A 278214-nucleotide genomic window follows, 5' to 3' on the forward strand; every position below is an offset into this window, starting at 1 on the left:
CTGGATTACTCTTATAGAACCCCTTCAGTAATTTGAATGTCTCAATCATATCACCAATTTTCCGCCTATCGACCAATTTTTGCAATCCACGAATCTTTAACCTATTCTCATAAGGTTCATTCCACAGACCTGCTATCATCTTGGTCACTCGTTTCTGGATCCTTTCCACTTCCTCCCCATCACGAAGAAACCCTGACGCCCATAACTGGGCACAGTAGTCCAGATGAGGTCTCATCAAGGCTCGATATAGAGGAACAATAACTTGTTTGTCTCTGCATGTTAAAGTATTTTTCAGAAGCCAAGTGATTTGATGAGCTGATTTAGCCACATTTGCAATGTGCCCAATAAACTTCAATTCCCTATCCACCAACACTCCCAAATCCCTGGCCTCATCAACCTCCTGGAGTACGGTTCCACCAATGTTATATACTGCTGCTATTCTTTTCACCCCAAAATGCATAACCTTACACTTTGCCACATTAAATTGACATCCATTTTTCCTAGCCTGGTCCTCCAAACTGTCCAAATCATCCTGTAAAATTTTGACATCCTGTGGTCTCACAATTGCTCTACCCAACTTTGCATCATCAGCAAACAAGTGAACACTTCCTCTCAGATCCTTTCCTATATCATTGATGAACAAATTGAAAAGTAGTGGTCCAAGAACACAGTCCTGCAGCACACCACTAGTCACAAGCCGTCTTTTAGACTCCACTCCTGCATAAACCACTCTCTGGTATCTCTTCTTCAACCACCCTCTTATCCATCTAACCAACCCTATATCTATCCCCATCGGCTCCAGTTTACTGATTAGGGTTCTATGTGGTATCCTGTCAAAGGCATTGGCAAGGTCCAGTAGTATCACTGTAAACCCATTACCCCTATCCAGTTCAGCCGTCACTGTGTAATAAAACGTGAGCAAGTTACTGAAGCATGATCTACCCTTCACGAAATCATGTTGTCCCCCATACAATATCCCATTTTCATCTCTCTAATCCTGTATTCTTTTCTTGACTAATTTCTCTAAGACCTTGACAACGATTCCTGATATGCTAATCGGTCGGTTATTTACAACAGCAGTCTTCGAACCACCTTTATGCAATGGAATTATTTTCCCCTCTTTCCACCACCTCGGGACTAACCCAGACCCGAGACTCAAATTAAACAAAATGGTCAAGGGTACTGACAATTCTTTAGCCGCTTCTCGTACGACATTCAATCCCACAGATGTATTGACATTGAGGTTATGCAATAGACTACTCACCTCACACTTCATTCACCACAATTCCCGTATAATCTACTGGTTCATTCATTTCTGCAATGTAACGACCTGGATGATATATTCTTGCAAAGTGTTCACTCAGTAACTCAACTATATCAACTGATTCAGTTTCCTCTCTACCATCGGCATTCTTTAAAATCATTCTGCCATATACATTTTTCCTTTTATTTGCAACATATCGAAAAAACTGTTTAGGATTCTCTTTAGCCTGAATGGCCAATGTTCTTTCGTAATCCTTTTTTTGATTTTCTTACCACACTCGTTACCCTTCTGGCCTGCGCTTTATACCGTTCATGTGCCTGCCGGTCACTTTTCTCCTTAAATTTCCTCCATAGGTGTTTCTTTTTTTGCAGCTCAAGTTTATGGTGTTATTCATCCATTTAACCCCTACTTGATTTATTATTCGGACTCTAGGTATACAGTCAGCCATTGCTTCATGCAAACACTTCTGAACTGCCTCCCATGCACTATCAACTTCTAGTCCTTGCAGTTGTACATGCCATGGCACTGAACCAATCAAACTCCTAAGCTTGTCATACTTTCCAGCCCGATAATTCCACATGCACCCTATCTTAATTGTAAATTCCACACCTTTAGCCACCTCCCAAGTCAAGACCCTATGATCGCTCTCACCAATAATTGGTGGCAAAGTGGTCATATTTGTTACAGCCAAATCCTCAGATGTAATTACTAGGTCAAGCACTCTGATCCCTAGTATTTTCCATTACATGCTGTCGCAGATAGTTATCCTTTAATAACCGTATAAAATCCAATTCTTTCCTCCCATGTGTCCTCTCCTCCCTCCAATCAATGCTAGCATAGTTGAAATCTCCCATAATAATTATCCTCCTTCCTCTCATTTCTTCTATTTGCTTGTGCATACTGTCTTTACCATCTTTTTCATCACCTCGTCTATAGCAGCACCCAATTGTATATTTTGTTCTGCTTGCCACAATCTCACACCAAATGGCCTCAGATGTGCTCTTTTCTCTATCCTGCAATTCAACTTCTATTCTCCTTGGCTGCAGCTCATCAGCTATCATCAACAATACTCTTTCCCCCATTTTATTCTCCCTATCATTCCTGAACACACTATACCCATCACATTCAATCCCACTAGCTATATCATCTACAGTCAGCCATGATTCACTAATGCCAATAACCTGTAGTCTGGAAGTGCCAACCATGGCCAAAAACTTCCTTCTTGTTCCTAATACTCCTAGCATTAGTGTACATGAATTTAAATCTCCCATTAGCCCCATCCCTACCTTGATGCCTTATATTAACTATCCCATTCTGATTTGTTGTCCTTATTCGCTCGGTCATATTATACTCATTCATACATTCAACTGCCTCCCTAAGGTCTATATATCTTCTCCCCCCTTAATAAATCTAGTTTCCCTGACTATGACTGAGCATCTGCAGTGATCGTCAGTACGGGATACCCGTGATCTTCTTTGACCCGGCGCGGGCAAACGAAGTCGCGCTCAGTTCGTTCGCAAGGCGAAGTTCGTTCGCCTTGCGTTCACAGCGGCTGTGATTCCCGAGAGCTATACTGTATTTCCACCTTATGTGGTCGCTAATTCATAAGTAGTATAGAAATAGAAAACACAATATAAATAATAAAAAAAAAAAGAATTTTAATTAGGAAAAGATTTTTGGAAAATTTTCTAGTGTTTTTTTCTTTTTATTTTTGGGAGACAAGGGCCCATGGCTCCCTCCCTGGGTGCGCCACTGCCTGCTGCATTAATTGCCTAAAATCCCTAATGAGGAAACGCAACCCGTCTCGGACGGACGAGAAATCGGTGGAACGCTGAAAAAGGGAACGTATTAGTAGTTCGTGATGAGAAAGACCATTACCGAAAAGAACATTAATACATTAATGCAGTGACTATTTTACATATCATCCTCTTGCTTTTGATCCTACTACTAGCAAATTAGAGTTCTCTCCTCATCGGATGCCATTAAAAATTCTAATAGTCTTAGCTATCATTCTATAATTGACTAAAGATCGAAAAAGATGTGACAAAACGGATATGCTTACTTCCTTTGGAGAATAAAAAGAATTAGCACATTTATTCGTAAAATAAAATGAATAAATCTTATAGCAAAATAAAATGTTTTAAATAATATTTTTTTGCAATATTAATATTTCTATTGTTTCGGATAATATCAGGATAGCTGGATGAAAAAACCTGTTGACCTGGTGATGGAATATAGCTTCTTGGGCTGGTGGTAGGCTACAGCTACCTTCTCTTCTTGATTGTTTACTATCAAAAAATTGAAACTTTATATTTGTGAAAATGAATGAGTCTTTTGGTTTCGTTGCTGTCGATATGGAATGCTTATGTTGTATTCCATTGTTTCTAAATTCTGACAAATTTCAAAAGCAAAAATAAGAATAATTCTGATTTACATGTAGCGACCGCAGTAATCTGACTTGAAATTTTAAGGGAAAAACATACTAGTAAGTTCTCGGTACAGTAGTTTGTTTTGTTGTACAGCAGAACTCCAACAGATCTGTCAGTACGTAGAGAGATGCCAATTGTTGGTATTCAGGTTGGGCAATGTGGAAATCAACTCGGTTTAGAATTTTATAATAGCATATCAAAAGTAGTTTCTGAGTGTGGAAAAATTAAAAACTGTGACTTGAACTTTATAAGTGAAACCAGTGATAGGTGAATAAAAATTTTGCGATTCTAGTCGCTGTTACCTCATTGCCTGAGGATTTTTTAATACTCGCGATAGTATCTGTGCATAAAAAAAAAAAAATGTATTTACGTGTTATTGTAATAAGAAAAATTTTGATCTGAACTTTTTGTAGATAGTGCATGAAATTTTTTGTGGAACTTTTATTTCAGAATATACTTCCTCATACTTTGACTGGTAAATGAGTGATACAGCAGAAATAATCTGGCCTCATAACCAGAGCTGTTTTGGCTTTAATTCCAAACAACCCAGCCATGTTATCTAGTAGTTTGTTATTAGGTAAACTGGTTTGCTTTTTTTTTTTTTTTTTAATTAACATCTTTCCATCAGAATTCATTATTTCTGGTCATTTGAGTGATATAGATAGTGCAGTGTAGACTTAGCATCCAGTTCTGCTGTGTCATGTGGAGTAGTCTTCAATGATGAATCCTAGAACTTAATAGAGGTGCCATATAATAAAAATGAATGCACTTCCTTTGGAAACTGATTGGTAAAAACTGATGCTAGTGTACTGAAGGCTATGAGTCCATATCCAGCATAATTGTAACTTTTCTTTGGATGATTTTATGTAGTTTCTTGAGCTTTATAAGAGCTTGTGCTTGTGTCTTTGATAGCTCTTGAAAATTGACTGTTAAACAAGCTCAATGCAAAACAAAATGCTCTGGCAGAATCAAGGAGATAAATTTCTCAACAAGGGGAAATAATATAAAAATTACACACATGAATAAGAATCTACAATACAGTAGCTAAAACCTACCTATCTACCTACCATACTTTATGGCAGTAAGATGTTGTGGTTATAGCCTTTAGGCTGTTTAGGGGGCAGCTATATATATATATGTCACCATCTAGGGAAATAACTGAGCAAGGTGGTATCCTGTTGCCTTCCTTGCCATACTATATCCTATGACTGTAGTTTGTGTGTTCACAGGGCCAGTTTCCTGCTTGCAGATGAAAAACCCATCAGATAAACAGGCAGAAAAAACCCTGCTGTCCCCGCCCAAGATTGGCTAACTTGGCTATGGCTGCAGAAGATCCTTAAGCTCCTCACGTTGTTGACAGGAATCGAGGACACTCCTTCCCCAGGCATACGGTTGCGAAGTGCATAGCCACTAGGCTAACCGCATGGATGGCAGTGAGATAAGGACAATAAAAATAAAAGCAGATGAAAGAAGAATTGAATCATCAGCAATGAAATTTCTGCACAGAACTGAAGGAGTCTCAATAATGCACAAAATGAAAATCAGTGAAATCAGAAATAAACTTGAAATTACAAACTCCCTAAATGAAACAGTTGTTTGCTATAGAGAAAAATGGAAAACCTAACCTAACCTAAACAGATTCCAAATTATCACCTAAAAGATACCCACTACAGAGGAAGACCCTTAAAAAGATGGAATTGAGTCTGGAACAGGCCACTTAGTCTATAAGCCTGGAATGGAAGAAGATATCATATTTTATAAAATTATTCATCTGTCAGAATAATTGTACATACTGTACATACTTTTCATGCTATAATAACGCTGCACATGTGTCACTGTTTTCTCACTCTGATAAGATTTGAAATATAGTGTGAACTGCTTTGCTGGGACAGAAAAATTTTTTTCTGTGCTAAATGTGAAGAAATATATGCTGAAGAACAAACCCAGTCATCTTATTAAATATTTATTGTCATTAATATACCAAGATATTAATTTAAAAGTTGTATTTTTTAAATAAATATCTGTTTTAATTTTTATAGAATACTTCACATGAGAATGGATTGAAGGTCTGTGGGCTTGAAAATCTAGTTGATAGACAAAATATTAAGGCCATGATAGAATCAGATAACTTATTAAAGATATTGTATAGACTGGACACTGAAGACTTTTCAGTACATGGCAGAAAGGGTGAGAGCAAGGGATCACTCCTGAAAATTGTATTAGAATGTGCTTAGCAAGGACATGTTAGGACTAGAGTTTTTGCTTGTTGGGTGGTGAGTAGGTTTCCAGAAGTGGTTGTGAAGGCTGTGTCAATGAATGAGGTTAATGAGAGGCATTGTGTGAATAATGTAATAATAATACTTTTAGTTTGGCTTGAAGTATAATTGTGTACTGTGATAAAATGGTAAGAACATCTTAGTTTCACTAAATAAAATATATTGCTAGAAAACTGTTAGATTGATATTATTTTATGAAAAGTGTGGGAGTGCAAGAATTTTTTTTTTTTTTTTTTTTTTTTTACACACACACAAAAAGGGACATCTCAATAAGATTGAAACCATTCTCTTGAATACTGACTATTAAATGGCAAGAAATGAGATTTCATAATTTCCAATAAATTTGCAAGGTTATTCAAATAGTATTGTGAAGCCTTCTTACCTAAACATGAATGAATGAATGACAATTTTTTACATTTGGGATTAGTCAAATGAAAAATAAATAGATAAAAAATATACATAAGCTGGTCTGGTTGGCCACATGGATACTCCTGCTTCACTTTGTTCCTTAATGTTCTCAACAGCCATTGTATGTTCCAGAGATGTTAGTTAAATTAAACTAAAGAAACAGCTTTATTAAACATTTTTACTTTATTGTATTCATGTTTATTACCTGTTAAACATATAATACCATAAAGTTTTTTCTTGGTTTCATCTATTATCCAAGTGTAAGTAAACAAAGGTCGTATGTGAAGTCATTTCACGACTGGGCTACTTGCGTATAGAGGCTAATGACTTCACGTCAATTGCCTTAGTATCCCATCATGCAATGTGCATATCCTTATGGACTGTGTATCCTTATCATATCGAGCCATTAAGATACGTGCGCATCTGTCCATACCCTTATGGCTCCCACTGATGAGACCTTAGTGAAGGTCAAAACTGGTCTGGATAATGGCCTTTCTCATAATGCACTATCTGATCAAAAGTATTTAGACACCTACTTGAAGCTGTAATCAGGCTATTCCTGTGACACACTTTCCAGTAGTGGACATGAATACGGGCCTGGGTCCACCCTTTGCTTCTATGACAGCACTAACTTTGCCAGGGAGACTTTCCACCAGGTATCGGAATGTCTCTGGAGGAATGGCAGCCCATTCTTCCTGAAGAGCTGTAGCCAGAGCAGTTCGTGATGTAGGTCATTGGGGTCTGGAGGGAAGTTAGCGTTCTCATTCATCCCAAAGGTGTTCTATGGGATTCAGGTCAGGGCTCTGGGCCAGCCAGTCCATTTCTGGAATGTTATTGTCCACAAACCATTCCCTCACAGACCTTGCTTTATGACAGGTAGCATTGTCATGCTTATACAGACAATAGTCATCACCAAATTGATCTTCTACCATAGACATCTTGGAACGCAACAGATCAAAATGTTCTTCTGCATTTAGATTTCTGTGTAGATTTATGAGAGGGCCAAGTCCATTCCATGAAATTACCCCCACACTGTAATGCCACCTCCTCCAAATTTCACTGTTGGCACCACACACACTTGCAGGAATCGTTCTCCAGGCATTTGCCACATTCAGATCCTCCCATCAGACTGCCACATGGTAAAGCATGATTCAACACTCCAAATCACATGTTTCCAGTTGTCCAATGTCCAGTGGTGTCGCTCTTTACACCACTGCAGGCGGTGCTTAGTGTTCACAGGAGAAATGTTTGGTTTATAGGCAGCTGCTCGACCATGAAACCCCATTCCTCTTAACTCTCGACGCATAGTCATGGTGCTGGCTAGACAGTTAGTAGCACTGCAGAACTCCTGGGTGATTGTTTCACTCGATGTCTGACGATTTCCAGTGATTTCTTAGTGTTCACAGGAGAAATGTTTGGTTTATGGGCAGCTGCTCGATCATGGAACCCCATTCCTCTTAACTCTCGACGCATAGTCATGGTGCTGGCTAGACAGTTAGTAGCACTGCAGAACTCCTGGGTGATTGTTTCACTCGATGTCTGGCGATTTCCACAAACCACCTTATTCAACACTCGACGGTCTCTGTCTGTCATTAAATGCGGCTTACCCGACCGTGGTTTTGTTGTTGTGCCTTCATGATTCCACTTCACAATCATGTCACCAATTGTTGACTTGGGCAACTTGAGGAGGGTTGAAATGTCTGACAGATTTCTTACTGATGTGGCTACCAATAACTAGTCCACATTTGAAGTTACTGATAATTCTGCTCATACTTCTTATCACTGAACAACACACAGCTCCATGCCTCCTTTTATACTGGTAAGTGAAGTCATAGTGACATCTAGATGTCAGTTTACAAATTACAGAGGGGTTTCCAGATACTTTTGATGAGATAGTGTATATGTCTGTAAGAATACATGTCCCTAATCCTAATGCTATTTACTGAAATATCTAATATGAAATAACTAATGAAAATCCTGTGGAAGCTACGGTCGGTTTTTTTGGTTTACAGGATGAAAAACCTAAGTATCTGGGAGAAACAACCTGCTTGCCCATTCAAGAGATCGACTAACTCGGAAACCAGTCAACAAAGATGCTTAGAGTTCCTCTAGTTGTCAACTAGAATTAAACTTATGATGCCCTTTCTGGGTGTCTGGCTCAGTGGAAGGCACATCCACTGAGCTACACATGCAATATGGGTTCTTGCGTCTCTAGGAGGAAAAGCCTGTTTGCCCATACTAGAGATCAGCTAACTTGGGAACTGGTCAAAAAAGGCTTAGTAAAAGTTTCCCCTAGTCATCAACTAGAATTGAACTTACAATGCCCTTTCTTCAGGCAGATTACACAAATCGTAAATTTTTGATGTACACATTTTTCTACCAATGCTTTCTGTGGGCATTGTTTAATTGAATTGCCATAGGATTAATATATCTATCATTAACAAAGCTGTCAATTAACACATCTTTATTTTTTGGTTGTAAAGTAATTTGATTTTATTCTGTTGACCAACACATCATTCTCGTTAACCATAATAATATATTATTGAAGATGATTTACTGACCAAGTAACGTATTAACTACACTGTTGTTGATGAGAATGTCAACTTTTCTTTCATTTCTAATTTATTAACAAATAAATCTTTATTCATAGCTGATGCTTTTTTATAACAACTTTGAATGTATTTTGAATGGTATCACATTCTTTTATACAAATGCACAAACTTTTAAAAATATTGTGGCTTTCTGAGTCTAGGATGATGATGTTCATGATATCAGAATGCATAGTGGTAATTATGTTGTCAGAAGAGACTGATTAGTTAAAAAAAAAAAAAAAAAAAAAGGAGGGAGCATGCTACCACTTTCAGAGATTTAGACTCAGATCGATGACATACCCAATCCCTATTTGGGATATTAAGACAGTGTGGTGCATGATAATTATGGGGTCTATATAGTGGAGGGCAAGAGTTTTTTTTTTTAATGTATATATATTTATTATTATTATTATTAGATACTTCCAGGGAGTCCAAAAACTCATCGAGGGAGGGCACCTGCTCTACAACTCTGTCTCCACCACTCAATACACCAACTGACCGCAACTACACCAATGCCATCTACCGCCAACCACTGCCACTAGTATTTCCAAAGACAATCACAAACATCTATGCCTGCAGCGGAATTTGAACTTGCAGCCGTTTGGCTGGAGAGCAGATATGCTAACCACTTGGCCAGCCAGCCTGGCATATTAAAAAAAAAATATTATTACTACTCCATGGCTGGAACTGTTGTGGGTGCCATGACTGTGAATGAGTTCACAGTCATGACACCCACAACAGACTCTGGCAACCTATTCCAGTCATTCACTACTCTCCAAGCAAAAAATTTAGTTCTAACATCCTTGCTAACTACACTCTTACTCAGTTTCCATGGATGGCTCTTAGTTCTCCCACCAACACCTGTTCAAAAAAATTTCTCTGAATTAATCTTGTAAGAACCCCCTCAGTAATTTGTTTGTCTCAATCATATCACCCCTTTTCTGGCTATCAACTAGTTTCTGTTACCCACAAATGTTCAATCTGTTTGCTTAAGGTTCATTCCGTAGACCTGCTACCATCTTGGTCATTCATCTCTGAATCCTCTCCACTTCCTCCTCCTCATGAAGAAACCCTGGTGCCTAGATCTGTGCACAGTAGTCAAGATGGGATCTTATTAAGGCTTGATAAAGAAAAAACAATTACCTGCTTGTCTCTGTTTGTCAACGTATTCTTCAATAACCAAGTGATCTAATGAGCTGCTTTAGCCACTTTTGATTATTAAAATTTACTTATAATCATTATCTAATTGGAAATTATTAAATGTGCTTGTATTTTTTGTGTTGTTATAATAATAAAGAAATAAGGTGCGAGGATGAATAAGAATGAGAAGATATGCTGAGTAAATTTGCACAAGCTATCCTAAGTCAGTGGAAATCATAGTATGCATACCAATTTGGCTACCGTGGCAATTAATCAGTATATATGGTTCACCTGCTGTTCATTTCCTCTACCCAATCATTGAATTGGTCTCATACTGTGGCTGTATAGTTTTTTGAATGCTGGATACTCTAATTTTTCTCTTCATATGCATAAAATTGACTTGAAACACATTTTGATTTTAGTTATGTATATATCCTGGTATAAATATAAATTTGGATAGAGTAATCTACCATTTATTTGACCTTCAAAACAACGATCTTTCAATTAACCGACCCTTGTATGTCAACTGACTTCTCTATAGAGCACCATGTAATAGTACTTCAATTATCTTACTCTTCAGTTATCCAAACTCGCTGTTCTGATAATTGAAGAGTCATGCTATTGCCATCCTTGATAATAATGATGTAAAATATCTTATTTTGCTTCTGTATGTTCCATTCAGAAAAGAAAAAATTTTTATTATTACCGTTACATGACACCTCTAAGGAGTCATTGTGTGAAAACGCTACACCACCTGTCTACACTATGTAACCCTCCGCCTACACTATACCATTTTCAACCAACAGGTTGAAAATGGTATAATGTAGACCCTCCCTCTCCATGTCACCCCAATTTTCTAGGAGGGAAAACACCTACCACCTCTGTATGAGATCAAATAGTTTGCCTTCAGTGAAAAAGGGCATATATGCCTTTTTTTTTTCTGAAGACAAACTGGATTCTTCTCATCATTATGACCAGAATCGAAACTCAGATCTTTTCCATTCAAAGGACAGTTTGTTGCGTCATTCTTCTAACTACAGAGGAATTTTACCCTAAACATAGATTAGTACTCAATTATAATGAAATTTCATATAATCAATAAACAGAAAATTAATTGTAAATGAAAATATTATTTTTATTTCCATAGATTTTTTCAGAAAAGTACTAAAGAATTACTTCTTGCAAGAGCGGTTTTAATCGACACAGAACCAAAGGTAAGAGAATTCTTGTAATGCTGAATATCTTTGAATATTAATAAGAATTTAACCCATTGTTAATGCTAGATAACTAAATTAAACCTGATTTAATTGAGTTATTTAGCATTAACAATTAAATTAATCCACTTAAACAATTAAGTACCTTCTGGATTTCTGTTTAGGACACAGATTTAGTTATTACTGACACCATGTTCCAACATAAAAATGGGCACACATTCACTTGGTGAAAATATGCAAGAAATAAGAAAAATCTCATTGACTATGTTATTGTTGAGAGTGACATTTTCCCACTGGTTCAGGACACAAGAGTATGCAGGGGATTTGAAATTGGAAGTGATCACCATTTACAGTGATTAAAGGAATTATCACCAAATCCAAATCAGACTTTGAAAGGGCCAGATGCTGCAAACTCACCTCCTGTCCAAATGGTGGTCTCTCCTTCTGGTCTCTTGCCAAGGCCATTGGGTGCAACTTTTGCCCTCCCAGATTTCCACTACTGTCACATTCAGATGGTACTGTTTTCATCCTCACCTAAAGACAAGACTGATTTACTGGCATCACTCTTCTTTTCCAATTCCTGCATTGATCACCAGGGCAAAGTTCCCACCACTCTATTGAGAACTGCTCTCTCTCTCCCTCCCTCTCCATGTCACTCATAGCATTCCACCTTTAGAAATCCAAAGAATCCTTAATAGCCTGAACTTAAATAGCATCTGGTTCTGATGGTATCCCATCCCTGTTGTGTTAAAAACTTGTGCCCCAGAACTAACACCTATCCCTATTCAACTGGACAGCTATCCTACAACATGGCATCAGGTCCACATCCAGCCCATCCCAAAGAAAGATGATAAAGGTCAACCAACAAACTACCATCCAATTGCTCTCACTTTTGTTCTCTTTAAAATTATCGAGAATTATCTAAAATTATATCAACAAACAACTTTTGAACCACCTAGAGACCTATCAACTGATCAGTGACTACTAGTATAGATTCTGCCCCTCGCGATCTACAGCTGATCCTCTAGCTTTCACCACCCACCTCTGGACTCAAGCCATAGAAAAATTTGTAGAAACTCGTGGTTGTCCTTGACATTTCAAAGGCATTTGATTGAGGTTGTCACTGAGGCCTGCTTAAACTCAACTGGATCGTCAGCTTTCTCACTGGTCGCTCATTACATGTCATTGTAAACGGTTCCTTTCCTCAGATTTCCCCACAAATGCAGGATTATCCCCCTCCCAGGTTCTGTTCTTTCAGCCACTCTCTTCCTCTTTTATATAAATGACCTGCTCTCAGAGACTTCCAATCTTATCACTGTCATTCATCATCAATATGGATCATATTATGAAGGATTGGCACTAAACCTGATATCAAAATTAGTTATTCACATTTGGAATCATTGTACACTGTATGGTCACTTCTGTACCTCAGAGTTTTGGGAGTGAATTTGTTTGCCAGAAGAGGTGGTAGGGTTGCAGATGCCCTTTCCACACAGAGTTGGCAGGACAGTCAAAAACACCTCATCACTGATATATTGCCCACATTGGAATTCAAACCCACATCCTCATGGCTGGAGAGTGGATATGCTAAGCACTCAGCCAACCAGGCCAGCATATCAAAATTAGAGATGCGATGTTATACTTCTAAATGCATCCAGTGCAATTCTGTAGGATTCCCTGATTACGTTGAATGATTGTAATAAATTTGGTATGAAAATTGACAATAAAAAAATGATGAAAATAGGAGGAAGCATTGAAAACAGAAACTGTATCCTGAATAGAAAACCCATGAAACAAGTGAAACATTTCATCTATTTAGTCACAGTTTTTAGTGAAGATTACAAATTATTAAATTTGGAAATAGACAGAAGAATTAGCAAATGCAGGATGGTTGGAAGTCAACTGAATAAATGTATATGAAAATTTGCATTTTCATTTACAAAATTATATGAAATTAGTGAAAGCACTAAATTAGCTTTATACAAGACATTGTTGTGATTTGCCATAAATCTACGCACATCTATGTATACACAAAGATTCGCACCAATATCCAACACAAAAAAATAGGGGTCATCAGTGCCTTCAAAGAAAGAACCCTAATAATTTGCTCTGATTAGCAGTAGCTAAAGAATGAGTATGAAATTATAAAGAATGACTATAACAGAAAAACAGTTCACAAGATCCTAATGCAACTAATGATAAAATAAGATTACAAAACTGCCTTAGCCATACTGTACATTAGGGAAATATCAGAAAAATAGAACACTGTATGAATATAATATTAAGGCAACATTTAAACCTCCCACAAAATTTGAAAACATACTTAGCGCATGTAAAGATCTCCTTCCTTGCCTTGCGTAGTTAGGGGTCTACAGATTCCAATGCACCTGAAACTTACCCTATAGGGCAATATTTCCCAACTTTTTTGGATCAATGCCTCAAAGATTTTGATTCCCCCCCCCCCCCCCCCCCCACGGACACTGGTGAGTGTTTTGAGTATATCAGTGATGAGGTGACGAATGCAACATCATTTTCTAATTGCCCCCCTGTGGGGCATATGCCCCACGTTGAGAAACACTGCTATAGGGAAAACAGTGCACAATTCAAGTAAGAAAATATGAACACAGATGACACATCCAGTTCCTTCATTATTAAAACAGGCCTTTCTGATCATGCATTCCAAACATGTCACAGAATTAATTGGATAGGCACTAAATACCGTATTTGCTGGCGTATAAGATGCACTTTTTTTCTTTGAAAATAGGTCTGAAAAACAGGGTGCGTCTTATACGCCAGTACTCAGGTTTTTATTACTTTCATTTCTGGAAATTTTCTCTGTTCCGAGTTACGTGATTTCTTTCTTTCTTGCTTCCTTGTGGTGTGTGAGATCATTCCAGTCTATCCATAACTGGAATACATTCTAGTATTCTGGTTATGGATAGATAACATTTGGTCTAGTCATTCTTGCGGACTGTTGAAGAAGCCTGCCCTGCTAGTATGGGATCAGTTTCGTTCTCACAGAAGAGAAGATGTTAAAAATAAACTCATGGAATTGAAAACTCAGTTAGCTGTAGTTCCAGGGGGTCTAACTAGTCAGCTTCAACCTTCAGATGTCTGTATTAAGAAACCATTTAAGGGATTTATGAAGAAGTGGAACAGCTGGATGCAGTCTTCAGATTTTAAGATTATACTATCAGGAAGAAGGAAAAGGCCTAGCATTTGAGTGGGTCAAAGCTTGATGAAATGCTGTGAAAACTGTTACAGTGGTTAAATCATTTAAGAAGTGTGGCATTAGTAATGCACTGGGTGGTACAGAGGACAATTTGTTGAATGAGGACTCAGATTAGAAGAGGCTTTAAGTGTCTCTTCATTTAGCTCTGGAGATGAATTTCTGGGTTTTGACAAAGAAGATTAAAAGGTGGGTACTCTTTTTTAGTTAGATTAGGTATTTGTTGAAAGCAGACCTACTTATTACTTTATATTTGAAATACTGTAAATTCATTATAATATTCAGTGATAAAGTTTTTTTCCTAAAAAATGTGTACAAAAAAGGTGGTGCGTCTTATATGCCGTCAAATATGGTAATTACACAGCACTAAAATTCGGTTTGATGAAAATTCAAAGAAGCTTGTGAGATGCTGATTCATCATTCGTGTTGAGACTGGGTCAGTCTCAACATGAATGATGGATTAGCAATTCCAAGAGTTTGGAAGACCCATGTACAACCATATAGCATTCAGATATAGAACATCAGAAAATGAGATTGCAGAACCCAACACAAGAAAACTGGACAGAACCTAAAGATAACAGGACTGTAGAGTAGAAATTGATGTAGTTCAGCTTTCTTTTAATATTTTTTATCATTTTTATTTTATTATACTTTTTTAAAATAATTTTTTGATTTAATTTAATTTTTTTGTAATTTAAAAAAATATTTTTTTTATTTTACATTTTACTCTTCCCATCTTTCAACTCTCACCAGAAGTCAGGCTTGTATAAACAGTTAACAAAGCAGTTGTACTATAGATTACTTATGTGTATTGTGATGTAGTTTGTGTTTTAGTTCATGTATATCCACATGGTTAGCCGAGTGGTTACTCATTCCGCAACCATATGCTTGGGAAAGGAGTGTCATGCATTCGATTCTCGTTGCCAACATGAGGAGCTATGGATCTCTCTCAGACATAGCCAAGTTAGCTGGTCTTGGGCATGGACTGCAGGGTTTTTCTCCCCAGTTTATCTGGGGTTTTTCCTCTCTACAAAGCAGGCAAACCAGTCTTAAGAACACAATGCTCACAGACAATTACACATGGTTGAGCTTGGGGGTAACTACTCCACTTCATAGTGAGTTATGCAAAAATGGGGGTCCAAGGCCCTACATGGGGCTGTAGTTCCGAAGAAGAGGTTCATGTGTGTGTATATATATATATATATATATACTAGGGGGGCTTGGCCCAACGCCTACGGTGCCCAAACCCCCGAGTTCCGGACTGGTAGGCCGGTTCTCCTTGAATTCTGAAGACTCGACACTCAGGATAGCCCCTGAGTTTCAAAACGTTTCAAATAACTTGACAAAAAACGTGACACAAAAAACGTTACAATAAAAGGCTTATCATTTTATATTATAGGGTAGATATATATTCCTGATGGTGACCTTGGTATGGATGTCAAAATGTTGTGCATTATTTTTCTTAGTTGTCAGTGAAGTAATTGCTCTATTGCATGTGTTCTTGTTTCTGTAAATTCTACACAATGAATGCTGACTGCCATGTAACCTTGAGAAAAAGATTTGATCACAGACCGTAGACCACAGATTGATCTACAAGAGTTCTATGAGAGCTCTGAGAAAGACTAGGGGAGTCAACAGATGGCATCAATGGCAGTATTATATTAATAACCAGGATATCCAGAAAGAGTTTGACATTGTTAGCATTCAGGAATGTGTTAGAAGAGTTAATCCCAGGTGGTATGGCTAGTTACAGAATGAGATCAGAAACATTAGTGAAACAAGTGTTCTTTACAAGGATGGCCATAAAAAAAAAACAGAGAAAAACTAAGATCTAGGTGGGTTGATGCAGTAAAACGTGCCTTAGAAGACAGAAGTATAAGATCTGATAATAGTCTTGTCAGATAACAGATTCATTTTGAAGAAAATTGTTAATAGGAAGTTAGTACTAGATGAAAATTTATTATTATTATTATTATTACAATTATTATTACAGGGAGTCCAAAGACTCATCAAGGGAGGGTACCTACTCTACAACTCTCCGTATCCACCAACTGCAACTACCTTCATCTACACCAACACCATCTATCGCCGACTACCACTATTAGTATTTTCACAGACAAACATCCATGCCCACAGTGGGATTCGAACCCACAGCCTTTGGCTGGAGAGCAGATACGCTAACCACTCAGCCAACCAGGCTGGCAGAAGTTATATCATTACTATCATAATATCCTGTGCAACCCTTCCCTCCCAAGGACATATATCAGGAATTTGATGATGAAAACTTAATCCACTTAAAATTTAAACTGAATTGTTAACACTTAAATGCTTATTTATCATTTAACATTTGCCTTACCCTTTTTTAAATTTAATTTATAAAATTAAAAATTTTGATAAACAATTCTATGTGACCACAATATCTAAAAAATGCAAAAATATAACTCTCATTTACAAAATATTTTGAGAACAATATTAATGGTTTATTGGAAAGTTGCTATTCGTAGTCAATCATTGAACAAGATAAAAAAAAGGTTTTGTGTTGTTCCACTAGCAGCATTAAGAGTACTACTGGGGAGTTGGTTGGTTAGAGTATAGCTACTAACATTAGATCTCCATGGACTCAAATCTTTACTTTGGGTGGTCCTCATTGTCACATGCAAAGATCATTACATGTGTTAAATTACTTCACTGTTTCCATACTCACTGCACTTGCAGGAAATGTATACCACCGACGATGGTCTGCTATTTCCAGACCGAAATATTTGGTTAAATAAATATCTTTCTTGTGATTACGTGATTATATCATTCAGTCTTATGTCGCAAGTATCCTTAAAACAACAAATGTATACCACTCGCCATGCAAAAAAAAAAAAAAAAAAAAAACTGCTCCTTACACCTTTTTCACACCCTTTTATATAGCTTCTAGGGATCACCTGTTATTTTGCCCTTGTCTTTCTTCATTCCTTGAAACTCTTTTTCACATTAATCTGTTAACAATTTCCTTACTTACTTAGATTTCAATCAATCCCTTCCTATCTACCAGTTTCTTCAAAACACTCCCTCAATCTTTCTTTATCCAGATAGACCTGATAGCACATCACTATATCCCCTTGAAAACCAGGTGACCAACTCTCATGCAGTAATTCACATACAGCTTGACAGGGCCATATACAGTGTGATCAAGGATTTATACAGTGGAACCATAAGTTGTTTATTCTTTTTGTCAATTGTGATATCCTCACAATTCTAGCAAAGTGGTCCCTTTCCTAGAAATATCCTGTCCTTTCCACCATCATTTCCAGATTCTTTATTTCCTCTTCTCTTTCAAGTTATACTCATCTGATAATATTTTGTTGTTCTTTCATATATCCCTTGCATATTTTGTCCTTATCTTCATTTTATTTACTGATGTATACATTCTCTATATGTCAGTTTATCCTGTCTATTATGAAAGGCATCTCAGTAATTTGTTAAAATGTTGGACAGCAATTGCTCTTGTTTTACCAGGCCTAGCAAATATAGTAATAATGTTTGCCAATTCTGGAGCAGCAACCATGGAAGTACCTGTAGAAGAGTGACAGAGCTGAAACACTGCACTTATGGAATAAGAGGTTGAAGTGAGCCTATGAGGGAAGGATCATCTCTCAGCTGAATTGCTCTCCTCTGGACAGCACCAAGAATTTTTAAGTAGGTTTTAGGTGCACCACCCCAAATGTATGAACTATAATCTAAGGATGGGCAAATTCGGAATTTGATTAGTAGGTGGGTGGGTGTAAAATAGCTTCTTGGGCAGAAAATAATGCCTAGTTTTTTAGAGGCTGAGGAAGCTTGATGTGATATGTTTGTGCCAAGAGAAGTTGGAGGTAAATGTCAGTCAAAGCAGAGGGATAGATCCTGTCTAGTGATGTGTGTATTACTGAGAATGAGGGTAAGTGAGCTGAGATCCCTTTTGCAAGAGAAAAGGCAGGACTGCATTTTGGCAACATTGAAGATCACTAGGTTATCCTTGTTTCACTAAAGGATGGTATGGAGATCTGTGTTTTAAGGCACTGGTTGCAGATGATCTTGATGTAAGGGATGTCTGGGAACTGCATCATGGTTTGTCAAAGGAGCAGGATGAGTGGAGAGTGCTATCATTGGCAAAGCTATGGATAGGATGTGGTAATTGAGAGTAATTATGTACAAGAGAAAGAGTGGTGGGAGAACGGAGCCCTCAGGTACTCCTGTATTGGTGGCAAAGCTTGAAGAGAGGGTGTCTTCCACCATGACAGACAGTGAGCAACCAGAGAGAAAGCTGGCTATCCAGTTACAGAGGGTGGCAGGTAGGCCAAAGGAAGGGAGTTTGCGAAGCTGACCTTGATGCCAAACGCAATCGAAAGCCTTGGAAACATCAAGGGTAATAGCACGTTTCTCTGAACCTTTCCATTGCATGTTTCCAATAGTAAGTGATGTAGGCTAAGATATCAGCCATGGATCTAGATTGGCAGAATCCATATTGGTTGTCGCTGATTTGCTGGTAAGCTTCTAGTTAGTGAAGAAGTTGACCATTTGATAACTTTCTCTATTATTTTGAAGAGGATAAAGGTGATGACAATTGTCAGTAGTTGGATGGTAGACTTTTGTCTCCCTTTTTTGGAATGGGTTGAATATATACATTTCCATGAGATAGAATAGGTTGCAGCTGAGTATAGAAGATTGAAGAGACAATAGGGGACAGGTGTTAGCTCTGGAGCACAATGTTTGAGTACGATAGGAGAGATACTATCAGGACCAGACAACTTTGTAGGGTTCAGGTTGTCTAATATTCTTCTTATGTCTTTCTGCTGAAAGGCCACAGGAGGCATATGGTGCTCAGTTGCTGGTATGGAAGGAGGTGATTTGTGATCATTATCTATGCAGGAGTCACAGAGGAAAAGAGTGATACTAGGAGATCAGCTTTTTCTTTAGGTGCTGTAACAGTCTTTCTGCTGAAAGGCCACAGGATGCATATGATGCTCAGTTGCTGGTGTGGAAGGAGGTGATTTGTGATCATTATCTCCACAGGAATCGCAGAGTAAAAGAGTGATGCTAGGGTCAGCTTTTTCTTTAGGTGTCATCTGGATGGGAAAAAGCAGTGGGAGCACAAGTGAGCAGAAATAGCATCCATTGGCTTTTTTGAGGGATCAGAAGGCACGGCTACCATTTGAACAAGAGAAGAGTTTGCTGTTGGATTTGCTGATAGTTAATTGGCATTTATTGCATGCTTCTGAATAGGCTTAGTATGAAGCTTGGGTTCTTGATGCAAGCCACATGTGGTAAGCTGATTTTTTTTCTTCTACTGCTTTCATACATCATCTGTTGAATCAGGTCTTGTAAGTGGATGAAAATTTTAGATGAAATCATGCCCTTGAGGATGATTTTTGTGACTCATTCAGTGCAGGTGTCTGGGTTAGAAGAACAGAAACAATAGTCATGCAATGGTCTCCAGATGGTTCTAGAGACCATCCCACTTTGTAGTGCCAGAGGGCACAAGGTTGGATGTGGTCAGAGAAAGGGGCCTTCTGTGAGACTGGAAACATGCACTAGATTCTGGTCTGAGTTGCAGAGAGGGGAGAGAGAACTTCTACAGTGTGTCTGGAACTAGTTAATAAAAGATCAAGGGTATTGGGAGAGTGGAGGGGATTATCTGGAATTTGCATATGTAGCTGCACGATTTCCTTCAGATTGTTGCTTATAGCAAAAATTTCTGCATCATGTCTGGCTTAATCTCTGTAGTGTTGGAGAAGGGGAGCTAGGTGGAGTTGTGGAACATTCAGGTCACTGCAGATTATGACTTCATTGTTTGGGCAGCTGGATTGTAGATGATAATTTTGTGGAGAGGATGATGAAAAGTTTTTGTGGTTTTTAGAGATTAGAGACCCGTAAATACAGCAGATGAATATTACTAAGTGGAGCAAGGAAAACTTCAGCCAGAAGAGGTCATGAGCAGGGGATTCGAAATGGGGTATTTTCTGGTAAGTTTCTAGAATCATAATTTGGGCATTGAAGGTGAACTGTGGTTGATGTAGCTATAATTTGTGTTTCTGTTAAGAGTAGGAGGTCTGGTTTGGATGTCTGTAAGTGGTGAAGAATGTTGTTTATGTTGGAATTTATGCTATAGATGTTTATAAAGTGGATATGGAAATGATTTTTTTTTTTTTTTTTTTTTTTTGATAGGAATCCTTGTAAATTTGGAATATTGTGTTTGGTTTGAATTGTTTGGATGAACTGGTTGTTGAGGGGGATTTATTATGTCCTTAGTGTTGTGTCATTGTTTGTCTGTTTCATTTTTGGTTTGTCATTAGATGAAAGGAAAGAGTGGGGATATGCAGTGGTGGGGAGGGAGGGAGATAGACTTGTGAACATGACACCCATACAGACAGTGACCAGTCTCCTTGCCATTCCGTGGCCTTGATGGTGTCTCCCATGTACTACTTTGACTCCCTCACCAGACATGACCTGGCAGAGTTTGTGGCATCAGGATTATGTGCCATTTGACTGGGAATGTATGCTATCTGGCGGTCAGGCATTACCACTGGTTTATCTGCTATATCCTCAAAATGGGGGAGTGCCTGGTCTCTAAGTATGTTAGTCATGTCCTTGAAGGGTATCACTCACACTGCATGGAGAAGGGGGTGGAACCCCCCCCCCTTGCTTTGGAGGTCAAACATAGCATTCACCACTTCTGACCCTCAATAAGCAGGATGGTGGTGTTTCACCAGATGAAGGTCATCTTCCTCCTAGTCTAGTTGGCATTTCCTCTTAACTAGGAAGATATCCTTTTGCACTAGGAAGATATCTGCAATGCTCACTACAAACGCTAGAGCCCCTTTTATGGAAATAGGCTACACCACAGGAAGGCAAGATTGACTCGACAGGGAGAGGCTGTATATAGCACATCCCTAACCGTTAGTGGTCCAAATCATCTTCATGTATTGTTTTTTATCGATCTCTGTCTTCAGGTTTTCTTCCTATCATAATATTTCTCCTGGTCATTTTCTGAAGGCCCCCATGATAGTGCTCATTAGTTGGCAAGGCATACTGGTTTAAATTTAAAGCCTGCTGTAGGCTTGGATGTTTGTGAATGTCTCCCATCTGAAGGCATTTACTAGTGTATTTCATTGCCTAGTGGAGACCACTGCCTTCCTTATTGGAGGCTTGAATGTTCCACATTTGGTTTCTAGAACAGCGTTTCTGGATTATGTTAAAAAAAATATATATATATATACACGACAAAAAAAGTGAAAAAATTACAAAAAAATCTGTTAATCCATCCAGTTTACTAATGTACTGTTGGCGTATATTCTTTTTGTGGGTTGGAGCAACATTAAAAAACAATGCATAATCTCTCCAGAAAGTACATAATACAAATTTTTGTCTATGATATATTTTGTAGATCAGTATTGCAGCAGTAAATTATCAATGATTTATTTTATTTTAATCATTTAGCTCAGTTTTTTGATAATTTAAAACACAACAACCAAATTTTTGTTTATTTTAAAGGTTGTACAAGAAATTAAAGTTGCAGCCAAACAATATGGCACGTGGCAATATCATCCTGATAGATATTATGTTCAACGACAAGGAGCTGCTAATAACTGGGCTTATGGATATTCCAGATATGGTTCTGAGGCACAGGAAGAGGTCTTGGAAATACTTAGGAAAGAAGTGGAATGCTGTGACTGGTTAAGTGGTTTTCTACAGTTAATGTCTGTAGCTGGAGGGACTGGCAGTGGCCTTGGTACATTTTTGACAGAGCAAATAAGAGATGCTTATCCTAAAACTTGCTTATTAAATCAGGTTAGTTTGTGTTGGCTACGGACAGGGCTGTAATTACACTTTACATAAGGCTGGTGGCCTTATGTAAAGTGTAAACCCGAGGCCCTAATTTTTCAGCCCCCCCCCCCAAGCTAGAGCCTTGTGTGCCTGTACATAAGTACGGCCTTATCTACAGGCACATGTACTTTATAACAATATTATTTAATCTTATTTTATTTATTTATTTTACAATCAGCAGTATTTTACAATTGTCACAATTAATTTTACAATTATCTGAGCTAGTAGGAAAATCTAAGGTAACCATTCGCCATGGCAGTCAATGACCAGAGAGGAAACTAGCAATCTGTTTTAAGTCATTAGAAATAAGTGTTTTTAATAAACATGCAACATTACTATTTTTTTTTTTTTATTTATGTAGTTACATGTTTATTTGTTATTTATCTGTTTAATTTTGATTTGCTGTAATGGTGCTCGTGGATGCCTAACTCTTCACCTAAATATCACATGTATCACATCATAAACTTTATTGTAATACATTTAACTTCAAATATTCTATTTAACTTTGTATGTTATTAACATCTTTATACAATAATTATTGGCACTGATAGTAACTGGGTCTTAGCATAAAATTCTGAAAGAAATAAAGTTTTTGTAAGAGATCCTGTAAACATTTTCATCATGTTCTTAACTCTTGTTTCAGGATGTTCTCACAAATAATTTATGGTTCCACAGCACTGGTATGGTTGGCTGAGCAGAGTTGAAGAACAAAAATGCTCTTCAACTGACAGGCTATCTTGCATTTGGAGACCTGAAGTGGCTTATGAAAAAAAAGTTCCATTTCTGGTCTCTGGAGCATTGTTTCTGACTTATCCAACCCTTAGTCCCCACACATACATGGGTTCACATGAAAAAAAAAGTTTTTGGAATGTTTAACATGGACACTAGCCACAGATTAATTCACTGTATGATTCATTCTTGATTTTTTTTTCATATGAATTCTAAAGCAATATTACTTGTTTGTGTTTATTAAAAACATGAATAATGAACACATGAAACAAGGTTTATTGGTTCTTATATTTTGCTTCCTGTTAAAAGGGCATCTATAAAGAGAGAATGCACTAATGGTAAAACAACATTGAAAAGGTGACATACATCAAGTATCATAAGTTTACACCTGATATACTATAAAAATGGAGGAAAACTCACATTGAAACTTATTTATTGTAGAATTTTTGCCTAAGTGTCATAGACATCTTCAGTACAGGATTATAGAACACAATCATACATTAACAGACAATTCTAAAAAGTGCCACCTTAGTAGCTAATGTAAATTTAATTATCTTACATTAGCTAATGAAAAACCAGCTAATCTAAGATGATTAAAATGGTCTGTAAAATAAAGTTTTTTTTTTTTTTTTTTTTAAATCTGCTAATCTTTTTTATCTCCCATAAAGGAGATAGTTTTAGATTGTTGTAACTTAAACAGATCCAATTGTTCTACATCTATCTCCATAAAGGAGGTAGTTTAGATTGTTGTAACTTAAACAGATCCAATTGTCTACATCTATATCTATAAAAGAGGTAGATGTAGACAATTGGATCTGTTTAAGTTATAACATAAGAGTAAAGTTTCACACTTTTCTTTGTAAAGATGTTCTCTGAGGAAACAACTTTTATGAAGGACTCTTGTCTTGTTCCGATGAACGCTATGTTTAGTACAGGTAGCATGCTCAGCAAGTATAGACCAGTGATTCCCAACCTTTTCCACTTGTGTATCCCTTTTAAACCCATTTCTATAAATTGTACCCCTTGTTTTTAAAATAGCTGTTTTTAAATATTGACACTTTTGTTCAGTGCCTATCTTAATGTAATGCACTTACTTATGCTCAGTCAATAACTGAACTAATAATGCATCTAAAGTCAATAATGCATGCTGATGTCATTGGACACCAAATTTAGTGAATTCAAAATATCTGATATTTCTTTGGTGTCTAAAAAATTAGGATTCCTCTTTTGCTCAAGGTTGAACAGTTTTTAACCTTGTTTAGTTAACAAAATCCATCCATCCATTGAGTACTGCTCACACACATTTGGGGCAGTGTTCCAAAAGTTTCCTAAAAATACTTGACACAATACAGAAGAGAGCAATCAGACTCATTAATGCCCCATCTCTGACCGACTCACTCCAACCACTTTTGCATAAGTATTTATTATCTGCTGCATGCATAAATATTTTCATGGCAAATGTTCATTGATAATTTCTGTTCTCTCTCTCTCTCTAACAAATCCATTGAACCACATGCAGCTGCCACCCAACATGTCTTCACAGTTCAACTCCAAACCCACAGAATAAGTTTTTTCCCCTGCTCTTTCATTCCAACTGCTGCTGCGCTCTGTAACAGCCTCTCCTCCTTACTCAAATCTCTTTCCATACATAGCACTAATGTACTGTAGGTTGACCAACCAGCCTCTCGGTATGGATCCAAAATAAAAATAAATGTTAATAAATGCTATTTGTTGTTTGGAGTTATGTTTATTAAAAGAACACATAAGACCACAGTAATAATTTTTTAATTAATAAGGTACAGATATTTCATACTAAAACTAATAGTATATCTTCAGTGTCACATAAACAGTTATAGGAATGGAATACAAGTAACGAACATTCGGTGGATCACCTATTAAAATACAATTGTTGCTGCATACCAGAAGCAATAGAAAATAATAATTAATTAATATTTAAGATAATTGTTTGTTTGTTTTTTTATTGATTACATAAAATAAAAGTCTCCCAGATCTTTGTGAGAGAGAGAGAGAGAGAGAGACGATCATTTCGGTTTAAATTCGGTCGGTGTAAAATAGCTTCACAACTTTCTTTAAAAAGGTGTTCATATTTGAACCTGCATCTACGGAGGAGAATAGTTTTATCCCACTGGATATTATGAGTAGTGTTAATACTGTATTGTGCTAGACCAGACTTCTGAGGTTTGTTGTATTCAATATAATATTGATGTTCTTTAATTTTTTTTTTTTCCACAGAACAGCCAGTTTGTCCAAAATAAGAAACATTGCATTCACATGGTATTTAGTAAACACCAGCCAAAGATAGAGATGACAGTTTATCTTATGTAGAAGGCAGTAAAGAGGAAATTTTGTTGATAGGAACATAAGTGGAAATCAATTGTATTTTCAAAATTATACCTATAGGTTCTGAGATTCCAGGAATGTAAGGGATTGGAACTCTGCAGACTGTTGAAGAAACCTTAGGTATTGGAACATCAAATCCAACAGATAATTGCATCTTATGTTCCAATACTTGAGGTTTCTTCAACAGTCCACAGAGTTCCAATCCCTTACATTCCAGGAATCTCAGCACCTATAGGTAGAATTTTGAAAAAGTACCAATTGATTCCCACTTATGTTCCTATCAACAAAATTTCCTCTTTATTGCCTTCTACAAAAAAATAAAATGTCATCTCTATCTTTGGCTGGCATTTATCAAATACCATGTGAATGCGATGTTTCTTATTTTGGACAAACTGGCCCTTCTGTGGAAAAAAAAAAATTAAAGAACATCAGTATTATATTGAATACAACAAACCTCAGAAGTCTGGTCTAGCACAACACAGTATTAACACTACTCATAATATCCAGTGGGATAAAGCTATTCTCCTCCGTAGATGCAGGTTCAAATATGAACACCTTTTTAAAGAAAGTTGTGAAGCTATTTTACATAGACCGAATTTAAATGGCAATGATTGTCTCTCTCTCTCTCTCTTGAAGATCTGGGAGACTTTTATTTTATGTAATCAATAAAAAAACAAACAATTATCTTAGAAAATAATAATTAATTAATATTTATCGTTTCCTAGCATGCAGCAATAATTGTATTTTAATAGATCCACCAAATGTTCGTTACTTGTATTCCATTCCTATAACTGTTTATGTGACACTGAAGATGTACTATTAGTTTTAGTATGAAATATCTGTACCTTATTAATTAAAAAGTTATTACTCTGATCTTACGTGTTCTTTTAATAATTATGCTATGCCACAGGTGCCTCTGAAAATAAAAATGGAGTTATGTTTGAAACAACTATTATTATTACGGGTATCTCCATAGAGTTAATAGATTCATTGCAGGAAACCCAAACTATGAAAACAGTATCTATCATATCTCTTCTTCAATTTCGTTTACAGACGAAGAACTCACAACTGATTAAGCAATGTATTCCACTCATTCACCAACAATTGTATTTTAATAGATCCAACGAATGTTTGTTACTTGTATTCCATTCCTATAATTGTTTATGACACTGAAGATGTACTATTAGTTTTAGTATAAAATATCTGTACCTTATTAATTAAAAAGTTATTACTGTGGTCTTATGTGTTCTTTTAATAATTATACTATACCATAGGTACCTCTAAAAATAAAAATGGAGTTATGTTTGAAACAACTATTATTATTATTATGGGTATCTCCATAGAGTTAGTAGACTCATCGCAGGAGACCCAAACTATCAAAACAATATCTATCATATCATTTCTTTAATTTCATTTACACACGAAAAACTCACAACTGAGCAATGTATTCCACTCATTCACCACGCTCCAGGCAAAAATCTCGTTCTCAACACTTTTCCTTAATTTTCAGGGATGACCTCTTATTCTTCCATCACTATCACACAGCTGAAATATTTCCCCTGCATCAATCTTATAAAACCTTTTAGTAATTTAAATGTTTCTATCATATCCCCTCTTCTCTGCCTATCAACCAACTTCTTCCTTCCACAAGCTCTCAATCTATCAATGTAGGGAGCATTTTTTACATCACTCACCAACTTAATGAACCCTCTCCACACCCTCCTCATCTCCAAGGTATCCAGGTGACCAGACTTGAGCACAGTAATCCAAATGTGGAAGCATCAATGCCTTATAAAGGGGAATAATAACCTTTTTATCTTTGGATGTTAGTGTGTACTTCAATAACCAAGTAATCCTATGTTCATTCTTGGACACCTTAGTAATGTGTCCTCTGAACTTCATCTCCCTATCCACCAACACCCCAAGTCCCCAGCCTCATCAGTCTCTTGGAGTACCAGTCCATCAATGTAGTACACAGCTGGTAATCCTTAAATCCAAAATGCATAACTTTACACTTTTTCACATTGAACTGATATCCATTACCTTTTGCAAGCTTATTTAAATCATCCTGCAAACTCTCAACATCAGCTTGATTTTTTATTGTGCTGCCCAACTTTTCATCATTAGCAAACAACTGAATATCTTCCTTCAAGCCATTTCCTATATCATTTATGTACAAATTAAACAATAATGGCTCAAGCACAGAGCCCTGAGGTGCACCACTGGTCACCTCACCCTGGGCTCTGTTCCTCCATACACTACTTTCTGGTATCTCTCCATGAACCATTTTCTTATCCGTATCACCAGTTTAGTATCCATCCCTCCATCTGCTCTAATTTGCAGAACAGCATTCCATGGGGTATCCTGTGAAAAGCCTTAGCAAAATCCAGTAGTATCACTGTGTAGCCATTTCCCTTGTCCAACTCAGATATTATTATAAAAAGTTGATAAATTGCTAAGGCAGGATCGACCTTTAACAAAACCATGTTGGCCCCTATAGAGTATCATATTCTGATCCACCCATTCTTGAATTCTGTCCTTAACAAACTTTTCCAATACTTTTACCACCACTCCTGAGATGGTGAATGGTATGTAATTAACTACTGCAGTCTTAGAGCCACCTTTATGCAAAGGAACCACTATGCCTTCCTTCCACTCCCTAGGGAACATACCCGAGTTCAAACTTAAGTTAAATAAGTAAAAGGCGTTGACAATTCCTTTGCACATTCATTCAGTACCCGAGCTGATATTCCATCTAAACCAACAGCAGTGTTTGCATTTAAATTCTGCAATATATTAAATACCTATGATTTCATTACTTCAATTCTCACATTAGTTATTGCTACAGGTACAGAGATATCCTCACTTGGGTGGTAGACTTTTGAAAAGTGATCACTCAGTAACTTGACTATTACATCTGATTTTGTCACCGCAATACCATCAGCACCCACTAAAGTTATCCTTCCGAAGTCATTCTTCCTTTTACTTGCCACATAGCAGAAGAACTCTTTGGGATTACCCTTGATCTCATTGGCTAAGGTCTTCTTATAATCTGATTTAACTTTTCTTACTATGCTGGTAACCTTCCTAGCTTGAGCCTTGTATTGCTCATGGGTGTACTGATCGCCTTTCTCCTTGTAAATTCTCCATAACATTTTTTTTTTTTTTTCAGATCAAGCTTGATACTACTACTACTCAACCATCTAGCACCTACCTTGTTTGTCTTCCTGACCATAAGAATACATTCTGATATTGCCTTCCTCAGATACCTTCCTCAGATATATATCAATACCACATGATCGCTCTCACTAATTGGAGGTAACGAGGACACCTTACTTTTGCATATGTCCTCTGAACCAATGACCAGGTCCAACACTCTCACACCACGAGTCCCTTCAGTTATGTGCTGTTTCAAGTAATTATCTCTTAGAAGGTGTATGAATTCCATTTCCTTTTTGCCTCGTGATATTTCCTCCTTCCAATTGATATCACCATAATTAAAATCCCACACAGTAACACTAACCCTGCACTCATTGCACTAATTTGCTGATGCATGAAATCAATATCACCCACTGGCCTATAGCAGCAACTAGCTGCATATTTGTTGCGTTGGTCACTATTTCACACCAGACCGCCTCAAATGAACTATCATTCACATGTCTGTCCTCTTGATATACTACTTTCTTTGGCTGCAACTCATCGGCTATCATCAACAGTATTCCTCCCCCCCTTTCCATCTTCTCTATCCTCCCTGAAAATACTGTACCCATCACATTCAATTTCAGTAACCACATCTTCTGCTGGCAGCCAAGTTTCACTAATGCCTACAACTTTTGGTGAGATTGCACTGACTAATTCCAAAAATTCTTACCTCTTATTTCGAATGCTTCTTGCATTAGTATACAAAAATTGCAGATTTCCTTTAGTTTTTGTACTAGTTTTAGAACTATACGTGCCACTAATTTTGGTAGTCCCATGCCGATTTTTATCCACTCCATTCTGCTGTAAAATTCGATGTAGCTTGGAAATACCAAAGCGCTTTACATCGATTTTTACAGATGTCAAGTCTCATGAGAATATTACAAAAATAACCTTGTTTGTCTCTATATGTTTTAGGCTAAATATTATTGTAAACAACCCTATGTGAATTGACTTTACTTACTGCTTTAACAGAAATTTCTAGAATGTCAAAAACAAAGGCAATGCTTTGCCACCGGAACTTTGTATAATAGCTCTATGTACGGGCATAAAGTTGTTTACGATTTTAGTGTGTGTATGAGAAAGTTGCTTATGAGCTCTGCACATAAACACCTTCAAAGTTAGTGTCAAAGAGATTGGCAAGTTTCAGACAAGTTCTGCTGCCTGACAAGATAGGATTAAAAGAGTGCATGGAGGAGGAGAAGAAAGAATGGGTCGGCCTTAACCAAAGATCAAGGAGTCATGTCGAACTCTTTGGGGGTTACAACCCTTCATGCAAGATCCTGGAGAGCGGGAAATAAAAAGTGACTGAGCCGAACATCGGGAGTTATCGTCGGCAGTTAGAGGCAGAAGAGTCGGCAGTTAGAACCAGAGAGGTCGACAGTTAGTCATCGGTAGTTAAAGGCAGAAATATCAGCAGTAGGATCCAGAGGATCGGACGTTACGGCGAACCCAAACCAGAGGAGAAGCCAGATGGGAGAAATGGCAGTGTAAATACCCGAGCTAAGTGTCGGTTGGAAGTCCTTTAGCCGCAGGAGATCAGCCGAAACCAATACCACAGATTGCAGTCCAAAGCCCGCGAATTTCCCGACGAGATGTCGCTGAAGCAAAACATTCCAGAAGGAAGCATAAGACCCGAGATGAAAGAAAAGGCATAGGGACTTTAGTGAAAAATTGGATGAGTGTGCAACACAGAGCCTCTGTAAGTCTGGTCCATATTTTGTTGTGCATTCCTTTTGTAATCTAGGAGAAACGTTATAGATGGACTGATAAGAAATAGTAATAAGAAGTGTCTATAAGAGAGTCCTCTGACTTATTATTAATTGGAATATCATTTGTGAGATAACTTGGCATAGCTAGCTAACCTGTTTGTGAGCAAAAATTAAGAGTTTCAATAATTTGATTTAATAAGCAGAGAAGTAATTGAGTAATTATATTGAATAGTTGTTTAGTATTGAAAGGGAAAGTTTGTTTCTTTATGCTAAAAGTCTAATGGATAGGTAGAGAGAGTAACCTCCTTATTGTTTAATTAATGTACTTTGTTATTAATGTAAATAAATGTGTTTTATTTGTATGTCAATAGAGTGCGGTCTGATCTTTTAATTTACAATGCACTGCTCCTAAATAAAATCGAACTTGTGAGCGGGAAATAACTAAGGCATTAAAAGTGTAGTTTAAGTACTTGAGAAACCACGACTGTTTATGTAAACTTTATTGAAGGAATTTATGCTAGTAAGAGAGAGATCTATCGGATGCATTACTGAGTCTTATGCCGATATAGAAATACTGGTGGTGCAGTCTCAACAAATAAATTTTCCAGTGTTCATAAGCATATGACTAGTAAATGCGAAAGGTGGATAAACATAGTACGCAATAGAATAAGTAAGAAAGGTTTACAAAAGCAAAAGCGCACTGGTAATTAGAATAAAGATGTTACAATAGTGCGGTAACCAAGCAGGCTCATAAATAGCAATTAATAGCCACCATTATACTGCTATGAGTTCAAATTGTGTTCTTATGGCTGGTTTGTCTGTTTTGTGGGATGAAAACTTGAGTTTCTGGGAGAAAAACCCTTCTGCCTTCATATGAGGATGACTAACTGGATAAATGCACATACTTTTTTTGCAGTAAGAGTAAATTATTTCCATGTCTAAAATAATTAATATTTGACAAAACTGACAAAATTATGTATTTTCAACAAAAGTTCTGACAATATAGCAACTGTTTCACATTCACTTTATTCAAGAACAGTACCATTGGAAATAGCACTGTTTATGTTCATAGTAGTACTGTCGCTGAATTACTCTAGAGAACCAGCTATGGAACATCATGAACAGGGAACAGAGATCCTTGCTATAACAATGTGAAAATTGAATCCAGTCTTATGTTGTGCAGTTCTGCTTTGTAGAAATTATTACATGACACCTCCAAGAAGTTCAAGTTTTCAACCCACAGGATTTGGATGTTCTACAAAACATCTTTTGGATGTTTTGTAGAACATCCAAAAGCTGTGATGTTCTACAATTTTGAACATCACAGCTTTTGAACATCATAAAGCTGTGATGTTTTGAACATCACAGCTTTATGAAAACATGATATTTCTCATACAAAGTTGAAATCAGTTAATATTTTAAAGTTTGCTTTCTTTTAACTATTTTGGGATTTCATTACTAGGTGTGAATTTTGAAACATTAAAACAATATCAGAATTGCTATATTTATTTAATTTTTTCTCCTTTTGTAGATAGTATGCCCATTTAGAACAGGTGAAGTTACTGTACAAGGGTATAACACGATTCTCAGTCTTGCTCATCTACAAAATGTTGCTGATGTTGTGATTTTGTATGAGAATGATCAACTTCAGAGAGTCTGTACTCAGAGGCTTGGAATCAGGGATGTTTCTCTACAACACCTAAATCATATAATTAGCCAACAGATGGCTTGTTTGTTAATGCCAAGTCAAAATACGTGTGGACTTACATCAGAGCTAGGTATATATATATGTTATATAATTTGCCTTAATAATAATAATAATCTAACATCTTTTATTCCCTTATAGGGAGTAGGCAAAATCTTTTAATCCTATCTGGGTTTAGGAGACTAAGTGAGCAGTTCAATCTCCACCAGTAGCCAATCAGAGATAGCTGGCCCATGACAATCACTAATTGTAGGGGCCACCAATGAAGAGACAGGCAAACAAGTACTGCCATCTCTTGGCACCTAACCTTAACAGGATATGTTACAGTCTGAAATAATATGAGTTCTATGGTCAATTTTCTTGAGTTTCCAGGACGAAAAGTCCGAGTTTGCAGGAAAAAAAACCTGCTTGCCTGTGTCAGAGATCGACTAACTCGGGAACCAGTCAAAGAAAGGCTTAGAAAAAGTTCCTCCAGTTGGTGACTAGACTTGAACTATAAGTCTGTCTTCAGGCAGCTTAGCACAGAGGATGCATGTACCACTTCCACTGAGCTACACAGACCTCTATAATTTGCCTTATAAATTCCATAATCAGATTTCAGTCACGATCATTTAGTTATATAGGACGATATAATTTGAAGACTTCAATTCTGATATAGTATATGTTATTGGTCATTAATAAAAGTCAAAGATACATAAAAAGTGACCTCTGCAGGGCTTATTAGGAATGTACAGGGAGTTCAGCCGAGCCTCTGACCCAAATGCCCAATTCTTATCCTTTCTATAGTTCAGCTCATTATTAGGTGTCCATTACTAAGTGTAGATTTTGAACATGCTTATCAATTTGTTCAAAAATGTTATGAGCTTATAAGCAATCTTAAACATTTAAATCTTGAAGTAATGAAGAGATGCGAATAGAAAATCTGCCTCGATTTGGAAGAGAGACAATCTCTGTCTTATACATTTCTATTTGAACAAGTGGTGTCTTTCACCATTGTTTATAAACTCCTTTATATATATATATATATATATATATATATATATTATTATTAGAATGCTGGTTTAGTCTGTTTGTTGTCATATTTGTTAATTTTTAATGACTAAATGCTGAGGATTTAAAATCAGAACTTTAATAGAACAGGACTAGTTTCATCAGAAAGCCGACTTTGTCAGGGTAACAGCATAAAAATATGTAAAATGGAAAGACCATAAAAGCATTGCATTTCCAGTACAACGTAACATGACATTTAACTATAATTAAAGTTTAACTGGGAAACTGAGTTCTAGTTGAAACGTCACGCACATGCGTGCATGTGAATTTGTGTGCGCGCCAATATTGAATGGCAGAACTATGAGAGTCTGACAAACTGCAACTTAGGCTGCTATTCATGTGGGAGGCATCAAGAACTATTTCTTTAGATTCCAGTATTCGTCTCTCGAGTTTGTCATAACATTTGTGAACATTGGTTGTTAAATTCCAGTCTATTTGATGTTGGAGGCCTTCAACATTGGTGTTTCCAAAAACAATATATGGCTGGACAAGACATTGGCCCAAATTCTGTTGTCAGAAATGTCTATGGTGTCCTTCTAAGTGGAGAGGGATTGATTTTTCAGTCTGACCATAATACGGTTTACTGCAATCACAAACAATTTTGTAGACACCAGGAAACTGAAGATTGCAGTGTTTCTCTTTTGGAGGGCTTAAAATAGACTGGAGTTTGGGTAAAGTAGTGCTGAGAGACAATGAACTAAACACCTCCAAAGTACCTTCAAAACAAAATGGATGCTCTGAGAAAAATATAAACAGACTTCTTTTTCACCGTCGCCATCAACCACCAAATGAGGATACAACTAATTTCAAAGCCTACATCTCCTTACCTTATTTTAGTTCTCTCTCCCCAAAACTGGCAAAAATCTTAAAGAAATACAATAGATTTTCAGTATGAAATTCTCTTTCATACTGAAAATCTGTTTTCTCTAAATGTAGCACAAATAATAATGGAAAACTGTTTTCCAGTATTTCAATGTGTGATAGAAGAGATATGGCAGAAACAGAATGTCAGTGACTGAACTGAATCTGTGAGAGATAGGGATGATCTGGATAGCATCAAGCATTTTCAAGGAGGTTTTTATTGGGTTTTATGTGCAAATGATATTCTAAGGTATGGCAGAATTTGGATTTATACAGTATTGGAAATTAGAAGCATGAGGTTGAGGCTGTCCTTTGAAACATTGTGAATTGTATTGACTGTTCACGATGGGGGGGGGGGGATTTTTCTTATTACATTTATTAAGTAAACTTACTGGATAGCTGAGATTATTAAAAATTCTGCACGCTTCCTCACAGAGATCAAAGATGCAGTTTTGTAGCCTATTAATCTTCTGGTTGGCTTTGACATTGTCTGTTTACAATTTATAAACATCTCTTTTTCAGAGCTCTTTGTTTTTTGTATGTGGATGTTCCTACTGATGTAATTGAATTTGTCATGCATTCAGGTTAGCTGGAAGAATAAGATCTATAAACAAATTGAAGGCATGTCTTACTCAGCTACTGTTTAAATGATCCAGAGTGATATCTCATTTTCCACCATTCATACTGAACCTTCCTTTCTGGGTCTACTTAGAGGATATTTTTACTATCCTGCATCCTGATAATGAACTGATCCCATTCTTACAAAAAATTAACAATCTTCATCTGTGAATCACATTCACCATGAAAAAGGAGAGTGCTGGTACTCTTAATTAATAGCATTCAATCTCAAAAGCCTAAGTAAATTCTGCAAATATTTTGCAATGATTTTTATGCATGTTAACATACTGAATGCAAAACAGTTTAACTGGTGTATTTTTTAAAATTTAAAATATAGAGAGAAATTTCTCAAAAAAAAAAAAAAAAGTTAAAAGCACATTTAGCCACAAAAGCACAGTTAATTGAAAATCAATCTGTATTTTGGCTTATTGACATTTTGTGATATCTAATATTGATGGCAAAGTTCTATATCTTTGATAGTTAAAAAAAAAAAAAAAAAAAAAATCACGCATTTCACATTTCAAAAAGCAACAGCTCAATTTTTTTGGACAGTTTATTTCCACTTTCTTAGGGTAGTACAGAACAGAAACACTAATAAAAGGTTGTTTTCTGCATGTAATATTAAATTATAAGTAATGTAATTTTCCAATTTTCTTTAGGTGATCTTTTGGCTCAGTTGGTTCCTCATCCACAGTACAAACTGGTAACATTGCGATCTGTTCCTCAAGAATCTTTAACATCTATGAATTATAGTTCTTACAGCTGGCAGAGTTTATTACGGACTCTTAGAAGAATGATGCTATTTGGAAGTGTTGTAGATGAGGGTATGTACATATTTTGAAGAGCATATATGAAATGTCATAGAAAAACTTTCATTTAATAATGGAAATTTTGTGACATTAGAGTTACTGAAACTGACTGATCCACACCTACCCTTATCCTTTGAGTTAATGGTTGAACAGTTGGGTTGTGACAGTCATTATACTATTTTGTTTGGTTTTTTGTCTCTGTTTAAAAAAGAAAAAAAAATTGATAAATACATAAATGTCTTACAGCTGACGATTTGGGAGTGACTTAGTCAAGCCATTTATGCCTTGACTAAGTCATAAATGGCTTAGCGTTGAGATGCATTGCCTTAAGGCAACTGAAAAAATATACCAGCCAAATCATTGCCAATCAAATAGCTTTGCTGTATAGTTTAGGTCATTCATTTTTTAATTAAAAAAAAAATTCTTCAAATCATGAAGTGACATTCACTCACAATTTCTAAATTCAGTAAATATTGAGACATTGTGTTGTTCATTAAATGTATTGAACTTCTACAAGTGTTTGCTTAATTTGGTGATTATGGCCAAAGCAGCCAAGGCTGTGACACCACTATCTCTGTTACTTGCGTTCACTGTGTGCTGCCTCTATATTACGCCAACTAACTCATCTTCAGTTAAAAAGCTTGACAGAGATTCCTTGCATCTGAGAAGTGTTAATAGCCAAGCTAACTGCAGACACAGTTACAATAGTTTCCCTCATTGATGGCATGCATACTTCTAGCTGGATGAAATAGAAGTATGGCAAGTATCAAAACATCTGGCATCTAGATAAACATATTATCCAGATACATACTGAATAAAGATTTCTTCTTTCAAATTCTAAGCTCACAACTGATTACTAGAGATACTATGATTTTTGCATAAATCATTGGTTTTGTTTGGCATCTTTAATTTGTGGGTCTTTAATTTTTTTTTTTTTTTCTAAAAGAAAAATTCCCGTTTTTCAGACTTTAACTTAAGTGAAAAAACATACTAATGAGTTAATAGTAAGATTTTCCACTAGGTTGAATAGGAACTCATACTTAATAAGAAATTATATTCATGTTTCATCTATATTTTATCCTAGCATAAACAAATAAAGGTGGTGCATTTGATGGTTCGTGTATAAAAAGAGTGAACCAATTACTAGCAGTGGCCGAAGAGGATTAGCCTTTCCTGTGCTCTAATGAATTTTATTACCTGGCATAGCATTCTAATTTGCTTATTCAAAACCTGGATTGCAGTAAAACATGTTTGGACTCCAGAACGAATTCCTAGTTTTTGTTTTCATGATTTCTTTGCTATTAATTCTGAAAACAGAGTTTTGTCAGAGTTTTATCCTTAACATTTCTTTGTTGAGGCATAGTTTTAAAATGGTTATTCTGCATATTCATTATTGGATAGTATATTTGACTAATTTCTAATTGCTCGAATGCTTCTAGGCAACTAGCAGAAGCTTTTTGGATCTGCTTAATGAAAAAAACTGTAAAACCTATACTTTCTTTAAAAATCATTTTGCACTCCTCAGCTGTTTTCTTCTCAAAAAGTAGTTGTTTTTGTTTTTTTGGTCACCTCCTATCCATAAATGATTGTAAACCTATAGTATATAGTACCATGGGTGGACTAAGAGTATTTTTTATTTTATTTATTTCTTTATTTATATTTTTACATAATCCAAAAACTTGCTCTAGAGACATGACATGAACTTTTTTAATCCTCTCCAGTCCTCCAATAAGAAGGTCAATGGTATGATACTAGGAACAAAATTTATCTCTCACCTAAAGACATTCACAAACATTCATGTTTATGGTGGGATTCTAGCCTGTTGGTTGAAGAGCATGCAGGTGTGTTAACCACTTGGCTAGTATTTGTGCACATATTCACTCTGATGTTTCATATCAGAGAGTCCAATGTAGAATGTTCTCTTTTTGATATTTAGATAAAAATCTCTTTATCTTAGTCCTTCAGATTCATTTGTTGTCTCTTGTTGCTCTTCTGATGCCACTGATCACTTAAAACATTTTAATTTTCTTTAAATCATGATAAATATAGTACAAGTCTTCAGGAGTCTTTAACTTAATTGAATAGCTGCTGTGACAAATTCAGAATGTCACAAGTGATCTCTAAGAATGTCAGAGATCACTTGCACTGAATTTGAACATTGGATTAGCATGAGTTATTTAAATCATTACACATTTGGGTTATAATGATGTTTGCACATTGGGTGCGAGCATCAGTTGACTAATGTAATGAAATAGAAAAGACTAGAAGTTTTTACTGACTGTTTTATTACCAAAGGGAAAGTACTGCTTTTCTTCAAAAAACTGACTAAGAATGAAAGTTGAATAATATTGCTGCTTTACCTTAGTGAGAGTCCAAAAATAACTCAGCTTTCCACCAGAAAGCACATGCTTGCCTGTCTTTTGGGACAACAGAAATGTTATTCACCAGGACTGAAAGGGGTGACAATAAAATTATTAAGCTATGTAAAGACCTTAGGAAATTTAAAACAATGAAATAATCATGTTTATGCTGAGGAATAGCCATTCCTTTTGCATTATGACAATGCGAAGCCACACATGAGGATATTTTCACTTCAGTGGCTATCAAAGAGATCAAATTTGAAGTTGTGGAACATCCTTCCACAACTTCAAAAAACCTTATCAAGTTTGCAGTCCAGACTTGGCACCATTGCCCTTCTGATTGTATCCTAAATTGAGGAAACATTTCATTTTGACCTGTTTATTATTTTGAAAATGATGAAGAGGTAAGCATAAGTAAGATAATGGTTCTGAAAACAACCAGAACAGTTTTACTATGACAGTTCTGAAAACGTGTTACACACAGTGGAGAAAATGCATTGAAAAGGAGGAAGGTTATGTGGTTATGTTGATAAATGGTTTTGGAGTCCCTATGTTATTTTCATACAATATCTTTAATTTTTTTTTTTTATTTCAATAATATATATCTTTTTTGAGTGGGAAGCCATCACAGTGGAGGCATTTTAAAATGCCTCTACTTGTAGCAATTCATAGTGAAGCAGTTCATCATTCTTACTATGTAACATTGTCATGAATGTAATTTCACATGCCAACCTAACCTATATATTCTATAACTATAGAATGTTTTTTTTTACATATGCCAGAGAAGTAAAAAAATGTAATTCCTATCTGTTCTGATGATTATACAAGCAAAAGTTTATTTTTTTTTCTTCAATCTGAATACATAAAACATGTTAATATGGAAATTTCAAATTGCAAATTCTGTAGCCATAAAAAATAAATAAACATGAATTTGAAAATGTAATTAACAAGTTTTGTTTCAATATTTTTACTGTTAAAATTGCCATAAAATTTAAATAGTTGTTTATTTTACCACTTCATATCAATATAATAGGGAATTTGTTTCTGTATTTTTCTACTCAATCAAATTTTAAAAAGCCTTATCAAGTTTAGAAAAGCTTTGGGGATAATAAAGCTTTAAGTCCTATCTTTACAAATATGTAATCGATTTAATTTTTCCTCTCCAAAAATAGAGTACTTTCCTAAGAAAATTTTTTTGATTCAAGCAGTTTTATTATATAATTTCATATTTTATATCAAATGCTTTTTTTTTTCCAGTAGTGTCCACACCAGATAACTTTCAGAACTGTTTTTCTCATCCTCCTGTATGTCTTTCCAACCTACTAGTTTTAAGAGGAATGGATTCAGATATCACAGATCCATATGTGCTTCATAAACCCACATTTTCATATACCTGTTGGGTACCACCACGTAGTAGACTGCAAGTATGGACTCATCCAAAATCTGTTTTTGGATATGAAAAATTGGCACTGCTAGCTAGTAATGGTCAGTTCATTGTTTCTTATTTGGATCACATAATAAGTAAAGCATGGAAAATGTTATCTGTCAAAGCATATCTTCATCAGTATGTACGTTATGGCCTAAAAGAAGAGGACTTTATTGAGAGCTTTGCACGTATAGAACAAATAATTGCAAGTTATAGGCATTTAAAAATAACATGATGTTTGGAATATGTAAAATAACGATTTTAATCTTAAAATAAAAGTAATTCGTGATTTCTATATAATTTTGTGATCGGTAAGTGTCATTCTGAATACTTCATTTCTTTTTTCTTTTATTGTAACAGATTTAGATAACTGCATATCATTATTATTTTGCTAGAATGATGTTAATATTCTTATGATATATATCAAAGAATAATTTGTTATGATGAAAGCTTATCTGTACAGATTTTGGTACATGCATGTATAAGGGGTGGGAAATACCTCCCAAATTCTTTTACTCCATAATTGTGAAAATATTGAAATTTTCACTCTTGCATTAGTGAAACTTCCAATTCTTTTCTTTCTATATTCGTTGTTCTACTTCTCCAGTCTTTATCTTCCAGGTCACCATCAATAGGAAGGGGAGGAGGAAAGAAATCCTGGTTAGTCTTGGACTGTTTCATCATAATGGGCAGTTCTGAATGACAAAACAGGAAGTTGTTCTTCCCTGTAGTACAGGGACAGGTTCTAAAGCTTGCTTATGGTGTTGGTATGGCATTCAGGGTATCCCTTGTGTCATAATTTCAAGTGCAGCTGTTGGATCCTACTTCTTAATTTGTACTTTGGATCCGACACGTTAGTCACTATGATGTTCTTAAACAAAATTATAAGTTGCTAGTTGATTTCTAATTCAATATAGAGAAAATTTATATTTATAGACTGCGCCACTCTATATCTGAATTAGTTCAAGAATTGAAGAAAAACCAACTCACAACTATCCTCTCCTTTTAGGCGATGTTATTATATATACTGGCCGAGTATATTTAACTTACTTAATTTTCCTGCTTTGGTTCGAATATTTTATGAATGGTGCAGTAAAAGAGATTCAGGCAAAATACAACTTTTCATAAACATTTAATTTTAAAATCATAAATTTTACACTTAACTTCAAATCAGTAATTAAGATATCACAATCACTTCAGCTTCTCTGATAAGTACAATCAAACTCTGACAAGATAAATCTGTTATCTGTATATCACAGTCTTTTCATAGTTCCTTAAGTTCCAAATACAATAAAAATTGCAGTAATACCTCTTCATAAACAGACACTTTTAATTTTACGCTTCTTTTAATTCTCCGCGATAGTTACTGTTAACATCAGGGAATTCTAAGATGAAACTCGCACACTTCTCTGAACAGAAATATTAAAGTTGGAATAATCTTACCGTTAATCTTCTTCCTTCATCAACATACACACAAACACTTTTTATAACTGTAAGCACTTTTAACAATAAACAGCACCCATTAAAATAAATCTTCTAGCATTAACTGAATTAATTTACTGGCACAATACATATAATCAGATGTTCTTGTATGAAGCACTACTGATTACTCTTGAATTAGGGCAATACACAATAATTCTTTAACTTGGGGTTTTATATGTACAGATGTTCATTCCTCCAGCATTCAAATAATTCTTTAGGCACTATAATTCTAAACACCGCTATCATTAAACACAACCCTGTTGCCTCTATTTATTCTCTAGTTACTTCTTACTATGCTTCACGTTTCACTGTGTCCTTGAAAGGTCGGCCCTGAAAATAAATCTCAAGTAAAATATCGCTAGTCATTCAGTAGTCACTCAGTTATCTTCCGTTGCTTTATTTGTTATTCAGAAACTTATTAGCTAACTGCTTCTCAACTTGTAGACTTTATTTAGTTGCTTGAGTGACTTGCCGACTCGCTATTATCGCACTGTGATTGCCGAATGCCCGATTCCAACCTAATGCCAATCCTTCTCTCTCTCTCTCTAATAAATCTCTAATGCTCTAATCTCCTAATTAATTAACAATTCCAGTGTTCATCGCTTATATATCTGTTTTTCCTGCCTAAATTCTTCTCATGATCTCTTTAACTAATTCCTTTTCAGTAAACTTTCAGCTTTCTCCCCACGTTCTGTTCCAAAAACGTGCTCGTTCACTTACATACGTTTCCATGACAACAAAACAAAATATAATAAAATTGAGCTATTACATAACGTTAAACTTTACAAACAGGAATAAATAAGGAATATTTACATTTCAAATAATACGCAGTTAATTTATCAAATACAAATTCTTATAATATTAACATAGTAATAAATAAAATAGCTTAATAATATTTTATCACAGAGTTTTTCTACTATTAATACATACATTCTTGATTAAATAATTAAATATTAGATAAAATTAAAGGTAGTTATACGAATATTAAATTATAAACAACTGATTTACATTAAATAATATTTACAAATGTAGCCTTTGCCATGGTGGATTATGTTGGATTCTGAGGAGAGTATTAATAATTTAAATTTCTCTTCATTCAGAATCCAACACAGCCATTGCTTATTGAATAATGGGTGTCCATGTGTGGCTCCATGGTGGGTGGGTGAAAAGCTCTGGCACTGAATAATCCTCTCTTTGTTTGAGTATGAATTTTTCATCCTCATGTTTGTCAGGATCCTCAGCAAGCCCAGCTAAGTTCTGAAATTGATGCAACTTGATGAAATTGGTAAAAATAAGAAACACAAAACATCAGAGATACTACCTACAATTGTATTATCATTTCTTATAATACTTTTGACAGGTAAACTTCCTATTGGGAAAATGTCACCCATCTTCATCCAAATTGGTTCACAGAAGGGTTGGTGGGAATCTGTTAAATCTATTTTAAAAAAAATCTGTTCAAGAGATATTCTAGTTGAAATATCATTCCAAATCAGTGATTCTTTCATGTAAAATCGTTTGGGAATAGCAATTATGGTAATCCCCATTAAAAAAAAAAAGTTTCAGAAGAGTGCTATTGGAATGGGACTTCTTCAATGTTCCTGAAGAGATTTGCTCTGATTTAAAAGATCAAGGAGATATTTTAATTCAGAGTACCATAAGAAGAATCTTCATGTGGGATCATATAGCGATGAACCCACAGCCTTTTGTCTGAGAGCAGATATGCAACCACTTAGCCAACCAGGCCAACAAATGATCATGGATCTGCCAAAACAATGATGATATTAAAGCTCACCTGCAGAAGTATAAGTCAGTAAGCTTTGCATGCAGGTGACATATACTTAAGGTCTGGTGAAAATCATACATTACAGAATGACATAACAGAACAGAAGTTGCTGCAAAGGCAATACCTAAAACATCTAGTTGATTTCCATCTTTTCCTAAATCATTGTGCAATGCTGGATGCACAGCAGCCAAGAAAGCTCAGAACTGAATTCAGAATCTTAGCCCAGATATGATCCCACATTTAGGATCAGGTTTGAGATCCCATAGATAACTTTACCATCTTGTCATTCTTATAACATTAAGGGTCATAGAAAGATATTTGCTGTAAGCCATAGACAACCTTTTGTACTTGGATGCTTGCATATGGATACAGTTTCAAGGAGAATGGATAAAGAATGGCAATTTTTTGTATAGTCTGTAAGTAGTCATGAGGGTTTTTTTTTTTTTTTTTTGAAGGCTCTTTTTAGAACCTTGTAACCATTTGCAGACCATATATAAAAAAATTACTGAGTACAAGGACTATGTTCGTGCCACTATGGCCATTCAGAACTTGCTTTGGTGGACATCTACCGTAGGATATGCTGGAAGAAGGCTGCCTTACTCCACCATAGCAAATATAATCATGTGACCATTCCTGGAATCTGCATCACCTAAACCTCTCAAGAAATTTGGTTGAGGTGTAGGTAGTTCCTTAATAACTGCTTCAAATTTGAGAAACACTGATCCTCAGAATTTCAATCTAACAGCTAACACCCATTCTAGCCTATGAGGGGACATTATTTAGGAATTTCGGCTCACTGTTGGTTGCCATGCTTCAGTCTCACATATGTAGTGTAGTGCCTGTATCAGTTTGTACATCATATATCCTGATGATGGCAAATTGACTTTGAAATATTAGTTTACATTGTAATTTCCTTAAAAAATACCATTATGAACAGACAATGTATAAGCCTTGCTACTAGAATCATCGTTAGGCAGATAAAGGTTAAGGCTGTTGCTGAGAAGAAATAAGAAAAAATACTACAACAAGCTTCCCTTGATGCTCCAAGACTACTCTTCTGATCCTACAGTAATCTAAGATTATGAATAGCATCGTTTTTGGGGTAATTAAGGAACCTCCCCCTTCCCCAAATTATACTGTATTCCCAAGATTCACATGTTTCATTAAGAAAACCAGGCGTTTCTTTAAGGTCAGTGGTTGATTGCATTGTATGTCCACTCGTAAACTCTCTAAGAAACTTCCTAGCTTATTAATATTCATAATAAAGCCAACCTCTCATCTTAACACTATGGATTTTTAAAAACAAATTAGTGAACTTTGTCTAGGTCCATTTAATATAACCATCAGTTTCAATATAGTTTCCCTATATATTAACATACCTTTGAAAGAAAATGTAAATTTACTTAAGCAAGATTTTTCTACCAGAATCATCTGATTCTGTCATGCTTTCTGGATATTTTTACTGTTCAAGATATGTTATACCAAAATATAGAGAGGATGACTATGGGAAATCCTCTTTACCCCTGCACATATGAATTAATTTTTGGAACAGTATGACAGCATCTCCTCTGCAATGTTTTTCTACTGCCATTTGTTATAGATATGTCAATGATAATTTTGCAATTTGGACTGGTTCTTTATCAAATCTCTATACTTTTGCTACAGAGATTAATATAGTCCAGCCATGTATACAGTTGACTTTAGAAAAATAGGAAAATCTTCGATTGTCATTTCTAGATATCCCGATTCTTCAGCCTAATAGAGGACTTCAAATTTTAATATTTTTTTGGGAAAAAAAAAATTACAGGATACTATATCCATGAACAGTCCTAAAAAAAAAAGTGCTATTAAAACCCTAATTCACCATACCATGTGCTCTTTTTTGCTGAGGCTTTATCATATCAAGAATTCTTCTTCCATAGTCCTAAATGAACCATTGGGTCATTCATGGCTGGTAGGTAATACTCTTTGCTAGCCTCCTCCAGTCGTTTCGGTCTCTTGTTCTCGATGTTAGCATTTGTCCATTTTTTGATGTTATCAGTCCAATTTAATCGAGGTCGGCCTCTCCCTTGATCCTGGAATGATTCCTTTTAGTGATTGCTTTGGAATGCCATTAGCCCTCTCCACATGTCTGAACCATTTCATCTGTCTTCTTCTGATGAATGTCAGAATATTTTCCCTTTTCTCCTATCTATTGAATCAATCAGTTTTCAGACATTTTCATTGGTTTCGTGAGCGGTATAGGGAATTCTCAAAAGTCTTCTGTAAGTTTTCATTTCGAAAGACAGGAGTCTCCTCTCATCTTCCTTCAATAAAGTCCAGGCTTTGCAACCATACAAGAAGACAGAATTCATCAAGGTGTCAATTAGTCTGGTTGTAATTGCTATTCTGTTATCTCCCCACAATGGTTTTAACTTTTGTAGGGCCATGGTTGCATTAGCAATTTGGTATTTAATGTCAGTTTTGAACAACCATCTTGACTCAACGTGCTTCCTAGATAAGTGAACTTCTTTACATTCTCAGTTTGCTTATTGCCAATTTGTATCTTTAAGAATTCAATGTCTGATTTTGAGGTTATCATTGGTTTTGGTTTTTGTAGGTTTATATATAATCCATTTTTTTTTAATGCTCCGAAAACACAGCTGGTTATCTCTTGTAATTCTTCTTCACTTTCTGCCAGAAGATCGATATCGTCAGCAAAACGTAAGTTATTTATTCTTAGTCCGCCAACTACTATTCCAGTGTTATATTCATAAAGAGCTTCATCTATGACATATTCCAGAAAACAATTAAAAAGAAGAGGGGACAAAATGCATCCCTGTCTTACCCCCTGTTATTTTAATACTTCATCTTCATGACCCACTAAAATTTTTATGGCCAATAAGTAAAATAAAACAGATTCGAATGTTCATAGAGTTTTCATTTATTATTATTATAATAAAGAAGCATTTACTCTTATAAAAATATAAAGAAATTAAACTAAAGCCAAGTAATTTATTAATGAGAAGTGTGATGCTGTTGTTTGTTAACTAGAAACTTCACAGGTTTGGAAGAAAAGATGATAACTTTATTCTTAAATCCAGTTCGACTTCCAACTGGTTTCTATATTTATTTTTTTAGAAAAACCAGTGTTGAAAAGCCTGTTTCACACTTATAGGTTGTGACAAAAGGCATTAGAAATTTTATCACTTTTTCTGCTGAAACTGGGTACCCCTACCAGCAGGATAGCCAAAAATCCATCAGTGATATTGTGTTGAAGATGTCTTTCAGTGCCGTATCACACGACAGTTCAATTATAGATTCAATATCTGAATCCGGCAATTCTGTTTCAGATTCTGCGTTCACTGTACAAGGATTCCTTATCCAAAAAACGTGCTCCTTCCAGACACGGATGGAGAGTGTTTTTCGTCTCTATTAATTAAATTATTTATTCATTTGTCCCTATTAAACGCTATTTACTTGCATTTTAGAGTTTCATGAAAAAAAGGAACCCCAAAAACGAAACACCTAGGTTTTCGAGAGTTTTTTTAGGCAACCCAACATTTTACTTTTGTGACCTGGTGCCAGGTCATGACCCACCATTTGGGAAATGCTGGTCTAGAAGATACACTTATCTTTGCCACAAAGTACATGAAAAATCACATCAGTTTTCATTAATCTGATCACTCTAGCTTTGCAGAACATCATATCTCCTTTAAACACAGTCCTTGGGGGAACTAAAAAACTTAAGTTTTTTAGCAGAAAGGCTTTACAAAAAAAGAAAAAAAAGCTGTGAACCATTATTAAATCATCTTAATATCAACAAGTCTTATGGTCTGTGTTTATTTCCCTTATGGGAAATAGTACTTCTTAACTCTCCTCGTATTTACTACTTTTTTTTTATAATTCAGATCAGGAATAACTTACAAGGGTGGTCTGAAAAGTTCACAGGCTAACAATGAATTTATAATTTCAAAATTATTTTTATTTTTCAACATAATCTCCCTTAAGACTAATATGTTTATTCCAGTAATGCTTCAGTGCCATTATCCCATCCCTATAGTGGTTCTCAGTAAGATCTGCAAAATACCCCTCTGCAGCTGTAATCACATCTTCATTCAAAGAAAAGTGCTGAACAGCGAGGAAGAGTTTTAGTTTTGGGAAGAGATAGAAGTCAGAGGGGGCCAAATCTGGGGAATAGGGTGGATGTTCCAACAATTCATAGTGCAGATCCCTTAATTTTTCCATTGCCAAAACACCTTTGTGGGCAGGTGCATTGTCTTGATGAAAGATGATTTTTTCTTCTGCAAACCAGGTTTTTTCTCATGAATTTTTTCATCTCGTCTGGTTAAAAGATTGGAATAATACTCCCTCAGTTATTGTTTTACCCTTTTCAAGACAATCAATAAACAAAATGCCTTCAGCATCCTAAAACACTGATGCCATGACCTTTCCTGCTGATGGAACCAACTTTGTCTTTGGCGCTGAACAACCGGCTTCTGTCCACTGTTTTGACTGCTGTTTGGATTCTGGTGTGTAATGATGAATCCAAGTCTCATCCAGAGTAATAAATCGACACACAAAATCCGTTTTATTCTTGTTAAAACGCTCCAAGCACTGTTCAGAGATTTTCGTTCGAATGAATTTTTGATCTGCTGTGAGCAAGCTCGGCACCCATCTTGTGCAAATCTTTTTCATTTCCAATTGGTCATGCAAAATATATCTTGCAAATTTTTTTGAAATGCCTATAGTCTCAACAATTTTATGCACTTTGACTCGCTGGTCATCCAATACCATATTGTGTACTTGATCAATGATTTCTCGTGTTGTTACACTTTTTGGACATCCCACATGTGGATCATCTTCAAGGCTGGTACAGCCGCATTTAAACTCAGCAGCCCATTTCTTAATTGTTGAAAACGAAGGAGAAGAGTGCCCATAAACTTTTATGAACTTCAAATGAATTTGTTTTGGCGTTAAACCTTCTTTTACAAAGAATTTTATAACCACATGATACTCAATTTTATACATTTCAAGGGAAACAGACAACACTTTTGCTTCAAACAGCTGTACAAAACAAACTACTTGATAGAATGACTTGCAGTTTCACATGGATGCTTATGACAGATGTACCAACTTAAAAAAATATATATATATTGCCGATAGTGTTGCCATCTATGGTGGAGACCAAGAACTTTTCAGACCACCCCGTATTGTTTCTGTTGCTTTCCTAAAACATTAGTGTCACATTGCTGATTTTTCCTGTTTTGTATACATCTGATTCTGTTCCATTCACTCAGTATTGAAGATGTCTCTGAAATATCCAAATTATTTGACTTCATGCAACTCCATTTAATTATCCCCACTCTTTGTGTAGAAACAATATCACCTCCAACTCTTTTATCATCTTTTCTACTATTTATTAAACAAGTCAAGACCCCATTAGTTATACAGAATTCCTCAGAATGTTCTCCTGTGTATATCAATAATTCTTATTGCTTTAATAATCTAAAATTTACTCAGTTCTTCATTTAATTCTTCCTTTCTCGTTACCAGCTTTTTTCATCCCTTCTCAAACTTATATGATAATCACACTCACCAACACCAAATACCGTCATGAACTAATCATTAATCACTTCAAATATATTGTCTAAAATGGTCACCTGTCTAACATTTTCGCATTAATGTGTAATCATTTTTTTTTCTTCGACTAGTAACATATTGGTTCATCAACCATACAATGGAATTCCCCATACACCGCTGTACCTCTCATTCGTCCCCTAACAATGTATATTACTTACAATATTTTTTCCTTGACAATGCATGCAATTTTTTTGGCATCCTTCCATTAATTCTGCTGCATTCAGTTTAAGTGATTCTCATCACTCATACTATCTTACATACCTGCACTCTTGCTTATCATTCTACCCACCACCTCAAAACCTGCTTTCTCCTCTCTTTTGTGTTCTTTCTGCTGTCATTTGCTACTCTCTTTCATACAAACATTTCTGTTACATCTGTTAGAATATCACACCTTGCTAAATAGCATCAAGCAATTTCATGAGGTTTCTGATGCATCACTCTCAAATGTGTTCCAGTTGCAATTCCATCTGTCCTCTGGGGAGTTATAACAAGTAAAAATTCTCCTGAGAGGAGACTCTCTGACATGGTATGATAACTTAGTAGGGATTTCCTCTCTGCTGTTTAGATCCTGAACAATGACCACTTTTTTCATTTTTCTTTGTCAGTTGTTTTCCCTAATGGCTCAAAAAATTCCTCCACTTCTTCTTTCTTTTGGACCATAGGTACAAATAAGTTCCATTGTTCATTTCCCTATTTTGAAGTTTGCCCACAAGTTTCTACTTGAAACTGCCTTCCAATCAAGAAGTTCATATTTTGTGTATAATACAATTGCTACTCCTTCCTTTCCTTGATCGTTATTGCCTGAATATAACATCCTATACCTATTATTTAGTAAGGTCTTGCCTGTTTTCGTGTGCTTTGTCTCAGTAATGCAAATTATGTTCACTTGGTTATTTTCCAGTTCTGCAAGTTTGATTATTTTCTTCCCATTAATATCCTTTATGTTGATGGTTCCTATCTTCAGTTCTAACATTGGATTTGTTCTTCTAGAGATGTCGAATTTGAGTTTGTTCCAGCACCTGACTTTTGACTGTTCTCCTTATTTCACTGATGAAAACAGGGAAGGGGTCAAGTTTATCTGAGCAACACCACAGCACAGCATGAAATCTCACTGTCTTGTACCATCATATGTATTTCTGGTTTAAGCCAATAGATAATACAGTTTGGTCAGCTAATCTCAGATTGCCAGCCCATCTTCATTTGTTCAGCATCCAGTGGATACTTACTAATGAGTCACACCACATGAAAATGAAGATTAGACATTAGGCCAGACTTGCAAGTTGGTTTTCCTGCATTCTTTAAAGGTGTTGACATATCCTCCCAGTTATTTGTCCCTAAGTGACTACAGGATGAAGGATGTATTTGCATAAAATACTGTTTATTTTTTTCTGATAATCCTCATGTATGGAATGGCTAAGGTTGTGTTGTTATGTAATCTGATTTATTTTTAGTGCAGTCTTGTGAAGAATTTTGTTGATAGTATTTTTGCTATAACCATTTTTTTTTTTAGAAAAGTATTTCTGATAATTTGGGATTCATGCTTAAGCACTTGCTTATTGGAGCAAATATTTTTAGCTCTATTTTAGTCTGCTAATGGCACCTAGATGTGTTGGTAAGAATTTATGTATACATGGCTGGTATGTGTACATACAGGGTGTTCGGAATAAATTTGACATATTTATAATTAATTATATTTTTCCGTAAGTTACATGTATTAACACACACTTCTCTTCATTTAAAAGTTTGGACCCTTCTTCATTCATATACAAGATGTCAGAAAGGATGGATAGCTGGAACCCACCTGAATCATGGAAGAGAATAACTTGTATCATGATGATTCGTGCCCGCCATCAAAATAAGGATATTACGACTGCTGCCCAATGCTCCCTGAATACAGTAAAAACAATCAGGCATGAACTAGAGACTTGCAATGGTGACTACGAGGATGTAGCAAGAAGAAAGATCCCTAGCAGACGATCTGATTGCGTTCGTACAGCAGAATTCCTCGCAAATCTGCAGGAACAGGTGTTGAAGAACCCTGGCATTGGAATTCGGGCTTTGTTCGTGGAGTTGCTAACTGTAGTCAAGCCCTGGATAACAAGGGTAGCCAATGGTAGGCCGTATGTATGGCAGCAAGATTCGGCCCCTTGCCACACCTCTGGGAAAAGTCAAAAATGGTTGTCTGAAAATTTCTACGACTTCACCAGTCCAAATGTTTGGCCTCCAAACTCCCCAGACCTTAACCCCATGGATTATTTTGTATGGGGCGCAGTTGAAAAAGACACCAATCGCACTTCCAGTAATACAAAAGCCCAGTTAATGGATAAAATTAAAACAGTTTTTGCGGCCCTTCCCAGGGAGACTGTAGCATCAGCTTGTTCGAGGTTCCGAAGCAGAATTGAAGCTGTGATCGATGCTAATGGTGGTTATTTTGAGTAAATCTTGTTGATAGTATTGTAATTAACTCTGCCTGTAATGTTTTTTTGTCAATTCATTAAATTTAATAGATACAAAGATTTTCTTTTTCCTTACGAAACTGTCAAATTTATCCCGAACACCCTGTAGATAATGAAAGTTATAGAGTGCTGAAGGGAACATGTGATAAGTGTATTCGGAAATGGAAGTGGGTTCTGACTTTCTGTTGCAGTGGTGAATTATAGGTTTGTATTATTTATTCAGCCTGCTGAGGAAGGGGTGTCAAGTTTGGTATGAGTGGGGCCAGATAATGAAAAATGTCAATCCTTGTGCCTCCAAGGATCTCCTTCCCTCCCTGGCATACCCTTTACATCATACCATAACCTAGTATGAGTACAAATTTAAAGGAACATGAAATTCTAATCAACTACCCTAATCATTAACATAATGATGATGACACATATTCAACCTACATAACTTTTGTTCTGATAGATTACAATAAGTAGGACTAAGTAATTCAGTACCTCAGCCCTTATTTTAAATACCGATTAGGCCACCACTAATGCTGTATCAATAAAGGTTCGTAAGAATTTGATCTCTGACCATGTAAAACAGGATTGTAGCTTTGATGGAGTTTTTACCTCCCACCATTGGTCAGGTTATTAGAATAATGGTTGACCAAATTAATGATATTTTGGCATACTGTTTGAATTGCAATGGAACTTGTTAAAGAACAGGTAGGTTTCAGAACATCCTTCTTAACTTTAGATCATTTACAAGTCTTAAATCAAGTAATGGAAATAAAACAATATATATAGGGCATTTCAAAGGGGGGGTATACAACTTTGAATGGCAATAGAAGGTAAATAGTGATAGATGGATAATTTTTATTACCATGTAAATGTGCTATTAATGCTTGAAGTTTCAACACAGACAGTTAAAATTTGATATGACTACCTCCAGTAATTCTGCAGATGTCCCATCTGTAAGCATTATCTGGCTTAACTTCAGCAATGGCAGCAGTAATTCTAGAATGCAGCTAATCCAAATTGGCTGCAGTTGGTGGTACAAACGATTGATCTTCACAAAGCTTCACAAGAAAAACCTACTGGTGTAAGGTCGGGGGAATGCGGTGGCCATTCTTCGGGTGCCCCTCTACCAATTCGTCTGTTAGGTAATGAGAAGGTGTTCTGTCTTGCTGAAAATGTAAGTGTCCATCATTGTCTATTGTAGTATTAGGTACCCTTGTAGCATATCCAGATACACACCACCAGTAGACTTCAAATACTTTCCATACACTTTCTTCTTGCTTATGGTGGCAAAAATGTTAGTCTTTGGGGTACTGTGAACGTGTTCTATGATGGTGTGGATTTTCGCCTCCCCAAATTCTGCGGTTGGGAGTGTTTACTTGTCCACTTACATGAAAAGTGCACTCATCACTGAAAACGATTCATGTCTAAAAAGTCATTTGTCCTATCATACTGATCAGTTCTCTACAGAAATCCTGGCGTATCTTCGTACCGTTTTTCTTCAAATGTACGAGGGTAAATTTGTAGGGCCTTAAATGTAGACATCATCTTAAAACACACCATGCAATCACATATGGAATTCCAATTTGACAAGATGCTAATCTGGTTGACTTTCTAGGACTTCTCTGGAGACTTTCCAGAACTTTTTTTCCACAACAGCATCGGCAGCACATGGCCTTCCTGTTGACCTTGCATGATACACAGAACAGCCTGTTTCCACAAAATTCTTGTGCCACATGTAAATTGTGTGCCTACTAGGAAGTTCTTTGCTGTACTGCTTGCAGAAATTCCTCTGAAGTTGTGTTGCAGACTTTGTTTTCTCAAACCACACAATGTACTCACTCTGCACCATAAAAAAGTCATCATTTTCAAATGATGTGACGTATCATACCATCTAGTGTTGTCATTTGGTAATAAAGTTATGTGACCAAAAATTGATGTTTCACTAAAGTATGACACTCGCTCAGCTTTTGTATGTCTTCAGTTCTGCAAAGTTGTATACACCCTTTTGAAACACCTTGTAGCGTACCAATTTCTTTGGCTTTCATAGATCATGAAAAAACCTTTGACTCAGTAGACATGTAAAATGCTTAAAGCAAAAAAAAAGGAATAGATGATATTTATATTAACTCATGTATACAAGAAGTTCATCAGTACTAAATTTAAATGGAAAAGAGGAGTCAAACAGGAGACTATCTCACCAAAATTATTCGCTACAGTTCTTGAATATGCTATGAGAAAAGAGACTGAATATTGATGGAGAATACTTAAGCAATATTCAATTTGCTGATGATATCATTCTAATAGCAGCATTACCCAAAGAACTAGAACACATGATTATTGAATTAAATGAAGTAAGCCTAGAAATAAATTTGGATAAACAAAAATAAGGTATAGTGGAAATACTTAAGAATGAAAACGAATTGAAATAAATCAAAGACAAGTTGAAATAGTGAATTCATACAAACATCTAGGACAAATCATTACAATCAACCATAAACTGGATAATGAAATTTCAGGATGGAAAGTTTTTAACCATTACAGAGAGATATTTAAAAGCAATTTATCAAACTGCCTAAAGAGAAAGATCTACAACCAGTGTGTACTCCCAACAATGACCTATGGTAGTGAAATGTGAGTCTGACTAAAAAAAACACTTAGAGAAACTGGGTAGGATGTGTTTAGAATGTCTGACAATAGATAGAAAGAACAACAGACTAGACACCAAGAACTGATTACTGGAAACAAGGAAGACCAGTTGTAAGATGGGACAATGAAATAACAAGATGTTGTGGACATTTATGGTGGAGAGATGCACAAGATTGGTTAAAATGGAAAAAGCTTGGAAAGTCATTCGTCCAGCTGCGGAATGAAGAAAGCTCTTGATGATGATGTGTGTGTATATTCCAGATGATGACTTTAATATGAAAATCAAAATGTTAGGAGATTAAAGTTATTATTCTTAACATTGTAGCCTGGAATTTATTATAAGGAATGCTTCACCATGTAACATTAAAAGTAAAATGGATATTTTTGTTTGCCTTTAATTGCAAAATACAAAGAATCATTTGCCCAGTCAAATTATTAATGATTGTTTGCTAGCATTAATATTTGGACTAGATATACTTTTAAAAAATTTAGATATGTTGTAATGGAAAGAAGAGTAAAGAGTGCCATTTTGTTCTAATAATTATGCATTGAAGAAATCAACACAGTACAAACTTTGACAAAATTCACTTTATAATGAAACTAAGTTTATAATACAGTCATTTAAACTGAATTCTTACAAATAAATAAGTCATTTAAATAATTAATCATACATAACTGCAATTAATGCACAATCATCTCTTTTAACACTAAAACAAAAATATAAAGAAGTGAGCCAATTATATACATATAATATATGTACAGTAGAAGTTCACAATTACAAACACCTGATAGTATAGACTTTTTTGAGCAAAAGTTGAGGAACTTTTGTTCTAGCATAAATTTTAAGATTTCACAAAGGAATCCAGAAACTATCTTTTTGGTACTGTATTTCATACCAGATAGATCTCCAATCAAAATTATTCACTTAGAATGGTGTACTTTATTCATGCACATTTTGATACTGCCAATTCAGTTTACTTTTATATTTAAATTATGTTTACAATGCTTTAGGTCAGTGGGAATCCTGTTTTTTATTATATGCCAGCAACAGAAAAGGTGTGGTGTGTCATACAATAAACAAAATCTTTAAGTTCTTATTTTGGAGTATATTGCATGCTGAGATATTCAAAACTGAAATAGAAATCAATTTTTGCTAAAAATAGTGCATGCATATATGTGTGTGTGTGTGTGTGTAGAAAGTATTTTACCTTGGGTATAATAAATGTATGTAAAACCAGGTTTTAAATAGCTTGGTATCTTTAACATATATATATATATATATATAAGGAGAAATATTTAACATTTTATAAGAAATGAAATAATTACAATAAAAATCAGTTTTCTTAAAAAAATTAATGTTTATATTTAATAGAAGTAATAAATGAGTGTTGAATAACAAATACTGTATTTAAATAATATAAACTAAAAATAGTAATTTCCTATTTTCATTCTCTATCATGAATCATGCCAGAAATAGAAAGTACTGTTTGTTGGATTTTAATATAGCATTCTCTTTTCTTTTAGATCAGTTAGTTTGGGGGGGGGGGGGATGTAGCATTCTAAATCTCAGTTTTAACAGTAGCACTATATGCAGTTTAATTATCCATTGGATGCTGTGTTTTAAACCTCTAGTGCAAGGCCTTGGCTAGGCTTTTCCTTTAAGCCTATTTTTATGTTCTGCATTTTAAAAATGCAATGTTACAATTTATTTGTAAAACAACAAATGTGTGTGTGTGTGTGGTGTGTGTGTGTATATTATTTATTTTTTTTTTTTTCCCTCCAGAGATTTATGATATACACAAAAATAGCACTGACTATTTAAAAAAAACTTTGGAATTTTTATTAACAGAGTATAGTGCTCCACAATCAAACATTAATAATGACTTTCTTTTCTTATATTTTCAGTACAATTGAAAATATTTTATTAAAAAAATGTTATTTTGTGCTCAACATGTATTGACCTGGAAACAGTTTTAAAATGGAAGATACAGAGAATCTGATTAAAGATGCAAAGCAATTAATCGTGTTTAGTCCTTTATCCAGGTGTATGCAAACAAAGTATCTTCACAAATAGGCTCCTAGAATAGAGACTAGTAACTTCATGCTAATTGCCTTAGTATCCTATAATGCAAAGCACATTGTATTTTGCATTATAGGATACTAAGGCAATTAACGTGAAGTTACTAGTCTCTTTCTATTCAAGGAGCCTATTTGTGAAGATACTTTGTTTGCATACACCTGGATAAAGGACTAAACAAGATTATAATTTCTTTACATCTTTAATTTATAACCAAGTTAAAAAAAAAACTTGCAATCAACAGTTGAACATTCAGCAGTGGGTGACCAAAGTGATGTCCAACCTATAAAATTATGCATATGAGGACTTTGAAGGTGACATTCCCTCAAAATTTAAAAGAGGGAGGAGAGGAGAGACATGTTGGGAAGTGGCTCTTACAGTATAAACACAGGCGATATTTTAGTTTGTGGCAGGAGGGAGAACTCCGGTCATTCCCAGTGACTGAATAATTATGGGTGTGGCTAGGAAGCACATAAAGTGCAGTGTCTTCTCATAGTGATGAGAAGACACTGCACTTTACGTGCTTACTTATGGGTGTTGTAAGTGCATCTCTAGGCACTGTGTAAAAAAATGCCTTCCCTTGATGAGCCTGACTCCCTGGAGAAGTCCACATAATAAATAAATAAATAGCACAGTAATTGTAAAGAACAGATATATCTATCACATGGTACTTATTTCTTGTCTTCTATTTCAACTTAAGGACAAGTACATTTTGTTCCTTGACCTGGTATTCTGTTTTTAGTAGCACATAGAACAGTGTTCTAGTCTATTGCAAATATCCTGAATCTTTTCTGACAACCTTCCAAGTCTGCTTCTGCATGAATACTATATGTTCATGCAAATAGTATTCATGCATCACCCATTATCACCAAAATTAGATTAATCTAATCAAGTTAATCTACTTGACATTTTTAAATGCAGCATACACGTTAAATTTGTTTATAGATTAGAAATATGTTATGTATGCATCGGTATTTCTTAAGCCTATTTTGTTATCAGTTCTTCTCCAAAAAAAATACAAGTAAATAAATAAATAAATAATCAGGTTTTGCCCAAATGTTAAAATACATACTAAGATTGGTGTAAAAATAATGCATGACTATGTAACTCACACCAATGAATGGGGAGGAGAACACTAATGCTTCATTTGGTATTTGATTTAAACTTTACTTAGCTTGCACAATATACTTGTAGATGACACTGAGTAGCCCTACTATTACTTTGCATATGCAGACCATAATGCATAGCAAATTTTCCAAATTAAAATATCATTATTATATAGAATTATTGGGACAGACCTTATAGAATGATGGGCCAGGAGTTGATGCCAAAGATATGATAGATGTTGGCAGTGTAAATATCTTCCATATGCATGTATTGTTGTATTAATACATTTATAGCATAAATAAATTTTTTCATACACTTCATTTATTGAAAAACATACTTAATATTGTATATTAAAATACTAAGTGATGATGCATTTTTGCCAAGTTGTTATGCATTTATGTGCTTTTTTTAAAAAATACAAGTAATTTTTTTTAGTGGTATTGTTTATTTCTGCTCTTATACCATTTTCTAAAGCAGCCAAAGCATCTCCTAGCAAATCCTCTAACAGATACATACAGCATTTATGTTTATCTGGGAAACATCTTCAAGAACCAACAAACTGAAAAACTATTTCTTATATATATTCAACTGGTAGACATTGTGTGAATATATAAGTGAAAAGAGAAGATATATTTATAGAAAATGAAAATTCTACTCAGGTTCAGTATGCAAAAATGCACTACATGCAAATAAGTATTATGCAGTTAACCCAACAAATTTGTAAAAGAAACCAAAAAAAAAAAAACCCTCTTAATTTACTTTTTTATAGGAATAGTGTTATGGTCTGTACCTGAAAACAAATTAATAACATATTACTAAGTGAAATGGTCTTAAAATTACAGTAAACCCTCGATTTAAAATTAACACCCTGTTAATTTTAAAATGCTTTTAACCAAGATTTGCTTATAATTAAATTAACAGGTTATTTTTTGTTATTAATTTCCTGTTATTTTTAACAAATTTTGGCAAATAGGCCATTTATTTGCCAAAATTGGAAAAACACTAGTAATTTAGCCAACATAAATGAGTCGCCGCTCATAAAACATGTTCGGCGGATGATTAGCACGTGATCACGCCAATCGCATTGTAATTGGTTCCTTTGTCACGTGGCAGTTTTCACATGTGCTTATATACACTAGCTAGTTGTAAATATTCTTCGTGTGCAAACTTTTGTCTGCTTTGCTTTTGAAAATATTTTTATCGAAATTCCTGTAAGAATTTATAAAAATATATATTTTTGGTATAGTAACAAAATATTTTAACATTTCAGAGTTTATATAGTGAAAAACAATTCAAAATGAATAGGCTCCTTTTGTTGGTTACTTTGACTATACTAAACTTGCAAATCTTATATATTAAATGGCTTTAAACTAATCAGAGGTATAATCTTATATCAAGAAGAATATACTTACGAAGTATGCAAATATTTCAATTTTAATTGTATAAAAAAATATTCAGTCAAAAATTTGAAAGGTAGATAACTAACAAGCATGCAGCTTTCAATGTTTTGCAACACAAACTGTATAACTCCCCCCCTCCCTTTTAAAAAAAATTTCTCTTCCTGTTTCTTACAGGAAGAGAAGAGTGTACAGGACCTGGAACCATGTGAATTTATGAAAGTGGCTATCTGAAGGCAAACAACACAGAGTAACTGTGGATATTTTATTATTATAGTGAACTCTCACTATAGCAAATACTATTATAACAAACTATTGCTTTTGAATAATTTGTTCTAGTGAACAAACTATTCAAATATAACAAACTACTCCTGAGGTCTCTACGACTTTTCCATAGTAAAACTCATAGGGACCTCAAGGAGAAGCTTGTCATGATGGATAGTTTGATCAGCTCGATTCCAGTAATTTCTAGGATTCATTGCATGAGTCTCTTTCTAACTTTCCTAAAACACCTTAAATTGATTTACCATTCCTTTCAACAATCCAATTCCACACATTAGCTCATCAGAAGAACTTTTTTTGTGACTCCCAAATATTGCAACCTATAATACACTGGTGCTGTGGGCAAGTGAGGGATTTTTGTTTATTTATTTACATAATCTGGTAACCTAGTCTAGAGACCAAACATGGAACTTTTTCATGGCTTAGAAGCCTGATCCCTCATTTTTCTCTTATATTGGAAGATTTCTCAAGTATTTTTATAATATCCTTTCACTAACTTATATATCATATTCACTTTTGTTTTCAGCTTATATATAAAGATCTGCAATCCATATTCCCTCCTAGTCATCATCATACCAACATTCTGCATTTCTGATATCTTGGGTGATCTAAGATATCAAAAATGCAGAACCTTCTTCACTTTTTTTCCCTTCCCAAAATTCAGGCAACCAAACCTTTGCAAAGTAGCTTGGATGTGTGATAAGAATCACATTTAAGCTGCTAAAAATCCTTTCATCCATCAAAATCATTCCAAACATCTACAAACACTATTCCCCATTCTCAACTCACATCATGTCCATCAGGCAGTCAATCTAATGATGGTATGCTGTTTTCACTACTTCCAACAATTCCTTCAAGTATGCTTTGCAGTAAGCTGTCTCTGCTAATATTTTTTCTTTTGCTTTCTCTTTTTCTAGTTTTCATAGCCTTGATCATTTCAAATTGAGTGCATTGGGAAAGTTTTGGTACTTTTTTTTTGTCAGAATTTCTGATTGTAAAACCTTCGCATCTTCTTCTCACATTTTTTGTATAATTTTTTCCCCCCATATTACACTCAGTCATTTTGCCTTTAACTTACATTTCATTGGATTATTTCTTTGAAAATATTTTGTGACTATTTCTTGCCACATTTCTGTTATAATCTATTTCACATGTCTTCTTTAATCCTTTTCCATATCATATTCACTCTTATTCATTTGCAGCCATGCTACCTGACATTCATAAATCAGCTTTTTCACAGAAAATTTCATTTTCTGTGAAAAATAAGTTTCATCTGAAACTCTTTACTTAACAGTCTTAACATGTGCCATCAACAGCACGTGTGTTATTCTAACAAAATATGATTAAGAGGCCTAAGTAAAGCTACAAAGGTTGAAAACTGTATGCTTGTATGTCAGTTCTAATTTGAAATTAGCAAAAGATAATTTTACACACAAACACACACACATTATACTTTCAAAAGAGTTTTTCCTAGAAATCTATAATCTCTACTAACTGAATTGCAACAAAGATTAATGAAGTTTATAAAAGATAAGTATATATTTTCAGTGTAGTAGTATAATAGCCTAACAGATGAATAAATCTCCTAAAAAAAAAGTTTCAAAAAGACCTAATTCATCATCTTCCTAAGAAAGAAAGATATGACATTCATCTTTTCTTTTTTTAATAGTGGACACAATTCAGGTAATTGAAGCCAAGAACTTTTAAGTTCATAACTAAAAATCATTTTTGAACCATCACATCAAACAATTGTTTACTTTACAACACAGCTACATTGAAAAAAATTAGGAAAAATCTTGAATGAATCATATTTCTCAAGGGATCAGGGGAAGCCGATTGCTTTCTTTAAATTAACTTTTCCTATTATATACCAACATGATGTCAACTTATAACAAAAATTTGATAGCACATTTTTGTCACTCTGACAGCTTTTATTGTCAAAAGGACAAGAAATCATCACTTTGGCAAGTCCACTCTACTCTTAGAAACCTCCTTAATTACTGTAGCAAAAAGAATTATTTCAAGATTGGTAATTATCCTCTTGTGTATATCTGAATTCTTTCAATGATATAACAGAATCTTTACAGTCAGTTACCAACATTATGACATTTCTCATAGCGCTTTTAAGAATGAAACATTACTTAGAGCAAAACGGAATATAGTTATCTACTCATATTTTACAGTAAAGTGAGCAATGCTAACTGAAACACTTCTACAAGATTTCTCTCACACACACACACACACATATATATTTTTTTTTAATGAGATTCCAAACATTTGAAAGTTCTCTTTTAAATCCATACCAATTAACATGTGGGCATGTATATGCACACAGTATATTTTAGAATAGGATTCCAAATATATTAGAGATGATAAAAGGTACACACAACACAGCTAGTAATCTCAAATAATGGGATAGTCTTCTGAGTGTGAAATAATGATATGGTCCATAAAATGCCCATCCTGAAAATAAAACAGAATAAAATACATGTAAAAAAAGACTAGACAATTCATAGAGGCAGGCTCCATAGATCCCAACACCTTTAAGGAAGCCTCTTGAAATTATGGGAATAACAAGTCCGCATTCATCAACCAGTTGACACCTTTTATAATTTCATATTTAATCATTTCTGATGAAAGAACATTATTTTATCTTCTCATGCACATCTGATGCCCTCCTTTAAATAACACCTTTCTTTTTTATTTTTGTTAAAATATATATTTAGTACTTTTCCCTCATAAACACTTCAGCTGATAAAAATTTAAGGCAAGCACAAATGCAAGCATCCAGCATTCGAACTTGACCACAGAAACTGTATTGGAGATATCTAAGATGTTTTTCTCTTCAGCGTCTGATAGTTTCTCATTTCGACTTGGACACTCAAACCAAAGATGATTGGCATCTCCAGGCATGTTGTCATGAACACGCATTTTGAGATCATTAAATTTCCAAAATTGTTTTCCTTTAAAAAAGTATGTCTGACCTGAAATAAATGAATAACAATAAACATATTACTATTTTAATAATCTTTATTAAGAAAAGATCAAGCCTAAATGAAATTAAATAATTTATATAGTACTTATGAAAAAAAAAAAAAACAGAAATGACCATTAACAAGTGATTGCTTCTAGCTTTTTAAACTGCTTCAAAGTGGTTGTAGTTCTAATAAATTTCATAAGTGAGAGATTAAAGTAGGAATTTTCTTGTACTGCCTGAATATTCCATATGTTCAATAATTTCAAGAATGTGCTGACCAGTACATGTCTTGGCTTATTTCATGTTCTCTGAACCAATTCATCTTTTTGATGCCATGGATAGGGGTATTATTCTGAATGAGCCCATCACTTGTGGGGTGTTCTCATAGCATTCTTATTAATAGGACACATGTGATTGAGCAAGATTTGCACATCTTTTACAAGGTTACGTGATCAAGTGGATTGTAGCATGTCATCTTCTGTTGGGGGGGGGGCATCACCTGCAACAATTGATTATGGTTTTATAATGATGAAACTGCAGTTTACTATATACTTTATACAGTGGTGGTAGTCTCTGAACTATGATCATTGTGGATCAGCAGGAATTTCAGTTTCTTGGACCATAGTATTTTCTACCATCAGTGGTGTACTGCTGCTGCCACCACTATTTCCTTCCTATGAATGATTAGGAGTTTCCCAATAGGGGCATAGCATTAATATTCTATTTATGCAGAGATGCCAGTGAATAAGTTTTACTGATGAAATGTGACATTGCACACATACTTGCAACCATCAAAACAAAATCGGGCATCATTTGCATTCTTAAAAAGAGCTATATCAGCTCTGATGAAAATAAAAATGCTAAAAAGCAAATTACAGATAATACTCAGTTATGCATGTTTTAAGAATGGATGCAACAACAACAAGAAAATTAACACAATTCTAAACTGAAATACACATAATGACTATGATAAAAGCATGCCATACCACAAAAGGGAATATATAATATATAAGCAGAATTCTATGTAAATATATGACTTGTCCATGATATTAAAAAGTTTATTCACCTCCTCCAATGATCCCCTCTTTCCATCTCAGCCAGAGTTTACCAACTTACATGTAACTAACCATTAATATAGACAACACACACACACAATACAAATAAAACACAATCAACATAAATGACACATCAAATTCATTTATGAATCTGATGTGTCAATTGCCCCAACCTCCTCAACAAAACCAATGGACTGAAAATTTTCAAGAATATGTATTGCCCACAGCCTTTATGGTTTCCACATATTTATTCCTGGCATCTGACTCTGATCCAAGATCATCAAAAGTTCTCTAATATATCCATAAAATAATTTATGGATATATAATAAGCAGTCAAGGAAGTCATCAATAAAAGTAGGACTCTAGAATTTTGCAACAAATTTTGTATTCATATATTCAAAACATTTTCCAACTGTTGAAGGTAATAGGGCTCTAGGCAGTTCATTAACTCACCTAAATAGTGTATGTAATTATAATTCCTCCCTACACACACAGTAGAGTCAAAGCTAGAATCAACAGCTGTTTAGAATAATTAACTATATACAGTCATACCCAGACATGTGAATCCGGAGTTACGCGGTTTCTTATATGTACGAATTCCCATCCTGCTTCACACCTCACCACTAGTCGTATCTTTCAGGCGCCGGCCTCATTCACCAATATCGCACATGCTGTGAACAAGCACTGACGTGTTTTGCGTGGTCTCCATTCATGCAAGGTTTGTAGACAACAAAAATCGTGTGATTGTTTAAAGTTACATTCTTGATAAAAAATTTTATCACATAAAAAATAATAATGTCATCCAAAAGAAGCAAGTCCGATTCTTCTACAGCTAGCAATAAAAGAAAAACATTGACTTTTGGAAACAAAACTCAACATTATTAAAGATTTTGAAGACAGAATGAAAATTTGTGAACTAACAAAGAAGTTCGATACACAGGAACCCACAGTAAAAACAATCATAAAAGAAAGGTTTACAGATTTTGGAGGACATAGATTCTAACGAGGAACGAATTGTAGCCACAAGGAATAAAAAAATCATTAGCTTGCTATGAAGAAATTTTGCCGTCCGATGAATCTATTAGATTTTATGAAACCATCGACATCGAAATAACTTTCTTTTTTTTTTTTATGTACGAAAACTACAATTATGATTATATTTCTTAAAAAATATAGGTGTTTTGTAAACCTTTGGTCCCAATTCTATGTTTGTATATATAAATTACATGCAATTTTTATACCCCGAGTTACACGAATTCGACTTACATGCTTTTTGTTGGTCCCACCAACCGCATCACTTCGGGGTTTTACTGTATTAGTAGCAAGAATGATTTAACTTATGTTTTTGTATATATGCTGTGAATGACATTGATGTGCACGGTGAATCATCAAGTAGTGTTTCCAAATTCCTGACATTTTGGAACCTTCGGGAATCGAGAACGGGAAATCCTATTTCTTGAGAATTCCCGAAATAATCTTTTTTATTTAATTTTTGTTGATCATCTGTAATAATGGCTATAACAGTAAATGTTAATAAACAGAAAAGCCGTAGAGAAGGTGAGGCAACCAGGGTTCGTTGCCTTGGTGCAGTCTTTCAGAGGTTTTGAGACACTCCTATATGTAAAAGGGATAATGCTGGGTATAGAAACGCCATTTATATACTAATGCCAGGAGTATCCAGAATAAGGGAGAAGAATTGGTGGTGCGGATAGCATTAGCCTGGCCAAAAATTATTGGGATCACTGAGACGTGGTTGACAGAAGAGGATATAATAACAGGAATAGAAGTCGCTGGGTACAGCATTTTTCAGCAGAATAGGAATGGAAAGCATGGTGGTGGAGTACTGGTTATGATAAGTGATGACCTATGTCCTCTAAGAGTGGAGACTTTAGAAGGCAGTGAGACTAATGATTTTGAGAGCATATGGCGTGAGGTAGAGGTGGGCAAGACAGGATATTTAGGGGGTGTTGCTACAGACACAGGAGTACAGAGGGTTGGGATGAGGAAATGTTTAGACAGTTGAGTTTGGCAAGTGCAAGAAGAATGATTGTTATGGGAGATTTTAACTACAGCAGTATAAATTGGAGAGAGGAAGATGCATGTAGCAATAGGGGAATGAAATTTCTAGAATTCTTGAGGGACAAATGTCTTAGGCAACATGTAATAGAGGGAAGAAGAGGTTCAAGAGTTTTAGATTTGGTTATAGCATCAGAAGAGTTGATAATAACTGAGATGACATCTCTCCCACCAGTTAGAGAGCGAGTGACCATATGGCTTTGACTTGGAAAATGAATAGACATGCAGGAGTATCAAAGAGAAGGGAACGTACGTGGAATTATAAGACAGGCGATTATAATAGTCTAAGACATCAACTTGGGGAAGTTTCATGGAGGGAGGAATTGGAAGGCTTTTCATTAGTGCATGGGAAATTATGAAAGAATATTTGTTAGCAGCAATGGTAAGTTGTATACCACGAGTGAACAAGTGGACACAATTTGGAGTAAAGTGGATGACAAACAATATTAAACAGGAATTGCATGTGAAAAAGATGCTGTGGAAGAGATATAAGGAGACAGGAGAAGAGAAGATGCATGAAGAGTATAAGACAGAGCCCAGAAGAGTGACTAGTATAGTAAGGAAGACGAAACTGGAATATGAGAGGAGATTGGCCCTAAGATCCAAAGAAAATCCTAGGGAATTTTTTAGATGTGTGGCCAGTAGGAGGAGAAATAACTATGGAAGAATGATATTGTGGGATCAAAATGGGAATAGAGTGACTGATGCAGCGGACATAGTAGAATTGTTCAATGAACACTTTATTGGGGTATTTCATCGTGGAGGAGTCAGTTTTAATGCTAGAGCGATAGGGCAGGTTCAAGGTTTAGAGGTACAGGCAGAGAGAGTGTTTCAAATACTTAGTACTCTGGATGTTAGTAAAGCTGTGGGACTGGATGGTATTTCCCCACGAGTTTTGAGAGAATGTGCCAGGGAACTGACAGTGTCTTTGACCTGGCTTTTCAATGAAAGTCTGGCTGCTGGAAAGGTGCCCATGGAATGGAAGGAAGGTAAGATAGTGCCATTGCATAATGGTGATAGCAGACTGCAAGTGTCTAATTATAGACCAGTTTGTGTGTCATCAGTAGTTAGTAAGATCTTGGAGAAAGTAGTGTAGGACCGTATACAACATTAGGCAGATGAGGGTAATGTTATCTGTGACAGTCAAAATGGATTTGGGAAGGGGTGCTCTTGTTTTAGCAATATGCTAGCCTTTTATGATAAAGTTACAAGGGCATTAGATGAGGGAAAGGCATATACTGCCATTTTCTTAACAGCGAAGGCATTTGACAGGGTGCTACATGATAAGCTGATATTTAAGTTGCTGCACATGGGTCTGGATGGATTGGTCAACTGGATTCAGGATTGGCAGTCCGATAGGTATCAGAGAGTTGTGTATGTTGGGGCAGTTTCAAGGAAGCAGAGGGTTACAAGTGTGGTCCCACAGGGTTCAGTACTGGAACCTATATTGTTTAACCTTTATATCGGTGACATTGTCAGTGGATTGCAAGGGGATATTCAGTTGTTTGCAGATGATGTGAAGCTGGGAAGGATTATTAGTAATAGTGCAGATGCGGCAGCCCTGCAAGATTTGAATAAGCTAGATAGATGGGCAAATGAATGGGGGTGTCAGTTTAATGCAGCAGAATGTAAGGTCTTGAGGGTTGGGAAACAGTGATGGGACACTGCACTGCACTACTCTATGGGAGGAGTTATACTGGAGGAAGTAGGGGAGACGAGATCTGGGGTTGATGATTGATAGAAACCTGAAATTTAGGGGACAAATTGCAAAAGTGGTGAAGGTAACACAGAGGATTGCTGCAATAATGAGAAGGACACTGACCTGCAGAGATAAAACAGTTATCATTCCATTGTATAAGACCCTGATCAGACCATACCTGGACTATTGTTCTCAGATTTGGTCCTCAGGATTTGAAGGGGATAAATTAAATGTGGAAAGGGTACAAAGATGGTTTCAGGACTGTATAATGATAGTTATGAGGATCAGCTGGGGGAATGTGGATAGAAGGAGAGGTGATATGATTGGGACTTTTAAACTGTTGAGGTGTGGTTGCAGGATTGGCACTGGGGAGTTCTTTCGCTTGGTTGAACAACGGGAAGGAGTGATGACAAGAGGCCATCCCTGGAAGTTACGAAAGGAAACTGTGAGCAAGAGAGTGAGGAGTGGTTTCTTTGTTTGGAGCGTCGTTGAACCATTTGAATGCATTGCCTAATGGAGTGGTGAGAGCGAGAACGGTCAATGAGTTTAAGGAGTGGTATGATAGACTTTGTGTTTCTTAGGGGGGACTTCCCCTCGATGAGTCTTGATAGACTTTTTGTTTCTTAGGAAGGACCTCCCACGATGAGTCTTTTGACTCCATGGAGGCCTGAGTAATAATAATAAAAGGTAAGCAAAAAATGAGTAAATGAAATTTCCTAAATGGAGGTCGACCGGAATTTCATGACTAGTGCATCTCTTGCCCTGAGCGCTAAACACTGGTCACTATGGTATAATTTTGGCTAGGTTTCTGTTATATATCAGGTTTTTTCAAAATATAAATGTAATTAATGCAAACTTTATTTAACCAAACCTTATAGTATACAGTGATTATAGAGAAACCTGTGGAGAATTCATGACTAAGTTTAACACGTGAACCACAGTAGTAGGTTTTTTTATTACGTAAATATTTCGTCCTAGGTATCTTAGGACATCATCAGTACAGTAAGGCAATACTATGAATGACAAAAGAAAGGGCGCATATGTACAAAGGAATCCAAATTGCGTGCAGTGGCACGTTGTGGCCTGAACTTAAATTAAATTAAAATGAACTAAATTACTTAAATTAAAATTAATTACAATTAAGTTATTATTTTACACAATTTTGTATGACAATTTCCCATACTTTAGGGATTGGCAATAACATCTTTGCGGTTTAGATTTGGTCTGTGGAGTAGGGCTTCAGCACTTTCTTTATATAAATTCATATTTATATGACGATCTGTGTAGAATTTTGTCTTTTTCCAATGGATCTTGTGGTTTGGGTTTTCAACTCCGTGTTGAGCAAGGCCTGATTTATGCGGTTTGATGAGGCAGATATGGTCTTGATGTTCTGAAATCCATTTAAAAACTGATCTGCCTGTCTGTCCAAAATAAGAGAGTTTACTGGAGCATGGAACCTCGTATACACCAGGTAGTAGCATAGGTGAAAGTTTGTCTTTAGGCAAGGGTAACAAGTTTTGGATCTGGTTGATGGGTTTGTAGGTGGCAGCAAGATAGTATTTCTTCATAATTTTTGAGAGTCGTTCAGAGATGCCTTTGATATCAGGTATGGGAATCCTATGGGGTTGTTCTTGTCTAGGTTGAAGTGCAGAGAAATTGCTGATGATTTTTTGAGTTGTTTTGAGATTATAACCATTTAGAGTGGCTGTGTTTTTGATTATTTCCAATTCTTGTTTTAGAGAATCCTCGGAGGAGCATAATCTGTATGCTCTGGTTACCAATGATTTAATGTTGCCAAATTTTTGAGAGGAATGATGAGCTGCAGTATTGTGAATTACATCAGATTTACATTAGAAAGAGAATCCCCACAAGGCATCCCCTTTCTGGATTTACACATCCAAAGAAAAGAAGACGGTTCCATCTTCACCTGTGCCTATCGCAAACCGACATTTTCAGGCCGCTACATTCACAATACTTCAGCTCATCATCCCTCTCAAAAATTTGGCATCATTAAATCATTGGTAACCAGAGCACACAGATTATGCTCCTCCGAGGATTCTCTAAAACAAGAATTGGAAATAATCAAAAACACAGTCACTCTAAATGGTTACAATCTCAAAACAACTCAAAAAATCATCAGCAATTTCTCTGCACTTCAACCTAGACAAGAACAACCCCATAGGATTCCCATACCTCATATCAAAGGCATCTCTGAACGACTCTCGAAAATTATGAAGAAATACAATCTTGCTGCCACCTACAAACCCATCAACCAGATCCAAAACTTGTTACCCTCGCCTAAAGACAAACTTTCACCTATGCTACTACCTGGTGTATACGAGGTTCCATGCTCCAGTAAACTCTCTTATTTTGGACAGACAGGCAGATCAGTTTTTAAATGCAACATCAAGACCATATCCACCTCATCAAACCGCATAAATCAGACCTTGCTCAACACGGATTTGAAAAAGACAAAACTTCTACGCAGATCTTCATATAAATATGAACGTTTATATAAAGAAAGTGCTGAAGTCCTACTCCACAGACCAAATCTAAACCGCAATGATGTTCTTGCCATCCCTAAAGTATGGGAAATCGTCATACAAAATTGTGTAAAATAATAACTTAACTGTAATTAATTTTAATTTAATTTAATAATTTAGTTCATTTTAATTTAAGTTCAGGCCGCAACGTGCCACTGCCCGCAATTTGGATTCCTTTGTACGTACGTGCCCTTTCTTTTGTCTTTCCTAGTATTGCCTTACTGTACTGATGTCCTAAGATACCTAGGACGAAATATTTACGGAATAAAAAATCCTACTACTGTGGTTCACGTGTGTTAAACTTAGTTAGTGTACAGTGAGTTTTTACATATATCACACAATGTATTAACTTTCCCAATCTCATTTAAATATTTTATTTATTAAATTAAACATTAATAGAAAACAAATGCAAATATTATTTAAATTAAGGGGATATTAAATCCCATATTGTTTTAAAACCGAAAGCTGAAACGGGTCTGGGTAGTGACCTCCCACCATAATGTAATAACAGCATACATTTCCTAGGAAATGTGTTTTTACATTATGAAAAATACCAAGAATAGTAATCAGAATGTTACCACCTTTGCTGGGTGTTGCCCGGTATTGTACTACGTATTAGGACTACTTGCATTAGCTCACGCTAGTAATCGAAGATACTTTTATAGTTTACTATATTCGTTATGAAACTCTCTGATTCCAATCTTTGAGGTTTTTTTTCGGTTTTAAAACAATGTGGGATTTAATATCCCCTTAATTTAAATAATGTTTATATCACCGAAATGAAGCCTATTGGCTCTTTATATTTAAGTAAATGCAAATATTATTTGTTTAAAAATTAAAAAATACTTAAAATAGTTTTTATTTGTCATTTTTAAAATGAAACTAAGAAACATAGAGCATTAATTGCCCGATCAGACAATCGCGATCTTCGCTTTGTAACGAATATTCTTGATGTGGAAAAATTTCTTTCATTTTCTGTAGACTTTGGTCAAATTGTTAAAAGTGCATCTAAAAGCATCTTCAAATTGGGAATGAGAGAATGCGTTTCTTCATATAAGCTCACTTCCTTTCTTACAGGAGCAAATATTTTGTCTGCATGCATAGGGCTAGGCTTTGATGTCGAAATTGATATGCTTTAGTCAATTCACTCTTTAGATCAGATTCTGATTTAATGTCAGAACTCTCTGTAAGGACATCCTTTATTTCTTTTATTGGAACTTCTGTTGTAAATGTTCCTTTAAAAAGTCTTTCCATTAATGACTTTGCCGATCATGCAATTTCATTCTTACTTGACAAAGCAAAAGATTCATCCTCTTCCATCTCATATAATAAACAACTAACGTTGCTAAGAACTTTGTGAGAGACAAGATCTATTCCTACGTTTCACCAATTCAAATTTTATTTCCTTTAAAAGTATTTGGCTTATTGAAGAATTCTGTTTTTCTAAATTACTGAACAGGAACTTAAAAATTCCTTCACTTGTGAGAATATTAGCTTCTCTATTGCTTAAAGCTTCAACTGCTAATCTTACAGGTTGTAAGCAATTCAAAATACCTCTCAATATTTCATAATACTCTTCTTTCCATAAGTGATCAAGTTTCAGCTCTCGTAAAACAGTCTTAATCGGATTTACTATCTTTAAAAATCTCTCTATCATTCTCTCCAGCGTGTTTTACAGTCCAAAATGACTTCTAGTTCTCTCTTTTCACTCTTGGTTATTTCTTGCTGCAAAAGAGAATTTTTTACTGGAGAATATTTAAATATTTTCATAATTCTTCATACGTTGCTAATTGCCGAAGATAGATCATCTCACAAATCATACTGATCAGCTCGGGCTACACCATCTAACTCAGAATCGCCGTTATCGTCTTTATCATATTCAGAATCTGTATTGAATTCAAAATCACTGCTAGAAGTCATTGATGCTTCAACTTTTTAACATAAAATACTTTTGTTACAGCTAGATGTAGTGCATGGTTGTAGCATACTGTTGAATAGTCGGTGATAATTTTCCGAATTTTTCCATAACAGCTGCACTGTCACTTGTAATTGCAACCGCATCACTTTCAAGTTTTAACTGAAAGTTTTCTAATCTTTGCTGAAGCAAGGATAACACTTTTTCCACAGGACAGTTCTCATGTATTCTTATTAAACCAAGGTTCATTGAGGTCTCGTTGCAGTATACGTGAACATTCATGTATCTGCGATTCTTGCAACTGGTCCACTCGTCTATCGAAATACTCAGTTTCGCTTTACTAATATCATTTATCAAGATAATATCATTTTCACTTTACTATATTATTATAGTAAAGTGAAAAAGTTGTTTCACTTTACTATAATAATTATATATTAGTGTCATAACTAAAGATGCACTTCTTGGCAACTGCATTCCTTTGCTTGTGAAACTTTCCATAATAAACTCACTTTTTGTGATGGTGTTGACTGATATCCCATCCAAGGCTGCTAATTTGCTTACAGTTTCTTCTAAATCCAGTCCTTTGACATAATGTAAAAATTGTCGTTTGTGTCTTAGAAGATGAAGGCACTGGCTCATCATTATTCAGTTCAGACTGTTTTTTCCTTTTCATTCCAGGAACGTATTCTAGGTGCCTATGTAGACCGCTGGTTGATGATGCTTTGCATTGCAAAGTTTTGGAGCATATCTGGCAACGAGCTGATTCTTTATCTTTTCTAAAATATTCCCAACATTCTTTATACTCTTTACTCGTCGTGATGGCAGTCTATAAAAAAATATTAAAATATGATTTATGATTTAATAAAAAATAATTTATAAAAATTTTCCCGATTTCCCGACCAAATTTTCTCGGGATTCAGGAAAGAGATAACGAAAAAAATTCCCGAGAATGGGCGGGAAGGAAACCCTAATCATCAAGTAATTATGTTTATGTTAGAGTTATTATGTAATCACTGTAGTAGTTTCCTTAAATGTTGTCACTGATATTTTCAACTTATGTGTTGTAATATTATTTTAATGAATTGAAATGGATAGAAATATGATTTAGTTATCTTAAATAAATTTAAAGAATTTACAAGCAACATTTCTTTAGCATAATAATCTAGTGTAATACATAATCAAAGCTAGCACAGTGATAAAAAAAACAAAGATTCAAAAAAAAGTCAGGTAAACAATTATGCTGGGGGTGGGAAGAATGTATATCAGTTTCACTTGTTATAAATATCTATATTCTAATAAGTAATTATTCATCTTTTTAAATGACTATCCCTAAACATCTAACTTCAAAACCATTGAGTTCCATTGGGTATATAAAAGTCCTTTCGTTCATCAAATTCACTCCAGACATTTATAAACCGTACACACCATTCCTCCTGTCAATCTTCTCATTGACTCTATTGTCAGTGAGAAGATTGATAGGAGAAAGTCTTATCAGGATAACTCATTAATTCATATTAATTTTGTTATTTAATATTAGTAATTAATATCTTTATTTCAATCATGTCTCTGCTTAAAAATATTCCCTTTAATACTTAGTGATATAACATCACGCAACTTGTTCTGTTTTTAAATGATCTATTGTTAGTATTCCATCTTGTATTTTTTAAAACTGTTCTTGTAGTGCCACTGAAGATGGTCTGCAATTTTCAGACCGAAATATTTGGCTAATTAAATATCTTTCTTGTGTTTACGTGCTTATATTATTCATTCTCATTGACTCATTAGCAATCATGATCCTTCTCAATTCTGTCATATCGTATTGAGGTAGCATACTCACAATCTTTACTTTCTCACAACAACTCTTTCATATTCTCTCTCTCATTGCATGTTTTTCACCTTTCAAACCATATGTACCTGCCAAAACAATCAATTCTTTCACTTCTCCCTTCATCAAACTAATAGCATCACTAACACCCTTCATCTTTGCACCTGCGAAACATGCTTTCATCACTTTCTCATTAAGCACACCTCTTATCATCAAATCTCCATATGATACTTTCTCCTTACTCCCAGTTCTTGCACTTTTATACTTTTCCCATTTGTTCTCTCTCTCTGTCACTTCAGTGACTTTCTCCAGTCACTCAAGTGCGCTTTTTTATGGAAGTGTAGCAAAGCATCTCCTCATCCACAATACTTTAAGCCACTTCTTTTATGCTCTCATTTGTATTTTATACACTATCATTCACTCCTTCCAGTAGATTCTTTACAACACTCATTCTCCTGCTTTCAATATGACATTTCTTGCACTCTCACATGAAACATTTATGACTCTCTCTCTCCTCATACCACAAACCATTAACTTTCAGTAATGAATACATTAAATACACACTACATCACACTAAATTCTGCATATAGAAATCACTGAATATTGAAGTCTTGGTTAGTTACCATTTTTTTCATATGCATCAGGGCCACATAGAATGCTTTTTTAAACAATATTATGTATCAAAAATAAAATGCTACCAATGATGATGATTAGCAATATTGCGAATATTTACTGAATGATGATTACCAATAATGATTATTATATACTGTATGATGTTTACCATATAATGATACAATTTGTTGCCATTATTTTTTTTTCTTGTACGACAGTAATCCAGTGTATCCAGATGTGATTAAGTTGTATTGTATGTTCATAACAGTATTGAAAAAAAAATGTTAATATAATTATACCACTTATCATTAAACTAACACTTATTTTCCACTTGCATGTGGAAAACTAGTAAATCAAACACTGATGACCTGAATATACATTTTTAACACAAATAATAATCTTACCATCAGTCCATTGAAATGCAGCATCAATGTTATAGGGTACACCACGCCACATAGCCATATCACGAGGATAGTCTAACTCTACTCGTCCTTCAAATTCATCATAACGCCAGTAACGCTTTCCGCTGAAGAAATATGTTTTACCATTATGTCCCCACACCATAGCTGCATCGATGTTTTGCAAGTCAGAAGGTAATCCGAGATCTGTCAGTGGTCGAGGATATCCTGATTCTGGCTGATTTGCATTAAACAACCAATACTTTTTACCTATAACATAAATAAGCAGATTTATTTTCTTTCTTCATTCAGTTTAGCTAGGCGTGAACTAACATTTTAAATTTGTTTTTCATCCCATCAGAGACCGATTGGATGAACAAACTGTGGTTAACAATTTGCTATAGGGTACACTTTTCATTATTTATTGTATTTTTCTTGTTATCACAATAATTCAATGTTTCCAGAAATGTCAAAAATCAATATTTGTTTCAGGTTTTCATATATTTCTTCTCAGTTGCACATCCTAGTACAATACTGTGTTGTACAAGATACATGTGCACTTATAATAGTAACTGATCAATGAATTTAAGCTAATCATTTTTTAATATGAAGAAAAAGTGAAAGAGTTTGAGAACAGGAATCAAACCTTGGAGATTCAGTGGCAAACTCTGAAGAAAACATTGATTGATTCTGCCAGAGAGGCATGTGGTGAGGTTGTCTGTAAGGATAAAAAAATCAGAACTCCCTGGTGGACACAGGAAGTTAAAGAGGCAGTGAAGGAAAAGAAGAAAGCATATCAAAAGTTCCTGTCAAATAAGTCAGCTTGTACTCTTATTTGACAGGAACTTAATACAGAGAAAAATGCAAGAATGCTAAACACTGTGTAAAACTAGCTAAACAAAAGTCATGGGAAGACTTTCGCAAGAATATAGAAAATAAATATCAAGAAGGTGGCAAAATATTCTGGAGGTTGTTGAAGAAGCTTAGGAATGGAGGAAAGAGTGCTGTAAAAGGAATTAGAGATGATAAAGGTGAAATGAAAACAGGAGAAAAAGATATCCTTGAAGTATGGAGTAATTACTTTGAAAAACTACTAAATGAAACAAGCAGTGATGACAGCACAGTGGTAAAAAACACTGACCAGGCATGCAGTTAGGAATACATATCCATACTTGAAGTAGAAAAAGCCATCAAAGGCTTGAAATGTGGAAAGGCAGCAGGAGTAGATGATATTCGACCAGAAATGCTGAAGTATGGTGGTATAAGAGTTTTACAGTGGCTGCACTGCATAGTTCAGAAAGCCTGGACAGAGGGACGAATTCCCGATGATTGGAGTAGAGCTCTCATAGTACCCATATATAAAAAGGGAAATAAAACTGCATGTGAGAATTACAGAGGTATTTCCCTACTGAGTGTTCCTGGCAAGATCTATGCAACTATACTTGAGAAATGGTTGAGAAGAATTGTGGAAGAAAAGCTTGGTGAAGAACAAGCTGGATTCAGGCCAAATAGAGGCTGTCAGGATCAGATCTTCACTTTACGACAAATAGTCGAGAAAGCATGGGAATATAACAAAGATCTGTATTTAAGTTTTGTCGATTTGGAAAAGGCATATGACAAGGTGCCAAGAGAGAAGCTATTCAATACGCTACAGTTATATGGTGTCAATGGGGCATTATATCAAGCAATACTTAGTCTTTATTTGAGTTGTAAGTCAGCAGTTAGAATTGAAGGAAGTAGAGGAAGATGGTTTAATGTTAAAACTGGTGTGAGACAAGGATGTACATTATCACCTCTGTTATTCATTATCTATATGGATCACATTATGAAGGAAAGTGGTATTAAACATGATATCAAAATTGGAAATGTTAATGTCCGCTCTTTGCTTTATGCGGATGATGTTATACTTCTAAATAAATCTGCTACAAGTCTGCAAGATTCTCTGACTAAATTGAATAGCTGTTGTAATAGATATGGTATGAAGGTCAGCAATAAAAAGACAAAGACAATGAAAATAGGCAAAATCACTGAAAATGTCAACTGTGTTGTGAATGGAGAACAGGGTTACCTGTGGAACAAGTAAAACATTTCAGCTATTTAGGCACGATTTTTACTGAAAATGGTAAATTAAATATAGAAATAGACAACAGAATCAGCAAAGCTGGTGTAGTGGGAAGTCAATTGAATAATTCATATGGAATAAGAGAGAAATTAGTCAGAACACTAAATTAGCTGTATACAAGACAGTGTTCAAACCAGTTTTAACTTATGGATCTGAGAGCTGGGTGAGAAGTAAAACACTTGACCAAAGACTAGAGACCACAGATATGAGAGTCCTGAGAAAGATTATAGGCGTGAACAGATGGCATCAATGGCAATATCATATTATAAACGAGGATATTAGGAAAGAACTTGACATTGTCAGCATCCAGGAATGCGTTAGCAGAGCTAATCCCAGGTGGTATGGTCACTTAAACAGAATGGGTGAGGAAAGAATAGTAAAACAAGTGTTCTCTGCCAGGTTGGCAGCAAAACAACCCAGAGGAAGACCAAGATATAGGTCGATTGATACGGTACAAAGTGCCTTAGACGATAGGAATATAAGATCTGATAATGTTGGAGTCTTGACAAGTAACAGACTGATTTGGAGGAAAATTGTAGATAGGAAATTAATAATGATGTAATTTTTTTCATGTAGTACTATCATATCCTGTACACCCCTTGAGGGTACATGGTAGGAATTTGATGATGATGATTTTTTAATTTTAAAAATTACATATTAAACATCATTGTAACATATTGAGTTACATCAAAATTCATGTAACATATTTGAAGCTACATCATCTTCTTAGATATATGATACTGATTATATCATATAAACAAATGCGGAGGGGGGGGGGCTTTTCCTGTAATATTCACCTAGTGTGCACACTTACCATGCTGATGCATGCACTAAAGTGATCACAGACCTACATGCAAAACATTAAATTTCAAGAGTTAGTAACATTTTTAAACTTATTTGAAAGTTTTAACTTGGTTATAACATAAATTAAAGATTCCAAAAAATTATATTTGTTAAAAACTTTGACCAAAAAGCTTTCAAACATCTAATCCAGAGTATTTTATTAATCAGGTGTGACACGCTTTGTCTAGTTGTATATGATATATATATATATATATATATATATATATATATATATATATGGGGGGGGGGGGCTTCTGCAACCTTGGTATCACTTCTGGGTGTCTGGCTCCCACTAATGAGACCTAAATAAGGATCAAAACCGTTCTGGATAGTGGTCCTTCCCATAATGCACAGCATTATACATGTCTGTAAGGATATGTGCATTGCATTATGGGATACTAAGGCAATTGATGTGAAGTCATTAGCTTCTATATACAAGAAGCCCAGTCATGAAATTACTTTCATGTGCAAATTTTGTTTGCTTACACTTGGATAAAGGATTAAACCAATAATATAATTTCTTGGCATCTTTAATTTATAGTTTTTAAATTTAATTTCTCTGGATTGGCTTAACTAATACAGTATGAATATGTACATGATTAGTTTTAAAAAAAAAATACTGTCTCAGTTACACTTAATTAACTATACTTAGTGATCAAGAAATCCACTATTTTGGTGTGTGTGTGTGTGTTATTTCAAAAGCCAGCTGCATCTCTCTGTTCAAAAATATTAATAGCAAAGAGCCTAAAAAGTATTTATCTGGTTCAAAAAGTGTTATATCTAGACAGATTGTTATCTATCTAGATACAGCAACTCGTGTTTGTATCATTTTTGTCATAAGCTACTACAACACAGTATCATCACACTAGTTGAAAGAAATGAATTACACAGAATGCATAAACTGCAGCATGGTTTCCAATGTACTAGCTGTCATATAAAGTAACATAAGAATATCAGATATATATGAAAGCCTGTATCAAAAAGTTATGTTTAACATGTATATCATATGGTGTAAAAGTAAGCATAAGCAAAACAATATCTATATATTGTCGCAATTGCACTAGAACTTCAAAGAGGTTTCTAGTTTGAATTTTTGAAGTTTTCAATTTTTGCTTAAATTGTACATTTTTGTTCAATTTATCAGAATGACAGTGAATACTCTGCTCTAGTTGGATTGATTACTATATTTATTTAGGATCTGTACTAAAATTCATTTTGTCATCTAAGTTTTAGTTATAATCAGTCTACTTAGCAAAATGTTTGATGATGCAAGAATTCCACTTAACAAAATTTGATATTTAGGATCCCTAAGTAGCTTTCAAAAGGTGAAATGGCAAGGATTTCCTTCTTGTAAATTTGATTTTTCCTCCTACAAAACTGGCAAACCAGCAGAAGAATATGCAATTTAGGGACATAAGATATGTTTTTCATAGCTTATGCTTCAGCAGTAATTCAAAACAAACCGGATCCCTACTAAAATTTGTTAGATACCTCAGTTTTGTTCAAAATCTATTTTTAAGAAAGAGATCACAACATAAATGATAGAATAGAACTGCTCCTTTCCTTGAGAGGGCATTTCATTTTGAGGTAATCTGGTGTAAAAAATTTGGAGGTGTCACGAATAATAATAAAATAGAGCAGTCTCGTACTGGGTGATGAAATTTATCTTCCACTTAAAGATGATTGCAAGCATTCATGAAGATAGCAGATTCAAATCCAGAGCCTGTTTGTTGGAGAGTAAGCACATTAACCACTCACCCAACCAGGCCAACAATACAGTTAGTTGCTGCTATAGGTTGGGGAGGAGGGGTACAAAAGAGAATGTGAGTGACATGCAATGAAAAATTATTAGTAACACCAGACCTCCATGAAGTCCAAAGACTCATCATGGGAGGTACACAAATGTTACACACAAAGTCTATCAAATTATCCACATTCACCAAAATGTCAGACAATGCATTCCACTCACCAACCTCTCTCTCTCCATGCAAAGAACCTGCTCCTTATGCCTCCTCACGCCCTCCTTATACAATTTCCTTTGTTCTACCCCTTTTCCCATTATATGAAAAATTTCTTCCATATTAATCCAATAACAGTCCTTGACCAACTTAAATGCCTCGATCATATCCTCTCTCTTCCTCCTGTTGACAAGGCTTTGCAAATTGCATTCCTACAATCTGTCTTCATATCCCAAAGACCAGTTATCACTTCAGTCTTCTCTGCACCCTTTACAATATATCCTCATCACCATGAAAACCAGGAGACCAAATATGTGCACAATAATTCATACTAGGCCTGATCAAGGCCTTGGAACAATAGAACAAATAAAGAAGTACAATTGGTAACTCTTTATTTCTGCACATTAAGGTCCTCCACATCATTCCTTTAATCTTCTTCTTCTGCAGCTTCTCCCACTTAAGTGGGGTCACTGTTTGTAATGAGTCTCCTCCACACCTTCCTGTCTTGGGCTGTCACCACATCCAAGTTCTTCATCTTCAAGTCCTCTTCTACCAGCTCCCTCAATCTCTTCTTTGGCCACCCATGCTTCCGCCTTCCTAGCACATCCATCTGCATGACCCTTCTTCCCACATATTCGTCCTCCCTCCTCATCACATGACCAAACTATCTCAACCTTGCCTCCTGTATTTTCGCTCCTAAGTTCGTAACTTTCACTGTTCCCCTGACATAGTCATTTCTCAGACGATCCTTTCTGGTCACACTGCACATCCACCTAAGCATTCTCATCTCTGCTACTTCCATCCTGCTGATGTTATTTTTCCTCAGGGCCACAGTTTCTATAGCATATATCATAGCTGGCCTCACTACTGTCCTATAAATTTTGCCTTTCAGATTGATCGGCACCCTCTTATCGCATAACACTCCAGCCATCTCCCTCCAGTTCCTCTAACCCGCTTGTATCCTGCATCCCACTTCCTTCTCAGCTCCTCCATCTTCTTCCACTGTTGAACCTAAGTATCTAAAGTCTCTCACCTTCCTGATGACATTTCCTTCCAGCTCCAGATCTGTCTCCTGGCCGCCGCCGCCCACTACGCAACACATATACTCTGTCTTACTTCTGCTCAGTCTCATACCTCTCTCTTCCAGTACTTTTCTCCATCTTTCCAGTTTAGTTCCTGCTTCTTCTCTTGAATCTACACACAGCAAGATGTCATCTGCATACAACATTGTCCAAGGCGCATCTTCTCCCACCTCCATCACAATATTAAACAGAAATGGACTTAATGCTGCCCCTTGATGCAAGCCAACTGTTACTTGAAAACTTTCTGTCTGTCCCAAACAGGTCCGAACACTTGTCTTCACATTTCTGTACATTTCCCGCATCAACCTGACATATTTCTCCAGCACCTTCTTCTCCCTCAGACACCTCCAGACTTCTTGCCTTGGCACTCTATTGTATGCTTTCTCCAGATCAATAAATACCAGATGTAGCTCCCTTTGTTTCTCTCGATGTAAAATTGTAAAGATGTGATGACTTCACAACTTATGTAATGTGACCTTTAAACTTCAGATTCTTGTCCACCACCACCACTCCAAGGTCTCTTGCCTCCTTCACTTCCTCCAGAATTTCCCCACCAAGTGTATACTTTGCAGCAATGGAATGACAGTTCCATACTGTTGCCCACTCATACAATCTATTCAAGTCTTCTCATAAGGCTACATACATCTGCTTTTTACCTGCTCTCCAATTGACAGGCTCTGGATTTGAATCCCAATCTGGATATCAATTCTTGCAATTGTCTTTAAGTGGGAGATGAATTTCATCACCTAGTATGAGACTTCTATGTTTTACAACAGATAACCTCAAATCGAATGCCCTCGCAAGGAAGAGAGCAGTCCCATTATTTGCACAATGAGGGCAGGATCTATTATGGGAGGGAGGAATTCAATTATCAGGATATATAAGAAAGAATATTCACAGAGAGAGAAGGAAGTGGAATTTATACAGCTGCTCAGAAATAATTACTTGAAATAATGTAATGGATGGGACTCGAAGTTCGAAAGTGCTGGGTTCTGGTGATAGCATCAGATCAATAAATAAACAGACATGAATTTTATGTTAAGAAAGGGTGTGTATATATGGAATTACAAAGCAGGTGATTATAACAAACTGAGAAGTAAGCTTAGAGAAGTTCCATGGCATAAGAATTTCAAGAGGAGTTTGCAGTGCATGAAAGATGTTTGAAGAAAGTAGTATTAGACTGTATACCCACAGTCAGGAGAATAAATCATATTTATTCTCCTGACTGTGGGTATACAGTCAGGAGAATAAATAGGTCTGAATAAACAGTCAGGATCAGGTAGGAGTTAGATGGATGAATAGCGTCATTAAGCAGGAGTTGCCAAAAAGTTGTGGAGGGTGTATAAACAGAAAGGTGATCAGCAAGTCCATAACTACAAAGCAAGCGCAAGAAGGTTAAATTGTATTGTAAGGAAGGCCAAAGGAAATCTCAAAGAGCTCTTTTGCTATTCGGCAAGTAAAAGGATGACTAGCAAGTACTGATGGTGAGGAGGTAACAGAAGCAAATGAAACACTTGAGCTCTTGAGTAAGCATTTTGTAAGAGTGTACCATTCAGGTGAAGATATTTCAGTGCCAGATGTGACAGACTGGTGTGAGAAGAGAGGTAGATGAATTGATTGGAGGTGCAGACAATTGTATAAACTTAATGCAAATATGGCCGTGAGATTATATGGGGTGTCAGACATTGTATTACAAGAATGTGGAAGGGAAATGTCAGCTCCTTTAACCAAGCTGTTTAATTTTAATCTCAGTTCTAGGAAGGTGGATACCTAAGAGGTGGAAAGAGGACAAAATAGTTCCAGAGCATAAAGGAGGCTCCAAGACAGAGGTAGCAAATTATAGGCCAATCAGTATCTCAAGAGTGATGTTAAGGTATTGGGAAAGTTGGTAAAAGATAGAATTCAGGACTGGGTGGAGAGGAATACGATACTTTGTAGGAAGTAACATGGTTTTGTGAAGGGTAGGTCTTGCCTTAGTAATTTGCTTACTTTTGATAATAAACTGATAACTGAGTTTGAACACTTTGATATTGCTGGATTTTGACAGGATAACCACATGGGAATAAAGGTGATGATTTGGATCAGAGGGCAGCTGATCAGAGGAATCTAATCCTGGAAAAGGCAGGTGACTAGTATTGTACCACAGGGCTGTAGATAATGAAGAGATCCTGTAGAATGACTTAAATATACTGATAATATGAGCAAAACAGCTGCCAGTTTAATGTGGCCAGATGTAAAGTCGCAAGCTGTGTACTACACTGATGGAGCTGAACAGCAAGAAATTGAGGCCAGGGATTTGAAGACAACTGTGAACAGGGGGCAGTTGTCTTCAAACTGTAAAGGTAGTATTGCAAAGGTAGCCGAAACTGCACATCAGATTATGTGGTTATTAAAAAACACACTGACAAGCAGGGATAAAGAGGTGATTATTACTCTTTCTAAGTCTTTATTTAATAAGGCCATATGTAAACTACTGCAAACCAGTGGTGTCGCGTGGCTTATGCAACCCACGATACAAAATTCACATTTTGTCATTCTATCAAGTAGTTTGTTTTATACAGCTGTCTGAAGCAAAAGTGTGTAGTCTGTATCCCTTGAAATGGATAAAATTGAGTATTGTGTATTTATAAAATTCTTTGTAAAAGAAGGTTTAACACCAAAAGAAATTTATTCGAAGTTCATAAAAGTTTATGGGCACTCTTCTCCTTCATTTTTGACAATTAAGAAATGGGCTGCCAAGTTTAAATGTGGCCGTACCAGCCTTGAAGATGATCCACATGAAGGACATCCAGAAAGTGTAACAACACAACACCAGAAATCATTGATTAAGTGCATGATATGGTATTGAATGACTGGCGAGTCAAAGGGCATGAAATTGCATTGCCGAGAATATAGGCATTTCAAAAGAACATGTAGGATATATTTTGCATGAAGAATTGCAAATGAAAAAGCTTTACACAAGATGGGTGCCGCACTTGCTCACAGCAGATCAAAAACACACTTGCATGAAAATCTCAGAACAGTGCTTGGAGCATTTTAACAAGAATAAAACTGATTTTGTGTGTCGATTTATTACTATGGATGAGATTGGTATATTTGAAATATATTCAAATATACCAATTCAAATGGTATATTTGAATTATTCAAAGCTGTAAATATAGAAACCATATTAATAAGTCATGCGAGAATGGAAAATGTAAAGAAAGAATAAGTGTGAGTAGAAATACTTTCATGAATGGCAAACAAATTATTAATATTTGACATTTGTGATGTGTGTGTCCTATAAGTTGCTAAGTAGAGCAAATAGCATAGATCCTATTAAGTCTAGACATGATTAAATAAATTTATGATGGCATAATTGAAAAAAAAAAAAAAAAAACTTATGAGAGGGAAAGAGATTTGTTTGCAAAGCATAAAAAACAACTAATAATAAACAGCCCTGATAAGGAGAGGACTAATCCAATGAACTAATAATGATCAGGTGATTCATTTAGGCATGACAGGAATGCATGTAGTTTGATGGAGCAGCAAATCGTCTCGTAAAATTTGTTGTGCATGTTATGTGTATTTCTATGGTTTATGTATATTTCGTGAAGGGGTCAGAGTAGCTGGTTAGAATGTTGGAGGATTGGCTCAAAGAGCATATGGGTTTTCTACACACGGTAGTAGTAGTGCTTCAGTAATCTGGTTACATTTTATAACAGCATGACAACCATGTTTGATAGTGGAGATGCATATTATGGTAATTTTTGAATTTTGCAAAACATGTTCAAAAGAGTATGTGACAGGCTGATACTAAAATTCAAGGGAATGGGAATGAATAGAAGATTGCTGGTTTAGATATAGTGATGATCAGCTGATACACGTAGCTATGTAAGGATGAAGCAGTATTTTGAAAGAGAAAAACATGTATGTGCAACAGGATTCATTTTCATAGACTACTTTTATTTTATAGTTGATGATATAGTCAGAAGTTGAGGGAGAGATTACCCTTTTTTTTTCCCACATAATGATGCAAAATTTAGGACTGTAATGGCAAAGTATTCTAATGTGTAACTCAGCCTGAAGTTACACATTAGAACACCTGAATAGGTCAATGCTATAGGTAAATAAAATACTAGTTAAGTGCCACCAAGTGTAAAATCTTGCTCACTGGCTAGAAGAGATGAAATATAGTAATATTGCTGAAGCTATGCTTTAAAAGGTAGAGACAGGAAATTTGGGGAGGAGAGGATTGGATTGCTACATAATAAAGAGTAGGAATGTAACTGCTGTAGTTGAAGACACTGATCAGACCACATATGGACTAGTGCACACAAATTTGAACATCTGAATATCTGAATAAGTAACTTAAGAAGTCTTTCATAGCATAATTGGAAGAACTGGTCCAACAGATGTTTCAAACTGAGTACTCAGGAACTGCAGTTCCTTAGTACGTGTATGTGTGTTGCAGAATTTGGTTGAAGAGGAGATGAGAGGGGGACATGATAGAAACTTATAAGTTGTTAAAGGAATTCTATAAGATTGACACAAAGAAATTTTTTAATACATAAGTAGTAGAGTAAGAACAAGTAGTAATTCCCTGGAAGTTGTGTAAAAGTGTGGTTATAAGGTTGTGCAGACTAGGTTCTTTGCTTGGAAAGTGATGAATAAGTAGAATAGATTGCCAGAGGTAGCTGAGTGTCCCAGCAGTGAACAAGTTTAAGGAGAGGTATGATAGGCATTGTGTGAATAATGGTTAGTGTGGGACTCCTGCAATGAGCTTTGACTGCATGTAGATATAATAATATTGATTTGATAGTATTTAGCCTTACAGCTGTTTGGGGGTAGCTATATATGTCACCATCTAGAGAAATGATTATGAGCAAGGTGGTTTCCCGTTGCCTTCCTTGCCATACTATATCCTATGACTATAGCCTGTGTGTTCACAGGGCTGGTTTGCCTGCTTGCAGGATGAAAAACCCCAGATAAACTGGTAGAAAAAACCCTACTGTCCACGCTCAAGACCGGCTAACTTGGCTATGGCTGAGAAAGATCCTTAAGCTCCTCACGTCGTCGACGGGAATTGAACCTAGGATATTCCTTCCCCAAGCATATGGTTGCGAAGCGCATAGCCACTAGGCTAACCACACGGACATAATAATATCTACCTGGTAAAATAATAATAATAAGAAAAAAAATAAATCAGAAGAATAATTACACTGGAGAATCTTGGCAGCAAGGAGAGATTAGGACTTTTTTTTTTTTTTTAATGTGGCTCCCACCAATGAAAGGTTTTTTTTTTTTTTTTTTTTTTTTAAACCTACAGTACGTTAATACCATGGGTGAGCTTAGGATTTTTGAAAGATATTTTTATCTAATTCAGAAACCTGCTGTAGAGATCAAATATGTAACTTTTTCAAGCCTCCAATAAGTAGGATGGTGGCATCACACCAGGTGGTGAACTTCATCTCCCACCTAAAGACAAATACAAACATCCATGTCCTTGGTGTGATTCAAACCTGCAGCCCCTTGGTTGGAAAGAAAATACGTTAACTACTCAGTCAACCAGGTCAGCAAATTTATCATTATCGTTATTATATTATATTATATTATTATTATTAATTAAAATAAATAATTTATTTGTTATTATTAGGCAAGGAAATTTACTATCATTCTTCTTCTTCTGCAGCTTCTCCCACTTAAGTGGGAAAATTTATTATTATTAATAAATTTTATTCTTTTAGATAGTAGTATAATATCTAAAATTTTTAGGGTAGATTTAGGAATATGAATTGAAGGGCTTGATAGACAGAGGGGAGAAGATGCTCAGGAAATATTACATGGAATAGTCTTCCAAGAATGATCTCACAAGAGATCATTTTTGGAAGGTGTATAAAGGTACTGTGATCCAAGAAGTGAGAGGCAGATTTTTTAAATGGTGGAATGCATTGCCGAGTGTCCTGATCATTGTGTGGTTCCACTAGAATGGTATGGTAAGGTGATTGGAAAATAGTTCCATTCAAAATTGTATATACAGGTATCCCTTGCTTAACACGGGATTTGATTAATGCAGCAAAATTAATTGCGACAATCTTTGATATATGCTGCAAGAGTTTTGATTAACGTGCCTTTAAATTTACCAAACAAAAATATGCAAGCCTCGAGGAGTGTTTCCTGGCCGAGAGAAAGAAAGTCAAAAGCAGATGATGTCATTCCACCCATTAAGCATTAAGACATTCTCAAAGGCAGTAGAAACAACAACAATGGGAGAAAATTCGATTACGCTACAAGAATTTTAGAAAAATTTTAACATTAAACATTCAATTGAAAACATTCATGACTCGTGGGAGCAAGTGTCTTTTAGCTGCATGAGAGCTGTTTGGAAAAATCTTTTGCCAGAATGCGCTAATGACTTAGGTGGTTTTCAAAATCCTGCGAACAACGTGGCTGAAGAAATTGTTGCAATTGGTGAAGACTTTGGTTTTGATGCAGATGTTAAAGAATTATTTGATTCAAACTCAAAAAGACTTCAGTGACAACGATCTTCTTGAAATTGAACAACTCGCATATGAAGACAACGAACAAATGGAATGTGAAGATGAAGTTCCAAAGGAGATAACAATCAAAGAACTGGATGGAGTCACAGTTTAGAATTTCTTAAACAGCAAGTAATGGATATGGATATGGATTCAGATGTTAATCGAAGAATGCTTGTTTGCCGAGGTCTAGAGGGTCATTTTGCTTTTATCGTAGAATTTATGCTGATAAGATAAATTAAAACTGTTCAAACGACTCCTGATAACTTTTTTTTTGATAAAAAAATTGCAATAACTAATGTAGATACAAGCATTTATTAAACATTTATTTTGCATTAATTTTTTATCTTTCCTAAAAGAGTGCCATATAAAACGAATTATTAATACAGTAATCGATCATGGACGAATTGTAATTTTTACCATGGATTCTTTTATTTGACTAACACGATTTTGTTATACGTGGTAACATCGAGGGATTAATTAATCATGTTAATCAAGGGATACCTGTAATTATTCCTTTTCATTTAAAAAAAAAACTTTTTTTTTTAAATTATTGGAATGTACTGCCTAGCATATCTTACAAATTCCAGGCTCCTAATATAGTACTTACTTTGCTTCTAGCTAGTGCAAGTCCTGTATTATATACCTTCTGCTTTTAAATCTTAAGTTTAAATGAATTTTTATGTTCTTATTTTAATAATTACATTGAGTGGATATCAAATTTAGGAATAAAAACAAAAAGATACCTGAAAAAAACACTATTTTGGTGTCAATTGGTCGTTCATAAACTGCATCAATTTTTTTTAGATCCCTAGGAAGGTTATACCAGAATCTGTCAATGGCTACTGGATAGCCTTGCTTTAGACCTTTGTTATCAAGTCTCCAAAAATGCTGCAACAATCAAAATATTGTATATAATTTAGATTACTATTCAATCATTTTATTCTACATATTAATAAGTACTATTTTAACGATATTAAAAATGTTTCCGATCATTGAGAGTAAAAATGAGAATTGCAACCGTAGTGAGTCAGTGATCGCCTTATAAACCTAGTGTGCACTTTAATAAACTCATAATCAGAAGCAACCCAGTAGAGAACAAATAGTTACGGATGACTGCTGGATGGCAATATAGAAAACTAGTAAAATTACTCATTTTGTCAGGTATGCAATATAGTGTAGTCTGACAGTTGGTATTATACTGTGTCTAGATGATAACTATTTAAAACAAAAATTGCTGAATAAATAAGTGGTTTCCAATACCCAAAATGGTGAAAACAAGTATTCCCTCAATTTCATACCGATATAATCTCATAAAGAGAGGAAGGAAAGCAAAACAGCACCTCTTCATAAAGAGGAAATCCAAATCAAATACAACCTGCTGGTATTGGCTGAGTTTTTAACTTATCCACTCTCTTCTAACCAACAGACTGCAGATTCAAATCCAGCTGCGGGCATGGATGTCTATGAATGCCTCCAGGTGGAAGATAAATTTTGTTGCCAGGTGGTTTGTAAAAAAAGGTTCCATATTTGGTCTCTAGATCAGGGTTTTCAGACTATATAAAAATCAATGAACATAAATAAACAAATAAATAAATAATGTTTTAAAAAATATGAAAATCCTTAGCCCACTCACGGTACTAATGTACAATAGGCTTACACCCTTTCGTGAGTGGGAATCGCACAAAAAACATTTTGTCCTCAAACTGCTGAAGAGATTTTTAGACAGAATAAAAAAAAAAATAAAATAAAATAAAATAATTTGGGTTCATGAGAATAAGAACAGTTACAAAGGACAGTGTGGGTTTATTAAAGAATAGTCTTGTTTCAGTAACCTGGCTACATTCTAATAATAAGGTGACAACTATTTAAGGGTCAAAGCTGTATAACTGAGAGGAGACCTCCACATTGCCTTTAAAAGAATGCGGAGAACCGACCAGGGCTTCTGAACTAATGTCCAATCCTCACCTTCTCATGGTACACCCTGTTGGGTATCTACCTGGATACTAACGAACGAGGATGGGCTAGCAATTTGGGATTTAGCCAACCAAATTGTAATTCTTATTGGCTTAAACCAAATTATAAAATGATGGTACAACTTGACAAAATTTCATGCCAGCTAGGACATCACCCGGTTAAACAAGGCCCCCGCTGTTTTCACCAGGGAACCAGGATGAGCAGCGAAAAGTCAGCTACTGGAACAAATCTGAAAACACACCGCAACTCAACATCACCAGAGTTAAAGATCAGTACTATCAACATAAGAAGCCTGAATGGCAAAGAAATAGAGCTAGCTGAGGAATTAGATAAGTACTAGATAGACATAATAGGGGTGACTGACACAAAAAAGACAAAAACTGGTGTGATCTTTCTGAGCAATGAATACAAAATGTTATATTCAGGCAATGACAATCAAGGAAAAGAAGGAGTAGCCATAGTATTCAACACAAAATACGAGGCTAATCTTTTTGAATGGCAGGCAGTCTCAAGTAGAGTAATGTGGGCAAATATGAGAATGGGGAACTGGATAATGAGACTTATTTGTGCCTATGGTCCCACAGAAGGTTCTACTAAGGTAGAAGTGGAGGAATTTTTTGAAGCTTTAGAAAAAGCAACTGACACAATGAAAAATGAAAAGTTGGTCCTTGTTGGGATCTAAATAGCAGAGTAGGAAATAATTGTCAGACATACAAAAATATATTGGGAAAATTTGGAGAAAAGAGCAAAGCTAATAATAATGGCAAATATTTGTTGGATTTCTGCTCAGGACATGGACTGGTTATTACTAACACCATGTTCCAACATAAAAACGTGCACAAATTCACATGGAGAGAAGAGGCAAGAAATAAGAAAACTCTCATTGACTATGTTATTGTCGATAGTGATGTTTTCTCCCTGGTGCAGGACACCAGAGTGTACAGAGGATTTGAAATTGGAAGTGATCACTATTTAGGCTTGAGTAGGATAAAATTGAATTTCATATTGAAAAGAATAACATGTAAGAAAGTCCACTACAAGTCTGCAAGATTCTCTGACTAAATTGAATAACTGTTGTAATAGATATGGTATGAAGGTCAGCAATAAAAAGACAAAGACAATGAAAATAGGCAGAATCGTTGAAAATGTCAACTGCATTGTGAACGGAGAAAACCTGTGGTACAAGTAAAACATTTCACCTACTTAGGCACGATTTTTAGTATAGATGGTAAACTAAATATGGAAATAGGCAACAGAATCAATAAAGCTGGTATAGTAGGAAGTCAATTGAATAAATTCATATGAAATAAGAGAGAAATTAGTCAGAACACTAAATTAGCTGTATACAAGACAGTGTTCAAATCAGTTTTAACTTATGGATCTGATCTGAGAGCTGGGTCAGAAGTAAAACACTTGGCTGAAGACTAGAGACCACAGATACGAGAGTGGTGAGAAAGATTAGAGGTGTGAATAGATGGCATCAATGGCAATATCATATTAAAAACGAGGATATTAGGAAAGAACTTGTCATTGTTAGCATCCAGGAATGCGTTAGCAGAGCTAATCTCATCTGATATGGTCATTTAAACAGAATGGGCGAGGAAAGATTGGCAAAACAAGTGTTTCCTGCCAGGTTGGCAGGAAAACGACCCAGAGGAAGACCAAGATATAGGTGGTTTGATAGGGTACAAAGTGCCTTAGATGACAGAAATATAAGATCTGATAGTATTGGAGTCTTGACAAGTAACAGACTGATCTGGAGAAAAATTGTAGAGAGGAAGTTAGTAATGATGTAAATTTTTCATGTAGTACTATCATATCCTGTACACCCCTTGAGGGTACATGGCAGGAATTTGATGATGATGAACTATATTAGATAGAGAAGATGCCAATATGTTAATTTTTCTAGATTATACAAAATGTTTCGTGACAAATTTTATGTATTCTATGACAAATCACTGTTGAAACTGAGACTACATGATGATTGATTGGCAGCTTTGAATATAGGGATGGTCAATAACAGAAATTAGAGAATTTGTTACTGTTACCTTTTTCATTCAAGGACATATGTTCAGGGTACATATTACAAAACCTGTAAAAGTTATTCAGAGAAGTACTGCCATACTATGCTAAGTACTGATCAGGCCATCTAGGTTTCTGTGCATAGACTTAATCACCTTCATTTTTAGGAAATTAGGAAACAGAGGGAAATCCACAAGTGAATGTTATCTTAGTACTGTACAATGTTGGGTAGAGATAGGTTGAGAGAATGTGTTTTACAGATAGGAGCCTTGAGAAGAGCCATTATGAGACAGAAGTTATTATGTTAACATAACATAACTAAGAGAAACATATGAGATAGATGGGGAAATGTTATACAGGTAATAAATATATGGTGGGAGAATGAGAACTCATCCCTAGAAGCCATGAAGAGAGTGAACGGTAGATATTTTACGAGTGAGATAAATGTTTGGTTGGAGGTTTGATGTTTTGTAAGATACGACCTCTCTATATAAGTCTTGTTACCTCACAGAAGCCTGAACCTGAAATATTAATTTTTCAGATCATGGGTTCAAATCCCAGCATGAGCATTTATATTTTGTTTGTCTTTATAAAATGTGATATATGAATTTCATTGGGTAGTATAAGACTACCATCATCTTGTTTAACGAAGCCTGAATTAGCTTCAAATCCATATTTGATCCCTAGAGACTAAACATGGAATATTTTGAAACTCCATGTTAGTAACATTAACATAATGTGTGCGCACTACCTTTTGTGTCCTTTGTCATGGCTAGTAGTGACTAAAAAAAACCTGTCTTCTATAGATAAATTTCTTTACTAGTCGTAAACAAAGTTGTTATTGAAGATTATCTAAACAGTTGGTCAATTTTTAGCTACATGTAACGCATGACTAAATATTTACATTTTAGACATTTCTGAACACATGCCTTTAGCATCTGTATCTGTTTGTCAGGTTCTGAGAATATGATGGTTAAAAATCTTTCCATAAATTGTTGAGAGTTGGCAAATCTGAGATGTTTTACTGAAGAGCAATTCTTCACATTAATGACTGATTCCAATTACTCAAATTTGCTGTCTTCCTCAATTATTTCTCAATTAAGGTACACTTGTTTCTCAGGAGCTTTCCTGTGTATATTTCCTGTTATCTTGCTAATTGAGTTTAAGCCTCTGTTCTTGCTGATCTCATTAATTCTTAATGAAGAACATTCAGGAGCAACATGATGCATGACATAGATTGTAAAAAAGAAATAAAATCTCACATAACAAAAGCAAATGTGAGAGCCTAAATGCAATGAATGAGATATTGAAAAGTAAAACAGTGAGCCTTGACACTATGTGTGTGTGTGTGTGTGTGTGTGTGTGTGTGTGTGTGTGTGTGTGTGTGTTTCTAGTGCTGAGAGCACTAGAAACACAAAAAATGTGGATAACAATCAAAGACCGAGGTGAATACTGGCATTTGAAAGAAAGAACATGCTATAGAAAGACTACATATTGGATGGATGCAAAAGTCAATGAATAAAAAACTGTACAGAAAAGTAAAGTGGAAAGGGAATCAAATATTGAAAATAATTAACCTTTTTTGGACATATCAGCAAGATAGAAAACACCAGAGAGATTAAAACCTTGATGTTCAATAGAATGGATGGCCAAGATAAGAGTGGGTAGATGATGGAAAAAGTTTTTGCAAGAGTTGTCACTTGGCAGCTGATATAAGAAAATGGTGAAAACTGCATCAGACTCACAGGCATTGATGATGATGAATAAATGCTACTGGACAAGACATGTGATGAGAATGTCTGAGATGGACAAAGTGAACAATACATAATAATAATACTAACATAACAAAATGCAGAATAATAATAATCCTAGCCAGATATCAACAACCAGGTAGGCAATCGGTAGGACAGGACAATAAAACAAAAAGATATTAAGGACATTTATGTTGGCCTACCTAGTCTTGATGTGTCCCTTCTGCACAATGCACAAAATCAGTTAAAATGGAAAAAACACAGAGGCATAAAAACATGAGATTTATTATTATTATTATCCAGGCCTCCATGGAGTCAAAAGACTTATCGTGGGAGGTTGTTTCTAGGAAACACAAAGTTTATCATACCACTCCTTGAACCCATTGACCATTCCTGTTCCAACCACTCTCTCAGGCAGTGCCTTCCAAGGTTCACCCACCTTCCACGCAAAGAAACAATGCCTCACCCTCTTGCGCACAGCCTCCTTTCGTAACTTCCAGGGATGGCTTCTTGTAGACATTGGATGAACTCTCTAATGTCTACCCTGTAACTGCCTCTCAACAGTTTAAGTCTCGATTATATCACCTCTCTTTTCTTCTATCCACCAAACTCTGCAGTCCACATTCCCTCAGTTGATCCTCATAACTCATATTGTACAGTCCTGAAACCATCTTTGTTATCTGCCTCTATACCCTTTCTACAGTCAGTTTATCCCCTTCAAATCCTGGGGACCAAATCTGAGAACAATAGTCTAAATGTGGTCTAATCAGGGTCTTATACAACGGAATGATAACTCTTTTATCTCTGCAGGTCAGCGTCCTTCTCAGTATTGCAGCAATCCTCTGAGTTACCCTCACTACCTCTGCAATATGCTCCCTGAATTTCAGTTTTCTATCAATCATCACCTCCAGATCTCTTGCCTCCCTTACCTCCTCCAGTATAGCTCCTCCAATCGAGTATGCATCCTCCCATCGATGGATCCCGAACCTCAAGACTTGACATTTTGCTGCATTGAACCGACACCCCCATTCATTTGCCCATCTGTCTAGTTTATTCAAATCCTCTTGCAGGGCTGCTACATCTGCACTATTACTGATAATCCTTCCCAGCTTCACATCATCTGCAAACAACTGAATGTCCCTAAAACACTTTTTTTGAATGTTAGTCAAGTGGGTTTTAATTTATTGTCCTACATGTTTTGCTGATTTTTACTATCAGCATCTTCAGGGAATACAATTGGTAAGTTATATGAAGGTAACAGACTAGGTTTTAACTGACAGTTCTAATTCATACAAAATTAGTATTGTGTGAGACAATGCGTGTGTGTCTCGGGAACATGATTTATTTGTTACGAGACATAATGTAATTGGCATGAGAGTTTATTTCTTTGATGTTTAGTGATCTGATTAAAGCTTTCCAAATTTCCGGTAGGATTAGACCTTGATTCTCATTTAGGTTTCCTGTTGAATGGATGACTGTAGCAGCCTCCTTGAAGGTTCTGGAATGGTAGTTCTCTTCTATATAGGGCATATGACTCTTATCCCACACGTGTTCTTTCTGTCTCGTTTCGAAGCTTCTAGAGGTCTGGCCAACGTAACTAACACCACAGGAACAAGATATATTATATACTCCAGAGTACTTGCAGAATGGATGAGGGTCTTTCGGTGATCTTAAAAATTTCCGAATAGTATTGACTGGCTTGAATGCTACTCTAATATTGCGTGGTTTTAGAAGGATAGCCAATTTTTTGGAAATACTGCTGACAAATGGAATAGTTATAGTACTGATGTATTGAGTGTCATCACGTTGTCTTTGTGGTATATCCGAAAAGAGGATATTGTTACACAATCTTTTAGGATAACCATTTAAGGATAGCTCTCTGGATATTGTAGTTAATTCTTTTTGTAAGTCATCTTGGTCTGTGGTGTACTGTATAGGTCTTTTCTTAAGCATATGGATAATGCTAAGTTTCTGGGATATATGATGAGACGAGTTGAAATGGAGGCAGTGTCCAGTATTCGTATGTTTTCTATACACAGACAGGTTGATACTGTTATTGGTTTGGTTTTTTATTAGGATGTCTAGAAATGGAAGTTTTTCATCTTTTTCAATTTCTAATGTGAATTTGATGGTATGGTGGAAACTATTGATTTGGTTGAGATAATCCATTAGTTCTTCTTTTGTATGATTCCAAATGATAAAAAGTCATCAACATATCTGTACCAAGTTTTTGGTTTTGGTGTAATTTGGGATAAGATTTTATCCTCTAGGTCTTCCATGAATAAGTCAGCACAAGAAGGGGAGAGGGGGGGGCTACCCATGGCTAATCCGATAAGTTGTTTGTAGACTGTTTTTTGCCAAATGAAATAGTTCGAAGTTAAACAATGATTGAACAAAGTAGTGATGTTTCTTGGGAACAAGTTGTCTAAGATGTTGATGACTTCCACAACTGGGATATTTGCAAACAAAGATGTGAAGTCAAGGCTTGCTAGTATATCATCTTCAGATATAAGGATATTTTTTTAATTTTTCAATAAAATGTTGTAAGTTTTTAATATAAGTATCTGAGTTGTGGATGTGTTGTTGTAAAATCTTGGCTAGATATTTGGTAAGTAGGAGAATAGATTCCATCAACTATTGGATGTAATGGCATACCTTCTTTATGTATTTCAGGAACGCCATACAATCTTGGAGTCACCAGTGAATCACACAAAAGAAGAACTAATGGATTATCTCAACCAAATCAATAGTTTCTACCTTACCATCAAATTCACATTAGAAATTGAAAAAGATGAAAAACTTCCATTTCTAGACATCCTAATAAAAAAACAAACCAATAACAGTATCAGCTTGTCTGTGTATAGTTTTTTGCAACAGGAAACCTAAATAAGAATCAATGTCTAATCCTACCAGAAATTTGGAAAGCTTTAATCAGATCACTAAACATCAAAGAAATGAACTTTCATGCCAATTATGTCTCGTAACAAATAAATCATGTTCCCGAGACACACCGCATTGTCTCACACAATACTAATTTTGTATGAATTAGAACCGTCAGTTAAAACGTAGTTTGTTACCTTCATATAGCTTACCAATTATAATCCCTGAAGATGCCGATTTATTGTCCTACATGTTTCGCCAAAAATCGGCGAAACATGTAGGACAATAAATTAAAACCCACTTGACTAACATTCAAAAAAAGTATTTTAGTTATTATACAAGTAGTCAAGGAAGAAAATCACAACTGAATGTCCCCTTGCAATCCATTGACAATATCATTGATATAAAGGTTGACCAATACAGGTCCCAGTATTGAGCCCTGTGGAACCCCACTTGTAACCTTCTGCTTCCTTGATATTGCCCCACCATACACAACTCTCTGATACCTATCAGTCAGCCAATCCTGAATCCATTTGACTAACCCGACATTTAAACATTTATGATATCCTTGTTAACAAAACCTACCATACTGTAAACTCAGAAAGAAAGAGTGCATTGGGAAGAAGTGTGATTAGAGCAGGGGTGGCCAACCTATGGCACATGCACCAAAAGTGGCACATTGCATGATTAGAAGTGGCATGCTGCACCCCAGAGAAAAATTTTAAAAAAATTTGTATACGATTTATATAAACACACAATTAACCTACCACTAAATTCTAGAGTGTGCACTTATTATACTTGTTTGATCTTGAAGCAACAGGCACCGGCAAATGCTGACATGCGTCACCAGTTACTCAATCAGTTTACAGCTGACTCTCATGTCATAACGTTTGATGAACAACTGATTCGATGTGAGTGAACAATTCTGTGTTTTCGAACTTTGTTTTTATTAACAGTTCTTTAAGTTTAAGATAAGATTTCTGTTTTCATGAAGGCTTAATATAGTTCTGTAAATTTAAAAATAAATGTTTTCATTTTGAATGTGTATGTCAAGTTCTTGCTCTCTCCCCTAATTTGCTGATTACTGAAACCTGCAATTATTCGGTGTATTTATATGTTTGTGTTTTTGTGTTTTTTTTATAATATCTTTCCTTTTTATTTACATATAGTAGGTTTATTCCTAAAATTTAACTGATGATCAGTTAAATTTTAGGAATAAACAGTAAGTTCCGTTTGTAACATACAAATGGAACTTACTGATCTCAAAACCAATTCTTTATTGGAAATGAAATTTAATGAACTTCCATCACTCCCAGATGCTTCTGATATAATTAATTTCTGGCTATCTTGCCCTGTGAACATTTTCCAGAACTGAAAAAATTTGCTCAGAGTTATATCTGTCATTTTGGAACTACATACAGATGCAAACAAGCATTTTCATCAATGAAAATGATTAAGAACAAATTATGATCGAGACTGACTGATTCAAATTTGAAAAACTGTTTGATGCTTTCTGTAACTGATTTAACTCCAAAAATTACAAGCTTAACAAAAGCGAAGCAATTTCAAAAGTCTCAATAAAATAATTAATGTTTAACTTGTCTTTATATGAAATCATTTTATTTAAAACTGCTAAAAATTGCTAAAAACTGCTAAATTTTTCTTAAAGAAAAAGTTATGGTTTTACAAGAAAATAAAATCTGATATGCAATATTTGCAGAACAAAATTTTCTGAATCTCACAGTGGTCAGTCTGAGATCAACTGTAATTTTGTTCTGGTTTGTCTTTCTAAAAATCTGGTCACTTTTGTGACCGTCCAGCAGAAACGGCTTGTGCATAGGCGCTGCACATGCCATTTTCCAAGTAAGCAAACAGACAAACAAGTCAAGTTTGGAAGAAAATGGAGTAAAACCAGGTTTAAAATAGCTTGGTATCCTTAACATTTATTTATACCCAAGGTAAAATACTTTCTACATTTATATCTCCTCCTGAGATTTTTATTTAATAAGGTTAAAACACCTTATGGTAACTTGTTCTGGTAAAATACTTATAAGCTCTGTATTACTAAAATCTTGGTTTTTCTAGCCTGGCTCCCACCGATGAGACCTCAATAAAGGTTGAAACCGGTCTGGGTAGTGGCCCCTTGCCTTAAATACAACGCATCATACATCTCCTCCAGGAGATGTGCTTTGCATTAAGGGTAAATATTAAGATTAGTGATCAGAGCTTATTCTACTTTTACCATGAGTTGCCTTGGTCTTGCACTACATGGTCAGCTAGACTTGCAACACTTGCAGGCGCAAACTTGACTTGTTTGTCTGTTTGCTTACTTGGGAAATGGAGTAAAACCAGGTTTAAAATAGCTTGGTATCTTTAACATCAAAATAATCCCAAGTTTACAACAGCAACTGCAACAGTTTATAAAATAAATAGGCTAGCTTTAGCCAATTAAATTAGGCCATGAATTATTCATATGAGTCAGCAAGAAACAGGATTAATCTAACCAAAACAAATCTTTATTATGATTCTCTCATTTCATTACTTGTTTAGAATTGCATTTAGAGAGAAGAAAGAGACGTCTTGATATAGATATGAGTCTAAATACACATATCCAGGTATTTATATATTGAAAACATATCTATGCAAATAAGTTTATTTTAATTCTTACCCTCTCCTTGAAGATGAACAATTCTCTTCTGATGACAGAAATAGCATCAAAACTAGTGTTACATGTATCAGGAAGTCCAGGTTTTGGTGTTTGAGGAAAAGAGGTTGTCGATTTTTGTTTTGGCTGTTCAGTTGGCCGTGGGGTATACTGAGGAGTATATGGACGATGTGGCTGTCTCCTTGTAGTAGTGGTACTGGTAGTAGGTTTTGTAGGAGATGGTGGCTGTACTGGTGGTCGTGGGGGGGGAAGTGGTGCCCATTTAGTAGGATGACGAGGACCTAAAAATATAACTAGCTAGAATATATCAATTTAATATCAGTTCTACTAAATAACTAGTATTTCATTATAATATTCATTATTATTGTCAGTTCTTGACATTATCACAGGTATCAGAGAGCCATTGCTCATAACTATTTTTTGCAAATAATTTTATTATTCTTTTCTTCATGCCAGTATATGGATTTCTTTAAATTCAGTATGGAAAGCGAACTAGACATACAGATATAGAAAGTTTTTTCACTTGGTTATAGTGAAATTTGTAGTGAAATTGGTTATGCTTAGTGAAAAAATACATTCTTGTTTAATCCTTTATCCATGTGTAAACAAAAAAAAAGTTTGCACATGAAGTATCTTCATGACTGCGTTACTTCTAAGGTTACTTCTAGAGGCTAATGGTGGAATACTAAGGTAACTGATCGTATCAATTAACGCACATTCCAAAATGTAAAGTATATACTTCCTTTTGGATGTACATAAGAGTCACTACTCAGAACAGTTTCAACCTTTATTGAGGTCTCTTCAGTGGGAGTCAGACCCAGGAAGATACCAAGATTGACAATTGACATTTATGACTTTAGGGGTGAAGCAAGATGCTTTTCATATTCTCCCGCTATCTGTTGTGGTTACAGTGAAGGTAAAATTTATGAGCAGATTGCTCGCCCTGAAAGGGCATGGAGATTATGCATCACTAAAGGAGGCTAATATAGCTTTTGGTCTTCTATATTTGAATATGTCCGTTGGATCGTATGCTGCAGCTTGCTGAACCAAATCGTTGGGATTGTGGACGTCTTTAGGAAAAACTTGGATGCTAAGGATTGCAGAAAAGAGAAAATATAGGGAATGTTTGTGTCTCTGTGGAGTTGATTGATACAACGGGGCATTCAGAATCATTCTCAAGCACTTGTTCTGCACTCACTGTATTTTGATAATGTTAGCATTAGAGGTGTGGCTCCAGGCTGGAGAGGCATAGGTGATTATAGGACGAATTGTCATCTGGTATAGTTGCAATTTGATTCTGTTGCTGAGCTTGCTATTTCTATTAATTAGCAGATAGATCTCAGCTATGGCTTTAGATGCCTTTGTGCATGCAGACTTAGTGTGCTGATTGAAAGATAGCTTTTTGTCGAGAATCACACCCAGGTAAGTTATTTTTGTCTGCCAGGGAATTTTAGTATTGAATAGTAACACATCTCCTACAGGAGACATTGGCCTTTTTGAGAAAAGAACGGCTGAGCTTTTCTGGGGATTGACTTCCAATCTCCACTTAGAGAACCAACCCTCCAGCTTTAGAATGTTTTCTTGAAGCTTTTTGGTAATGAAATGGGGTTTGAGAGATCTGGTTAGTATTGTTGTCATCCACATACAGGGCCAAAATGGAAGTCATCGGATTGTGTGGGATGTCTGACATGTATATAGAGAACGGCAATGGAGCCAGTAGAGATCCCTGCGGCATTCCAGCAAAGATGTGGTGCTGGGAGGATGTATAACTGTTGATTTTTACTTGCATTGATCTATGCTGAAGATATGAATGGATTAAGTGAACCATTTTTAGTGAGGTACCGGCTGAGATAAGTTTTTGCAGGAGTCCAAAATGCCAGATTTTGTCAAATGCTTTGGATAAGTCTAGGAAAACAGCGCCTGTGCACTGGTGCCAGTTGTAGCTGGTGGTGATGTATTCCACAATACTGTGGATTTGCTGGGTAGTACTATGGTGTTGCCTAAAACCAAACTGTTCTTTAGGGAGGATGTTTAGGTCATTTACTGAGGTTTGGAGTCGTGAGAGGATGACCTTCTCTGCAACCTTACCCAGATTTGAGATAAGACTGACTGGACGATAATTTTGCGGTAGGTGTGGGTCTTTGCCTGGCTTATGTATAAGAATTATGTCAGCCAGTTTCCAGGTGGAAGGAAAATAGTGAAATCTTAAAATTGCATTTATTATACTGGTCAGGTGCATTACTGCTTTTTGGGGCATACCAAGATTGAATTAATGCAGAAGTCATATATTTCTTATATATAAGTAATAAAAAGGTGTATCACATTATTAAAAGCCTCCATAGCTCAGTCAACATAGATGAAGCTCTTTGGTCAGAAAGACCTGGGTTCGATTCCCATCAGCGACATTAGGAACCCTTATCTAGTCTCTTTCGATGGAAGGTGAGTTAGTAGCCAGTCTCATAAGGAGGTAGGGGGTTTTTCCACCTGGAAACTCTGGTTTTTCATCCCCCAGAACAGGCAAACCAGCCCCATGAACACACATGGATTACAGTCATGAATATGTCTCAGCCATATGCCAGTCCCAAGCATGGATAAAATTGGGGGGGGGGGGGGGAAGCAATGGTGAACTATCCTGTAAAAACCTCACCAGGAACACTTTGTGGGCAATGCCTACAAAGTCAACTAGGATAGGAAATGACTGAAAAAGGAAAAAATCACCATCACATTATTAAAATACTCTGGATCAGAGATATTTGTAGTATAAAAAGTCTTTTCCTCCCTTAATACATAGCATTATGCACATCCAAAAAGAAGTGGAGTTTGCATTATGAGATACTGTAAATGTATTGTCTGTTGTTCCTTTTGTAACATACTATAATTTACCTTACCTTATTTACCTTACCCATATCTCTTTGCTCTATTATTACGCTTTTACTCTTTACCTTAAGTTGCTACAGGTTATCTATACAAAATTAGTAACAGAAAAAACTCACCTAAACTTACACGAGTTTTTTCCATTATTAATTTTGTATCGATATGTCTACTCACGGTATACCTCTTTTAAAACTTACAGGTTATCTAATTTCTAATACCTTGAGAACCTTGGAAAATTTATTTAATGTTACGACTGCACCACCAAGACTCCCCTTTATAGGTATTAAATATAATTATGATTACCTGCAGAATCTCTCTCGGTCTATCTCAGGCTTTATTGACAGTCATGGCTACTCTTATTTACTTTGCACACAGGTTCATATTTATTTAGAAACAGTGCATGGGATTAAGGATCAGTGAATGCACATTCTTTAACATAACAAACATATTTATTAAACTACAATGCAATTATACAGTTTCTTAATGAATTGGCTCTTTCTAAAAATTAAAAGCTAAGAATTATAATATCTCAATGATTGTACAAACATTAAAACATGCAGCAATACTATCATTCAAAAATCTATAATCTCATCCCAATAATAATTTGTTCATGCAATAAATATACTTCAACTGACAAGTTTCTCATATCTAAATTATACAAATTAGTCTTCAGTTTCTTAATCCGGAACAAACGATCACAATTAAACTTTGTAAGTGTCCCATGGACTATCAGTGTATCTTCCATAATGTTAAACAAACACAAAATTTTACTCGCAGTCCTTCTCTGACACATATATGGCTCTCTTATCTCTTTACTGGTTCCACTGACTTCCTTTTCCGTCCTGGGCCTCAACATTCATGCGGGCTTCTTTCCTTTAGCGGCGACTCCCAGGGCATCCGATGCATATGGCAGATTATTTTACTCGTAAGGCATGCTGGTTCGACGTATTTTCTCTTTTATATTTCTCAGCGCCCACAGCTTCTTTCTGGACTTCTAACGGACCCACATCCACGATGCTGGATTGGGACACTACAGGAGGAGATTGCGTTTCCTTCTGTGTTTCTGCATACCTGCCTCCTGGAGTTTTTCCTGATCCTCTCTTATACTTCTCCTCAGGTCCCTGTATTAAGGGTTGAGAACCCCTAATATTCCCATGCAAAAGGGAATGTGATCTTCAGAGTTGTCAATTATTTCTGTTTCCCACAGAACACACAAAAACAATTTACCAAATGCGGAACATCCTTAGATGTTTGCTGCCTTTTGTTGCACTGCCCTTGAGACTTGCATTTGGTTAAGCTTGAACACAATTGAAAGCAATTTACATTACAAACAAAGCTTCTAAACTATTTCTTAAAAATCTGAACCACATAAAAATGCCAGGCTGCCCTTGAAATATACAGTTTAACATTCATACTGTTTCAACATATGCTTGCATGGTTTTTTCATAAATCACAAAATTATTACAACTACAGAGTTAATATATACTTTATATGCAAAATTCGTACTTGACTTATCATGGGAAAAGAGCTGTCCATTCAGAATGGAGAATCAGGATTGAATAGCACCTGTGGCTTTGAGAATGCATATTGTAAAGCAAAGACAGGCAATACAGAACATTCGGTGGAATATCATAGTCCAAAGAACAAAGAGGGTGATGATCGTGAAATGTTTAAGAAAATTAGGTAAGCTAGTACAAAGCAAGTAATTATTATGAGTAATTTCAACTATGGCAGTATATAGTTGAAATCTTCCATAACAATTAAGGCAAAGAGGAACTGGCATATCATATTAAGAAAATTGATTTTCTGAAATTCTTGAAGGATAATTACATCAAGTAACATGTCATGGAGAGAACACAAGAACCTGTGGTTTTGGATTTGACCTTATCACCAGAGGATTTCAGCCTCTACCTACAAGTTGGAGAGGACAATCAAGTGTCTTGACCTGATGGGGGGGGGGGGATCTCATAGAAGTTCTAAGATGAAAAGGATTAATGTGGAATTACAAGGTAGGCAATTATGAGCTTAGGTTAGGAGCCAGACAGGAATTGTACCAGTGGTGCTTGGGCGTTAAGAGATATCTGATAACAGCAGTGACAGATGCATTCTGGCACACCGCTGTTATGTGTAAAAAGGATAACATGTTTAAAGAGAAATGGATGACTATAGGAAATCAAATAGAACTGAAAATCCAAAAGAGATAAGAGGTTATGGCACAGATATAAAAAAAAGGAAGGTGGAGGAGAACAGTTGTGCAAGTTAGGAGTATAAAGTTCATGTGGTCTCCAGGATTTGCTCGAGTAAGAGTTGGCTATATTTTAGTCGCAACAATTTATTTGATGGAGGGGGGGAGGTTAAAGTGACAGTTAAAATGGAGTATCATTGCATAAGCAAGGAAATGGTTATGCAGTGATACTCCTGGATTTTGCAAAGGCATCTGACAGGATACAGCATGGAACTGTTATGCAAATTGGATATGAAGAAGATGGATATGAAAGCTGGTGATATAAATAAGAGTATGGCTGATGGGTAGACATCAAAGAATATATATGGAGAAAAAATCCAAGAGAAAGTAGGTGACCAATTATGTGTTGCTAGACTCTGTACTTGGGCTGCTATTTAGTTTGTGCATTGATGATATAGGATATATCACTGATGTACATAGGAAATATCCAGCTGTTTGCTGATATTGCAAAACTAGAGAGAGCAATAGTTAATAAAATTGATACGGAGATTCTACAGTATAATGGAAATATACTGCAATGTGAACAAAGCAAGACAGTACAAAGTATGGAATGCCAGTTTAATATAACCAAGTGTGAAGTTATTCACTTCAAGATAAGATTATAAGCTGTGTAATATATTGACAAAGTAGACTGTGGGAAATTGATGAGGCTAGGGATATAGGGATGGCAAACTTCCTGTTCTCCATCATCCTCGTATCCCAAATTCAGAAGACACATTGCAAAAGTGGGCAGATCACAATTATCTGGATGCTGAAGAAGAGATTAGAGGTTATTATTCCTCTTTATAAGGCTTTGATATACTACCACATCCAAACTATTACAATGCACAGGTATAGTTATGTACATTTATTTTCTTCGAATGAAGAAATAAAGAGGATCCAGACACAAGTGACCAAAGATGGCGACAACTCTGTGGAAAGATCTGCAAGATACAAACATTGGTTAACAGAGTGGATGGGCGTGATGATTAGATTTTTTTCATAAAGAATGGTAACTGAATGGAATAGTTTGACAGAGATGGGCTTTGTCAGTGGTCAAATCAAGAAGTATAATATGTAATGTATCACTTGATCACTCAGATGATTTTTGGTTACTGAAGAATACTTTGATGAGCAGAGACAAGCAGGTTATTATTCCTCTTTATCGAGTCTTGATAAGACCCCATCTTGACTACTGTGCCCAGATCTGCGTGCCAGGATTTCTTCTTGGGGAGGAGGTAGAGAGGATCCAGAGGCAAGTGACCAGGATGGTAGCTGGTCTATAGAATGAACCTTATGAGAACAAGTTGAAGATCTGCGAGTTACAGAAATTGGTTGATAGGCGGAAAAGGTAATATGATTGAGATATTCAAATTACTGAGGGGTTTTTACAAGATTAATTCAGAGGAAATTTTTCAGAACAGGTTTGGTGGTGGGAGAACTAGGGGCTATCCATGGAAACTGAGTAAGAGTGTAGTTAGAAAGGGTGTTAGAACTAGATTTTTTACTTAGAGAGTGGTGAATGAGTGGAATAAGCTGCCAGAGTCTATTGTGGGTGCCTTGACTATGAATGATAAATACTGTGCAAATGCTGAATAGTTCTTGAGATGATGTTTAGGGCCTCCTTCTATGAGTCTGTAGTAATAATAATAGTCATCATCATCATCATCATGTATATCAAGGATCTAGGCCTAGCATGGCCTGTTCCGGACTTAAAAGTCATCGTTGAATCGTTCAAGAGGATGTCCTGGTTTTCTTTTTCCTGATGGCTCGTTTTGGTAATCTTTCTATTTTCATTCTTTGAATGTGTTCCATCCATTTATGTTTATATTTTTTAATTTTTTCTATTACTGGTTCTTGGTTTAATTCTTTCATAATTTCTTCATTTCTTTTGTGATCAAATAGGATATATACTTTGCAGTTTTTCTCATAAACTTCATTTCTGCTGTTGTTAATCTTTTTTTTTTTTTTTTTTTGTTTTATTGTCCAGATTTCACTTCCATACATGAAGACTGGTAAGGCTAATGTATTGTATACTTTCAGTCTGGTTTGTTTTTGAACTAGGTTTGGTTTAAATATAGAGTTAATTACTCCTGTTATTTTTAAATATTTTGCAATTTTTATGTTTATATCTTTTTCATTTTCATAAGTGATCATACATCCTAGGTAGTTAAATGAATTCACCTGTTCTAAGATCTTGTTATCTAATACTATTTTAGTTCTTGCTGGATCTTGTCCTTTAAAGGCCATAGTTTTTGATTTTTCAAATTCAAATTACTAAAAGGTTTTTATAGGATTGATGCAGGGGAAATGTTTCAGCTGTGTGATAGTGATGGAAGAACAAGAGGTCATCTCTGGAAATTAAAGAAGAGTGTGGTTAACAAAGGTGTCAGAACAAGGTTTTTTGCCTGGAGGGTGGTGAATGAGTGGAATTCATTGCCTGACTTAGTTGTGAGCTCTTCGTCTGTAAATGAATTCAAGAAGAGATATGACAGATATTGTTTTGCTAGTTTGGGTCTCCCGCGATGAGTCTACTGACTCCATGGAGATACCCGTAATAATAATAATAATTTTTCTGTTGATATTATCATACCATAATCTTTGGATATCTCATTTAGATCTAAAATAGCTTTCTGTAAGTTATCTTCAGTTATCTAATGTATCATCATAAGTTGAAAGTTATCTTTTATTTCTTGATAATAAGGAAACATGAGTGATCCAGGGAGCGAAGAATGAGATAGGCCAAGTTTAAGTGTTGAAGTTTACTCTAGGAGAAAGTTTAATTCCTTGATGTAAATTTTTATTCCATTTTATTATTATTTAATTTAAGTAGATATTAAAAAGAGTTGCTGAGAGGGGACATCCCTGCTGGACCCCTTGGTTTATCTCTCTCATATATGATAGCTTGTGATTTAATCTTATTTGTATTTGATTATTTTCATATATACTTGTGATAGTTTTTAGGATATTATTTGGTATTTGTCTTTCTTTTAATATGTTAAATAATATGTTTCTTTTAACTTTGTCAAATGCTTTTTCAAAGTCAATAAATGCAATATGTGTTTCTAAATTGTATTCTCTTCTTTTCTCTATTATTAATTTTAGGCAAAAGGCTGGGTCTATACATGATCGTCCTTTTCTAAACCCATTCTGTACTTCTAAAATAAAGTTTTCGGAATATTTCATTAGTTTGCTATTTAAGATTCTGCTATATATTTTGTAACAGGAATTTAGTATACTGATACCTCTATAGTTTTTAAGGTCATCTCTATTACCTTTTTTAAAGATAAGAATCACAATTGCTTTTTTCCATTCTATTGGGGGATACCAGTTTTAATTTTATTTAAAAATAGTAAGAGTCTTTCTTTATATATATATATAATAATAATAATAATAATGTATCAATACTGGTTAGTGTGGGCCTCTTTAGATTAGTCTTTTGACTCCACAGAGATACCTGTATAATAAAAATAATAGCAAACAAATTATATAATCAGCTAGTAGACTGATTCAACATTCCAAGAGATGATGAAGAGTATGTAGTTGGGTGCAATGGTGAAGTGATTTATTAGAAATGATACCAACAGTGACTTTTCAGGAGGATTTAAACAGGCTGGACAAATAGTAGGGATAAGGGTTAAAAATTTGGGATTCAGAGAGGAAGGCTGTATATTCTGTTGGTGTGAGTATATTGGAAGAAGAGGCAAAGGATCTTAGAGTGATAATTAATGGACAGTTCAAGTTGGAGACATAAGTTATTTAGATGCAGTGCTTACCAAATAGACACTAAAGAGATTTTCAAAAAGGTAACACAATAGGAAAAGGCAAGGACAAAGGGCTATCCTTGGTTGAGTGCAAGCAAGTGAAAAGTAATCTTTTTTTTTGAGTGGTGGGTGCATGGAATGCATTGCCGAGGAGTATCAACGCTGGCTGAGTATTTAGCGTATCTGATCTCCAGCCAAAAGGCTGCAGGTTCGAATCCCGCCGTGGGCATGGATGTTTGTGATTGTCTGAGGAAATACTGGTGGTTGGCGTAATTAGTGGATTGAGTGTGGAGAGAGAGAGAGAGAGAGAGTTATACAGCAGTTGCTCTCCCTTGATGAGTCTTTGGACTCCCTGGAGGTGCCAATGATAATAACTGATGATAATAACCTACAAGTAGACCAATACCCTGAAATCTTTAGAAAAGTGTAAACCAGTCTGGGCAGTTGAGTGGATATAGATGTTTATAGATGAATTTCATTGCCCAATGCAAAACCACTATGCTACTTGAGGATCTAAGGTGGCTTGAAAAGTTCCATGTTTTATTTCTAGAGCTGAATTTCAAGATTATATAAATGTAGCATACCTACAGTACTAATGTACAAATGGCCTGATGAAATATACACCTATTCATGAGTCAGTTTCTCTTAAAGAAAAAAAAAACAGAAGCATTTTTTTTTATGTTCAAAAGGAGGATTTTTTTAAAGTGAAAATTCATTTTTTTTTCCCAAATAAAGGATAAATATTCCTATTATTTTCCCCTGAAATCTTTCCCTTTGGCTTAATGCAGCCATAGACATTGGCTATATTAAACCATTCTGGGTTTTATTTGTATTGAAAGAGGAAAATAAAATCAGATATAGTAAATAGTTGAATTAAATAGTGGCATGAAAGGAAAATTTTTCATTTCATTTGATAAATGCTTCAAACTGTGCAGAGAAAGATGGGGAAGAAAAGGTTGAATGAAGTACTTCAGAAAACATAAATATTAAATCTTAACTGAATTCAATATAAGAACAAATATTTTATAGCAAGCATAAATATACTACATACTAAGAAAAATATACTGGATCCTTATGAAAAACATTCTCAAAAAAAGATCGAGAATATTCATAATTATATTAAGCTTACTTCCAATACATGAGCTTGCATTTATCTTAACTTCAATAGAAATTTTTCACATATTCTTATTAAAAAATTTATAATATCAAACTTCTCAGATCATTTTTTATACAAAAACAATCATGTTGATGTTATCAACTAGTTAAGTTAATGTCGAACTGTTTACTTACCATATAGTTGCTGAATGCCAACTGTATCATCATAAGGAAGTTGAAAGTTATCTTTTATTTCTTGATAATAAGGAAACATGAGTGATCCAGGGAGCGAAGAATGAGATAGGCCAAGTGAGTGACCAAACTCATGGGCTGCTACTGCAAATAAATTTACCCCTAAGAAAAGAACAAAAAAGTATTATAATCCGATATTTATGGAGTCGAAACAAATCATGAGAAGCTTACTTAAATAGTCAAGATACTATGCCATACCATACCATAATCCTTCCTTTCATAGTTACACGGTGATCAGCATTCATTGTGAAAAAAATATGTAAATAACTACCATGTTATAGTAAAACTTCAGTTCAATATAAACCAAAATAATCACACGACGTTTTGACTTTCGTGTCAAGGTCATCATCTGGAGTATATGCATATATATATATATACACACAAAGAAACATGCTATGTTACAATCTACATAGTATGCTAAAGTCACACTAATTTGGTCAATCATTAACACTACTGACCTACCACTGGTGAAAAAACAGCCTTACTACATCAATGCTACATTCCTATTATTTGTTACAAATCATCATCATCAAATTCAAGACGTGTACAGGATATGATAATACTACATGAAAACTTTACACCATTACTAACTTCCTATCTAGCATTTTCCTCCAAATCAATCTGTTACCTGTCAACACTACAACATAATCAAATCTTATATTTCTATCTTCTAAGGTACTTTTTACTTATCAATCCACCTATATCTTGGTCTTCCTCTGGGGTTTTTCCTGCCAACCTGGCAGAGAACACTTGTTTTGTTAATCTTTCCTCTCCCATTCTGTTTAAGTGACCATACCACCTAAGATTAGCTCTGCTAACAATGTCAAGCTCTTTCCTAATATCCTCATTTTTAATATGATATTGCCATTGATGCAATCTGTTCGTGCCCCCTAATCTTTCTCAGGACTCTCATATCTGCAGTCTCTAGTCTTTGGTCATTTCTAACAGAGCTCTCAGATCCAATTAAAACCAGTTAAAATTGGTTTGAACTTGTATACATTGCTAATTTAGTGTTTTGACTGATTTCTCTCTTATTCCATATAAATGTATTTAGTTGACTTCCTACCATACCAGTTTTGTTGATTCTGTTGTTTATTTCCATATTTAATTTACCATCTTCATTAAAAAATCATGCTTAAGTAGCTGAAATGTTTTACTTGTTCTATAGGTTCTCCATTCACAATACAGTGTTTCTACCTATTTTAATTGTGGCTGATTTTCATACCAAATTTATTATGACAGTTATTCAATTTAGTCAGGGAATCTTGCACACTTATACTGGATTTGTTTAAAAGAATAACATCATCTATGTAAAGCAAAAAGCTGAGATTAACATCTCCAATTTTGATATCAGGATACCAATTTCCTTCATAATGTGATCCATATAGATAATGAATAACATAGGGAATAATGTATATCCTTGTCTGACACCAGATTTAACATTAAACCTGTACTTCCTTCAATTCTAACTGCTGACTTACAACTCAAATAGAGACTAATTACAAGCGTGGTCTGAAAAGTTCTTGGCCTTGACCATAGATGGCAAAACTATCAGCAAGATTTCTTTTTCTAAGTTGAGACATCTGTCATAAGCATCCATGTGAAATTGCAAGTCATTCTATCAAGTAGTTTGTTTTATATAGCTGTCAGAAACAAAAATGTTGTCTGTATCCCTTGAAATGGATAAAATTGAGTATCATGTGATTATAAAATTCTTTGTAAAAGGTTTGAGTATCATGTGATTATAAAATTATAATCGCATGATCTTTGGTGTTAAATCTTTGTAAAAGATTTAACACCAAAAGAAATTCATTTGAAGTTCATAAAAGTTTATGGGCACTCTTCTCCTTCATTTTCGACAATTAAGAAATGGGCTACCGAGTTTAAACGTGACTGTACTAGTCTTGAAGATAATACCACGTGAAGGACACCCAAAAAGTGTAACAACACCAAAAATCATTGATCAAGTGCTCGATATGGTATTGGATGACCGGCGAGTCAAAGTGCGTGAAATTGCTGAGAGTATAAGGCATTTCAAAAGAACGTGTAGGATATATTTTGCATGAAGAATTGCAAATAAAAAAAGCTTTGCACAAGATGGGTACCCGTGCTAGTTCACAGCAGATCAAAAACGTACTTGCGTGAAAATCTCTGAACAGTGCTTGGAGCATTTTAACAAGAATACAACTGATTTTGTGCATCAGTTTATTACTATGGATTCACCATTACACACCAGAATCAAAACATCAAAACAGTGGACAAAAGCTGGTTCCATCAGCAGGAAAGGTCGTGGCATCGGTGTTTTGGGATGCTAAAGGCATTTTGTTTATTAATTATCTTGAAAAGGGTAAAACAATAACTGGGGAATATTATTCCGATCTTTTAACCAGACTAGACGAAACAATCATTAGAAAAGACCCAGTTTGGAGAAGAAAAAAAATCATCTTTCATCAGGACAGTGCAAATGCCCCACAAAGATGTCTTGGCAATGGGAAAATTAAGGGATCTGCACTATGAATTGTTGGAACATCCACCCTATTCCCCAGATTTGGATTCCTCTGACTTCTATCTCTTCCCAAAATTAAAACTCTTCCTCGCTGGTCAGCATTTCTCTTCGAATTAAGAGGTGACTGCAAGATTGCAGCTGTAGAGAGGTATTTTGCACATCTTACTGAGAACTACTATAGGGATGGGATAATGGTGCTGGAGCATCACTGAAATAAATGTATTAATCTTAAAGGAAATTATGTTGAAAAATAAAAATAATTTTGAAATTATAAATTTTCATCGTTAGGCTGAGAACTTTTCAGACCACCCATGTATTGCTTGATATAATGCTATATTGACACCATACAACTGTAGCATTTTGAATAGCCTCTCTCTTTTAACCTTTTCATATGCCTTTTCCAGATCTACAAAACTTAAATACAGATGATTGTTATATTCCCATGATTTCTCAATTATTTGTCGTAAAGTGAAAATCTGATCCTGACAGCCACAGTTACAATCATTAAGAGATATATTAAGCAAGAGATCAACATGCTTTCACATAATTACTCACAGATAAATTTGAACAAAACAGTATAGATGATGGCCAATAAGAGCTGAAATTATTGTTTAGAGTCCTGAAGTAATGGTTCTTGAAGTAACCTCCACATAGCCTTTAAAGGAATATGGAGAACCGACCAGGGCTTCTGACCTAATGTCCAATCCTCACCTTCTCGTGGTGCACCCTGTTGAGTATCTACTTGGATACTGAATGAATAAGGATGGGCTGGCAATTTGGGATTTAGCCGACCAAATTGTATTCTTATTGGTTAAACCAAAATACAAAAATGATGGTACAACATGACAAAATTTCATGCCGGCTGGGACATCGCCCGGTTAAATGAGGCCCCCATTGTTTTCGCCAAGGAACCAGGGCGAACAGCGAAAAGTCAGCTACTGGAACAAATCTGAAAACATACCCCAACTCAACATCACCAGAGTTAAAGATCGGTACTATCAACATAAGAAGTCTGAATGGCAAAGAAATCGAGCTAGTTGAGGAATTAGATATGTACCAGATCGACATAATAGGGGTGACTGAAATAAAAAAGACAAAAACTGGCGAGATCTTTCTGAGCAATAAATACAAAATGTTATATTCAGGCTATGGCTACTCCTTTTCCTTGTCATTGCCTGAATATAACATTTTGTATTTATTGCTCAGAAAGATCTCACCAGTTTTTATCACAGATGTTAATCACAGTGTATTCAACACAAAATACGAGGCAAATCTTCTTGAATGGCAGTCAGTCTCAAGTAGAGTACTGTGGGCAAATATGAGAATGGGGAACTGGACAATGAGACTTATTTGTGCCTACTAAGATTCTACTTTAGTAGAAGGTTCTACTAAGGTAGAAGTGGAGGAATTTTTTGAGGCTTTAGAAAAAGCAACTGACACAATGAAAAAGGAAAAGTTGGTCCTTGTTGCGGATCTAAATAGCAGAGTAGGAAATGATTGTGAGACAGAAAAATATTTTGGGAAAATTTGGAGAAAAGAGCAAAGCTAATAATAATGGCAAATATTTGTTGGATTTCTGCTCAGGACATGGACTGGTTATTACTAACACCATGTTCCAACATAAAAATGTGCACAAATTCACATGGAGAGAAGAGACAAGGAATAAGAAAAGCCTCATTGACTATGTTATTGTTGATAGTGATGTTTTCTCCCTGGTGCAGGACACCACAGTGTACAGAGGATTTGAAATTGGAAGTGATCACTATTTAGTCTTGAGCAGGACTAAAGTGAATTTCATTTTTAAAAGAATAACATGTAAGAAAGTTTTGAAGCGAATAAAAGTTGAGCAGCTATCAGATGTGAACTGTAGACTAAAATACACAAAGATTATTGAAAAAAAAATGAAAGAGTTTGAGAACAGGAATCAAACCTTGGAGATTCAGTGGAAAGCCTTGAAGAAAGCCCTGATTGATTCAGCTAGTGAGGCATGTGGTGAAGTTGTCTGCAAGGATAGAAAAATTAAAACTCCATGGTGGACACAGGGAGTTAAAGAGGCAGTGAAGGAAAAGAAGAAAGCATATCAAAAGTTCCTGGCAAATAAATCATCTTGTGCTCTTAGAGAATACAGAGACAAATGTAAGAAAGCTAACCACAGTGTAAAACTAGCTAAATAAAAGTCATGGGAGGACTTTGGCAAGAATATAGAAAATAAATATCAAGAAGGTGGCAAAATATTCTGGAGGTTGTTGAAGAAGCTTAAGAATGGAGGAAAGAGTGCTGTAAAAGGAGTTAGAGATGATAAAGGTGACATGAAAACTGGAGAAAAAGATATCCTTGAAGTATGGAGTAATTACTTTGAAAAACTGCTAAATGAAACAAGCAGTAATGTCAGCACAGTGGTAAAAAACACTGACCAGGCATGCAGTCAGGAATACATATCCATACTTGAAGTAGAAAAAGCCATCAAAGGTTTGAAATGTGGAAAAGCAGCAGGAGTAGATGATATTCGACCAGAAATGCTGAAGTATGGTATAAGAGTCTTACAGTGGCTGCACTGCATAGTTCAGAAAGCCTCGATAGAGGGACGAATTTCCGATGATTGGAATAGAGCTTTCATAGTACCCATATATAAAAAGTGAAATAAAACTGAATGTGAGAATTACAGAGGTATTTCCTTACTGAGTGTTCCTGGCAAGAACTATGCAAGTATACTTGAGAAGCAGTTGAGAAGAATTGTGGAAGAAAAGCTTAGTGAAGAACAAGCTGGATTCAGGCCAAATAAAGGCTGTCAGGATCAGATCTTCACTTTACGTCAAATACTCAAGAAAGCATGGGAATATAACAAAGATCTGTATTTAAGTTTTGTCGATTTGGAAAAGGCATATGACAAGGTGCCAAGAGAGAAGCTATTCAATACGTTACAGTTATATGGTGTCAATGGGGCATTATATCAAGCAATACTTAAGTCTTTATTTGATTTCTGAGTCAGCAGTTAGAATTGAAGGAAGTACAGGAAGATGGTTTAATGTTAAATCTGGTGTGAGACGAGGATGTACATTATCCCCTCTGTTATTCATTATCTATATGGATCACATTATGAAGGAAAGTGGTATTAAACATGATATCAAAATTGGAGATGTTAATGTCAGCTCTTTGCTTTATGCAGTTGATGTTATACTTCTAAATAAATCCGCTACAAGTCTGCAAGAATCTCTTACTAAATTGAATAACTGTTGTAATAGATATGGTATGAAGGTCAGCATTAAAAAGACAAAGACAATGAAAATAGGTAGAATTAATGAAAATGTCAAATGTGTTGTGAATGGAGAACCTGTGGAACAAGTAAAACATTTCAGCTACTTAGGCACGATTTTTAGTGAAGATGGTAAATTAAATATAGAAATAGACAACAGAATCAGCAAAGCTGGCATGGTGGGAAGTCAATTGAATAAATTCATGAAATTAGTCAGAACACTAAATTGGCTGTATACAAGACAGTGTTCAAACCAGTTTTAACTTATGGATCTGAGAGTTGGGTCAGAAGTAAAACACTTGACCAAAGACTAGAGACCGCAGATATGAGAGTCCTGAGAAACATTATAGGTTCACAAACAGATGGCATCAATGGTTATATCATATTAAAAATGAGGATATTAGGAAAGAACTTGACATTGTCAGCATCCAGGAATTCGCTACAGAGCTAATCTCAGATGGTATGGTCACTTAAACAGAATGGGCGAAGAAAGATTAGCAAAACAAGTGTTCTCTGCTAGGTTGGCAGCAAAATGACCCAGAGGAAGACCAAGATGTACGTGGATTGATACAGTACAAAGTGTCTTAGACGATAGAAATATAAGATCTGATAATGTTGGAGTCTTGACAAGTAACAGACTGATTTGGAGGAAAATTGTAGATAGGAAGTTAATAATGATGTAATTTTTTTCATGTAGTACTATCATATCCTACACCCCTTGAGGGTACATGGCAGGAATTTGATGATGATGAAGTAACGGTTTGCTGCAGAAATGGGATGCTTCTCTTACATAACAAATTTCTGTCCAATGTTATGGATTCTTTCCCCATATGCTACGTTCCAGTTACTTTGTATGGCAAAATAATTTTTACCTACAAAAAGAAGATACACGGGCTCACCAATATCCCCACCCCCTCCCAATCACCAACTTTTATATGAAAGCTTTTGAGCAACATGCTGTGAATTTGATTCCTTTACTTTAAAACCTACAGTTTGGCTTAGGTACATTGATGATGTTTTGATTATCTGGTCACATGGCCAACAAACTTTAAGCACTTTCCTTAGCCACCACCTGAACAAACAACAAATGCATACAATTCACCACTCAACTTAAAAATCAAAACTCGCTTTCCCTCAGGCATCCTTCACTGTCTCCATAAGCCCACACATTCCAACCAATATATACATTCTGACTCATACCACCAGCCTTCACAAAAACTTAGTCATTAACACCCTCAGAAAGAGAGCTATAACAATTTGCTCTAATGAACAAGCTCTTAAACAAGAATTACAAATTATTAGCAGCACGTTTATAAACAATGGCTATTGCAAAAAATACCATAATTAAAATTCTTTATAAAACTCCACCAAAAAAATGTAAATAATATGGATCACACTAAAACTATGGCTCTCCCAAGCATTAAAGGGCTATAAAATAATAGAATCCTACACCATTACAATCTTAATGATACTTTTAAACTACCTATAAAATTAAAGAACATATTCAACTCCTCCAAGGATTCTCTCCCTCCTTTGGCCCACCCTGATCTAGTTAGAATCCATTGTACCTGTAATTTGCCTTATATCCATGAAACTTTATGTACAATTGCACTCTGTAAAAAAAGAACACAAACGACACATTATTAATGATTTTGGTAAAGGAGGTCTCTCGGATCATGATCTTAATACAAAAACCTGGTATGAATGCAAATTCAAATAGGCCTGTGAAATTTTAATCAACCATCCTAATCTAAACAATAATGGCCGCATAAAGATTATAAGAATTTGGATTGCATATTCAGTCCATGTAAGTTCTTTCCAGTTCTACAGCAAACTCTTATTTTAGGATTCTAAACGATAATTTCAGCCCTTATTGGCCACCATCTATACTGTTTGGTTCGTGAGTAATTATGCGACAACATGGTGCTCTCTAGCTTAATATATCTCTTAATGATTTATAATAAATAATAGGACAACTAGCTTTGTTGTAAGGGTTTTTGTTTCACCAGAGGTCAGGCTAGTAGTGTCAACTGTTGACCAAATTGTGTGACTTTAGCATACCATGTAGACTGTAACATAGTTTGTTTCTTTGTATATATGTGTGCACTTTAGATGATGACGACCTTGATATGAAGGTCAAAATGTCAAGTGATTATTTTGGTTTGTATTAAACTGAAGTTTTACTATAACACAGTAGTTGTTTCCATAATTTTTTAATAATTAATACTATTATTACTATTATTATTTCGGGCAACTCCAAGGAGTCGACAGACTCATCAAGGGAGGCCCTAACATCATGTCAAGAACAACTATTCGACATTCACACAGTATCTATCATACCTCGCCTTGAACTCATTTATGGTCATAGCACCCACAACAGACTCTGGCAGCTTATTCCACTCATTCACCACTCTCCAAGTAAAAAACCTAGCTCTAACACCCTTACTAACCACATTCTTGCCCAGCATCCATGTATGGCCCATAGTCTTCCCACCACCAGTCCTATTCTCAAAAATATCTTCTGGATTAATCTTATAGAAACCCTTGAGTAATTTGAATGTCTCAATCATATCACCCCTTTTCCACCTATCAACAATTTCTGCAACCCACAGATCTTCAACCTGTTCTCATAAGGCTCATTCTATAGACCTGCTATTATCTTGGTCACTCGTCTCTGGATCCTCTCCACCTCCTTCCCATCAAGAAGAAACCCTGGCGCCCATATTTGGGAACAGTAGTCTAGATGGGGTCTTTACAGTGGAACAATAACTTGTTTGTTTCTGCTTGTTAAAGTATTTTTCAACAACCAAGTGATTTGATGAGCTGATTTAGCCACTTTTGCGATGTGCTCCCTAAACTTCAACTCCCTATCCACCAACACTCCCAAATCCCTGGCCTCATCAATCTCCTGGAGAATGGTTCCACCAATGCGATATACTGCTGCTAATCTTTTCATCCCAAAATACATAACCTTACACTTTGCACATTAAATTGACATCCATTTTCCTTAGGCCAGTCCTCCAAACTATCCAAATCATCTTGCAAAATTTTGACATCCTGTGCATTCGCTATTGCTCTATCCAACTTTGCATCATCAGCAAACAAGTCAACACTTCCTCTCAGATCCTTTCCTATATCGTTAATGAACAAACTGAAAAGTAGTGGTCCAAGAACAGAACCCTGTGGCACACCACTAGTCACAAGCCGTCTTTTGGACTCTACTCCTGAATAAACCACTCTCTGATATCTCTCCATCAGCCACCCTGCTGTCCATCTCACCAATCCTTTATCCATTCCCATATGCAGTTTACTGATTAGAGTTCCATGTGGTATCCTGTCAAAAGCCTTGGCAAGGTCCAGTAGAATCACTGTAAACCCATTACCCTTATCCAGTTCAGCCGTCACTGTGTTATAAAACGTGAGCAAGTTACTGAGGCACGATCTACCCTTCACAAAACCATGTTGTCCTCCACACAATATTCCATTTTCATCTATCTAATGCTGTATTCTTTTCTTGACTAATTTTTCTAAGACCTTGACAATGATTCCTGATATGCTAATGGGTCAGTAATTTACAACAGCAGTCTTGGAACCACCTTTATGCAGTGGAAGTATTTTCCTCTCTTTCCACCCCCTCAGGACTAACCCAGACCCGAGACTCAAATTAAACATAATGGTCAAGGGTACTGACAATTCTTTATCTGCTTCTTGTACAACACGAGCTGGTATACCATCCAATCCCACAGATGTAGTGACATTGAGGTTTTGTAATAGACTACTCACCTCCACTTCATTCACCACAATTTCCGTATAATCTATTGGTTCATTCATTACTGCAATGTCACCACCCGGATGATATATTCTTGCAAAGTGCTCGCTCAGTAATTCCACTATATCAACTGATTCAGTTTCCTCCCTACCGTCGGCATTCTTTAAAATCATTCTGCCATATACATTTTTTCTTTTACTTGCAACATATCGAAAAAACTGCTTGGGATTCTCTTTAGCCTGCATGACTAAAGTTCTTTCATAATCCGTTTTTGCTTTTCTTATCACACTCATTACCCTTCTGGCCTGCACTTTATACCGTTCATGTGCCTGCCAGTCACCTTTCTCCTTAAATTCCCTCCATAGTAGTTTTTTTTTTTTGCAGCTCGAGCTTAATGGTGTTATTCATCCATTTAACCCCTACTTGATTTATTACTCAAACTCTAGGTATACAGTCAGCCATTGCTTCATGCAAACACTTCCTAACCACCTCCCATGTACTATCAACATCTAGCCCTTGCAGTTTTACATGCTGTGGCATGCTATACCATAAATTCATTTGATTCTCTGCTAACTTACTATCGCTTACTACAGAAGTAAACCATTATTTCTACCGATAGACACAATTTTTACAAAGACAGTCCAGAGATCATGACATAAATCTATAAAGATGCACACTCACTCACTCATTCTCTCCCCCCCACACACACACTAAGTGCCTCTAGCATAAATAGAAGGCCAGTGGAACATTATGTCCTTCAATTGGAAAAGACCTGCATTTGATTCTCATTGTGAAGAGAAGAATCTTTTATATGGGTACTGTATTATTTTCAATTGGAGGTGAGTTAGCCAATCTCATACAGAGGTAGCAAGGAGATTTTTTTTCTACCAGAAACTGGTTTTTCATCCTACATACAGGTAAATCGGCCATGAGAACACAATTTATAGACAAAAAATACTGTTGGTGGTGGTGATGGCATTGATGGTAGTGTTGTGTGTATTTGGAGAATTAGGTAGTAGAAGAGATGGCGAGATGTCTTCTGCAGCAGAGCAGAGTAGAAAAGAGTGCCCTTACATGATGAGTCCTTGGAGGTACCACATAATAATGATAATACACACACTTGTACTCTATATATGAAATATCCAGAAGTTCACCACCTGTGGTGTAAATGCAAGATTTACGTTGTTGTTATGTTTAAATTTTGTTGGTTTCAGTTGTTTTAATTTGGTTTATCACTGAAATTTCAAAAATAGTATCTGTAAAGCAGCATAAGGCAGCAGAATAAAAAATTTCACCTTGAAGATTGAGTTTTATACAGGATTTTTTTTTTTTTTTGCAGTGGATATACTGTGAAAACTTATGTGTATCCACTTCAAAAAGATTCATGAGAATATTAGGGTTTGTGAGAAGTGCAATAGCAACTAGAATGTTCAAAATGAGAAAGTATAATGAAAAGATCAAAAAGCAGATAGCAGTAATGCAGGGGTGGCTCGTGCATAGGCACTGCGGAACTGCAGCACGCCCAATTTTTCTCGATATATAAATATATTTATTAATTTATTTATAGTTGCTTGTAATATTTAATTTTATCATCAGCAATCCTATACAATTCTCTTATTTTGTATAAAAAATAATAAAAATCCATCTTGTAGCATTTAGGAGGGCGAAGAACGCTAGCAGCACTGTGTCATATTGCTAGTATTTGCTACGCATGCAAGCATATGCATGTCATAATGAGATGAGAGCTATTAGCGTAATGCATCACTGTCCATCGCGCAGTTCCACTGTTATTTATATGCAGTTTGCGCCAGTAGTAGAGTGTTCGTAGTGCTTATCATGTTTACTCCTTCTCTTTAAATATTTGGACATTACAATTAAAGACATAACATTTGTTGTAGTTTTTATTTTAGAACATTATTGGGGTTATGATAATGGATTTTATTTTTAAGTAATTTTGAATTATACTAAACTGTATATAATTTTATCAATAATAAACAATATTTTTTCATGAAACAAAACAAGAAGAATATATTTTATTTTTAAGTAATTTTGAATTATACCAAACTGTATAATTTTATCGATAATAAACAATATTTTTTCATGTTTAATTTTTTTTTTACCATAATTTTGATATTTTATCCAAACACACACATACACTGTACTTGGTATGTATATTTCGAAAGTCGCAGCACCCACCCCCCATAGAACATGTTTGGGATGCAATAAAGAGACGCATTGCTGCTCGAAATTCCCCTCTAAAAAAAAAAAAAAAAAAAAGGCCTTATCCTTGCTCTGAAGGAGGAGTGGACCAGTTTGCATTAAGTACTCCTGAATCACTTGATATTAAGGATGATACGACGTTGTGAGAGCTGCGTTGTAGTTTGGGATGGACATATTCCATACTGAAATGTCTGTTCACATAGTTTTTCTGTAAGCACTGTACATTAATTCCTTAACTACATCCTTAGGAAATTTGTAACTTTTGCCAAAGACTTATTGCAATTTAATTTGTACAAAATTTATAACATATTTTTATGTGATATAATTTCTTAGTATGTTGGCAATAAATTTAGGTCCACATATGGCTGTAGGCATGAAAATTTTTTCACATGCAGGTTAAAATGTAGTTCATCCTTAGCTTTTGGACACTAGTGTATAAATAGAGTTCTGGTAAGTCACCAAGATCAGATTATTCCGTTTGCAATTATCACAAATGGAAAATTATATGTCCATTTTCCATTAACTGCTGATAGATCAGTTTTAGGTTTAAAAGTTTTAAGATTTTAAAAGTTCCCAAATGTTGAGGAAGCTCAGCTCAATGTATTATTTTTCTCATAGCCAATTTCACAACAATCATGAAACTGAAATATTAACGAATTTCAGCCAGCAAATCCTTCCAACAGGAAATGACATGGCAGGAGAAGACCCACTGATTTGATGAATAGCCTAGCAATTTCATCATCTTGATGTAGTAACTTATCACTGAAGTAATACAATTCGTTTTATCAATGAGTAGGTATTAGGACTAGTGTTTATATAGAAGGGAGTTACCATGGTAACAACTGCATCTTTCTTGGCTTGAAGTCAGTGTCATTGTTGGGAAGGGATCTAAATGTGGCTCATGGGCTTATTAAATGGAGAGGGCTTTTTTTTTAAATGTGAAATCTGGAGGCGAACAATAATACTCAACAGTGCTCATATTCAAGAAAATGAGCACTGTTGGAAAGGGTAATTGTACAATTTCATTTGTCAACACTCCAATTTTTTTTAAACAAAAAACACGACAATGTTTTTTTTTATTTTTTTTATCCAAAATGGAGACTGCTACAATTTGTGTAGCAGTCTATCGATTTCACAAAGGTTAAGAATGAAGATTTACTGGAAAATGAGAAAGTGAAATCACTTGAAAGCAAGTTGGATGGTGATCTCACATTGGATGATAACATTCATCTCCCATCTAAAGGTAATTACACAAACACCCATGTTCAGTTCAGGATTCAAACCCACAGCCTAACAATTGGAGAGTGCTACGCTAACCAATAAGCCAACTAAGAAAGGGGAAAAAAAAGGTTCATAATCTCTAGAGTAGAGTTACCGGATTATCTAATCCTTAGCTTACTCGAAATGCTAAAATGTACAACAGGTTAACAAGCTTTTGTCTCTGGATGTCATTTAAAAATAAAAATACTATTATCACTCCCTAATTCCATGGCCAATCAGGCATCCTCTTAAGAATACACGCAGTTAACGGACAACCGCCTTTGTTGCTTCGTTCGGAATTCCTTGTTATTTTACTATCAAATATCGTGCTATACTATGGTCAACTTATCAGGAAAAAGAATCAAGGAGGGTGAATCCAAACGAAAGCATACATAAAATACACCTCGGATTTCTCCCCAAGCACAAACAGTTCGATGAAACGAATAGTTTTATTCAGTGGCGGCCGGTGAAAATTTTAAGTGGGGGTGCTGCATATAAAAAAAAAAAAAAAAACTTTTTTTCCTAAGAATTTATTAATAAATAAATTTACATACTAAAAAATTGCTTTATTAAAAATATTTCATCCTCACCACGAACCAATAATAAAAGTTTCGTATCAATAGCAATGACAAGCGCAAACGAATATCGGCGTGATATCGCAGTGTATTTGTTTCGTGTAATGATAAATGAAAAAATATAATTCTTTTCATATTTTCAACAGTGACACTGGTCATAATTCAGCCTTGTATCTATAATAAATAAATATATGTTATTTTAACAAAATAAAATAAGATTTACAAAAAATAGTTCACCACAAAAAATAGCACAAGCACCAATAATAAACGTTTCTTATCTCTCAGAAATAACGCGCGCAATAATAAGATACACTGCCCGGACGGCAGTGTATCTAATGACGTAACATGCAATGACAATGCGCTTGTCATTGCACTGGACGTGCGCAAACGAATATCGGCGTTAGATAGCAGTGCATTTGATTCGTAATCTAAAGCGTTAATCGAACAATTCCAATTATTAACTATTCAATCAATGTCGAAACATAAGCTGTAACCTTTAACAAGTTGTATTGCATTTATATAATGTAAGCATTGTTATTATTTCTAAACACAAACAAAATTTAAATTTTTCATTTTTTCCTTGGGGGTGCTGCAGTGTCGCAGTGCTTATGTACGGGCCCGCTACTGGTTTTATTGCAAGTTGTGACGATTTCTAGTTGCGTTAACGAGATATGAAAATCTTTTTTTCCCTTCACAATAAATACAGGACGATCACGCAGCTGAACGTTCACTTTATTTATTATTATTAGTAGTAGTAGCTTCTGGGTACTTATTTTCTATACACTGACACAAAATATCTTGTGGCCTTTTTTTCATACCTGATCCTGCTAAACATTTGCCTTCCCTCGTACGAAACTAAGCACTACTCACGATGAATAAGACGGAGATTTGCGTAGGTCAGAATGTATTGTGGAGATTTACGGAGCGATGCGTGTGCAGTACTCCATTTTGAGGTCGTCAGTGTTATCAACCGATCAGTGAACTCCCACTCTTTCTCTTCACCCCTGATTAATGGGTCGTCTGTAAACATCCAACACATAGCCTGCTTTGTACGATCACTACAACGAGACTAGAAAGCCAAGTCGTATGTCTGTTGTTGCCCGCTGACACGATCTGATATCACGTGGCTACCGAACAGCCTTCCAGTAGAGTTTCAGTAGTGTCCTCTATTGAAAGATGGCTTTGGTAAACAAGGAAATTAAGCCTAACAAAGAGCAGAAAAGCAGTCTTTGTATCGTTTCGAAGCGGATGTTTGGTATCGCGAAATGTGTTTGGGGGAACATGATTGGCGATTACTCCTGTCCGTCCACAATGCATCTGTGTTTAAAAATAATGGCGGAGTTATGTGAGCGATTCCTAATGATCTTTCTGGGCGTTTGAATGAATGACATTCTTGTCAGTCAATCAAAAAAGCGAATTTTCCTTACAACAAACTGTTATTAGTTAGGAAAAATAAAATTAATTCTCATGAAGCTAGAAACAAAAAAAAAATTAACTAATTAAATTTTTTTTTTCTTAATGCAAAAGGTAAGAAGCCAGTATGACAACGCGACATGAGTTAGGTCAGAAAGTTATCCAAATAAAGGCTTTAATAAGAGCAAGTCATGATTGGATCGATCATGAAGCACAACTGAAACTTAAAGAGCCTTTTAAAGATGCTTCCCTCCCTCCCCCAACATCTCTGTAGTGTATTCTCCATTTCCCCTTAAAAATAAAATCGATACCAGTCGTCAAGAAATGGCATTTCGTGCCTTGTGGTCCTTCTCATGCAAGCCCTACGGCCTCGGCGGAATTTAAATGCTAAATCGCGATGAGAATGGCAAACTTATTCGTGCATCAAGCGATTGAAGTTTATTAATCCCTTATTGTGGTTGTTTCATTTGACACAATTCTGGTCTCTACGCAGAAACACGTTTTCAGTTGATTATTTCCGCCCCTGAAGTCGTCTTCCCCGAGTGTTTTCCTCTCTCAGGCTCCCATTTAAGCACCTCCCTTAAGACCCTAATCCAGGTCGTTCTAATAGACAGTCTTTGTGGTTCGCGAACCTTTAACGTAGTGTTTCTGGAGACCCTGACCCCAGACCGTTTAATCATTGCTGCACCTGAGTCCATCGACCACTACAGATTAACGAAGACAGACCTGTTGTTCCCATAGCAACAGGTAGTCAAGAATTAGTGCATTCCTAAAACATCTTGCATCTGTTTAAAATATTTCATAAATGCACGTCCCCCCTCCAGAAGGATAAATAAACTGACTACATGAAAATTAGCTTTTCTTTTGTGTGTGTGTTACTCTGTGCTGAACAGCCAGGACTATCATCCCTGTAGTTGTAGGCAACATGCATTTTAACACAAGACTCTCTCACCTCCTTTACCATCGTAGCAGCACGAGTGTGCTGGCTCACAGTCGTACTGCTGCCTCCCTTCAGTTTACTCCAACATTTTATTTTTATTATTTCAAGCGTAGCAGAAATCAAGGAAACACGTATCGAGCTGAAGTGCTATTTACTTCGTAACATTTATCGGTATAAATATAAGCGAAGGTTGGTCGATATGGTAGGGCTTCTGCTACTAATCGCTAGCAAAAACTTAGTTTTTGCTAGCGATTAGTAAGTTTGAGCGCGGTTAGTAGTTGCAAAAAAGTAAGTTTGAGCGCGGTTAGTAGTTGGAAGTGGATCAATCGTTCGATGCTGTTGGCACACCCTCCCTCGATGAGTCTTTGGACTCCCTGGAGGTGTCACGTAATAATAATAATAATAGTAGTATTTCGCATTACGAAGCAAGTCAACCATACGGAATCGTTCTATACTGCCAGTTTCGTATCATTCGTTTAACTTAACAATCACTATACAGACCTTAACATACAATCTTCGACAAAAATAACGACCATTTTGTTCACTCGCAAAGCATTTTTAACAATAAATGCACCCATGATAAGTTGGTAAATATAATAATAATCGATAAATACTCCAAGCCACTTCATGAATCTCATACCGGGCGATGAAAACTGCACCATCTGATGACATTCAATGCCACGGCGGGAATCAAACCATACCCCCCCCCCCGTTGGAAAGAAGTGTAGTCAACCAGGCCATTAAATTTTTTTTTTTTTTCGTATCCAAACACAAGTGGTACAGTAGTAAGTGGTACAACATGATTTACAACAAATTAGGATCCATTACAATGAGATCAGCTTAGATTTGGTAGGTGAATTATACAGGGAATAATAATTAAATATGAAAATAGGAAACTATACATAACTTATATACAATGAATATGGTTAGATGTTCCTCCAGTATCTTGCACAATCAACTGCTCTTTCTGTGCAGGATATAAGGTCCTCTTTTATGCAAGGTGATGGAAGAAAGGGGCAAGAAAGAAGGTGTTCCACACTCACAATTGTCTGGGCCAGCGAGGTAGCCCCATTTGATGAGGTTTTGTTTGCAGCGTCCTGTCGTTCGCAGGCTGAGGCTTTTCCAAGTATTTCAGTCCAAGTGGGCACCACGTGGAAGATGTTCAGCTGTTGGAATACCAGGATTATTTTCAGGATATACTGCAAGCCATTGTTGAAGTCTTGTCTCCGGGAGGTTTTTAGGTGGTTCAACAGTTGTCAGGAAGCTATGTCGGGATCTTAGTCCTTGGGGCACTGCGGTCTGGCCGAATAGTGGGTGGCGTTCATTTGTCTGCTTCTTTCATCAGCTGAGAATGCAGATCTTCGAATTGAAGGCGGTGCAATACCAGCCAAAGTATACAGGTCTTTTAGTGGTGTTGGTTTCAGGCATCCTGTAATTAAGCGGCAGCTTTCATTCAATGCTGGATCACGTTTTTCAGCATGGCAAGATCTGGACCCTACTGGACAGGCGTATTCAGCAGAAAAATAGCAAAGGGCCAAGGCAGAAGATCTCAATGTGTTAAGGTCTGCACCCCATTTGGAGGAGGTAAGCTTTCTTAGTATTGTTTCTTGCATTCACTTTTGCCTTTGTTTTTTCTGTGTGGCTTTTATATGATCGAGAGGGTGCGATCGAGAGTCACACCGAGGTAGATTGGGTTCCAGGAATGTTGTATATTAGAGCCCTCCGAAGAAATCTGTAGCTTCCTGTTGGCTTCCTTATTGTTAAGGTGGAAAAGGCCAGTCTGGGTTTTCAAGAGGTTTGGTTTTAGTTGATTGCTGGTATAGTATGTGGTTAGACTATTTAAGGCAAGTGATAGAGTAGTTTCAATGGACTTTAAATTTTTTGATTGAGTAGCTATGGCAAGGTCATCAGCATAGATAAAATTTCTAGTTCCTAGAAAGATTTGGAGATCATTGTCGTAGATGTTGAAAAGTAATGGTGATAACACACTTCCTGGGGGAGGCCATTTTTTTGGAGGTGCCAGCGGCTCTTCCTACACCCCCAAGGTCTACGTAAAAGCATCTGTTTTCCAAGAGTGACTGGATCAGCAGGACAAAGCAATAGTCTCTAGTTATTCTGTATATTTTATTTCTGAGTGTGAGATGGTTTATGGTATCATATGCTGCAGTTAGGTCTACAAAGACTGCTCCTGTGGCTAGTTTTTGCTCATGACCATTTTCTATATATTGAGTGAGGTTGAGAATTTGTGATGTGCAGGATTTGCCTGGTCTAAAGCCAGCCTGCTCAGCAATAAGATGGGGTTCAATTAGGGGTTGTAGCCTATTCAAAATTAATCGTTCATAGAGTTTAAAGAGGTTGCTGAGTAGTGATATAGGTCTGTAATTTTTTGCTTCTGTTTCAGAAAGGCCACCACTTTGGCATGCCTCCAGATAGTTGGTATCCTTAGGGTTCTGAGGCAAGTGTTGTATAGGTTTAATAACCACTCTTTAGCCCTGTTTCCAAAATGTTTAATCTGTTCGTTACAGACATCATCAAGGCCTGCAGATTTTCTATTTACAGAAAAGTTCTGCAGAGTTTCATTTACATCTTTTACTCTTGGCTTATATTTCAAAGTCTTAATGAAACTGTACGAAGTTGAAGAAGATCAGATCGGTCAGTTTGGAAGCAAGGAGTCTCCCCGTAATAAACGTCTGAAAGAGAACCCTTCTACGGACACTGCAAGTTGCAATGCTGGTGGTAATTATCTTGTTTTCGAGAAAAACCGAAATGAGCATCGCAACTGACCTGTTCCACAATGCTCTCGACAGAATGTGAAAGGAATGCCAAAACTGCTTGCAGCAGAAACAGAAAAAGTTGAGGGGGAAAAAAAAAAAAAAGTGAAGTTTCGTCAGCTCAATTTCCAGGAAAAGGTACGGATAAGCAAAATTTTGCTGAATCGTCTTCAGGCGTTTCGCAAATGAGTCAGGCTTTGATGGCTATTTGAAGATGGGCGATCATGTTACGAACGTGTCACAAGTCAATTGTAAGAAGTGCACGAAAGACAAATGGAATTCTGCCTTTTTCTGTTGTGAGTAGGCGCGGAGATTTTAAGCCTTGAAGGCAGAAGTGGTGAATCCACGGTTGTCACATGTTAGGCATGCGTAGCTCTGCCATCCAACGTTGTAGGGTTTAGCTTAAAACTGAACTACAGTCCGTCCACCGAGGATATTAAATCAGTTGCAAAACTCGAGGGACCTCCCCACTTCGTTACTGGCTAACAACTCACGTTAAGTGACGTCCCCTTGCCTTTTACATCGCCTGTAAACATTTCCTTTTGGTGGGATTCCTCGGTTCGACGACGAGTCCTTTGGTTAGAAGAAACTTGAGTTCGAATCCCGTCTAAGAACCTTTATGAAAGCTTTTCAACCGAGTCATTTAATCTCCTGTGGATTAAGTCGAGTTTCTCCTCCCAGAAATTCGTACTTTTCAATCTCGGCCACAAAATAATATTTTGTGGCCGAGATATTATTACAAATATTATTACAGCCGAGATAGTATAACAAAATATTACTAACCCGCGGCTGCGCAACTAATCTCGGCAGGTCGTGGACTGAGGACCTGCAAGTACCACGGATTATTATTAAAAGCTTGATTTTCGCGTTTCATTTGCCCATATAAAAAAATTAACTTCCGATACAGCGTACACATAGATTTTTTTTTCCCAAGATTAAGGTTCTTCGAAATAATTTGTGCGTGTATGACTTACAACCCAGAAATCATCCCGATTCAGAATACCAATCCTGATTTAGGAACCCGCCGAGATTTCACGCCACCTCACTAACATGCGATATACAAGTGATATAATCGCCACACGATCAATAATAATGATCACATGACAATCCACGTGCATCGCCGAATTTATTCTTCACCGGAAAATGAAGTGTCATCATGCGAATCGACTCATAACCACTAGGTGGCACTGCCTTCTGACTAGACAGTCAGACTCCAGAGAACGGAAATACGAATTGTTCGCCACCGGGAGGGCCCCGTGTAAACGAACCGGCAGACGGTGAATGAGTCATCTCATCTCCCATGTTACCCCGTGTTATAGAGAAACGCCCGCAGACGACACTAAAACGACTTCGAGTGCTTTGATCAGTTCCTCTTCATCAGTAATCTTGGGGAGAAAATGAAATGGGCCAGGAAAATTAAGCGAAAAGATTTCGCGGATCAAGCTGTGTACCTGAAATTATAATCCTGAATAAATATTCTCAAGAATCGATAAACTGAAGATCCAGCCAGCGATGTTTAAAATGTGTATTTGATAATTAATACAATATTTCATTATCTGTAATTACAGGAATGTGTGGGACCTCCATAGCTCAGTCGTTTTCGATGAAGCCTTTTTGGGAAGACCTGAGCACGATGCGAAGGGTATTTATCAAGACTTCAACATGGAATCTTTCGGCACTCTAGTAAGCAGGAGATGAAATCCTCCACTACCACATTTCCATGTAGATGTGAGTACTTAGCACGCCACATTAATCTGTTATATCAGGGATGCAATTGTCATATTTATTTATTTATTTAAGAATTCGCCATGTCATTTAGATGAAGTTTTTAAACCGGAGCTCCAGGTTTATAGAATGCTCACTTTGTAATGAAGTAAATTATTACAAGATTTCTGGACAGTGTTAGCGGTATCGATTACCCGATATCAACAAACCCCGCTAAAACGTCTGGTTTCTGTTTCCTTATCTCAGACAAGTCCCGCATCTCCTGTGCGGTCCGAATCACAGTAAACACAAGGGGCCGTAGTCCCACGCAGGCTGTCCATCACGCTTATCCCATCTCATTCTGCATTTAACTGCAGCACTTTGCACGAGCCAAATTGGGCCAATTTTAAGCTTTCGTCACAATCTCCACCTGCTGCAACCTCTGACACGTGCACCTCCTCAAAAGACCACCCCGAATATATATCTTGGAGTTTTGGGTGGTCCACGCAGCTGTGAATTGTTAAAACGTTAAATAATAGAAAGAAAAAAAAAAAACTGAGAAGAATCCATAAACAAACGTTAAAATCAATAAACAAAGCTCCTCACGTCGTGATTGTAATCAAAGTTTGATGGCTTCACTAATCACGTCTATTGTCTGATCGGAAATAATTCATAAAAGCGCTCATAAAAGTAATAAATACTGCAAGCTGCGGAAATATAATCAAAAGAGTGGTATTAAAAGTGACAGTCTACTATTCGTACCATTTATTAAACAAATGAGATATAAAACACAATTGTGCTGGCATAAGGTTTTAATAATTCGTCAAGTTTTCAGAATCCCACAATCCCCCTCCCTCCCTCCCTCCCTCCCAAGAAGGCATAAATATAATACGGACATTTATACTCATTTTTAAATGGCGTACTAGCATCGCAAACAGGCTAATTATTTATATTATTAAGACGCTTCAAACTAATTTCCGCTTACGTCTCTTTTCTAGCAGACGATCCAAAAACATTAAAATGAGAGAATTTCCGTTTTGCTTAACAGCACACCGCAGTTAAGATAAACCACATAAAATGAATTGCTTTTTCATTGGCTTATTTTTCATTTTAGGAGAGCCGTTAAGAAATTAAAATATAAACAAGGAAGGAAGAGATAATCAGATGCATAAATTTGAGGGAAAACTTATTTCCTTTTTTTTTTTTTTTTTTCAATTGGCTAATTATTGTCGAAAAAAAGAGTTGGGTTAATCCCGTCCAGAACGAGAAGAACCTTCATAAGGGATTTGCGAAGGAAGGCGAGTTAACCCGTCTGGTGCAGAGGGAGTAAGTTTTCCTCCAGGTATTACCTCCGGTTTTTCACATTGCAAACTTACCAGAAGAACAATCGATTAACACGGTAATTGCATATAATCTCCCCTCCAATTTGTCACCCCCCCAAAAAAAACACTGGTTTCTGATTTGACGATATTAGGTGCTAAAATTTTGTTTCCAAACCACAACCCTTCTCCAAACAATTGTATTACGATCAAAACATCCAATCACAAGAAAGTGAACGACGACGGGGTTGCTCTCGGTCCCTATCATAACAGAGGCGAGTTTGCTTATCGGAAATTCATATTACTGTAAATTGTTTTAAATAAGTTGCAAATAAAAGTGAATATTTCTAAGTGAAGCTGAACAGCGTTGTTTGGGGCACATTTCATGATTAGTAAAAAAGTCTGTTTAAAATGGAAACCAAAACGGGTGATGCTAACGCAGTGGTCCCTGTTAAGGAGTTTCCGTTAAAGAGCGGTGAAATCGAGACCTTTAGAACTAAAGAATCGAAGTCTGGAGTTTATAATTTAGTGAGAAATGAGGGAACAATGATCCCGTCTGGTAAACATCGCCTGATGTTTACCATCTTCTTCACTCCACTAGTGGGACACACCCACCAAACCTCCTTTTCACTTCAGCTTAAGCAAGGCTTCAAAGGAGGATAAAACTAAAACTTGCGTTTAAAGATGCTCCCAGCAGTGGAAAGGATGGACATTTGCGTCCAGAGTAAGAATACAAACATACCTGCCCGTTAGGGTCCTCGGCTAACAGATGCGAAGACCGTTCTTAAAGGGTTTTCGATCTGTCGGCCAAATGGATAGCGGACTCGCTCCCCAACTCAACAGACAGAGAATTCATATATCTGAAGGAAATTTCATTGCATGGTGTAAGGTCAACACTCCTTATTGGAGACCTGAAATGGCTTGAAAAAAGTTCCACGTTTGGCCTCCAGCGCGGGATTTTTCGCATTATTTGTAAAACCATACATAACACCGAGCGGCATTCCATCAACAATCGAACAAAAGATGCCGACTTTAACTTTGGTTTTCAAAGCTTCAGTCTAGATCTGCTCGGTTAGATTTTATGCGCTGGTCTTCGATGGAAGATGCACCTGAGGAAGTCTGGTTGTCGATACGTATAGAAACCCTGACTTGATGATGCTTTACACCATTGGTATGAATTTTTAACGACGTATCCACATTTACAAGATCGGAAGTCTATTAATATTGAGATCAATATTCAATTATTCCTAATATGAAATTTAAAATTACTACAGAGCCGGTTCTGTCCATTTACAAAATGATAATCCGAACAGGAGTCAAATGGAAGAATAGTAAGAATGAAGTGTGCTCATTTCAATGGAGAAAGAAACATTTTGCCCTTTTTTTTTTTTTTTTTTTTTTTTAATTACACGTTACTGATAAAATTATAGACCGTAACTCGTAATTGTGCAGGGATTTTTTTCAAAGTAAAAGATGCAGTTAAATTATCCGGATAGACCTTCCAGGATCAGCTGCGATGGCGCCAAAGCGGAATAAACATCTTCCATATGCATCTACACAGCTTATGTAAGAAATACTAACTTTGTTTAGTTTTTCGTTTAGTGAAGGGGAAACCGCATATAATTTGCATTAAGCTTCTGTATAAGTTGCAGTAAGTTGTTTTAAAATACAAGGCTATTTGGAGTTATGATCGAAGGAACTAAAGCTATGAAGCTAGTGCATTATGTGGGTGTGTGTTTTGTGGCTGGTTTGTGTACTGCTCATGAAAACTGCCACCTCTGTATTGCACAACACAAGGAACCATGTTGTTTATTTACGTACCCATGCGAACACAGATACATTGTACTGTATCACGTTGAAGTATTTATGTCTATTGTGGAGGTAATCTTTTCTACACCCAGAAAAACTAAAAATTTTCTGAAATCTAGAAGTCGAATTTCTGACAAAACAAACTATCTGGCCAACCGTTATAAAATGGGTTACGAAATCAAAATTTGAAACGGTTTGGCTTTGCTCAAAATCGTTTATATACAATTTAAATATTACGGTCTGTATTTTATCTTGGGCATCCAAACGTATGCAATTTTTAATTAATTGTTAACTTCTCTTCATGTGAATTTACTTCTTTTAGCATTTGCGCAGGCTGATTACAACTGTTTTTTTTTTTAATCTACTACCCACTATTTTTTTCAAGAACAAATTTTGACACTGCAATAAAGGATTTTTTCCATGCTGTTCTGTCTAGAACCATCTTTTCACGAACAATTTTATTTGTGTAATGTGAAAGTTCCAGAGAATAGGTGAAGCTAAAACATAAAGCATTAGCAGAAATAGGATTATAAATCCATCCTAATTTTATAGCAGAAACAACTCAGAATGAGAACCAACAGCTTGAAACAGCTTTCGTCAATAATCCCTAAAAGCACGAAAAAAAAAAAAAAAAAAAGAGGCGAATATCGCGTTCCAGGGAATGGCTTATATATTAAATTCTCCGTGGTCTATTTTCAAAACTTTCTACACACTATGCCACGAAATAAGGACAGATTTATAATACATCGCCGAAATTAAGCCTTTTAAGCTGTTCTTCAATAATTAAAAATAAACCATTTTTATTGGCCAAAAATGTGCACAGTTAAGAAAGACGAGAAACTAAACGAAGAGCAGGACTGGCCTTGAAGTCGGTTGGTTCGAACTTCCTTGGTGACGTCCAGTCTGACGATTATGTTGATATTGTGAAGGAGATGTTAAAGCGCTAAAAAAGGCAAGCGCTCTCATAACTGGATTTCTTCCTAAGCAACTGCAATGCACTAAATTATGAGATGGTTCCAAAGGTTGCATTTCGAAGCGTGTTCTGGCTTCTCATAGATAAGGAGAACCTCCAGATCGGAAAAAATATATATAATTTTTTTTTTTTTTTTTACTTCCCTTAAAAACAGTCAGTACTAGCTGCAATTCATTCTTAGTCCAGCTTCAGATTCACTATCTGATCTGTGTATGTAATGAATGCCAACTTCATTCTAAAGAACTATATTTGGGAAATATATCACGTGGTTTGGATCCTTAAAATTGGCTACGATTTTGTATAAGTCTATTTTTATTACGGTATTTTGTCTCTCCTATCTCTCTCAAGCCTCACTTCTCTTACCCCCCCCCATCAGTCTTTGTCAAAAAGTGACGTACATAATAATGGCATCCCGGTTTCTCATCATCCCATCCCTTTATTAGCAGAAATCTTGCCCAAGAGGAATTTCCCAAAACGATATCTTTTGGGAAAAAAAAGTCGTCAGAGCTTTCACCATTCCACTTCGACGTACGTGCTGGAACAACGTGACAAAGGAAATCGCACTGCAAACAGGAAGGCATCGTGGAATGTAAGATATGACACTGGCAACTCTCCGGAATGAGTCATGGACTTTCGTCAATCACCTCTGCTCCTATCGTTCTCGAAAATGGAGGATGGGTGCTACCGCACGCATGTCCTTCTGTGATTATGGTTATATTCGGATTGACGACACTTGCAAAAAGCGTAAGGTCCATAACGGAAATATCGGCAAGGGTATTCAAAGTTAATATTTTTAGTTTCCCATTACTCCTCTCTCCATGGCTCGGCTTGTATCGTTAGTTTAAACAAAAATGTATACGCAAGTCCGCAATCCAATTAAATGTCTGCTAAAATGTGACCGCATGCAAATCTGATTAGGAATACTTTGGAGCTGCCATCCGCTTTACCTTTCTTGAAAGCGACAGAGATAAGAAGGAGGCTACTCGTGGAAAGCCATCTGCGGGACGAAGGTCATCACTCGACAAACTCGATAATCCGAAATAACGAAAACACATCCATGTTTCGATCACTAAAAGTGCTTTATTTCGTAATGTCAGAAATACTGGCGACCGTTTGACTGAAAAATGTAAAACATCTGAAATACAAGAATACAGCGAGCGAAGAGAAGAAATGGTGTGGGTTCGCTTAATGGTAACCACTTCACACAGCGTGCAACAGAAGGAGCACGTCGGTTAAAACTATTAGATTTGGTAATAGAGTCGGGGACGTGATAGCGAACAAGATGTCAGCTTTATTCGCATTAAGAGCGATTGTTTGGTCTTGACCTCCGAAGCAAGCAGACGTGGAATGTTCAGGGAAAAGAAGAGATCTGGGAAACAAGGGAAGGAAATTATGACAGAACAACGAGGCTGCTTGGAAAAGACAAAGGAAAGAATAAGTAGAAATGAAGATAAAATGCTCTAGAGTTTGTTAGCAAATACTTAATAATGATGGCTAGTAATAACAGATTGCCAGCTTACGGCCGGAAGGGTAGTGAGGAAATACAAAGATAACGGAGGGTGAGGGGAAGAAAAGAGGAAGTTATGAATGATGTATAAAGAGAGGGGGGGTAAGCAGACCGCTGCGCCCTCTTGTGCAATATGTAACATGAAAATCAAGGGCGATTGTGAAAATATAAATTCAGGGGGAAATGGATGAGCCACCGACTCCACGGCAGTCTAACAATAATAAAAACCTCATAAGCAAATTAATATCGTTTACAAAAAGTAAATGCACGTTTAAATGCATCACACACGAAAAAAACGTTCCAAAACATAACGCTTGAATATACAAACAAAACCTATTTTATTTATTTATATCCACAGGTAAAAGTCTTCCTCGAGCTGTTCCTCCCAACGATTACAAGACAAATGAGAAGAAAGTGAACAGGTTAAAGGAAATCAGAGGGGGGGGGGGGGTCGCTGTTAGGAGAAACATGCTTATAGAAGAATCACCTTAATGAAAGCCGAGTTAAGCAAGCAGGACAAAAAGAAAGATTAAACTATCATTTTTATAAGGCGGTGGGAAAGACAAGATTTCATCAAGGTTTAAACTGGGTTCTTAACTTGGTATTCAAACTAAAATATCATTTCTGGAACACAGAAATGGGTGGATAAGGGCAGTATGGATTGGTTAGGGAGAAAGCGATCTGGTTTTGGAGTTAACTGCCCTAAAAATGTTACATTTCATAACAGGGTGAAAAGAAGGGAGATATGGGAAATGTTTTCGGATTTTGCGATGACAAATCGGCTTTCAATTGAGACAAATGGAGTTGAATGATCGATGGCGATCTCTGGGATCACAGAAATCTGCCCTTCGACCACTACGGTTTAACGTTTTTATGTTAACTGATACGGCGCATGGTTTGAAGGAAGATATTCAACTATTTTCCCATGTTGGAAAAACAGAGAATATCGTTATGACAGTAGCGCACTCGGGATTTAATCTTGGGGGGGGGGGGGGGTTGAGTAGACGATTTGAGAATATACACTACGCGTCGCATACGACATCTATGACTGAGCGTCTGTAATGATCGCTAATTCATAAGTAGTATAGAAATAGAAGACACGACACAACAGAAATAAAAAAAATGAATTTTAATTAGGAAAAGATTTTTGGAAAATTTTTCTAGTATTTTTTTTTTCCTTTATCTTTGGGAGGGCCAGGGTCCCTTGGCTCTCTCTGTGAGTGCGCCACTGGTTGCAGATGATACTCCCCCACAACACTGCATTTTTGTCAAAAGTGCTTAAACTGTCTTAAAACTGTGCAATGCTGCAGCTTTAAGACAGTCACTGATGGTGTAGAAACAGTGAGGGCTCTTCTGGCCATGTGACGAAAGTGTGAAGTTCTTATTCACACAGTAATGGTCTTTTGTGAGAAAATCGCAGAAAAAAAAACTTTTAGACTTAGAAAAAAAAAGAATTTTAGAACGAAAAAAAAACAACTCGTTACCTGTCTAACTAGTTATTTTATGAAAAAAATACGGAACCGTTGAGATCAGAGAAAGAAACCCACAAAATGCCTTGATCAGATCGACTTCTGGCAGTTAAACAGTGGGTGTTTCCTGTGGGTAATTACCCACAGGGAAATTACCCACCGAGTGGGTAATTTCCCTGCTGGGGAATGAATCATGTTCGCTGTATAAGCCTCACCTGCAGGTGGTATTTATTTCGGGATGACGGAGGATTGAATCACAGTTGACACGAAAATTACATTGAAAAAGTACTCGAAAGAGACAAATGTCGGAAATTACGTCATATTTTTATTGAAGAAGTGACGCATTTCTCAGAATCAGGTTCACCTGCATCAGGATCACAGACCGAGGCACCACTACATCCAACCCACAAAATATTCGTGGCGAGTCGCTAAACTACTTGCCGGTGTGCAGAATGAATCGCAGCTTAAAATGCACCAAATTCAGAAGAGCCGCGAGGATGCGGATCCCAACTACCACCCGTGTTATGCATCTGCAATACGGCTCGATGCAGTCCTCGTCAGAAAGGTTGCATTCTTGGATGGCCATGGTCCACTGTGGTTCAAAATCAAGTCAAAATGATCGCAGAAACCGATTATTAACTTATCATTTCATAGAATGATCAGATAATTGGACTTAATCTGATTCTGTTTTCCTTTGAGAGAATTTCAGAGTTCCTAGTATACACAACTGGCGGAAGGAACAGAAAGAAACCTCGTAGGCCATCATCAGTCACATCAGATGCGGATGATATATGCAAAGGAGAGTTTCTGGCAGAGCTGGAGTAAAAGCTAATTTCACAGCGATGTCCTGTGGTATATTTGCAAAGAGGCTCACCAACAGGCAGAAACAGATCCGAATTTCTTAGCTTTCGTTAATGTGAAACATAAAACCCCAAGAAAGGTTTCATTTCAGTATATCTTGCTAAGAGAGGCGACTCATTCAGTCGTGCTGCATTTATAGCTGAAGAAGGCTGTTCGCTGTATACGAGGGTTCAGAAGCAGGTCCATCAATTAAGACTAAAAAATCATGTTTCCTTTTTTTATTCCCTCTTAATTTTCGGCAGGCTCTTTGGGATCCTCTCATGTACGAGAACTATAATTTGCAGGTGTCCAATCACTTAATACTTTAAAAAATAATAATAATAAATCGTCCATCACCTTCGTCTTGTCCAGTCGGCGTAAGTTGCGCTTCCGTTTTAAGGATCGCGAACCGCAAGCAGGAAGGAATAAACGTCAGCAGAAGAAAATTATTAGAATTATTCCAAACAGCTCGGCGCTAGGTTAGTCGGCATCAAAAGGAAGACAGCGTCGGCTTTATTTCGTTGTTGTTCGCTCAAAGGCTCTACATTTTTCATCCCCCAAACACACCAACCCACCTTCAGAACACAAGGAATCGCACATTCATCTCTCAGAAAGTGCAGCAAAGGGTGAACTACTCTATCTAATTTCTATTGGAATATCTAACCAAAAAACATTAAAATTATTGCCACAAGGACCAAAAGATTCTGAAACTCTCAGAGCTAAGACGTCCACTTAATTCTTGGAATTAAGTGGACGTCTTTCAGCCCTAACTAGCTCGATTTGCAACCAACCTCCACCCTTGTCACCACCGACAGTTGAACCCAAGGCTATTAATGATTTCATATGCATGAGGGGGGGGGGAGAGATAGCATGGAAGACGACTACCAACGCTGTCTTTCCATTTTCTGATTTAATTTTCACCACGTTTTTTTTTTTTTAAACAAACAGATGTCTTGCACATTTTTTGTAAACTTGGGAATAGTCAGGAGATTATCCTTCCTCCAAAGCAAATGAATAATCTTAAAAACAAAATCGTCGCATCTCAGGAAAACTTCATCATTCTTTTCTTCAATCGCGTAAAGGAAAAAGAAATGTAAAGAAATTCTTACCGTCACTATCGGAAGGAGGTTCGCCTGGAAACCAAGTTTCTTCGGCATCAAAGTGGGCATCACCACCAATATCTTCTCCCGGAAAAAATGCGTGAGCCAACACTGAGCCCTGACCGTCGAAAGGATAACCATCCCCGTGGTATCCAGTCAGAAAAGATATCACAATATCAGCTTTTGGACTGCGGTTTTCCCTGAATGTCAGTTTGGACGCATCACTCCACACTTTCAGCGCTTTGGAAAGCTGTTGTCGGACCATACCGGGATCGACATTCTTTGCCCAATCCTTCACGCTGTAAGAAACAAACACGGTTTTTTAAATATAAAGAAGAATATTGCAAAAAGATACCTTGAAAAAAAATCATGAATAGTTCTAAAGGAAGGAGACTTGTGTTAAAGTTAAGATAAGGTGTTGGTAATGGGAGAGTTGGCATCATCCAGGTTCCTTATGGTCAACACAGTCTAGAAGAACGAATTACAAGTTAATTCTGAAACAATTTGCTCTTTAGGAAATAACGAGAGGTCCGATGGAGCCAAGTCTGGATCCATCGAAGCAACGAGGATGTTCCACAATTTCATTCGCTTCTACAGCTATCGAGAAGATCGGATTTGAGGTGGTGGAACATCCATTCTACAGTCTGGACTTCGTTCCAGCGGACTTCTGGTTATTTCCTAAAACTGAACATGCGTATCTCAAGGGTAGCCCAAAGTGGAGAAAATGCATTGAAAAGCAGGAATATAATAGAGACTGCTGAAAATAAAGCAGAGATTTCACACTGTTTTATTTTTCTGTTTCAATGACATTACTTTTGATGTCACTTACTGTCTGACAATATTAAAATTCACAACGAATTTATTCCCGAAAAAGTAGAGCAAATATTACACATATAACAAAGGCAAATATTCGTTTCCAAAATATTAAATCTGGCAAATGACTCAGCGTTTTTTAAACGGTGTATCAAATTGTAATCTGCTATACAGACCTAAGAACATTAGGTAATTAAATGTTCTTGCTACCAAGTGTCTATCACAATCCACGTTCTTTCATACATTACAAATTTGAAATATTCGAGAAATTTCAGCTGAGTCTGAAATTTATCTCCACCAACACTCATATTTTTACGCTGCTAAATCTGAATATTGCTTGCTCTGAAACTTAAAAGAGATAATTCGGAGGCAGCAGATGAGTTATACCGTCAAAAATGCAATGAAGTACGGAAAGCAGCAAGATCTGATAAAGCCAAATCGTTGGAGAACCAGTGCAAAGACATTAAATAGTACTATGGAGAACACAAAACTAGAGAGGTCTACAAACGTATAAGAAATGTCACTAGGAAGTGGCAAACAAGATCAGTAGCAGTCAAAGATGAAGATGGTAAAGTATTGATGGACAAGACCGAAATCATACACAGATGGACAAGATATTGCAGCGAACTATATAAAAATCAACGAAATGATACTGCAACAGAAGTAATCAGAGAACTAAAAGCAATCTCTCCACCAGCAGAGATCTTTAAAAATGACATCTTGGAAGATGAGGTGAATAAGGCTATAAAACATCTCAAGAACAACAAGAGTCTGGAATGACAACATAATAGGCGAGATGCTGAAATATGGGGGAGAATCAGTTGTAAAAGAAATGCATAAGCTATGTAATGAAATATGGAGATCAGGGTATGCCCCCGAAGAGTGGAAAAAATCGGTCTTGGTTGTTCTTCATAAGAAAGGCAGTGCTTTAGAATGCACCAATTACAGAACTATTGCATTAATGAGTCATCTTGGCAAAGTGCTGATGAAAATACTAACAGAACGCCTGAAATGTCATATGGAGGCACATCTTTGTGATGAGCAAGCCGGATTTCGAAAAGATCGAAGTACAGTGCAACAAATACTCGCACTAAGACTAATAGTAGAGAAAGCTCGAAGAAAGAACAGAAAGGTATACTGCTGTTTCGTGGACTTCCAAAAACCATTTGATAATATTGACCAGAATATAACATGGGCTGTCTTGGAATCCTATGGTGTGGACAATAAATTGAACCGCCTGCTGAAAGATATAAACAGCCAAGCACAAGCAGAAATCAGAATAGCAGATGAGACAAGAGATTGGTTTGCCACTAGTCAAGGCACAAGACAAGGGGACCCAAATCAATCATCTTCATCACACAACTAGGAACAACAATAGATAAGATTAAAGAAGCTGGAGGCAGTTCAATAAATGGCATGATAATAAACTACCTCTGCTTTGCAGATGACATCGTCCTGATCGAAGAAGACGCAGCAAGGCTGGAACAGACATTGCAAACACTATACACACAAGGAAAAAGATATGGAGCAAATGTCAACTTTGAAAAAACTAAAACAATGATATTCGGACAACAGGAGTTACTGAACAGAGTTACGATAGACAGATTTCAAGTGGAAAATGTGGAACACTTCACATATCTTGGATGCCGCATGACGCATGACTTGGACCCCAAAAAAGAGATAAAAATTAGAATAGCCAGAGCAACAACTATTTTAAAAGCCATGGACAAAATATGGAAGAGCCGAGCTATAAAGATGCAAACTAAACTGCGCATTATAGAAACCTGTATCTTCAGCAGCATGCTGTATGGATGCGAGACCTAATTACGAAACACATTTTTATGAAGTACCGCAATTTATAGTAACTGGCAAAACAATCGAAGTCATTCTAAATAAAGTTCTTTAAGGTGAAACAGTACGAAAAGAGTTAGGCTGAAACTTATTTCACACAAAGCGTCTCTCTCCTCATCGTTTGTCGATGAGATATCAAATAAATTTAAAATAAAAGCGAGAAGGAAGAGATAACAGTCTAAATAAAAAAAAAATACAAAAATATTTTGCCCACCCAGGGTACGAATGTACTATAGGTTTACTAAAATCTTTCGTGGGTAAGACAAAAAGGGGGGGAAAAAAAGCACATCATTAGTACTTCGGAGCTTGGTGAAGATGGCAATGAAAACCAGTAAAGACTACGATAGTAAAAATAAAAAATCTACAGAAGTAAAAATCAGCCGAGGGGCGATATCTGGTTTTGACTGAGGGATGTTATCAGAAAGTTAAAGAGATGCGAAGAAGGATCTATTTTGAGGGCGACAAGTGCAGTGTTTTCGTTATACTGAAACTGATCTGAAAGCAGCGAAAGAAGTTCACGTGACTAGAACAGCGAGTAGGAAAAATCCCAGTAAAGAAGTCTCGAAGGAAAAAAAAAAAAAAAAAAAGGCATTCATCTGACATGCAAGAAGCTGTAGCATAGAAGAGGATGCTTCTGTTGCATTTCATTACTATAAAATGAGACAGAAGCACTCACTATACCTAAACTAATAGGTTGTACTGGCTGATAATTAATGATGTGTTGTACGTTTATCCTAACCCAATGGCTTTAACAGGCCTTTAAGGCCCACAACCTTCCAAGCATGCTTGGATTTCGAGGATAAGATGATCAGCCCTATGCCTCTAAGTATTCCTGCTTGTATCCCTGTGTGTTCACGGGGCCGGTTTGTGGGATGAAAAACCCCAGATAAACTGGCGGAAAAAACCCTGCTGTCCACGCCCAAGACCGGCTAACTTAGCTATGCAGATCCTTAAGCTCCTCACGTCGTCGACGGGACTCGAACCAACGACACTCCTTCCCCAGTCATGGGATTGCGAAGCTCAAAGCCACTAGGCTAACCGCGCGGACGTTGTACGTTTGTGCAGAATATATATAAACGTAAAAATAACATCAATGTGCGAATAATATCAGCTGTTATTTTATCACAAATATTGTTAAAAGTGTTCACTTTGTCTTCGCGTGACTGCTTAAGGTGAAAGCTTGTTTTGTGTATAGGGATTTCACGCAGATTTAAATCTCACTCAAAAATAAACACAATCCCCCCTTCTTCCTCTCAATGAACTTTGAAAATTCTGCATGACGATTCTGACACGAAATTTCCGTTGACAAACTTCAGAAATCTGTGTCCATAAAAACGTAGGAGCCAACTTGTGGACATTACGCTGAATGTTGAACATACAGAAGTCGGTGAGAAGCCTTCAAGACAAAAGAAGACAGCGTGTCGATACTGTAAAAGAAGTGCATATAAAATTAGGGTGATGCTGCATCAATGGAGCGGTCTCGGTATTACAATTAACACCTGCCCCGATGTAGAGGAACTGGAGGAATTAGTTCAGAATTCTTGGAAATCCTTATGAGCTCTTCTACGTTCCCAAAAAGTTGGAGAGAAGTACGAATTGCAAAAGGAGGATTGGATCGAATCTTCATTAGCTTTAATAAGTCCGCCGACAGTGCACGTTGGGTTGGGATCGTTCAGGTTTGCGCGATCCTTCATCACCATTTGAAGAATGGTTTAAACAGAGCCAATGCGCATCCGCCTAGGAGTGCTTCAGGTTTGACTTGTGAACGACTTCAAAAGTTCACAGATCAGATTATGAGCACCCCCGACCAAACGACGCACAGAAAATGGTACGAAACTCAAGAAAGGCGCATCAACATTTAAATGAATCATTCCTTAGCGCCTATTTCAGGAATTTCCGACTTCTTGTGACAAAAAGACAGAGCCATCCCCCAAAAAACCTCAACTCCGCCTTCTTCTCGGTTGGTAGTTTTTTATTACCTCAATTAATAATTATACGCATGCATTTTTAATAAATACATTTAAAAGTGGAGAATAATTTTATTTGTCATTTCTCCTCCCGAGAAGCCAAAAATGCAGAATGTTTTCCAATACGCCCTCTATCAGCAAGTAGGTAAACTATCCTTTAATATGTATCCACTGCTTATTACGAAAACGTAACTCGCTCTTAACAAAAAATAATAAATAAACGACCGGATGGCGGCAGCATCAAGGATCGGGAGGAACATCTCGACAGTGGCCGTATAAAAACAAAGAGCAATAAGAAAGTTCCCACGGAAGTGCAATTATGTTACTGTACAAACTTAAAGACGTTTACTTAGCGGTTAAACATCCTCTAATGAAAAAATAATTAAATTTTCAAGAAGAAAAATGCATCTTCGAGATCGTTTGCTACTTCGCAACGTATTTGTGGCTACGTCCTTTTCCCCGCACAGTGGGCGAGTGTTAATTCAAACGCACTCAATTTCCTTCCCTTCGATTGGCATTTCCTTTAAACTTATCGAATTCTTACTGGCCTCTAACAATTTCCTGCAGTCCTTATACCTTTCCCTTGTTCTCTTCTCCGCATCCATGGTGCACGTGCGAATAACATCCGGTGAATAAAGCTAACATTACACTCGACACCCCGACGAATATCTCGAAAATCCCCCCCCTTCATACTGGACCAATGGGCTACTGCTTCCGGTGTAAGTGGCCGACAGGCGTTGAACTTCTGGTTTTCTTTCTTTCCCTTGCATCGTAACGAAATTCTTTTCTTTTGTGTGTCCGCATTTCCTTGCTATATGAACTGGGCGCGTTGGTCGGCCAAATCACCAAGCGCACAGAACCCCCTTATGACTCACCATCTCTATTAACGAACGATCGAAAACCGAACTTGTTCTTTGTGTGTGCGTTTCTTTCTTCAAGGGGGGGGGGGGTTAAAATACGACCGATTTGTGTTCCCGTCATTTTCATGAAAGATGAAATCTTACAGACCTTTAATAATGACGTCAACATATTTCCTTAGCGACTTGTCATTCATCCCGCGGCCATAAAGTGTCGCAGATTCCTTCTCTCCCTCCCTCCCCCTTCTCCGCGCCACAAAGCAAACTAAAAAATAATAATACGAATGCGTTTGCCTTAACGTTTTCCAGATATATTAACACTTAAAGATAGAAATTAATTTAAGTATGCATTTTTGAATTTTTTTAAAATGATTTTTGAGACAAACGTTTAACTTGCTAGGTTTCTAACTCAAAATAATTATTGTTTTAAAAATTTCAAAGAATTTGCTTTCGACGATGTCATTTGCTGGTTCCAATTAATACCCTCGATCGAAGACGCACGAAAGAATGCTAACTGAATCGAACTCGATCCGTCTCAGTAATACTCCACCTACACACACAGTTTGATTTTTTGGATCGGATGGTCAGTCAAAGTTTAATCTGTCCCTTCGCTCGAGGGTATTAATCCGAGATGCCCTAATATAAACCGAATCCTCTAAAGTCCCCCAAAAGGGGTATCCCTTCCTCTTTTTTCGCTTTCTTTTTTGGAAATAGGTAGGCAGCTCGTTTCCGCCTCTTACCATCACCATCATATTTTATCCCACACCTCGTGCCAAATATACGTGGCGACGCTCTTCGCTTTAAATCATTCAACTGTGATCAGTCCCAACTGAACTGATCACTGTCCAACATCAACATGATGTCTCCTCAACCGAATTAAATGCGTTTCGTTGTTCTTGTTACACACTATGAGGACAGTGTGCTACGTCTGTCAAAGGGCGAGTGCGGGCGTTTGTTTCGCACAGAAATAGAAAATCCCGGGTTTCCTGGTGGAATAACCTTCCATCTACGTATGCAGGGTCGGCACGATAAGTAAGGTGATGTTCATGGCGCCAATCTTCCTAACGAACGGAAAGTTTTTCATAACGTTTAACGGCCACAGAAGCAAGAAACAATTCCCATGTCAGCATTTCTGCGCGGTTTTTTTTTTTTTTTCACTGATCGTAGACGTCAAATTTCTCCAGACTGTTCTAATTTATTGCATGGTGGCTTGCATTAAGTTAATGAGTTCTCTCTGGACCATGTTTAATTCCGTCAGATATACCATTGTTACTTTGCTAATTAAAGAAGGTGCTACAAGGTTAGTCGTGTGTGTAACCGTACGTGTTTAGTGGGAGATGGTAAGAAGGGAGTACCCTTTAAGTGAAAAAAAAAAAAAAAAAAATAGGACAGATGACAGCAGATCTGAGCAACCATTCTATAATGTAGGCGGTTTATATTACTTCATATTTTAATAATTAAGTTTAACCGATTGCACGTATGTAGACACACGCACACACATTGTCGTCAAAATAATGGAGTGAACTCCCCGCAAAGATCTTTCTCTCCGTAGGCGTTACTCATTTCAAGGATCGGACAGTTGCACAACTGGCCGACCACAGATGCGAAAGAGAATTCGAGTTCTCCTTTTGTGGACGAGCTCCAACGTCAAAAGAGGTGGAGCTGTTGGGACACGTTTCACCCTCAACTGATGTAACCAGTAGAGCTTTACAAGTTTTGCGTCGCAATCTCGATGACGATTTCGGGAACAGAGAAGGCGAAACGTCGCCAACCATGTGAGACAGTGTGCAAAATTATAGGCTAGTGATTAATTCAAAGCGAGGCAGTTGGACTTCCCACGCAGCTCGTCCACAACAACACATCTCACAGGAAGTACAAAAGAAATGTCAGAGCACGAGGTTTGGATTTTTTTTCTTTTCTTTCCTTTAAAGCAAAATCTCGTTCTAACCAGAATGCAGTCTTTGTGAAACACAAACTCGTCATAATGAAAAGCTTTTAATGCGTTCCATTCGATGGTCTGTTTTTAGCCCTCTGCAAGTGGCCAGTTTCCTTTTTAGTAACTCTGTTTGTGTGTGGGCGGGTGCAATGCTCGTGAGAATTCTTGGCTGACAATGTGCACTTGAAGCTTAGTTTCGTTTACTCTTCCTGTATAGCAAAACTTTTGAATCCGCCTACAATACATTAAAGTCTTCTCTCAGTTTCTTAACCGGAGAAAAGCAGTCTAAACCAACGAAGCTTCTCGAACAGTTGATTAAAAATGCTTCGCTGCCATTTCATCTTTCTGGACAGATGACTTGCCGAAGACAGATCCATTTTTTAAACTCCTTTGTCTTCCATGCATTGAGGATCAACCACGTGATCATACTAGCAGTCTTTTTCCTCTTTTGTAAATATTTTGTCAGAGGGCACTCAAGCTTTTTCAGTTAAACACTGACAGGGCAAAATAATAACCAATAATGGACATTTAAAGTAAAGTCGAACAAGACAGCACCTTGGAACAAGGACAACAGAATACGGAATCTAGAAGTAATGAAGCACTTTGCTTTCATCAGAGAAAGTAAAGGAAGAAAGAAAAAAAAACAGACACGCAGGATAAAAGATGGGATCTTTTCAAGTGAAATAAGACACAGCATGTATTTAAAATGCAGATGAGATCATCGCCACTGGTTTAAATACAGCATTCATTTCAAAAGTTGAGAATAAGGAGTCACCAGGAAAGAATATTGCAAGCAGAATTAGAATGGGGGGAGCTGCCAATAAGTGAACCGATTCAAAAGGTAGAGAAGATCCTAGAAAAATAGAAATTCCTTATATGAAAAAAAAATGTTTTAAATACACAGTATCAAAAAGAAATTAGTATTAAAATAAGATCAATCTCCTCGGTGAACAAGGAATTAGCAGTAGAATATGTGCTACCAGAACGCGAAAATCGTTTAAAAATTGCTGTGCAAATTCTCCTGAGAAGAATAAAAGCCTTTCATGAGTCCATCACTATCTGCCTGAGAATTGATAATCTCCTTCTTTCTGTCCTTCATTCCCATATCTCTTCGAGTCCCCTTAAATGTCCGGGCGCTTTTAGCATTCTCGTTTCTCCCTCATAATTACGCTACCACCGACCAGAGAATTTGAGTTCTCAATCACTCGGACCAGGACGAATATCATCTGCAAAGAATAATCAACGGATGAGCGAATTATCATTGGGAACTTTTCACGTTGTTTTCTTCTTTCTCCCAAACTTCATTCCTTTCCGGTTAAGTGGAGCGTAAAATCTCCGTTTCAAACATTTTCCGATCCGGAATAGCGGTGGCACTACAAAGCCCACCTCTGAGCTTACAACAGTTCTCGAGAGCATTTCCATCCCCGTCCCTTATAACCTTCGTCGTTGGTTCCCTTAGAGCGCTATCAAGCACTCCCTCTCGAGACGTAGAAATAAAACGCGCTTCCTTACTCCAGCACTTCATTTTCTGTCTTTCAGCAAAGATATCGTCAACAGATGTTCTTGGTGTCTGAAAAGCTATAAACACTGGGATCTCGGTAATTATTGCACTACTTTTTTTAAAGTGGTGTACACAACGTTCTTCTGATTTCTTAGTGGCTTAGTACATAACTTCCTGCCAACACACTTAAAGTTCTGCATTGCCACTTGGCCTTGGTGACTCCCCCCCCAAGTGCCTGTCCGACTTCTCAAACTTCCATCTAAACATATTCCTGTGCAAGTTCTTCTAGGAACTCCTTTTCCTCTTTAAATTTTAATCTCCACTTTTTTTTTAATCAATTCCTGTAACAACTTGTTCTAGCTTATCATTTGCACTTAACTTCCTCTTATAGCTAATACATTTATCTCTAATACACTTCATATCGATTTTTTTTTTTTTTTTTGTTGAGAATTATGTTGTGATTACATATTCCTGTTATTAATTTCCATTTCACCTTTAGATTTCTACTAAATTTTTTGAAGTGTTATTAACAGAATTTTGCTCAAGGCAAAGTTGTATTCTGGGATAGGAGGAAGAATGACCTTCAATCAACCATCGATGTGCTGCAACTCTTCTCTATCCTCCGAATTTTCCAAACTAGGGCCTTGAGGTGATCTCCTCTAACAGATACAGTTAACGGTTTTGTGACGAAAGAAACCTGGAGAAACAACGCAAAAAAAAAGTATTTTAATACAGATTAATTTTAGATTGAAATTAATGAAGATCAAAGAACGATTTATAGGCGTAGAGTTAGCCGAGTTTCATTTTATGAAAAATAGTTCAGAAATCACGGGAATATAACAAAGATCTGTATTTGAGTTTTGTCGATCTGGAAAAGGCATATGAAAAGGTCGCAAGAGAGAAGCTGTTCAATACACTACAGTTATATGGTGTCAATGGGACATTATATCAAGCAATACTTAGTCTTTATTTGAGTTGTAAGTCAGCGGTTAGAATTGAAGGAAATACAGGAAGATGGTTTAATGTTAAATCTGGTGTGAGACAAGGATGTACATTATCCCCTCATTATCTATATGGATCACATTATGAAGGAAAGTGGTATTAAACATGATATCAAAATTGGAGATGTTAATGTCAGCTCTTTGCTTTATGCGGACGATGTTATACTTCTAAATAAATCTCCTACAGTCTGCAAGATTCCTTAACTAAATTGAATAGCTATTGTAATAGATCATCATCTTCTTTCTTTTCCGTCTTTTACCTTGCGGTGTTGTCGAGGGTTTATGAATCATCGGTCCTCAAGCCGTTCACAGGATAAGGTGATCAGCCCTACGCCCCGGTGTATCCTATGTCCGTAGTGTTGAGTTCTCAAGGCCGGTTTGCTTGCTTTGCGGGATGAAAAACCCCAGGATAAACTGGGGAAAAAACCTACTGTCCACGCCCAATATACCGGCTAACTTGGCTATGGCTGAGGAAGATCCATCAGCACCTCACGTCACTGACCTACGACACTCCTTCCCCCGGCATATGGTTGCGAAGCGCACAGCCACTAGGCTAACCGCGTCGTACGTTGTAATTGATATAATAGATAATATTATGTTATGAAAGTCATCAATAACAAGACAAAGAAAATGAAAATAGATTAGAAAAATTCTCCATTCACAACACAGTTGATATTTTCAGAAGCATTGAAAATATCAATTGTATTGTGAATGGAGAACCTACAAAACAAGTAAAACCTTTCAGCGACTTGGGCACGATTTTTATTGAAGATGGTAAATTAAATATAGAAATAGACAACAGAATCAATAAAGCTGGAATGGTAGGAAGTCAACTGAATAAATTTGATAAATTATTCCATGTACCTGAGTGTACATGGAATAAGAGAGAAATTAGTCGAAACACTAAATTATCTGTATACAAGACAGCGTTCAAACCAATTTTAACTTACGGATCTGAGAGCTGGGTCAGAAGTAAAACACTTGACCGAAGACTAGAGACCGCAGATATGAGAGTCCTGAGAAAGATTATAGGCATGAACAGATGACATCAATGGCAATATCATAATAAAAACGAGGATATTAGGAAAGAACTTGACATTGTCAGCATCCAGGAATGCGTTAGCAGAGCTAATCCCAGATATATATGGTCACTTAAACACAATGGACGAGGAAAGATTAACAAAACAAGTGCTCTCTGTCAAGTTGGCAGGAAAACGACCCAGAGGAAGACCAAGATATAGGTGGATTGATACGGTTCAAAGTGCCTTAGACGATAGAAATATAAGATCTGATAATGTTGGAGTCTTGGCAAGTAACAGACTGATTTTGAGGAAAGTTGTAGATAGGAAGTTAGTAATGATGTAAATTTTTCATGTAGTACTATCATATCCTGTACACCCCTTGAGGGTACACGGCAGGAATCTGAGGATGAATTAGCCGAGCAGATAGCATACCTTCCCTCAAACCAATAGGTCGTGGGTTCGAGCCCCGAAGTGGCTGCTTTGCGAGAACAGAAGTCCTACGTTTACTAGAGTAAGGTTTCTAGACCATTCACAGTACTAATAAATGAAAAACTTGCAATTTTTCGTGGTAAGATGCACGTAAAATATTTATTTTTACCCGTTTGCAATTGGCGTTTCAGGTATTTAATTAAATAACACAAGGTTATCTAGTCATTTTTAATCATTGAAACTTTAATTAGCTATATAAAATATGGACTTTCCACAGAACTCGCTTTTTCTTTTTTTAATGCCGAGTGATATTCCAGAGCAACGTATTTTAACCGTGCTACCTGTATTGGACTCATCCTCATGAATCGCTTGTGACTTCGCAGAAGGGAAGACTAGGCGTTTCAGATACGAATCAAAGGATACTGCAAGTCTAGTTCTATTCACAGTTGGTCTTTTTATGATGTTCTTTTGTCTGTCTTTCGGAATGAAAAGCCCGACTTTCCGAGGTAGAAAAACACACCACTTTGATATGACGCCAATGAACTTCAATCGAGTTGAAAATATCTTATAAACCGTGCTCGTGAGCAGGATTCGACCCCAGTTCTTTGAACCAAAGAATAAACGTGGCAAGATCCTTGCAAACTGCGCTGCAGAGACTCCTCTCGGTCAGTTTGCAGCTAAGGCGTCTATCGTTAAAGAAAAATACAAAATAAACGCTATTTATGACGAGTATGTGGAATTTTCGACCAAAAACAAATACGATGTAAAGTAACTGACGTTGGCTGTTTTATTGGACTGTAATAGGACAGATGATTATACCGACTAGTTTCGTCACATATGCTGGTGGCTTCTTTTTTTGGGTTAGGAAGAACAAAAATAATACAATAAAGGGGGAAAACAGTGCATAACCAATAAAAACATAATACTTTATTGTGTTGTTGTTCTTCTTCCTAACCCAGAAAAAGCCAGGAACATGTGTGCCGAAACTAGTCGGTATAATCATCTGTCCAAAGGAGTTAAGGTAGGATGTCATGTGACAGGCATCCTATCATAACTGTTCGGAAAACTGTTGACAAATTAGGCCATTCCACACTATACTGAGATGGAAGCGCAAGGAGTCAATTGCAAGTGTTACCCACAGTGAAAGACCCACCACGCTCACTGAACGTCACTGTACGATGCTACGAAGGATAATATGTAAATATTGCCATTCGTCAGCCGACACGTTGAATGCAGCGTTCCAACCATCGCTGGAACACGAATCTTCACAAAAACATTCAGAACCGAAGCTGTTTCCATGATAGAAGCAAAATATGCAAGCCCTCACATTACCCGAACCAACATGCAGCGTCATCGTCAGTGGTACAAAGAGCATGTACAGTGAGACGTGGAGGCTTGGAAAGTTGTGTTGTGGAGCAACGATTCACGCTATACCCTCTACCAAGCAGATGGACGGGTGTGGATTTGGCGCATACCCTGTGAACGTCTCTTATCAGAGCGTAACTCTAACTATGAAATTCAGAGGTGACGGTATGATCCTATTTTTCCTCGGACCTCTGTTTGCGGTGCCACGAACATTGAACTCCGAGAGGTATCTGAACATTCTGGACAATGCAGTGCTTCTTATTCTGTGGTATTTCTACGGAACCGACCACCGTCTCTTTCAGAGACCGTATCATGAGGCTGCTGCTACAACTGCATGGTTTGTGAACAAGAACGTCACCATACTTGGACTCCACAGAGTCCTGATCTCAACCCTACTGACCATGTGTGGGATGAACTGGAGCTTCGGGTGAGGTCAAAGGACGTCCGCCCCGCAGCAGCCCAGAACCTCATTACATGCCTATAGGAAGAATGGTCCAAAATGCCTATTGATGGCTATCGTACCCTTGTGGAAAGCCTGTCCCATAGGACTGCTGCAGTGGTAGCAGCCAAAAGGATGTGCTACATCTTATTAAGGTGGGTGCCATGGCTGGTTGTTCCTAATACTATGGTGTCCGTTGACTTCTTTCTGAGCAGTGTATAATTTGATTTCCTCGAAAAGTATATTCACTTGTTTAAGCAGGATACGATTCCATGTTGATGAAAAAAAGTAAAAATCTGTCGGGAGCAAGAATATGAATTGACATCCGAAGAATGTTCAGGAAGGCAAAGTTTTAAAGCTCTGACTTCCTGTTGCATTTTCTGCATCATGTTATCCGGGCTATTTGGAGTTATGGCCGAAGCAATGAAGACCACGAGGGCGTATTTAGGTCTATTTTGCGGGATCAAACTCCCCCCCCCCCCGTTTCCGGGAGGAAAAAACACCCTGTCACCTTACGAGATGGGCATTCATACATTGTACAGCAGTGCTGTTACATGAAAAACAGACCTCAGTGAGGTACTGCAATGATAAACTGGACTCATTTGTATCAAACAAAACAGATGAGGAAATGCTCTCCCGAGAGTGAAACCATGTTTCCGATTGAGCTTTCTATTGCTGTCCTCTCACAAATAACACTGAAAGTCACACAAATGAGTGTTTCTATGAGGGACGTATACGCTTAGTGGATTGAAGAATTTTTAATTTTGTTTATGGGCTTCATTGTCACCTTCATATCGAAAATTTTCAGGTCTTGGTAAAGAAACGGCAGGCTGGTCCAAAACTTTGTGTCATCCGTTACCGCGAAAACGTTTAGGAGGACGGAGTCTTCTTTATTTAATTATATTTTCTGTTCTTTCTCATTCCTCGAGAGCGCATCCTTGACTGTTTGGAGCCCTTCTTGCGATGATTCACCGGTGTAATTAAGATGACCAAGAAAGGAAGTGTCTTCTTTATTTCAGCCTCTATTCTCAACTCGAGGGTGAGATTATGACGTTCAGGAAGTCTAGAAGGACTTGCACGTCTCATCTTTACCAAAATATCAACTACTGTCCGTTTTTATTTTATTTGTTTAAAGAATGATTGAGTATCCGAGATTTGGGCTCGAAACCTTAATCGTTTCGGCTATTTTAACATCTTTTGCTTTCTCGTGTTTCTCCTCATCACTCGTTTAGTTGGATTTGAAAATGGAAATAAATAAAATTTATTAGAGTCGGGGGCACAAAAGCCGTCCGACATCCTTCTAATAGTTGCCCTTGGATCGTCATTGTGTTTGGGCGCGCGAGGCAATTGATAAAAGATCCTTTTTGGTGCAGCACGACCAGACAAAGGCTAATTATCATCGGTGGTGGAGGAATGAGTCATCCGATATCGAATTATCTTTCCCCTTCCTCTCTCTCTCCTCGCTGTAATAACCCTAATTACCATTTCAGATCTTCTTTCCTTAACCCTTAAGTGTTTCTAGCCATAAGTCAGTGGCGCAAATGAAAATTAATTGCGATAATGGCACTGTCGGGCCGAAGTGTAACATTTCACACGGTCACTGGGTCATGTTTTGGGCAATGAGACGGACGAACGGTCTCCCCCGATTTTCAGCACGTGGCATTCGTGCACCCACTGAAACATGAAGATACATTCGTAAATAAGCTACTTTTATACACGATCGTTTAAAATATCTCCATAATTCTTTTCTAAGCAGTACAAACATGTACATTTCAGTTCAATTCTTGTCCGCACCACATCTCATACACAGTCTACTTAGACGCGAACAGGTGCTTTTCAAATGAAGGTAGGTTAGCCGTTTCATCCCCCAAATAAAACCAACTAACCAGTGAACAGACACGTCTAACCAACACAATACCAACAGCCCCCACATCCTTGGTTGCTTTCTGCTGTAATTCTAACTAATCCTCTGACCTCATCCCTAAATTGAAAAAGTTTCGGCACCCTGCGAAGAAACAAAATATGTAAATTGCAGGCTACACCCACTTCAAGTTATCTGCAGTGAAAAGTCCTCGGGGATAATAAAATCTTTATGCTGTACAAGAAATGACGGGTGTGTTCTAATTGGTTGAAAGAAGCAAAAGAAAAAAATATTGTGACTATTTTTTATTTTTATTTTAAATAAAAGCGTCAAAATTTGCTTTTTTATATATAAATAAGTTTACCTTTAAAGACGGACGAGGATCTTACATTTTTGCACACACACTAACTCAAGGATGGTATTTCTACAGATGTTACGAATAAAATAATCCCATTAAAATCAGTTAATCTGTTAACATTTAACAACTGTTCTGCTCCATCTTGTTTACAGCGATGACCAGCATGCTGCATCGTTTTCTGAAAGGAGAAATGTTGTTAGCCACAAAATGGTGTTCATGCATAAAATTAAGTTGTCAGTAGAGCAAAGATGCTTCACACACGTTTAAATGATGCCTAGTGTTGTCATACAACGGGACTTTTTTTGTGTGTGGCAGTCATACTGAAGAAGATTTCTAAACCTCTCCTTTAGCGCCCAAGGCAGGTACGATAGATCGCTCTAAAACCAACTGGTGCATTTTCGTTTATTAAGTGGGGTCACAAAGATACTCGAAAGAAATTTCTGCTTTATTTTCCCAGAACTGTCTGTCGGTGGACGTAATTGAGCACAAATATTGTATTTGGAATCCTTACAATTTTTTTTCAACTCATTATCTCCATTTTCAATCGCGAAATATTTGGTTGCTTGATGGATAGCGACCCCCGAGTAGTTCCAGTGTTTAAATGGGGAATTTAGTACGATGGATGAATATATTACTGCGCTACTCGCCTACCATCCATGTGTCTGCTTGTAAAATGGAGTAGCGACACAACCAACTTCATTTTCTCTTAAAACATATCATAACGAGCATTTTATGCTGATTCTGAACCAGAATTCCATCAGCTTTTTTTTTTTTTTTTGTTGTTGTTGTTCTTTCTTCCCTTGATTATCATCCACTCTTAAAGGAACAAGAAAATAAACAATGGACGCATACCAAGTTACCAAATAATAAAATGCAATGAGAAAGGCGGAGTACTGTCCTAGCAGGAGGCAGTTTTCTGACCGAATTGAAAGATTTAAAACGATAATCGACTACAATTTTATCTCATCCAGGAATTTTTCAAGAAATTCGGTAGTTAAAGAACTTCCAGGAATGTTCTCGAAAACTAAGGAACATTCAATCATCGCCACTGTTTCTGAGTAGAAAATGGGAACAAGTTTTGAATATAAAAATTTAGTTCAATAAGAACAGTTATTGAGCTAAATTATAAACAGAGACTGATTCTCTTTTTGCTTGTGTATAATTAAACTCGCACCGAAATGAGACGAATAACACCTCAAAAAGGCATCACGTGATTGAAGGTGCATGGAAGTTAAGAGTTGTAGTATCAACAGGAAACAATGCTTGGGATTTCGATGTACAAAACACGTACATAAACAGAAATATCTGCTGCAAAAGCACGTTTAAATCATACCACAGTTAATGACTAGAATAATTCTAATGATGCGATCAATTAGAAGTATAAAAACGGCCTTTCAACAAATGAAGAAAGAAAGAAAGAACGGAAATTGTATGAAGTTATGAAAAATAAAAATCGATTATATATCTTCTTGTTATAGATTCTTTCATCCTCTCCTCCCTTCTTTCTTTTATTGGCAATCCCACGCATGGAAACTACAACACATTGGTACTGTCGGTGGGTTCAATTAATCCGGAAATCCTGTTGTAGGCACAGCGTTATATTTATGAAGCCGTTTTTGAACCTTTAATAAGCAAAATCAGACACCCGAGGGCGCTTTATTTTCCTAAAACCAAACGAAGTTAACCTGGAGTTTACTTTTGGACTTGCGATGTGAACGAAACAATTGGTGTCAAAAATTAACAACGAAAAATTCTTATTCATAAAGCTTTTGCTTCATAATGAAAAAAAAAAAAAAATCAAGTGTCGAGGCCATATGGAACACGCCAACTGTTTATAAAAAAAAAAATGAAAGTAATTTAGTAGGCTTAATGCTGACGAGTGTAAAACGACTTAATTCTTTATTATAAAATAACCTAATTTCGCTTCACTGCCTTTCGCTTTGAAGAACTGGGTTCGAAGCTTTGAAGTTCAAAAGGGATTTATTGATTGCAGGTAGGATGGTAGATCTCATGTGAATATGATAGGATAGAAAACACAGCTAATCCACGTTTTAAAACGCGAATTAGCCACGCTGAGTGAAAAAAACTTACATTTATGTACTTATATATACACGCACTTCATGTTAACAGATTATGCTAGTTTTATTACAGCGCAATATAACACAGAGCTAGAAAGAATGGAAAATAAATGAGGGGCATCACGAGAGGGGGGGGAATAAATATCGAAAATTAGGAATTAGCCGTTACTTGTTCCTGGTATTCTGCTTCGATTATGTTAATGTTGGCAACCGTTTGTGTCAGAAATACAGCTGGAGCACGGGTTGCTATTAAGATAAGTTCAATCTAAGAAAATCAAAATGTAAGGAAACAAAGAACGCTTCAAAATGATTTGGGGGATGTAAATTGTTCACGGAATATCTATTCGACCTCTTGAATGGAATAGCAAAAGATATTCAAAGGTGAGCACCACTCATGACAGAAGTGGTGAGTATCGATTGATGAAGATTGCAGAAAGAAAAAAATGAAGTGTGGTATATTGTAAATGGTCTCCATTGGGAAAAATATCATGTATGAAGAAAGTGAATGCGAGTTTCTGATGGTTTTTGCAGATAAATTGCAATTTCCTTGGCTTCTTTAAAGTTAAAATGGTGAAGAACCAGAGGGAAGGGCTTCCCTAAAATCTGTCATGCAAGCTCTAAGAGACTCGTGGAATCTCATAATTCCACAAGTGTTTCGGGTGGAATTGTTCTTCCAAAATATTCCACCAGGCCTTAACAGCGACCGAATACAATAAAGTATTTTAGTAATTACTGTTGTCGTTCGTATTCCAAGAGTTGTACCACTCGCAGGAGTGATCCGAGATAGATGACGTGCAATCATCAAGTTCATAAAAAAAGAAAAGCAGAGTTTAAAAAAATTTTTTTAAGAGGTGAAAACAAAGACTTTGGCGAATGTTTCCAAGAAAGTCACATCATGGACGCAGACGGCAAAGAATGTGTCAGTTTGGCAAAGTTACAACACCGTTTTACATTCTTTGCCGTGACACATCCCGCCGAGGGTTCAAATTCTTTTATATAACATTACGCTAAAAACGGTGAATAGCACGCGGCATGCGAAAACAGCTCTTGTTAGGAACTAAGACATTAACAGCTGCACGGTGTTTGTCCTCCAGTACACATTGACACAGATGTGACGAGTATCGGAAATCGGGGTTAGTAGGACCTTCTTGAACGATTGCCAAAGATGACAAAAACATTTCGTAACTCAGATTACGGGCTGAATAACGGTTCTGATGAAGAAAACAATTACAGCGCAACGCGTCTGGAGGATGAAGCTTTCTCCTTGATGAGAGAAGGCTTGCTTAATTCCGAGGTCATCGCTATGTACCCGATAAGTATGACAAATGAACCGTCGCTCTTAGCCAGGTGGGCTCGCGTGGCAGGCTAATATACTTCTTTGGAGCTTTAATAAACAAACGGCTAAGCAGGTGATGCTTTGTAAGTGATCATTTAATACGAGGACTTAAGTTCAAGGAGAACAGCAAAACATTTCAGTCGACTATGAGGGGATGCCCCATGCGATATTTAACTTATGACCACAATAACAGCTTGCAAGGTTGCATAGCATTATATGATGGTGACAATAGATCTAAATTTGTCGACACCAAAAACTGAAAGAGCTCTTCGAGATTTAATATTTTGAGTCACATTTCGCTATGTTATGCAAATGCAAAATATTTTGCATAATTAGTGATGGATACAACTCTCGAGATATCGGCTCAAAATTGCATCAACTAAAGGAACGGGTAAATCGAGAACAGCGCAGCCTTTCACTAGCCACAGAAAAAGACGTGCAAGTTTAGGCAATCGGAGGTCCATCGACACAGATTTATACCGCCAAATAAATTTCTATAAACACAACAAAAACAGCGCTACAGAAATGAACTGCCGCACCAACAACCGAATGGTGACTTCGAAAAGGATCGATCGGTTTAGAAGACGGGTCCACAAAACCATTAAACGCTGGCACCACCTTTAATCAAATGGAGAGAACTGCAATTTAGTAAGCAAAAGTAACAGAAAGAATAAGGAAATGATCAATAAAAAAAAGCACTTTGATTTGTTTTTCTCAGCCAGAAGGAGTATTTACTCGCACAAAAAGTAGCATCTATTTCGAAAATTTAATAATGCATTGCTGACGTTAGTTGACTCTCGCTAAACAAATACAAGACTGTGTAGATTGTCGCAATTCATTATCCACAATTAAACCTCCTGTCACGAGGCAGCTCTCCATCTGCCACCAACGTGTCACTCTGCATCGTCCGGCTAATGACCCATCTATCTATCACTTGCGGCTGCATTCTATTTCCTGCGTCAGGTGAGCGATGTCTTTCTATTTTTGGCATTCTTACTGCGCTCGCCGAGGACTCTGAAGGACGTCCGAGGCACGTGAGCAACAAAACGGTCTTCCAGATGGATTTCTGCATACTTAAGCCAAAGCTATTGAGTGCTCGGAGATTCAGTCGAAATATGCGCGGAATGGTAGACGGCAGTAAGCAGAAAAATAATACATTGGAATACACGGGTATCCGTTGATTGGTACATCAGTTCAAAAATAATAACACACACACACACACACACACAAAAAAAAAAAAATTGTAAATATATCCAAACCGTCCATTGGCACCGGGTGAAATGCATCAGTTTAAGAATTCAAAAGTTCTATTTGAGGACGAAACAGAGCTTTTAGACAGACTTTATAAACTGTTCTTCTGGATTAGGATTGCTAATGCATGCAAAAGCAGTGCTAAATTGACTTGTAATTGTGTCAAAATACATTAGCAGCTTCCCGAATACGTGTAGATAAGAGGAATCCCATTCGCATAGACCAGCAGAAACAAAACAAAGCACAATTTTTTATGAGACGAAAAGGTATAAACGAACATTTCTTACTTTTCCCAAACGTGGAACTAACCCTTTGTCCATCCATGCCACTAATGTACGATTTTTAACTTTGGGTTAAGAATATCATCACAAAATCTCTCCCAGCTGATGGCATCTCCAGCGATATTCCCCTCTAAGCTCACGAGAATGCCTGCCATGCTTCTTAAATGCATTCGCTGCTACTTGCATTCTTCGAATGTACAAAGCATCTTACCGCAGCTAATCTGCTACGGAGCTCTTTGATTACATTCTTGCTTCTAGCGTCTTCCTAGCTGCAAGGCCGATACAACATCTGCATTCCGATGGGTTTGAATCCCGTCAAAAAATTTTTCTTCCCGTGAACTTGAGTTTTTGATTCCTCAAACCAGGTCAGACCAACACGCGCAGTTAACAACAGACATAGCAAATAGCTTTCGTGGCTTCTGCTGTACTGTAATTACAACCAAACTAAAGTTTCAGGAAAAAACTGGATTCTGTTTTTTCTTAGCATATATTGAAAGAAATCTCTCACATGTCTGTTCTATAAAATTCTTTCAACATCTTATGTCTACATCATGCCTTTATCAACTATGAAAAAAATGTTTAAAATTGTATCCTTTTTTTTCTTTCATAAACGGCTGCTGATTTAAATATCATAAGAAAGCGATAAAAATACACGAACAAACATCGGAATGAAAACACATGTCAAGAGAGCAAACTCTATTTTGTCCGTCTGTCTGCACGTACATAGCAATTCCACTCTAACTATGTACATGAATACGGTGGAAATCTGGTATTAAGGACGATTCTGTTAGATCCTCTCGAGATTAGTTTAAATCTACCAATTAGTGGGAAAAAACGATGCAAAACAACTAATTAGTTGGATGAGCATTGTATGCAAGAGTGAGTACCTCCCACGATGAGTCTCTGACTCCATGGAGGTCGGGTGTTGATAATAATAATAATAACAATAATAAAATAAATAAATCATGTAGGCCAGATAACATACAAGGAATTATGATCAAGCGTCTTCCTCCCCTAGCCATAGATTGGCTACTTTACCTATACAACAATAACAAGGGAAAGCTCCAAAAGAAGACTGGAAGACAGCCACAATCATACCAATTTTGAAGCCTAACAAATCTAAAGTTCAACCAGGAAGTTATCGACCAATTTCACTGACTTCAATTCCAAGCAAATTGATGGGAAAATGATGATACTCCAACGTTTGAATTACTATCTAAACAAAAATAGCATACTACCACATTTGCAGGCTGCCTTCAGAAGAAATCACTGAACAACTGATCAACTTTCTACTTAACCCAGGCAATTCAAGATAACTTACCATTCTCTCCGTGTTTCCATACCCACTGATGCGTGTATATGGATCCAATACAGTCCATCAGAAGGATTCCATTCGTTTGGAATACACATAAGTTGCAAAACAAAAGTACAATCTGCAGATGATTATAACGCATTCTTCATATCAAAAGGTGATATACGGAAATGGTACGTAGAAGTATTACATGAAAATGGCGAAAACAGAGAAATATGAATAAATCAAAAGATTTAAATCGACATAATAGCAAAAAAGAAAAGAAAAAGAAATTGCTGAACCCTCAATTCCAGAGATAGGAAAATTTCTTTCATCAATTCCTTCCGATGGACGTTATTGAATATCGAGGATTTACTTAAAAGAAAAAATATATATATACAGTCCAGACTATCCTTTCAATCCCCAAAAAGGAAAATTGTGTGAATGAATGAAGGCGCGAGACCATTCACGCAGTATTTATGAAGACGTGGGCATTGACTTCCTCCATTACCAATAAAAGCGCTCTTGTCACCTCACGGACAATCGGCAGCGGAAGTTCTACTGCAGGCTATAGATTACTATTTATCGTGCGGAAGTGTTCCGATAAAACTCCATGTCCTTTGGGGAGGGGGGGGGGATTGAGAGAGGGTTTAAGGCAGTTATGATTAAGCGCCAGCATTCCCTCCTCCTCCTACACTTTACTGCCTGGGAAGACGGCCGTCGGCAAAGTTTCATTAGTCGGAAGTGGTTTTAGTGGTTCTTAAAGGGCACACTTTCCCTCACCGCAAAGCTGAGGCGAGTTTGCCCCCGATCAGTTCGTAGAAAAGAGCGATACCGAGCCTCGAAATATTTAAACGAGCTCATTGGGCTGATGGAATAACCGACTGTAAATGCAACAGAAGGGCCGACTCTCACGAAATCGAATACCTCCGAGCAATGCACGGAGGGGCGTGATTCACTTTTCTTTGGACTAACCTTAATATGACGAATCACTTGATTGCACAAGGCGCGGCGCCGCTTCTACTTTCCTATGAAGCCGTGAAACCCGCTGACACAAAACTAATCGCAATTTGAAGTCGCATTCGAGTCGATTCGACAATAGTTAAGGGCATTAATTTCTGGTTCTTTCTTGAACGATTATGTGGTTGTACTCTTCGCTTGCCGCCAAGAAAGATTTTGATTAATACTTTCCGAAACATCGTATTTAAAACCGGAGAAAGATAAGGATTCTAATCCGGAGAGATAGCACGACCATTTCATCCTTAGTGGTGACAATAAACGAAAGAAGAAGCAGAAAAAGAATCAGGAAGCGTCGTGTGGACTTCAGCAATTGCATCTTAGGTTGAATTTCTCTACAACTAAGAAGAAAATATCCCCATATGTATTTGCGAAACTTAAATCCGACGCACGAAGGACAAATTTAATATTACCCACACAATACAATGAATTTCGAAAGGAACCATCGTTGTAATCATAATTAATTACAAGGGGTTACATAAATAAAACAAAAACTGTTCGTGCAGTTATATTTAAGAAAAACAGCGACTTTTAACCATCCTAACCTTGTGAGGAACGTTCGTGGCTTAGTCACGACGACATCGCGAAATTTACTGTTGGGTTAGAAAGACCCGGGTTCGAATCCCGTCTAGAACTGCGAATAAACTATATAATGGCTTTTCCTTTTGAAGATGAATTAGCGATCTCATCGGAGGCAGAAGGGTTCCTCCCCCTCCCCGAAAAACACAAGAACACAAACGCAATTAAAAGACTTAGTTGTAATTAAAAATGTGTCCTAACCATACGATGATTTCTTTCCATACGATGATATGACGTAGGCGTGTTCAAAACTAGAACCTCACTTTTTTCGGCCATGAGAACAGATATTTCATTGAAAATCAAAATTTCCTTTTTTTCGCTTGCCTCTGTAGTCCGCATACTTACATTGATTTTATTATGTCACCAAGGTGATGTCCTTCTGATTCGGGAAGGCACACAGAACTTAGTCTGAGCCCTAAGGTCGGCGACACAAGGCCTGGATTCGATTCTCGTGAACTGCGTATGAAACAACCAAAGCGATGAAGCCAGAGTATTATGTCTGTTAGTTGCGTGCATTCTTCTGGTCGGTTTGCTGTTTTTTTCTTCCCCCCTCCCGGAATGAAAAACCCGCAACCTACGTATGGCCCAACGTAGTGGAAAACAGACCAATAAATCTCTCCAATGGGTGCTGCAGGTTGTCCTGTTGGAAAAAAATTTGACAAGATGGATTATTTGAATCTGCGCTTTCAATTCTTTAAATTAAAAAACAGATTCAAACAATCGTGAGCACTCGGAGTTAATGCTGATGCCACCAAGTAGGAGTTCTAAATCCACCCTATTATTCAAGAAACGCCGAGGTTTTCATCGCGGACATGTTCGATATAACAGCAAAGCTACCACTTTACTGCTATATTGAGGGCTCAACCCGTCCTAAGGGACGGGTAGGAAAGGGGGGGGAACACCATAAATAAATCACTATAACTGCGAAACTTCACAACAGATTGCAGGAAAAAGGTAATGCAAGAGGTGCGGTTTAGTACGTGGATTTAAGACGGGGCATCTTAAAGCAGAACACAGCGAACCATTCAAAGAGGGGAAAGATGGAGACTCGATTGAACACTCGATTCCTAGCCGTACCTTTTGCATGACGAAGTCGCGAGCAAAAGAGGATTCTGGTCTTCATCGAAATCTGTCCAATGACGGACAGTAATGCAATTGTTTCCATTTGAATCCACAATCTTGATTACTTTTCAGCTTCCTCAAGAAAAATTACAGAAGAACACCGTCATCGGGTGGCTAGTTTCATAAACCGGAATTTTCTGGTATCATCCTGATATACATCGATTGTCATTGGAATGTCGAGCAATGACAATAACTTGTTCGTTGGTTTACAGAATATTCAGGCAAGTTGCATTCATGATCTGTATGGAAGTCTATGATCTCTGTTGTCAGGCTGCACACTTTCTCAAAAAAGAAAGTGTTTCCAAAAGTATATCCATTGATCCAATTCCCGTCCGTCCAAGACAGGTTGAGTCCCCTAATTAGGAGAGGGAGGGGGGGGGAAGTAAGCCATTTAATGCAGTCAGCTAGCTATTCCTTTGCTACATCTCTCTAAGGGTAAGTATTTTACGTCTACAGATATGTGTTCATGGGACAGGTTTGCCTGCACGCGGGAGGAAAAATCCTTCCACCACCGGCTAATTCACCTTAAGCTCAAAAAGCTCTGATAACGGTCCTTCGCGTACTAGACGGGGTTCGAACCCAGGTCTTTCTAATCAAAGGACTTGTACCGACTGAGCTAAGGAGGTTCAAAGTTATATCAGCATTCTTAATGTGGAAATTCGATTGTGGCGATGTTTACATAGTAAAAATTATTAATGTGCAAAGTAAAACTAAATATTTTTAGTTCTACACGCATTTTTTTTTTTGTATAAAAAATGAAAGCGGTTTTTGAGAGCAATTTTGAAATGTTTTGGAAAAGTAAGCCATAAGTGTAAACGCAAAAGTGAACAGTGGGATCGAGTAAGATTATATAAACGCGCTTTATGGTTCGGCTTCAGTTTACTTCTTTATTTCGATTTTTATTTTTTATTCATTTCACACTGTTCCATATGTACGGTGCATAATATAAACTCCTTTAAAGAGAGAAAAAACACTGTTCAGGATGATATTTAGCGAAGCTGATAATATATGGCAATACCAGGAGAAAAACATCGTTAAGTTTTGGACAAATACAATGGAATCCTTCACGTGTTGGACACCCCCCCCCTCCAAAAAAAAAAAAAAAAAGTATCAATACGAGCTGTAGCATAAAGCATTGCTGACACCAACTATTAAAGCAAAACAGCCTTAATGCTGTGGCGTGTAATGAAAATTTGGAAATGGCCTTTATCTTAGAACGAGAGACAAAACAGAGAACAGACTTTGTATCTCTCATTACCTAAACTCACCCACCCCCAACCCGTCTAGCAGACAACGACCTCTATTGTCGTTTGCAGATAAAGCCCACCAGTTTCCCTTGGCACGTGTACGCAATCCATCTGCAGCCACCTACCTCTCTCGTGTTTACGCGTTTTAGGTCATCTCGAGCAGATGTGGCCGTGAGACACGTGGAAGCCATAATTGTAAAATTATTTTCAGGGGGGGGGGGGAAGCATGCAAAAGGAGTTATTTAGCAGTTCGATGAGTGCGTCTGAGTCGGGGTAACCGGAACCAGCTCTAATAGGGTAATTTTAGGGCGGTGTGGATTTCTAGGGTGACAAATGGGCATTGAAAAGGGAAGTTCTTTCAGTGGATTAAATCGTTTGGGAGAATATTACGTTAATTACGAAGAAAAAGAACGGATTCTAAAAAATCGACTGAAACGTGTTTATAAAGGTCGCATTCTGCGGTATATTTTTTAATGATCCGAACTCGCAAAAAAGGTTGTCCGACTTAATAGTAAATTAGTGTTGTGATGGATGGGAGGATTTCTGAAAGGATATTTAACACTCGCGCAAGCGGGGATTGTCGTGGTTTAGATTACGCCAAAGAAACCAAAGTCGGTGAGAGGGATGCTGGAATTGCAGACTGCGTATGTTCTGTAGCCGGCTTACTTTTTTTGTGCAAGATGAAACATCCAGAAAGGAAGAGGATGCCAAAAGCTCTTCATCTGAAGCATCGATGAAGAGCTGAATACGCAAAGAGTTCCACAATTTTATAAAATGGAGGCGACGGGTAACGCTGTTAAAAGATTAAAAAAAATTTATGGAAGCAGCACAAGTTCTCTATTTTTCTATAAGCTAATTCAGCACATGGCCTTATTTAAAGTAAAATTCGGGCTTTAAAAATCTTTTTTTTTCTTTTTAATTTTTTGTATATGGCATGTTGCGCTTCTTTTACTACATAGATTTGCAATGATGAGGTACATAGCTGGAACTTACAGTTTCGTAATCAGGATGAGCGTTTTAATTCCTCTGATTTATAATTTTGCACTATAATATGAAATTTAAAATAAAATTTCAAACAGCGATTCTACCTAAAGGTAGACGACATTTTGGTAATCGAAATGTCGTCTACCTTTAGAAACAGGATTTCATCGTTTGTGTTTGCGAATGCCAACTGAAGTTCAGAGAAACGTTGGAGCTATAACCTATACTAAATTAATACGCTATATTTTTATTATCTACATAATTATCCCTTATTATCTATATGATAACCCTTAAATAACAAGCACATAACATGAAAATTACCTGGCTATTTAAGTGCCCGGCACTGCTGTGCTGAGTACAATACAATAAAAAAGAAAACCGCCCTGGACACCTACCGAGACAATTTCTCATTATTACATTCAGAAAAAAAAAAATAATCTGTTTGATCGTATAACAAACTCTCCACCTCATAAAATTTAGAGACTATAACCGCCTTCAAACTCTGAAAAGCTGCGCATGTTAAACGTAATTTTATATAAGATGACACTTTAATTCACAGTAAAATGCAACAATATCTCTTAGCCCTAACGGCTCTCGTACCCACGAGATCTCTTTTCCACTCCTACTCGAGCTGACACTTTCTTCTTCCATCGCCGCATTTCTCTGGTGGGCTCCCTCACTCAAGGAGGTTGTGATGGCTACTATTACACCACAGCCAGGCTGAGTGAGGAAGTCCATGGAGGATTTCGAGGAGCATTTTTCGTAGACGTTCAGCCACATCCGCACTCGACATTCGCAGTCCCAGCTTCGTCTGGTTCTTGCGACTTTTGCGGTTTTTAGCTGTCGCTAAAAAGCACCAGATGTGGAAGTTGACGTCACCCGCTGTGGCCAGTTCCGTTGGCCGACATAACGGACACGAGTTCGTGGTCACGTGCAAATGGCATAGTCGTAAAACGGTTCCGTGTGTGTTTGAAAATATGACGCGTACATCTGGTTGGAAATATCCACGACAGAAAAGGATTCGTTTGACTTTTTCACATCACCTGTTAAAATACTCCCGTTCCAAACACGGTGGAATAAATTAATGTAAAAGACAAAGGGGGGGCTCCATTGCTGATTTGTGTTTTTGCCTTCAGAAATATCACAAGTACATGTTTGCTTAGATGAATTAATTAAAATTTTACAGTTTAAGGAATTTTTATGATAAACACTTCCGGATTTTAACAGAACTGACTTTTATTCATGAGCGGAATGTCGCCATTTCTTCCTTCCTTTCTTATGCACCCCCCCCTTTCTGCAATTCAAAACAATAGTATAAGTTGAAGGCACAATGCTTGGAAATAGGGTATATTTTATTACTGAATTTACGGACGACTCGCGCCTATTTCGCCCTTGAGGAAGAACCCACATTCAGCCTTGTAAGTAGGATACGTCACGTTGGTCTCACAAAACTATTTCATTACAGAAGTACGTGAATGAAGTGTAGATCGGCTTTAGTATCCAAAAAGCCGGACTCTCTACCGCTGGTTGACTAAGAAGTGCTTTTTCGTAAACGCTATTCATTTTGCCAACTAGGCTGATCTGCCCAACAGGCTGTGGGTTCGAATCCCACACTGGTAGAGATGTTTTGCGATTGTCTCGCAAGTTGAATTTCATCAAACGACTTCGCCAGTTAGCTTATTACAGGCCGGAAGCGGCTTGAGAAAGACCCGCGTCTGATTTCTCAAGTAGCATTTGCACCGCACTCAATGTCTTAAGTTTTCCAATCACTCTGGTTGGTTAGGGTTCCAATAATGAAAATAAAATCTCAGCCTTCAATACGAACCCTCGTTTGGAGAGTCCTCGTTAAATTTTAAGGTGGTTCAACAGAGTAGAACAGAATCTGACGATGCTTCCACAAGCACGTTCCTCTTGGCTATCACCTTCCTCGATGCATTACCATCCATTCTCATATTAACTATTCCTTATCTGATGAAACAATATTTCCTAAGCAATATTCCCAGACGCCATACTCTGCAGCCACTCAAAAAATGATAATAAAATGAAATTGCATCAATAACTTCATCGTTTCTCTAACTACAGTATAAAGTATCGTAGATGTTTACAGTTTTTGAACCTTTCGTAGGGGTAGTCTCTCTCAGGGGGTAACGGAAAAGGAATCTGTGACACTTGGAGTGATTTCGTGAGCAAAATTTGTTCAGTGGATTACATTTAAGTATTCACTTTTTACGGAACTCTTAACACTGCCATATCTCCGTACTGGTCGAACAATCAAATCCTTGTATTTGTATGAAATGGCTTAAAATCTTTCAACTAAGTTTGACAAATGAGGCCGACGACTGTCACATTGCTAAGACAAATTTGGGGCAAGATCGGAGTACTGGATTTCTAACGATCGAGGGGTGATAGCGAAACGAGCGAAATGATATTAAACAAAATGCTGTCAAACTCAAGTCAATAAAATGGACGAAAAAGCACGAATGAATAAGATTAAAAACAAAACAAAACAATGAGGTGGATGAATTAAACCTTGGAACAATTAAAATGTGACATGAAAGAAAGCAAATGAGCAGATCGTTAGGCTGCAGGAGAAGAACCCCTGGAACCTCTCCTTAAGTCATGTTTCTGGGAAATGAAATATAGTGTATAACTAAAACAGGTGTGACGTACTGCTTCTATGTTCCCATGGCAACAGTATGTGTTGCTTCCCTACGAAATTAATTAATATGTTTCGTCAGTGAAATGTAAGATGTGCGATTGTTTTCAAACATTTTATTTTAAGGGCTGATTCCTCCTGCAAATATTCTTTTAAACTGGGAGGGGGGGGATATTTGAGCAAGTTGCACACTGGAAAGGTTAAATAATAAGAAAACGTGGAAATGATGAATACTCTAACTGAATGTGTTCTTAAAATATCTTAAGTATCTGAATAATAAGTATCAGAAATATCTTAAAATATCTGAAGATTCAAAATGAGTGTTAATTCATGTATTTAATTAGTTCCCTAATCAGCCTTCGTGTATCGACGAAGGAAAAACAGTTCACGAAGTTTCCTTCGCTGTTTATGTAACGCGAATTCAAAGGCGACTTGAAAACGATTAAAAAAAGTTGATGAAAATCAAGTTTCATCGCATGCAAGTGGCACTCAGGAATCACTTGCCGCAACCCCCGCAGCTTGTCAATGGAAATGGGGGGGGGGGGGGCATTTCATTCAGTCCTACAGCGCGCCCTATTTCTACTCAACTCCACAGGAGGACATTTTCCTCAGCCTTGGCTCGGTCGCGAAGCAGCCCAATTTGGCAGAACACCGCGCGACACTCCCATCAGTTCCGAGTGTTGCAACAAGTCAAACAATGAAAGGTGGAGCAGCGGAGGTCAGCGGACTCCGTCGAGAGATTTACTAGAAATTACCCAAGTTGGAACCATCTGTCAGCTACACGCTAAATTGTTCGTTTCCGATTATCTGATTCTGCGGGAAATTCACAAACAACGGCCGTTAAATCTTGACTGTGCCGAATTACTTGGATTAAGTTAACTTGGTCTGCTTTTAAGGGGGGGGGGGGAAATAAAACTTTCTACCTCCGCATGCGACCGATTATCTACCTTCAGCTAAAAATCGATTATAAACAGGAGAATCTTCTATTGGAATACCTATTTTACTGACCTGAGGTCATTCATCCGTACGTTTCGAATGTTTTTATTTCAGCGCCCATTCGTACAGCGATTTTACAACCGGAAGTGACTCTGCTTTCCGCAAGTCAAAAACTATCAGCTGTCGATAGAGCAACGGGGGTATTCTGATAAACAATCGAGGACTGCGTGCGAAGTCCCAAACGGAAGATAAAAATTAAAAAGTTTGCGCGATAATTTGTAGGGGAAAAAATCGTGGTGTTCGAAACTGTTAGAAACACTTGACTGTTTAAGAGCAGCGAAAAGAAAAAACGTAAGAGAAAGAAATTCGTTTTTTTTTTTTTTTTTGAATAAACATTTCTTTCAGGAGAGACAGCTCCGAAGCAAACTGCTTGAACTTTAAAGAAACGCAGAAAAAAAATCTTTCGAGTATATTTTTCTTCATGGGACGGATTCGTGTTTCTTGGATTTGTTTTCTTATTGGAATGCCGAAGAGGACTCCATCCGAACATACAAGCTGATGACGTCATCGAGAGGAAATCTGGATGAGGTCAAATTCAAGAGGTTCGTTACTTGGGCGATTCTTTCAGCCAAGGCGTCTGAAATGAAGCTTCAGTTTAAGGATCCTCCCACAAGATTTCTCTCTCTGCGCTGATCGGTTAGATATCTTTTTTGGTTTCGTTTTTTTTACCAGGAGTTTCTCCAAATTAAAAGCTCATCTATTTTGACTGATGTCATATCCGGATCTCATGATGAGAGAGAAAGAAGATGTAAGCATATCCATCAATCCGTAGCCAAAAGATCTTTGCAGAAATTTTTTTTTCTTCTGCTTTTCATTTCGCCTAAATCACTGATGGCAAAAAGAGAACCCGCCAACGATTATCTTCGCCAATTTCAATGCCTATTTGATGATAATCGTAATAAGGAAAGCAACAAAACACGTTTCTTGGAGAATTCGTTTAGAATAATGCATCTTTTTGCAAAAACAACATCAAAAAAAAGTAACCTCCATTACGATGCTGAAATCGAATATTCCGACCTCGATTTTACTTTCTTTTTTCGTCTTCCAATAGACTTAGTGGATATGGAGTTAAGTTAAAAGAAGACCACCTACATTCATCTTCTTTCCTCAGCCAGGTGGGATAACGATGCTACTTTACTACGATTATTACTATTTCAGTAATAGAATAATTATTACCCATTGTCTTCCTTGCCCAATAAGTTTATGTACAGTAGATATGCGTGTGTCCAGCGGACCAGTTTGTTTTGAGAGACGAATTAACCTTTCATTAAAATGCTCTGATGGTTGTCCGATCAATGACAACACGAAATCTGGCGGATAAGATCGGACCGATTTCGTGTCAAGGAATCAGTACTTTGTTGAGGAGCGGCTGCTTGACCCATCTGTGGCTAGAAGAAAGGTGCTGCCTCAGCGAGAAAGTCGCTACTTTCCTCTTGAGAAGTGGGTATTTTGGAAATCGGTCAGAACTTTATAAATCATTCTGTACTGCCATTAGTTATCTTGTCGGAAGATGTGGGAAAATGCGAATGAAGTAAACGGGTTACAGTGTTCAAACATCTTTACCAACTCTTCGGTCAACAGCATCGGGTATGAAGTATGCGCAAGTGTAACCTATCATCGTCCCAATGAAAGAGCTTCTTGCTGTCCTCCAGTAGCCTCGATCTGTCCAGCTGCAAGGACTCCTGACTGGTGAGGTTCTTTAAGCACACCGAAAGGCATTTTGTTGTTGAAAACTCGTGGCAATAATCCCTCTAACCGTCAGTTCGATCATTTCCAGCGGCAATTCACATAATATGCCATTCACATTATTCGGTTAGAACTATTCTTGTTGTTGTTGTAAGTTTTTCTTTGTGTCATTTATAGACGAAGAATATCTTAGACGCTGTTTTTATCGATATTATATATGCTGGTACAGTGGCTGCTGCCTTGACAGATGTATGCTCACTAATGATCTCTCTAAAATGAGAGTCACTTATATCACCTTCACAATACCGTATGCGATAAGCTGACGAACTGTGTTTGTCTACCCATAATGACGTGCGATACGTAAATTCTTCTGTTAAGGTAATTGAATTGAATGTTATTGCACGATTTCTATGAGCTCGTCATTCTCAATTTTTTGCTGAATATTCATGCAATAAGTCATTATGTGAACAATAAACTGAGCTCGGTTAAATCACGTTATTTTGAAAGAGCAACGTGAAAACTCATTGCCACCGAGTATTTTTAATATGTGGAAAAATAAGCTGCAGGAGAAAAGTATGCAGCTTATAAAACTGTCATAACATTTGACTGGCCATTTTTTTCCTCATAAATTCTTTCCAGCTTTCAAGCAGACTCTGGCTGGTAACAATTTAATTCGGCAGCTTATGATTAACTACCTCGGAGCCGAGTTGTGGAAGACAACCCACCGTCGCAGATAAAGTTGAAATGGTCATTCACAGGACTTATTACTGAAGACAATATTCTGTTTAATCCACCCAGATTTAAAGGGACAGCGCAACGCTACCTTGTTGCATACGCTCAAATTTCTGCAAATTTCAGAGAAAACGTTTTTCCCTAACATCAGCAAAAGCGCAAACTTTAAAGGGGGGGGGGGGTGAAACACCTCTGCAGGCGCCTTTAGGCCACAATTTCCTCAGAGCAGAAACGGCGAAGAGTCCATGGAAAAATAAGATAGTGCTAAATAATACTATATCGAGAACCACAAGCAAACACAAAAGTTAAACACACACACAGACACGAGAGAGAGAGAGAATTTCCCTTAAAACTGGATTGTCTGTACTCGTTGTTGTATGGCAAGGGATCGAACACGTTTTATATTAACATTTTACATTTTCTCACTGTTTAGATGATGAAGAAAGAGCTCATTTGTAAGTTTTCCACCTTTTCAATTTATTTAAATATAAAAAAAAAAAAAACCTCATTGTATAAAGAAAAGCCTTCCTTAGAATCATTTTGGCAGGAATATAATGCAAATGTGTAGACTGCATTGTTTTCGCTATAAAGAATGCACTGCAAATAAGGCCAAGAAGAGAAAGAGAACAAGGGTGCGTCATAAAATTTCGTACTTCATAAAGGGAGAGAAGTAGAAATAAAGGCTTATCGTTATATCTGTACCCTGATACTTCAAAGAATTAGTTTTCGGTGATACGAAGAACTGGCTTGGAAATAGTTAACGGGGGGGGGGAATAGAGAGTCAGAGGTTTCTGACACGCAGCTTTCAGAAAGATTGATCGAGACAGCAGGTGCTGTATTTCAGTTAGCTGAGCAGTGGAATGTTTCTTATGGCTTTTTAAGACAAATTTGTAATCCGATACAAAGAAGCGATGCTTACTGAGCATCACAGTCAGACAATTGTGATTATCAGCAGGCAACAAATACCCCTGGTCGTCTTATACCCTTCCCATTCCCACGAAAATTACCACCGACAAGAGATCCAGGTCACACGAAATTATCAACCTTCAAATTGTTTATCCAGAGCCTCTTCGATATCTTTTATACAATTTCAAACAGTACAATATTTCGTATGAGAAATTTTCTTTCTGGATTTATTAGTGGACCATAGTTCTTTATAAATATATACAATCGTCGACAAGTTTCGCCAGCTTAAGTCTGTCTGGCTTCTTCAGGACAAGAAATGGGTACGCTAACGTTAAATGCTAAAAAAAAAAATGGCGTAACAACAGTTAAATTAATTAAAATTGAAATGACGCGTAACATCAAGAGCGTGGAGTCTTAGTCATTGTTTGTTGATCGCGTTTTATGATTTTTCGCGAAGTTGAGTTCTGCTAAACATATATTAAACTTTGCCAAATGTCTTTTAGTATCCTGCCTTGATTCCTGTTGAGATTGTCTCCTGTCCGGAGTACCACTTCAGCTTCTTTAAAGTTTCTTCATCTGAAATCTTCAATGTTCCGCATGGAGCTGTTGTCTCAATCGATGGAGTGGTTCGAAATCGAGAAATGATGGGCTAATCCTGAGGTATCTGTTCCGTTGTGGTTGACATCCCCTATATGTTATTTTTTTTCGGGTTTCTAGGCTTCGTGATGCTTGATCTATGCAATTCCGTCCACAGGAACATGGGATGTTATATACACCTGCGCACTTGTAGAAGGCGATGCTGTCCTTAGGAGATCTTAACATGTGTCGTGTAGTTTGAATAGGTTTGAAGGCAACCCTGATGTTGAAAGACCTCATGATTTTTACTATTTTTGTTGAAGCTGAGCCGCCATAAGGTATGCCAGTGGACGATGTATAGTGCGTGACCGAAGATTGTCGCTGTGGGTTGTTTCCATTGAGAATCTTTTGGATGAAACGCGATCAACAAACAATGACTAAGACTCCATATAAATATCTTAAACTTTATCGTTACATGCACATGTTCCTTCCGCCACTACACTGAAAATGACGATGATGGTTAGCGCCTCCTTGGGTTTGTTCCGCCTACTATAGCTGATGATGGATCGTAAGCGATGTGTTGAACGAAAGTGTAAGACATGTTTGTTCACTCTCATGACCGTACGTGGGAAGATATTAACCACGATACAGTGAGGGAAAAAAAGTTATTACGTATTTCAATTTATTGTGTTTTGTATGAAAATAATCAACATACTTTTAAAAACAGCCCTGAAATTTTTAAGACGGTTATCATTGCTACACAATCAGCTGGGTATTTCAGAAAGCCTAACAGAGAGGAAAGTGGTGAGGGAAAAAAAAAAAAAAAGAACTTCGAATTAAGTCTTCGTTTAAGTCTTTTAGCAGAACCGATTGCACTGCGAAATCGATTCTGAATGCTTAAGAATTTCTTTAGCAACACTGATACAAAATGAAAATACCGGGAATGCAATTTTACATCTATTTTCACAAAAATAATTCCCCACACTAATTAATGCAATTCACATCAAGTGCGAATTAAACTATAGTGTTATATAGCGGAGAGATAAACTGGACTGGAACGTAGAACATTTGGAAAAAAAAAAAAAATGTGACTAATGTTTCTTTTTTGATAACGTCAACTATTTTGGCTGCTACCTGGTGGAAGCAAGTATCTACTGTTGCCGTGGAAACAACAAGCAAACGTTATATTTTATTACTTTTGTAACTGAAGGGGAAAATTGTAGGATTTCACATAATAGAAAAGGTACTTGAAGTTCGAAAAGTAACTCGGTATTAATGAAGGCGAAAATTAAAAACAATCAATTACCATAATATTAAAAGGATTCTGTCATAATAAAAAAAAAAACACTTTTAAAACCCGTTTGTTTATTATGTGACCCACAAAACTTTGTAATCATAGTATATTAGTACTGTGGGCTGGTTAGGAATCTTTTTTTTTTCTATTTTTATTACTCTTATATAATTTTTTGTATTTTTTTTACATTTTTAAAAATTTATTACTATGAACTTTCTATAAGATGGGTCGATTTTATTTTATAAGTTGCACGTTTCTTAGCTTTTCTTAAAGGATTTATTCATGTATCGCAGGTGAACTCTCAAGGCGTTTTCTAGGCTTGGAAGTTTATGAAAAGCGGGGCAAAAAAAAAAGGAAAATTACTGTGGAATACAAAGCCTGCAACGTCAATTTTCGCCCACATTTCAATGAACCATTGTTATTCCACGAGTTACTGTTCTTTAAGACTTTTTCCCCCTCTATACGAACGAAACGAAAATTTGTTGAGAGAATAAGGAGACCAAAACTCCCATTTCTGCGACTTCCATTAGTGCTTTCTAGTTCCCAATAGCGTACAAGTGGCACATTGTTGAGGAGATGCTCGTACATCAGTTATCTCTCACGGGCAGCAGCGCACTCAGGGTTTAATCTTGAGGAGGAGGGGGGGGGGAACACCCGAGTTGAGTAAACGATTTGAGAATACACACTACGAATCGCATACGACCTATGACTGAGCATCTGCAACGATCGCTAATTCATAAGTAGTATAGAAATAGAAGACACGACACATCATAAATATTAAAAAAACAAAGAATTTTAATTAGGAAAAGATTTTTGGAAAATTTTCTAGTGTTTTTTTCTTGGGGGGGGGGGGGGGGCAAGATCCCATTTGTCCCCCCCTCTGGGTGCGCCACTGCTCACGAGCACTGTCGGTGCCAGGTTATTTTGCGCCCTAGGCAAAGTTTACAAGTGCGCCCTTTATTTCATAAACTAAAATGTTTCTAACTGACATTAAACAAAATAAAATTGTCTTTCAGGTTAAATTAATACGTAAATTAATAGGGCTTTTTATTTTCTTTTTTAATTAATTTGAAAATCCTCTGTTATAATTCATTTACAAAAAAAAGCTATAAAATACGAAATTTAATATTTTGAAATGTTAACGTTTTAAAATATTTATCTTAACTGAATTTTGAATAGCGGTAAGTTCAAATCCTTTAAGCAAGGAACAAAAAAGAACCAACAGTCAAACAGTAAAATAGTGTGATGTGTGTGAGGGATAAGGAAAAAGAATCGATATCTAAATCATATATCACTATTTAATTTTGATATTTTAGTAAAGTATGAATAAAGCATAGCTTGAAGTTTTGCGCCCCTTCATGGCTAGCGCCCTCGGCGGTTGCCCAGATTGCCTAACTGGTAGCGTCGGCCTTGCTCACGGAGATATTCCATCTTTTCCATATTACGCGACTTGATTTGCGATTCTTAAAAACCAGAACCTCTCAATATATATACTTCTGTAGGACATGACATCAACTGTCGTGCAAAAAAATAATAGCATTTTGCGATGTAAGCCAAGCTCGTGGCTGTCGTAAATGTCTTATTTGGGGCCAAAATAAAGGGCCATAATCTCCAGAGATAAAAAATGGGGGAGGAAAGAAAGATTAAGCGTGCCCCTTTTGTCTTCATATTTAGAAATATATAAAGACGTGAAAATGTCAAAAGAAAAGCGATTCGCAAGAAACGGAAGGAAACCGGATCAATTTAAGTTTGCCCTCTCGGCGACCAATGACTTGTCATCCGCATTTATTAGTGAAATGGGACTCCGCCACGATTCCCACAGTGCCGTAACAAGGTGATTACAAATGTTTTAATCCACTTTCCATTTGCTAGCCTCGACCTAGTTAGGCAGCAAGAAAAATATTTCAGCCTATTTGCCGGATGTACGAGAGCAAATTGTTTCCTATTCGAAGAATAACAGCAACTCGTACGAGGTCAACATTTTGTTAATATCGGATGTGAAAGGCGAGGTGCGAGTCGGTACTGAACGGACCCCGTCCTTGACCTTGCTCATCCCGAATGTCGACGTGATATCGGAGATGCTTTGTTTCTCTAACAAAGCAAAGTCAACAGCAGCTCTTGAAGAGCACATGTGGCAAATTGTCTCGGTGCTAATAATACCGCTATCTCCCTCGACCCAAAGTTAAAAACATCTCAAGTGAATTCACGACTAAATGCGCTAGTTAGCACTCGAAGCTAGGCAGTATGCAGAGTTGTTGATAAGCGACTTAGCAGTAAAAATTTTCTCCAATTTTTCCTACCCTAACTATTACTACTGGCGTGATTCAAAAATCTAAACGTTTACAAGCCTCAAATTCATGTGGGCCATTTTTAGGCGTTTTTATTTTGACACTGTTTAATCAAATTTCTTTTATTTTTGGAATTTGGACAATACATTAAGGGGAAAAGATGACTGATTAAACTGCAACGAAAGAAAACCAGTTATCCACTTTTTAAAATAGGGAACATCTTTCACGGATTACGCATCGCTTATTTATGAGTGACGCCATGAAAGTTTTTATAACGAAAACTAAACGTAACGAAACAGTATTTCCACGAATACTGCGTGCAATGATACTCCTCTAAATGATTATTTGAGTGCAAGGCTGGAAACGGGACATGATTCAGAGTTCGTCGACTTTCGGCGAGGTGTTCTCAGAGGCTGTGGTATGAATCATCAAGTCAGTAACTGAGATCTCAATCAGCGTTGGCGATTAACAAGCTGATCTCATGATATCTTTTGACGCCACGGTCAAAAGATATCCAAGAAACAGCCAGAAAGGCACGCAGACAATGGACAGTTGAAAAGCTGTGGTATGAAGTCCCGAATCATTTATATACACCCTGAAATCAGATGGACGTATTTGGGTGTGGCGGCTGCCACGCGAGTGTTACCTGAGCATAATCGTGACGTCTGTCGTGTGAAATCCCTTTGTGCGAATGCTGAGGAAAATGAACGCTGGATATGCGCTATTGCCTTATTCCATAGAAACAACCATTTCAGTATCAACGTGACCATCCCATCCAATGTTATACTATCAGGGCGGTGGTAACATGGCTTAAGGAAATGGGAGATTGACAGACAGGCACATTCATCTCCCATCGGAAACCTATTGGCACCACTGGAGATTTAAAATATCGACTGAGAGACCAATGATGTGTTACTTCACTACAGGAATTTTGGTGAAGGAATGGTCCAAAATGCTTATTATGAAAGTCTACCCATGAGAATGGAATCTAATTTCGAAGGTTATGAAAATAAGTGAAGGCTGTTGAGACATACTCGGCTGACCTGCATACGTATCAGACTTTTCCCATTATATCTGGATCGATTGGTGCTCTCATCCACTTATCACCCGCTCGCTCGGGGCTCCACGAGCTGGAAGTCGGCATGAAATAATGAATGACCTTCGCCTTTATACCAAAATGCAGTTGTACTCAAGCAGAAATTCTGAAGGATTCACATAATTTCTTAACAATATGCCACTCGCATTGAAATAAAAATTGACTGTGGCCTGAAATTAGCAGCAATAAAAAAAAAGAAGAAACAACGTGTTACCACTGTAAGCATTACCTTGATGGACCCGTGATTTCAGTCAGGATTTCTCCATGACTGCAGGTCGTAAAGAGTCCAGCTATTCCTGTCTTCGGCCTTTGTTCTCCATTTTCTTCCAACTTTCTTAACCATTGGGTCTTCCCACTTTAAGGCTGGTCTTCCAGATTTTCTTTTGGTATCTCTCGGATACCAGTTTGTTACTCTGACTGTCCGTCTGTTGTCTCTCATTCTGGCGAGATATCTGCCCATCTATTTGTGCTGTTGTAGATTGCTTTTATTATATCTTTGAGTCCAGGTTTCTTCCTAACATACAAGTACATTAATTTTACAAACATGCAACTGCAGGTATGATGGTGTCCTCAATCCAATTTAATAAGAAATGCTATCGCTCTGTGCATCGTTTGTGCTGAAGCAGCTCCGGCTAGGTCTATTATAGAGATTGAGAGCGTTCTTCAGACCAATTATTTGTCTTAAATGTTTAAAACGTTTCTGAGAAGAAACTCTGCATCCTCCATATGAGATCGGCAAACATCTGCAGCTAAAATTCTTCTGAAAAGGAACCTAGACGGGATTCGAATCCAGGTCTTTCCATCGAAAGGGCGTCATTGATAATGAATGAGCTAAGGAAGCTCAAGTGAATCTTGGGTCTTTCTAGTATGTTAAGCGACCGTAAAAGAAGGATGTTTGTTCAAAACAGTACTTGGTCAATTACGATCAGGTTTTTCATAGTTAAGTGCTTAGACAAGCAAGATGAGTTTACTAAAAATGACTACAGAGAATCGGGAAATATGGTCAATATTGATTTGTGCACGGACAACCAAAGGTAAACCCTGCCTTTTCCTTGTTAACTCAAAATGCTTTTAATTGATTGATATGTACGCATTTAAACCGGCTGAGGTCAATGGACCGCCTCGCGTCTGCGACGTAAGGTCATTAATCAGCCTCAAGTAGGAGTTGGCAACAGAAAAAAAAAAAAAAACATGCAAACGTCGAGTTCAATATTGTGGTTACAGGACAGCCAACGGTCCGAGGCTAAAATTAACTTGCAATTTGTATTCAGAAGGTGCGCCTACTGACCTAATTATGAAAGTGCATTGGATAGAGAGAAGAGAGAAATTATCTCCAAACCTGCATAAATGGAAATGTGCCAGATATTGAAATACGGCATCTGGTTATTCAAATACAGAGCAAATGTGAGGAAATGTAAGCACAAAAGATTCAGAACCATTTATTATAGAAATGGGACGAATTCAAAGTTGGTGTTTTAGAAGAGCGGGGAACAAAATGATGTATCGGTGTGTGTGGGGGGGGGGGGAGGTTAATAATTAAGGGCATTTTGAATGACTTCAGTGAATTAATTTTTATTAAGCGATTGGGAGAGAATGAATTAATACCAGTGTTCTTTAATTTTTCTGTGAAAACTTACCAAGAAATTATATTCTTGTTTACTCCTTTATCCAAATGTAAGCAAACACTTTTATGACGACGCAAAAGCTTGTCCGTGGTCGAGGTTTCTTCACGACTGGGCTCCTTATATATAGAGGGTGATGACCTCCCATTATGGAAAAGATCGCTACCCTGACCAGTTTCGATCTTTATTGAGGTCTTAGTGGGAGCCAGACCCAGAAGAGAGAGTCCACTGATATTATCTTAAAGCTTCAATATTTATTCTTATTCGTAAGGGTGATTTACCATCGCATGATGGTCCAGTTTCTCACTTCAATTCTTTGTAAACAGACACCCAACTTCTGCCGCTGCTGCAAAAATCTGACTGCTATAAGGAATTTCACCACGGAGACCTCCTTGCCTGTGCAGCTCATCTTTGAACAAATGAAATGGAAATCCAAATGGTCGCTCTTGATATCTCTAGGCTTTTATCGTGTTTGGCATAAATTATCAGTAAGTTCACATCACGTGGTCTGCTGTCTTTTCACTTGCCAGCTTTCTCTCTGGATACATTGTGAGTGTGTGATGACAGACAAATCTTTATCAGCAAACTTCTCGATTACATTCGCTCAACAATGACCTTCTCTGGTTGACTGTAAATCTAATCCAATCCACAAAATTTGCTCGCAACAACAGTAAACACTTTTGCTCTTCTTATTTCTTTCTCTGTATCACAGATCGTCAATTTCTATAAATTTAGACGATCTTCAATGGCGATTTCCAAGTCATTCTTCAGCACAGATCTAATAACCTTGTGAAAATTAAAATTATCATTTGATTATTACTTAAAAAAAATAATTCCTCCCGAAATCTTCAGTGATACCGAAACTAAAAATAAATCTTTTCCCTCAAATTCTTCTTGCGTAAATGTACTGCAAGCATCTCCTGCTCAGCAGCCAAAATATTAGGTTCTCTCTTTGATGCTTCGTTGCCTCTTGAGAACTCTGCACAAATCAAACATTCGTCCAACTATTGAATACGGCAGTTTTTGCAGACGTAAAATCTTGAAGGAGGAAATATCAAAAACCTCGCTTCATTCTTCATTAAGGCGCTGCAATACCCCAGTTGAAAAAAAAAAAAAAAAAAGTCAGGTAGCTAACATACTGAGCTTGATTGATTCTTGTTCATTTTCGTAACAGCGACTTCCCTGTGTGTGTGTGTGTGTGTGTGTGTGTGTGTGTGTGTGTGTGTGTGTGTGTGTGTGTGTGTGTGTGTGTGTGTGTGTGTGTGTGTGTGTGTGTGTGTGTGTGTGTGTGTGTGTGTGTGTGTGTGTGTGTGTGTGTGTGTGTGTGATATCATACAATGTAAAAAAAAAAAAGCATATAAGGATAACTTCTTCATTTCTCAGAACACATTAAGTTACAAATTCCCCTCATTCTACCTTCCTCCGTAATTTCATTGGATCCTTCCCGCATGAGTACGAACTTTGCAGAATGAAAAATCCTTGCTTCTCATCCATTAACCGTCAATATTTAAATTATAAATTTAGCGACACTCCGGCTGGAAAACACAGGAATACTGAGCTGAACAGATATTTGTTCTCGCACTTGGCAATCCTTGACTCGATACAGAAGAGCAATAAAGTGGATCAATGACTCGTCTCTCACCGATTCATTTCCGCTGTGTTTGCACACAAGTTCAGTTGCTGCCACTTCCATTTTCCGCAAACACTTTCATGGTCGCTGTTCATCAAAATTGGTATCGGTAATTCTCACCCCCCCCCCCCCGCGCGGTCACTTTCATCTAAATCGCTTATGTTCCGCTGGTTAGTTACTCTCGCTTTTCAGTTCGATGTCTTCTCGAATTTAACTACCAGTTTGGTCAACCTGTGTAAATGCTTCCATTCCAAGAATACGGCGAAAGGTTTTAGACCGCTGACTCTTATGTGAAAAGCACGTGCACTTTCACTTGTCAGGAATATCCCGAAAACGTAAACAAACCCGCACGTACAGACACGCTAAGAAAATTCTCTCTTCCGTTTTCTTGAATAAACAGCTTCTGGAACATCTCACACGTCTTCGAAAGAAGGCGGTAAATGTGAAAGAAAGAAGGACCCGAAGAAGTCTTGCTTCCTTTGTAAAACGCACTTCCCTTTGGCTGGTGGGAGGTGTAGTTTGAAACAAAAACATAAACACGGGATTAAAGCGACAGGATTGCATTTGGAGATGAAACAGAAGAGATCTACAAAGTGCTTTCGACTTTGATCAACTAACGTGCAGCGATGACGTCACTTCCAGGAGGAAACTGGATCTAACAACGTGTTTTTTTTTTTTTTTTTTTTTTTTTTCCCACGGTTTTCGCAAAGGGTGTATCTAATATATAAAACATTTTAGTGGTTTGGTAGAATGTCGTAGTACGACTTCTTAAACCACATAATTCAGGTATAACAAGTATGGAGATGACCGCCGACTATCACACTTTTGTACAGTTCAAAGCGCTCAAGTAAAAGTATTCCTGTATAGTCGACGACTAAAGGTGAGTTAGCCAGTCTCATACGAAAACTCGGGTTTTTCGTACCCCAGAACAGGCAAACCGGCCTCGCATCTACACCCGCATCGCATCTACAGACATAGGATGCACCGGGAGGCATAGAGCTAACCACCTTATCCTAGAGGTGGTCGTGGTTTCGAATTCCTAATAGGCCATGCCTAATACGAACGTAAGAGGCCGCTAGGGCCTAATATACGTATGAGGAGGAGGAGGATAGCGATAGCACTCATCACAACAATTTAACCAAGAGGCGGTTTCAAGTACTATTAGATTCGTTTAGTCCGCATTATTCTTCGGCCCTAGCTGGTCGAATTTCATTAAAATCTGTCAAGCCATTTCTGCTTTAATCTCTATTGAATCTCAATCTGTTTCAATCGAATCCCTTTCGTTGACAAAACGATTTAAATTATCATAATTAGGCCCTGGGTGGGTGGGCCTGAATGAAATTAGGCATTTTATCTGAAATCGACTAAAATTTGTAAAACCCTCTCTCTATTCTGGTTCCAGCCGAGCTAGTTTAATAGAAAATGACGATAAATAATAATTGGGGTTGGAATCGCGTTCAGATGCAATTGAACCTTTATAAGAACTTATCAACGCAAGGAAAGTTAGTCGGTCTAATACAGAGGTGGAAGATTTTTTTTTTTTCCTAGACAAACTAGCCAAAGAACATGCACAATTTACAGACAACATTTTAACAAGTATAAGTTAAGCACTTTATCGTAATAAATCCTGAGGTTATGAAAACCAAGGATAGTTAGTCGGTTGTGCGCAGGAAACGCCTGAAATATCAACGACGGACGATGGTACATCTGCCAAAAAATGCAGCACGCTCTGTTGCGATGATGAAAGGTCGCGCTACAAAAGAATACAAGAGGCTTGCTTTTCTTTGCATTCTTACGATCATTTCGTATTTTGGTATTATCATCATCAAGTGTGAACTCTGCGGTACAGAGTTATCCCACTACTACTACTACCAGATGTGTTCCAGATTGGTATTATGTGCATGTAGAAATATAACTGTTTTGCAATTGAAATGGTCTGATCCGACATCCTTGCAAAACCGAATATAATCGATCCACCTACAGTCGAGGAATGATACGCATGTATGGATGAAAAAGATCCAAAAAGGATCTAATAAGTGGTACAGTTTGGGAAATGCAGTAAAAGTGGTTCCATTTAAGCCAAATTTAAATGTCAAATGAAATTAATTAATTACACCAAACGTTAAGTTCCCCAAAATTCGTCCACCACATCGTTATGAAGTTATGAATGGTAAAACGATCCCAAGAGGGTGCTCCGCATGGTTGAAAAGCGCATAAAACAGGTCATAAGTCTCCTTATAAGAAGATATAACTATCAAAACTATTAAGCAACTAAATAATTAAATTCACAATACAAAAGTGCAATTAAAGATAGTAAAGAAAAAAATGAACATGTTACTAAGCGCTGATTTTTTCTTATTATCATCAAAGAGACCTCCAGGGAGTCAGGAACTCATCGAAGGAGGTCACACTATTCGCACCAGCTGTCGTACTTGTTCCCGAATTCATTCACGCTACTTGCGCACACAACATTCGACGAAAATCCATTCCAATCACGCGCCACTCTATTAGAGAACAATCTAGCACTAACTTCCTTTTGACAGCATTCATTCTCAACTTCGATGGATGCCTCTTGTCCATTCCCTATAATTTTATTCTCCATAAAATGCAAAATCCATCGACCTGAAATCCTGTCTAACCCTTTCAGCTGTCGGAAGTTTCAGAAGTCTTAAGTCTCAATCACATCACCCCTCTTTCTCCTGTTTGCTAGTTTCTGCAGCCTACACATTCTCAATCTCCGTCTTCATACTCAGTATTCCACAATCCTGATATCATGATTAATCTCTGCTTTGCACTCTCTCCACTGCATCAGAATCACAACGGAAACCAGGAGACAGACCTGCGCGCAATTGTCCAAGCGACGTCTTAACAAAGCATTGTAAAGAGTCAAAAATAACATCCTTATCTTTACATGTCAAGCAGTGACGGATTTAGGCATAGGCGGAGGAGGAATCAACCGCCTCTGGCCCCGCAAGGCTAGGGGCCCCTGGCCTGTATTATATATATATATATATATTTAGTAAAAATTTGAGAAACTAATATTCCATTTTGTTTCAATTTTGTCTTAATTCTTGGAACTGCTGTCTGTACTGTTGTTTAATCGTAACTATATAATAAAATAAATTCTATTTTCATTTTTGTTTTCCCAATCGACCGCTTCAAATAAAGGCGGTATAAACGGTTAAGGAACCAATGAAATTATTGTAACCTTCAGTATCCTTTATCGTGGTTCGGTTGTTGTAAATGTAATTATAAAATAATTGTTTTGAATATATATGCATATTTAATATTTTAGCCATGAAACGAACGTACTTGTCGGGGGCAGCAAAAAGAAAACGACGAAAGGAAAAAGAAAAATTATCGCTCTCTCCAAAAAACTCCTTGGAGGGTTTTTTGACTTCATCTTCGTCTAAATCTCAGAGCAAACGATCGTCAACCAACACGTGATGAACGAGACGAAAAAGAAGAAGATAGTCTAAAAAATGATAACCTAATAGAAAACGCTGAACGAAATGAAGAAAATTCTGCGAAGGAAGAAGAAGAAGGTGCTAAATATGACGAAACAACCGACAATGCTGAACTTGAACGAGATGTGCACGACACAGAGGAAAATGCCGAAGAAGAAAAAGAACGAGGTGCTGATGTAGATCAACATAAACAACCAGACTCCAATAATTTTCCAAAAGCTGTGCAAATATCGGAGAAAATGGTAAATTACTTTATAAATAATAAACCGTGCAATATCGGAGACGTAACATCTTTAAAAGTTGAATATAATGACAGAAATCAGACGTACTACAGAAATATTTCATCATTTTTACTGTGAAAAAGCAAATGGCACAAAAGAATATCGAGAATGGCTTATTTCTTCAGAAAGTAGCAAAATGATTTACTGCTATGTTTGCAAAGTTTTCACACGTTCTATTACTAAATTTAGTACAGGATACAATGATTGGAAAAATCTTAATCCCGCATTGAAAGAACACGAATGCTCTAAAGAACATACTTCCTCAATGTTGATTTATAAAAAAAAGATTGTCGATAACTGGACGTATTGATTCTCATTTGATGAATGAGATAATATTGAACAAAAATATTGGCGAGATGTTTTCCAAAGAATTGTAGCCACAGTAAAGTCGTCAGCAAATTTGGGCTTAGGATTTCGGGAACACAGAGAAGATGAAAGTGTTGGTGGTGGTGTTAACAAAAGAGGAAATTTTATAACTTGTATAGAATATTTATCACGGTTTGATTAGTTTATTAAAAATCATTTAACAAGATATGATAATATCGGAAGCGGGAAGGTTAATTACTTATCTCATACGAATGTGACGAATTTATTGCTTTAATGGGGACTGAAGTAAAGGAGAAATTAATTTTGGAAGTTAGAGAAGCTCTGTATTATTCGTTGATCGTCGATTCCACACCCGATGTGAGCCATATAGACTAGTTAACTTTTATATTGAGATAAGTAAATAGTAAAGGAGATGTGCTGGAACGGTTTTTTGGTTTTCTGCAATTAAATAACCATTATGCAAAAAATTTAGAGGAACTCGTTTTTAACAATTTAAATGCTCTATCTTTAGATATAAAAAATTGTCGTGGACCAACATACGACAATGCGGCAAATATGACTGGCAAATATAATGGTGTACAAGCAAGAATTAAGATGTTGAACGAATCAGCAATTTTCATTCCATGTTCCACTCACACACTTAACATTATTGGAAACTGTTGGAGAAGCTTGTTCAAAGGCTGTTTATTATTTCGATTTCGTACAGAACGTATATAATTTTTTTCTTTCTAAATCTACGCAACGATGGAATTTACTTACAGACAGTTTTGCCGATACAAATTCCAAACATATTAAAAGAATCGGCGATACAAGGTGGTCATCACGAGCTGATGCCGTATCTGCTTTGCGATTAAATTAAAACAGATAACAGACTGCAAGCCAAAACATTTCGATAAATACGAAATTGCAGCGTTAACAATATTACGGGATAGATTATTGCAAAGAATAAATAACACGTCTTTCGCTTCAAGAAGTTCAAACACATTTGTTGCAATGTGTAAAACTTTTAAAATCTTTGCATAATTTCATAATGGATGAACGAAATGATTTTGAAACCATAGAACGACAAGCAAATCTATTAACTGATGAAACAAAAGAAGAGATAAAGAAACAAAAAAGACATTTTAATGAATTAAATACAGCATCAAATAACACGATGTGTTAAGTCATTTTCAATTATTTATTGATCACGATACGAGTAAAGATGACATAAACGATTGCATTTCTAAATTGGGAAATATAAGAATGATATTGAAATTAGCTATTTCAATGACGAAGTCCATCATTTCTTAAAATACATAAAAGAAGAAGAAAAAATCGCATGTCCATTTCAAATGTACAAAATAACGGATTGCAATCAACTTTTCCAAATGTAGAAACAATACCAAAAAATGTTTTAACGATGCCTATTTGCAATGCTTCTGCAGAAAGATCTTTTTCCGTCCTTAAGCGTGTCAAGAATTATTTAAGAAATTCATTGGGGAAAGATCGACTATCAAATTTGTCACTGATGTTTATTGAAAATTCTATATTTCAAGAATTAGAATTTGATTTATTAATTGACAAATTTTCTGCTGCAAAAAGTAGAAAAGTGCCAGTATAATTTCATAAAATACTTATGTACAAAATACAGACTGTACCTGAATGTGATTATAATATTATCGAATTGTTCCTATAATATGTAATATGCAATTAAAGTTACCTACCTATTTTCATATTTATATGTATACAAAACATTTTATACTTTTTGTTGTGAAGTAATTATTGTTATGTATGTATGTATGTGTATGCATTGTGCAATTATACATAAAATATTAAAAAAAAATTAAAATGAATTGTTTGTAACTTAATAATTTAAAAGGCCCCGAAAATCGCAAACGCCTCGGGCCCCATAATGCTCAAGTTTCGTTTGAGCGCCATTATTCTGTAAGCAAGGTGATTAACCTTATAGCAAAAATTAAACAATTTTTTGCTATATGACCCTTGAACTTCAACTTCCTGTCTACTAAAACTCCAAGATCCCTAGCTTCACCAGTTTCTTCTAGCATAATCCCACCAGTATAATACGACACTGGATATCTAATCACGCCGAAATGCATTACTTTACATTTACTGACATTGAACTGACACCCGTTTTCCCATGCCCACAATTCCAGCCTATTCAAATCATCTGCACAGACTGCATATCGGCAGCATTCATGATTACCTTACCCATCTTTGCACTATCAGCAAACGGCTGTATGTCACTCGTCAAATCATTCCCAATATCATTAATGTATAGAATGTGGACCAAGCACTGATCCTTGTGGTACACCACTGGTTACCTTAATCTTGCAGTCTCACATCCCTTATATACCACTTTTTGATAATATGTCAGTCAGCCATCCTCTTATCCCCGCTAATATTCTATAAACCAAACCATTTTCTCCAATTTATGCAACAGTCCACCATGATGTATTCTGTCAAAAGCCTTAAGAAAATCCAAAAGTATCATAATGTATTCATTCCCCTTGTCTAACTCAGTGGTAACATTACCTTTCTTTAGTAAACTCGTGCTGTTCATTGCAAAGTAGAGATTCACTGTCAACCCATTTCTGAATGCGCGACCTAACCAATCTTTCCAAAATCTTCACCACCACTCCTGAGATACTGGTTGGTGGATAGTTGGAAAAAAGTTACCAATTAGCGTCAACCTCATGGTCGATTCTGTATATTCATGAAGAGAAATTCTCCACTGGGGAGGAAGTTTTTGTATCCACTAGCTGCGACATATTAGCACAGGGTCGTTATTTATGGAGAAACAGCGTTCCCTCCCGATTATGAATCCTTCTCCAAAATTAGTACTTTTATTTTATTGATTTATTTTATTTTATTTATTTTCGCAAAATCCCAGTGTGCATTCCATGAAAATAAAGATGTATAAACACAATGTACTCGCTCAAAGAAAGTTAATGACCTGACAGAGACATTTGTAGTATTACCATATATAAGGCAAATGCACAGCGTGGAAATCCTCTGGGATTCTCTCTTAATGTTTAAAAGCCCGCAACGCCTGATCAATATCTATCTTTCATGGCGCCATTTTCATGCCTCTGTCTCCGAATTTTTGTCGTTAAAGTCTTCGAATAGCGCACTTAAAGTATTAGCCAAAAAAGAAAAAAAAAAAAGAAAAAAAACGACTAATGTTATCGTTCGCAGTTAAAAATCTGTGAAACAAAAATTTTAAATTTCTTTTTCCTGTTCACTTACATAAACATATCCTAAAAAAAAAAGTTTAACAAACCTGCTTCTAAAATTATCGTCGCAAACTGCAAAAATATTAAGGTTTTCACTGAAGTCATTCTAGTTTATTACAAACTTCTTGTTGGTGCTGTTCAAGCTTTCATTACTGACAGTTAAATGATTTTTAAGGCGCTAAAATCAGAGAGAGACGACCTTCCTTATGATTTCGCACCACCACCGTTTCTCGTATTCGCGGAATGGCTGCTGCAGTTTGAGATAATACAATTGGCTCTATAGAATTCAAATAGATGAAGAAAGAAAATGGCTGGCACATGATCTCGTCAACAGAATGGTTTTCATATCACAAAGTGGATAAATTAATTTCATTTACTTGACAAGATGTAACCTTCAACTGAGTCAAACAGTCGAAATAATCGAGTTTTGTTTGGTCGGGTGGCTTGTGCGAGTCTGCTAGAAGATAATTGTTTTCTCGCTAAAAGCTAACCATCCCAATGTTTGTTGGAGTTTGTTCCATCGTCGGCTAAGAGAGCCCAGCGCGCCACGCAGTGTACAGTAAACAGATCCTGGCGTAAAAATAACTTGCACAGAAGCGAACGATGAACAGTTGACGTACTAAAAATAGAGAAAGAAAAACCCCAGACGCCAACATGAACCACCACTTAAAACAATCATGGACTCAATTGACATGTTCTCTTAATGCATGCTTCTCAGCACGACAGTTAAAGTTCACTTTTGAAAAAAAAAAAAAAAAAAAATTGACTCAAATTCAGCAAGTCTTCAACTCGCTCAGACTCTTAATGTCTTTTTTGTTAAAACCATATTCCTACTTTTTCTTCCACTTTACACGTTATAAACATCTTAAACACAACATATTGCATCTCCGCTTTAACTTTTGTTAGCATATATATTTCTTAATTTTTATGACAATCCCATCCATGAACGGTTGTAAACCGTAGTAAACATGGCTGTCTCAGAGCAAACGATGAAAATCATTTACTACTTGAAATTATTCTTATCCTTTGCTGTTATCATCATATTCTCAAACTGAACTGCTTCTTACACCACACTATCCTGCACGCTTCATTTTTTTTTTTTTTCCATTTCGAAAATAAACTATATTGTCAATATGTTTATTAATCAGTTAAAACCAGTCTCTACTCCTTTTAAATAATATTTAAAATAATAATTAAATAATATAATCAAATATTATCGATATTTGATTATAATCAAATATCGATAATATTTTAACAACAATACATTGAAATATTTAAAAAAAAAAATCTGAAGGAGGCTGATTTTCTAGAACCTTAGTTCAGAAGATGTCTCCTTCTGGATGTAAGGCGGAAAATATTACAATAAAAGCTTGGATCGACATCTTTTATTCCACTGACCGACCGAACACACAAGCGCCAGTCATTCAGTCGGTACAGAAAATAACTTACCTCCACGTTAGGTCAAGTTTGGGCCACTTTTGACCTTGTAACGCGTACCGCTTCACCCGCTCCGATGTCCCAATCATGTCGGGCACACCACATCGCTTTCGTTTCATCAGTTCTAATGTGGCATCGTCTATAATTCCTGTTTGAGAGATATTGGCGAACTTTTGCATAGTTCTTATCGCCTTTCGAAGTTCTTCGTCTGTACGCAGATTTCCAGTCTGCAGATCTGAAGGAGGAAGATATCCATACTTCGTGAGGAAATCCTGCAGAGAACAACCGATACGTTAAAACTTCGATATCAGTTAATATCTAAATTATGAATTAATCTGCAATAAAATAGGTGTAGCTATAATGAAAGAAAAATAACTATCCCATTTATAATACAGGTGCATTTAAGGTTTAGGTTATGCAATAATTACAGTGGCAGCTCAAATAATGTAAAGAGCATAAACGATTTTTTTTAAAAAAAAAAATCTAAAGCTACCAAACTTCAAGAAGCAGAAGTTAATAATAATAATAATAATAATAATAATAATAATTTATTATTATTATTATTATTATAAAAACCTCCATGGAGTCAAAGACTCATCGTGGGAGGTCCACTGTTATACACATAGTTTATCATACTGTGCCTTAAATATATTCACTGTCTCTGCAGTCAGGTAATCCAAATAATCAATAAAATGATTACAATTAACGAAATCGATTTTTATAACTTAAACTTCCTTAATTGGCTCACAGCACACAGTATGGAAATGCACAATATACCATGTATTAATGAAATAAATATAACTATAAAATATACTTACGAAAAAGTAAAATCTAAAAATCTGTTAACATTGCAGCAATAATAGAGCCACAAAGATTAACGGTAAACAATAACAAAACTTCAGACTACGCGCAGCATAATGAAATTTTCGTCTAAATGTTGTTTGGTGTATAAAAATTTCGTAATAACTGATAACAGGTACGCGATTGGCTCCCAACATTTCGGACATCACGGAGAATTTGCAACCTTATTTCACTTACAGCATACTACAACGTAACAACTCTCACACACTATTTTCAAATAAATAAATAAACACTCAAAATAATGGAGCTTCTGAAACTTCATCCATCGGCAATCTTCGGAATTTTTTTTTTTGCACCGCGCCCTCTTTCTTTTCACTTAAGGAAATCTACAAATAATAATTAATTATTTATTATTTACAAATAACTACCGTCGTAAGTATTTATCTAAATCTGATAAATTAATAGGTTGTCAATTATCACTTAACAAATTTAAAATTATATTCTGATACAGAGGCATTTGTTTACGTTTTTAATTTTTATCATAAGATTATTATTATGTAAATATGGTGGAATGTATAAATGCGACAGTGTAGCCTCCTGCGACGAGGCCTAGGACTCCATAAAGGTGTAATGTAAACAAATAAGGTGGCCTAAAAACTTTTCAGTTGCAGGATTAATAAGAATATTTATTTTTAAGAAAAAAATTTTATATGGCATTGTAATGAATCTTGGGGTGGGGAAGATCGAGCGGGGATCTCCTGCGCATATATTAGTAATATTTGCCAATGGACTTTAACCCCCCCCCCTCCTTTTCCCAGAGGAAAGCCTGGAAGTAGTGAATAATCTAAATGGAATACAGTAACAGCTGGGAGAGGGAATTCTCAGAAGAGGGTTCGGGCGTCGGTTATGTGGAATGTTTTGAACACTCAACTTTAATCTGTTTGTTGAATGACTAAACAAACAGAAGGCTTCGTTCCCGAGGGGTTGAAATGGTACATTGTATTTGCCTCGCTCGGTGTGGTCATTCAGAGAATCGTCCATTGGCCGAGGATGCATGTAGAGGCACTCCTTTGTTGGTTCTGGGAATGGTTGCTTCTGGTCCAGAAGAAAGCTTTCGACGCTTAACATGCAATCTACTCTTAGTCGAAGCGTAAAGAAAATTTAATTATTTTTACTGCTTTTAGTTTAATTCTGTTATTAGGAAATGTTTGTTATTAGGAAAATAAGCTAAACCATAACGTTAAATAGTGGAGAAGCGGTGGGAAGTTGTGATGGAGTGAAGCGCTCCACTAGCGATGAGTCCTTTGACTCCTTTTATGTATCACGTAATAAGAGTAACTTCTTTTGCTTTCGGCTTAGGTTTTAGACTTGTTGGAATAATATTCATTGCAATCCGTCTTTGACCTGTTTTTGCGATCTTCCAGATGGTCTCTACAAGAATAGACAAATTTCCATTTGTCTATTCTTGTAATTGTCCTATTTTCTGCATTCTGTCAACATGCTTTTGCCATTGTTTTTTTCTGTTTGCTGTTCTTGTTTTGGTTATAAACTTTAAATTCTTATTTTTCCACATTGTTCTGTTTAAACATCGGGATATTGTTTGCCTTAAGTGACTGCTTTTTGTCTTGATTTTCGAAACTGTTATTCCTTCTGAGTTAATATGAATGTGTTAATTGTAAGGTTCGTCACTTGTTTGATTATTTTTCCAGGGCTGTAGAGTCGGTACATAAAATCTTTGACTCCAAGTTTACTAGCCATTTCTCCATTTAAGCCAAAAAAGGCTGGTTGTGAAAGAAAAAAAGCATAGAGGTACACTATTCTTCACTGCCATTCAATGATGTGGTTTTAAAACCTTTCTGGCGTCATTGTTACGATACCTTTGTCAGGTGTAAAGAATCTTGGTAGGTGTGTTTAGCCTCCGGTGGATTTCTGATCTTTCCTTAGCCCTGAAGTAGAGGGGGGTGTTTTTGTTGCTGTCTTTCTCATTCACAGCTTCTAACACTTAAATTTGATGCTCTTGTAGGTGCAATTTTATCAGAACCACAAAAATTACTAATTTTTGCATCACGTGCATTTTCACAATCACCGTCTTCCATAATACATTGACACACACACACACACACACACACACACACACACACACACACACACACACACACACACACACACACACACACACACACACACACACACACACACACACACACACACACACACACAATATTTCCCATCTATTGTTATTGTGAAGTGTTCAAAAACAGTGGACTCCGTTGACACTTTTCTTTTTTTTGTCATCCCATGAAAGAATTCACAAATATAATACATAAATTGACATAAAATATGTTTTATTTTGAAATTTGCAAAGCACTTGAAATTAAAATATATCCTGAAAATATAGGTCAATCAAATTATCTGTGAAATAGGAAATTTTAATATATTATTTATATTACAATTTAAATTCATTAGGAGTTGAAGTCTGTACATTTTTACAGACTCCAGTAACCAAGAATTGCTTCTGACTCTACATCTCTGATTTTTCCAGCTATTTCTAACTCATATCTGATTGATTGCCTACTAATCACGAAGTATTTTGGTTTTTTCCATACTATATTTTTGGAAAATCTGATCTCCTGGATCTTCTATGAATGCTACGTCTTCTGCATAGCATATTGCATTTACGTTTTATTATCAATTTGCATTCTATTTAACTTTTAGTTTTGTTATTATTTCAGCGATTAAAATATCAACCAGTAGTGCACTTAATGAATCACCCTGTGTCTAATTCCGTTTTTCATTTCATTTTTTTTTGTTTCATTTATTGTAGAACCTTATTATACATTTATTATAAATATTTTAATATGCTTTGTTGTGCGTTTATTTTTATTTTCGCAATTATATTTAAAGTATAAGTTTAAATTGCCGAATGCTTTATGTAAGTCTAAAACACCTAAAAACTGGGAGTGTTATTTTTATCGGTTTTTTATTAATGTAAATATTGCGTTTATACATGACTGAAACCATAACTTATCAGAATCTTAAAAAAAAAAAAAAAAGTCCACGAAGAAAAAATGATCAAAAAGGGGTCAGGTGGCGCAAATGTTGCCTTTATATATATATAAAAACAGCCGAAGGCTGCTTGTGCTGAATGTAGGCTCACCATTACTTGTTTGGTTGTTTCAACTAAAGACATTAAAATGTTATCACATTCATTTTGTTTTATATATAAAACCGACTGTATTTTTTTTTTTAATTTAAAAAAAAGAAATATAGCGTAGGCTAAGAATGTATCAACATACAGTTCAACACATGCCCACTACCCATCGGAAATCACAAATATCTTTACCCCCACTTCCTCACGGAAATCCTGGATACATTCCATACAATAAAAAATTGAAGAGTTCGTCTCTCTCTCTCTCTCTCTCTTTAAATCACTGGAGGGTTGGCAACAGAGAATAAAACTAGAAAGCATTCTATACCACATTTGGTGATTGCTGAAGAACACGACTTGTCTTGCGAGCAGTAAAAATGGACACGTTCGCATGACTGCGATGGAAGAAGATATCTTGGATGTTTTGAGCGAGTCAAAATACCGCTTTGCGATTGGTAATTATTAATCCTGCCCCATTTGGTCAAGCGAAAACGCAAGCATAGTGAGCCAGTTGTTAATCGACCGATCGTTGTGTTTACTAGTTTTCCAACATGACCTCAGAAAGTAGGTCACTTGCCGTTATCCGATTGCGGCACGCTTGTCTACCTATGGACAAGGTAGTCATCGCACCGATGACCTTCCGTCGCCCACATAAACCGAATGTTCGCCGGCGCTCCCACGCAAGGACGAATTTGAAACAGACAGATTAGATATTGCGACGATGTTGGAACAACTTTATTTAGTTCTGAGTTATCTCAAGATGCAGATGGTGAAACTTTGCTCATTTTAAACCTCTCGCACTGCTGGAACATATTTAGCATCAGAGTTGACAAAAAGTGAAATGCAAACAGGAAATAAACCCGGAAAACATTATTTTTACACTGCAGCGAAGGAAACATGCCGAAAGAGAATTCGAACGAAAAAAATCAGAACTAATTAGTCCCCTAGTACTACGTGCTTACTTAGTCCGTCTCCATGACTGGATGTCAGGGATCTTTCTTTCTTTTCTTTCATAGAGAGAAATAATGAGAATAGATATGTCAGCTAACTTGGCACACGCTTTCCGGCAATTGATGGCCGATTTCTTCACCGCAGACCACCAAACCGTATTAGCTTCTAATAGAAGTCTTTCTATGTGAACAGGCCGAATAAAAAAAGGTCTTCTTAATCAGAAGCATAAAAATGATTTATTCAGACTATTAAAAAATAGAATGAAACGCTAGCTGAGAAGCTTAATATTAAGCACTTTAAGAGGGTGGCCTAAAAAAGATCACGGCCTAACAATGAAAAATAAATAATAATAATTTCAAAATTATTTTTACTTTTCAACATAATTTCCCTTAACACTAATACATTTTTCTAGCGATGCTCCAGCGTTATTATCCCGTCCTTGTAATGGTTCTCAGTAAGATCAGCAAAATATTCCTCTACAGCTGCAATCACCTCTTGATTCAAAGAAAAACGCTGACCAGCGAGGAAGAGTTTTTGTTTTGGGAAGAGACACAAGTCAGAGGGAGCCAAATCTGGAGAACAGGGTGGATGTTCCAGCAATTGATAGTGCAGATCCCTTAATTTTCCCATTGCCAAAACACCTTTGTGGGCAGGTGCATTGTCCTGATGAAAGATGATTTTTTTCTTCTGCAAACCGGGTCTTTTCTCAAGAATTTTTTCGTCTAATCTGGTTAAAAGTTCGGAATAATATTCCCCGGTTTTGTTTTACCCTCTTCAAGATAATTAATAAACAAAATACTTTTAGCATCCCAAAACACCGATGCCATGACCTTTCCTGCTGATGGAACCGATTTTGTCTTCTTTCGCGTTGAACCGACCTTCTGTCCACTGTTTTGACTGCTGTTTGGATTCTGGTGTGTAAAGGTGAATCCAAGTCTCATCCATAGAAATAAATCGACGCACAAAATCAGTTTTACTCTTGTTAAAATGCTCTGGTCACTGTTCAGAGATTTTCATGTGAGAGCGTTTTTGATCTGCTAGGAGCAAGCACAGCACCCATCTTGCGCAAAGCTTTTTAATTTGCAATTCTTCATGCAAAATATATCCTACACGTTCTTTTGAAATGCAGATAGTCTCACCAATTTCACGCAATTTGACTCGCCGGTCGTCCATAACCATATTGCACTTGATCAATGATTTCTGGTGTTGTTACACTTTTTGGACGTCCTTCCCATGGATCATCTTCAAGGCTGGTACGGCCACGTTTAAACTCGGCAGTCCATTTCTTAATTGTCGAAAACGAAGGAGAAGAGTGTCCATAAACTTTTATGAACTTCGAATGAATTTCTTTTGATATTAAACCTTCTGTTACAAAGAATTTTATAACTGCACGATACTCAATTTTATCAATTTCAAGGGATACAGACAACACTTTTGCTTCCGACAGCTGTATAAAACAAACTACTTTATAGAATTACTTGCAATTTCACATGGATGCTTATGACTGACGTATCAACTTAGGAAAAATATATTGCCGATAGTGTTGCCATCTATGGTCGAGGACGAGAACTTTTCAGACCACCCTAGTAATGGATAAGCAGTTTCAAATTTCCAAATGGAAAACTTACGCGATTTGTTTACGTGGTGCACCGGCAAACAGGAGCATGCCAAGGGTATTTGCCGCCCTGGTGCTAACTTTTATCGGCCACCCCTAATACTGCATTGTAATCCAAATTAGATATTAGCTACATAAAATGCCGCCCTATCAATGTTGTCGCCCGGGTGTGGTGCACCCCTTACACCCTCGGGTTGGCGCAGCCCTGCCTGCAAATATCGCAAACGAGTAAGTTGAATCCTTTGAGTTATCAGAAAGAATAGCCAATATGGCGGGGGGGGGGGGGGTAGAAAAGAAAGCGAAACGAAACGAAGAGAAAAGTAAATGTAAGGAAATGTTCGGATAAATCTGATTTTAAAAATAAATCGTAATGGAAAGTATCGAGCTATAGTTCGGTGCTTCGCGAACAATTTCTAGAAGCATTTATTTTCGCCAAATTAATGTAATAAAAATTAACGAAAATACTTCCCATTAGCTGATGGGCATTCCCATTCCTGTGAGTGCTGAAAAAGTTCGTTTTGACACTCAGTAAATTAGTGTGGCGGATGTTTTCGCCAAAACAGGACGCAGCCATTTTCAATTATAAAGTGACAGTTTAGGTAGAGACGATTCGTCGCCTGGCATCGGAGCAAGAGCGCTTCAGATTTTATTACAAAAAAAAAATATGCACGTTTTCTGTAAACAGGAAATTTCTGCACTAAAACTAAAAAATGAGTAAACTAAACTTAACGCAGAATGCAAACATGAAAGAAATATGTAAATATCATTCACCAGACAGCATATAACGTTTTTGTTACTTTATTTTATAAAGGTTAAAATATTTTCTGGGATTTTTGCTTATGTTGAAACCTCCTATAGCGATGCATAATCTCCATGCCCAATCAGGACGAGCAAACTCATAAATTTTACCCTCACTGTAACCGCAACAGATAGCGGGGAATATGAAAAGCATCTTGCTTCACCCCTAAAGACATAAATGTCAATTGTCGGGGATTTTTAAACACCTATATACGATTGCATTTATAGAAGACAAAAAACAGATAATAATAAATAATAATCATAATAATTTAGAGTGCCTTACGTTTAAACACGTCTGAGAATGCTTGATCGCATTCAACAATAATGAACACGTTTTAAAGAAATTTATAAAATAGAATCAAAGTTGAACAACTTGAAGTAGTTGTTTGGAATTTACAATCCGGAGCAGGTAAGAGATCTTCCTCTTTAACTGTTCGAAAGAAAAGCTGGTCAAGAAAAATATAGCAGAAGCAGAATGTTCGCGAAATGGTTGGCCTGTGAAGACATAAGTTAATCGAATCTGTTCCTCTGAACAATATCAAGAATTTTTCATGGAAGGAGGTGGGGTTAGTGTGCCACCCGAAAGGTGAGAACAGTGTGCTAAAGTTGGATGGATTTGCAAACAGTCGGTTGCTGTGCAAGTGAGAAGCAGAAAAGATTTTGGTAGGAAGTACGAGTATAGTATTCAATCCAAGAAAATTTTGATCTTCAGTGGAGATTTGGGTATTATCAAAAAGTGAGGAAATGGGGGTAGAAGGAGATCTTTGTGTGAAAGAAAATAGGAATGTGTTTTGACAGCAATAAAGACTGAGATTTCTATAAAGAAACGTTGTAAACAGTCATACGTCTGCCATGGTTGACTTTGACATCCAAGAAGGAATCAAAAGGAAAGAAGAAATCGTTTAGGATAATTAATCAGTATATCACGTGAGAGGAAAGATAGAAAAATGTAGGAACGTCATGAATAGAAGCAGATAAAATCCATGAGCGATTTGGAAAGAATACTAAAGAAATATTCTGAAGAAAATTATTTTAGAGGCTACTACGAAAGCATCAATTGATTAATTGGAATTATGACTGAAGCGATGAGGCCAACGTATTGCGTGTGTAAATTGTGTTATTCTGACTTGTTATTCTTCTTCTTCGGAATGAAAAAAAAAGAAAGCTTAAAATAAGTGCACATTTTCCTGCCCTCCAACTATTAGTCGTGAACTCGAATCTCTCTAACATGGGTGTTTAGCGAATATCTTCAGATGATAAAATTCATCGCTGGAGACTTTGGAAAGCTGCCTGTTTGATCTATAAACTAAGTAGAAGAATTTATGAAATATTATGTAATCTTAGTCCACTCAGGATACTAAAATGTAATAGATTAACAACTTCGTAGGTCGGATCACACAAGGAACTATGTCTGTTCTCATCGGGATTGACATACATAAAAATCGCATACGTACAAAGATAATCGCGAAAAGTCACTTCCGCTTTTTCCACCTTAAGGCAGATGTTTGTAACGTTCTGAACCAGCTTCTATTGCTCTGCCGGTGTTTTATTTTAAAAAATGACAAGAATATTGTGGTCGTCAAAATACTAAATACGAGACAGTTTGCAGTTCAAGTTTTCTGCAGATGTAAAATAAGAAAATAAATAATGGAATAAGCAAGGCTGGCATGTTGAAAGACCCTCCCCTCCCCTTTTTTTTTTTTTCTTTTTTTTTTTTTCTGAATGAGAGTTTACACGCAAGGAAGGTTAACCTCATACCCTAGATGGAGTGGGTTAAATAAACCTGCAAACCTACTCCAGATAAGTTTTTTTTTTTTTTTTTTTTAGTTTTAAGCTACTTCAAAGAACCCACATGGTGTCACACCAGACGATGAAATTCATCCGAACCTAAAGAATATTACAGGACATACTCGCCATAGTCTTAGGTAGTCAAGTCGATCACCAAGGCAAGAAACATTTATGTGGAACAAGAGAGAGGAACAAGCCAAAAATGCTAAATTAGTAAATACACAAGACGGTGTTCAAACCAAGTTTTACTTAGGGATTAGCAAGAAATGACACACTTGGTCAAAGACTCCAGACCACATATATGATGATTCTGAGAAAAATATGAAGATTGAGTGGATGCAATCAGTGGAAGCAGCAGAGCTAATCACAGGTAGCATGGGCACTTAAACAGCATGGTTGGCAAAATAGGTGTTTGATGTGAGAAAAGACCCGGAGGAAGTCTAAGATCTGGGTGGATTGATGCGGTCATAAGTTTCGTATAATGGGTTGGGGACGGGGACGTGAGAATTAATAGGAAGAAAGTTGCTGACAGTGACCTGGTCATGGAGTATTTCCAAATGGTATATTATTCTACACCTCTTGAAAGCACGTCAGATAAGGATGATTCAGATGACTTCCTTTTGGTCCAATTGTTGCAATTGATGCCGCGACATTTGCTCTTCTTATGACGTAGCAAAAAAGTTGTCTCATCCACTCATAACACTAATCCTAGTGGTATTTCCAATATTTACCAACAATCCTCTGCGTATTATTATTATTATCAAAGACTAATCGAGGGAGGCCACATACTACACACACCAGCTGTCATACTTATACTTGAATTCATTCACACTGCTTGCACGCACAACATCCAATGGCTATTCATTCCAATCACGTACCACCATCTCATAAAAAAATCTAGCCCTCACACCCTTCTTGGCGGACTTCATTCTCAGCTTCCAAGGATGCCCTCTCGTCCTTTCCCCACCTTCCATAAAATGAAAAATTCCATTTACTGAAATTCTTTATAACCCATTCAGAAGTTTGTAAGTCTCAATCATATCACCCTTCTTTCTCCTGTTTGCTAGTGTCTGCAGTCTACAAATTCTCAACCTGTCTTCATAATCAGTATCACACAGTCCTGATATCATTTTAACACTCTCCTTTGCACTCTCTCCACTGTATCAGAATCACAACGGAAACCAGGAAACCAGACCTGCGCACAATAGTCCAAGTAAAGATACAAATAGTCCATAAAGAGGCAAAATAACATCCTTATCTTTACATGTGAACGTTCGTTTCAGCATTGCAATCATCTTTTGAGTTGTATTTGCAATCTTTACCACATGGCCCCTAAACTTCAACTTCCTATCTATTAACACTCCAAGATCTCTAACCTCGTCAGTTTCTTCTGGCCTAATCTCACCAATATAATACGACATTGGATATCTAATCACGCCGAAGGGAATGAACTTTACATTTACTGGTATTGAACTGACCTCCATTTTTCCATGCCCACAATTCCATCCTATTCAAGCCATTCTGCAAGTACTGCTAATGCATATCAGCAGCATTCCTCACCTATCTTTGCATCATCAGCAAATAACTGTATGTCGCTTGTCAAATCCTTCCCAATATCATTTATTAATGTATCCTAAAGACATTACTTCACTTCAGAAAGGAATTCGGATTATAATTCGATGTCCATTTCTTATCTTCTAGGAGCTTCCTTTTAGCCACATTTACTTCTTTTTTCGTTAGAAATGCGTGGGTTCAAAACCTCTCTTAATGTTAAGATGAATATTTAGGACTTTTGTACTCAAGTCATTTTCTCTTGTCTCATATAGAGGAAGCAGGGTATCTTCCTCCGTGATTAATGTTCTTCACATTGTAAGACAGAAAAAACCGGAGAGAGCTATTCGTTAATTTCTTCTTCTGTAATTTGAATGAATATTGTTTCCTAAGTCATTTCCAGTTTTTTGCCTTACATGATTCGATGAGCTCTTTAATGTGGTTGATTTTAATTGCTGGTTTACGCTTGTAACTCAAAATTCACATCTTTGTTTAGTGGATTACTGAAATTCATTTAGAAATTTTTTTAAAAAAGAAACACTTTTGAATTTAAATTATTGTCTTTCATCGAAAGCCACGGTTCCCAATATAGACTCGTCCAATGAGCCGCTGAATGGGGAAAAATCCTTTCGCTTCATCTGTAACATTGGCAATGTGGCTTCGGGCCACTTCCCGAGTTTTCATTAAAAAAATAATTGCAAAGGTATCATGGCAATCTTCACTATTTTCTTTCGTGCATTCAAAGGTTTTACTATTTGTAAAGAAAGTTCGTTGCAAACACGAATTAGAATTGCGGCTGAAACATCGTAGGCCGCTTAAGCACCTAATATCTGAACTACAAAGATCGTTTTTATGTACAAATAAAAGAGAAAACATGTTTAGAAGCTGACGTGGACTTTCTGCCAAAAGAAATAACAGACGCCTTTTTTTTTTCTTTTAAAGTCTTCTTTGTGAGATCACCAAACATCTTTGTTGCATTTCTGGTGTCACCGAGTCGTGACATCCAGAACATGACTGTTCTGATGGCGTCAGTTAGCTAGCATCTGGCTTTCTTTCTATTTTTTTTTTTTTTTTTCTGTGTGTGTGTTTTTTTCTCTCACACGCACCTGAATCGTTAGGCAGCAATGAGTGTATCCTCGCTGCTGTAAAGGCAAACATGACAAAAATGTGATCTGCAAAGAAAAAAAAATTGCTTTTGTATTAGCTCATCGTGGACGATAGACAAGCCAAGTTTAAAAAAACCCGCATCTTTATTTCCTCAAGTAAAAGATCACTGGACTAGGATTTCTTAATTTGGAACCAGTTGTACTCTGTCTCGATTCTAATAGAGAAATCCCAAGGAGGAACACCAGTCAACAGGCAGTAAATAGGTTGTACTTGGTGGTACCGCGGGGCTGGAAAAGCATGGGCACAGTATTTGTGCATAGCACTAGCTAACAAGGCGTCTGCATACCGAGGCGTAGTTTCTAATAACACCGGGTGGAGGTAGGGTTGTACGACATGTTCTCTCTACGCATGAAGAACCCATCGCTGAACCCACCCCCAGGACCGCATCTGTTTATCCCGGCTGACATCTAAACCAATAAATAAACAATGTTTCCAATGCTTGTCTTAACCCTAATTGAGCTTATGCCAATTAAGAAGGGTGGATGCAAATGAAAAAACGAAAAGGAAATATCGAACAGCTAGCATCCCGATAAGAAAACCGAAAGTCTAGTTATACGAATGGTGCAATATGCTGTATTTAAATACAATTAATACAACACGTGTATAACATTTAACAATGAATGATCGACTCATAGAGATTAAAAAAATTTACTTATAAATAAAGTCGACAGGAGGAGGGGGGGGGTGAATAAACTGCGTTTCATTATGATACTAACTGTTGCTATCAAGTGACGTGAATCACTCCGCATTAAGAGGTCCAAAACATATTCATACATCGCCACAGGGATCCATTTGATGAATTGCTCTCGGCAATATTTCTATTAGTTCATTAACCTCTCTTATGAAAAGCACTCCCATCAGTTTCTGTTCTATCTTACGTAGAAATTTCACTTGCAGTCCGACGTGGGCAATGAAATCCTCCTGCAAGTTCGGTTAACTGTACATGAAATATCCGACTCGATGACCATAAATTACACCGATTAACACCAAGAATCCCGTCAGAATCACAATTCTCATTTTCCTTCTGCTCCACAGTCGCTTCTTGCACTAACATGCGGTGCAAGAAGATTGATGACAGCGCCACTTTTAGTACCACACACGATGTAAGATTAGGATAATCTGCATCTTTGCTCTTGAGATCAAGTAGAAGTTTTTCAAGTGAATCGGGCCGCCAATAAGCACAGTGGTTTATTCTTGTTCGTTGTTGTTGGGAAATACAATTTATTTATTAAACTAATATTCCATCTTCAATCTAATAAGGATCTGAAAGCTGCGATTGTTCACATTACAAGACGAGCTCTTAATTTTGTCCGTAAGTTTCTTAGGCCGGTGGTTTGCACGTTTTTCCCGAAGGAAACTGCTACCTCCGTATGAGCCCGACTAACTCGCCTTCAGGAATTACAAGCCTACACTTGGAAAATTATGGCAAATTAAATTTTAACCAACATATTTTCAAAAAAGGTAATCTAATAATGCGTTTGGGCTGAGAGGAGGAGTTCGTGGACAATAATGGATTCGTAGACACAAATGAACAATAGAAATGGGTGCAGACAGTTGCCCTACATGTAATAACTTTAAAATTACTAACACTTTTTTCAAGTGCTATAAATGCCCTTGGAAAGCAAGACACCTTAAAAGTAAAACTAAATACCAACCAATAGGAAAACAGCTAACATGTTGCTACAGAACAGAGTGGTCGCCAGTGCAGGAATGGGATCAGATCATTATCTGTAACCAGGAAAATTGAGAATATCCCTAAGATGGTTTAAAATTAACCAAATCAGTACTAAGAGAAATCATCAGGAGTCTTGTAGAGTTCAACTCTTGGATAACAAAAGTATTAACTACATTCTTTTTTTTTTTTGCAGGGAATAAAGGAAAAGAGTATAGCAAATACAAGAAAATGATGATATAGAGATTGAATGGAATAATTTAAAAAATATATTAATAAATGCAGCAACGGAATATCTGGGGGGGGGAAGTAAATGGAAGAGGAGAAAGGAAGTAGGAAACTTGGATGAGTATATTGAAGCAATAAACAAAGACAAGAAAGAAGCAGAAAACGATGGAGAAGCACAAATTAATCATAAAAAGAATGCTGGAAAAAGAATTGAGAAACGTGGGATCACTTCATAGTAAAATTAGAAAGCAATCTTACAGCACAACAGACCAAAATACAAATAAAAGTTTAAGAAATAAGTTGGTAAAAAGAAAAATATGTGTAACTAAAAACTAACTTGCTTCTCTCTGGCCTTAAAACTGGTGATAAGTTATACACAGAAATATTAACTTCAAAACTCGAACCATATGCCGAAACTTTTCATGAAGAATAAAATGACTTCCGAAAAGGATGAGCTTGCGTTGACCGCGTATTAAAAGTTCTCATGGAAAAAGTGTGAATTCAACATAGAAACAAGAAAGCATTACCGGAAAGCTTTGGATCATACTCAAGAAGTGAAACATCCCAAATCAGCTGCTCTCTCCCAACATGTATCGAAACAACCAAACAGCTGTAAGAATCAGTGAAAAAGGTTCAGAATGGAAATCATTAAACAGGAGTCCTTCAAGGATGCCCAATGTCACCACTCTTATTTAAGATCTATATAGATGAAATAGTAAAGAAATGGAAGGGAAAAAAAATCTGAAACCAGCATTTAAACCAGATCGTGGAAACTATGCTTCACACCATGTTGTTTGCAGATGATTAAATAATCAATTCAAGAAGTGAAGATTAACTTCAGATCAATGTACTCCTTCGACATGACTGCTAAAACAATTCAGAATGCAAATATCAGAGACCAAACAACAATCATGGCTTTTAAAGGCCTATCCACAGGGGGTGGATTTACGAATAAGCTAGAATTAGAATTTAAAACCTAAAATTTATCATCCAGTAGAAAGGGCCTCTTAAATGTTCTAGTTTAGGGTGCACGACAATCTTAAATCCAGCTCTGAGACTACCTCCACTCAGAAGTAATGATTGAAAAATATAATTTTAGAATAAGTGAATCATTCTACAAAATAAATTAATTCAACTTTCAAAAGGACTGCCAATCTCTACTGGTTTTCGAACACTCACGATACTTCAGACCAGGACCAAAGTATTAGCGGGACGACAAAATATTTTTACTTCATTAAATTTATGGTCGGGAATGCCTCGGCGAGTGAATGCCGCCAGGAGAGTGTTCCTCATGAATCTCCTGGACTTCCGAATGGGGACGAAAGACCAAGGGAGAAATACTGAAGTAACAGAATGATTAAGTGGGAGTTTGGTTCTGAAATCATCAGAATTAGCTGAGCGTTCTGACTTATTGAATTTGGTATCGCCGCATCGGCGTTGTCTGTAGTATTATGGTCAACAATTACCCAAATAAAATATAATTTGGGGCCTGGGGGAAATTCCTCTCCTTTTCAGTGGCCATTGCATTATTGAAGGGTATACAGACAGACTAAGAAACGTTTTAAAATATTCACACTGTAAAATAAATCCTCTAAAGCTGTAAAATTTTTCAAAGGGCGCAGGCGGAATTCTTATCTCCAAACTTGTAGAAGGGTAAAGTAAGAAGCTGATCTTCACTTAGTCATCAGCCGAGTTTATTTTGAAAACTTCGGGAAAAGATTTGTCGCCATCTTGACATCTGAAATGTTATCTGATGATTACAATCAGAGATGGTTCTGGGATTAAAATCGAGTTTTCGGGATGGAGGAAAACTATTTGTCTGAGCCAAAGATCGACTAACTTGGAAACCAAGTGGAAAACTTTCAAGCGTAGAAAATGTTGTTCCAGTCGGTGATTAAACTCGAACCTGCAAGTCTTTCTTCCGGTCTAGCATTATGAAATCAGAAACGTTGCCTCTAAGCAGACACAAAACTTATTGAAATGTTAGACTGAATTCTGAATCCTGCAGTTGTTTTGAGAATATTTTCTTCCCAACAGTGTCTGAGCTATACATTTGTTGCCTGATACGAACATCCTTTACAGGTAATAAAATGTAAAGAAAAAGGCTCAAGGAGCCCTTCCTGAGGAAGATTGATGCCTTTTAGAAGGCGATATGATGCAGTCGCCTGTTTGTCTGGCCTATCTCTCCGTCTTGGCTTCTTCCATTTCATTATTTATAAAACAGACTCTGAATGAAGTTTAGAGCTTTTCAAACTATGTATTCCTCACAGCAAGAAACCGAGCTTAATATTAAACAAACTACAACAGATCCTGGATTAATATTAAAGTTCATGTGGAGCGCTGAGGTCAGTAAAACTATTTTTTGGGGAGAAGTGACCATCTTAATTACGAATACTTGTGAAATATTAAACAATATAAAATAATTTCTATTATTTATGTCTTTTAGAAGACAACTGATAGAATTGGGTTGTGAAACATTTGCGAATTTTAGTTACAAGAGTCACATATCTGCTCATTCTGAAACAAACTTTCTCCAGACATACTGACGTACTACAGGTTGATCAACCAACCTCTCGTGTATGCGCTCAACATTATATATAAAAAAAGAAACACCTGCATTTGTTATCTAATTGCTGAAAAACTTGACTCACACTCGTCTGTTTGGATAGGATTAAGATTAAATACTTTATAAAAGCATCGTTATCGTTATTCTAAATAAGTTAAACACGTCTCCAATACGAAAAACTCATCTAAGCTCTACCTTTTGATTGTTTTAATAGTTTGCAATTTCTAAAATAGCATTTTGGATTGGCATCGACATTTAAGGGTGTGCTATCAACCAAACAAGTTGCCTTAGCAACAGGTGGAAGTAGTGACTGGTGCGAGACTTCATAAAAGCTGATGACCGAGATTAGCGTGTAAAGTGCTTAACCATTCGACCGATGCAGACTGTTAGGGGAGAGGACGTTTGTACACCAGTGTTGGTTGAGCTCGTTTTAAGACAAATAAGGACAGGAAGAATTGGCGTTAATGAATGAATAAGTGTGAATGGATAAAAAATCGGAATCTTGAGAGGGGGAAAACACCAATGCTTGCAACCGGCTGGGTATATCCTCCTGGATTCGAACTCTCGTCATTAAGCTAGACAAGCTGTTGTCTACCACAGCTGGTATTAATGGTAATTTACTGCTGGTATTATAATTCCTTATTTCGTTGATTAAATGATCTTTTAGTGCTTTGTTGGTCCATTTAGTTGGATTATGCAGCATCATTTCATTAATGCGCTTCTGCTGCAAGATTTAGTTGGTTAATAACGTAAAGTACACACGAACTCGACCTTCGCGAAGACGCCTAAGTACAACAGCAGCGCCTCTACCGTCAGTGACCGTCGTTTACCATTCTGCATGTAACTCGAGCCGCATGCTAGTAAACATGCGGAGAAAGTCAGAAGAAAAAAAAAAACCTTTTTGTTTCGACTGTTCAGTACAATCGGTGATGGTGTGTCGTCAATGGTTCATTGTGGCGTACGCAGACTGACAGGTTCTCGAGGTTAGAGGCAGTCTCGACCCATTAAAATGGCCTCTCGTTACTCGGGATGGCATTTAGAGGGGTAAACGACACACAACTCCCAGCTGCCCGCTTGCGCGTGAATCATCATTAGCGCTCTGTATGTGTGCCTCCCACGTGGCACTCCCTGTGGCATCAGAGGTCGGCGATTTCCCCGGGACTTCACCGTTAAAATCACGGAATTAAGGAGGGGGAGAACTTCCGGAGATGCTGCGAGGGAAGCATCATTTACAATATTTGCAAATATTAGCAGGCTTTTGTAACATAGTTCGTTGAGGTCGAAGATACGGAATGAAATTCGGAAGGACAGTGAACTTTAGATAGTTAATGTAAAAGACTGGTGCACAAACCGACAAAATCATTAACCAAAAGAGAAGAAAACAGCCGATTATTTGACACACTGCTGCAATTATCAATAAAGACGATGGCATCCGAGTACGTTTATCACAGCACAGTGGAAATACAGTTCGATGAATTTCCACTTGGAATAAAGAAGCGCAATACAATGACTGGAGCGTGTTATCAAGATGGAGGTAAGGATTCGTGGAATATTGATAAATAGGAGTGCTTGTTTGCAAAGTACAAATCAGTGACTGCAAAAGTGTTTACTAGAGGGAGAAGAATCACGATAGGTAATGACGAGGAAGTGACTGTTTACTACTAAATTGGACCTCACATACAGTATACAAATGCGCACATATTGGCCGTCTGGATTTCTCGGAGATCAGTAAGAGTTGGAAAATGTTCAACGGCATGTAAATGTCAAGCCTTGGAACGTCGATTACGAGGACAGTGAGATGGGAGTGCAAATTGCAGCATTGGTAAATGGGAGGACGAACTGGGACAAATTATTGAGGGCTTACCAAACTTACCCGAGATACTTTTCAAAGGAAAACTAACCTCTGGTAAAGTGTGAAAGAATAAGTAAGGGAGCTAGAGACAAATTTTTTTGCATGAAGAGTGGTGGATGAGGTAGTGAGTGCGCAAACGGCGAACCAATTTAAGACATGACACTCAGGGCCGTGTCAGATGACGTCCTCTCTGTAGTTTAAGTAGCGTGTTCGTAAGCAGGACTGATTTCCGTTTTCTCCTAAACCCTCAGCAGGACGAACTCGACAACAAAACATCTCTTCCGTTCCTCCCATCAAAACATAACCCAGTATTTTTATAATTTGTTCTTTTTTTTTTTTTTTAAATCTTAATGCTCTAATGATTAAATAAACTGCGGCCATCTGGTAGGAATTGTTTTCCAAGAAGGATGCGGTGACTCACTGGGCTTCAACTATTTACGGCTTTTAAGAAGGGCGTTCATTTTCAAGGGCTTTTCTCCGTTGTTCGACCATTTTAATGTTGGGTGCGGAGAGTTAGTAATACTTCGGAACGTTCCTGTTTTAGTAACAAACCACTTATTTCATGGGCGGAAATGTTCTCTTTTCCTCCTATTTTTATCCATTCCACAGAAAACCTGCAACGTGTCACATGCACTGAAGAAAAATCCGAGAAAACATTCAGTTTTTCTCGAGAACACATTACGGTCAGCTTTCCGAGAAATACTGGAATGTTCATAAGGAATATGAAACTTGAATAACTGTTCGATTCTGGCACGAAATAATACAACAAATTCGTGAAACCAAAATGAGTTTCACAGTATTCCACTTCATTTTTTGTTTTGTTTCCCCACATCGCATTACTGACCTTGCTCCACCTTAGCTCGAGTTACTTGGCATTGATTGCACTGCTTCTGCCCCGTGCAAATGCAAGATGTGCATTTCCACAGGGCAGCAAAGTTGGCATAAATTATACGAAAAATAAGGGAGAAGGGGCGGCAAAATATGCTGCTACACCGGGCGGTAAAATTCCTAGGGGCGACTCTGCACTGCTTAAACATCAGGTGATGTTTCAGCAGTGCAGTCTTTTAAACTCAACTCTGGTCTTTTATTAGGGTTTCAACCACATTTTCCGTAAATATTAAACTACTGTTAAGACTTTCTTAGTTCTCTTTAAATACTTTCATTATTAAACATTGACATCCTTCGGATAAGACGGGAAGTCGTATTCGACTAAGTATTCATCCCTTCCGACTTAACACGCTGCCCCATTCGTGAGAAGTAATATTTTACTTGGAGAAAAACGAATAAGTATTTTGGGGGTTCGCGATCTCCATAAAAGACTGCTTATTTTACAATAAGCGAACCTCTTTCTCGTTGTGGTGAAGGAGGCTACTGGATAAAAATGCGAAATGCGTGTAGGCAAATCTGTTATCAGGCCGAATGAATGCAGCGATTTATTTGGTACAGAGTGCTTATTCATCAGCAGGAGGGAATGAATAAAGGCTCGAGGAGAATGGGATATTGTCAACCACAGAAGTGGTCAATGGAATGGTACTCGTCTTACGTATCCGACTGCATTTCATACGCAAGCAACTGACGTCACCTTAAAAGAACAAGCAATTAAATGGACTATTTCTTTCACTTCCTCAGACACATCTTAATGTTGTATTAAATTACTCTCCACGAAATTTTCGATACACCATTTCTATTGTACTGTAACATTTCTTATATTATTAGTAATGCCAGCTATTCCGTACTATACAAGAAGCAACAGTGTGTGTTGCTTCTTGTATAGTACAGAAATTCATTTATGTTCAGTGTTACAAAGATCGTATAAGCATTCTTCGCATCCTAAACATTCGATTCGAACCAGCAGAAGACCATCGAATATCGATTATCGATTTCAAAACAGGCTAGAACAGACCGATCGCTCAGTAATTTATTAACGATATCGTTAATAAAAATGATATCGCTTACTTTTGCAAGTGGTATCTGACAGGATACATACCAGGGAAGTCTGTTATGCAAATCGGAACAAATGGGTTTGGATATGAAACTGGTGATATAAATGAAAGGGTGATAGACAGTGAAAGGGTGAGTGATAGACAGATACCAAAAAGCGGTATATGGAGGAGCAGAATCCGGGAGAAGGCAGATAAGAAGTGTGCTGCAGAGGGAGATATTCAGTTGTTTGCTGACGATGCATTTGGTAGCGCAATAGGTAATCAAGGCGATATAGAGAGTTTAACTTACATAGGCTAATAGTATGGGCAAAAGATAATGGGTTTCAGTTTAACATCGTGCCCAAGTGTAAGGTGATACACTTTAGAAAGAAGAGATCAGAACTGAACTTTCATTGGATGCGGAAATTGATGAGGTGACTGTGGACAAGGAGTTGAAGTATAGAGGACACACTGCTCAGGTTGTCAAGGCATCTCATAGGATTATACTTGGTTACTGAAGAACAAGCAGAGATAACTTATCGTTCCTCTTTATAAGATCTTGACAAGTCTTCACCCGAATTACTCTGCTGAAGTCTGGTCACCCGAATTTCTTGGAGATGAGGAAGTGATGGAGAAGATCCAGAAGAGAGTGATGTGGTGTGTGGAATGCTTCCTGTGATAACAGATTGGGGGCTTGTGATTTTGGAATATGATAGAAACATTTAAGTTACTAATTTGGGATTTTATAGGATTGATGCAGAGGAAGCATTTCAGCACTTGGCTAAAGGGAGAATAAAAATGGGTTATTCCTGGAAATTGAGTAAGAGTATGGTCATCAAGGACGTCATGGATTAGATTTTTTGCTTGGAAGGTAGTGAATGAGAGGAATAGGTTGTAAGATTCGGTTGGCTTTCTTCTGCCAAGTTCAAGGGGCGCTAGGTATTGTGACCCAAACTGACTCACGGGTATGGTATGGCCAGTTTGGGTCTCGGAATTCATGGAGTTACTCGCGTAACCATGAATAATAACCGTTCGAATGACGACCAAATTGTAATGGCGAACAATAATTCCGTAAGGGGAGATTGAATAGTGATGCCATATTTGTTATGAAACAAAACAGACAAAAATAAATCGAACAGAGCACCCACCATCCGTGTGTTTCATCGACTTAAAGGCTTTCATAATAAGGAAACGGATCGGACAAGGCGAATCTTTAAATCCATCTTTTAACAATTTGGGCGAAATAATTTAAGAAACAGAATTCAAATGGAATAATTTAAAAAACAAACATAGAAAACAAAAGCAATGGTAACTAATAATACAGTGTAAATGGCAGCTAGACGGAAAAATATTAGTACAGGTATGTAAATTAATTAGGAATAGCCTAACGGTAAAAATACGCAGACAGAAATAAAAAAGCAACCCCTGAAAGCTAATAGAATATCGGTATGTTTAAATTCAACCATACAGAAAAATTAAACTCTAACAAAAGAATAGTAAAAGCAAGAATAGAAAAAAACATCAAAAATACCACATGCAAAATGAACACATTAAGAAAAATAGTTAATAAAACAAAATTTAATAAAATATAAAAAGAAAATATTTATAAAGGATGTCTATTACAACCAAAAGTGAACAGATAAATGAAAGAGAAGATAAGATTAGTTTGGGATTTGCTGTCGAAGCAACCAAGGCCATCCGGCCAGTGTCTTCTGTAAATTGCGAGTGGTTGTTATGAGACCGGCTAACTCAACTTCAGTTGAAAAGCCCTGATGTTCTTGGGATCGTCGAAACGACTGAGATACGGAGGCAGAGAAGATCAGAATAAAATTGACTCAAAAAAGAGCAGTTAAAGTAATAAGAACGTGGAAACCCAGCGCAAAGATCAACTGGCAGAAAATTTATATGAAGAATTGACTTCTTTTTTTTTTTTATGACTCCCATCAAACGACAGGTTTTAAATTAATTAGTACCGAGTGAACTAATTTTTTTACTAGTGCTGAAGCACTATTAGCGAACCTAGAGAGCTAAAGTGGAACTTTTTCTGGCCTCAAAAACAGACAAGGCACTTAAAGATGTTCTCAAACATCCCTGCCCACTTTATGTCGGTTGATTGGAAACTGTCTGTCTGTCCGCCTGGCAAATCAGGCCAACAAAGTGCTTAAAGGAAAAAATTATTTACGACTAAAAGTACTCTCCTCGCTTCTTTTCAGAAATTAAGAAATAAATCCTTTTTATGAATATCTTTGTAGCGAAGGACACCAGGAGGATTTGATTTTGAAAATTCTTCCTTCTCTACTGTGACATGGGAAGCGAACCCGGGTAACTGAAAACAAAGGAAGTTGTAGGTACGACATGGGCAGGCCCTAAGAATTTTGCTGTCCCGTGCAGTAGCATATTTTGCCGCCCCTTCTCCCTTATTTTTCGTATAGTTTATGCAAATTAGCCGTCCCAAAAAAACTTGTCGCCCCGTGCAAATGCACGTCTTACGCCATCGGTAGAGCCGGCCCTGGACATGGGTTCCCGAACTTGAGCAGCTGAAATTTTATTCTACTTAGTTTTCAATCCATAGCACATATTGTGTGTACTGTTTAGAATAATTCCCAATAAAAACAACAGTGTTGCGATTTTTTTCCATATATTAAATATGTGCATGTATTATGATATGAATAAAATTAATTAATTATTATTACTACTACTACTACTACGACCTGGTTAGCGGAGAGGTTAGCGTATCCGCTCTCCAGCCAAAAGGCTGCGGGTTCGAAGCATGCCATGGGCATGGATGTTTGTGATTGTCTGTGAAAATACTAGTGGTGGTGGTGGGCGGTAGATGGCGTTGGTGTATACAGAGAGAGATGTAGAGTAGGTGTCCTCCCTCGATGAGTCTTGGACTCCCTGGAGGAGTCACGTACATACAGAAAACTTTTGATTATTGTATTAATTTTACAATAATCAAAAGTGCTAAATCATTCATTAATAATTATTAATGAAAAAAGTAGAATGCAATCAGTTCTGAATCTAATTCCTTTTTTTTTTGAAACGAAATTAAGTATGCGTCATGTGATCAAGTGTCATTAAGAAAGAATTTAGCTTACGTTTAGGCGCAAATAACTTTATTTACATTTCATAAAAATTACCTAGGTTTCCGTTTGTTTTGATTATGAGACACATCATACGAGATACAATTTTATTTTATATTTAACAAATGTTGAATCAGTTGGTAAGTAAAAACCATTTAGTAAACAAATATTTCACAAAAGAAAACATCGCCAATTGACATGCACATTTGGTTTTCCGAAAATAACGAAAGCGCCCTCTCACAACAGTTGTCAAAAATGTGAGAAATTCAGTACAATCTGATTATTATTTATACGTTAATAAGCCCTTTAAAAGCGATTTGTACCTTGAGACAAAAACCATGTTATTTCAGTTGAAATGTTTACTGGCATACTGGTTATGATTAATAGAAGAAAAATTAGTCATAGAAACAATAATTAGGATCAGTTAGTTTTGTACCTTCTTCCACAAGAAATAATCTTTGTTTTATGCCACTGGCGTAGTAAGGCACTTTCTGTACAAATTTGGTTAACGTTCAACTCAAGTATTGAACTTCTGTGGAACAGATTAATTTTGGCAGTAGGCGAATGGAACTAGTCTTTTTGCTCTTTGGAAAGGTTCACAGAAATCTTAATGGAACTCAACGTTTATATCTGAAATCCTCCAGCCTAATTAACTATTTTTTAATATTAGATTTCCTATTTCTTACAATAACAAATCTAATCAGAGAGAAAGTGGATAAGTTTGATCCAATTGTAAATCGTAAACCTCTTTCTGGCAAGCTGGCTACAGAATCTGTGGTAACTGTTACGTGTTAAAAAATTCATAATTTAATTTCAATCCCTAAAATGGTACGCAAAAATGACATTTAAAAACTTTACCAATGCTATGCTTGTCAGAAAAGATTCGCGAATCTCATCATTAGATGAATAAATATAACAGGAATTTTCTTTCTTTTGACCACCCCACACAAGAAAGCGGTTGTGATAAGCCTATCTTGTTTCGCAATTCACAGCCACAACGGCAGAGGAATAAGACAAAGTAATTCCATTGCCAGCCGCTCAGGAAGTAAACACTTCGACAGTTACGAGATAGTTACGGGCCATATACAGTTAAGGACCCTTAAAATTCAGAAGAGGAAAAGAGCGGCGAGAATACATGACAGAACTTCACTTAAAGTGTGTTTACAAGATGTGACTACTTCTTTTGTCCTTTGCGTTTGAGAATGTGATATAAATACCGGGAATATCACCGGAAACTGCAGAATTTATGTGGGATTATTACCCCAATTTACATAATTCGTAATCAACTCATGGTTCTTGCGAGCATTTGGTCATGGGTGAATTATGTTCTCAATGCTACCAAGATCTAATTTACTTCAATCTTTTTTGAACTTGATCTCACTTGCCGGGATGCGGCAGGGGAACTACTGAAGAACATTTCCGCTTTTTTTTTTTTCTCTCTCCCTCATATGTCAAAGCACTAGAGGCTTTTGAGTTATCGAAAAAAAAGCTTCAATTATTTATTAATGAAAAAATGATTGCGATGCTTTTCAAGTGATAGCGTTATAAGGAAAATGTCTTCGCTTCTTAAAAGATCAAACTGCTAACAAAATTGGTAACATCGGCAATAAGTGATCCTCAGAACATAACTGTGAGTGCAACTATTAATTGAATCATTAAAATAGATGGCGGCTGCTCTCTCTCTCTCTCTCTCTCTCTCTCGAGATGACGTTTTGCATAGACTTATCCAGTCCATCGTGGGGAGGAGGTTATCAACAGAATTCAGATTATGCAATCAAGTAAGCTTTCAAATTGTAGCTTCTAAAATCATTTCGCTTTCGCTAATGGTCAAGGTTAAATCAGAAGCTCTTTATGCATTAGCTTATTAACAAAGAGCCTTTTCAGAAAGTAGTTTCTCTTTTTGTTACGTTTTGGAGAACTTCGACTTGTAAAGTGCAAAATTGACAATAAAAAGATTAACAGGAATTCATAAACATTTCAAAGGAGTGATCCAGAAAATAGATGTAATGCGATTCATTTGGAGAAGAATCTTTCTTTCTTATTCCATGCATCCATTTCTCGTCAGTCCAAGACGGATTGAGTTCCCTGATTACGGGCTTTAGGAAGTTTAATATAACCTGTTTGCCATCCTCTGCTGCATCCCCTAAGGTCAAGTATTTTTGGCTGTAGGTCTGTGTGTTCACAGGACCCGTCTGTCTGTTCTGAGGGACGAAAAACCCGAGTTTCCAGGAAAAAATCTACCACCGTCTGAGACCGATTAACTCAACGTTTGACTGAAAATAGTTGACAAAAGGTCTCTCACCTCAGACAGGATTCGAATCAGTCTCCTTCCAATCAAAGGACTCGTCTAAACTAACTCAAGTACGAAGTCTCCTCTTTCTTTTTATTTCTTTATTCCCATTAATATTAAAAGTATAGCCAACTGGCATTCCTGAACATATTTTTAACGAGAACTAAGGCTGTAATTGGGCCTCCGTAGCTAAGCTGGTTCAGAAGAGCCCTTTAGTTAGAAGAACCCGGGTTCAAATCCTGTCTATGAGGTGAGGAATTCATCAACGTTTTCAATCAAATGTTCAATTAACCGGTCTCACATGGATGTAGTGGGATTTTACCCGGAAACTCGGGTTTTTGGTTCCTCAGAACAGAAAAAATGGCCCCGTGAACACAGATCTGTAGCAAAAAAAACAAACAAAAAACTTGACCTTAGGGAATGCAGCAGAGGATTGACGTGCTGGCTGCTTTAATTCGTGGTTACCCTCACTCATGGAATTCTACCCGTCCTAAGGGACGGATGGGTTGAAAAAGACTGTAATGCATCTACTTCTAGCTCTTTTGAGTTAAGGGGGCGCCACCAAAACCGAAGAAAAGCTCTTCCATGACATAACAAAAACTATATCACTTATTTCGTTGCTTTGAACTTTGGTCTCCCTTCCCTCAAGTAACAAATTAATCACAAAACTTCGCTCCACCGACGTGGACTCTCAGCTTTTAAATGGTACCACTGTTTTGCTGCTTTAAATTTTTGTAACTTCTATAATTATTGAAGTTGACTTATTCGTTTGGCATTCAGCATTCGAAATGATTTAAAATGAGTTAAATTACCGAGTTTTTGATCTAAAAAATCAATGTTCTAAGCAAATGCTTCGACTGTCATTGTCATGATGACATCATTCTGGACGTATCCCTCCCTCCTCCCTCTATTTTTTCCCCTCCTGTTAGTGTCCATTTCATGAATTCTTCCTCAAGAGTGTGGGACATCATTCAGAGGTGATCTCTAAACAGAATAATTAATTCTAATATATATATATATATATATATATATGTAGAAAGTATTTTTACCTTGGGTATAAATATGTTACAGATACCAAGCAATTTTAAACCTGGTTTTACTCCATTTCCCAAGTAAGCAAACAGACTAAAAGTCAAGTTTGCGCCTGCAATTGATGCAAGTCTAACTGATCCCACAGGTAGTGCAGGACCAGGGCAACTCGTGGCAAAGGTGGAACAAGCTCCGATCACTAATCTTAATATTTACCCTTAATGCCAAAACACATCTCCAAGAAGGGGATCACTAATCTTAATATTTACCCTTAATGCCAAAACACATCTCCAATTTCCCCTTCTTGGAGATGTGTTTTGGCATTAAGGGTAAATATTAAGATTAGTGATCGGAGCTTGTTCCACCTTTGCCACGAGTTGCCCTAGTCCTGCACTACCTGTGGGATCAGTTAGACTTGCATCAATTGCAGGCGCAAACTTGACTTTTAGTCTGTTTGCTTACTTGGGAAATGGAGTAAAACCAGGTTTAAAATTGCTTGGTATCTGTAACATATATATATATATATATATATATATAAATTAATAATGCGAATGTTTTTTTTGTTTTTTTATTCCTGGCCTGTTTCACCAACTTCGAGTTAGCTTGACATGCTTTGGAAAATCCCAAAAATGCACGACACAATTTAAAGCAAACCCCTCAGAATGCCTCATGGACTGAGGTTGGTGATTTTGATACGAAATAGGAAAGTGTACAGAGTTTTGTGTATTTTTTTAATGATCTAATCATCCTTACAGCATAAAACAATAATAAACAAGGGCTACAAGATTCACAGTATTGCATTACAGCAGTGAAACCAGAGGGCATTTGGCTGTTTAGCAACAGCTCAATTGAGAGTACTACAATATTTTCTTTTCCTCTCGTGAAAACATTTCGCTAAAAATAACATCGCTGGAAAACACTTTCGTGGAGTGCAGGAAATACGAAAGGAAGTCATAAACTGCTAAAATGCAACCAGATACAATTAAAGCTCCCGGAGAACAATAACAAACCAGCTGTTTGCTCAATTAAACAGTGCAGTCGACAGTTAATTGTTTTTCCATTTTGATACTAGGGTTACAACAGTTGCATCGCACTGTATCATTCCTTGCAAATACACATTTCAACTTAATTATGGATTAAACAGATTTTAAACAGGATATCTGGAGTGGATACCTATCAATTGTCATACTGTGACTACGGTCATGTGGGTTCCAAACTAAAGGGATGCGATACAACCCGTTGTCACCTATGCACCAATTTTATTAAGTCGTTTTCCCATTTAATAATGCTCCAATAAAACAAAAATGTAGTAGATAGGGAGAAAATGGAAGTAGTGAACAATTTTGTGCTCCTAGGATCCCGAATTGATAAAGATGGTTATTGTACTGAAGAAGTTAGAAGACGATTATTACTCGGAAAGAAAGCGATGACAAATTTAAGCAAGAGCTTTAAAAATAAAGATATTAGCCTCGCTAACAAAAATCAGAATCGTGAAATCAATGGCATTCCCTGTGGTGCTGTATGGATGTGAAAGTTGGACCCTGAGAAAGAGTGAAAGAAGGAAGATAGATGCATTGGTTGGAGATGCTTACTAAGAATACCATGGACTGCAAAGCAAACCAATAAATCAGTGATAGACAGAACAAAGCCAGATTGATCCCTAGAAGTTACCATCATCAAGCAAAAATTGTCATACTTCGGATATATTATGCGAGCAAATGACAATCTGGAGAAGATGATGATGCTTGCTAAAGTTGATGGAAGCAGAAGAGGAAGACCAAGAATTAGATGGAGAGTGTATGTTCGTGGAGTCGCCAGGAGTTGGAAACGACTCGATGGAACATAAAATAAAACAAAAATGAAAATCACATGATAAAAAGTGATAAAGGTGATGTAAGCTCTGATCACTATCCTTAGTATTTCCCATAATATAAAACATCTCCTAGCGGACATGTTATATATTATGGGGGGTCACTACCCAGACCAGTTTCGAACTTTTTTGAGGTCTTATTCTCAAAATACTTATAAAATATACTTTATAAGTATATAAAAACTTATACACTTTACCATATGGTAGTTCTGCATCACTTCAAACTGAGTATTTTCATCTGGGTCTGGCTCCCACTGACAAGACCTCAAAAAAAGGTCGAAACCGGTCTGGGTAGTGACCCCCATAATGTATAGCATCATACATGTCCGCTAGGAGATGTGTTTTATATTATGGGAAATACTAAGGATAGTGATCAGAGCTTATATCACCTTTACTATGAGTTGCCCCTGTCATGAAAGGTTTGCTTACGCTTGAATCCGCCGAAACGTTTATAGTTTCTCTATTCGGCTTTGAAATAATGTTGGATTCAGTATCCACTTCATTTGAATAATTTTGCCTCGCCGAAGTGAAGCCTTTTGGCTCTCTTTTTTGCAGTGAAACTAGTACGGTTACAGAAAGGTTCCAGTCCAAAATGAAAGGCCCAAGATTTTGGGGGAATTTAGCGAAATATTGCGCAAATCTTATTGTAATTAAGTTCTTTCTATTACTACTTTCTCATTCCATCAAAAAAAAATGAATATCTTACACAGAATTATTTTGTTTCTTCAAGTTTAATTTTACATTTCATTTAATGCAATTTTTAATTATAAATTCTCAGCAGTGTATGACGCAACTAAGCCTAACTGCACACACGAGGCTTAGTTGAAACAATTAATCTATACAAAAACAAAACTTCAATTTTTTACCGAAATATTGTGAAGCTAATTCCAGGTGTCCTCGTTGTACCGACACCTTCCATAGGACTACTTTTTCTAGCCCTCTTTACGTCAAGTAACTCAAACAACCGTCGAAGTCCATTACCACCAACAGCAAAAACTTATCATTCGTTGCCTTCTTAGATGGGAATGAATTGCCTTAAAAACTACAGCGCTTGTTCCATCGAATATATGCTTATAAGATGAACAAAACAAATGAATATTCTTTAGTTATAATAAGAGACTTCTAAGACACGGGAATTACATGTTGACAGAGCAGCTGCAGTTTTAATTATAGGCGATGTCATAAGTTGGGCTGCTGCAAGCCTTCAAAATAACACTAACAGGAAGAGATCTAAATTTGGTACACCGCTGCCCCTGTCTCGCTCGATTTTTCATGGTGTCCCGCACAGCTGATAGCATCCGTAGTCCAGGTGGCTAGCAGAGCAGTTGGGATCTGATCACACGCACACACACACACGGATAAACAGTCCGGAGATGAATCATGATAGCCCCATGGGAGCATTGGATTATCGATTTCTGTTTAAAAAATGATAAAATGTGATATATACGATCAAACATTAGGTGCTGTGACACCAAAATATGTGTACGTCAAGTGCATTACATATTTTGTTATCACAGCACCTAATTTAGCACCGTCACAGTGCTAAATTAAAACCAGATTATTCTATAATAAACTAAATTATTCCTACGCAAACCACTACGAACCAAAAGTAATGAAAAATTATCATTAAAATACTTCTCAAAACAAAAACTCTTGTAAACTAAGTTTGATTTCGCTTGCATGAGAGTCAGGGGAAAAATCACCATTATTTCTTCGCGCACACACGTGATTTTTAAATGTGCGAACAATTTGTGGCACGACATCGTCATAAACATATGGTGATCGATGACTTTCACCACACAGTGTGAAGCTACCACCTTGCATAGCGGCTCGAAAAAAATAAGTTCCATGTTTGATTTGTAGAGGAGAGGGAAACCGGATTATCTAAGCGTTAGTTAATCTGTGACTGATGTACAATAGGCTTAACACATCTTTCGTGGGTGGAATTCACATACAAAAATATCCCTTCTGATGCGCTTTCCCGAATCTGTTTTATATAGCTTTGAACGTTAGTAAAACTGTAGTTGAACTAAATTTTGATATCGGTAATATCGTTGCCCACTCCATTTTGAAATATTTGCAAGTTTATCGAATTATGTCACATCTTGTACTAAAAGAGCCAAATATTAATCGAAAATAAAAAAATTATATTACCTTCTTCATTATTTGAGACAATTATTGTGTTATTATCCTCTTTCAAAGAGACATTCAAATGTAATTATCAATAATAATAATAAATCAAGGTCACAGCAGTTCCTATGAACATAAGTACACACACACACACACACACACACACACACACCCAATCGAGTAATTCGCCAGTCATACTTCTAGACTCTAGAATTCGTGCCAAAGTGGTGAAAAAAACTTTTGTCTGCATTTTTACTAGTACATAAGCGCTTGGATGAACAGTGTTTGTTCCGATTGTCATTTCTTTACCATTAAAACGGTAATTAGGCTTATTATTAGACAGGATAATGAGTAGTTAGTTGAACCTAAATACGAGGGGCATTTCCAAGTTGTGTACATTGCGCATGCGTTGCTAGTGGAATGATGTAACACTTTCTATCTTCCCATCGCTCGTAAACCAACAACACATCGAGTCACATGCTCGTTTTCTGTTTCTGGCGTTCTCCGTGAAGTAAAACTTCAAAACGGAGAATGAATAAGACCCAAGAAAACATGAATGGCAAAGTGCTTTCTCAACCTCACCAAAGTCCTGCCATGAGCCTTCCAGACTTCAATCTGCTCCCTGAATGACAAAACTAAGTCGTGTGAATCGCTTCACTACCATTGATGCGTTTCTGCTGGCAATGTATAAGCACACATAGTTCGGAAATGGAACAAAAGGAGATGAAGATTCTTCTTTACCTATCAAACAGTCCTGGACTGCCATCATAAAACAACAATTTATTCGTAAGGTAAAATAGCAAATAGCGAATGTGGAATCTTTATACACGACTCACCGAATCCCTGTATACAAGGCAATTTCTATCACAATATTAATTGGAGTAACCACGTACGAAGCTCAAATTTGTATTGGAAAATTGGATTTGTTTTTATGTTTTTATTTTTTTGTAAGCGACGGTTTCTTAATTCTCCCTGTTAAGATTAAGAAAAAAAAAAGCATGACAAAAACTAGTTATTTATTTTTGCTTTTAAAAATTTTAAACAAAAGAAACACACTTTACGTTCAAAAATTTTCAATAAAATATAAATAAATTGGCAAATTCTACATTTTCTTTGCAGTTCTGGGTTTAATAAAAGACAGCACAGTTGTGTCGACCCACAGTCACTTCTTCCATAAGTAATCCTGCACCGCAGGTGGTTTGCTTTTCGAGCTATGATTGCAACTTGCACTAACGACGCCCTTCAGAGATCACGACCTCTTTCTCTGCTCCACTGGGCAGCTTTGTATCACGTGATCCGAACCCCGTTCCACATCTGTGGCATAATGCAGAACATGCAGTTAGGTGTGGGATCCACCTTGTTCCACTGCCGCACCATCTCCAGATGCTTTCTTGTCTTTTGAACCCAGTGATGTAAATCGGAGAGTTAGAAAGCTAAGGCCTTCCTGAAATTCAGGATAAAGCACCATTGTTATTCCTGACCTGAACCGGCAGTGCAATTAGACGAACACGGGTTCAACTTGAACTTCTCTACACAACAAAAATCATAAAACCTTACGCGAACTTCAAGTTGAAGACCCTTGATGGTGTCGGAACTTCTCCAAACAAATCCAGTACAACTAGAATCCACTCAAGGTGGTGCAGTGCCCTCAAAAGATTCCACTTTTGATGTCTCCAACTGCGATTGTCGTTAATTAAAAATTAAATTATTTTTACAATCTTTAATTATCCTGATTTTGCATTCACTTTGTTATAGAAAACATAAATATGAAATTGCGTAGAAATGCCGGGAAGAAGGTAAAAAAGCCAGTTTACACGTTTTGCTGAAGGCAACACTCCACCTCCACATGAGACCGACTGACTCACCTTCAAATGAAAATACTCTTAGAGGGTCTTCGCGTTCCGAATGGAGTTTGAAGACATCACAGCACGAACTCCATTCAGAATGGAGTTCGAATCCAGATCTTTCCAACAAAAGGACAACAAAAGGTTTGGAAACGAGAGATTTGCGAGCATATTTTACTTCATGTAAAGCATCAGTCTATAAAGGACATGTAGAAGTTCACTGCACCCGGAGGTCAGTTAATGTCAGCCAGACGCCACAAATATGCTTTAATAAATAGCCCATGAATGAAACATGATTGCAGCATGATAATGAAGCGGAAAGAACGTCAACGCCCATCCCACTCCCCGTTGGAAAAAAAAATGTAATAAAAGATCAACTGCAAAGTACTCTCAATCGAAGGTTCGCAAACATCACACCTCTTCGTCATTCTTGATTTCAAGAAGTGTTTAGTGTGGGTTGGGCCCAACGAGTGGAGCCTACTGACGGAAAACCAAAAGATAAATTCGTTCTGAAAAGTACGGTATGATGCGAAATTCCGTTTGCAAGGCATTCGTTTTGTTTGGGAAGAGAATTAATCTGAAGCAAGCATTAAACAAGATAGTAATGAGTAAAAACCGAAAAAGCGAAATATGGACGAAAGAAGACAAATGCAGATAACATTTAGTAAATTTTAATGTGCGTAGCCATACAAATTAAGGAGTCGTGATAATATTTAATAAAACAAGAAACACAAACCCTTTAGGGACAGGAGAAGCTTTTAAGCCTGAAGCGTTAAAGATAAAATGTGGTTTCTGTATCCTAAGATGATATCAATATATTTTAATAAAAACCCAAATCCCAACAAGTATTTCATGCAAAAGAAATTACCCTACGAACATACATCGAATTCTTTGTATTGTTTGTTTTATACATGTACCTATCGCATAACACGACAAATCAAGGTCCAAAATAGCAGACCCACCTACTGCGTACGCTATCGATATACATGCTTGGTAATATTCGTACAATCAAAATATATTTTATGTGAATTTTATGTGAAAAAAAATAAATTATGTGAATATATCGACAGCCCTTCAGCTAAACCCATGAACCCCAACATTATAAATACGTATTTAAACAGTTCTTTGCTTGAAACGTTTAAAATAACTGAAAATTACTTGTTGGGCATGCCAGCACCACGATGTAAATGAATGCAAAAAAGTTGAAAACTCGGAGTATTGTTAAAGGTTGGAAACCATGTTAATTATAAGTCTGTTTCTAAATTCATTTCACTCGGTTCTATTAAAAATATTTTTTTTCTTAAGTGCGAAATAGACCTTGAAAAAAAAATTGAAAAAGCCTTTCCCATCTACGAGTCCACCAGCAGCCTCTTTAGGCTTAGCGTGTTGGAAGACTTGACTCGCGATGTGCACTCATTAATTGGATTCCACTTGTACCCATCAAGACTTGTAAAAAAGAAGTTCAAATCTATTTCGGTAGAGGCTAACAAGCTTAACTGCGTGCATGTTTCGGGAGAAGGAAACTTAATGAGGTTTCTCTCTCTGCTAGAGTCTTTATTATCATTTGCATAAAACCGTTGGCAGTGGTTAATGAACAGCACGCTAATTTCCTGCGACTGAAGAGGGCGTGCACGCGAGATTTCTGTACTTGTCATGTTGACAACATGATGACGCTCTTTTTTTTATTGGTTTCTGTTTAATAACACGCATGTTTTTACATTTCTATTGACTGCATACGAGGAAGTGTGATCAGTGAAGCAAGCTGAACGAAGTACTTCAATTACTATGAAGGACTTCGTTCAGTATTTTTTTCCCGAAAGAGGCTTCCGGGAAAAAAATACTGAACGAACTGAGTCTTGTTTAATATAGATTCTATGTTCAAATATGTGAATAGCATCGCATTTTAATTATCAGCTAAAGAGTATTTTTGTTGCTAATGGTTTTTAAAGTAATTAAGTTGTATATGAAATACCTAGCAATTGGATTCATGCTGCTAATATCAGAACATGGGAAAGAAATTCTATTTTTGTCTCATCTTTAAGCATTTGTAAGCAAACGAAGTTTGCAAGTAAGGTAAGCTACTTATATATCAATCGCTATTGATGATTGAAAGCTTTGAGATGTGGATTTGGAGAAGGATGGAAAAAATCAGATCGACAGATAAAATAACTAATGAAGAGGTCTTAAAAAGAGTAGCAGAAGAAAGAAGTCTGTTAAGGAGGATAAAAAGAAGAAAAGGAAACTGGATCGGACATATTCGAAGAGGGAATGGAATCATCAGAGATGCCATCGAAGGAAAAATGGACGGGAAAAGACCCAGAGGAAGAGTAAGGGAAACAATGCTAGGTGACATGCTGAATGGAGACAGTGCACTGTCTCCATTCAGCATGGAGACAGTGCACAACCTTGAAAGAGAAGGCTCAGAACAGAAGAGAGTGGAAGGAATTTTTGCTACTAAAAGAAGAACCTGCTCAATTGCAGAATACTTAAAGGAAATTGATGAATTCACATCAGCTGATTCAGTATCCCATAATGCAAAGCGCACTTCCTATCAGACTTGTATATCGCTATGCATTAGAGGAAGGGTTTTAGGCCTTTGAACCAACCCACACTTGCAGATTACACATATTTCTCATATATAATTGGTAAAAACGTGTATTAAATTATTATTAAAATACTCGGGATCTAAAGAAATTATAGAAAGTATTTTCACTTTATTAAGAAGTAAATTACGTGAGAAAGCTTGTTTCATTACATCCCTCATAATATGGTTTTAAAATATTACTCTACAATACATCGCTGGTGTTAACAGATTGGATTTTGTGTTCGGTGAAGAATATTTGTGGTATCTGGAAGGCTGCAGAAAGGTCCCCTTCTTTGTATACAGAGCTGTTGTCTTATTGCACAAATCCAAACACGACTTTATTGGAGAATGGCAACAATTTGGTTTCCCTTTTTTCTCAAACTAGAATGACACTGGAGAACCAACCAAAGTAGACATTTCATTTATTTATTTATTTTTAATTTTATTTTCTTGCAGTTGTAGGAGGGATGAGTCATTTGGTTTCGAGTGTGGGTTTTGAACAAATACGTGCGAGCTATGTGCCACCATCTGAGATTTCATAGAGACCGGAAGTGTCAGGGTTTGATTCTTTTTCACTGCGAGTTTGTGACAAAACAGATGTGCATTTCGTCAAGATTACACAAGGAGAAAACAGAATGATGATGTCAAATGTAAGAGAGTCAGGATGTTTTTAGCACTGCATAGCTATTACAACGGAAAAAGCATCTCCTTCGTGTTCTCATTTTGCGTTTATTCACAAATAAAACAATTTCTGCTGCAAAAGATTGTGTGACAATTTGTGTCTGTATTTTAATGGCCACTCTCATTGCTTACCCCATATCTACTATAGAATCTTTCGGTGATATCAAAATAGGAAACTGAAATTCCAAGTAACAGCTGTGCGATTAATACGTAGAGATCAAAACAGAAATTAAGATGACAGGCGGTCTAAGATGCGGAGATTTTTGGCAACAGACGTTTACACACAACTCAAATAGGGTCAAAGACATCAAAACAGTCGACTGTCTCGAAAAACATGATGTAGCCACGTGTGTGCCCATCACTCGGCGTTGCTTAGCAACTAAACTCGATCGATCTCAGCAAAACGGCGCCAGAAAGATTAGGGTTAACTTCAGCCAAGCTTTCCCTTGTGATTCTTAACTAAGTTTACCAAAAAAGGGCAGATTTAAATCTGTCGTGTCCCACTCCACCCCATCCATGCATCTTAGCTGTTTCAGATTCCATTCTCACTTGCAGTAAAACTGCAAACCTCATTTCGTGTTTTGCATTCTGATGCAGCAGAAACGAAGCTTCCCCTTAACAAAATGAGATCGTCCCTCTCATACTGAAGTCGCCTGTTTGGACAGTATAGATTGACAACGATAACATGGTTCATCCGCATGTCGTGATAGGAAACTTGCATCGGGAGACCTTTTCATAGGTAATCCCTTGTCCTGACGCGACCTTGAAGAGCTCTTCCTGCCCACTGACGCTGTCCTCCCACCCCACAATTCAAGGCCGCTGTTGTTTTCAATTCCTTATACAGCAACCGGTGCTGTACTTGAGACCTGAGCAACACCTTTGCTTCATTGTCGTTTTACCCTAACTATGCACTTGCAACAGTTACACAATGGCTATTCTACGATAACATTACCCACAAAAGGGACAACAACTATCTGAATCTGCTTTTTTTATTTCTTAAACGAGACAAGTTTTCGTCTAAGAATCACTAAGGAGTATTTGTATAACTACTTAAAATTAAAACCACGTGTTATTGGGATTCAGACTAGGTACTAAAATTCTCACAATTTTTCAGTTTTAGGGTTTGAAAGACAATTAGATTTTACTGCTCATTTGAACTTCAAAATGCTTCAAAACTGAAGAATTTTAGATTTCTCCACATTGCAAGTTCCAGTCTCATTTTTTTAATTTTTTTTTTTTTAATTCTCGACAAATTAAAGAATCTATTGCGGTCATCATTCTCACTTGGCCCCCTCCACGAAACTGAGGCCTCATCTGAATGACGTATGGAAATCGCTAAATTAGATTAGCGTCAGAATGTGACTCCAGCGACCACTTCTCCACAGACAGCTGACGCGAGCCACGCATTAACTGGTCTCTCATTTGATGTTTTTGATAGTTTCCATTTAATGATTTATGTATTAACAATCACCCATTTTCTTCATTTCTACCATTTAAAAAAAAAAATCCTGAAGAAATCACCAAATTGTCGCGAAACTAATCGGAATTATTTCTCTAGTGTAACAATCATAATAAGAAACAAACTGTTTGTAACTTCGACAAGAGATTTTTGATCCTCGAGGTTATCAGGCCACACTGCCGCTGCCTACTCCTCAAATGGATGACGAGGATGGTGCATTCATTTCGGCAAGTGCCCGCTGTTTCTCTTTATCCCCTCACGTTTCAATTATGCGATTCTAGTTGGGTTCGCTCTATTCCTGGAACTGCATTTACAACGACAAAAACATTTCTTTGGGAACAAACGCAGCGTTCTTTGTACTCTACCAGTTGGTTCAACCTATAAATAACTATTCTCCCTCCCCCTCCCGTGTCTCCCTCTTCCAGCTGCAACCCACACGCAAGCCACGGGAGACACCTTAATATAAGTTTGTCTTGTCAGACTAAGGAATACAGTTCCTGCCCTCTGTCTACGGCTTTTTCTCCTTTGATTCATAGACCAGCATCATCTTAATGGTCTTTGAGAACATGCATTTCGTGCAGTATGTTCTTTATCACCAAGAAGTAAATATTGTACGAAGAATCTCCCTTTCTAAACTGAAAACATTTTCCAAAGTCGACCATCAGAGAGTTTAACGATCCCATTTGATTGATATGAGAGTCGCAAGCATATTAGAATTTTGTGTTACCTCTCGCGCACTATTATTAGAATCCAAGGATGTATCTCCAGTGGCGCTTGATTCTGAACTTGAAGAATACTAGCAGAATTAAATACACTCTGCTATTCGGGACGAAAGAATACTTTTTTTTTTTTTCCTTTAAACATTAACTTAACAACTGCCTATCAGCGAACTGCCGGGAGATTGTAGTTCCACTGCAGTATCATCGTATTAAGGAGGACCAGATTACCAATTATGAACGTTTATAAGGGCTTTGACCTTACGTAAAAGTCAACGGTATACTGCTACAGCGTGCTTTTACATAAAGATAACAACCAACTGCCTTGAGCTTCGTTGGAACCAGCAGCCAGTTGTTCGTTTAAGGACTATGAAAGAAAGACCTCTTTAGAGACAGAACATTTACACTTACATTGAAGGAAGGGGGCGCTACTCACCACGGCTTGCGCCACAGAAGAGCTGGACATCAGAGGGCTGACCGGGAATCCGTCGCTAGTCCTCGTCACGGCAGCCAGCGTGCACACAAACACTACCACATGGCCGCACGGCACCACGGACGTCCTTTGCCACCAACGGCGATTAGGCCTAACATCACTCGGCAGATAACGCGTTCCATCGGTGACATCTTCAACACCCGTCCGTCTCCTTCCGTCCTCACTCCTCCGCATCTCCTGACGACTGTACACCGGGCAAAAGTGTCTTCTGCCCGTTGCTCTGTCGCTAGTGACCGCACATGAACGAGAACTCCGTGCTCGAACACCAACACACAACAGACGAACGAAACGAAACGACACCGCCCCTTTTCCTCCTGGCGTTCGCGATCTCCGCTCGACCCAGAAAATAACCTTAGCGCACGTGCGCGTTCTCGCTTTTTAAGGTTCGACGAGAGTAACGTAACGCTGCCTCGATGCGCCAGTAGGTCTACGAGTGCGAACACCCCAACATCTCCGTGCGACCGAGCAGACCTCACACTTTCGTTGAAATGACTCAGGAAGAAGGTCCTCCCCGCCTCTAGAAGCGGTTCTTTCCCATCCCCCCCTTCCCCTGCAACCCCTCGATTCTAATTGTGTTTGCGCATCGTCCCCACCTCAACGCGATCGTAAGAAATTCTTGCGAGAGCTCGAACTCGGAGAAACATCCAATAGAGGCTTCAATGGATTCCGTTAACCCTCCTCCCATTTCCTTTTCCACATTATTTTGTTTCCTGTTTTTCGTGAAAAGGGTTTCAAATGCGCGGCAATTTCTGCGTCGTTTTTTGGAAGTTTTTGGTTGGCTTGATTTTGTCGCGTGGTCATTTTCTGCGAATTAGCCCAGATTTTCCTTCTAAAGAGAAGTAAACGAGTCATTTAATTTAACACACATCTATTACAACTCTTTATTGATTTCCCCTGAAGGAAAACCTCGTTTATGTCGCGAGCCAAGGAAAAAACCTGGATATTGTGTCAACTTACAAGTCAGCTGGATCCATTTACCATCTGGGTCACGTGTGCCATTGACCGCATCACGTGCATGAAATCCAAGCGCAAATATCTTGGAAGTATTGAGAAAAAAAATAAAGTAAATAATCTTATAAACTGCGAATCACCATTTTATTGGAGTTTTAGAACCCATCCCTCCCTTTGTTCACAGATGGGCAATCTCCCCCTTCAAAATTTACGAACCATTCCTCCCCTCAAAGAAAGTTTCATAAATATGTTATTTTTCATTTTTAGGAAAGTTAATTTTATTTAAAAATTTTTATACTTCTTTTCAAAAAGTACAAAGCGAAATATTTATTATCTTACCTGCAACAAACATGCACTCGGTTTGCTCCGCTACACATATATCTCATTCCTTTATCGAATTCATATTCCAGATTTTCTTTTTGGACACAGGACATGTTTAAGATGATAAATACACAAATCTGATTAAATGGGATAAAGTTTGGAAGGTTGGGTTTGCTGATGATGGCAAATTACACTCTTGTCCAAATTTGGATAGCTTAGTATTATTATTATTATTATTTGTCACCTCCAGGGAGTCCAAAGACTCATCGAGGGAGGGCATCCACTCTATAACGCTGCTTCCACTACTCACAATCCACCAACCGACCGCAACTACACCACGTCATCTACCGCTGATCACCACCACTGGTATTTCCACAGACAATCACAAACATCCATGCCCATGGCGTGATTCGAACCCGCAGCCTCTTAACTGGAGAGCAGACACGCTAACCACTCGGCCAGCCTGGCTGGCCGAGTGGTTAGCGTGATCAAATGATGAGAAGATTGTGGACAATGCACGGGAAACATTTAAACAGTACTTAAATGATGCAATATCAGAATGTATCCCGAGAGTTCGAGGAATAAATAGAGTAGAAGTCAAATGGATGTGAAATCTTTCAAGCAAGAGATTCTTAAGAAAAGGAGGCTGATGTGAAAGGAATGCCGTATGCATAAGGATGATGTCCACTTTGAAAATTACAAGCAACATGCCAGAAGAGTCACAAATGTTGTACGTAAAGCTGTCTCAGTATGAAAAACAAACTGGTTCTGCAAGCTAAAGACAATCCCAAAGAATTCGATCGCTATGCTGCGAAGTAAAAGAAAGAATGAATATGAAAGAATAATTTTACTGAATGCAGAGGGAAGACAGATGCAGAAGAGATTTTTCAACTAATGGTGTCCATTTTGCTAAGAGCTATCAATCCTCTTCACTGGATAAAGAAACTCTGGTGGATAAGGAGGTATTAGAGCTGTTACACAAACTGAAAAAGAATTCAGCAATAGGGACTGATGGGATACGAGCACGTGTGCTAAAAGAGTGTTCAGCTGAACTGGCTCTTCCTTTGACAGGCTATATAATTTGAGTCACAGAACAGGGAAGATTCCACAGGAATGGAAAGAATGTATGATAATCCCATTGCACAAGCGTGGTGCAAAGACCGATGTATCAAACTATCAACCAATCGCAGGGGCGTGCCTGCTATATGTGCCATGTGTACGACGCATACAGGCGCCAGGATAGTAAAGGTGCCAAAGAGGAGGAAATACTTTTAAAAAAAAACGTTTTTTTAAAGTGATTTTTTTATTGGAGGGGGTGAATAGGGGCGCCAACTAAAGTTTTGCACACAGGCGCCGGACACTACTGGCGCGCCCCTGACCAATCGCTATCTCAAGAGTGGTAGTGGAGATTTCGGAAAGGGTTCGCATTGAGAAATGGTTCATAGAGAATTTCTACACGGCATGGGTTTACTAAGGGAAGGTCATGTTTTAACAACTTGATCACATTCTGCAATAATGTTATCATTGAGTTAGATAAGGGAAACGGATACACCATGATACTTATGGATTCTGCTAAGGATTTTGACAGAATACATCATGCTAGACTGTTGCATAAATTCGAGAAAATGGGTTTAGATTATAAAATATTAAGTGGATGTTAAAATGTTAAGTGGATGGCTGACTGTCAAAGTCGTATATGGGGGGAGTGAATCTACAAGAGTAAGAAAACCACTGATGTGCCTCAAGGATTAGTCCTTTGTCCATTGTTATTCAGTTTGCATTAATGACACTTGGAAAGATTTGACATGCGACATACAGCTATTTGCTGATGACTAAAACATAGGTAGGGTAATCAGGGATGTTGTTAGTATGCAGTACTTGCAGAATGATTTGAATAGGCTGAAATTGTGGTAATCGAAAAATGGATGTCATTTTAATGTCAGTAAATGTAAAGCTATTCACTTTGGCGTGATTAAATATCCAATGTCATATAATTATATTGGTGGGGTTATGCTAGAAGTGATGATGAGAGACTAGGGATCTTGGGGTGTTGGTACATAGAAGCTGAAGTTCAGGAGTTATGTAGCAAAGATTGAGAATACAACTCAAAAGAAAATTGCAATGCCTAGACGAACTTTGAAGTGTAAAAAGAAGAATGTCATTTTGCCTCTTTACAAGGCCTTGATAAGACTTCACTTGGACTATTGTGCGCAGGTCTGATCTCCTGGTTTTTTTGTGATTTTAATATTTGGGTGTGTTGGTGGATAGGGAGTTGAAGTTTAGGGGGCACATATCAAAAGTGTGGCTAAATCGGCTCATCAGATCACTTGGTTACTGAAGAATACTTTGACCAGCAAAGATAAGCAAGTTATTCTTCCTCTTTATCGCGCCTTGATAAGACCCCACCTTGACTACTGTGCCCAGATCTGGGCCCCTGGGTTTCTTCTTGATGGGGAGGAGGTAGAGAGGATCCAGAAATTGGTTGATAGGGAACAGGGGTGATATGATGGAGAGATTCAAATTAATGAAGGGTTTTTACAAAATTAATTCAGATGAAATTTTTCAGAATAGGTCTGGTGTTGGGAGAACTAGGGGCCATCCATGGATGGCCCCTAGTTCTGACACCCTTTCAACTCAGTTAGAAAAGGTGTTAGAACTAGATTTTTTACTTAGCGAGTGGTGAATGAGTGGAATAAGCTGCCAGAGTTTGTTGTGGGTGCCATGACTATAAATGGGTTCAATGCAAAGTATGATAGATACTGTGCGAATGTCGAATAGTTGTTCTTGATATGATGTTTAGGGCCTCGCTCGATGAGTCTAAGGACTCCTTGGAGTTGCCCGTAATAATAATAATAATAATAATAATAATAATTAATAATAATAATAATATTGGAGAGTGTGCAAAGGAGAATGTCAAAAATGATATCAGGATTATGGAATACTGATTATGAAGACAGATTGAGAATTTGTAGGCTGGAGATACTATCAAACAGGAGGGATGATATGATTGAGACTTACAAACTTCTGAAAGAGTTATAGAGAATTTCAGTAGATGGAAATTTTAATTTTATGGAGGGTAGGAAAAGGCCACAAGGGCATCCATGGAAGTTGGGAATGAATGCCTTCAAGAAGGGGGAGGGCTAGATTTTTCTCTCATAGGATGGTGCGTGATTGGAATGGATTGCCATTGGATATTGTATGTGCAAGCAGTGTGAATGAATTCAAGAACAGGTATGCAGCTGGTGCTTGTAGTATATGACCTCCCTCGATGAGTCCCTGATCACCTTGAGGTCTCTCTTAATAATAAGTCACTATTAATCGAACTAATATTTATCCACAAGACCAAAACCCTGATTATACTCAGCAGAAGAAAGTACATAACATTTAAAGTAGTTTATTATTTTTTACGGCAATCTCTTCTACAGTAAAATAACAAGTCTATCGTACATTATTGCTATGGGTGGATTAGGTATTAAGTAATCTAGAAACCCTGATCTAAAAACCTAACATGGATTTTTTTTTTTTTTTCAAACTGTTTCAGGCCTCCAATAAGAAAATGGTTTCACGACGAAAATCGTTTCCTACTTAAAGACATTCATAAACATCCATACTGTAATGGGATTGAACCGCTTTGTAGGTTCACATTGCGAACCTGGAAAGAATTGGCCATCTTGAGGGAGTATGAACATTCTGAAGACCCGAAAACTTAGCCCTGAACGGAACCATGGCAATTTTAGGTACATCCAAAATTCCCCATATTCAATTTTCATAGGTGTATAGGTGTACTTAACAATAGATAATGTTTGATTTTTTTTCTATATAAAAAAAGAAATCTAACTTTTCTGGAGATAAAAAAAAAAGAATATTAATAAAAATAGTATTTAAATAGAATACTCTTTCTTGTTTCTAACAAACATTTGAAGAAAAAAAAAACTCATCTTTCATGGCAACTACGTAAATTAAAAATGAATTCGGCTACTAAATAAGAAAGAAGCACTTGGCTAATTTTTATTAAACATAGTTGATAATAATGATCTATAATAAAAAAAAGTATGAATCGTTATATCAATTTTACTTAGCCAATTCTTTTTTATGCTAATTCTTTTTTTTTTTTTTTTAATGGCGACTTTCAGTTCAGCATATTTAAAAATGCACAAATTAAATTAAGAACAAAAAAAAAATTTTTCTTGTTTCTACAGATATTTGTGCAGACATATCTGTAAAAACAAAAAATTTCAGAAGAAATAAACAAGAAAATCTATTCCTATGCAACGAAAATCTCCAAACGATCAAGCGTGCAAAAATTAATACTGTGGGATTATACATACGGGAGCTTTCATCAACAAATAAGCGACATACCTATCTGATTTTTTTAAAATAAAAATTAAACATTTAGTGAAAAATTTAATTATCAAAACAAAGTTCGTTTTATTTTATAATTTTTAAGTTTCAAAAAGACTAGCGTAAAATTATGCATTGCATTTATATATTAGGGAGCACATTAGCAAAGAGAACCAATGAAGATTGCTGGAATAACGAAAAAGATACTTGCAAGTCGTAATAAAGAAGTTAGTGTGTTATTGTAGAGGGCGTGGATGATTTGGATTTCGTTAAATATCGGAGGGGAAGTTCAGAGAGAATAAGTAAGGTGATAGCAGGGTCGTGGAATGCTGACAAGGGCAGACAGAGAACGGGTGGGGGGGGATTACAGAGCTTGCCAAAGGAGAGAAAGGAAGGTGATACAAAACATAAATTGGCGAAGGGAGCCCCCAGATATAGATACAGGAGAGTTTTTCACAGAGTAATGGAAGGTGGGAGAAGTTATCGTTGGAAGTTGTATAACAATGCGAATAGGGGAAGAATGGATTTTTTTGCGTGGAGAGTGGGGAGAGTGGAATGCATTTTGCTTTCGGCGTTGCCAGTGAATTTAAAGCAAGGTATGACAGGGATTTCGATGGTGTCAGCTCAGTCATTTACCACAAGTCTTGCGAGACAGATAAACGATTTTCTCACCGCGTAGAAAACCGACGTTTGTTATAAGAAGACAAACTAACTGAGGGTGATTGCTGTAATAATGTATGAAGCTGCATTTGGATTTTGCATCAGTGAATTAAGTAGCGTCTGATGATAATGGCTGTGAGGCCCATACGGGCAGATACAGCAACATCTTATTAAACCGATATATTGCTACTGGCTGTAAATGTCATTTTTGTCAGGACATTTCGGGTGTTTTGTTTGTCTGGTTGCCGGATGAAAAATCCGGAGTTTGCCGACTAACTGACCTTCGACTGAAAAGGTCAGCGTGACAAAATTCGGACTCGGGTTTTTCCAATCAAAACGCATCGCAATTACCAATTCGATTAATACGGCTCTTGCATCGCTAAAACGATTTGCAAAGGTGGTCTGAATGTTCAGCCTTTATTACAGCTTTTTATCTCGGCTCCCACTTATTTTTGATTATTTTATTTTGAATTTCAGCTGGTGAAAGCAAAGCAACTCTCAATAATAAACACGAGAACATGCAAGAGAAGTAAGCTACCGAGGCAAATGAAAAGTTGGCTTCTTCTTTTTTTTTTTTTTTTACTTGACACACTGTAATGGTGCGAACATTAAATAGCGAAGGTGTACATCTCTTTTGTAGTACAAGAATATCGTATTAAAACATTTTTAGCAAAGATTCCTGTAAAAGGAGGAGGAAAGACCTGCAAGCTCCAGTCATGGAGATGTTGTTGAACAAGATTGGTTGGGTATTTTCATTAACGTGAAGCACTTCCAAATGCGGCGTGTGGCTACTTTTCGATGACAGTACACATGCGCGTGTCACACACACACACACACACACACAGTTCTACACTTGATACTATTTTCAGTGGTGATAAGTTATTTTTCACCTCCTGTTACGAGCGAAAAAAATTTTCCATCGGTTTCTTCAAATCACCCTCATTTTTTTCAGTCTGAACTCCTACATCCAATCTCGTAAATTCAGGTATGTTATCATTCTGAACGATGTCTACCTGCGTTCTGGAATATGAAAGTAAAAGGAAAATCGTCCAAACGATCCCTTTGTTGTTTCAAAAGCATATCAACATCAGTTTGAATGCTCACTGGCAACGCATATCACACGGTGTAAACTTTTGGGCCCCACAAACATCGCAAGGGGCTTTTGTTTCTCTGGTGTTGTTGTGGACAGGGAAGAAAGACAGCTAAAAGGAGTAATAGTCGGTATAGTGTCGCCACCCGCTAGAAACATATGAAATATTCCCTCGTCTTTCATTTGTATGCTCTGAAATGCTTACAACAGTATATTATATGAAATTAAAAAAAAAAAAATATTGGCAAAATCTTTATTTTATCTTAGTCCAAATAGGCTATAACTTTCTGATACTTAGGTTCCACTATTTTCATATTGTAAAATTCATCAGGACAGGGTAATTTATATAGTCTGTTGTATATATTCCTGTATATAGAAAATGATATTCTTATGATAAACTGTACGTCCCTATTCATACTTTGGTTTTGTTTTTAAATCTGTAGACCAGCTTGACACCTGTCTGGTTGGCGTGGTAGACGGCTGTAAATGTTGTCGTCTGTTCTGCTGAGTATAATCAAAGTTTTATCTTTGTAAATAAATATAACTTAGATTAATAGTTCCGGATTATCTACCCCTTTATCCCCGCCTATAGTAATAATGTATGATTGATTTACAATATTTCGAAAGTAAGATTGTCACACAACTGCAAGATCTCTTTTAATATAATAAGACCTCACTTAGGGTATTTTAAATGAGGTCTTACCATGTGTATCTAAAAAGATGAGGTGCACAAGGTGTCTTCTGGCAGAGAATCAGGCTTACAGTTGTGCTTTACAAACATGCAGATCAATCCTGTAATCACGTATAAAAAATTGGTAGTTTTTTAAATTTTCAAAACAAAATTAAAGTTAGTGCTTCATTCAGAATAATTTATGTTTTCAGCAATGACATACGATGGTGGTCTGAAAGATTCTCTGTCTAACAATGAAAAAAAAAAAAACGAATTTATAATTTCAAAATTATTTTTATTTTTCAACATAATCTCCCTTAAGACTAATACATTTATTCCAGCGCCATTGTTACTTCCCTGTAGTGGTTCTCAGTAAGATATGCAAAATACCCCTCTACAGCTGCAATCACCTCTTGATTCGAAGAAAAACGCTGACCAGCGAGGAAGAGTTTTAGTTTTGGGAACAAATCTAGAGAATAGGGTAGATGTTCCACAATTCATAGTGCAGATCGCTTAATTTTCCCATTGCCAAAACACTTTTGTGGGCAGGTGCATTGTCCTGGTGAAAGATTTTTTTTTTCTCTTTTGCAAACCGGTCTTTTCTCACGCATTTTCTGTCTAGTCTAGTCAAAAGATCGGAATAATATTCCACGGTTATTGTTTTACTATTTTCAAGAATTTACCCTAATTAATAAACAAAGTGCCTTTAGCATCCCAAAACACCGATGCCATGACCTTTCCTGCTGATGGAATTGACTTTGTCTTCTTTGGCGTTGAACAACCTGCTTCTGTCCACTGTTTTGACTGCTGTTTGGATTCTGGTGTGTAATGGTGAATCCAAGTCTCATCCATAGTAATAAATCAACGCACAAAATCAGTTTTATCTTGTCAAAACTCTCCAAGCACTGTTCAAAGATTTTCATGCCAGTGCGTTTTTCATCTGCTGTGAGCAAGCTCGGCACCCAAAGCTTTTTCATTTGCAATTCTGCATGCAAAATCCTACACTTCTTTTGAAATACCTATAGTCAGCAATTATACTCACTTTGATTCATCGGTCATCCACCGTATCGTGCATTTGATCAATGATTTCTGGTGTTGTTACAGGTTTTGGGCGTCCTTCACGTGGATCATCTTCAAGGCTGATACGGCCAGGTTTAAACTTGGCAGCCCATTTCTTGATTGTCGAAAACGAAGGAGAAGAGTGCCCTTAAACTTTTATGAACTTCGAATGAATGTCTTTTGTCGTTAAACTTTCTTTTATAAAGAATATTATAACCGCACGATACTCAATTTTATCCATTTCAAGGAATGTAGACAACACTTTTGCTTCAGACAGCTGTCTAAAACAAATTACTTGATAGAATGACTTGCAATTTCACATGGATGCTTATGACAGATGTACCAACTTAGAAAAAATATTGCCGATAGTGTTTCCATCTATGGTCTCGGCTGAGAACTTTTCAGTCCACCCGCGTAAGATGCACAGTAAAAAAATTAAACAGGAGGAGCACTGAATAATTTTTAAAAAACATTCCGTTAATAAAAAATGGAGAGAGTGATATGCGCATGTGAAAATGATAAGAATATTTCTCGATGCTCCGCTTTTAAAATAAAAATACCGTTTATAAAGGGTAGCAAAAATGCATCGATTTCTAAACACAACATGCTCTATCTTCTCTTTCTCTCTCTCTCTCTTTCTCTCTCTCATATATATATACATATATATACATACATATATATATATACTGTATATATGGAATAAAAATTTACATCAAGGAATTAAACTTTCTCCTACAGTAAACTTAAACACTCTCCTCTTTGCCGACGACCAAATAATAATTACAAATTCTGAAGATAACTTACAGAAAGCTATTTTAAATCTAAATGAGATATCCAAAGATTATGGAATGATAATATCAACGGAAAAATCAAAAACTATGGCCTTTAAAGGACAAGATCCAGCGAGAACTAAAATAGTAATAGATAACAAGATCTTAGAACAGGTGATTTCATTTAACTACCTAGGATGTATGATCACATATGAAAATGAAAAAGATATAAACGTAAAAATTGCAAAATATTTAAAAATAACAGGTGTAATTAACTCTATATTTAAACCTAAGCTAGTTCAAAAGCAAACCAGACTAAACGTATACAATACATTAGCCCTACCAGTCTTAATGTATGGAAGCGAAATCTGGACAATAAAACAAAAAGACAAGCAAAGATTAACAACAGCAGAAATGAAGTTTATGAGGAAAAACTGCAAAGTATACCCTATTTGATCACAAAAGAAACGAAGAAATTATGAAAGAATTAAACCAAGAACCAGTAATAGAAAAAATTAAAAAATATAAACATAGATGGATGGAACACGTTCAAAGAATGAAAACAGAAAGATTACCAAAACAAGCCTTAAATTACAAGCCATTAGGAAAAAGAAAACCAGGACATCCTCTTAAACAATTCAATGATGACTTCTAAGGCCGGAATAGGTTATGCTAGGCCTAAATCCTTGATATGTACGATGAGGATGATGAATATATATATATACTGTATATATATATATTTGAAGACCATATACACCTAAACTCTCTGAAATGCCCTCGGGGATCATTTCAAGTAGAAATATTAAGAGTAGCAAACATCAAAGGGTAACTGTGTTTACAAGGACAAATTCAGTCCTAAACAAATGTTAAAAAGCACTTCAAATGTTCTCATCCAGAAAAATAAGCAGTTTATTTTTCTGGATGGAACACTAGTCAGAAGCTCCACTTTTCAGAGAAGGATCTAAACCATATGACAGTTCTACTATTAAATACAAAACTCTCTGTGAACAACCCAAAGTTTTTCGTGGCTCAACTCCAAACAAGAGATGCTGCACAACCTTTAAAAAAGATGAGTGTCGTATTGCAAAAGACATAAGAATGAGAACGGCTGAGTGAAAGAAAGGTACTGTATTTCCAAGAAAAAGAAATGTGGGCGAGGTTATTGTCTGAAGTTATCAAGGGGATAACTGACGATTACAGATATTTGAAATGAGAGCTGGTTAAAGAAAGATTCATGGTGCTAGCAGAATGAAGAGGATTATGCAGTATTATTTGGCAGATGAATGGACAATTTCGCTTCGAATATTACTAATAGCAAATATCTTAGCATGGTGGCAAGTATTTTTTATGTTTATGACATGAATGTTGATTTTTTTTAAGTCCCTTCTCCCATGGATTTTTTGTTGTCTTTCGTGATTTATTTTTACCGGAGATTTTTTTCTCATCCGTGATGTTACTGTACTTTTACTGATGACTGTTGGTGAAGTCAAAAAATTAATTACAGATCAAGGATACGCAGTAGGGGTAAAAAAAGAAATAATCGTGTCAGCATGTCTCGCACACACAGCCGGTCTCCTGTCCATGTTTAGCCTCGACAGTATCCAGGCATACTGCTATACTCTAACTCCTTCCAGGCATAATCCAGAACAATTGGCAAGAGAAATCATTTTTTTGCAAACCCCATTAAACACCCTAGAGCATCTAAATAACTCTGTTCAGTTTGGTCAGTAGGAACGATTTCGTGATGCACAGTTCCTTCACATCAAAATTGAATAATCATGTTTTTCATGGTAAGCCGGATCTCTCTTACTTCATTTACTTCATTGAATGAATAATTCAGAGTTTCCGAAGGATTTATTACCGAGCTTAAAAAAAAAAAAAAATTTTTTTTTACCCCATAAATTGCAGAACACCACGAACACTACAGAACTTTGGTATTAATAGAGAACACCGTATTAATATCAAACACTCACAATGAATTAACACGATATTAATTATCGACTGTCACCGGTATTGGCCACCACACGCGCCATCTGCGGCTAGATTGTTAACTTCTGAGCAGACGACCAAATGGTCTAATGCTATTTGCGACGCCACTGAAAACGTGAGGAAATTATTTCGAACAAAACGAAAACTGGATACACATTTTAAAAATTAAAGAAATTTATTATGACTTTGATATTTTATTTAAATACGCTTAAATACGCTTGTATTTAAAATTACTCATTAGATAGTGATAATCCGATGTAGTATGATCATTTTTTAAATGCGATTTTATTGTGCAAAAGAAGTTGAACAGGTTAAATAAGTATAATAAATGAATTAGGTGATAACAGCTTGTTATGATGCATCTGGTCTTCTTGAAACCGTAGTTCTGTATTATCAACGGCTCAAATTTCGTTAACCTCACGTGATTACATTAAACGGAACTCGCTGCATATGTTTATATTTTTTATATTCTTCCCGGCATGTTTTATTTATGGCAACTGCTCTTCCGAAAATCTTCACACACTTTGCAGAGTGGAAAGGAATCCTGAATCAGATAACTCCCACCGAGTTCCTGTGATGATAAGTTGGATGACCTTTTGAACAAATCGTATTTAAGACTGCTGGCAGATAGAAGTTGACTATCAAAACAGATACACTTTTAACTGTTTAAAAGCCCAGATAACGTATGCAATGACAACAATCTTTGAGAGAAAAAGAGGCGAGATATTGTTCGTGATTGCAGTGCGATTTTTATCCATCGCTAGTGGTAATAAAGAAAAGGCAATGGATTCGAGTGTGTCTGAAACTTTGAGATTAATGGCTTATGAACTTTAAAATGCAAATATTAATTAAATATAAATTACAGATTTTTTGAAGCCTGTTTGTAGTACTCGGATAGTAATAGGATAGATTTGTTAAGGATGCGATTTTTATTTAGAAAATGGAAGCAATTTTTATTGCTTCCATTTTTATGATAAGTACTAACCACTCGGCAAATAGGCTTACATAACTGTTGTACGTGTGGGATAACACCGGCCCAACTATATATTTAAAATACCACTGTTAGTTATGCTGAATTCAGAATGCATTCCAACTGCTAAATTAAGTACATTTTCTCGACAGAAATGAATAGATATTAATCTTATAACGAACATGGACCATGTTGCAGCAGCCTATCGAAAACACTGGTTAAAAAGGACACTGAGTTGAAATTTTCGGAAAAGCAGTTCATTATTTCTGTTTATTATTTTCTCAGTGTTAATTGATTCCTTGTTTTAATGTTCGTTCTAAGATATGCACAACAAATATTTTTTTGATGAACGAGCCCTTTTTTGCGTGTCGAACATTTACTAAACAACGTCATAACACTTCAAAGAAGACTTCCAACGCCATTTCACAGTAATATTTTTTAATCGGATAAAATCAAAATTTTATGACGCTTCAACTCGGAGGCATTTTCATTTACAAAATGTTTCCCGGAAGCAATGAACGCGAAACGCACTACGGACTAACAGTCTCTTCTAGTTGAACGTGCATCTCATTCCCCCCAACCTTTTAAGCGTAATTTTTTTTTTCCCTCAAATATTCCTAGTAACTGTGATTTAATAGATCGAAATTGATCCAGGTTGTAAAGATTTTCCAGACGCAACACAAGTGACAACAGGAATGCACATCACGTTAACGTTTTGTGAAATGTTCAAAGAGTGCTAACGAAAAGTTAAAACTAGAACTTGCTGAGACGGGAATCCTCTTTGGGTCCTCTTGGATCTAAATAGTGCCAAACTTCTCATAGTGAAATATCACTGCAATGAAAAACAAAATGATACTTTAATAGATTTAACAAATATGTTCAAGTACTCACAGAAGCTCTAGAAAATGTTTAAAAACCCGAAATGGAAAATGGAGGAATTAGATTAAATGGAAAAGCGCTAAGTCGCCTACAATTTGCCGAAACTAGTCTTTTTATTATTATTATAATAATAATAATAATAATAATAATAATAATAATAATAATAATAATAATAATAATAATAATAATAATAATAATAGAGCATCCGTAGCTCAGTCGGTATAGACGAATTGAACCCTTTGGTCGGAAAGACGTGGGTTCGATCCCGTCCATGACGTGAGGTCTCTTTCGATTAAAATTGAGTTAGCCGGTCTCATACGGACGATGAGAGTTTTTTCTCCCGGAAACTTGGGTTTTTCGTCCCTCAGAACAGACAAACCGGCCGCGTGAACACACGCTGCTACAGTCAATAAAAATACATACTTAACCCCTCATTAGGAGGGCTCAACCAGTCCTAAGGGGAGGTTGAGGATCGGGGGAACCCAACACGAATAAATAAACAAATAATAATAATATGATAAATATACAAACAACAAATATCCAGTACCAGTGCCGTAACGAGGGCGTGGCGAAAGATGTGCAACTAAATATCGGCAATACGCCGCTTTAGACACACAAATTCTGCAACACACTGCAAGTCATTTTGATGGGGTTAATAGTAAGTATTTAACATATTGTATTTAGTAAAATTTAAGTTGTTATATTTAAATTTTTCAAAATTTTTATCATTTTTGGGTTAGGGGGCGCAAGTTAGACACTTGCCACAGGCGCTTCATATCCTCGTTACTGTACTGTCCAGTATGGATGGAAAACAAGAAGACATCTATATAACTTTCTATATTAACTTTGGGCAAAAGATTAGCATGAAGAGAGCTTAAGCAGCTTTTCGAAAACACCTTCAGCCACCTGATCTGCCTCAAAAGAAAAAATATTTGATGCCAGCATCCTTCTGATTATGAGATATGGAAGTGAAACATGTGGACCAAAAACACTGACTGACAAGTTGGGGACCATCCAGGGGAAAATGAAGTCACACACCGTGTTACCATTTAAGGTAGAAAGTGCAATACTAAGAATAGAAAGTGTAATGGGAAGGATATTGTTACAAGAAATAACAATAACATCGAAAAGTGGACAGAGAGGATCAATCAATCGTATTCGTTCCCCGGAGATGGAAAGAGCTACAGAATCACAAAGAGACGCTGGGATGATGAGATTAAAGAGACGAGTGGAACTCAGTGTCCAAAATACAGGCAGCTCAAGATAGGGCAGAATGGAGGAATTGAGCAGGCCTTTGTCCAATAGTACATAGAACGAAGGAGGTCAAATAGTTCGTCTTATATGCTCAAAATTGCATATCAGGGGAACTAAATTCCAAGGGTAGTACGGAGTTATCGGATGGCTTATGGTCTTTCCATAAGCTATGCAGCATTTGGTAAGAATAGCTCCAATAGTGCAAATTTATATGGCTCATAACGCAATACTGGCGCTTCCAAATACTGTAAAAATAAACCGGGACTGATGAATGAAGGACAATGCTGTTTTTAATTTATTATTTTTTTAAATAAGTTAATGTTTTTCCGCTGTTGAAAGTAAGTCTTTTAATTTCTCTCATCTTTTGGAAATCGATAAGGCTGCCTAATCTCCATCTGGCACCAATCGCGCACTTGAGTACATTGCAATCCTGTCAGCATGTAAGACAGATTTTAAAAGGTAACAGCGGACAACAGCCGCCATCAAGTGTCCTTAATTCTAATCAGTATTTACTTATGTAGTCTGGTGTATTCTACGGTCGATTTTTCCGAATTAAGAAGTTAAATACTTTTTTATATAGGCCAAAGATAGCTAAATTAAAAAAAAAAAAAAAAAAGCCTAGAAGAGTCTCAGTGTTACCTGTGACTAGAATCCTGTAGACCTTTCATTACGATAAGTATAAGCATGCCATAACGATTCTTAATTTTGTAGTTTTTAGTATCGCGTTTGTGCATGTATTATTCTTTCGTTATAATGTCATTTCGTTTATGTGCTTTCTTGCATTAATTTTCGTCTAATGGCGATCAGTCAAAAGACATTGCTTAGTACTGCAATGTACTAAGACTCTAAATAGCTATTTAAAGCCCTACAATGTACAAATTTCACGATGACGTCATAACTGACTGAAATAAAGAAAAAGTCATAAATATACTTGTTAAATTAATAAATGCACTGCATTTTTTTCTTTTCTTTTTTTTTAAATACTGTGAGTGTCATTATTTTTAGCGATATATCTTCTGCAAGTTACAATGTCTCAGCACCCAAATAGTCGCATAAATAAGCATAAAATTAATTTCATTTTTCGTTAAATTTTTTGGACTGAAATTTATTTTAATTTGCGTACTTAATAACAGAGGGCGTAATGTAACGAGTATATAATTAAAAAGACGAAAAATTTTTATATTTTTTGAAGAGATTTAAAAATTCTTAAGCATGATGGACTAGAGATGGTATCTTCAAAAGATCAAAACGCATCTTATACCTTCTGGTGTTTTCCATTTAGCTGTGTGAATCAAATCGCCAGAAGGCAAGCGATTTTTTTGTGTGTGTGTGTGTGACATGTATTTTCTAATCAAGGGATTTTCCAATTAGCCATAAATTCCAAAATATGAACCTTCATTAACCTCGTATATGAAAATGCAAACAAGTATCCTCAAAAAATAAAATGAAAATAATAATGATAATAATAAATAAATAAATAAATCTTATAAGAAATTGAAATTTATCTAGTGAAAGATTGCTGAAACATTACACCCTCACTCCGGGCGTGTAGTTGATACATCGGTTCCCAACAAAAAGGGTTTATCGCGTCAAATAGTGGGCGTGGTGTGAACGGAATCGGGTTTCTATCTGCCTCCCCTCTGGGATGAAGTATATAATTAAAGATTATCGGACTGCTCACAAGGCCTCCAAAAGAGCATTCAACCACGACTAACTGCGATTTTATGATCTTATTTGATAATATTAATTCTTTCTGTTGCAAATAATTTTCACATCATTACCCTAAAGCAAAATGAGATTTGATGTTGCTCCATAAAACTGGTAGCGCCTCATTGCTTAAATTTCAGTTTTAAATTAGCAACTGAAAATAGATGCAATAAAAAATCCATATACATCCTTTAGATGTAATCAGATCAATCAATCCGTTTAAAATTGTTTTGTACAGATTTAGGGAATATTTTTCTAAGCTGATCGTGGTCAAGCTGAAGAACATCATCCATCGACCATTTCAACATACTTGAGCCTTTGGGTGCGTTGCACAAAATGTGTAGATATGTTAGGTCCAAGTTATTCCAGGACTGGCTAGCTGGGTTTTCAAGAAATTGAACGCAAAATCCATACTAAAACTTGGTCGAGCTCTCTGAGAATTTTTTTTCATTCGGACCATTTCCATCGCCACAAAATTGGGTGGTGTGTCGAAATTATATTTCAACAGCTTCCCATCGTAAAACACGAATTAATATTTTTACTGATATATTCATTATTATTTCGCAATATCTTAAAAGAAAAAACAAAAACGCATTCATTTTCACCTGCGCTAACCTAACTAGCGAATGTTTATTGGGACATCACTAATGCCTCAAACACCCGGAAGTGAAGAACGGAAAACGCACAAAACTCGTTTATCAGTCAGAAAACGTCTAAAAGTTTAGCAACGCAACACAGCGGAAACTTCGTCTGAGATTTTACTCGGGAATTTTCTGGGAAAATGCGAAGGAAACGCGCGGGTGCATCCGTTTTGCGATAAACATTCCCTAAATCTAAGCAGAATTCTACATTTGACCCGTTTCGTTAACTACTGATTTTCAGAAAGACAGAGCAAATATTTATTTCACAAAATAGATAATTTAATGCAGTCGTTTTTTTGGAACAAAAGCAAATCCAGTCAGTGAGTGTCTACAGAATAGCAATGAGTTGCTATTTTCCCTCATTATTCCAAGAATAGATTGATTTTCGTAACTTAGACGAACTCCATTGCTAACGTGAGAACACCATTCTACGTATTGGGGGCCTGAGACGAATCTTCAAGAACATTTCAATTTGGCCTATTAGAACAAGGTTTCCTGATCACCCAGCGTTTAGTCCACTCACAATGCAAAGGTTTAGAACCTTCCTGGCTTGGAATCGCATTAAAATTAAAGAAATGAAGGTAACAAAGAAACAACAAAATGGCAGTTCCATTAGGTTGACTACTTTATCGACTTAAAAATTTACCGGATGGCTGCTTAGACACAGGGTTGTTTTTAAAAAGTACTGCAACCAAAGAAATAGTGTTTAGTTCTACTCTTGACTTCTCATACGATGCATTCTTTATTTAAAACAGTGAAATTATCAAAATATTCACAATTCTGTTGTCCAACTGTAACAACTGCAATCTTCGATATCTGCAGTTTCAACAGAACATTGCGCTGCAATTCTTGCAATTTGTATGTCTTCGTGTCTGAATAACTACTGACGTATTTATTTGCCTTTCTCTCTCTCTCTCTCTCTCGTAATAACAAAGTATTAAGAATTCATTTCATTTTTGAGTTCAAATCGAACGTTTAGGCGAAGAATTTATAAGTGATTTTAGACCATCTCATGCAGAGGCAGAGGTTCTCCCCCCCCAATTTCCCCAATCTTTACAAAAGAATTCCCTAAAATGTTTGCATAGGAGGTGTACATCGCAAAGAAAGTAGTCTGAAGGTTTTTTGCATTGTAGATGCGATTCAAATCTGGGAACTTCCAACCACAGGCCATCGTTTCTGATATTTCAAGAAATCAGGGGTCTTTGAGGCCTGATTTTCTGAAAGATCAGTGGGCAGCAATCTCCATCCTCAGCCGAAGGCCAGCTATCAGAAATGGCTATCAGAGATATCAAAGGAGAGAGATAGTATAGCAGACACTTTTGTATCTTAACAGCAGCAACATTACTATCTGAAACAGGGAGAGTTCTACGGTCGTTTTTTTTTAAATTGCGGAGGGGTCTGAGGGAGAAACCGTACTCGCCTGTTGCAGAGATCGACTAACTCGGAACCAACTTCGAAACAGTTCAAATACTCACTGACTAGAATCTAACTTAACTGTCTTTCCTCATTAAAAAAAAATCCGATACATTTTTACTGAGTGATGAATCATATTAACGTATAAAACTCGAGGTGTGTCCGTCATAAATTACAATTTTTTGTTTTCCAAGCATATGCAAACAAGCTTTCCATTTTGAGAAGAATATTAATTATACGAAGAACCAAAGGCTTCAATTCGGCGACCTAAAACTTATTTAAAGTTAAGGGATATTACATCCCATATTGTTTCATAGCCGAATAAGAAACTCAAAGAATTTCATGCCGAATATAGTAGAAACTATATAAAGTTCGGCGAGTCCAAGCGTAAGCAAATACCTGGATAGTGTTACAACTGACCCTTTAGGGAGCGCAACACTGAGGCTATGAAACTCTTTGAGTTTCTTATTCGGCTATGAAACAATATGGGATGTAATATCCCTTAACTTAAATTGAGAAGAATAGCTTGTGCATGAGTTACAATGATGACAGTGCTTCACACGATGAGTCCTCCACATAAGTTGGAGTTGCTATAAATTACAGCGGCAGTTGTAACAAGCAACTGATGATCTCATGTATGTAGTTGCACGCTTTAAGTAATATGCTCGAAATAGAACGGATGTTTGCATATGTGTATTCTGTCTGTTCTACCAAGTCTAGCATTGACGTAATACTAATCGCAAAAGCAGGCTTAAGCATAGCACGCACTTTCAATGAGATATCCTGCATGCTTCGATATCTTTATATCAATCCTACACACGAGTGGTCACAAAATCTATAACACGAAGGTGCTGCTGAACCTCGTTGACAGAAAAAAAAAAAAAAAAAATTAGGAAATGGGAGACTGAGGAAGCCACTCCAGTGCAATTCTTTTGAAGTAACAGCAATCTGGTTACTTGTTAAATCTGATTCAACCTCGGAAATATTGCCTTAAGTCACAAAAGGGCCAAAAACTCATCTCCCATTCCGATAATTATGCAATTTTAGTCTGTTTTAAAACAGATAACAGAATTGATAAGTAAGTCTATTATAAAATAAACACACACATCCACGCACGCCCAATATCGACTAAGAGGAGGGAAGGTTTAAGCCTTCTAAAGTGTTGTTCGGAATCTTTCAGTCCCAATCACACTTGTGCCTATTCAAAACAAATGAGGAAAATAAAGAACAAAATCAATGCAAGTCAAAGTGCACTACTAACTGTACATTGCTTTAAAACTCAATATATTAAAAATATATATATATTTCCTGCACTCAACAACCCACTACGGAAAGCAATATTTTGCTTACAAACAGTTCGTTAACTTTCCCGAACACAAACTAATGGTACCTTCGTCGGAAAAAAGAAAAATTATACGTGGGGGTGGTTGGAAAGAGCTGGGTTCGAATTCCAATCCTGGGATATTTATTTAAACTGAAGACAATCTCATATGAGGTAGTTAGTTTAAACGACTCAAAGAATGCGTTCGATATTTTATGTGGCGTGTTTTGTGGTGGAGAACGGTTCAACTTGGGGAACAATTAGTCAAACAATAAATAAAATATGACCGCCCCAATAATAATAATAATATACACCATCCATATAAAGGGTTTTGTACTCTACTTGAGCATGCCACCTTGAAAGCATGATGGCAAATCAAATGTGATGCAAAATCAGGTCGCTAACCCCCCGCCCCTTGCCTTAGTGCACTCTCCTGTGCACTGAACCAACCAAAGAAAGTAGGTTACCTGCTTATCTCGCTAAAAAAAAAAAAAAAAAACTTAATAAGCCATCCGTCATACTACGGCAACACATTTCAAAGTACCCACAGGAAAGAAACTGCATTCATCGTATTTCTTTAGTAACATCAGCGCTCTGGGGGTTTTTGTCTTCGGAAAAAGTTTAGGGGCATGTTATCCGTGTACGAACATCGCCTATTTACACACCTCAGTGCTCTGATTAGTAAACAGACGTAATTAACAAAATCAAATCTGGATGGAATTTTTAGTGCAGTAGCACTTTCTAGGATTTTTTTATTTTTTATTTTTAAACTGTGTGACGTTCCCTATAGGCTCAGCGATGCAGACACAATCTGATTATTCACTTTAATGTCTTTAAAGCATTTATAAGCATTAATAAAAGGCGAAGATACGGACGCTTGGGCAGCGGTCGTGTTCTTTTAAGTAGTGCAAGCTAAGATAACTCCAGTGTCGAGGATTGTATTCCCATAAGCACTCTAATCCACCTAAACTTAGTCTTCCACTGGATGTTTTTCCAACCATTCTGATAATCATAACCTATCTTGCTAACTTTCATTCTCTGATTCTGTTTAAGTGACCATACCACCTTAGATTAGCTCTGCTAACGCATTCCTGGATGCTGACAATGTCAAGTTCTTTCCTAATATCCTCGTTTTTAATATGATATTGCCATTGATGCCATCTGTTCACGCCTCTAATCTTTCTCAGGACTCTCATATCTGCGGTCTCTAGTCTTTGATCAAGTGTTTTATTTCTAACCCAGCTCTCAGATTCATAAGTTAAAATTGGATTGAACACTGTTGTATAAATCTAGTTAAAACTAGCTGTATACAAAGCATTATCTCCAATTCATAAAACTTTATTGAAGTTGTCTACTTACCGCAAGAGCTTTGCAAATTTTGTTGTATAATGAAATCTGTAGAGCATTTATGACTGAACTTACACACATAACTACAATATAAAAAATAAATAAAATAAATAAAAAATCTTATTAATGTGGTTACGGCTGTATGTTTAGTTTCGCAAATTCTGTTTATTTGTATATTTAGGTTGCCATCTTCACTGAAAGCTATGCCTAAATAGTTGAATTCTTTTACTGGTTCTACAAACAAGATGCAGTTGATGTTTTCAGAGTTTCTGCTTATTTTCATTGTCTTTTTATTGCTGACTTCATACCAAATTTATTACAACAGTTATTTAGTTGAGTCAGGGAATCTTGCAGACTTGTAGCGGATTTATTAATAAGTATAACATCATCTGCATAAAGCAAAGAGCTGACATCAACATCTCCAATTTCGATATCAGATTTAATACACTTTCCTTCATAATGTGATCCATATAGATAATGAATAACAGTGGAAATAACGTATACCCTTGTTTCACACCTGACTTAATATCACTTCATCGTTCTGTGCCTCCTTCAATTCTAACTGCTGAATTACAACACAAACACTGGCTATTTATTGCTCGATGTAATGTTCCCATTTACACCACGTGATTGAAACGTTTCAAAACAGTTTTATTTTTTTTTGACACCTTGACGCACGCAGTAACACAGTAGCACACACACAAGTGCAGGATAAAACGTGGCCTAAGGAAACTGATCCCTCTCTAAAAGTAAAACGGACTGCAAATGCTTTCCAACCGATTCATTACGAAACGTGATCTGTCGAGGTGATAGTTTAATTCCTTCAAATGGTTTTGGATTATTATTACTATTTTTTCAAGGTCTCCATGTAGGTATTTTGGTTAATCACGTGAGACCCTGTCATCCTTCGCACTTTGAGTTAGCTCACTAGGAAATATAAGAGGGACCGGAAAGTAAAAATTTTTTTAAACTAAATTTTTAATTTAAATTTTATTAAAGAACAAATTAACATTATTCAATTCTATAATCGCCATCGATAATTATAACCTTATTCCAACAATCTGCTAAGTTTAGAATTCCATTTTTGAAAAAAGTTTTTTCTTTGGAGACAAAAAATGATATCAAACTCCTTTGGACATCATCTTGAGAACGGAAGGTTTTATTTCTTATGCTGTGTTCTAAGGACTGAATAAGTGATAGTCACTAGGGGCATTATCCGGCGAATATGGAAGATGGGGTAGAAGTTCCCATCCTAACTGCCTAATTTTTTCTTGAGTCATTCTTGCAGAATGTGGTTTTGCATTATCTTGCTGCAAAATTGCCCCTTTTTGGTTGACAAGCGCAGGATGTTTGATTAACAATGCTTGATGTAGTCGCTCTAATTGTTCACAGTAGATGGCTGCTGTGATGGTCTTACCTTTTTCCAAGAGTTCGTAATGAATAATTCCATGAATATCCCAGTAAACGCACAACAGAACCGTTTGTGATGAAGTCCATCTTTAGGTGTTGGAATTGGAGTTTGATTTGGAGAAAGCCACTGTTTTTTGCATTTATTATTCTTATGCAGCACCGATTTTTTCGTCACCAGTTACGAGTCGTTCCAAAAAGGGGTCATTTTGTTGTCTGGGCAACAATGAATTGCAAATCGTCCGTCTCTGTGCTTTATTGTTGTCTGACAGTTCATGCGGTGCCCATACACCCTGTTTAAGAACTTTGCCACTCTTATGTAAGTGCTCTTGGAGAGTTGACCATGGTGAACTAAGTTTCTCTGCTAATTCTTGTATGGTTTGTTTCGGATCTGATTCAACGAGAGTCTTAAAAGCATCGTCATCTAGAGTAAGAGGTCTTCCAGATCGAGGACGATCAGAGAGATCAAAATTTTTTTCTGCAAATCTCCTAAACCATTGCTGATGTTTGTTAACCTTTAATACGTCCCCATAAGTTGAGAAAATGATTTTGGTAGCCTCGGTAGAATTCTTTCCTTGGTGAAACAAAAACAGCACACAATGACGTAAATGGTGCTCTTTACCTTTCAAGTCCGCCATATTAAAAAAAATAATTTGAAATAAAAAAAAAGGATTTTTCAAATAAAAAAATAATTCTAATATTTAAATAAATATCAAATTTAATCATTTATGTGTTATTAAAAAAACAATCAGCTAAAAATGAACTATTAAAAATAATTGCTTACTTTCCGGTCGCCCTTATAGTTTGACAAAGCTTGATGTTAAGAAGACGCTAACAGATTTCATTTATTTCATTATTATGTATCATTAATATTAGATAAGTAAATTCTGTTACTCATATTTCCTCAACTTAAAGTTTTGTCAAAATAATCTACAGAATCATTTTTATCATGAATAAATTCATTTGAAGAAAACGTACGTAAAATATCAGTGAATAAATATTCAAGAAGAATGAAAAAAATCCATAAATTTCAAGCAGTAGAAAAAAGAATTCGACAACCATTTCCTTCTCTTTAGAAATATACGAATTTTTGGTAACAGTTCTTTGATTCTGAACTATGCGATCGAATAAAAAATTAAATAAATAAATAAAATAGCATAACAGTGGCGTCACTATAAAATTCTTTTTTTTTTTTAATTAAAAAAAGTAGATATTTTTCTTTGTTCTATTTATTAGATCGAACCTAAGCTAAAATTGCCATTAAATATTTTAATGCACAAAAACTTATTTTTGCTAGCGAGCTTTGTTATTGCTGCTGTTCATTACCATACTTGTGTTCACAAGCGCCATCTATTAATAATAATCTCCACTTTATTTTAACAGCAGACGACAATAATTTGATTGAGCGAGGGATGGGATATTAACGATCCAAACACCCGAAAAGAGTGAACTAAAAAAACTACATCCGTATGTATTTGTTTGTTATTGATCTGATAACAATAGTACAAAGGTATTAAGAGTTAAACCTGAATGCACGGGAAGCGATTTTTTTTTTCTCCCAGAAACTCGGGTGTTTCGTCCTGTAAACTCAAGAAAATCGGCCGTCAAACCCACACTGTTTTCAGACATTAAAAATATTGTGTTAGGGACCACGAGATGGCGGCACTTGTTAGCCGTCTTCTTCACTGTGTACCGAATTTGAGAAACCTTCACAAATGCTAAAGCATCTTTTACAGAGTGATAGTACCGATAATTGGTGAAATATCAGACTGCTAACACCCTTTTGACTCTGGCACCCTTGGCAACTGTCCCAATGGCGAAACATTCCTAAGCCAACCGGTTTTTAATCCAGCTAAACAGGCAGAAGGCTGAAGACAACGCAACGAACAAACACCATAATAATGGCCTCACAGCCGCTTTGGCATAAGAATAACACAGAACTATTTAGTTACTTGAATTTTTACTCTTTCCTGTATGACGGGAAAATGTAATAATGCAGTCAACTAATTAGTTAATCTACTGCATTATTAAAATCGTTGCTACTCAACGATACTTGTCATGCCCATAGTGGGATTTGAACCAACGGCCTGTTGCTTAAAGACAGCATGGAAGTTTTGTGAATGAATTTAAGTGGGAGATGAAATTCATCGCCTCGATTACCAGAACCCTAAAGTAGTTTAAAAAAAGTTCCGTGTTTGGGCCAGCTCATTCGGAACCCTTTCTGGATTATGTGTAAAAATAAATCTATAAAACCTTAGCCCATTGATATCAGTAACGTTTTATAGGTTTATAGTTTTTCACTTTCCATATAGAAAAGCCTCTTCTTGCATACATCAGCGAAAGAATACCATTCGCGGTTCAGGTTACTTATGGTCCGAACTATTACATCATTTCTTTGGCTTTAATTTTACAAATTGTAAGCTGCTCTTGGGTTGTTATAGTTCGCCCACCGTTTGTAGGTCTCTGCTTGGCGTCTTGCCAAGAATAGACGATTCATGCTGAAGGGGAGAAATGATGTAATAGCGGAATTGGTCGCCAACACGCGAAATCACGTGCTTTATAGGTAAAATTTTCCAACTGTTATACAAGCAACATAATTAACTACAATAATCATAAAAGAGAAGTTAACTTTCCGACCGGTAATAATAAACAACTCATCCCATAATACGGACTGATTACCCTATTATCGGAATGGATTCTCCTTTTTCTGACATGCGTAGAAGTGTCGAAGGAGCTCTAATCGGTGGGCGAACTATATTATCCCTGCATTTTGATCGCTAAAATGTGCATTTAGGAAGCAGCAAAGGAAGAGAAAGGCTACTAAAAATCGTTTTAATTGGGTTCAAATTATGCGTAAAGAATATTCTTCTCTGGGTTGTTATCGTTGTAGTAATAATTGCAATCTCTTTGTTTCGATAAATTAGTATCAGTAGAGAAATCGTATGACAAAAATGTGACGTCATCGCTGATGAAGCCGGACAATAATGAACAACCAGAACAATGTTAATGGAGGAGGAGTGTTTCATTCTGGCACTTCACGTTCTTACTATTATAAAATAAAAAAACCTGGCTAACATTTTCTTTCCCTCCCCCTTTTCTTTTTATCCTAGTACTCTGTTGAAAAAACAGAGTGCTATGATAAATGTGTGATTCTGATCAAGGTTTCATGGAGTTCTCACTCTTCTGAATGCCATCTTGTGGGCACCATTTACACTATTCATTCTCACCATAATTTTGTTTATTTAAACAATACACATAACAGTAGACTTTAAACATTAAAAGGCTAATTGAATGCTGCATTTATTAATGCAAATAATATTAAATACTTTTGCATTGTTAATTAGAAAAATTTCACTTTACTAAACTGAAATTTCCCTTTTAGTTATTGCCGCTTATTCCCTTTTATGCCGCTTATTTTTTTATTTTTTATTTGTATTATCTACTACACGATAATAAAAATAAAAAAATAAATAAATAAATAAATAAGCGGCATATAACGGATGAATAATCCATTACAATTTCTGTTCATGTACTTCGGAGAAACGAACTATTCTTCTTGAGTGTGAACAGAAGAGGATATCTAATGGCAGGGACGCCAGAATATTCTGGTCTGAATACAAGAAAAATGAAATAAATTTCCACTCTTCTTCTTTCAAGAATAACTTTATCTTTTTGTTGTTAAGATTTGCATGAGTAATTTCTCCTAATCCATGCGCAATGTCCTTCTTTATTTGCACTTGCACATCATACTTGATACGGATGGATTCTGGATGTCTTCAGCCAAATATCATTGACACCAAAGGGTAGAGTTTTCTGCCTTTAACAACTAGCCTTCGCAAATTAGAGTAAAAACGGCCTAAATAACTTATGAATAAAACTCAGCGAGTACTTTAATCAAATATTTCCACAATTTACACATCGCGATAGTAAAACTTTCCGTTGAATATCCATAGGAATAACATAGTTGTTGGTAAAAGTATCGCCACTTTCAATGTACACGTAAGTTTACAAATCCACCTTTAAGAAAATAACCAATGATAAATTAATGGCGTTCCCAACCCCTCCCTAATCCTGCACACACGCAAGTGCTGGATAAAACGTGGCCTAAGGAAACTGATTCCTCTCAAAACGTAAAACGGACTGCAAATGCTTTTCAACCGATTCATTACGAAACGTGATCTGTCGAGGTGATAGTTTAATTGCTTCAAATGGTTTTAGATTATTATTACTATTTTTTCAAGGTCTCCATGTAGATATTTTGGTTAATCAAAATTATTCACGTGAGACCCTCACGCTTTGAGTTAGCTCACTGTAGGAAACATAAGAGGGTCCCTCTTATGTTTAATTCTTCTTAATTATAACCTTATTCCAACGATCTACTAAGTTTAGAATTCCTTTTTTGAAAAAAATTTTTCTTTGGAGACAAAAAATGATATCAAACTCCTTTGGACATCATCTTGAGAACGGAAGGTTTTATTTCTTATGCTGTGTTCTAAGGACTGAATAAGTGATAGTCACTAGGGGCAATATCCGGCGAATATGGAGGACGGGGTAGAAGTTCCCATCCTAACTCTTTACCCTACTCATAGCAACTATACTTGGGCCCATAGTGGGGTTTGAGCCAGCGGCCCATTGCTTAAAGACATCATGGATGTTTTGTGAGTTTGTGAACAGGCAGTTAAGAAATTGCGGGGATTATTACTGTTTTTATTATTACTGTTCTTCCGTAGAAGGAGAAATAATTGGGTTTACATGGTTTTAGTTTCTTTTCGCACTCTTCCCGCAGTTTCTTAACAGGCAGTACCGGGCTCGCCATGAATGGGACGCCTAGTTAGGGGCTGAGTTTGCGGGACTAAACCACAGGGAAGGTTATCTCTATGGAAATTTCCAAAAATTTTAATTTTAGTCTTCGAAGTATTAACGCGAAGACCACTGGCCATGCTGAATTTTTGCAAAATGCCGAAATAAATGTAGATGGACTCAGAGTCTCTGAGCATCGCCACTACATCATCGGCATATGCTATAATTTTGCTCTATCTGGAGAATAGAGGTAACGGTATTCCTCTAACTGCAAGGGTAGAGGAATAGGAGAGGTAAGTAATGTGATGGGAAGCAGGGAAGAAGAAGAAAATAGGTCTCACCTAATAATTCTCATATAACAAACTCAGAGCTCTCAGATGTTTAACTCTTTCACTGCTGTCCTTACAGGTCTGCTGTACGACCAGGACCACGGGGGGATTCGGCGCCCGGGTGATCAATCCATTCCAGGTCGACCACACGGAGTTGGCCTTCCCTGACCCGGTTCGCATCCAAATTACCCTCTGTAGAAGACCTACGACGAGAACCTCAAATGGATGGTCCAGAGCTATGATGCACTTCATTATAGATGTTTATAGCAAAAGGAGCTCAAAATTGAACACTCCCACCCCTTAAGGTGCACAGGAGAGGAGGAGAGCACCAGATGTTCTTGAATTTCTGCTCACCTAGAGTCTCTTTTTCGACCATCAGGAATCGTCGAGTTGACCCATAGAAGCGATATAGCATGATCCGGAAGATGTCTATCCAGCTGGCAGGATTGATGTTGTTGTTTATTCTTCACCTTCCAGATGTGGTACTTGATTTCATTGATCACGAAGATCAATAACCTCTGCCTGTTGTTTGTTGGTGGTGTGAGTTGCGAGAAGATGATTTGGTCCTGCGTTAGGAGTGGAATGCGGAGCACGCTGCTCAGCCTCCTCCAGATGTTATGAGAGACTGGGCATTGATAGATGGCATGCTCCGCATTGTCCACACCATGACATAAGTCACAAAGAGGGTTCCTGGCGTTACGGAACCGCCAGATGTTGTAATTAACTGGAAGATTGCGGTATGCTATCCTCCAGGCCAGATCTTTCCTCGTCGGGTAGCCTCAATGTCTTGTTAGGTGGCCGAAGAGGATGTTGTTGTCCACGGCCCCCAAGGTCCGGAGCTTCAGTGTAGAGATGGTCAAAGATGGTGTTGCACCATTTCTTGCTGCTCCGGATGTTAGTAATGTCTAGACCCGAGGAGCTAAGTTGTAAGATCTGGCGGAGCTGGTTGTAGTACTCTGGAACAATTTTCGCCTTGGTGGGATGGAATACCAAAGAGGGGGAAGCTTGAAACTCAAGTAATTCTGAACAAGATGACTGCTAGGCTAGATTGCAATATCCTGTTCAGATGAAAAGCGGTATTACTCAGGTATCGTATTTTGAAGACTGGGAAGCCAAATCCCCCTCGCTTCCCTGGATGCTGAAGGATTGGTTTCAACCTCCGGGCGTAAGTTGCCCAGAAGAACTTTAAGGGTTTCCTGTACAGCCGAATCTCTTGTTGTTCCGAGATGTCGGTGATGTTGACGACATACTGGTACGCTGGGCACACAATGGTTTTTATCACTGTGGCCCGGGAGTAAAGTGACAGCGGTCCGACTTTCCAGTACTTGAGACTGTGGACGATCTTGGTGGGGAGATTGTCTTCTTCGACTTCAGGCTGGTCCCTAAGATGGTTATGGGATCTTCCTTAGGAACTAGGCCCAGGGGGACATTATCCTGGTCGCAGACTCCATATGTCTTTAACTGTGTTTTATCGGGATTGGGTATTAATCCCGATATTTGGAACCTGTCAAGGATGTTGAAAAGGTTCCTAATGGAGTTATTATCCCTAAGGATGCCCACCACGTCATCTGCATTGGCTGTTATCTTGGATTCCTCCGTAAACAGTAGAATTCACTGTCAAGAAATACTTGATGGCATTGGCAGTAGTAAGCACAACTTTCTGCCAGAGCGAGCGACCATTTCTCTTTCCCCAATATCCCTGCTGTTATTTTCCCATGAATTGTTTGCTGGCGAATGAGCTTCATTAAATTTTTCAATTATTTGGGAAGGATTCAGAGCACAACTGTTAGAATGAAAATCAATTTGAATTGTTAGATTTCTGACCCTCTAAAATGGTTGCAGCCAACGAAAGAAAAAGGGTCGCAATTATTTTTAAATTTAGTTTAGCGTGTATGAAAAATTCCTTTAGCGGCTGTGAATTGCGGTACGTGGTGCGTTATTCTCACCTACAACCGAATTACACTACTGGGGATTCGGAACATTTTCTGTTGTCTGCGGGATACACTTGTTGATCGTGGATGATCGGCTGCCTAGAAGCATCCAAAAACCTAAGTGGAGCATTTTTTTTTTTTTTTTTTTGGAAAAGATGCCACCCGTGACAGCCTTTTTGGCAATGAAGGTGTTAGATTATTTATTTTCTTTCAGCAATTTCAAAGTATTTTGATGAGACCAATTCACAGCACTATGTTTAAATAAACTATAATTTGTTAATTTTACTTATACAGTGATAACTTGAGATACGAGTACCCCAACATACGAGTTTTTTGAGATACGAGCCGTCACTAGGTCAATTTTTTGCCTTGAGTTACGAGCCAGAATTTGAGATACGAGCCTGCTTCGGTGACGTCACAACCACCATTCTGCTGAGATTCCCGAGTCTTGCGCGTGGTTCAGTTCACATGTTTACCTCACCGCAGAAGCATTTCTGTCGTGTTGAGTTTTAATTTTTTTTTTTTTTTTTTTTGTAAGTACAGTTATTTAGCTAATTTTTTTCGTGTAACCACGATTTTTTGGTTGATAGGGAAGCAGCTCGCAGGAGACACTGTGTGACAGAAACTATAATTTGCGAGAAGGCACGAGCCATTTACGCAGATTTGCTGCAGCAGACCCCAGATACTTCGGCACAGAAGACTTCACAAGAGCAGTTCAAAGCCAGTCGTGGGTGGTTCGAAAATTTCCGAAAAAGGACCGGCATTTACTCCGTTGTCAGGCATGGTGAGGCAGCGAGCTTTTATTCTAAGGCAGCTGAAGAATTTGCTGAATTAATCGAAGCCAAAGGATACCCCCCCCCCCCAACAAGTTTTCAACTGTGACGAGACAGGGCTCTTCTGGAAGAAGATGCCAAGCAAAACTTACATAACGGCAGAAGAAAAGAAGATGCCAGGTCACAAGCCCATGAAGGTTGACTCTCGCACTGTGTGCAAATACGAGTGGCGACATGAATACGATCAAGCCGCTGCTCGTATACCACTCAGAAACCTCCAGAGCCTTCAAGACACATAAGGTTTTAAAAGAAAAACTGCAGGTTATGTGGAGGGCAAACCCAAAGGCGTGGGTCACCAGGCAGTTTTTTGTTCAGTGGGTCAACTTGGTCTTTGGTCCTGCCATTAAGGAATACCTCGAGGTCAATGACTTACCCCTGCAAGCCCTTCTCGTCCTTGACAATGCTCCTGCCCACCCATCAAACCTTGAGAACGACATTCTCGAGGAGTTCAGCTTTATAAAAGTTCTCTACTTTCCACCCAACACCACCCCTATCCTACAGCCCCCGGACCAACAGGTGAACATGTGTTTTACCAAACACATGTTCCGACGCTTCTTTGAGGTTACGGAGAGCACAAGCCTCACCCTTCGAGAGTTCTGGAAGGACCACTACAACAATGTCATATGCCTCAAAATTATTATTGATATGGCCTGGCAGGGTGTTTCAGAAAGCACCTTGACCTCTGCATGGAAAGAGCTGTGGCCTGAGGCTGTGGCTGAAAGGGACTTTGAAGGATTTAGACCTGAACAGGAAGTGCTGGAGGAGATTGTGTCCCTCGGAAAGTCCATGGGCCTGGAGGTGGATGAGGGAGACATCGAAGACCTTGTCGACGCACATTAGGAACTGACGACGGAGGAGTTGACAGAACTACACACGCAGCAACATACGGAGGTTCTGCAGGAGATTGGTACAACCACAGAGGCAGAGGAGGTTATCTCTTCAAGTGAGATAAAGAAAGTGTTGAAAAGAAACACCCTGAAAAAGTTGTAACTGCTCGTGCAGTGGCGCTATTTAATGACACTTGCCTAACTCATTTCAGAAACATTCTAAAAGGGAGGAAGAAACAAAGCTTCTTGGACAGGTTTCTATTGAAATGCCCTGCGGATGAAAGTGACGAAAGCGTGGCAAAAAGAAAAAAGTAGTGAAGAAGAAAATCAAGTTAAGCAAAAGTGATGTGAAAGAAAAAAGTGGATACCATACGCTAATCGGCGTATGGTATTCATTTGTTTATTTCTTCAGATTCTCTTTTACATATATGTATGTACAGTGTTTGGTTTTCTTTTGTTTGTATACAATATTTGTTCATTATAAATACATTATTATGAAAAAATTGGAATGGTGGGGAACGCCATTAATTTATCTTTGGTTATTTTATTAATGGTGGATTTGTAAACTTATAATGGATTATATAATGAATCATATTCATCCATTATATGCCGCTTAGTTTTTTTATTTGTATTATCATGTATTAGATTTTTATATACGAGTAACTAAAATGGAAATTTCAGTTTAGTAAATTGAAGTTTTCTCATTAACAATGCAAACTATTTTATTAATAAATGCAGCATTCAATTAGCCTTTTTATGTTTAAAGTCTATTGTGTTATATGTATCGTTTAAACAAAGAAAATTATGATGAGAATGAATAGTGCAAATGTTTCCCACAAGTAAAAATAGAAAAAAATTACCAGTTTATATGGATAAGAGACAGCAAAATATTCCTTTAAAAGACACAAGACAAAGCCAATCCAAACAAAATCAATAGAAGACCTCAACAGGCTGACACATTCAAAGAAATAACGACGAGTCGTAAAGAAGGGAACAGCACACCAACCTACATGAATGCAGACCACCAAGCAGATGTAATCACCCCGGAACATGAAAACTGCCACATTCTGAAATCGATAACAGAATGGAAACAAATGACTACCCCCCCCCTCCCAAGAAAAAGGACTAACTATTCTCCAGATCAACATCAGGAGAATTCAAAAATACTAGCTGACTCTGCAAGCTTATCTGAAGGAAGACATAGACGAAATAGACATTTCAATACTGTCTATGAGTATCTACAATATAAACTACAACTAACAAAATAAGTATCTACAATAAACGAAGAAGCAACCATCTACCAAATGCCAAACTTCTAATAACACAAACACTGCAGATAAACTAAACGAGGCGGTGATATAATAATATTTTCCCAACATAAACTGGAAGTAACAGAAATAAACTATAAATTAGAATTTACTGAAAACATAAGCTTCGAGATTAAAAACATCAAACAATAAAACTCCTTGATATTAAACGCAATGTACAGACCACCCAACTTGAGCACCAAAAGATTCCTAGAAGAACTAAACAGATGGCTTTCAGCCACTGAAGACGGCGCCTCAGAATACTTGATAATAATAGGAGACATTAATATAAACATTAGGAACATAAATAACAACACAGAACAATACCTAGACCTATTATCGGCATATAACATAACCCCATCCATACAGTCGTATACACGAGAAGAGATAGTCGGAAACACAACAACCTCATCCTGCATTGATCATATAAATATAAGGGCCCCTCCAAACAGCCACACAGCAGCCGTCATAACATGCAAACTGGCAGACCATTATTTCACAGCATTACAGTTACACACTGAGCAAGAACCCATAAAAATCACTGAGACTACAAAACAGTATTATAGCATTCTAAATGAAACAATAGTAAACGATGAAATCAGAAAAACAGACTGGATGCAGATAGCATCTTTAGACGCTGCTGAAGCTGTATATAATAATCTTAAACTTTCACTCAATAGAATATATAACAAAGCATTATATATTTTAAACTAGAAGTAACAGAAATAAACTATAAATTTAGAATATGCAGAAAACATATTCTAAATTTATATAATAAATTTATCTAAATAAATTATCTAAATAAAATCTAAATAAATCTAAAATAAATCTAAATAAATTTATCTAAATAAATTATCTAAATAAAATCTAAATAAATCTAAAATAAATCTAAATAAATTTATCTAAAATAAATTTATATAATAAATATATAATAATAAATTAATCCATGGATAACAGACAACATACTAACACACATACAAAGAAAAGATGCCCTATGGTAACAACGTAAGAAGTCGCTGAACAATATCGCTTTAAAAGCTGAATACAAAAGAAAACGGAATCTCCTAACACAGATTAGAACGGCAAAAAGAAACTATTACAGCAACAAATTAACAACAGCTCAGAATGACATAAAGGAAACCCGGTTAATGAAATGTTGGACAATATACAGAACCACATAAAACACAGTTTTGCTTGCAACCCGAAATCCCTCAAACAGTTGGCAAACAACTTTAGTTAGCAATTCGTGAACCTTGTCCAAAAACTGCAGAAAACATTCTCTTCTCACACACGCAAAAAAACATTCTCCACTAGGTCCACAAGCAACTCAGTCGATGTGGTTCCCCACAGTAACAGAAGAACTATCACTCGCAATTCAACAAATTGACCCTAACAAAGGACCGGGGATAGACGGAATCAGACCAAAAGACATCAAGAAACACTCAACCAACCTACTTCCAGTTATACAAAAACTGTTAAATAAAATCTTCGAAACGGGACACATACCTGAAACACTGAAGACTGCATTAATCACACCCATACACAAACAGCGAAAAAGAAACATAAGTAATTATAGACCCATCGCCACGTTGTCTGTAATCAACGAAATCACGGAGTGTATTGTGTATTGCAAACTCTCCACATAGGTTGAAAAATTCCAAATCATCCCCAAGAAGATTTCACAGATCTAATAAACGCTGCATTGGATAAAAACAGAATAACATTAGTGGTATTTATTGACCTAACAAAAGCATTTGACACACTAACACACAAAACCTTGTTAACGAAACTAACGCATATCGGAATTGAAGGTCGTCTACTCCAGTGGTTTAAACCATACACGAAAAACAGAAAGCACATCACACGTATAGGATCAGCTTACAGCAAAGAGGTACATGTAACCTGTGGAGTACCGCAAGGAGCTGTCCTATCTCCCATTCTATTTAACATATACACACACGACATAAGCCAACTCCCCCTAAAAAGTAAAATCTTCCAGTACGCAGACGACACGGCCATAGTATCCATTTACAACAACGCAAATATCGCTTACACAAATATGCAACACGACATCAATCAAATCACTAACTGGTTAACCGAAAACAGCATATACCAAGTCATCCAAAAGTAAGAAAAAAAAATAAAAATTCAATAATTCGAAAGTATAGACAGTAGCACGATACGGTTTTCACAGAAATGCACAGTAAGACATGGGAATTTTTTTTAATAACGAAAAATTTTATTGCCAGAATAGTTACATTTGTCACCGACAGGTGGCGCTGTAGCGGTCCCAGAGCTGCTGTAGTGAACACTGAAGTTAAACTTTCAGCATTTAACGTTTATTACTGAAGTTAAACGTTCTGCCAAGGTGAGGCATGTTATCGTTACGAGATAAAGCCCTTTAAGTTAAGCTGTATTATTCAGAACTCCGAATGTGCAAGTGTGGCTTTCCGCACCTATCGTTCGATGCGGGGTATTAGAATTAGAAAGGGACCGATGTCTTGTTCCTCACTGATAGCTATGATGAAAAGGTTTGAGGACACTGGCAGTTTGGAAGCACGTGCAAGAAGCGGGAGACCCAAAAAAACTATTGCACTTGTGCTCGAGGCCGACACACAATCGGCAGCTACCACACATAGGGAATGCAGTGCGCGTGAAATTTCAAGACGAACTGGCATTTCGTACGGGACTGTGTGGCGATCACTCAGGATCATCCTCAAGAGGTATCCTTACAAAATCGTACAGGAAACGAAACCAACCGATTTCGAGAGACGTCATGGATTTGCAAATTGGACTTTTCAACAGATGGAAAACAATGTGGACTGGCTGTCAAACGTCCTGTGGACTAACGAGGTGCACTTTTCGCTTAATGGAAGTGTAAATGCTCACAACTGCCGCATCTGGGCGAGAGAGAACCCACAAGCGATTGTGGAAACCCCTTTGCATCAGCCAAAGGTGACAGCGTGGTGTGGGTTCACTGCTTCATTCATTATAGGCCCCCTTTTTCTTTGAGGAATTTCACAGCTGTACATTTCGAACTGATGTCACAGGCGACCGTTATGCAGCGCTTTGAAGAGACAGCATCATTCCCTCCTTGCAAGAGAGGCAGGCGCTCCATAGTGTAACATTCATGCAGGATGGAGCACCTCCGCACATCACAGGTACTGTCCAGCACCTATTGCGATCGACATTTGGCGATGACCGTGTCCTCAGTCGCTCTTTCTCGAACGAATGGCCACCAAGTTCTTCAGACCTTACACCTTGTGACTTTTGGTTATGGGACTACTTGTCGGCCGACGTCATTGGCCATGTTCAAAGAAGCTATTCGCCATCATGTGACAGGAATTACAGTTGAAACCCTCTTCGATGATGTGCAGGGTGTTGTGCCACATCTAACGTCCGTTCTCATGAATGACGGCCGTCACATTGAACATTTGTAATCCTAGATGCGTTGCGAATTGTGCTGCGCAACTGTACAAACTAATGACACACCTAAAGCGCCACCTGTCGGTGACAAATGTAACATTTCTGACAATAAAAATTTTCGTTATTAAAAAAAATCCCATGTCTTTCTGTGCATTTCTGTGAAAACCGCATCCTGCTACTGTCTATACGTTTCGAAGTATTGAATTTTCTGTTACTTTTGGATCACTTGTTACATATATATATATAGATTACTTGGAAAACAGTCAACAGTCACCACAGTGTGAGAAACAAACATCCATGGCGCCCAACTTAACAAGTAGTACCTCCTTTCGATTAGATGACTGCAGCAATCCTACAGAGCATACTTTCCACAAGTATACGATAGTGATTAATGGGAATTTTTCACCGTCTTCCTGTACGCATGTAATAAGGTCTGGAACGTTGTAGGGAGGACGTCTCTTGACCTCACACGGCATTCCAGTTCGTCCCATAGATATTCAGTAGTGCTCAGATTGGGGCTCTGTGGAGGCCAGTCATGTGTGTTGACGTGTATGACCACAAGCAATGCAGCTACAGCAGCAGCCTGATGACACGGTGCTGAAAGAAATAGCTGAAAGAGCCAATGGTCGGTTTCCGCAGAAATTCCACAAAGTAGTAAGCAGTGCATTGTCCAGAATGTTCAGGTAATACTACCTCACGGAGTTCATTGTTCGTGCACCACAGAGGTCCGAGGCCAAACCAGGACGATGCTCTCACATTACCACCTCTGAATTTCGTAGGTTGGGTGACACAGTGGTAAGAGACATTCACCGGACATCTGCCACATCCACACTGGTCCATCTGCTCGGTAGAGAACCGAGCTGATGGACTAGTGTGGATTCGTCGTGATTGGTCGCTCCATAACACAGCATCGCAGTTCGACTGTACACGCGCTTTACGCGACCGAAGAAGACGCTGCATGTTGGTTTGGATAACGTGAGGCTTGCATATTACTATCCTACAGGGAAACTCATGCTGTGAGCCTTGGCTCTGAATGTTTTTGTGCAGATTCGTGTTCCAGTCGATACCAAGTTCGGCGAATTCACCGTGTCGACCGACGAATGGCTGTTTTTACATAACCTTCGCAGCACCCTACACTCACGTTCAGTGAGTGTAGGGTGTTGCCCATCACGGGTAGCATTTGCAGTTGACTCCCTGCGCTTCCATCTCAGTATGGTGTCACTGATGGTTGACCTGGGATGGCACAGTTTGTCCACAATTTTCGAACAGACAGGTCAGAAACATGGCATCCTATCACGCCTCATTCAGACTCCATCAGTTCCCTTCTTGCAGCCATTTCATTCGGACACAGGCGCACTGACTTGGGACATCATATTCTTTCAGCTTATGGTGGCTACAAACAGGTTACTCGTTACATGGCTCAATGCACTTTGCCCATGGGTTGTTCATTAACTTCTTTCCGAGCAGTATATATGTGTGTGCGTGCGTGTGTGCGTGCACACCCACCCACCCACCCACCCACCCACCCACACACACACACACACACACACACACACACACACACACACACACACACACACACACACACACACACACACACACACACACACACACATGCTATGTTTATTGTCGATAAACATATTTCATAAATCCAGACTGTACACACATGATATTTACTGTTTGTGTTTTTCTAAATGAATAAAAGCAGATATTCCGGTTTGTCCAAAATGTACCCACGAGTGCAAGGAATGTGGTATACGCCTGAAAATACTTTCAGGTGGAAACTTTTCCTCAGAAGCGAGAAAGGTGAATTTTCTGATGGGCAACAAAAATATTCAGCTTTAAAACTTTCGCCACACGTTCCGAAATGCCTTTCCCATAAGTCATAAGAACGCCAGCTGTTTCTTCTGCATTCAAAGTAGATACCATAACTGTTACAAATTGCTGTTAAAAGAGGATTTCATATGTTGTAATTCTTTCTGCAAGAGTTCGTCTTAAGAATATAAAGAATGAGTAAGAGGTATACTTGAAGTCTTAATATATCCAGCATTTAGACTAAGATGGAAACGAGATTCAGCGTGGATATAACGCTCTGTATATGAGTCTTATTCCAAAAGATAAAAATGCAAGCTTCTGTCTGGTTGATGAAGAATTGGAATATCTAAAAAGGCTATTTGGTTATTTATTACTTCTTGTTCTAAGGTGAATTTGATCCTGGGATAAGTTCATTTAATTTGGAAACTGCCGACATTTATTGAAGAAGAACCATTATAGTGTTGATATATTTATTGTTCCTGAAGAGCAAATCCATACCAATGTGCAGCTCTAGGTGAAAGCGAGTTACAATATATCCCTGCAAAGTTTAGCAGCATATGGATCACTGGATGGCGATCCAGTGATCGCAATCCAAGGCCTTAAACAGGAATACTTTAATTTTGATCACCCTGTATGTTGAAAAGAAGTTTGTTACTTTCTAATTACCACAGAAGCCTGACATTAATCATTTTCTCCAATATCTTATAAAGACAGCGGATTGTGATAGGCTGATAATTGCTTGCTTGTGTTAGATCCTTTCCTGGTTTTGGAATTTGGTTGGTTTACTGGCACAAGAACAGCAATGGTCACACTGTGCCATAGCAAAGATCGCAGCAGTACACAAGGTATTAATAGTCGAAAATAAATTTGTGAAAATTCCGGAAATTCCCGAACTTTTTAAATAAAAATTTTTCTAACTTAGAAGCTATTCGGCCTTGTCGCCTTCAAAGTACTCTCCTCCACTTTGAATACACCAGCGTTTCTTCAATCCTTGGAGACATTTCTGGAACTCTTCTTTCGGGATACTGCGTAGTTCCGCTAGCGATTTTTTCTATATCGAGCCAATCGACTCAAAATGTTGGCCTTTCAACGTCAATTTGAATTTGTAGAATAAGTCTACTGGTGCGAGGTCAGGCGAGTAAGCATGCCATGGAACATCTGTTGTTTCGTGTTTTTGCCCACGAAAATGTAGGGGGGGCATAATTATGATGATGCATCCGTCGGTTTTCATTCAAGCATCACGCCTATTTTTTCCTAATAGCCTCACGAAGACGTTACATTACATACGATCATACTCTTTGTCCCTCCTTCCGATTCTGAGGGCATTGTTCACTATGAATCTCCTCCACAAGGGAAGACAGTGAAGGAGATTCATGAACAATGCTCTCAGAATTGGGGAAAAAATCACTATGACGTTTGACCGAAGTCGTCTTGCTTTTATTTGGGTCTTGGCCACCATTTCGTGGCGAGCCCACTGTGGCGATTGAGCTTTGGTTTCAACATCACTGCAGTAAACCCACGTCTCATCCCTAGTAAGTTTTAATCTTCATAAGCCTGAATGAAAAGTTTTTAGCTCACATCCGCTCGAATTTGTCTGGATCGTCAGTCAAAAGGCGAGGCACAAATTTGGCTGCAATGTGATGCATGCCTAAATTTAGTAAAGAATCTCATGACACAGTTTTTTACTTCTTCGGCTGCCTCACGAACAGTTAGAATGGATGACTTCCAACTTTTGAAACATTTTCGTCAATTTTCGATGTTGTCGGTCGTCCTGAACAGGGATCATCGTCGACTGAAGTTCGGTCATCTTTGTAAACGTTTCCACCACTCGTATGATTGAAACCGGTCAAAAGCCTCATTCCCAGATGTTTTTAGCATCTCAAATGTCTCCGTGAAAGATTTTCGCAATTTGACGCAAAACTTTGAACAAATTCGTTGATCATGAAAATCGCTCATTTTAAACAGAACAAAAAAATCGCCAGACGCACCGAACACGTGTTGACACAAACATAGGGTTCCCATAATGTTTTATTAAAATCTGGGACATTCTGAAATTTTTACTTAAAAAACCGGGACATGTTAAAAATTAAATAAAAAAAAAATCAGCTAACGCCTTTTATTCCCTTTATAGAGAGTAGGCGAGGCCTTTATATCCTATCTAGCTTTTGGAGACTGAGTGGGTAGTTCAATCTCCACCAGTAGCCAATCAGAGATAACTGGCCCATGTCTATCACTAATTATAGCAGCCACAAATGAAGAGGCTGGCAAACAAGTGCTGCCATCTCTTGGTATCTAACCCTAATAAGATATTTTACTGTCTGAAATAATGTGGGTACTACGGTCGATTTTCTTGAGTTTACGGGATGAAAAACCCGCTTGCCCGTGCCAGAGATCGAATAACTCGGGAATTGGTCGAAGAAAGGCTTAGAAAAAGTTCCTCCAGTCGGCGACTAGACTTGAACTTAAGTCTGACTTCAAGCGACCAAGTGCAGTGAACGCAAGCGCCACTTCTACTGAGTATATTTTTATTAACACTAAAGCATCTATGTACAATCAAAATAAATATAAATACAACTATTTACAATATATACATTTGTACATAGAATGCTTATTCTAATTGACATTTTGATTTACATTTCTTGAGGCTACTTCTACTGAGGTTATTTGTATCAACAACAGCAGTTGTGTATATTTAAAAATAAATATATATACAGCTATTTACAATTTGTACATAGGCTGCTAATTCTATTAGGCATTTTCATTTACTCGTTACAATATACTTATGACACCTGTTTTACAATCACTGTTTAAATAAGATACAACATCACATGCTCAATTTCTATTTTCCTTATTGTCCTATTGAATTGCTTGAGCTGTTATTTTTGTTGGTATATGTTACATAGTGATTTCAATCTATTTATAAGTTCCATTATCAGATCAGTCTATTCTCGTTTATATATATATATATATATATATATATATATATTTTGACAATTCATTTTAACTCGGTTGGAATATTATAAAATAAGTTTAATGACTATTACCGAGAGAAAAGATGGCAAGATATATTAAACAAGATACTACTAGTTTACTAGTTTCGTTACAAGAACATCATCAGGTATCATACTCAAAGAAATATATAAAAAATTACAGAGACTTAACATTGTACTAACAGAACAAGTGAAAAAACAGTAGCATGTTTGAAAAAATGCAAGTATGAGTTCCATACAAACGAATACTACGCGCTGTCGCGAGTGCGCCAATACTGGATAGAAGCAACGTGTGCGTCCGAGAGATTGTAACTCAGGCTGTTGTTGATATGAGAGGAATCTAGAGAAATTTCTCTTGATTCAACAATCTTTCTTTCCAGTTCATCGTAGCACACATGGATATTAGCAGTTTGAGTCCAGTTTACAATGTGCTGGCGGCCTTCGTCTGAGTTAGCTGAAAAGAGAACGTGGCTAGAGAGAGCGCTAGCTCTAGTCCTGTTATAGGAGATATCTCAACGGTGTTCATCCAAACGTAGAAGAATGGATTTAGCAGTCTGTCCATAATATGGCTTTCCGCAATCACATAAAATCTTGTAGACTCCTGGAAACTGAGTAGGAAGATGTTTCTGTTTATATTTGCAGAGTAATGAACGAAGTTTAGGAAGCGTAGTGTAGCACGTTTTGAAGTTAAATTTCTTGAGAATCTTTGCCAGTTTTGGTGAAAGAGAGCTGATGTAAGGCAAGGAGATGAAGGCTCTTGGGGGGGAGGGGGATCTTCAGCAGTAGTTGAGTGCCTGGGGGAAAGAAATTTGTCAATCTTCTTTGGAGAGAAGCCATTGTTAATAAACGTTTTTTTAAGAAAACTGAGTTCATTTATAATTTCTGTTTCTTCTGTAAGTAATGATTTGGCTCGGTGGGCTAAAGTGGAAATAATACCACATTTTTGTGGGGGATAATGATGGGAGGAAGCATGAAGGTATCTGTCAGTATGAGTAGGCTTTCTAAAAATTGAGATTTTAATGTTCGCAGCACATCTGGTAAGTTTGAGGTCTAAAAAGGGAAGGCAGTCATTTGATTCCAGTTCGAGGGTGAAAGAGATTTTTTCGTGGCATTTGTTTAGGTGGTCTAAAAATAAATAGAGGTTATTGACGCCGTCTTCCCAGATGAGGAAAATATCATCAATATATCGGAACCAGACTTTTGGTTTAAAGTGAAAGGAGTTAATAGCTTTTCCTTCAAATTCGTTGAGAAATATATCCGCAAGAATCGGAGAGAGTGGGCTGCCCATAGCCAGACCTGAGTTTTGTAAGTAGATCTTGTTGTCATATTTGAAGTATCCTGACTTTACGCAATGGGAGAGAAGAGCAAAGAGTTTTTTTGATAATTTATTCTTGAGAAGATCGAGGACTTCTGTTTACCACAATAAAATCTTGGAACTTTTAAATAGTGATACCTACTCAGAAATTGCTAATGACCCTACGATGGAACTACATAATAGAACTAATAATTTATTAAAAACAACCTTAGAGTTACAAAAAAACATTCGACTTTCTCTTCGGTCGCTTCATCCCTTGATACCTCGACTGTATGGTCTCGCCAAGATTCACAAAAATAACTGCCCACTCAGACCTATAGTTGAGGGCATACACTCTCCAACTTATAATCTCTCCAAATTTCTAGCGAGTTTTCTAAGAAATCTTTCTGGAATTTCTTCTTCACATATTAAAAACTCTGCAGATTTTGTTTCTAAAATCAAGGACATCAAACTTAAAAAAACAGATTTAATGGCCAGTTTTGATATTGTTTCTCTCTTTACAAATGTTCCTGCTCAAGAAGTCCTCGATCTTCTCAAGAATAAATTATCAAAAAAACTCTTTGCTCTTCTCTCCCATTGCGTAAAGTCAGGATACTTCAAATATGACAACAAGATCTACTTACAAAACTCAGGTCTGGCTATGGGCCGCCCACTCTCTCCGATTCTTGCGGATATATTTCTCAACGAATTTGAAGGAAAAGCTATTAACTCCTTTCACTTTAAACCAAAAGTCTGGTTCCGATATATTGATGATATTTTCCTCATCTGGGAAGACGGCGTCAATAACCTCTATTTATTTTTAGACCACCTAAACAAATGCCACGAAAAAATCTCTTTCACCCTCGAACTGGAATCAAATGACTGCCTTCCCTTTTTAGACCTCAAACTTACCAGATGTGCTGAGAACATTAAAATCTCAATTTTTAGAAAGCCTACTCATACTGACAGATACCTTCATGCTTCCTCCCATCATTATCCCCCACAAAAATGTGGTATTATTTCCACTTTAGCCCACCGAGCCAAATCATTACTTACAGAAGAAACAGAAATTATAAATGAACTCAGTTTTCTTAAAAGAACGTTTATTAACAATGGCTTCTCTCCAAAGAAGATTGACAAATTTCTTTCCCCCAGGCACTCAACTACTGCTGAAGATCCCCCTCCCCCCCAAGAGCCTTCATCTCCTTGCCTTACATCAGCTCTCTTTCACCAAAACTGGCAAAGATTCTCAAGAAATTTAACTTCAAAACGTGCTACACTACGCTTCCTAAACTTCGTTCATTACTCTGCAAATATAAACAGAAACATCTTCCTACTCAGTTTCCAGGAGTCTACAAGATTTTATGTGATTGCGGAAAGCCATATTATGGACAGACTGCTAAATCCATCCTTCTACGTTTGGATGAACACCGTAGAGATATCTCCTATAACAGGACTAGAGCTAGCGCTCTCTCTAGCCACGTTCTCTTTTCAGCTAACTCAGACGAAGGCCGCCAGCACATTGTAAACTGGACTCAAACTGCTAATATCCATGTGTGCTACGATGAACTGGAAAGAAAGATTGTTGAATCAAGAGAAATTTCTCTAGATTCCTCTCATATCAACAACAGCCTGAGTTACAATCTCTCGGACGCACACGTTGCTTCTATCCAGTATTGGCGCACTCGCGACAGTGCGTAGTATTCGTTTGTATGGAACTCATACTTGCATTTTTTCAAACATGCTACTGTTTTTTCACTTGTTCTGTTAGTACAATGTTAAGTCTCTGTAATTTTTTATATATTTCTTTGAGTATGATACCTGATGATGTTCTTGTAACGAAACTAGTAAACTAGTAGTATCTTGTTTAATATATCTTGCCATCTTTTCTCTCGGTAATAGTCATTAAACTTATTTTATATATATATATATATATATATATATATATATATATATATATATATATATATATATATATATATATATATATATATATATATATATATATACATACACACACATATACATACATATATACATATACACACGCACACACACACACATATACATATACATACATATATATATGTTAGCATTGACATTTTCCATATGTACAATTCGTTTTACATATGTCTTCATTTTATATCTTTGTTCACATATTTTGGATGACTATTTTATTAACTTATAAATGCACATCTTATTCTTAAAATACATACATTGCTTATGTTTTTATTTACATTTATATATGCATATATTTTGGTAGTATCTCTATATCTCATGCAGATTTTATTTTTTTTTTAGGCACTCTTATTTTTACAAAAAAGAATTCCATCTTGCTTTAACATTATATTGTTTGCTTAACTTAAGAGGTAATCTGTAGTTTCTTATATACAAAGTTTTCTGAATTGCAGAATTAGTTACAGGTCTATAAATGGATAATATATCCTATTAACATTTTGGGTTATTATCATGTTATGAACTCATGTTATCTACATTTCTTACAATTGACATTTCTACCGTCCTTGTGTCTGTATATACAAGAACATATACATATGTCTGGTAGTATATCTTAATCTACATATTTATTACTAGAGTAGTATTGACTTACCTTAAGGAGTAATTTGCTATTTACTTTTCCTTTTTTTTTTTTTTTCTTACACAATTAGATATACACATATATATATATATATATATATATATATATATATATATATATATATATATATATATATATATATATATATATAACATTCTTATCCCTTAAATATAGGCGTACCTATATATTATTATTAATATTTTTATTATTTTTTTAAACTTTTACTTATTTATTTATTTTAATTATTTTATATACATATATACTTTTTTTTAATTTTTTAATTTTTATTTTATTTTATTTTTATTAGATTTGATATCTTGTTGTCATTATTCCTCTCGTTGTGGCGAATGAGCCTACGTTAGCGCCACTTCTACTGAGCTACACAGACATTTTGTTAAAAAAAAAAAAATTAAGTTAAAAATTAAGAAAACCAAAAATAAAACTATTACATATGTTACACTTTAAATTAAATACTGCCATAGACATACATTAGCATTAAATCCACTTTAAAAAAAAAATTATTAATCACAAACATTTAATTAGAAAAATATTTATCAGATTTATGGACCTGTTCGAGAATTTTTTTTCTTTTCATATTTGATCGTAGAACTCAGCACAAGAGAAATTCTTAAAATATGCCTTTACAATGATTAAAGCTTCTACTGTCTCAGTTTTAAGTCTGTTTTTTTTTCATCTGCCCAGAACGCATTTATTAATGAAAAAATACGTTCAACAGTTGCATTAGTTCCTAGCAGTGCTAAACAAAAACTAACTAGGCATTTAATACTCCCAGAATTAATACCCTGCTTTGTAAAATGAGCAGACATTTCACACCATTTATCACTGACACTTTGATCCTTTTGTTCACTCCACACTTCAAATTTGCTTTCACAATATTTTTTTTAGACACACAAACTCATCTCATCAAATAAGTCCTCTTCATTCACAGTAAAACTTGCTGACACTGTCTGCATGAATATGTAGCTTTCTTGTATGTTCTTCCAAGTCACAGGATCCTTTCCCTTCACATTAATCCAATCCATAGACTGAAGAGGTGTGAGAAATTGTGTACACCACTCCTGAATATATTCAATACGGGTGCAGTAATCTACTGCATAGCTTTCAAACCTTTCAACTGTTATGTATCCTTCTTTTTCTAATTCTTGCAACTGTTTTCTCATAGTAGTCGTAAGAAACTTTTCTGCCTTCCTAAAATTTAACATTTCCACAGGTTGTTTGTTTCATCCTTCACTTCAATTACTGTTATTTCTTGCTTTTCAATACATTTAATGGTATCATAAAAGGTTTTTAACTGACTGGCAAGGAAATGCAGGAGTGTAAATGAAAGTAGTTTTCAGAGAAATTTTTGAGACTGATAGGACATTTGTCAATAGAAAGAAAATATGACTTCAATGAAGGGAACATGGCAATAACCCTCTGGATTGCAGGCACAAGAGAGAGCCATCTTGTCTTGCTGCTACCCAAAACGGTTTTATACTCTGTGTTTGTGAATTCACAAAATGATTCAAGTTCATCAACTCATACACAATAGATGTGGAAATGTTGATAAATCTTGTTAATTATTAACTGAAGATCGATAGGTAAGCAATCTGGAGCAGTCTGCACAGCATTACGTATCACATGTGCAGGGCAACCAATTTCAATTAAATTGTTCACAGTGTTTTCTTGCATTTTGAAGTACAGATTATTCTTTCTCTTCTTTCCACCAAAGTTTGTATTTGTGTTATCTGCTAATATAGCAATAACCTTTTTCAGGAGATCTAGCTTCTGTAACACTTCCAACACATGAGAAAATAAAAGTTCTGAAGTTTCACCACCTAAATTAACGAACTCCAACACATTCACCTTCACACCTTTTTCTGGATGATAGTATCTAATGACCAGAGCACTAATTTCATGTCAAAGTGGTTTGATGAATCCATTAGTACTGATATAAAACGAACTTCTTTTAGCTCTTCCTCAATCTGCTTTGTCGCTAATGGCGCAATAACATTGGTTATTATTGCCTTGCACTTTGTTTGCGAACACATGAATTTATCGTTGAAAATATTTTTCACGATTATTGTTGTGCACTCCATGGATTTAAAGCTGTGGTTGGTTATGCAGCGCTGTGTGATACGCGAAGGTTGCTTCCTGCGCTACCACCGACAACTCTTTTCCCCTTTCACTCTTGGTTTTCATAATAAAAAAAATTGCTTATGCAGCAGTTGGAAGCCTTACTTCGAACAGCACCTTCATGTTTTTCGTTTTCACGTGGTTGACTACGTCTGACCGACCACCACGCGAAATGCAAAATTTACAGTTACATAAAGTACGTTCCACATTTTCATCCACACCTTTGATGAAAGGAAATTCTCTTCCAATATCATCATTAATAATGCACTTACGTTCCGGCATTATTATAGGGTAGAAAACGATAAAAATTATAACACGCAAAGTATTGATCAAGTAAGATACTATTATAACAGAAGCATGGGGAAAAAGAACATCTCCATTAGTTATTATTAGTTAGTTATATTATTTATAATACTAATTTATTATTATCAACATTAGAAATTGGTACTAAAAACGAGATAAGATCCGTTTATCCATTTTTTCCTGAAGGATACTTAAAAAAGCGGGACTTTTTTAAGTATCAAATATATGAAAGCAGAGATTGATCTCTGGTTATTTAAAATGCCTTCAACCAAAAGATTAGATGTTGGAGACTTGAAAAATAACCGCTTAATTTAAAAAAAAACTGTTAATAAGAAGCTAGTAATAATGAACACTCAACCATAATAGACTGTACATCTCTTGAGTTTGCTTATCAGGAATCTTATGATGGTTCAAAGTATGTCGAGGAATTTAAAAATATATCCGTAAAAGGCATTTGCAACAACTGAGGTTAAGGTCAAGTTTTTATAACTGCAAATTTATGGCACTGACACCTTCATTACTTCATCACCTTCACTATATATTTTGGAGTGGTAATGAAGGCATTAGTGGTAATGCCTTCATTACCACTCCAAAAAATGCTGCACTCTGATATTAACATAAGCTTGATTTATGCCGATCATAATTATGCATTTAGTAAGTAATCACTGAAGATCATCAACCCATTTTACATTTCATTCTAACTTGTTTTCCCATGAAGCTAAAGCACATCTATTCCTTTCCTGTAACACTGAAGATGGCAAATTTAGCATAGTAGATATCAAACATTTCTTATTCAACAATGACTGATTTTTCGTTTAAAAAAAGACATTGATACCAAAGTTTGAAGATTTTGTGATCACTCAATTATCACAACCTGTGGAATGATGTTAACCCTGTCAGTGTGATACTGTTGTGCATCGAACAGGCATATTTCTTGGATTTTTTTTTTTTTTTGAAGGTTAACAATGTTTATGGAACATTTTATTAATTACAGGCGGTTCCCGGGTTACGGGCTACCCGACTTACGAACGGGCTCCCTATAAGGATAATGAATAATTAAATAATTTGAGACTTACTTTCTTTCGCGCATGTAAACAAATCCGCATTATTAAGGCAGCTCTTCTGGCTATTTGGAAGTCAAGTTTAAGGGCCTGGGACACACTTACCATGTTTGAAATCCATAATGTCATCAAAAATATTGCTCATTATTGGGAGGAAGTGAAGCAATCGACAATCAAAGGGGTGTGGAACATGTGCCCTCAATTCTGATGATTCTCATGGCTTCACAGAAGACATCACCGAAGTCAGAAAAGTTGTGGTGGATAGTGGCAATGCACTGCAATTGGACATCAATGAAAATGATGTCATTGACTTTCTAGAGTCCCATTCACAAGAATTAGCTAATGAAGACCTTATGGAGATAGAGAAGCAGCTGATTGAAATACAAACAAGATCCTAACATTGAGCAGCTTACGTGCAGTTAGTGAGAACATTAACAGCTACAAGGCCATTTATTCTTTTTTGAAAAAAAAAAAAAAAAAAAAAAATCCGTGCAAACAACTCTAGATACCTTTTTCAAGAAATCGATTTCGATGGTAAGCTCCCTTCTCCAGCAACAGAATCAAATCCCGATTCTTCAGCACCAGGTCCATCCTCTCTATCTTCCAATTAATGTAAGCCTACCTTCTTGCCTCAGAAATACCCCTTCCAGTACGCAAGCCATTGATGCAATATTAGGTGAGTTTTAATATTAATATTAAAACTGTTTTATTATTTAAAAATATTAAAGGTCATAAAAATTATTATGACCTTTAATATTATTTTCTGAAATTTCTCCTATCTCCTATTTAAACTTTTTATATCAGTTTGTTTTTATATTCTGCTTGTTTGAATTAAAAGAAAGAGCACAATGGTTTCTGTAGCTTATTACAGTACAGGGATATTATTATTGCCACATATGAGCCATTATATAGTATTTTTATTATTATTATTACTACCGTATATGCAGAGGCGTAGCTAGGGAACAGCGGCACTTTGAACTTTTGCAGTTAATTCTCGAGAACTCATTCCCAAATACTACGGCGAATTTTCCTCACAATTGCAGTAAGTGTTGCTATTGTTCGAGGAGTTTTCTAAATAAAATTTGATTAAGAATTACCCTCATTACTATGAAATAAACTTCCCAATGTCATCGACGATTTTGCCAACAGAAAAGCACGATAACAATTTAGAATGTTGAAATTAAAGTTTTACTTCAAAAATATAAACATAGCGTTTTAATTTATTTCCCTATACGTCGTTTTGACTTTTTGTAGTATATTGAGAGGGGGCGGCAAACACTCTAGCTACATCACTGCGTAGCTAGAGCGATTCATCGGGGATCCGAGTTACATACGTTCCTGAGACCGTCTTTAAGTCGGATTCGTATCTCGTTCGTAACCCGGGGACTGCCCTGTATATAATATACAACATTTTGTGATCTGTGTCAATGGCATCATTAGGAGGAATTAACAGAAATAGCGCAGGTAGTGATAAGCATAAAAAGAATAAAGCTTAGTAGATTATTCATGTAAGCATAGTAATGATTAATTTCGACCCACTGTATTAATAAAATCACCGTAGAAATATAAAATTAAATCTATAAATTAAAGGTGTCAAGAAATTATATTCTTGGTTTAATCTCTTATCCAAGTGTATCAAAGTTTACCCCCATTAGCATTTTCAGGAGAGGGCAACTCGTATGTAGAGGCTGACGACTTCGCATCACTTGCCTTAATATCCCATAATGCAAAGCACATATCCTTACAGGCATGTATAATGCTATTAATTATGGGAAGGGTCACTATTTCAGATGTTGAAAGTTTTTCCCCTTGGTTATACTATAAATTAAAAGGTTACAACAAATTATATTCTTGATTTAATTCTTTATCCAAGTGGAAGCAAACCGAGTGGAAAAACTTCCAACTATCTCTAATCCAGAGTAATTTAATAATAAGGTGTGACCTTTTGGGCAACTGGCATATGGAAATATGATTTCTGCATTAATTCAACCTTGGTATCGCCTGTGGGTCTGGCTCCCACTGATGAGATAAAAGGTTGAAACCCTTCCCACAATGCATAGTATTATACATGTCTGCAAGGATATGTTTCGCATTATGGGATACTAAGGCAAGTGATGTGAAGTCATTAGCTTCAACATACGAGTTGCCCTGTCCTGAAAATACTTCAGGCGCAAACTTTGTTAATATAATGCCCCATTAACACCATATAACTGTAGAGTTTTGAATAGCTTTCCTCTTGGCACTTTGTCATATGCCTTTTCCAGATTTACAAAACTTAAAATATATATCTTCCACTGATTTCTCAACTATTTGTTGTAAAGTGAAAATCTGATCCCGACAGCTTCTATTTGGCCTGAATCCAGCTCGTTCTTCACCAAACTTTTCTTCTACAATTCTTCTCAACCATTTGTCAAGTATACCTGCATAAATCTTACCAGGAACACTCGGTAGAGAAATACTGAGCGTTCCTGGCAATTGAATGTGTAATTCTCACATTTAATTTTATTTCCCTTTTTACATATGGGTACTACGAGAGCTCTACTCCAATCATCGGGAATTAGTCTCCTTCTGCAGGGCCGCATTTACCATTAGGCGCAAGATGGGGGCCTCATTTTAAAACCTTACTCCTCACAAAGAACAATAAAAAAAAACAGCGTAGTGGCAAAATAAAATACTTATTTTTAAATATTAAATTCATTTAAATATTAAATTCATAATATAAAAACTAGAGGCCACTGAAAAATTTGTGAGGACCCCTGCTTCCATTTGAAATACACTGTTCTTTCCTTAGAATATAAAACTAACAGGAACTCTGTATTCCACAAAATTCATGTATGTAAGCGTACCATTTCTTTGCTGGACATATACGTCCAGCAAACCTGGATAATATTCTGTCCACCTGCTGAAAGAACATGGATAAGAAGTGTAGGCAAAGTAAAATCGTCATGTCCATTAGAAGGTGCGATAATCCTTCACGCTGAAAAGAACACTTAACTACATTACCTGGCGTACGTAGTAGCTGTGTTCTGTGGCTGGCCTGTAGCAAGAAACGCTTGCCGTTTGCTCGGTAACCGGAATCTAAGTTATATCAGACTAAATACCTATGTACCTATGAGTTATATTCATTTTGCTGCTTGTTTTTATCGTGTAATTTTTATTTTTACGCTGGCATTAAATAGTTTTTAATGCCAGCGTAAAATAAGAAATCCTTTCATACTTTCTCCACTTCATATTGTATCACTTTGGAAGATCAATGTCACTCAATTTTTTTGCTAATTATTTTCATCGCCAATACACTTTAAAATTCTCCAAGAACTTGATTGAAGATAATTATTTTTGTCAAACAATTATTTTATAAATTCATGAAAATCCGAATCTAAAAATGAATACAACCTCCATCTGTTCCAAATCAAGTTTCCTATTTTATTCATAATTTTAGTTCGAAGGTTAGTTATCATACGTAAATCTTGAATCATGTCATGTAATGCGTACGCTTTATAACGTAATCTGTAGATTTTTGCATTTCAACTTTCTTAGTTCCCCTCCAACCCCTAATCACTCACTACAAATCAAAATAAACGGCAGTTATGAAGTCAACTGTTATGTACATATTTTCGGCTAATTTCGATATTATGCAGCAGTTTTGAAGTAGCGACAGTTTATCTTTTGAAACATGTGTAGTTGCATGCGTCAAAATGAAATTTTATTTCCAAAATTTTCATAACGGAATTAATTCGCCTTTAATGGTTAACTCTCCCCTCCCAAAATCTCACACACACACACACACACACACACACACACACACACACACACACACACACACACACACACACACACACACACACACACACACACACACACACACACACACACACACACACACACACAAATACTGCTAGATAACATGTGCGCACTTTCTTTTTGTTTGAATCCGTTATTTTTCCAAAGTAATTGTACTGTTGCAGTTTAAGGCAAAAGAGAAAGGCGTAGAATCTCTGATAAAATACCATTGGATATAAATTAAAAACTCACAATCTCGAAAACCCCGACTAATGCAGTTTAACACCATTTCTTGTTCATAAAAATAAAT

The 278214-nt window shown here is 36.8% G+C and overlaps 2 protein-coding genes across 3 annotated transcripts; one reads left to right on the forward strand and one right to left on the reverse strand.

The window, feature by feature from the left end:
* Positions 1-3632: 3632 nt before the first annotated feature.
* LOC150095786 (tubulin delta chain-like) lies at positions 3633-39534 on the forward strand. Of its 2 annotated transcripts, none has more exons than XM_090410399.1 (6): positions 3633-3960; positions 11256-11322; positions 22073-22369; positions 31937-32183; positions 35299-35463; positions 39066-39534. In XM_090410399.1, the coding sequence occupies exons 1-6, from the start codon at positions 3821-3823 to the stop codon at positions 39467-39469; spliced, it is 1320 nt and encodes a 439-aa protein (XP_090266525.1). In that variant the 5' UTR covers positions 3633-3820; the 3' UTR covers positions 39470-39534. The 2 variants fall into 2 exon arrangements, with proteins under 2 accessions (XP_090266525.1, XP_090266526.1); XM_090410400.1 differs by having other exon boundaries at positions 39069-39534.
* Positions 39535-53787: 14253 nt separating this feature from the next.
* Positions 53788-226004, reverse strand: LOC150095787 (matrix metalloproteinase-2-like). The gene is made up of 8 exons (XM_090409774.1): positions 225630-226004; positions 187461-187720; positions 136645-136934; positions 107151-107309; positions 97002-97279; positions 86450-86594; positions 73187-73450; positions 53788-61064 (listed from the first exon to the last, which is right to left on the reverse strand). Exons 1-8 carry the CDS (start codon positions 225858-225860, stop codon positions 60817-60819), a joined length of 1875 nt encoding a protein of 624 aa, XP_090265900.1. The 5' UTR covers positions 225861-226004; the 3' UTR covers positions 53788-60816.
* Between the last annotated feature and the right edge of the window lie 52210 nt (positions 226005-278214).

The sequence above is a fragment of the Typopeltis vanoorti genome, chromosome 20 (genome assembly GCF_054136105.1).
Source record: "Typopeltis vanoorti isolate ZY-2024b chromosome 20, IOZ_Tvanoo_1.0, whole genome shotgun sequence".
Lineage (NCBI taxonomy): Eukaryota > Metazoa > Arthropoda > Arachnida > Uropygi > Thelyphonidae > Typopeltis > Typopeltis vanoorti.

Bases quoted from the DNA above. Each gene is read 5' to 3' on its own strand.
- LOC150095786 (XM_090410399.1), top strand. From the start codon at position 3,821: ATGCCAATTGTTGGTATTCAGGTTGGGCAATGTGGAAATCAACTCGGT. The intron at 3,961-11,255 runs GTGAATAAAAAT...TTATTTCCATAG, and splicing joins ATAAGTGAAACCAGTGATAG to ATTTTTTCAGAAAAGTACTA. The intron at 11,323-22,072 runs GTAAGAGAATTC...TTTATTTTAAAG, and splicing joins TAATCGACACAGAACCAAAG to GTTGTACAAGAAATTAAAGT.
- LOC150095787 (XM_090409774.1), bottom strand. From the start codon at position 225,860: ATGCGGAGGAGTGAGGACGGAAGGAGACGGACGGGTGTTGAAGATGTC. The intron at 97,280-107,150 runs GTAAGTAAACAG...TTATATTTTTAG, and splicing joins TGGCATTCAGCAACTATATG to GTCCTCGTCATCCTACTAAA. The intron at 61,065-73,186 runs GTAAGATTATTA...CATTTATTTCAG, and splicing joins TGCATTTCAATGGACTGATG to GTCAGACATACTTTTTTAAA.